This window comes from Serinus canaria, chromosome 1 (assembly GCF_022539315.1).
Source record: "Serinus canaria isolate serCan28SL12 chromosome 1, serCan2020, whole genome shotgun sequence".
Classification (NCBI taxonomy): Eukaryota; Metazoa; Chordata; class Aves; order Passeriformes; family Fringillidae; genus Serinus; species Serinus canaria.
In genome coordinates this window covers 51,234,629-51,518,598 of record NC_066313.1, presented here as the reverse complement: position 1 = coordinate 51,518,598, position 283,970 = coordinate 51,234,629, and the positions used below count along the sequence as shown (strand labels likewise).

At 41.8% G+C, this 283,970-nt stretch overlaps 11 protein-coding genes and 2 long non-coding RNA genes across 35 annotated transcripts; 7 read left to right on the top strand and 6 right to left on the bottom strand.

Moving 5' to 3' along the window:
• Positions 1–19,854: 19,854 nt before the first annotated feature.
• ATP7B (ATPase copper transporting beta) lies at positions 19,855–61,493 on the bottom strand. Of its 3 annotated transcripts, none has more exons than XM_030234726.2 (21): positions 61,373–61,493; positions 42,974–44,201; positions 41,185–41,421; positions 39,935–40,098; positions 38,859–39,020; positions 37,342–37,418; positions 36,806–36,980; positions 36,029–36,262; positions 35,753–35,844; positions 35,508–35,635; positions 34,285–34,439; positions 33,964–34,098; positions 32,887–33,081; positions 31,207–31,389; positions 29,463–29,661; positions 28,146–28,292; positions 26,921–27,063; positions 24,862–25,065; positions 24,634–24,751; positions 23,779–23,881; positions 19,855–21,867 (listed from the first exon to the last, which is right to left on the bottom strand). In XM_030234726.2, the coding sequence occupies exons 1-21, from the start codon at positions 61,421–61,423 to the stop codon at positions 21,603–21,605; spliced, it is 4,395 nt and encodes a 1,464-aa protein (XP_030090586.2). In that variant the 5' UTR covers positions 61,424–61,493; the 3' UTR covers positions 19,855–21,602. The 3 variants fall into 3 exon arrangements, with proteins under 3 accessions (XP_030090586.2, XP_009101167.3, XP_018764170.3); XM_009102919.4 differs by lacking the exon at positions 61,373–61,493 and adding an exon at positions 50,910–51,445; XM_018908625.3 differs by lacking the exon at positions 61,373–61,493 and adding an exon at positions 50,465–50,577.
• A 4,128-nt stretch (positions 61,494–65,621) lies between these two features.
• On the top strand, positions 65,622–70,696 carry ALG11 (ALG11 alpha-1,2-mannosyltransferase). 2 transcript variants are annotated; one of them, XM_030235077.2, is made up of 4 exons: positions 65,622–65,758; positions 66,700–66,930; positions 67,592–68,523; positions 70,298–70,696. In XM_030235077.2, exons 1-4 carry the CDS (start codon positions 65,721–65,723, stop codon positions 70,567–70,569), a joined length of 1,473 nt encoding a protein of 490 aa, XP_030090937.1. In that variant the 5' UTR covers positions 65,622–65,720; the 3' UTR covers positions 70,570–70,696. The 2 variants fall into 2 exon arrangements, with proteins under 2 accessions (XP_030090937.1, XP_030090938.1); XM_030235078.2 differs by having other exon boundaries at positions 65,658–65,758; positions 66,739–66,930.
• A 516-nt stretch (positions 70,697–71,212) lies between these two features.
• Positions 71,213–96,892, bottom strand: LOC103827384 (serine/threonine-protein kinase Nek5). The gene is made up of 23 exons (XM_018908620.3): positions 96,846–96,892; positions 95,605–95,745; positions 93,767–93,863; positions 92,341–92,438; positions 90,343–90,426; positions 90,165–90,235; positions 88,583–88,669; positions 87,420–87,474; positions 85,185–85,385; positions 85,017–85,098; positions 83,401–83,537; positions 79,916–80,109; positions 78,546–78,612; positions 78,085–78,204; positions 77,719–77,802; positions 77,516–77,620; positions 76,557–76,637; positions 75,670–75,738; positions 74,779–74,902; positions 74,460–74,585; positions 73,368–73,505; positions 72,626–72,740; positions 71,213–72,242 (listed from the first exon to the last, which is right to left on the bottom strand). Exons 2-23 carry the CDS (start codon positions 95,719–95,721, stop codon positions 72,056–72,058), a joined length of 2,439 nt encoding a protein of 812 aa, XP_018764165.2. The 5' UTR covers positions 95,722–95,745; positions 96,846–96,892; the 3' UTR covers positions 71,213–72,055.
• A 1,368-nt stretch (positions 96,893–98,260) lies between these two features.
• Positions 98,261–111,309, bottom strand: LOC103812568 (serine/threonine-protein kinase Nek3). Of its 3 annotated transcripts, XM_009085639.4 has the most exons (16): positions 111,146–111,246; positions 109,720–109,936; positions 108,767–108,860; positions 108,429–108,526; positions 107,297–107,380; positions 106,631–106,698; positions 106,426–106,512; positions 105,358–105,412; positions 103,604–103,804; positions 103,192–103,261; positions 102,548–102,594; positions 101,549–101,648; positions 100,992–101,114; positions 99,841–99,975; positions 99,063–99,189; positions 98,262–98,479 (listed from the first exon to the last, which is right to left on the bottom strand). In XM_009085639.4, exons 2-16 carry the CDS (start codon positions 109,834–109,836, stop codon positions 98,413–98,415), a joined length of 1,473 nt encoding a protein of 490 aa, XP_009083887.2. In that variant the 5' UTR covers positions 109,837–109,936; positions 111,146–111,246; the 3' UTR covers positions 98,262–98,412. The 3 variants fall into 3 exon arrangements, with proteins under 3 accessions (XP_050833638.1, XP_009083887.2, XP_018764168.2); XM_050977681.1 differs by lacking the exon at positions 100,992–101,114 and having other exon boundaries at positions 98,261–98,479; positions 111,146–111,309; XM_018908623.3 differs by lacking the exon at positions 103,604–103,804.
• Positions 111,310–111,984: 675 nt separating this feature from the next.
• CKAP2 (cytoskeleton associated protein 2) lies at positions 111,985–122,500 on the bottom strand. Of its 4 annotated transcripts, none has more exons than XM_009102916.4 (9): positions 122,377–122,500; positions 120,710–120,797; positions 119,839–119,917; positions 117,332–118,152; positions 116,155–116,320; positions 115,467–115,634; positions 114,840–114,912; positions 113,735–114,122; positions 111,985–112,863 (listed from the first exon to the last, which is right to left on the bottom strand). In XM_009102916.4, exons 1-9 carry the CDS (start codon positions 122,435–122,437, stop codon positions 112,626–112,628), a joined length of 2,082 nt encoding a protein of 693 aa, XP_009101164.4. In that variant the 5' UTR covers positions 122,438–122,500; the 3' UTR covers positions 111,985–112,625. The 4 variants fall into 4 exon arrangements, with proteins under 4 accessions (XP_009101164.4, XP_018764162.3, XP_018764163.3 ...); XM_018908617.3 differs by having other exon boundaries at positions 119,839–119,914; positions 122,377–122,455; XM_050977533.1 differs by lacking the exon at positions 111,985–112,863 and adding an exon at positions 112,922–113,236 and having other exon boundaries at positions 122,377–122,452.
• An 87-nt stretch (positions 122,501–122,587) lies between these two features.
• VPS36 (vacuolar protein sorting 36 homolog) lies at positions 122,588–142,624 on the top strand. Its single transcript, XM_009102914.4, has 14 exons — positions 122,588–122,753; positions 124,530–124,598; positions 128,071–128,141; positions 129,196–129,310; positions 130,715–130,804; positions 132,104–132,190; positions 134,998–135,030; positions 135,150–135,227; positions 135,634–135,768; positions 136,673–136,738; positions 137,289–137,353; positions 137,802–137,886; positions 140,317–140,393; positions 140,477–142,624. The coding sequence occupies exons 1-14, from the start codon at positions 122,658–122,660 to the stop codon at positions 140,568–140,570; spliced, it is 1,161 nt and encodes a 386-aa protein (XP_009101162.1). The 5' UTR covers positions 122,588–122,657; the 3' UTR covers positions 140,571–142,624.
• An 8,335-nt stretch (positions 142,625–150,959) lies between these two features.
• THSD1 (thrombospondin type 1 domain containing 1) lies at positions 150,960–181,841 on the top strand. Of its 6 annotated transcripts, XM_030234315.2 has the most exons (6): positions 150,962–151,077; positions 155,692–155,825; positions 157,205–157,343; positions 163,042–164,055; positions 171,861–172,019; positions 176,367–181,841. In XM_030234315.2, the coding sequence occupies exons 3-6, from the start codon at positions 157,286–157,288 to the stop codon at positions 177,740–177,742; spliced, it is 2,607 nt and encodes an 868-aa protein (XP_030090175.2). In that variant the 5' UTR covers positions 150,962–151,077; positions 155,692–155,825; positions 157,205–157,285; the 3' UTR covers positions 177,743–181,841. The 6 variants fall into 6 exon arrangements, with proteins under 6 accessions (XP_030090178.2, XP_030090174.2, XP_030090180.2 ...); XM_030234318.2 differs by lacking the exon at positions 155,692–155,825 and having other exon boundaries at positions 150,960–151,077; positions 163,090–164,055; XM_030234314.2 differs by lacking the exon at positions 155,692–155,825 and having other exon boundaries at positions 150,960–151,077.
• Positions 181,584–191,009, bottom strand: LOC103812566 (fibrinogen-like protein 1). 3 transcript variants are annotated; one of them, XM_018908615.3, is made up of 9 exons: positions 190,776–191,009; positions 190,414–190,541; positions 189,057–189,141; positions 188,128–188,338; positions 186,906–187,065; positions 185,646–185,743; positions 185,478–185,566; positions 183,864–184,054; positions 181,584–182,915 (listed from the first exon to the last, which is right to left on the bottom strand). In XM_018908615.3, the coding sequence occupies exons 3-9, from the start codon at positions 189,129–189,131 to the stop codon at positions 182,726–182,728; spliced, it is 1,014 nt and encodes a 337-aa protein (XP_018764160.2). In that variant the 5' UTR covers positions 189,132–189,141; positions 190,414–190,541; positions 190,776–191,009; the 3' UTR covers positions 181,584–182,725. The 3 variants fall into 3 exon arrangements, with proteins under 3 accessions (XP_018764160.2, XP_009083885.2, XP_050828222.1); XM_009085637.4 differs by having other exon boundaries at positions 190,414–190,471; XM_050972265.1 differs by lacking the exon at positions 190,776–191,009 and adding an exon at positions 190,546–190,768 and having other exon boundaries at positions 190,414–190,471.
• An 8,622-nt stretch (positions 191,010–199,631) lies between these two features.
• LOC103812565 (phosphatidylinositol 3,4,5-trisphosphate 3-phosphatase TPTE2-like) lies at positions 199,632–219,454 on the top strand. 6 transcript variants are annotated; one of them, XM_050974465.1, is made up of 19 exons: positions 199,632–199,771; positions 200,222–200,265; positions 202,359–202,436; positions 204,585–204,632; positions 205,338–205,496; positions 205,908–206,027; positions 208,743–208,842; positions 209,676–209,739; positions 210,277–210,341; positions 210,909–210,969; positions 211,221–211,302; positions 211,385–211,473; positions 214,015–214,076; positions 215,020–215,100; positions 216,075–216,180; positions 216,820–216,917; positions 217,294–217,389; positions 217,856–217,926; positions 219,197–219,454. In XM_050974465.1, exons 2-19 carry the CDS (start codon positions 200,252–200,254, stop codon positions 219,297–219,299), a joined length of 1,497 nt encoding a protein of 498 aa, XP_050830422.1. In that variant the 5' UTR covers positions 199,632–199,771; positions 200,222–200,251; the 3' UTR covers positions 219,300–219,454. The 6 variants fall into 6 exon arrangements, with proteins under 6 accessions (XP_050830422.1, XP_009083884.1, XP_050830428.1 ...); XM_009085636.4 differs by having other exon boundaries at positions 200,222–200,301; XM_050974452.1 differs by lacking the exon at positions 199,632–199,771 and adding an exon at positions 199,780–199,977.
• Positions 211,480–213,952, top strand: LOC127059617 (uncharacterized). The gene is made up of 2 exons (XR_007777613.1): positions 211,480–212,543; positions 212,689–213,952. It is a non-coding gene; the product is annotated as an uncharacterized LOC127059617 (long non-coding RNA).
• Positions 219,455–223,308: 3,854 nt separating the features above from the next.
• Positions 223,309–234,193, bottom strand: SLC25A15 (solute carrier family 25 member 15). 2 transcript variants are annotated; one of them, XM_030234394.2, is made up of 8 exons: positions 234,085–234,193; positions 233,394–233,497; positions 231,564–231,691; positions 228,413–228,671; positions 225,982–226,119; positions 225,518–225,687; positions 224,380–224,538; positions 223,309–223,508 (listed from the first exon to the last, which is right to left on the bottom strand). In XM_030234394.2, the coding sequence occupies exons 3-8, from the start codon at positions 231,616–231,618 to the stop codon at positions 223,384–223,386; spliced, it is 906 nt and encodes a 301-aa protein (XP_030090254.1). In that variant the 5' UTR covers positions 231,619–231,691; positions 233,394–233,497; positions 234,085–234,193; the 3' UTR covers positions 223,309–223,383. The 2 variants fall into 2 exon arrangements, with proteins under 2 accessions (XP_030090254.1, XP_030090256.1); XM_030234396.2 differs by lacking the exon at positions 234,085–234,193 and adding an exon at positions 233,925–234,053.
• A 227-nt stretch (positions 234,194–234,420) lies between these two features.
• LOC127059609 (uncharacterized) lies at positions 234,421–237,546 on the top strand. Its single transcript, XR_007777600.1, has 3 exons — positions 234,421–234,757; positions 235,425–235,533; positions 235,744–237,546. It is a non-coding gene; the product is annotated as an uncharacterized LOC127059609 (long non-coding RNA).
• A 317-nt stretch (positions 237,547–237,863) lies between these two features.
• MRPS31 (mitochondrial ribosomal protein S31) lies at positions 237,864–257,717 on the top strand. Of its 2 annotated transcripts, none has more exons than XM_030234434.2 (7): positions 237,864–237,995; positions 240,175–240,462; positions 241,153–241,302; positions 245,723–245,863; positions 248,089–248,162; positions 252,334–252,477; positions 257,392–257,717. In XM_030234434.2, exons 1-7 carry the CDS (start codon positions 237,922–237,924, stop codon positions 257,601–257,603), a joined length of 1,083 nt encoding a protein of 360 aa, XP_030090294.2. In that variant the 5' UTR covers positions 237,864–237,921; the 3' UTR covers positions 257,604–257,717. The 2 variants fall into 2 exon arrangements, with proteins under 2 accessions (XP_030090294.2, XP_050826501.1); XM_050970544.1 differs by lacking the exon at positions 237,864–237,995 and adding an exon at positions 238,004–238,555.
• The last annotated feature ends 26,253 nt before the right edge of the window (positions 257,718–283,970 follow it).

The window sequence follows — 283,970 nt, the reverse complement described above, 5'->3', positions numbered from 1 at the left end:
GACACAATCTGAGAATGTGTCTGGCATTTAGTGAGTGTGCTGTTTGTGTCATCCAGACAGTTTTCCTAAGTAGGGGAGCTAGTGAGGGTAATGAAACCACAGATGGGTTTTATTGTTTCAGAAGCAACCAGCATGAATATGGAGCAAAGTCCTCGTTTTGGCTCATAGCCTGCCAGGAGCCCAGCGACTCCTTCCAGCTCCACCCAGCATCACTGGACTTCAAACCAATGGTTCCAAACTTTGTGAAATTCTGTCACTCTAGGTGAGCAATGGATCACTGTCACCAGTGAGTATCAGAGACCCAGCTGCCATTAGGACTGCACCTCTTTAAGTGTTGTGTGTCTCTGTTCTAGGGTTTTCAAAATGCTATGTTTCCCAGCAGCGTGACACAATTCTTTGGGACTTTATTTCTTTTGATGGTAAAAGATGGTAACAGAGAGGGATAATAAGAATCTTAACAAGTAAAGACATATCTTTTTTTTCAATTCATTTTACATCTGTTCACATAAGGCCTCTCTCTAGTCAGAGAACAAATCTAAACTAACATCAGACTTGTTAGCCATTAGTTCTGCACTCTTAGATTTGTCTGCAGAAAATCATTTCGCTAGCAACCAAAAGAGTGTTTGCAGACTTGTGGAACAAAATGATAACATTTAGTCATTTTCTGTGAGATAATGACATTTTAATTGAAAAATGTACTCTGATATAATTACCCTACATCTTTATAAGCCTGCCTCAGGAGCACAGTAAAAGAACAAATGGCAATATTTTTACTGTACTGTGTAAAAAAAGGCTCTTGAAGTTGTTTTTGTATCATTTTTGTATCATGTTTTGTATAATTTCTTGCATGCTCAGGTGATGGAAGCCTCATAAAAGCAAAATGATTTCCTGATTTTCTCTGATCCAAAGGAAATTTTAACCACATGAATTAGATGCAGACTCCAAGGTGGGACTCACTCATACACCTGGGTGCCCTGTGCCCAGTATGTGTCGGGATATCTCCCTCAGCTTCCACCTGCAGGTCCCAAAGGACAAGGGTCTCCTAGGTGTTGTCTTCTAAGAGACCATATGCAGAGGGGTTCAGTGTTAAAAATGTCACTGGATGCTCCTGTTTATACACCTGGATTGCTTCCTCCATGGCAGAGTGAAATGTGTTTTCCTAAGAAATTTTCCAGCTCAACCCTATAAGGGCAGGCAGGGAAGAAGAAATGATTCCTGGTTTCTCCCTACCCTGGGTTGCTGCTCCTCTGCCATCCTTTCAGGAACAAGTTTTTTTGCAAAGAAACCAGGCTGAAATTGCTGCACAGAGCAGTTTTTTATTTATAATGCAGCCTACTCCCTCTGTGGAGCTGGAGGCCACTGTGCAAAAAGTCATAATAAATCTAATGAAACAGGATAAATAATTAAGCCCCTTGAACCCTAGCTGTAGAATTATGAGGTAGAATAGTGAACAGAAAATTAGATTTTTTTTTTTTTTTTGGTCTTTTTGTTGTTCACATTTCATGTGATTTTGGAAGCTATAAATATTTTGGGGGAGTCTGTGAAGGGCAGGAGACTGCCAAGGGTCAGAGGAACAAAAGTAACTCCAGCACCAGAGGGAAAAGGGCAGAGATGTCTGTTCCTCAGATGAGATCCTGCTGATCTGGGCTGCAGGGAGCAGTGCAGGGCAAAAGGCTGGTCCACCCCTATCCAAACCAATAGTCCCTGGAATCGTGGTGGGAAATGACTTGGAGAAATGCCAGGAAAAGAATTTCTGGAAAGATCAGCTCCTGTGGGAGAAAGACAGGGCCCTTCTGGATGAGGACAGCATTCTATGGGAAGAAAATGAAACTGAACAGATAAAACAGCTCTCCTGGAGAAGATAAGGAGGCCCTCCAGGAATATGAAGTAGCCTTGAGGATTATAAAATGTCCATCTTCCTGGAGGCCTTTGGTCCTGAGAGAGAATATCTCCACAGGGAAAAAGGATGAATTTTTCATCTAGGCTTAGAAACATGTGGAAAGCCATGCATACTGAAGTGGATACTTTATTTAAGTAGTGATGAATTTCAGTCAGTTCTCTAAAATAGCATCTGTCATCCTTGGTATAAATCAGAGGAGGGATTTTAGTGTGATTGTCTTTAAAGGCATTGCACCCAGATTTTCAGGACATTATTCATTCTTTTGAGGTTCTGCAGCCTAAGGAATGGGGTAGACCGCTGGTTTCCTGGTCTGTCCACAGGACATTTGTACATGGGTAAAACACGAGAAGCTGGGAACTTCATGGCTGAGGTCATCTGGAACTCAGAACAGTTCACCCGACTCAGTGCAGTACATATCAACTAAATAAGACACTGATAAACGCTAGCAGTCAGATCCCAATATTTAAAGGTCGCAGTTAACACTTGAGTCATAATGAGGTAACTTGTGCTGTCTGTTGTAAATGATCAAATCGGCAGCCAAATTTATAAAAAAATTTTATAAATTTATTAGCTCGACAACCAAATAAATAGAACATTGTAAAGTCGCCACAGCCAAGACAGCATCCACCCCAGTCTGTGACGCTGAGTGAACTTGGGTGGAACCGAGGCAGTGTCAGCGTCTCCCCAGAGTGTCACCCCAACTGCTCCAGGTACAGCTTATATACAGTTTATTCTGCCTGGAGCAGAAATGACCCAAATTTCTGTAAGTTCCTACATATGTATAACGGGAACTATACAGATGCAGACCCGGACAAAAGTCAGTCCATGGGCTTGGATGGCTGTCTGGGCTCCTCAAAATTGTCTTCTTTTCAGTTGTAGCAAAGACATAGCAGTTCCTCGATGTAATCTCTCCCAGGTGTTGTTCGGTGAATGTTCTGGACATTCCTGGGAAATGGTTGCTGATCACCCAGGAAAGACTCATTCACTCGTTAATAGTCATAATTTTATCTGGGCGAGTCTGGGAAATCTTTTGAATAGAGAGGAAAGCCCTGCTTCTGGCCATGGGTGTCATGGTTGGATCTTTATAATTTTTATACAGTTTACAAAGCATGAATTATCTATATCATATACTACAAAAAGTATCATGTTTTGTATATTTGTATGTGTTAGAGCAGGAGAGGGTTCTCATAGGCACTGGTATTATTATTCATCTGCTGAGCTCATATTGCCAGTGCAGGTACAGGAGTCTCTGACAGAAAATCCTCAACAACTATAACACAATATGTGGTCAATATTTAACGATAGCTCATAGAATCATAGAACAGTTTGGGCTGGAAGGAACCTGTAAAGTTCACCTAGTTCAAGCCCTCTGCAATGAGCCGATCCCTGCCCAACCTGACCCTGAATATTTCCAGAGTTGTGGCAGCTACCACCCCTCTGGACAAGCTGTTCCACTGCCCTACCAATGTGGTTTTATGGGATGTGAGTACAGAACCAGAGCCTTCTGCCAAGCTTTGGCACCGCAACTGCAGCTTTTATTTCTTCTTGAGAACCCAAACTCAGATGTTTGATGTTTTCAAAGGTTGAGCTGTACAGGTTGTTCTAGAGACAAATCTCTTTTTGACCGTCTGGACATCCAGAAGGAACACGGGGAACAAAAGCCACAGTGGAAAGTACCAAGTATTGAGTTTTTTCTCTGGAATGGTAGCATTAGTTGCCATTCTCCTTCTGTACAGGATTTCAGCACTGAATAGACTCAAGGACACAATGTGTGAAGTCTTTACAATTGCTGTTAAAGAATCTGACACTTCTGTGACTGTCAGGCATTCTCAGGCCGTCACTCAAGCTGCCACTCATGTTCAGTCCTTTGTGATCTACTAAAGGATAAGGCTGCCTGTCCTGTTTTATTTTGCTTAAGTTAAATTATGCTCTATGTCTTTCCTGTCAAATCCATGAATATTCATTGTTCAATGAATAACCAGTCCATAAAAAAAGCCAGCCAATTCTGCTAGGGTAGGAATGTTTTGCAACCTTGGTTATTATTATTCAATTATTGCCATGTAAGGCAGAGATGAAAATGACCTGTTAGGCCATTCAGTGCAACTTCCTACAAATTCAGGGTTCTTACGTGTTAGAGCTTTATTATCAGGTGCTCTAGAGAAAAAGAGCCTTTCAGAAAATAACAGTATTCAAAAAGCGCTTGTCACTTAATAAATTTTAATGTCAAAAAGCCAAGAATTTATCTCAGTTATTCAAATGCACATGTCAAATTAACATCCATCTAAGCTAAAATTAGGTGTGCTCTCTCTGGCAAAGAGCTTGAAGCACATGAAATGCTCTTAGGAGAGCTGCTAGTCACTTCTGTCAGGGCAGAGCAGAGCGATGCTTCTCTGGCGCTGTCGGTGACAATACAACTGGTGTGAAGCTTAAGGCATTACACAGTGCACCACAGAGGAGCCTGAGGTTCAGCCAGAGAAAAGCAAAAACCTATATGGTTTTGGACTGCTGGTAGCTTCCCCCTAAAGATTGCATCCACCTGGTGGCTTCAGAGTGGCCTTGGCTTGGGTGGCATTGCTGGAGAGAGTCCACATGCAAAAGGCTTTCCAGGGCTAGGTGCTTGAAGTGGGAAGTTAGAGGGCAACTGCTCTCTGTCCAGCAGCTCTGGATTGAGGATGAATTTCAGTCATGAAGGAGATCTCTGCTAGCTCTCTGGAGTGGTAAAGTAATGAGAAGAACAAATAAAATAACTCCCATATTAAAAAAAAAAAAAAAGAAAGAAAGAAAGAAAGAAAGAAAAAAGCACAGTTGTATTTATCACCTCTGCAACATGCACAGGGCAGCTGTCAAGGTGTGGCATTCAGAGTGAAAAAATACACATACACCTCTCTTGGAAGAGCAAATCTGCTCATCTGTCACAGGTTGGCTGGAGGGACCAGAAAAAAATGGTGGATGTCTGAAGAACTGAAGATGACTGAAGGAAGAACTCACCTGGAGTGGAAGGATCTAAAGAAGTTGCCAAGGCCACCTGTGCCTCAAAAGCAGCTGTACCTGTAGTGCTGTGTGTGAACACTTCTCTAGGCTGTTTTTCTTAGTTAATTCCCAGCACTGGTGTTTCACAACCATCACTTTACCTCTAGGATTTTATTTACATTAATGTAAAGTAGTTTTTTCTTTCAAAGGTTCTGCTCAAGCAATTCACAGCAGGATAATTTCTGCTCCAGGCCACAACAAAAGTGGAAATTCTGGACTGCAGCTTTGTTACTCTAAAACCACAGAACAACCCAAAGCCCAAAGTATTTTACAGAGGGATGACAACTTCCACAGAAAGTAATAAAGAGATTGAGTCAGTAGTGACAAATCAGCTTAAATATTTGAATAGAAGAAAGAAATAGCTCCTGAGCTCACCTGCACAATTTTGAAATGCAGCAGTGTCATCAGAAAGCATTCCTGACACAGCTGTGGAGCTAACTTTGTGGGAGAGACAGAACATGCAAAATGGCAAGAAGTCATTTAAGACAACTGACACGTCTAGGTGTGTCACAAACCGGAATGGTAAGAGTGACAGAAGAAAATTAAATTTATTCAGTATCTGTATGTGTATATTTAGCTGTAATTATCGACTCTATGTGTCAGTCATTGCATAGGAGGAATGTCAAAAACCTGTAAGGCAGTCCTGTGAATCATGGGAAATTGGGGGTATGGAGCCTATCCAGCCACATCCAGAAATTCTGCTGCTGTTCTTCCACTAAACCTGACTGAATTGTTAAAGAGAGTTTCCACGGAAATTAAAGGAAAAGATAGAATACTGTGACTGAAAATACCAGATAGGGAAAAATAAGCATAATCGAAAGCTTCAGAAATTACCATGTAATGTGGATTAAAGAAGAGAAGAATAATGAGGAAACTGTATTTTAAAAACAATTCTATAATGCTGCAAATCTCTCTATTTCTCCCTTTCTCTCTCTGTTTCCCCCTTCTTTTCTTCTTTTTAAAATACTTTATTTATTGATTGAACTAAGACCATGATCTGCAGAGAGAGAGAGAGGGGATTCCAGATTCTTGATGTCTGGGGATTTTTGGCAGGGTTTTTGTCCTGATCCAATGATTCACTCAATCTAAGCAGTCCCTCAGAGGATCCAAAATCCCATATAAATCCATATTCACAATTAAAACTGGGATTCTGCTATTGCTAGTTCACGGGTGGCATGAGAAGCAGGCCAGGGGAGCACTCGGAGGAAGTGGTGAATTTGAGCACAAGCACACCTCCCCTTGATGATGTGGGCTTTTGTCAAAAAAAAAAAAAAAAAAAAAAAAAAAAAGACCATACAGATTTGCACCCAGGATCTTAAAAAACCACCGTGGCAGCCTTGGGCAGAGATAAGCAGAGGTTGTATCTTGGTTCTTCAGGTTTGCAAGATATGATACAGAGCCACCAAGCAAGCAACCAGTTTCCCTGGGGTGCAAATTGTCTTCTTCTTCGAGTCTGCTGCGTGTGCATCACTCTGTGTGTGTTCACAGACACAAAGCAAGAGAGGAAAAGTGGCCAGGAACCAGTCAGTGTGTGCAGTGCAGGCAAAGCACTGTCACTTCCCTGCACTGCCCCTGCTCTATCAGAAGTGTTGTGATAATGACCAAGTGCAGGAGCCATGCAGCCACGGATTTACCAAATCTCACCTTTCAGGCTGTGGAAACAGGTAACCTCAGCATGTGACAACACTCCTTCCCTGCCATTGCCACCTGCAGCAGCATCCTGCACCTCCCCACCCTTCTCAGGAGCGGTGTGCTCACGACTGCTCACCCTCCACATCTCTGGCACGAGCTGCAGCACCGTGATTTTGCTATCCTGCAGTACAGCTTCCTGAGTGTTCTGGCGTGGGAGCTTTTCAAGAAGAATTACTGTTATTAGTCTTCATCTTCTTGTGAATGTATGCCACCTTTCCAGAGCTCTGCTAAGCTAGCCTGAGAACACCTAAATGGAAATTGGGTTGAAGAGCTGTTATTTGGCTGCCCTACCTGACAGTAAATTTTTAGTTCGTGTATGGATTTTCTTTCCCATTCCTCAAGATTTGTGGCTTGACTATTGTACCTCAGGAGGGAAAAGTGTGAAGCAAGGTAAAGTCTCTCTGGGAGCACAGTGAGTGCCTCTTTTGTGAACATGCTCTCTCTGCTGACTTAACAACAAGAAAACCAGCTCTCCCTGCATACCCCATTGCAATTCCAGCTGCAGCCCAAACACACCAAATCCACTGAAGAAAGAGCTGCACATCCTCCTGCTGCTTCATACCTGTCATATATGCACCACATGTGTGTTTGAAGTGACCTACACTGGCTTTACATCCTGCCAAGATACAAATATTTCCTTCTCTGTGGCACTCAGATTTGCATCTCTACAATTTACAGCAATGCTTAATTTGAAAAGCCAGCCAAGCAGCAGCCTGATAGAAAGGCTGTAGTACTGGAAGAAATGATCTGTGACCTGAGCTTTTGCACTGCTCACTCAGGAGCAGCACTTCCCTGAGGGCAGATGCAACTGAGGGCTGCTAGAGGTGGAACTGATTAGCAGGGCAGATATCACTTGAAGCATCCAGCATCCACCTTTTCCAAGGATGGGGAGAGGAAATTTATGTGAACTGATCTTCCTTCTAATGAAGGCATAAACAACAAAGCCTGCAAGGATCCCCCCAAAGGGAACCATCAGCCCTGCTCCAGCCTGCTGGAAAGCAGCAGCAGCAGTTCAGCAGGGGTGCTTTCTGCTTACATGGTACTTACACAGCACACTTACATGGAATCATAGGTTGGAAGAGACCTCTAAGATCACTGAGCCCGACCATTAACCTAAAACTGCCACTTTCACCACTAAGCCCTGTCCCCAGGCATTGCATTCTGATATGGCACACAGTACTTTCTGTTCTGAGGTTTCACAGGGTGCCCCACATCCCCTGCAGAGCTGTGCAAAGGACTCTGGTGCCATTTTAAGGATCAGAACACAAAGAGGGGCTGAGAGGTTAAGGCTGAAAAATGATTTTGTGGCAGATCTCCACTCCATCCATGGTACCAGCCTGCCAACAGCTCTTTGAACACTCACAGACAGTCGCTTTCAAAAAGTGGGGTAACAACTGGAGATTGCAATCCACACCGCTGTCTCTTATGGCTCCTGGCATACACATCTCTGGGAGAGGTAAAAATGTGATGCTTTTTACTTGCTGCAGATATTTTTCAATTGTGAGCTTATGTTAAATCCCAGGTGAGTATGTTCCATCTCCTTAGGCTCGTGTTTGCACCATTATTTATGGTACATCCTTCTTTTCCATTCAAACAGCCCACTCACTACCACCGATTCTAAGTAAAACTTTTCAACAAGACTGAGTCTGTTTTTCAACACCTGAAGTTTTCTTTTGCCAGTCCAAGGGTGACAGCTGACTCCAGCACTCTCCGGAGTCATGGTCCATGGCTTTCCTGGAGAGTCCTCTAGACAGCCCAGCTTTCCAGAACTTTCTTGATCCTGAAGCAGTAAAGACACTTGCTACCTGCACCTCCAGCTGTGGAGAGGACCTTGGAGTTCCTGTAAATCTTTGGCTGGGGGTGTTTGAGTCTGGCAAGGAGCAGCTTGTGATGCTCTGTCTCAGGTCCCCACACTGAACTGGCCCTACAGAGCATGCAAGGAATTTACTCTCCTCCTTCTGGGATGTCCTTCATGTGATCTTAATTGTCATTTCAAGATCTCAGCCCTCACATTGAATTCTGTGTTGGAGCAGCCCAGCCCTGCTCCAGCCTCAAGCCTTTCCACTTGGGATTTCCTGGTTCATGGCAGCCTACCAGGAGGCAAGCAGCAGATTATGGTATAACCTACAGCTAGACACTTTTAGGCATAGAGAAAATACACCAAAATAAAGAAGGCAGAGGGGCTGGCTGGAAAGAGAGGACATGGCCAGGAAAACCCAAGTGGGTGACAGCTATGGCCAAGAGCAACCCTTCTCATTGTGTGCCAGTTTCCCACTGAAAAGCAAATAATGGTGACAAATACATGTAAAGTTTCATTGCTAAAATGATTTGTATTTTGGGTACAGATGCTGGACTCCTCAGTTTAATGCTGGCATGTGAAATTATCAGTTTGCAGCCTCAAGCACAGAGACAATAACTGCTGCTGCACACATTGTCAGTGCTCTGTATTTTTAGACCCTTGTAGGCGTTTGTAGTCATTTCAAAGTGCCTTGATGATTTTTTTCACACACTTTCCAGCAGGAATGAAGATGGTTTCCTGAGCTACCTGGAGATAATGACCAGCGTGGAAAATAAAGGGCAAGTGACTGTTTTTATTTCATGTCCAGAGCAACTCTGAGGCTGCACAGACATTTCCTTTTGCTTTCCCTGTTAAAGACTTTGTGATGGTAGCTAGAAATATTTTTCATGACTGCCCATTTACCATGCCCCCTAGCAGGGACATGCTGCTCAGGGCTGCAGGATGATTTCACTCACAGGTTCTTAGGATGGGGCTGGTTTTCTCCCTTGGGCTCCCTGGAGGCACACTGTCCTTAGGACAATGACAATTGCACCCAGTTGCCTTAATTTCATTATCAAAGAAAACCTGTGAAAATTAGATTTTAGTGGGTTCACAGTTCCTGTGAGATCAGTGCTGAGTTGTTCAAGAAATGTCATTTTTCCACAAGAGTCTGGAAGGGCTGAGCTGAGCCCTGCAGGGAGCTGGGGCCAAGGAGCCACAGGAGAGAGCTGGAGGGCAGCACTTGGCTCCTTTCAATTCACCCATTGCAAGGATGCAAAGTGGGGCCAGGAAGTGAGGGAAAGCCCCAGCCAGGGCAAAGGGAGAGTTACAGGTGGGCAGAGCAGGAATGGTCAATCCAAGCAGCAAGGGAACAGAAAATGTGGGACAAGTCCTTTACAGCTCAGCCTGAAAAAGAGGTGAGTGGAGACACAAATGAAAAAGGTCTGTAAAGTCCTGAGGGACACAGATGAAGCTTCTAGTCTCCACTACTACAAAGTTCAGGAGGTATCAAAAGAAGCTAGCTGCATTCTCAAGAACAGTATTCCCTGTTTTAAGTGGTCAGCATTCCCTAATTTCCAGAAGTTTAGTTTTAAATGCTGGCCCTTTCTAAGTCTTCCGAGGTCTGGAGTGCATGGCCCTAAACATAATGTTTAAATGTTTAAACCAGAGGCAACCTGAATTCCTCTTTAACCAAGGTTTCTGCAGGGTTTTATGCTGAGTGCCAGTTATCCAGCCATTTCCAAGGGACTAGAAATTTTTAGTACCTGCAGATCTACCAAAGAGGTCCTGCCTGATTTTTAGGTCACATTTCTGTGAAAATCCTCCCATGCCAAAGCATGATTTCTGCAAGGGACATCAACACCACAACCAACTCCAAGGTACAACCACAAAAACAAAAACCAGGGCCAAGCAGGTGATGAAGGGAGCAGCCTCATGCTCTGTTGTGCACTGCTGTGTGCCTGCTCCAAAGGGACAGGACCCGGAGCACACCACCTCTCTGACCTTTCCACACCAGTCCCAGGGCTGGCATGAAGCACAGCTGCACAAAGACAGCCAACACAAGAAATGCAAGGAACTCCTGGCAGCAGCCTGCTGGTGGCTGCCCCAGGGCCTTGCTGGGCAGCCTGGGTATGCAGCAGCCCCAGTTTCTCACCGCTGCACTGCTAGACAAGCTTGCATTGGAGTCTTGCAGGAGCTTAGGCTTTATTACTGCCTCAGCAAAAGCATTCCCACTCTCAGCAATGCCAAACCAAATTTATGGGTTCACATGGAAGAAACAGACACTGACACCAGTAAATTCTCATCATGTGGTTTATTATATGTTCTAAATACACTATTTGACGCCAGGATTTCTTGTGTTAGATGCCATCAGTAATTCTGTCCTCCTGGTTTATCAATTAGTGAAAATGTACCCAGCCAGTTTAACTCACTGAGCAACTCTGTTGTGCTGTAATTGTGGCCTCTAAATGTCCAGCACTGCAACTGCAATCAGTGGTAGAGATCATCCATGGTATGGCTGTCCTCTCATTCTCCAGAAACAGCCAGAAGAAAACAGCAGTGAGAGACAAAATAACCCTCTCGTTGCTTTTAGACATCAGCTACTGCTTACAAGGAGCTGGAGAAAGGGATCTCTCTAATTAAGCTGCAATCAGCATTGTATTTTATTACATTATTATTATTATTATTATTATTATTATTATTATTATTATTATTATTATTATTATTATTATTATTATTATTATTATTATTATGTGAGTTTGACAAAATATGAATACAGCTAAGCTCCAGGATCACCAAGATTTCAGGAAGCAGCGTCTCTGCTAGAAGAGAGTCCTCTGAGTGTGCTGGAAAGACCCAAGACCCCCAAGTCTGTGTCACTGGAATGACTCTGTCAAGGGTTTACCTGGGTGATGGGGCCGAGTGCATCACAGCAAATTTGCTGATGACAAACAGGCAGAGGTGGGTGCCATGCCAGAGGGTTGTGCTGGCATCCAGGGAGAACACAAGGCTGGGAAATGTGCTGGAAGGTAGGCCATAAAGTTCAACAAGAAGTGCAAAGTCCCACAACTGGAGAAGAGCAATCCCCAATACTTGCTGAGGGCTATCCATCTGGGAAGCCAAGTTGATCATAACCCTGAAATGTGCATTTAAGGCAAAGAAAGTGAATGGTGTCCTGGGCTGCATTAGGAGAAGTTTGCCAACAAATTGAGGGAAAGGGAGAGGAGAGGAGAGGAGAGGAGAGGAGAGGAGAGGAGAGGAGAGGAAGGTCGTGAGGAGAGGAGAGCTCGGAGACAGCCTGAGTGATGCGAGCCGAGGAGGAGAGGAGAGGAGAGGAGAGGACGAGGAGAGGAGAGGAGATGGAGAGCGAGGATGAGGAGAGGAGAGGAGAGGAGACGGGCTAGAGGAAGCTCGGAGGAGAGGATGACGGAGAGGATGAGGAGACGGAGTGGACGAGGGAGAGGAGAGGAGAGGAGAGGAGAGGAGAGGAGAGGAGAGGAGAGGAGACGGAGAGGAGATGGAGTAGGCAGAGGACTGAGGAGAGGAGAGGAGAGGAGAGGAGAGGAGAGGAGAGGAGAGGAGAGGAGAGGAGACGGAGAGGAGAGGAGAGGAGAGGAGAGGAGAGGAGAGGAGAGGAGAGGAGTGGAGAGGAGAGGAGGAGGAGAGGAGAGGAGGAGAGAGGAGAGGAGAGGAGAGAGATCTCATCAATGTGTACAAATACCTGAAGGAAGGGTGCAAAGAGGACACAGCCAGACTCTTTCCAGTGGTGCTCAGTGTGAGGACCAGAGGTGATGAGCACAAACTGAAACACAGAAATTTCCCCCTGAAGATCAGGAAGCTGCCACTGTGGGGCTCACCAAGCACTGACATAGTTTGCCAGTTTTCAAAAGCTGTCTGGAAATGGTCCTGGGCAATTGGGTCTAGGTGGCCCTGCTTGAGCACAGGAGGCTGGCCCAGATGACATCCAGAGGTTCCTCTCAACCTCAACAGTTCTGTGGCTCTGTGAACATAACTGGTGCCACCACTGTGTGCTCTTAGCACTTTGCTCTTTCACATCAAAACTTTCTTCACAATGAAGTGCCATGGAGAAAAGGGGACCCCTTTCCAAGTCTTGGCTTCTGGAGGCAGGGACGAGCAGTGCATTCCCGTACGGTGACAGGAAATGCGTATTCCCAACACGGTGCCACCTGATCCTTGCCACTGGACCAGGGATGGTGGGAGCAGCATGTCTGACGTGGGCAGAAAGACAGGATGGCTAAAATGCATTCTCCAGCTTTCTGAGGCCATGGGAAATTCTGATTCCTGGCTCCTCCTGTAGTCAAACCAGTCTTTCTGAGTGGGAAAGCCATCTCCCAGCTCCCTGGTAATTGCTTTTGTGGTGAATACAGTTGGGGCTGAATAACACTAAAAAAGATATCTTTTCTGCAACTAGTTATTTTCAAGAGCAACTAGGATTCAGCCAAATGCTAATGAAGCCAGAGAGAAATGGGAGCTGGGTCATTCCTGAAGCAATGAAAAAGCTTTACCAGCAGTTTAAGAGCACTATCATCTTATTCACAAAACCAGGTCCTCCCCTTTTCAGTCACTTCTCACACTTGAATTTTCCATTCATTCTGCAAACAGTATCACTTAAATCCTGCACTAGTATTTTAATACTAAGATTAAAGGCTTCCATACAGTGGGAAAGTCCAAACCAGAACTTGAAAATAATAATGAAGTGAATGAAAAATGGGGTTTTTGAAAAACATCTGAAATAACTTGTTTAGTGTGGAAAATAGGATGGGAAGAAAAGCAAAATGGAAAGAAACCTGTGCAAGAGGGACTGCCTAATATGTTTTAAGCCCAGGTAGAAAAAGAGATGTAAGGACACAGGGGCAGGCAGGGCTGTAAGTTGTGCTGTCATTACTGGTCACAGGATAAATAAATGACAGGGTCTAATGGGTTTGACACTACAACCACCTGCAAGAGCAGCAATAAACTAAGGCTGGGAGAACTGCTTGATCATAGGGAGCTACTGGGGAACAGATGGCAGGGTGAGGGGTAGACAGAAGTTTTGGAGTCTAGTGGCTTGCTCTGTGCCTCAGCATCTGTCTGAACAACTCACCAGATCAAAGAAAATTTTAAAAAGCCGTTTCTGTATCTGGTGGTTTTGGTTTTTATGTATTAAATGGGTTTTTTTGCTGAATCCAGTGCATGCATTGCAAAAACACTGTGGCTGTTCACGGGATGTGTGTGTGTACAACAAAGGGAATTAAAGAGGGAGAGTGTTAATGCTGGTGTAGGTGCTGTGATCCTCATCACACCCACTGCCACTCCTGACTGTGTAATTTGATTGATGAAGAAGCAAGCAGAAGGGGAGCAGGCAGAGGAAGTGCTGTCATCAGTGCAGATGGGTGAATGTGATGCACAAGTACACTCACCTTGGCAGAGCCCTAAATCTGCTCCTTTCATTACTCTTCAGGTCTCTTGTTTCAGTGGTTTCCAACAGGTTTCTTTTCTGACTCACTCAAACAAGATGCTGAAAATGACAGAAGAGCTGATGAGAATGGGGATGGTGAAGAAGATGTTGGGAAAGCAGTCATACATGTCTGAATCAGAGACCAATAACCGGTCTGCTGGCAAGTTATGGTTTTGTTCCCTTGTTATTATGAAGACAGAAGTTAGTTTTTTGATATCCAATTTTTATTTTATTGCTGGCTTTTGCATTTTTTTTACAAACAAGCTAGGCAATCAGGGGAACAAAGGAAGACAGTGATGAAGAGAGAGCTGAAATGCAAAACACCCTTGTTTTGCTGGGGTCAGACCCCACTCAGGTCACTTCACCTGTGCCTTAGCTCAGCTTTGTGTGAGATGCAATTAAAGCTTTCCTTGTGGAAGTGGTTTGATATTTTATTGCTGTAAAGCAACTTCATCTTAGGGCTTATTTAGGGCTTAAAGCTAATAACTGCACAGGGAGTTATTTAAAAACTCTACAACAATGACAGGGTTAACAGACCAGTGGTGTGTTTTCCACAGAATTCAACACTTTTCAAAGGAGGAAAATAGTGAGGCTGATTTGGGCTCAGCCTTGTTTTCTCCCCATCCCCTGCCCTCTCTGGCCTAAGATCCTGGAACCAAACTTTCCAAGGAAAGTTGCTTTTCTTGTTACTTTAAAAATAATCTTGAGAGCTACCTATTTTTCTGATTATATTTGTCCAGTCTGCTTGTTGTTTAAGCAAGAGGACCTTTTCCTACAGCTTAGTGTGTTCAGAAGGGAGAACTTTCTGCCAAATCCCATTTCCTCCCTTCTACTTCAGCTTGTAAAGTTGTTGGTGTAACCATTAATAACTGGTCAATGGTTTCCTTGGGGAAAGGAGTCCTGATCTCTTTCAATGCAGAGGTGCTGTGGGAAACCTACCTTGGACTTGCAGGTTTTGGGGTGCTCCTGTCCCCATCTGTAGACTGTGGTGAGTGCTGGTCAGACCTTGGCATCCCTCTGAATGACTCAGGCTTTCCACTTTCTGAGATCCTCCACAAAGTCCCCTGGTGGCCTGAAAATCCAGGTGCCCCCTCCCTCTAAAAGCAACCTTTATGTGCTAGTTTCTCTCAACCCTGCATTTGGGTCACCACAGCCCCTTGAAGTGTTACAGGCTGGGGGAAGAGTGTCTGAAAAGATGCCCAGCAGAAAAGGATCTGGAGATGCACTTCAACAGCAGCTGAGCCAGAGTGCCCAGGTGGCCAAGAAGGCCAGTGACATCCTGGCCTGTGCCAGCAAGAGTGTGTCCAGCAGGACCAGGGCAGGGATTGTGCCCCTGAACTCAGCACTGGTGAAGTCACACCTCAAATCCTGTGTCCAGTTCCATGCCCCTCACTACAAGAAGGACATTGAGGTGCTGGAGCATGTCCAAAGAAGAGTTTACACCTCACCTTGCACACACTGACTTTCTCAGCCCACCTTTCCCACCAGTAGGTACCTGCACCAGCAGAGGCAAGTGAGTACAGGTATCTTTCACCCAAACCACCCTTCCAGCAGCTTCTTATGAGCTGCAGCTTTAAATTTTCCCTTTGTAATGTGGTCTTGGCCAGAGTAGTGCTGGCCAGATCCTCTTTACAGCCCAAATTTGCCTCCCCCATGAACATGAGGACAGCAGCACGCTACCCAAATAGCTTTGGGCAGCCTTGCCTACCTCTTGTTCATCCCTAAGATGAGGATACACTTCAAAAGCTCCGTGGTCTGTCAAGAGAATGATCAAACAAAAGCTTCTCAGTAAGTTAGTTGTGGCACAAATATATTGGCAGATGTATGAGGCTTTTAAATCCTCCTGCTGTAGCGAGAGGATAAAATTCTCAACACAACTGGCAACTCTGCAGCAAGATTCTGACATAATTACTGTAATTATGTTGTCTCTGCACTCTCTTATAAATCAGTGACAGTATGTATTTAATGAGCCCTGTCCCGTTCAGCAGGTTGCTCCCAGCCGCTCAGATTTGCAACTGCAATGCAGAGGCATCTTAAAATAAAATTAACCCTTGGAAGGGTGGCCCCTTTCTGCGAGGATGCTGGAGAGTCTCTCAGAGACTGGCACTGCACACTGGCACTGTTCCATGGCTGGAACACACAGGCAGGCTTCAGAGCAAGGGCTGCTTTGCCTTGGTGAGTAAAATGCTGCCAGTGCTGCCGGAGTGAGCTGGGTGTGGTGGATGTGAGCGCTGTCAGAGTGAAACCTGCTGCATCCTGCTCCTGGCTTACACGTGGCTCAGCCCACAGAGGTTGATGTTGCAGGAAAGCCAAGGGTTGCTGTGACTTCCCCTAAGGTCTACTTAGAGCAGAACCCCACCAACCAAGCAGTCTAGCACCCTCAGCTCCCTGGGGAGTTTAAACTTGCACCACAAGGTGCAGGTTTGTCCTGAGGATGCAGACACCTTGCTTTGGCTTCCTGCAGCATGGCTTTTCTCCTTGAATCTCAGCTTTTCAAAGGAAAAATAAAGCAATTTCAGCAGACACATCTCAGGCTTTACTTAAGCATCAAATGAGACAAAGTACCAATTCAGTGTTCAAGGCAAACACACACGAGCCTAAAATCTCCTCCCGGGCTATATAATATTGTCAGACCAAAATTTTGGACATGAATTAAACTATCCCTTAACATTTTCCCCCTTGCTGGTAACCGCATCTCCAGATGCTTTGCAGATTAAGAGGTTTCTGTGGCTTGGACTGGACCTGCAGTGACATCTCCTGGTCCCCCTCGAGGTGAGGTGCTGGCTGCTGAGTGGCCCAGCCCCGCGACCCAAACCTCCCCCGGAGCACAGAACTGCTCAGCGCTGACCAGCACAGACCTCCCTGGGGACACATCTCCACCTGGGGGGAAAACAACACACACCTCCTCCTGCCACATCCCTTCACCTTCCCCAGCAGCACCAGGGGAGCCCTCAGAAATCATCATTTTAAGCACAAAGGTAAATCAGTCATGAACATCAGATCATTGCACGGAGAGCCTGTGGGCGGGCTGTACTTGCCTGCAAAGCCTTGGTGCTTTTAACTCGAGACAAGGAGAGGAGTTAATCTGTCTCCTCCTGTGCTTATGTCTGTCTGGGACTTACATGTGAGCAGGATGTTTTGCGCTTCACCACTTCTTTTGTTGTGACTCTCAAACAATTTCCCACTAAAAACCAACAGGCTTGCTGTTGGCATCTTAGTAGAGGGAATTTAATCCGACATTTCAGTGTTATCTGATTTCACATCCCTGCACACCATTGTATAGTTTCACCACCTACTCATTCTTTTTCTTCACACACAAGTGCATTTACAGAAAATATAATCGCTGAACGAATTATTCAGAGAAAGGTTGTAATCAGCTTGGATAGAAATCAGACAGCTTATTTGCTTGGAAAAAAGGGGAAAGGAGAAGGAAATGAAATGGAATAATTTCTTTCCTGTGAACTTAGGGCACCAAAAAAATTGTAATGCAAACCATAGCAAGAGAAGAAAAACAGTTGAAAAACTTAACAGGCAACAGTATTCCTGAGCTATTGCACTAAAAATAACATGGAAGTCAAAGATCCAATTCATTTGATGTCTTCTGTGTTCATTAAAAAAGAATTAAAAGTTACAACAAAAGACTCACAAATTTTTTCCACAGCAAAAGAACTGGATGTCCCCTGTACATCATCAGATATATCAACACTTACTATCAGATAGGCAGCAACTGAGTTGTGCTGGGAGAACATGCACAATGCAGACACCTAAGATCAAAATTGGGATTTGAAAAGTTGTTCCATACTGTATTATCCATCAAAATACTCAGTCCTAGGAAAGAGGACAAGTGTGGCACACTGCTGAGCACCTTGGGCACTGAGCTTAGGGAGCCCACGAGTCCATCCTCTCAGGAAGCTTCCTCCAGCTCTTTTGCTGTAGGGCCAGCCCAGGCAGCAGTCCCAGGCCAGCACCTCACTCTGCTGGGGGCTGCAGGCAGCTGGGCCTGGTGGGGACAAACACAGTTCATAATTACATTGCATGCAGACATGCAAACACTGATCTCCACCTCATACACCCCCCAGTGAGACTGGATGTGCATCAGGAGCTCAAGTTTGATATGAGCACATCATCACAAGTGTTAGGACTACCTACCTATATTTATTTTTCCTGACTATGTATAACTATTCCAACTTTCTCATAGACATTTTTGTCTTGGGGGTGTTGGTTGACAAGAACTTTAACATGACCCAGCAATGTGTGCTTGCAGCCCAGAAAGCCAACCATATCCTGGGCTGCATCCAAAGCAGCGTGGCCAGCAGGGCAGAAGGGAATTCTGCTACTCTGCTCCACTCTGGGATCCCACCTGGAGTGATGCATCCAGCCCTGAGGCCCCAACATAAGGAGGACATGGACCTGCTAGAAAAATTACAGAGGCTACAAGTCCATAAAGCTGATCAGAGGGCTGGAGAACCTCTGCCATGAAGGCAGGCTGAGAGAGTTGGGACTGTTCAGCCTGGAGACAAGAAGGCTCCAAGGAGACCTTAGAGCACCTTCCAGGACCTAAAGGAGGTTATGAGAGAGCTGGAGAGGGACTTTTGACAAGGGCATGTAGTGATTAGACAAGGGGGAATGCCTTCAAACTGACAGAGGGTAGGTTTACACTAAATATTAGGAAAAATTCTTTACTGTGAGGGTGGTGAGGCACTGGCACAGGTTGCCCAGAGAAGCTGAGGGTGCTCCATCACTGGCAGTGCTCAAAGACAGGTTGGATGGAGCTCTGAGTAACCTACCCTAGTGGAAGGTGTCCCTGCCTATGGCAGGAGAGTTGGACTAGATTAATTCTAAGGACCATTTCAAGCCAAACCATTCTAGGATTCCATGATTTATGCAAGTTTCACAGCCATTTAAAGCCTAAGGCATTATGAAAATATAATGAACAAAACTTTTCCAGTTCAAGTACGAAATAAGTCAGGTTCTTCTTGAGAGCAGGCACTTCTTGAGAGCAGGATAGTGTGGTCAGTCCTCTCCTCCAATATTTTTTTGGTTCATATTACTTTCACAGAAATAAGAGAAAGCCCATCTGGGGAGAAGGTCAGGAGCTGGTATAGGGCAGCTGCCTGCCCCACGGGAGGATTCACCTCTGACTGACACATTATCACCAAATATGTGCCTGATTGCCATGTGCATCTGAAGAGCCCCCATCTGAAACCTCTTCCGGTGCTCCACAATCTTTTGTGTTACACAGTTCCTCCCTAGTGACTAATCTAAATATTCTTTGGTTAAATAAGCCTATTATTTGCTTGTTCTATTCACCATGAACATAAAAGACACTGAAAAGATGAAAGGAATAAATTGTTCTCTTTCTATCTTGAGACTTGTATTTCCTTATGGTATTCTGCAAGCAAAATTACTCAAACTCCATCAATCTGCTTCTATTTCTCATTGTCATATACTTACATTCTCACGTTTTCTAGATTTCTGTTAAATCTCATTGCTCTTCTCTGAACTGGTTTTTCCTAACAAGTATGACATATAAAACTAGACCTGCTATTTCAGCTGATGCCTCTCCAGAGCAGAACAGAATGAGATGTTTTGTCATATGGGTGATACAATCTTCATACCTCTCTATGTTTCTCTTCATTTTGCAGGATTACTGTGTTGGTAGAATGGGTCACAAAATGAATGCCAACTACCTGACCTTTTTCAGCTATGTTGACCCTTAATTCCTCTCTGTTCGGTTTACAAAGTTTCCTGGTTCTGCCCAATTCCCCAAGATGATTTTGAATCCTATTTCCACCCTTTAACATGTTTGCAACTCACCTGTCTCAACATGAAACAACAGTCTCTTTTTCCCTCCTGTAGATCCTGCCTGAAACAGTTACAAAACCTTGTGCATATGTACCCGGCAATCCAACAATCTCTGTTTATGCTCTTTATATTCTGAAACCCTCAATAAAAATAAAAAAAGAAAGAAAAAGACACACAGTCATTTGTTTTTGTTTTTGTTTTTGTTTTTTAAAAACAAAGCATATTTTTATTGCAAGGACTGGTAAGAAAATACAGAATAGTAAAACTTCAGACCCTCTTTCCCACAGGGACATGCACCTATGGCATGTTTGAAAAGTGTTTGTGCTGTGAAAGTAATCTCTATTTATATAGAGTTTTAAACCTGATTTGTAATTATATTTAAGACAGTGCTGAGAAAATGGGAAGACCCATCCAATGCTTTAAGAACAATTCTTTTCCTCTCTGGCTTGTTTTTCATTTTTACATTAGGAGAAGCAGGATTTGAACCCTTGTTAGAAACAGCTCTATATTTCAGTCAATGAAAAGAAGTAGTTAGTTCATGTTGTTTAGCAAAGTATTTCCCTTTCTTTCAGTTTCTAAATTCAACTATAAAACTGCCTACATCAGAGTCCGAAGCTGGACAACACAGCGCTCTGGAACTGCATCCAGTGCACCAAAGCTGTTGATTCCTACTGTCTTGACTCTAAAAAGTCAGGGGTGAATCTGATATCCACAGGGATGAAGTTACTCCAAGCTTTGGTAAAGATGTTAAAGCAAAAAAACAGTTGTCCAGTACTTTGATTTCTCATTGAAGTAAAGAGGGGAACTAAAACCAATGCAAAAAATAAATACAAATTTAAGTTACAAATTTTCTTAGTTCAGGTCCTGTCATTTATTCATATGATGGCAAATACAAGCCCACTTGAAGGCCATTTTTCCACCTTTGTAATTTAAACTTTTAGCTGCATTTTAAGCAACCAGCAAGCTGGGGCTAAGTTATGCAACAATCTCTCTCTGTTCAGCTACACTGGAGTCACACCAGTGCTAGTTCTGCTCAGTCATGACAAGGTAAATACCACCTTTGCTCACACTGGCTTAAATTCTTCACTCTGTCAGAGGAAAGAGACAGAAAACTGCCCAACTCTAAGGAACTCCCTGGGATCCAGCAAGGTATCTTGGATAACTGCCTTTATGGATTTCAATTGGAATGGAAAGGTTCCTGGTGACTCAAAGGACTTTGTCCCAAACAGGAATATCTGTAAACATAATGATAACTCATAGATCTCTTGTGCAAGAAAAAGGGGAAAGGGGTTCATATGGAACAAAAGAGAAAAATCAAAGAGAGCAGTAAAAATGTGCATCAAAAGGATGCAATACCTCAAAGCAAGTGAAAATCTTTGTAAAAGACCTTCCAGAGAGTTGAAGCAGGTGAAAAAACAAAGCGTTTTTGGTTCCAGGAGATGCCATGAATCCTAAATACAAAGTGTTCTCACAGTGACACGACACAACACAATTCAAATTCTGACCACAGAGTTCCTTATGCCATTGCTAATTTAATTTAGACACAAATTAATATTTGGCAGCTCTGAAAATACTCTTGCTTCATGTGGTCTAAAAGTAATAAAGTTTGAAAGAGTGAAAAGTATGAAATTTGGTTCCTAGCAAAGAGTCACAGAGAAACTCTTTTAGACTCTGCAAATTACAATTTTACATTATTTCACTAAATGCTGTGTGCAAACAAGCCAGCTCATTATAGTGGCACAGATTATTTCCATAACTAGAAATAACTGGTGACCTGAAAAAAATCCACAATCCATACAACCCAACACTGAGCTGAGTTGCAATTGTCTTATGAGCTGAAGGAATACTTCTCTTAAACACTGAAGCTGTTGATGAAATGAGTCAGTCCCTCTCTTGGCTGGGGAGGAGGAACATTTCCCCCTCTACCAAGAGTCAGAGCTTCAGATGTACTGCTCCTCATCCGCTCCGTTCATGAGCAATGACCACTTGCTCCCTTCCTCCTGGATGAAACCATTGCGTCTCGGCAGCCGGTCTGAAGCCAAGGAGGAGAGGGACACTTGGCTTGTCTGGTCCCAAGGAGATGGTTTGGAAGAGTCCCTCCTCCTATCATCCATTCCAATGTGAACACTGATTTGAGAAGGAGTGAGTGGCTTCATGCGGCCTTGAGCTTGTGCTTCGTAGCTTTCTGTGTCTGGCTTCTTGTAACTAAGAAGAGAAAGAGAAAAGATATTAGCAACAAGAGGTCAAAGTGTAGAAGCATCTGGCACTGGAACAAATCAGAAACTTCTGATAACCTAAACGTATTGAAAGTGTTTATATAGAAAAAATAACTTTATAGATTAATTATAAATGTTTAAATTAAATTTCCTATCTAATAGCTCCCAAACAATTAATTTAAAATGTGTGGTGCCAAGACTGCAAGGGTCTCAAAAATCAGTTACAGAATACTAATTTTTATTACTACTTGAATTTTGAGCATGCCAATTCTCTCAATCCAAGACAAGCATAAAAGGTCAAGGGGGGATGATGGAGAAATGCAGAATACTCCTCAAGATGTTTCTGGTCTGAGTTTTCAGTCATTCAAGACCACATACCACTGATTGAGCACTCTTCTGTTGCATTTAGGGATATGGTTTAGTGGTGGACTTGGTGGTGCCAGGTTGAACATTGGACTTAATGATCTTAAAGGTCTTTTCCAACCTAGATGATTCTATGATTCCATGCACTTCAGCCATGAAAGTGTTAAATAGCTAAGAGTACTCATCACACGGCTTTAAAACATTTAAATAATAAAACAGAGGGGCTCTCAAAGTGGGGTTCTTTAATAAAAATTATGAGTTTGCTGAATTATTAGAAGGTTCATAGAAGACAATTGCAGGTAAATGGATTCAATGACACAAAAACCACTTTCTGATTCAATGCATACCAAGTCAAACCCCAGAATAGCAAGTATGTGTGGTCTTCTTCACATATATATGCACCATAGTGTTCTTTGGAACCTGAAGTTCTATTCACCTCATCTGAAGCTTCAAGAAAGATTGTTGTCCTAAAATGTATACTGTAATACAGTAGTCTGTAATACATAAGTCTGAAGCCAAATATTTTTTAGGGGGTTCTCAATATCTACCTAGAATGGTGTGTGACACTTAATGCAATCGGCACAAGGTCAAGAGAAATGGAGAATTAAGGAATCCAGTTATAGAAATTTCTCATCCTTTGGATAACTATACACTGAAAACTTTTAGGATGAAAATCCTGTAGTGATAGGGGTGACTCTGCAAACAGCCATGTATATATGTCATTTGTATTTATATTGTGGTCTCATTGAGCATTTTCAGGATTAGAAACATGATGTAGTAACAGATTTTCCATATTTGGAAAATTAGTTTATACTATACTGCACTGTACTATACTAGAATGTACAGAAGACCCCAGCTACAGTAAAAATATGTGAGGGTTTGGACCAATTTCACACACCATAAAAAGTCTTATTCTTAAAAGGTGTTTGCTTTCTATGCTGTTAAAAAGAGGTCCACTGTAACTGCCAAAAAGGGTATCCAAAAAAATGTAGCATTAAAATTAATAGAAGTTGAAAAATCTTGTTGCAGATCAGAAACTGGTTTACTTTCAAAAGAATAAAGAGAGATGCCTTATTGGCAGCAAGGTGCAAAAGAATAAATGCACTGCTTCCCTGTTTCTCTCTGGCTAACTTAAATAGACAAAAATAAAACCCAACAGGTACAAACATTTTTTTTTCAAAAAATCTATTGTTACATTATGGAGAATTATCTTTCAAACTAGTTCAGTTGATATTCACAGCAAAACCTCCTAACCATTACTTTACTTGGTATTGAACTAGATCTCCACCATTTGGGCCCAGGTGACATCCAGTCACACTTTTAGCTGCTAGTTAAAGCATCCTGCATATTGTCTTAGCCCAGGTAAGTTCATAATAGTGACACCTGTCTCTTTTGGAGCTAAGGATCAGACAGAGCAATCCCAAGCTAATGGACTTTCAGGTACTTTTAGATGTAGAAAGCCCAAAGGGGTGTCTCACTTGAGTCCCAGCCTCAGTACTGCCACAGCTCCCCAGCTGAGAAACACAAGACAACTTGCCATTTCAGCTGCAGTGAAGACAGCAGGACAGACACAGAAGAAGCTGCCATTGCAGCTGACCCCATCCAAGGCTGAAGCACGAGGCCAAGAGGCATGAACACACCTAGCAAAAAAACATATGGACATGAGCCAGAGCTGCTCATCCCAGCACAGGCATTTCCACCCCTGCATAGCACAGAAGGGATCAGCAGTTCTGCAGCACAACCTGCTGAGACCTCCAGAAACACAACTAGATCAATATATGTATTTACTCACTCATTTCTGAACACGTCCCTTCCATTGCCAGGCATGACCTTTGCACCCATACAGGTACAAGGCTGCAGCCACAGGGCAAGACTATTTGTCCCTTCCACATATTCTGCACATATGAAACACAGCAAAGGCAGCGGAAAGGCATGGCAGTAGTAAAGGAAAAGGAGGGAGAAGTTACTCATAAACAAAACAAGAAATACCTGAAGTAAGTTTTAAGTAGGAATTTAAAGCATGAGAAAATATCTGACAGAGGCATAAAGAATACAAGCAGTAGGAGAGAAAATGTGTGATTCAGGGCAAATAAAAGAGGGAGCACCCAAAAGTATGATGGCACATCTGATTAGAGCTGGGTTTGAATATACAGGAACTAATCCCCAAGTACTGTTAATGAAGTAAGAGCAGAGTTTTAATTCAGTCTTGAAGTATTTATTCCTAAGAGGCAAGCAAAAAAAAAAAATGTCTTGATTTCGCCCTCCTCCTACCAAGTTTTAAATAATCTAGGAACCTGTTTTTTGTTCCTTGAGCAGGTAATCAATCCTATAAGAGGTACCACAGAGATCAACTGTGCTGTCTTTGACAAGCTGAGCTCTTGCAGTCACATACCTGCTGCTATGGGTATTCCAAGCAGGTTATAAATTAAGGCAAGAATCAGATTTATTCGTATTCTTCGAACTGTTCTCTTGGATAAGTGAATACTGGCAACTACATCCAGCAAATCATTCTGCAAAACAGAAGAGCACTGAGAGTTTTCCACATGCAGTCTTCAGAAAACTAAACCAAAATGAGGAGTGTGAGTGATAAAAGAGGACAGGCCAAAACTGTAGTGCTCACTCGGATAAGAACAACATCTGCAGCTTCAATGGCAACATCAGTGCCTGTTCCAATTGCAATTCCAACATCGGCCTTGGCTAGCGCAGGGGAATCGTTGACTCCATCACCAACCATTGCAACCTTCTTCTTTTCATTTTGGAGCTCCTGGACCTTTGCAACCTTGTGAGAAGGAAGAACCTCCGCAAAGACTTTTTTGATCCCAACCTACGCACAAAGAAAGACACCCCATGTTGGTGATGTGCTTCCTGCTGGAAGGAAGAGCTGTTTGCTCTTCTAGGTGAAGGGCAAACAGGAATATCAACCGAACTGATTCTGGTGAAGTCAACACTTGCAAGCTACACAGAAAACTGAAGAGCAACACACTTTTGGCATAAGAACAGGATTGATAACAGCACCCTCCTGCAGAGCTGCTGGCAAACCATACTCTGCCCTTCACATCATGCCCTGCATTGCTTCTGGAGCTCCACTGTCCCAGCAATAAAGATTTGTCTTTGAAATACCTTCAGGAATGCTGACTCCACCACTTCCCTTGGTCCTGCTGACCACTCTATTGCTGATACAGGCCAGGGTGCCATTGGCCTTCTTGCCCTCCTGGGCACAGCTGGCTCACGTTCAGCTGCTGCCAAGCAGCACCCCCAGGTCCTTTTCTGCTGAGCAGCTTTTCAGCCACTCTGCCCCAAGCCTGCAGTACTGCAGGGGCTGTTGTGACTCAGGTGCAGGACTTGATACTTCACCCTTTTGAGCCTCACACAACTGGCCTCAGCCCATCAATCTAGGCTGTGCAGATCCCTCTGCAGAGCCTTCAAGCAGATAATGCAACACACAAACCATGTATGATCAAGCAGTTATAGCAGGGGAAACACACAGACAACAAGTATGTGCAGGGAGAATATAAAAATAAAGCAGATGGCTGGCTAAATGCATCTACCATCCACATGATAACTTATGTGGAGTTGCCAGCAATGGTTCTAGTGTTGTAGTTGTAAAACAGATTACTGTATTAGATAGTGCTGGGATAATGCCCTTTGTTGGGCTGCCTCACCAGGCAGAAGCAGCTTTTTACCACAGAAGATAGGAGCTCTCCTTTAACCTTTTAAAAACCAACATTTTATAACATTTTTAAAACTGCTTACAATTTCTTTCAATTGGAAAGTACATTCCAAAATTTCAAAGAAAATGTAGGTTGACACAAACTAAGCTTGTTTAAAAAGTTCATCTGTGTTCCTGGAACCATAAATTCAAGCTTATTTCTGAAAGACTTTTTTCCCTTGACAAAGAAAATTGGGTGGGAAGGCACTTTATCATAACTGCACACAAAAACAAAAGCGTGAAAGCCAATAGGAGGAGGATTAAAGCATCACATGGAGAAACCAAACAGACCTCCGAGCACAGAAGAGTGTGCATACCACAGTGCTGGCTGAGTATGCCAGCATGGCCACTGTGGTATGGCCATACTGAGGAAAGCAAAGTGGCACATGGTAAGATTAGAAGTAGACCAACACAAAGGAAAAGAGGGAAAGGAAGATCAAGAGGGTGGAAACATAGCAAGGTAGAGAGATAATCTGACTTTTCATTTATAGTTTGCCATGGGGAAAAATATAAACCCAACCTCCTTTAGACTGCTATGCTTCTTAGCAATAATTCATATTGTTATGTTACCCTTTAGGGTAACAACAAATCCACACTGTGGATTGCCTAACTGTAACCAGGACTGGGTCTTCAAGGAACTTTCCTTCATCACTAAGCAAACAGGTCTGCCTTTCAGTGCAGGGAAACAGGAGGCTTCCGCTCAGCAACCAATTACTGCAAGAAACTCCACCACTTTGGAAAAGTATCGACTGCATGTCTACAGTGGATCTTAACACAGCCACTGGCCTCTACTATGCCATAGGACTTGACCTGATTTTCAGTCCAGTTCAAGAAAAATTTGTCTTTATTTAATATATCCAGGGAAACTGCTGTTTCAGGGGAACTGAAGCTCCTGCTTCAAATTCACCAGGGCAAACAGGAGTTCTGGAACCTCATCATGTAGCTTTTTGAACCACAGAGAAGCAGATACCTGAGTAGCAATGGCTTTTGCTGTTTTCCTGTTGTCCCCTGTTATGAGCACCACGTCTATCCCCATGCTCTGCAGTGTGTGCACAGCAAGGGCTGCCTCCTGCTTGACAGTGTCTGCTATGGCGATCATTCCACACAGCACACCTGCACCAATGGAAACACCCTCCGTCAGAGAGAGCTGTGGGAGGCAAAGAGGCACCAAGAGAACACAGCTCCCCCTCCATCCCACTGGGGCAGCTTGTGAAATAACACATTCTGAGCAATGTTGACACTCGTGTCTGCAGCTTTCTCACTTATGGTCTCTTCTTATCATTTGCCTGTTTCAGATATTTAGGGATCAGGAAGACGAGAGGAGAGTAGCTTTTAAACAAGCCTGACTTCTATGTTTTATGGTATGGACAAATATGATAGTGGGTCAGAGAAAGTGTTGGTATTTGTGCCCAGGTCAGATGTTAAAGCCACTCCTTCAAGAGGAAGCATACAGAGTCTGGTTTTATGTCCCCTAGTCTTTCAGGGTTGGATCTCTACTAGAATTAATTACTTTAATTGAGAAGTCTTGCATCTGCTTTCCAGTACATTGGCTCAAAGGTGCATCCATACTTCCTTCACAAGCAAATGCCTTTCAAAATTGCTCTCTAGGGGCACCAAGGATATTTGTTCAGTAAATGAATCATTGGCCTCATTTCAAGATCACAGGCACGCTGGCAATCTGTCACCATTGTACATTTCTCATATCAAGGTCTTGTCTGGGATCTCTTTCTGCGTGGTAAAGAACAGAACGCCTGTACTGACAAAACTCTTTTAGTCTAAGCTATTATACTTGACTGATCTTATGAATCATCATGTTTATTCATGCATGTTTATTTATGCATGTTCTGAAACTAGTGATGTGATAGGTTGGTCCATGATCCTTAACTGACGTAAATTAAGGATTGGACATGGCACCATATTGTCACTGCTTGTTTGAACAATGATTCTAGACAACAGGAGGTTCAGAAATTAATTCTGAAATTAAAACCTACTCAACAAAACCTTATAAACAGTGTTATGTGGTAAAAGATTCTTTTAAGAACACCTTGATAATTCACAGTTCACAAGCAGTTTGCACTAAAAGATTAGTAGTTTCTTGACACTAAGCCAGTGATCAACTGCTTCAGATTGTTTTCATCTGTTCTGCAGTAGGATTGACTCATATTTGTTAAGTCACTCCAAGGAGGAGCGGTTACCATCTATAGCCACCAGTATGGCAGTCTGTCCTTTCATTTCATGGTTTGTCATTGCATCGTTGACATCATTTGCAATATTCAAGCCATTGCGTCGCATCCACTCACGATTTCCGATCAACACCGAGTATTTCTGAGAAGCTGATGGACCTTTGTGCACAGACAAAAAGAAAAATGAGCATCTCAAAAGCAGTGTACACAAGCAGAGATGTTTGAGGAAGATAGTTAGTCAGAGGCACTGCCTGAAGACAGCTTGATAAAAGTTTTCTCTTTCAAGATCCAGTCTGTGCCTCTTCACACACAAAACTGCGTCATGGACTTAATGGCAGCATTTTCTCGTGTTTGCATTTGTCAGCTGGCATTGTTTCTCTGAATTAGCACAGTACACACATTTAGCTAATGCCATCCTGCTTTGTCCTCACAACTAACGCCTTTCAAATATAAAAGCTATTTCTGACAAGAAAAAAGTAGTGGAGTTCTAACAAACAATGCAACTCATTATGAATCCAATCCAACTTCACAAGAACCATATAAGCAGGTGAGAAAATATTACATTAACACCATTCACAAATGGCACAGTTCTGATGATTGAAGTCCTCATTCTATTTAATTCTTCTAATAGCTTTCTCAAAAAGGTCAAGAGCGCCACAGCCTTCTGAAGAGAATTGATGAGCTCCTTAAGGAAGGCTTTAAATACCTTTTCTTTCTCTCCTACACTACAAAATAGCAAAGTGGCATCCAGAGAGTCTGAAACAAACCTGAATTTTATTGGCCTAATCAAAACTATCAGGCACTAAAATAAGTTTTCTGATATAGCACATTTTGTTTTGCATCTGCTAAATAGGTTTGAGTCTGTTTTTTTTTTTTCTTAAGTGCCTTGAGAGGTATATGAACAGGAAACAAAAGGTCCAAGTTAATATGGAACTAAAGCATAGGATGTAAAAGTTGCAGTAATATGTTAAAAGTAACTGCTTTAAATGGGAAGATAATGCAAACTTTGCTGCCTGCTGGACCATTCTTCTGTCCAAAAGGAATATTGCTGGGTATGCTTTATTGTCCAGGTATTGTATGGAATTTTCAAGTACCCATCACTGTACCTAATTCCCAATTAAGCTTCTGAATTGCATAGAGAGATCAAGAGTTGTGGAGAGAGCTTCAATTTTCGTTGAAACACATTTTTGTCCCTCCTGTTCTTTGCCTTCTTCTGCCCCATATCCACCTTTCTCTGGTACATAGCCTGGTAGGTGGATGGTGCTGTTGGTTCGTTCTCCCTCACACTGCGGCTGGCACAGGGGCAGCACAGAGCAGATAATCACTTACCTTGTGATTCCAAGAGCGTGATAACTCCAGTATCTCCCAGAGGAGCACTGCTGTCCCCCCTCCTGTTAGCATCCAGCTTATTGGGACCTTCCTCAGCTGTGCCAAGGATGACCTCAACTCCTCCGACCTTGCAGCTGATACCACAGCCTGGGACTGCCTGGAAGTCGGTGCAGTATCCCAGGCTCTCAGTGCCAAGCTCCTGAAGAGGAGAGCACATCATCAATCTGTGCTGCCCACGTGGGGTACAAATATTAGATAACTCTTTCCAAAAAGAGGCCTTATTCCTCCCCTTGGCAATGACTGACCAACTGAAAACTAGGCTGGAATATCAGTAGCACAGAACTAAAAATAAGGATGCTGTGGCTGTGCTGCGGCTTAGACTTCTAAAAATGGGGCAGCCATACAGATCACAGCCAGGTCTCAGCCCTAGCAACAGCAAACCATAAGGAACAGCTTTTTCTGCTAGTTCAAGGATGAAAAAACTAGATTGGTAGTTCATGACTTCAGCCAAGACTAGGAACAAAAAGAAATATTTCAACATTAAGCCACTCAGCTTACAAATGGTGCAACTCGTAATTAACCTCACAGACAACTGCCTGTGGTGGATCAGAGCTTTTTGTAGATATGTAAGAGTACAGTGAAAAACTGTATCTAATTCCTGGAGGGATCTGTCTGGATGTTAGGGAAACTGGGTTTTTCTGTTGAGCTAGGGAGAGAAGCCAGTGAGTACCTTCAAGATGAGATAAAGGGATTATAGGGACCCTACAAGTTACAAAAAAATTGAGAAAACATTAATTTGTAAACAAGTTATTCTGGGTTGTCTCTGAAAGTTGGAACTATATGTACCTCTCAGTGATCTTAAAATACAGGGATGACCAGGCAGGAGGCAAGAACATCAGCCAACACTATAGCATTACAATTCAAATAAGCCTTGACCCAGTAATAACTTCTGCATGGGATGACTACAGAACTGTCATGGTACTAAAACAAATTTTAAATTAAAAATGTAAAATACAAGGAAGGCAATTGGTTTGTTGCTTATATTCTCTTTTTCCTTCTAAATGTATGGTTTTACTTCAAAATTTTATCACTGAAAGATCTAGCAAATTTCATATATTTTTAAAACTATTTTTCCCTAAATCAATTAATGATTTTTCTTAGCAGACATTAATTGTTTATTTACATAGCTACCTGTTTTCACTGTGACTTGTGTTTTACTTCTCCCTGAAGCTTGAGGAACACGTGACATATATAAATGACCTCTACGGATATGTAAAATTTGCAAAGACTTGAGTAATTGATCAATTCATTTGTGAAACTCACAAATATTCCAGTTCAATATTCAAGCTTTAAAGTCTTTTGCCTAATATATTCAGATGAGCAAGTGATTAATAGAAGTGACTATAGTCAGATAATATGAAATGTCATCACACACATTTGCTTCATGATGTTATTTTAAGTATAAGTATTCCTCCTGCATATATTCCTTATTTTCTCATCAGTTCAAGATAAATTTAGCAAGATCTTCCTTCAGAACTTCACATTGTTACCAGAAAAGCACAGCTTAGATAAATACACTGTCTGGTAATGTCCAGAGCAAGATGTACAACCATGCACTCTCCCATATTTCCAGTCTCTTACTGTTCAGGCAGGCCCTTTCCTCTGGAACCTGATCATTTTATACAACATTGCTGCATTTTCACTGATGCCTTCAGGCCCTGGATGAAATAGGAAGGCTAAGTACCTCTTTGCAATATTTAGTGACAGCCATTCCTAAAGGATGCTCGCTGCTGGCTTCTGCTGTACCAACAACAGCCAGTACCTTCTTCAGGGGGAGCACAGCTGTGTCTCCCATCAAAAGCACCCTCGTGACTTTAGGAACTCCATAGGTGATGGTCCCAGTTTTATCAAACATCACCGTCTTGATCTGCAAGAAAGAAACACAGTTACTGCCTAAGCCCTGCAAGTGCAGGGATGCTGGTATGTTTATGGCACATAAATACAGTCAAGACTTTAATAAACAGTTGACTATATCCAAACAAAGACAGAATAAATCTACAGAAGCAGAGATTCCTCTAGGTACCTTGAATTATCTGTACAGCAGGTCTCCTTATGCTTTCTGATTAATTCCTCATAAAGCTACAAGATCATCCTGTGCCCATGTCAGGATCCCAGACAACAGTGTTATTGTAGGATTGAGATACACACACAAAGAACAGAACATGCATTCACATGCAGGAGCCATGTAAGGGCACCTTAATCACTTTTACCACAAGGTATGTGATGCAAAGAGGGTTTTTTTGAATGCAGTTCTAAACCATCAACAATAACACTGAGGAAAGAGGACTCAGGAAGTGATATGGTCATAGAGAAGATGTAAAGGGTGAAAGAAGTTCAAGAAACAATAACCTAAGCAAAATTGATGCCATGCTATTCACCAAATTCAGCCATCACATGCCAGCCAGGCCAATGGGTCTTGAGGAATCAGAAACGAACCAAAAAACACAGCCCCACATATACTGGAACTCAAAGATAAAGTAAATTCTAATCCTGAAAATAAACACGGCAGAGAGAAACACAAACCCCACAAGCTTAGCAAAGTAGGCACTTATTCCATATCCAGCTATTTCAACATACCAACCTTGCAGAATCACACAGGTCACCTAATTTTCAAAGCCCTGACCATAGCCTTGCTTGGATCCAAAAGGTAAAAACTTCCAGCATTAATTAGCAGTCTTTTTTATATTTTCCCAGAGTCTTGGGAAAACTTATGATCAAGTAGTAACAAGAATTATCAGTCTGATTAACTTGCTGTTACCATCCTCCTCCCTTAAAATGTTCTGCATATGTCTAATACAGCCTATCACAGCATGGTTTTGATTCATTTTCTTATCAGCAGCTGTGGACACGTCAAACCTCTTTCTCCTTCAACCTCTTCCTCCTCTTTCCATAATTTTTGTGTCTTTGAAGGTTTTTTCTGCCTCCCTTCTGTCTTTCTTGTCTATACACTAAAACAACTTCAAATATGTTTTTTTCCTTGAATTTTACACTTTAAACAACTGATCATGAACAATATGCATTTCACAACAGGTCTCAGAGGAAAGAAAAAAAAAATCAGTGGATTATTGGCTCTTTTGCAGAAGAGGATTAGCATGAAGAGAATTGCCATGAAGAGGATTAGCAACCTTACAGTCATGAGATTGTAAGGTATGTTGGCTCTCAACACTTTGCTGTGACTGCTTTGAAGAAGGTTCAGTTTCTCTTCTTATTGAGTGGCAATCAATTAAATGGGAAAAAAAAAAAAAAAAAAAAAAAAAGAACAACTTTCCACTGTCTTTCTTTGGACATGCAGGATTTCCCTGGGAATTATATTTCATATAGCAATATCTAGGAATGCTATAAAAGTACAGAATGAACTATTAACCTGATGTGCCATTTCCAGGGGTTTTCCACCTTTGATGAGAATTCCATTCTGCGCAGCCACTCCTGTGCCCACCATTACAGCTGTGGGGGTAGCCAGGCCTAAAGAGCAAGGGCATGCAATGCTCAGCACAGTGATTGAGGTTTGAAATGCAAACCTTAATATTATTTCAGCCTTTGAAATGTTTTTGCTCTGATTCTGCAGGAAGAGGTAAGAGAAGGGGGAAAAAAATTAAGAAAGATATGCAATGTAAGATTGCTGACAGCAGATAACATAGGTGTACAATCAATCACGGTCCTTTCAGAAAACACATTTATCCAGAACACTTCAGTACAGGAAATCAATCTATTATTGTTACTGTAATGCTAAAGAGAGGTCAATCTTAAGAATTGTTTATGGCAGTATTTTCTGGATTTCTTGCTGCTCAAGCATACAAATGTTTGTTCCTGCTCTGAGTCTCCAAGATGTCAACATAACTTGTGGGAATTTCCTTTTGAAGCTTAGCAAAGGAGAACGCTATTTCCAGATACACAGATCTCCCCCAGTTGCTGAGCATAGCAAATACAAATCCTAAAGATAACAGAAGCTCAGCTTCTTTCTCAAGCCAAAACCACTATCTGCCATCAGAAAAGGAATGCCTACAAAAATTTCAGACATAACAGGAATGGCTCAGCTCCTTGCAATGCAGCTATAGATCATGTTTAGTCCAGAAATGCTGTCAATAATTTCCATTTGTAAGAACCCCGTGCAGAACTAAGGGGTAAATGCAAAAATATATTTATACCTGCAGAGAGATTTTAAACAGCATAATTATCTGCTCTGTGTAGAAAATACCATGATTTACAGAAGTATTTACAGAATATTCTGGGTTGGAAGGGACTTGCAAGGATCATCAAGTCCAACTCTTAAAGTAAAAGGTCCATACAAAGACTGAACCCACAACTTTGGTGTTATTATTATTAACCAACTGAGCTCCTCTCAGGGTGATTATAACATCAAACCCTACATAGAAAAAGCATGTTAATTACATTGGAAGATATCCCAACACAAAAATCCAGTTATAATAATAAAACTACTTACAGGAAAATATTTTTTAATAATATCAAAGTTTACAAAACCAATTGTGATCCATGCTATCAATGTCACAGTTGAAATTATGATGATAAATGGAACAAAGTATCCACTAAATTTATCTGCCAGTTGCTGGATGGGTGCCTACAAAAAATAAACCCAGTTATTTGCATGTTTGTGGTCAAAACACATAAATATTCAGAGTTCATGAAAATACACAATAGTTCTGGAAAAACATGGTTTGCTGAAGTGCATAAGTATCAAAACATAGAATCTTTTTATTATTCAATCAAAATCTGTGAACAAGGTTTTATTCTCCATTATTTTTACCTTCGACATTTGAGCTTCTTCCACCAATTTCACAATCTGTGCCAGAGTGGTATCACTACCAACATGGGTTGCATTAACAAGTAGTGACCCATATGCATTTATAGAACCAGCAATCACTGTGCTCCCAGGCTTTTTAATGACTGGCATAGGTTCCCCTGGAAAGAAAAGGTAAGAATAAATGAGCTGATACCCCTAACAGCATAATCTCTTAGCACACAGCTCATTCTATGTTAGCAAAATTGGTAGGCTAAGCAATAATGACCAGAAATCACATACTGGGTATCTCTGTCTGGTGAAGACATGGATAGGTAGTGCTATATTTTTATAAACCTTTTCATAGGATTAGTTTCAAAGGAAATGCTGTTTCCTTGATCATAACTTTTTAGTAAACCATCCCTCAAAAAGGAAAGGAACAAATTGGTTGGAAAAGGTATTTCTGGAATTTCTCCATTAACACCTTGCATAGCAATGGAAGTTTGAGAAATCTGTTTTTATCTCCATGACCCTGAGTTTTCAAAGACCAGAAGGTTTTTATGTGGAAAAGCTCCTGTTCTCCTGCTACCTCTGCATGAATACCAGCTCTAGAATATATTTATTTTCTCTATTTTTAGTGGTAGTGATAACAACTACTGATTCCCTGAAGCTAAAGGTGTCCCTGTTCCCAACAAGAACAGGTAATCCAATGCCAATGCAAAATTTTATATCTTTTACTTTATTTATAAGAATTGTACAATGCATTGAGTCCTTACTATATTTACAAAATAAAATGAAAATTTCAGAAGATGTAAAAAAGTCCGGTGACCCTTAATAAACATGAAATTTTGAGGCTTTCTTTTTCCCTCCTTGCTCATTGAGAGAGCCCTGTCACACAAACTCCAGCATCTCATCAATATTTCCACATCATCCTTTAGAACTTTTTTCTGAGAAGGTGCCATCTCTACAAATACATTCCAGGGGAAACTCCAGCCAGATCACTGGAATAATGACAATACTGTTATGACTCTACCTATCCTATCAGTAGGTTAGTAAGTGGCCAGACTGAGAGAAAACCTTCTGTTTTTTAGGGTGTGCACAGATGCAGGATTTGAATTCAAGCTTACAAAGCCACAGCATCCATTAAGGTGGGCAGCTATTCAGACAGCAGTGTTTGGGTTGGGTCTGCCCTCTTTTCTTAAAGAATGAGTTCCAGATTTCACTTCTTTGTGTAAGATAAGGGAAGTTACCAGTAATGAGAGACTCATCTGCCATAGAACTGCCATCAATGACCTTTCCATCCACTGGGAACTTTCCACCAGGAACAACTTTTATAATATCACCCCTCTGAACCAGTTCAACAGGTACTTGCTCCTCCCTGTAAAAGACACAAGCAGAACAGGCAGGTTACTTGTGCTATCAGCTTTCAGGTTAACTGGATCAAGCCTAGTCTGACCCAGGCAGGCTGAAGGGATTTTGATTCATAAATACACACCTGACAATAGAGTGGCCAGGTCCAAGAGTCACCACAGTGGCTTCTGTGGCTTGAAGAGACATGAGCTTAGCAAGAGCTTCTGAGGTCTTACCCTAAAAACAGAGATTAATGCTTAAGATACATGGAGATATATAAATCCTGATATGTACTTAATGCAATGAACTCTAAAACCTTTCATATTACAGATTACACCAGAAACAGCTGACTCAAAATCCCTCTGAATAGTTTATCTTACTCCTATCCTAAATAGTCGACACTTGTGTGAAGATGAGTTACCTTGGCTATGTGCTCCAGCCATCTGCCGAGTGCAATGAACACAAACAACATGGGAGGAGTGTCGAAGAAAGTGACAGGGCTTTTCTCTGCCTTTTCAAGGATTGCTACGAGCAGGATCACGCAGGAATACACATAAGCAATCGTTGTGGCCAGTACGATGAGCACATCCATATTGGCCATCTTGTGCCTCAGGGACTTGTAGGCTTGCACGTAAAAATACCATCCACCAAGGAACTGTTGGTGTGAGCAGGGACAGACTCACATTGAGATCAGCAACCACACAGTACAGAATACTGCCCAGAGCGGAATTAAAACCATGCAGGACATAAGGGAAGGCATCGCTGACCCCAGCAAATTTTATACAATATCAGGTCTTTTAGGAGACTGACTCCATTGACATCCTCTCATTCACGCTTCCTAGTTCTCAAAACCAGCAAATATCATCCTTTTCCTCAGCAATGCAAAGTAAACAAGGCATAGAAAATGGCAGGATTTACCTACAGTTACCCAATTAGTTTACAGATGATCAGGTATCTCTTTATTTTAATATTATCTGCTCCACTTGGAAACTATCTGATGCAACTTTGACAGGAGGAAGAGCTATGAATTGAATAAATACTAAAAAGATAAAAAAGTGCTACTTTGTTCTGCTTAGATGGTACAGACAAGAGGGCAGGCCTAATCCACTCAATCTTTCCATTTCTGTCTTTATCACATCAGATCACATAAACAGGAGATGAATAGAAAGCAAACCCCTGGGAAGCAGTATGGACATACCTGAACAAAAGTGCACAGGATAAAAAAGAGAAGATTCAAAATAGATAATCCAGGAATGAGGTTCTGTTCCAGCACCTTAGACCCATGGTCTTCACCATTTGGTATTTGCATATAAATCATTATGACTACAACAGGGATACCAAACACTAGGCTATACAAAAAAGATTTCCTCCACCTGAAAAAGAAAAACTGTAAATCCATGGGTTTTTTACACCCCACTCAGGCCCAGCTGTGCTGGTAGTGCAGGGCTGGGGTTATTAGCATTGTACTAACACACAGCTTTGGGATATTTGCAAAGATCCAGTATTTTGGAACAACTTCAGTGTCTGCAACATGTTTAACTGGTATAGACTTCTGGCAGTTAAAAATTAAAACTAATGAAAGCAACAAAAGTACTTGAACCAAATGGTGAATGATAAAACTAAATATGCTTCACACAAGAATAATCAAATTAACTGGGAAGAGTGCTGGGGGGAGTAGAATTACAAGATATGATCTAGACATGTTCTTTAGTGAGAGAGAAAAGAAATACTTACTGCTGTATTTCCTTTTTATGACTCAGGTTATGTGCATTTGGAGCTCTTTTAGTCACAGAAGCATGAAAGCCAATTTCCTTTTCATTGAAATGGAAGGAAAGATAAGTTGGTTCTGATGAAGCTACCCATATTACTTACAACATATTTAAATTATACTACTTTTAGAAGAAATGTCAGAAAAGGACACTGTTCCATGTTTAATACATTCCAACCCTTTATTTACTTTTAGATTATGCCAAAATGAGAGGATATTTCAGTCAGTAGTCAAAATCTGGACTGCAAAGGACTTCTGATACCTATACATGAACAGAGTGTATAGATGCAGTAAGTGTCCAAGTTCTTAGGCATGGGGAGCTTCCACTGAGAGGTAGAATCCTATTGCACTCCTCCTAAAGAAAAATATATGCCCTTTAACCCCTCTGGAATAATCAGGAGGTATGGGACATACCACAAAGAAAGTTAAAATGCACAAGCCACTGGGAGCTTGACAACCTTGTGAGCAAGTTCCTAACGCTACAGTTTAAAAATACACCTGAAGTTGAAAATCAAAGTGTCTAAAGTTAGTTTAAACCTGTAGGACAACAAACTGCAGGGCAAAGCAGCCCAGAAACAAAAACAAGCAAAACTCCAGCTTTGAGTCACTTGGGTGAGTTACTGCAGTAGAACCATGCCTCCTGCCCAAACACCCTAAAAACCCAAAGCACACTTGCAAGAACAATACACTTGAACTTCCTACCTGCATCATTAAATGCTTCTGTGGCAAAGTATGTTTTAGAGAACTACTCTGCCAGCCTGAACAGTCTACTAGTTAACATGTTAATAACTGCAGCTGCATCATTTCTGTGGTCTAGCAGCTCTTTTCTGAGTAAATACTCTAGAGCATGGAAGGCAAACATTCCCTGGTGTCCTCCTGACTGCTCACTGCACGCACCTCACACAGTATGATCTCCTCCCTTTTGGTGGGACAAAAAAGAAAAAGGTTTTGTCCACATCTGGGCCATCATAACAGTACATTTTATGATCTGTGTGATTCTGGTAACCCAGGATTTTTTCACTTAATATCAGGCTGAATCACAAGCTGTATCCATTCAAAAAGATGTAGGGATAGATGCAAGTGTGTACAGAGATATGTAATGCTTGTGGCATGAGCTGTGGCAAAACTTCTTTTACAGCCTTTGTCACTGTCAAGAGAAAGTACTTTTTTCTGAATTAGCAACACTTTACTGAAATGACTGTGATTCTACACATAGAATTCCAAGAAATGAATATATGATACTTTTGCCAGGTAAAGATAAAAAAAAGGTTCATTTTGTAGTTTTTAGTGAGTGTTTTTCGAGTAACATCTGGGGAGCCTATGCATTCCTGTGGAGTACAGCAGCCTCACCACAAGAGCATAAAAACATGGCAATAACTATGGCACCTATAGAATCAGTGATACCTCTTAAATATCAGCTGCTTGATTTCCTTCTAAGTTTCACCATGTAATTGTCCATACATAAACAATTTCCAAAGCCTACCTTGATTACTTTTATAATATCTCGAGGTCCAATAATTTCAGGATCAAACTGGATGTGAGCTTTGCTAGTTGCAAGTGCAACTGAGGCAGAGAATATGCCATTTGTTCTCATGAGTTTGGATTCAATATTGTGAACACAAGAAGCACAAGTCATCCCTGTAACCTAAAGAAAAAACAATTTTGGGTAGTTAGCAATCCCCCACATTCACCCAGTATTTGTGGGTGTACTTGAGACAAGGCCTCAGCATAAAGTTTTTATAGAGCTGTCTCAAATGATACAAAGCTGAGAACATAACTATCCACTTTTATTATAAAATTGTGCAGGCAGCAGATGTAGTCACAGCCACCCATTTGCATGGTAGCACTCAGACATGCTATTAACTGTAAAAGTATAACTAATATGGTTCTATTAGTTATACTTTTTAGTATAACTAATACTAATAATTTTTAGTATACTAGTTAGTTATGTGTAACTTCTGCATGTGAAGTTACACATGCAGAATTTGCCAGAGCCAAATTCTGCATGTGTAACTTCACCTCTCTTGAATTTTCCTGTGGCTTCAATAAGGCATGTTACCACTTTGTGATCTATTAACACAGCAGCAGACTGATGTTCTCTGTCTTGCAGTAAATATTTGTCAGAGAATAAAAATTAGTATTTGAGGAATCCATCCTTCAATAAGAAATTTACTAACTTCATTGATTTTACCCAAAGCTCCTAGACTTCTGTGCAAAGCCCTTAACATTAGCAATATGTATTTGTTGACAAACTCTCAGTTACTCAGAGTCTGTACTAAAGTGCCCTAATGAAAAATTTCTGTTTCATTTCTGCTTGCTAAGAAAAGTCTAATCTGTACATAGAACTGCCACTTTTTATTTCAGTGCTTTTGGATAGGTCCTTCTAAGACAAGTTGCTTTTGTCTTTTCAGCAATTATTTGAAAAAATAGTGTCTCTAGCCAGAACTGAGCTGCTGAAGCCAAGCTGCTTTGCTCAAGCAAAGCTATTTGCAAGAAAATCAGTCTTCCAGACCCAGCTTTTCCAAAACAAACATGTAATTTCAAATACACATGACTTACAAGAAGCTCCACTTGCCCTTCTGTTGCTGCATTATTTTCCATGATGGTAGCTTCAAAACCCAAATTCTGGATCAGCTGTGCTATTTCAAGAGGCTGTATGAGTTCTGGCTTGTATTTTATCTCTGCTTTACCTGCCATCAGTGCTACCAACACTGAAACAATTCCTGCAGTGGCAATAACAAAAATATTAGATAATGTAGCTCCTTTGAGGGAAAGAAAAATAAAATATTACAAGTGACTGTAACAACTTAGAGGTATTTACAAGCTTAATGATTTCTCTCTGCCTCCTTCTAGTGTTTTTCTATAGTCACAACAGCAAAGTTTTTACAGAGACCCAGCCACACTGAGTCTCCCTTTAGCAATGAGAGGAATTGCAAGATTTACACAGGGAAGGAGGTGAGTTTTGCTGTGATCTAATGAGACAAAAAGGATGTTTGGAAGCAATCTTTACATCCACTGCAGTAAGATCTGCCCTAGACTATTGTAGTTTGGAACGAGCCCCACAGCACAATGCTACACCTTTTTATTTTACTGTTCTCCACCCCTCCTTATTTTTTAATAAATAAAAAGCCCACAGAAATCTACATTAAAATTGAAAATCAAAACATAAAGATCACAAGACAGAAAAAAATTGTTTTGAAGAGCTAATGCTTTTTTTGATTTCTAAATCAAGGCAGTGAGACCACCACTGGGAGTCTGGGAAGAGAGTAATCGATAAGCAAAACCTCCCAAAGTCATGCTGACACAAATGAAATCAGACTTTGCTAAGGCTCATCTGTTAATCTTCTACATGGCCAGAGGAAAGGCAGCCCCAGACTGCAGACTTCTAGACCAGTCAACACCACTGTGCCTTAAGCTTACCCTGGCAGTGGAGCCATACATTTGTTTGCACCTGCTTGTGCAAATATGCCCGAGCATGCCCGAGCTCTCAATGGCCCTGGAGGAGATGGATTGCTTTGTAAACCAACAAGGCCCTGAAAACTAAATGACAACCATTTCTTTGTTCTTGTCTTCAGAGTTATTTGATTTTTTTATCACTTTACAACCTGTTACAAGTATGTTCATCATGTTTGCCCACCAGTGCAATAGGATAGTTAAACAGTGACATAGTTACATTAGCACTGAGAGCATTAAGTCTATTTAACTTCCAGATGTTGTATGACAGCCTCTTCTATTAATTTCATAGAACATCTTTTCCATTCCATCATCCCTTATAAGTAGACTCATTATATGAATCTTAAATTTATTACCATCTTCTTTCTGCAAATTTCTTTCAATGGTAGACACACATGATGCACAGGTCATGCCTGTGATCTGTAAAACACACTTCTCTTCTGTGGCTCCACTGAGCTGGTTTGACCCATCAGGGTGAGGATTGTCTGGAAGAGCATCTGAGGCACTGTCTTGGTGAGGAGGCTCTGGAGCTTGAGGCTGCACAGCAGCTTTGCTGGCATCAGGCTGGCACCTGTGTTCTCCAGGGGCGGTGTCTTGAATAAATGCACAATACACTCAGCTATTCACCTTGTGACTGGATGATGCAAAAGTACAAACAAGTCACATTTATCAACCACACAAACACTCACAGTTGTTTAGAAGGTGACACAATAACCTTAGTCTCTATATGGAGATAATATAGGTTGTTATTATGCTTATAAAAATGCATATTCACCAGTGCCACTTGCATGACCATCTAACTCTACAGAACTAGCTTTCCACCTTCAGATGGCAAATTATTCCCTCCAATTTCAATGCCTAGAGCTGTCAGCTACCTCCACCTGATAAAGACATATTGGTATCTAGAAGGTCCTAATCCAGCACAGAGAATGTAGTCCAGTCATACCCATTCTGTCATTGTTGCCATCTATGCAGGACTCATATCACTTCATCTCAAACAAGGAAAACAACAAGTTTCTCAACAGGTTTCTCTGTATGGCACAGTAATTAAACTGCAAGTACTGCAAAATGAGCATTGGAAGCACCCCAGAGGCCTGAACACAAACAGGCCCCTTGCAAACATTTTTATTCTCTGCCAGATATTGAACAGACACACAACAGCTCCAGCTGTGTTCACAAACTAGCTCCCTTGGGCAGAGGTTTGGGTAAAGGAGCAGGGATTGCCTCCAAAGATGTTAAACACATGGGGGGTCCCTCTTTTTCCAGATGGAGTGGAAGCTCTCCTACCAACAAATTATAAGCCAAACAAATTATAATTAAACACCACAGACAGGGCCCTCCTCATTTGTAGTAGTACCACAGATTCAGAGAGACTAGACCCATGAGAGAAGTGAATAGGATGTGGTTTTGTGATCAAACTTCTTAATTTCAGGTAAACTGCATCAGTATTTCAAAGCAAATATGTTTAGTTGAAGCAGGTGAAAATTGCCACATTCAAAATTTGTGAAAGAGGAGTTTGTGCATCAAAACAACTTTTTAAACATTGAGCACATGTACAAAATGCATACACTGATGCAACTGTGCAAAAGCACAGACATGCAAAAGCAGCTGTTCCCCAAAAAGAGTACCTGCATTTTGCCACTTACCTTGCTTAAAGCAAGGTTTAGTGAAGTAAGGAAGGCAAAAATACTGAAGAAATAAAGGTCAAAGGCTAAAGACATTAAAAATAGGTTTTAGCAAGGTAAAAAGTGGTTTTAAATGAAAGATACTTCACGAAGTTTGTAAGTTTTTTCTGGAACATAAATGTAAACATTTGGTTTGATAGATCTACTTACAGCAGCTTGTAGACATAGCAGGAAACCTACTTCAGGGGATAAGGGGATGAGCCTTTCAAGGGAAAGGCTTTGTACCTCAGGCCTTTTGGCTTCCTAATGTAACTCAGCTCTGCAGTTACTAAGGGCTCAAACACAGTGCCTTACAGCTGAAACCTCTCTCCCTTGCTAAGTGAGGTCAGATCAGGCCAGGCATTCAGAAGAGACAATGTCAATGTGATGCTTTAAGAGTTTCTCTCCACAAAGGAACCTCAGTGCAGACCTTGCATGACCCACTTTGGCACACTACCCACAGAAGAAAAAACACTGTTACCTGTCAGCACAGAGGCATCAAATCCCATGTCTTCTATGGCAGCTCTTAACTCTTCTCCACTAGTGACAGCTGGATCATAGTGAATGGTCCCAGTACTGCCAGCTAGAGAAACTGCTACGTGCTGCACTCCCTGCCTCTGTGATACGGCCCCTTCTATGGACTGTACACAAGAATTGCAGGTCATGCCATCAATCTTAATAACAGCCACAAGTGTCATGCCTTGTGGTGGCTGTCTGACGACATTCCATGTGAAAGCACCTGAGGGAGATGCTGCTTTATTTTCTTCTGAACCACTAAGGAGGCTTACTTTAAAGTTTCCAGGTGGAAGGGATTCAATAGCATGCTGTAAAGCTGACAGGGTGATTAAATCTGGGCTGTACTGTACCACAGCACATTTATGCTCCAAAGACACTTTAATACTTTTTATGCCAGGAAGATCTGATATATTTCCTTCAATGTTTCTGACACAGGACTTGCAATGCATGCCCTCTATCTGTACGGTCACTGTTGCTGTGCTACCCATCTCGGGGGCCAGCGGATCCAGCCCATCACTCTTGAGGCTTGCAGGTGTCTCCCTGGGGTTTGCCTTCTGCAAGCGCTGGAGATCAAGGGTACCCAGCTTCAAAGGGGCTGATTTACTTTTAATGGTGCAGTCATACCCCAGGTCACTGATGTGTCTCTTGAGGTCATCAGGCTGAATGATGTAAGGACGGTAAACAATAATTGCTTCCTGGTTATCAAGTGACACCTTGATTTTTGCTACACCATGCAGTTTCCTAATCTTTCCTTCAATGTTGGTGACACAGGACTGGCATGTCATGCCTTCTACCCGAAGCTTAGCTACTGCTTCTTTCAAGCTTGGCAAATTCACAGTTGCTGTCGTCACCTTCTCTTCTGCTATGTTGGCATCAAAGCCCATGTCCAGAATTTCCTGGCAAATCTGTTCAGGGCTTATTTCTGACTGCTGATACTTGATAACAGCATTGTTCTGTTCAAGGGAGACTTTAATTCTCAAAATGCCATTCACCTTGGAAATTCGGCCTTCTATTGACTGTACACATGATTGGCAAGTCATGCCCACAATGTTGACTACCACAGTATGCTCTTGGGAAGGTGGAGAGGGCATGGTTTCAGAGCTTGCCTCATAGCCCATGTTGTCAAAAGCAAAATTATGTTTCATTGTAGGCTTCAGCTCACAACCAGGAGGAGAATCAACGTTGGACAAAGCCTAAGGAGAAAGTGGAAAAGTAAAAATAAATGCATGCATCCTCAGCCCTGTAAAAGCACCAACAGTCTTCATATGCTCTCAAGCACATATTAGAAGTGCTCTCAAGTTAGTCTATATGGCCAAAACCCTTTCGAACATTGTTTTACACTTTGAATGTATTACCAGTGATTTATGCCCATGATGATGAATCAGGCTTCTGACAGTCTCTTGAGCAGCAATTTAGAAAATATTGACTAGGGATATAAAAGCAGAATTGGCTCAATATTCCTACCCCAACCAAGTAATTTTGAACTTGAGTTCTCTGCAGCCACAGGACACTTCCATCACACAGCCTGAGCTGCTCTTCAGAGCACAGTTACTGGCACAGTGGGTCACAGTAGAGAGCGTGCCTTTCCAAAAAGGTCATAAACTGGCCCAGTTTGGCCAACCTGCTACTTCCCAGGAGGAGTTCAAACCAAAACAAAGAAAACCAAAAAGCCCAAGAAAACAGAATCATGACTTTTCCAGAAGCCTGAAACAAGTTGGCGCAGGGAGGATCAGCTGCATGATATTTGAAGAGCTATTTACACACACACAAAGTCCTGGGCTCTCTGTATTTAATATATAATCCTTTGAACCTAAAATCTGTATCTAACAAAGACTTTGAAAGACACAGAACTGTAAGCAGATATTTTCACTATGGTTTAATTTTACTTACCTACTTAGGTGAGGCACCTAAGACTATAAATTGCTACAGTAACTCACTGATTTAATCCAACATTGATTTTCAGGATGGCCAGTACTGAAATAGTTCACTTCTGGCTGGCCTATCTCTCAGTCAGACCACAGCCTCTGCAATACTGGAACTCTACAGCTGAATGCACTCAATTCAACTGAATTTTTTTTTTTTTTTTTAAGTGCCGATGCTTCTTACAGAACAAGTACTGAAAGCTCCAGTTGCTGGAGCCATGTGATGAGAAAGATTGAAAAGGGCAGGGACAAGTCCCAGATTGTCAGATTTCATGGAAAGAACCTGAAAATTCATGTCCATGATTTAAGGCAACTTTAAATACCAGAGATCCAGATGAAAGCTACTAGGACAAATCAATTCTCTTGCCTGCAAAGCCTTGGACTCCCTGACATTCAATAAAACACCTGATGCTGGGCATTACTGCAGGAAGAGCCTGGAGAAGGGCCCACTGGATCACCCCCAGTATAGCAGATCCTGTTCCTATGACCCGCAAGAAAACTTCTTTCTCAATAACACAGCATGGATGAGAAGCATTCAGGCTGCTTAGTAACACTAGACTGCATTCAGTTCATTTGATGCAGTATTCAAAATTCATTAACTTGATTTTGTTTCACGCTTAGACAGCTTGGGAATAATGAGATCTGGGGCCACAAAACCAGCAAAAACTTAAGACAAAAAACTTGCTTTCAGACTTTTCAATACTTTATTTGTTAGAACAGGAGGAGGAATGAGCAAATTCAACTCTTCAAGATTATGGTGCAGCCCCTCAACTATCCTGACAGTAAACTCTCTCTCCTGCTCCCCCTCTTCTGCCTGGCCTCATGGCTGCACTCCAGGGATGCTGGGGAAGAAGAGTCAGAGGAATATTTTAGTCCCAGCATCCCCTTTTGCCTCCTCCTCCTCCCAACGGCCTGGCAGCATCCAGGACACTGCTCTCCTTGCACTTCCCCTCCCATAAGTTTGTGAAATCCCCAGCATATATGGAAATGTGCCACAAGCACCTCCTTTCAAAACAAAGCATTAACAGTTAATCAGATTTTCCTGCAAGGTGGTGCCCTGTTTAAGCACCACACAAAGACAACCAGGACACTCCCATTCCTGTGTCCTCCTATTGTTGTGACTTCCCACAATTTGAAATAATAACCTGGCCTTGTGTATGGGAAAAAACCCCTTCTGAAAACAGTCTCCCAGCCACCACATTTCAAATGTGGCCTAAATTCAAACTAACATTGATTGTAAATTCTGCCTGAAGAAGCGTTAGGTGAATATTGTCTGTCACCCTCTTCCCTGTCCCCAGTTCCCCAAGGACACTGCTCACAGTGGCCTGCTCTTATCAAAAACACCCCGTGCAATCTGTGTGGCAGTCACAGAAGCTCACCCTGTGCATGTACTTTGGCTTGCAGGACAAAGGTGTTTTGCCTTCTGCATCCTATGGTGAAACAGAGCACAAATGGAGGAGACGAGCATCCTCCACTCTCTGCTTTACTGCCTGTCTGGCCACTACTTGCAGATGAAACTCAGGAACCATCACAGGCCTTATGTAAAAAGATTAGAGGGTACTTCTCGTTATCCAGTCTTTTGAAAAACATAAAAGCAAGAACTGATTTCACTATTTCAATGCATTGTAAGCCACAGAAACTTCAAAACTTGGACACTGCTTTTTGCTTTGCATAAACAACTATCCCAACATTTAGAAGAATTGGCAAAAATATTTTGTTTGCTACTTGTTGAAACCGTATGCTAATGCTCTGTAGGAGAAAAAAACCTTGCACACAAATTTTTAAATGACAAGAAAAAATAGAGAGGGGATGTGGATATAAGAAAACTAAAAATCTTCTTTCTCTTAAAAAAAACCCATACAAATGCCAAAACATTGAAGAATCTAACACCAAAACCAAGAAATGTGCACAGGTACAAACAAAGTATTTACAAAGCCTTTAGTATTATTTATAACAGATTTAAAAAAAAAAAAAAAAAACCAAAACAGAAACAGAATAGGCAGCAATACAGAATACACAGAAATGTGTGTATTTGCAAGAAGGGTATTTCTACACCAGACAAGAGGAAAACAGCAGATTCATGTAAGGACACAAAGATGAGACATACAGAAATGTGTCCATAGTTTTCCTCAGGCACTGCTGGGTCTCAGAAATGGATTTCCTCATACTGGCTGACACCCACACATAAAAGGCTATATGGTAATTCAGAGACACTACCTGCAAGAGGATCAGAGAAGCAATCACCACCAAAAATGCCCAGAAAGGTGCTTGGGAGTCTCAGGCATTGCCCCTTCTTTTTTCTGCCCAGAGAGAAATATGAACAAAATAATGGAAATGCATCTGCTCTACATCCAGAAGGGAATGTGTGAAAGAACTGGCCATAGTTCTCTTTTGTCTCCACACCAAAGGAGAATGGCTCACTTTTAAGGGCAGATATACACCAAGTCTCTTTGCTCTACCAGCCTCATGCATATTTTTACAGTATCTATGTGAAGAATATGCAAATAATTACACACGAAATGATGCCAATTCTCTCCCTCCTTTGTTCTGCATGTAAAAGTTGGAACGGAAAGCACACAGCAGAGCGAGTCTTTACCCTGAAAGCTAAGAAACTGGACACAAAGTTGTCAAAATCATATGAACAATACAAAAGAATTGAAGAAATCTGAGAAATCATTGACAAAGAATCAGTAGTAGATGGAGACAGCTTTAAAGAAAGCACAAGTACTGGCTGGAAAATACTTGCATCTACAGGAGAAGCTCTGGACCAGACCCAAGATGAGTTGCAAATGTGCAGGAGCGTGGCGCCTGAAGCCCAAGTCCCAGAATGAGGATTTCAAAGCAAGAAACAAGGCATGAAGAGCAACCCTTGATGTCCCAGACAGGAGCTGTAGCACTCATGCCTGTCCTGGGGCAAAGCGGGGCTTGGGAACAGCTGGAAGAGGCAGAGGCTCATGCTCCCCTTTCAGACTGCCTCCAGCCAGCAGGAAGAAGATCATCCAATGGGAACCCTGGGGCTGGACTAACTTTTTGTGAAAGCATGAAGGTGGAGCAGGGCAGGGAGATGCTGCTGGATTGGAAGCACCAAGTTTCGAGCCCTGTTTTGGCACAGAGCTCCAGGCATCATAGCATCCAGAGTTCATGGCAGGTTCATTTGGGAAAGGTAGTCCTAGCCCATGGGCTGTATCGTGGGCCAAACCCACCCCACTGAGGGCTGCCTTAGAGGCCCACATCATGCCCACCATGGTGCCCCAAAACAGGCCCCTTATTTTGGATATTCCCATTCAAATATGCAAAGGCTGAGAGTTCAAGCCGTGAAGGGATATATAATAAATCTGAGAAAAACAACTGAACTCAGAAAAAAACCCCAAAGACATGGAAACCATGGCACTGGGTGAGACCCCTACACGTGCACACATGGCAACCCATGTCTTGAGAATGGATGCAGCACCATGGCTGTGAACACAACAATGTTTGTGCCCTCCTTGGCTTCACTGCCCAGCCACCACCCACCCCTAGCTGAGTCCCCATGCCCTCCATTGATGTGTTTCATGGTCACCTCATGGGGTGGCTTGTCACCAGGAAAGCCATCCCTCTCTCTACTCATTTCCCCTTCCCAAGAGGTGCAGCCACCTCCAAAATGCCAGTATAACACTCCTGGCTTCTGCAGCACAAGGCTAGGTTGTGACAGGCACACTCCACAGCTCCTTGAGCATCATCCACACCAAGATCCAGCACAGTACTGCTCCTCTCTGCTCATCCAGCAAGGCTCTCCCCCCCTTCTCTGGCACTGCTCTCCTGCCCTCCTTTGCCTGGCCTGCAGGAATGGCAATTTTCACATCCTAAAACTCAAGCACCAGGCTCCTCAAAGTGATGCCAGGCAATCAGTGCCTGGCCCACTCAGCACCTCCTCCTCTGCCTCTCCCTGCCTGCTCATCCACAAATGCTGGAGGTCACTGCACCTCACATCCACTATGTCCTGAAGTTTTGGTCTGCTCTTTTCCCTGTACCTCTGTGGGCTGAAATCAGTTATTGCCCTCTTACCTTTGAGCACACAACTGCTGAAGAATTATCTTATCTGTGTTTTACCTTCTCTACTTCCTTCTTTCACAACTGCCTGATTCATGGCTTTGGATTCAGGCGGCAGCAGCACACAACTGAAAAGCCACACACTAATAATTAAACGCTTCAGAAGTTTCCCAGTTTATTATAGGCAGACAGTGAACAACAAAATGAGGGCAGAGAAGCCACAAAAACATCAAAGGTCACGAGTCTTCAATTTTTTGCCAGTAACAGCAACACTCTGGCACACAGAGTAGCCAGAAATTCAATCCTCATCCTCCTTAGCATTTTTCAGTGCATCTCGTTAGAACATATTGTTTAAATGTATTAGATCATAACCATTGTTCTTTCTCCCCTCGTCTCCCAAACGAAGATTAACAAATGTCAGTAGCTACTATATTCAGTAACTACTTACAACACAATTTGTTATTTTTCAAACAGTTCCTGAGTCTTAAATGAGGGAAAAAACACCTTCTAAACCTGAATATCAAGATTCAATGAGATTATTACTACAAAGCAGCCTTTATGAGGCTTTTGTTTCCAAAATACTAAGTTGATTTACTAGTGCTTCTGCCAAGGGACTGCTATTTCCCACCTGGGATCAGACTTCCCTAACAGTACAGATGATAGGGAAAGATTTAGGCAGCTGAAGCCAGTCTTAGTGAAATTACACCTACACTGTAGTCAACAAACCTCGGAGACCTTAACAGGCACTTTTAAATTAAAGGGAGCTGTGTAAACCAAGTTTGGTTTATGGGAAAGGGGAAAAGCTTGCTGTAAACAAAATGTTTCTAATTTAGAATTAAAACAAGACAAACTTCTTTGTGAGGTTCTTCATAGCACCAGTACAAGCAGCATATATATCCCAGTGAACTGAATACAGAGAAGAGATCTTTTGATAGAACAAAGTCATTCATGTCATGACTGTTTTCTAGCAAACATTTATAATATAAGAAGTAACTCAAGGCAGAAAAAGCCTTCAGGTCTATTTGGTCTCTTCTGGCTGTTATTTCATTCCAGTCTGCCGCTATTTGAACCATTTTAAGCATACCCAGTTTCAAAAAACATGAACACACAGAATCACAGAACATTCTGAGTTGGAAAGGACCCACAAGTATCACCAAGTCCAATTTTTCAGCAAATGGTTCATGCAGGAATCAAACCTACCACCCTGGTATCATTAGTACCATGCTTCAACCAACTGAGCTTTGTTCTGACAATTTTCCTAAAATGTTCACAATATTCACCAACCCAAACTACATTGCTCCAGTGTACATATATTTTAAACAGCAAAACTCTTTTAAAAAAATAAACCTCATCATGTTTCTTTCAGCATTGATCTCTTCACCACAGCAGTTAATATCCAAAAATACCACAGTTATATACAACACTGAATTTTAAAAAAGTTGTACAGATGTACTCATCAAGAGCTTCACTAGCACCCACTTACTAGATATAAATAAACTACTTACCTACAATAAAGACTTTTTAATGTTTCTGCAATTTATCTTACTCCAAACTAGTAGGAGCTTCGTCAAACTACTGGAGCAATTGGAGTTCAAAAGGAGAAATACTACTATGTTTCCTTCCTAAGAATCACCACTCTGTATTATTAGAGGTGGAGCTGAAACCATGCTCATTAGCTTCTACAGCATAAGTCATCATTAACAACTTGTTTCAAAGATTATTTTCAGAGGATCCCCAGAAGACGTTCCATATGTACTGCTTGGTATGGGGGACTGGCATCCATGCTGGGGATCAAGACAATTTAGATAAAGATTTAACCTCCTTTAATATACAACCCATGCAACAACATGCTTTGTTTTATATTCACCAGTTCAGGAACACCATTTCCCTCCCTGCATTCACACACACACACACACACACACACACACACACACACTCACACACACTGACCTGCCTTTCATCTGTATTGACTTCTGTCATTCCCATGGAGTAACTCTGCAAAAGTTTCTCTTCTTTCTGCAAGTTACTTCTTGCTTTTACCGGAGATGCCGTCTTGGACTTTTCACCAATAATCAGTAGTTCAGGCACATCACGAGCTGCCTGCTGCTTACGAATAGACACCAAGGATATGTTTCTGTCATTTAAAGTAGCTAAGTAGGACAGTTCCCTTTTCATTTTATTGTCCAGTTTTCTCTCCATTATTTTTCTGGACTTTAAATATTGCAATGCCAAGAAAAAGTTTCACAAGAGCAGTTATTTGTTGTCCTCCAAGCAACACTTCTTTCAGCTACATTTACAACAGCTTGAAGAGTTCTGCCCATCTAATCCATGTGCTTATTAGGCATTCATCAGGAAATCCCAGATGCAACCTGTGATCCTTATGTAGGCTCTTTGCTGCACTCAGCTACCTGCTCTCCCTGCCAGTTTAAATGTTTCCCACCAATTGGCATCCCTCGTGCTTTCCAGACTGCGTCCGGCACTGCTGATCTCTGCACACGGCGTTGCAGCAGGCTCAGCCAAGGCTGCCTTTCACAAGCTGCTCAAACATGACCTGTGTGCAGCAGCCAGCGTGTAACCAGCCCACACAGACAGGCTCCTTGTGGCCATGTGCACAATCATAGCTCCTGCACAGGGAAAACCCTGTTCCAGTTCCTCCTCCCATGAAATTATTGGGGGTTTCCTGGATAAAATGAAGTCCCTTCTAACACTGAAAACATGCCCACAATTACCTAATTAGATAAGGCTCTTAGATCAAAGGTCCTTCATTAATTCAGGGCACAAGAACATTCATTCTTTGTACCAAGAGGGAAAACAAAAGAGTGAGTACAATATTTACACTTTCTAAAATGTGCCTCCCTACCATCAGCAAGCTTTACTAAAAGCCAATGAACCAAACAAAATTAAATGAGCAATTAATGCCAGAAAGGGAAGAAATAAAATATATTCTCCTTAAATTCTCTGGGCAACAGCAGGAACATCTAATTTGGACAGCCAGGCACACAAGAGTTACCACCACTAGAAGTGCCTTGAGCCAAGCCTGATATATTTCTCGGGGATTGCCCAGAGCAAATTCACAGCACAATGCTAATGCAGTAACGGGGAATCTCCTGTTCCCACGTCCACAGTAGTGCACTCCACTTCTGAAGGCACTGCTGAACAGGGCCATGCATTTAGGTATTTATAAGATTTATAAAATATAAAAGATAGTATTATTTATTTATTAGCAATTTCCACCCTGCCTGCCTGTGCAGTGACATCACTGCATATGCAAGCCTTAAAATAATTATTTTAAATTTAATCAGAATCTCTTGGACTTGCTGGAAAAAGTAACAAATTCACTCCTATGCATAGGTTAGCACACAGGGTCAAAACCTTAGCATGTCTCTGTCGTGTCATGAAAACCTGAGGGATAAATGACAGACATTCCACCTGACAAAAAAATTAGTATAATATTTATAATTTCTATAATGTGCCACTTTACCATCAGCTAGCTTTACCAAAAAACAATGACAGGATAAATTCAGATTCTTCTTACTTCCAAAGGCAGATGTACCTCCCTCACAGCCCTGTCACACAGAGACTGGTCCAGAAAGCCACCCTGCAGGACATTACCATACTTACTTGTCTCCCTGTTATACTTCCCCACAACTATGCATTCCCAGTTCTTGGGAAAAGAAGGTCTTCTGCCAGGGAAGTGAAACTTCAAATACTGCTGCAGCACTATTCTGCATCATTGTCTTAATATAAAAAAATCTGTGATAGTATAAAACTTTTTTAAAGGACTATTTTGAAAACATTTTGAGAAATGCCCCTTCTAAAGAGAATTATTACAAAGTGTCTGTGTTTGTTCTGCATTTATCAAACCAATTACAGCCATATTTCAGTTCAAACACTTTACTGAAAAAGAAAACTGTGCTAAAGGTGGAATAATTTTAGGAATTACTGATTTTTAGTGGTTTTCAAATAAGCAATTGAAAATTATACAATTTGACTTATGTGAAAAATTTCACTAAATGTGTTTAAATACCAAAGCTAAGTCTATATACTAAATACATATATAAAGTTAAAAACTAATATTCAACCTTCAAAAACAAACCAGGCCTCCCCTTCAAAATCAAAGACATTCAGAAATTCAGCTCTGTGTTCTAATTCCAAATAATGGCAATTTCAAATTCTTGATTTTCTAAGGGAACAGGAATTCCAGTTTCTGACTATCAATAAAGCATATATTTGATCCACTCATCTCTGACAGTATCTTTGCTATTAAAAATATCCCAAACCCTACTGAGCATGTTCCTGCAGGTAACTAATATTCAAAAATTGCTGTGATGAAAAAGAATGTAAAAACAACTTAGGGTTTTTTCCCCTTCATTTCAGGTTCACCAACAAAGCTCAGCTTAAACTGTCAGAATTACAAGATGCTGAATAAATACCTTCTCTCCAATTTCCCTCAATCACCATTTCCCCCATCCCACAACTTCTGAGAAACCCTAAATAATCTGTTTGTTTGTTTCCAATAGCATGGAGAGAAATTCTTGCTTAGTGCCCCACAGACCTTTGCTTTCAGCAGAGCCCTGAATACTGATTTGGAGATAGAGAACACATGAGATTGTGCTTTAAGCACATTCAGTTTACAAGATATTTATCCACATTAAAAAGAAGGATTTGGCTGAGGAAAAAAAAAAAAAAGCTTGCTATAGTTCTTCAGACAAAAGGGACATAAGATAAATTTTAACCACTTTAAGTACCTAATTTAGCTGTGGGCTGGAGCAGAGCAGGGGCAAAAGAAACCTGTGCAGCTGACAGAGACTTGAGCAGCTCTTGGAGAAGAGGCACCAGTCACAAAGCAGAAACCACAGAGAATCTTTTAACACTAAGTCATTCCTATTTACATTAATACACAGCACTGAAAGCTCAGAGGTTCTGCCCCAGCTCAATCACTGCACAACTCTCTTATGGTTCAGGAGACACTTTAGAAAGGGGTCCAATATTGGCATCTTAAGGCTGGCAATGTCTGCCAGGGAAGTGAGGCAGATGCTTGGAATTAACCTCTGTGATTGGCTGCTGCTGCTGCACTCCAACAGACTGCTACTGCTTTCCAAATTATTTTCTCCATTCTATCTCAATTTCTTGCCCCTTTAGAGTCTAAGCTAATTGTGTCAGCTGCAGAGTGAGGGTGAGCATTTTACTTTAGGATGAAATAGGAAAGGCAATACTGCCTTCTCATCTGACAGCAGTACTGCTCTGATTTAAGGCTGGACTTGGCAGAGCTTGGGATTTTCCCCAGGAGGAATCATTCTGGCTTGGTAGTATGAAATTCAGATGGCAAATAGAAAACATGCCTGCTGCCTTCGCAGCTTTCTGCTAGTGTTTGCCAATGGTGTTTGCATTTTCAAGTCAGAAAACACAGGACATTCCAAGAAAATAAATCCCTTTGATTTAAAGGCTCAAAGCTGATCAAACATGGGTTTTCCCTTTTATTTTACCTGCATTATCAGACTACATGATAAACATACAAGAACAATGTGTTCTTGTATAAATTTTGTGTCCCAGGTGCATTCATCCTTGGCTTTATAGGATACCCTGGCCTGCATCTAATCCCTCTGCTTCTGCAATCCAAGTAAGCATCTTAAATAGTCTTAACAATGCCTTGAAAGATGAGATGCTTGGGTTGAAGGAAAAAATGGGGACTGGGAGGTTAGGGGGTCATATTTCTTTAATCTGTGGGGGAAAAAGAATGAAAAACAAAGTTCAGTGAGAAGGAGCACATGCGTTGGCTATAGTTCACCAGGCACAAAGTGCTGCACACCTTAGGGGCAGAAACACTGCAGGAGCCTGATGTACCACTCTAAGAGAGGCATGAAACAAAGGGTTGGAGCAGCACAGAGGTGTTGTGGCCATGCCCTTTTTAAGACAGTGCAGCTAACAGGAACTAAGCCAATGAATGACCCAAATGGTGAGCAAAAGCTGACCTTTGCTTCACTAACTCAAAATACATATTACTTTTCATGCCTCTGCACATGCTAACGGATTAAAACCTGCTTTAAACATGCAATGACATCAACTTTAATTTTTCCCTTTTTCCCTCCCTCAAGGAAATAATATAGATACAGCTTAAGTGGGGCAGGAGGCTAAAGGAGACTCCACCTTTGGGAATGCCTAAGAAGTAGGATTCAAACACTCAGCTATACTGAGTCCTTCTTTGGAAAACTTATAAAGCAATCTTGTATTTGTGACCATACTTTAGCCCTATAGAGCCATCTGGCAATTTATTGTCTTTGTCACCAGCTGTATTATTCATATTTTGTGTATTCACACATGCTTGTCAGATGGTGTATTTATCAACAGCAATCCAGTAACAATCTGCATTTCTGTTGCTCAAGAAATGACACTATCTTGTACTTGGCCATGAGAGTTATTGAATGCCACCAGACTTCAGATCTGGCTGCAAAAGCTCAATGGGCACAACCAGACTTACAGTGAATTGCACTGTTCATACATCTGTAACCACAATGCTTCTCACTGAGCACACCTGGACTTGCAGAGCCACACTGGCTCTGCATTTCTGATGCTTAGAGCTGAATTGCCTATCATTCAGCTGTCCCAAGTCCCTGTGATACCTGAGATCCAGCTGGACTAAAAGGGGGTTATTTTGTGCCAAATCTCCTTCCTCCTAACGCAACAGGAAAGTTAGCCTTACTCTTAAGGCAACAATCCATCAGACAGACAAGAGCTCAGTTATGTGCATTTCATGTCACTGCAAAGAGGGATGTATTGGTATTAATACATCACCCTAGAAATCCAGTCTGCCTTTGAGTGTTAATCATTTTCCTGCACTCCTCTTCAGACATCATTTTAAACCACCAAAATACAATCATGCAATCATCACAAAATTCAATCATACAATCATCACCAAAGTACAATGAAGCATACAAACAATGATATGAGGCTAAACCACAAGTCATTTCATATTTGACAGTATTTTGGTTATTCCTAATTTGTCTTCAGGATGCTAAAATGTTTGAATTCCTCCCCCCTTTCCCACTCTTAGCAGAGTTAGCTTGCATTTGGTTTTAACATATACAATTCAACTGCAGGAAATTGAGCATTTAGTTAAAAAAGAAAAAAAAAAGGAGAAGGGGAAAGTAAAGTAAAAACTCATAGTAATATCAAAAACAACAGTGCTGGCAACTCACAGGTATCAACAAATTGCTTAAACATTGCTTCAAAGTGAACCTGGGAAACACCCAGCCCTTGTGTGAAACAACTATTTCTCCTCTGTCAGGGCCCTCTTTCTATGAAAAGGGAAGTAGTTAGTAAAGGTATCCACTTTCTCTTCAAGCAAATCCCTGTGCTTGCTCCACAATCATTTTTCAGTCGTACTAAGCAACTCAAGCCTCCCATTTCCTCCATGAATCAGTCACACCTGAAAGTTCAGTGGAAGCTCGGTCATATTCATGGTACAAACTATGTCCTTTATTCTCCTAACTGACATACTTCTTACTGAACACAAAAAAGGGCCATACCTCATTTTTATTGAATAAGCAACAAAACTGTCTCTTTACCTACATTTGCACCTCGTTTTGAGACACAAAATCAGAAAGAACTCTTTGGCCACAGTCATGAGACAACTGACAGCAACCAGATACACAAGTGTTAGTATAGCATAAATGGGACAGATATTTCTTTTAACAGATGAAGAAGCATGATCATTATTTCTCACTTTATAAGGAAAAAAATGAAACTATAGAAATCTGAAATACAAGGAAATAAATTCCTACCTGCTATGAGTAAAATTGCTTAAGAGTTGATGACCTAATTTCAAATCAAATCTGCTCAGACTTTGGCTTCAGTTTTTCAGGAAGCAGACTCAATCTTCTCCAAATATTTAAAAAGGGTTTGTTTGCTCGAAACCAGCAAAACTCAACAAAGTCCCTTGTTTGTAACAGGGCCCCAAAACACGTACTGATCTTTTTCATTGCACAGCCTTTCGCAGGATCGCAAATTGTGTGGACTTGGTACTTTGTCTGCTTTTAGAAGTGTTGGTTTCATTATGATAATTTCTGTTATCTGTTTATACTGCAGAAATTTGTTTTCAAGACCTGGAAACCATAAGGCTGATCTTATTATCACACAAAAAGACACACCTTTTGGGTCAAGGTTTAAGTGCAAAGAACAATTGCAATGTGCATGAATTAATTGGAGTCAAGATTTTACTACTGCTTATGTACCAAGCAGTTTAAGAAGGCTGGCAGAACTTGTCAGGCAGTGCCACAACAAACCCAGGATTTTTACTTCTGTGTTTCCAACTTAGTTTTTTGATCTTGTCCATGATTTGCTCTTGCTCAAAGTTGGTTTTGTCTCATGAAGTTTGTGCAAAAGCCTTTAAATTTCCATGCAGAGAAAAGGGACCTGCATTTTACCCATTCTAACTGCAATATTTAAAATACAACTTGAGAATGAATAATGTTACAAAAGTAACTATTTTAAAAGGCTAATTTGAGAAAAGAGAAAGAGCTATTACTTGTAAAATAATATTTGCTGTCCACATGTAGAAATAATAAATAATTAGTGAAACTTCAGCATAAAATTTGTAAATTTCTCAGTATTTTATGTAGCATTTAAAAAAGATCTCCTACACTTACTTTGATTCTATAAAGTGATGTCTCTGAATTGTGATTTAAGTAAATAAGAGGATTGATTTTTTTAATTATTATTTTTTTCCCAAAGTAAACATCCATTCACCCTGTAGCAGGCAAACTAATACAATGCAGCACCTGAGACTATGTAAACAGCATAAAGCACATCGTATTTGTAAACTATACCATAAAAGAAAAGAAACAAACAAAAAAAAAAACCCAAAACCAAATTAAACACAAACCCAGAAACTGGTAACTCTGATTTAAGCTTGTATTTCAGGTTCTATGGCCAGTCAATTGCTCAGCCTCTGAATTAAAGAAAAAAAAAGACAAAACAGTATCTTGTGTTTGCATTACAGATGCCACATCTAAAATACAAACATACTGTCTTTGTTAGGGCAGGCTAGATATGTAAAGGCAAGACCAAATTCAGTTTCTCTTAACAATATTTCTGTTTACCTCAGACAGGCAGGAACCACCTACATACAGAGAGAGGAGTTTCCAGAAACTCCCAAATCCCTAAGTAAGCTTGAAAGCTGCCCTCCTCACCACAGCACCTGGGCTACTTCAACACAGTGCTGTGAGCAAAGTCCTGTCTGCCTTCTCGGTGGTCCAGGCAAAATTCTGTCTGGGAAGAAGGGTTTCCACTTTTTGTTTGGTTATTTTACTTCCTTTTTCCCTGCTTTCTCTGTGGACTAGCTGCAATTATCGGGTGGAAAAAGGCAAGACGGTGTTAGAGCCCTCTCAGTGTTCTCACTCTTGCAGAGAGCACAATCTCTCAGGTGACGCTGTGTCACAGGGCTCAGGTACAGCCCCGCCAGGCTGGCATGAGAGCCCTTCTCACCTGCCTTCTGCCTCCTGCCCTTTTGGACTGTGCCACGTGCTGCCAAGACAAGGTGACTGTCCTTCCATGAGCTGCTCACCCAGCTCTGAGCTCGGCACCACCACACCCATGGTGGGACTGAAGGGACACGAGGGGCAGCAGCCGGGGACTCCCCAAATACAGTGCTGCCCTTTTGTGCATTTTTCTTCCCAATTTAGAGAGGGAAGAAGATGTGCCAGCTCTCTGGCTGACCTGCTCTGCCACAGCAGGCAAGAAGAAAGGAGGGGAACCTCTGCTGAGAACATGGAGAAGAGGCTCTTCTATTTCCATTTGTCAGAGTTCAAAATTGTAACATATGTGAGCTGCTTTTTAGCTAACTTACATTTCTACAAAAGTCTTGTCAATTACTTGCTATCCAGGGCTAAGAACTATACAAGTCTTGTCAATTACTATACTGTCCAGGTCTAATTTCTCCCATAAACTTACAGTTAACTCTCAGCAAGAGACAGTTTCTATCCGTGGAAAAAAACATTCTTCAAATAACCATGAACGTTAAGTATAACTTGTCTGGATAGAGACATACTGATTCACTGCAGAGCCTTACAGAAACTAAGAAGAGAAATAAAAAATAAAAATTGAAATGAAAATTTGCTGTCATTGTTTTTATTCTTTTGTGTTTGTTTGGTTTTTTCTGCTGGAACACCTGATAATTCCCTATTGAATACTGTCACTGGCAGCCTACATTAATTCAGTAAGAATTCAGGTACAAATGTCAAAACTAAAGCCACAGTCAGGGATGAAAGTATCAACACAGGAAACTGCTGCTAATTTTATGCAATCTCTTCCATACAAACAGTTGCTGTGAAGAACATCTAAGGCAAATGGCAATACAGAGTAAACCTCTTTCTGTTTACAAGTAAAAAAATACTGTAATATAAATAAATAACTAATAAATAAATAATAAATAAAATAAATAAAATATTTCTTCTGAAATATTTAACACCAGGATTGAAATACAGTTAAAATTCTGGTTTCAAATGCAGACATGTCTCGGGCTGTTTCCTGGGACATACACACTGGCTCATCACGACTCAAACTCCCTGTAAAAACAGCATTCATTTATTGCATGAGGACACAGGGGAAAGCGGAGACATCTGACTCCTAAAGAAAGAGTTCCTGGGAGCCTGAGGCTGTGAGAAAAGGAAAACACAAAAAAGCTTTCTAACTCTGAAACTGAGTTTTTTCAGCTCTCAGCAATACTCTCATTTCCAGAGGTCACGTCAGTCTGTTCTCTAGGCAAAGAATGTTTCTTCCAAGGACGCATTTAGCCAAAACCAATGCATTCCACAGCTCAGCATAAAAGAGGGTACCAACCGTGGGAGTTGCTGAGCAACCGTCTGAGATTTATTAACGCAATTCCTGGAAAGCATAGATGTTAGCCATCGAAATTCAGGTTTGATTCATTTACCATTCCCTCCTGGTACCTCTGCTTATTGAAAGAAAAGGTAGTACAGCAGGGAACTGCTTTTAAGCAGCCCTGGTTTGCCCCCTGAAAGAGAATCTTTGATTGAATCTACTTTATGGGAAAAATCACCAACCTTTCAAGCCTTCTTCCTCCTTGGAATAGAAATAAGTCAGAGGAGGTGATAAGACACAGTATCCACAACTCTCATGCCTGGACTAGCCAAACAGTCTCCTCCAACTCCCTTCTGTCCTGCTCTGCAGGCAGTTTCTGGCCCCTTTCTCCTTCCTAATCAGTGCCAAGGAGCCAGACACGAGCACAGAATGCAAATCCTGCTTCATTCTGGCTCCATGTGAAACAACTTGGATTTTCATTTGAATAGCACTCTTCCTTGCTTCCTGAAACAGGCAGAGAGGCACACACAAACACATGTGGCAAAATGCACTTTGAACAAGCCAGTGGAGTGAACAGGTTATGTGAACCTTTCAAAGTCTGAAAAGGGAAGCACCTCACTCGGTGAAAAAATTCCCAGTAAAGTTTTACAGCTCCCTGAGGACTTTCATAGTTGATCTGAGCAGGTGTTAAGGTATGACAGTGAAAGAGGTGGTCTTTCATGATCCCTTTCATGTTGAAATTAGGCACAGATGGCCACAGATATATTACTATCTATCTGCAGAAAGGAGAATGAAAAGCAATAATGGCTTCAGTCTGCCATCACAGACCCTCAAAAATGGTTCCTAGCTCCTGAGGAATCAAAAGCTTCCACCTGAAAAAGCTGCAACTTAAGATGAGTCCAAATGCTCTTTTGCAAGCTCAGTGATGTTATCATTAGGGGTACATCATTTGCCATCTCATCTCTGCCAGTGCTCCAAGTTGCTTGAAAACATTTCCTTCAGCCACCCTAAAAATGGCAGGTATTTAAAATTTATGGGAGTTTAAACACTGTCACAATCTACAGGAACTGATTTGTTTTCCTTCATGGTCCTTACCCAACAGGGACAATTTCTGTGCAAATAATCTTCTGTTAATCAAAATATATGGGTTCAACCTGTATAAACTGCCTGGTGATGCAAATAAATGTTTTTTATGGGCTCTCCTGCAAATTTGTAGATCCAAGCTGCTTAATTCTTCATTGCTTCTGCCAAAAAAAAACAGAGCAGCTTTTTGCTCACAGAGACATGGCATGAACACCTATGCCCTAGAACATATACCTCTGAATTAAGAATGATAGCGAAAAAGAAATTACTAAAATTGCTTATATTTCATGACTTCAATATTACAAAATATCAGTAAAAACAACCCCATAGTGTTTTTCCCTAGGTATATCAATGCCACAATTTCTTACCAATGCTTGGGTTTTGCTTCACAAATAATTAGCACAGAACTGGTGCAACTTTATTTCTGCTCCTGTTACTATACAATGAAGAGTAAATGCACTGTAATGTTCAACAGCCTACCACAAGACACATAGGAAAGTGAAAAAACTTACTCTGTATATGAATGATCTGATATTCCACCTACTAAAAGCAGTCCCAGGCATTTTCACAGCTCAGACAGCAGCCTTGAACAAGAGACTTGGTGCTACACAGTGAATATTTCTGAAAGTAACTAACTATACAAGAAAGCATAATAGACCACATGACTGTCATATGAATATCCTTGCACAATATTAATCCAGTTTCTTTCTATTATTACTTGCCAGTGTTTTTTGGTTTTTTTACTAAGTCACTCATACATGGACTACTCAGCAAGAATGAGAGCTACAAAAAATATACTTTAAAACTGTCTCAAATGCATTGCAGGCATGGAGAGAACACACAGTGAGTGGATTCTGCCACCCATTCTAAATACTCTTCACTTTAAAAGGCCCATTTTCATGGCCTTTCTTTAGAGTAAGGAGCTTAATAAGGAAAGCAATTAAAACAGGACCAAAAAAGCTTACATAGGCAACAAAAGATTTAAAACTTGGTACATCTCTGGGAGGGTGAAAACAAAACTGACTTCATAACAAGGCTAGTTTACTTTTGCTGGCATGTCAGCCCTGTGCAGTTTCTACAGACAAGGTTTTGAATAGCATTCTCACTGTTGGAGTGGGAGCACCATGGAGAGCCCGTCACTGTTCCTGCTAAAGTTCTTGTCAGTACCCTAAATGCATGCATGAAATATCCTCTGCTACATATGAATGAAGGTGGGGAAGTCGTGAAGTGTCGATGACTCAATTAATTAGCCAGTGTTGGATGTTCACACATTAAAGGTAAGCTTTGCAGTCTGCTAGTCTGTCAGCACACAGGTTTTATACTGCTCACATCAGCAGTAAAACTCTGTGAATAATGAAAAGGTAACAGAAGAACTTTGAAAGTATTAATACATCTGGTTTTAATTACCACTAGAGGGACTAAGAAAAAAAAAAAGAAACAACTAAGATGATTAAGAGCGTGGGACAATTTTTCTCTGAGGAAAGGCTGAGGGAACTGGGATTGTTCAAGCCTTGCCAAAGCTTGACAAGGCCTTCACTGTGTGAAGGGAGGGTGAAAAGAGGAGCTAGGCTCTTTTCACTGAGGTCCAGTGACAGGACCAGAGGCGATGGGCACAAACTGAAACATGGAAAACCCCCTCTGAACATCAGGAAACATTTCTTCGTTGTGAGGGTGACCAAGTACTGGCACAGGTTACACAGGGAGGCTGTGCAGTGTTCTTCCTTGGAGGTATTCAAAATTCATCTGGACTCAGTCCTAGACAATCTGTTCTAGGTATTCACTTCAGGCAGGGGGGCTGGAGAAGATGGCCTCCAGAGGCCACAGAATCACAGAAAGGTTTGGGTTGGAAGGACATTAAAGATCATTTAGCTCCAATTAAGGATCATTTAGACCCCTCTACTGTGGTCAAGGATGCTACCCAATAGATCAGGTTGGTCAGGGCCCTATCCAACCAGGCCTTGAACACTTCCAGGGATGGGAAACCCAGAACTTCTCTGGGTAGCCTGTTGCACCCTCATAGTAAAGAATTTCTTCCTAACATGTAATCTGAATCTCTCCTCTTTTAATGTAAAATTGTTTTCCCTTGTCCTATTTACATCTGTCCATGTAAAAAGTCAACCTCCCTCTTTTTTTTATAAGCTCTCTTTAAGTGCTGGAAGGCTGCAATGAGGTCTCACTGGGGTCTTCTCTTCTTCAGCCCGAACAGCCCCAATATTCTTAGCATGTTTTCATAGTGGAGATGTTCCAGACCTTTGACCATTTTCATGGCCCTCCACTGGACTTGCTCCAACAGGTCCTGGTCTGGGTTGAAGACCCCAGAGCTGGATGCAGCACTCCAGGTGGGGTCTCACCAGAGCGGAGCAGAGCAGCAGAATTCCCTCCCTTGCTCTGCTGGCCACAGTGTTTTTGATGCTGCCCAGGATGCTCCTGGCCTTCTGCACTGCAATTGCACATTGCCAGCTCCTCTCCAGCTTTTTGTCCATGAGAACCCCTAAGTCTTTCTCTGCAGGGCTTCTCTCAATGAGTTCTTCTACTCTGTACTCATGTCTGGGATTACCCCAATGCAGGTGCAGCACCTAGACTTGAGCCTTTGACCACAACTCTTAGGCTGCATCCATCCCACCAATTCCTCCCCACTTCAGACATTCTGTGATTCCATTAATCATAAATTATTAGAGGTGAGAAAACTATTTGACATTCCCACCATCATGCAGAATTCTTCTTAAACGAGCAAGTGAAACTCAAAACCCAGGTATGTAGGTATCTCCCTCATTAATTAGTCTTCTTGCTTCCAGGAACTCTTGACCATTATCACTTAAGTCTCATCTTAATTAAGACTGTAATCTTAATTAAGCAGGCTGTGACCTACTGTCCTTCAGCTTCTTGAAGACTTGGTGTAAGATTCATACCTTCCAAGAGAGTGACCATGGACTCCTTTCCAAGGAGTGGGGAGAAGCATAGATTTCATCACCTAAAATAGTCTGGATTTCAAGAATAACTTGCCTCTTCCTCTGAACTCTGACAATAATCTTCAAATGTTGAAGAAAGAAAGGTGTTTTGAGTTCAGAGATGTAAATCTAACAGAGCTTTATTCTGTAAACATTCCACCTGCTTTTAAGGCAACTGCTCTGTCAGAGAAGAGGAAAAAGATTAAGGGAGAGAAACCAATACCTGTTGCATCCTCTTTATGAGAACTGCTGGTTCAGAAATGAAATGTTAGGCCATGCTTGCTGGACATCCCACAGACCTCTTCCAAATTACCTGCTTAGAGACATCCTGGTAAAACCTACAGTCAGTGGTACTTAGGACAGTCAAAATATTTAAATAAAAACATCAGTAAAACAGCCAATAAATTTCTGAGTGTCCACATTTCCAGTTTCACACCCCAGGCTGAGTCCTCCTAAATGGAAAACTCAATCCAGGCAGGTCAGAAACAGACAATCATCATTTAAGCTGGACTTTTCTCACTCCCATTAGAGCACAGCCTCTGTCTCTCTGCCTCTGGTTACAGCAGTGGCCACATAAATTAATGATTCATCATCTTCAAACCTGCACTCTTCTCATGCAGAAGACACAGGATGACTTTCACAAACATCCCTAACATCTTCGAGACCTCAAAACACACAGGTGACTAGAACATGAATTAGATCATGCTGACCTCAAAGAGGCTGAAGGATCACAGGTTCTGGAAAGGACTTGTTTAAAGAAATAAAGTTTCAAATTCCCTCAAATTTTGGACAGCCTCAACTCTGCAAGAGACTGAAGAATGAATTATCTGGATCAAACTTCCCACATAAAGCATTTTATTGTTTTAAAATGGAGAATGTGGTGGGCTGAAAAGAAGCATGTAGCAAAGGAGATCAGAAATGTTTCAGATTGCTCTGTCAAAGTCTCTCCTGATCTAGAGAGTCTGGTAGTTTCACCCAACGCTTCCCAGGACCCCGGAGATCAGCGTGAGCTCCTTATGTTGTTCCAAGAATGACATTTTAGGAACATGAAGTCTTGATGTGAACTGACACATCATTAGCAGTGTTTTGAAAAAACAGCACCATTCAGTCTTACTGCTACACTGACCCTCTGATCTGTACATATACTCCCAAATGAAGACAAAATAGGCCAAAAAAGCATGTAAGGCAGAGATAAGCTCAGTGGTAACTGTCCCCATGATCGCGTTCATGGTGATCCTTTTGGAGACGGTGCCAGGCGCAGCCTGTGTTGGACACCCTGCCCTCGGCCTCACATTAACCTGCACACGGGCGCTGGCAGCTCCATCTCCATAATGAGGGATTCACTGACAAGCAGGAGGTTAAGACAGGGCTGAGAGCCTGGACATCGGGCTCTCCTGGCCAACGAGAAGGGCCAGCATTTATGCAGGCAAAACCTGGGGGAGTGTGGGACACAGAAGGAACCTCATGTCCTCGGGAGACCTCCGCCTCCTCACAGCGCCCTCCCTTCCACCCTGCCCAAGGAACCCGAGGACGGCACTTGAGGAGGACGCAATGCAATCCAAGGAGCAGAACGCGTTATGGCTGACTGAACTGTGCCGGGAATGTGCTGCTGCCCGCTCTCTTCCGGCACCTCTGGGAAAAGCGCCTCAAGCAGCACCACACGACCCCTCCCAACAACCCACGGCACTCCACGCCTTCCACGGGCTGCGGGTTCTGTGTTTGCTGGGTGGGGCCAGGGCGAGGAGGAGGCGGAGAAGGAGGTGAAGGAGGCCAAGGTAGCAGGAGAAGGCAGCGGCGACGCCGCTCCCGCCCCTCCGGGACGCTGCCAGCCGGGAGCCGCTGCCCGGCTGGTCCCGCCCCGCCGGCCGGGAACCTCCCTTTCCGCCGGGAAGGCGACGCAGCGCTGCCCAAGATGGTGGCGGGAGGGCTGTGCCTGTGTGGACTCCTCAGGTACCGGGGTGCGGGGGCGGCGCGTCCTGGCGGCGGGCAGGGCGGGCGGGAGGCGGCCCCGGCCCGGCCCGGCCGCGCTCCTCCGGCCCCCGGGGCGGGCCCTGCCCGGCTCCGCGCTGTGCCGCGGGCTCGGATGGGTTAATGTGCTTTTCCGCCGCTCCCGGCCCGAAATGAAAGTGCTTCCTTATGTGCCAGTCGTGACGCGTGGGTCACTCCTTCGGTAAACGGGAGCGGCTGAGTACAGGCTGTTTGTCGCAAGGCTTAGCGGCACAGCGGGAGGAAGCAGGCGCTGTCCCTGCGAGTCTCCAGGGCCAGGAAACCTCCCGCTACAGGGTTAGCGGAGCTGCCAGGGAGGCGGTGCAGAGCGAAGGGAGCACCCCTGACCGTGACTGAGAGAGCAGAGCGAACAGCTCTCTGCACAGAGAGACTGCACAGGGCTGCTCGGGACCGCTGGCATCGCTGTTCCTGCCTCCGGGCAGGGGGAAGTGCAGGTTGGAATGGGAGATGCCTGGCCCCAGTAACCCGGCACCAAAGCAGTTCACAGTAGAGCGAGCCAAACAGGAGATTGGGTGGGAAAAAACTCTTTAAAAAAAAGTCCATTTGGAAGTCGCTCTGCTGGTTGTGTATTGCCAGGTTGCTAAGGGCATGCAACTTTTACAAAGTGCACGTGGAGATAGATAACACGTGTAGGGCATGAATAAACAGTAATAAATGATTACAAGGTAACAACAGTGGGAAAAGTGATCTTCGGATAAACAAAGCAGAGTAGTGATTTAATTTCTGTAATTGTCAGTCATGCACAGTGATGATTTCTGAGATTAAAAGAACTCAAGAAGTTGTCAAACTCCCTGTAGCTCTACTTTCAAGTCCTTCTCTCTCAATGCCATACACGGTAATTCCTTAAAGCAATTATGTATTTTAAAATTTCTGGCTTGTTTCAGATTGCTGTGCTCATTGTTACTCCCTGCATTATTTCTAAGTGGAATTTTGTGCATCTGCTTGGTGGTACTGCTGTGGGGAGTACGGCTCTGGATACAAAGGAAGAAACAGTTGAGCTCAGCGGGAAGAGATGGGAAGCGGCCACTGCTGGTGGCCTTTTTTCACCCGTATTGCAATGCAGGAGGTGGAGGGGAGAGAGTCTTGTGGTGTGCCATAAGAACGCTCCAGAAAAAGTAAGCATATGTGTTTATCAAACACCATATTTCATTCTCAGCTTCTGTTGCTATTCTTCATGCATATGTTGGCATTTTACATATTTAAGTAGGTGTCATTAATCTACTGGTCTTACATTTTATTTTACATCTAAGTTTTATGTGCTTACATTTTACTTCATTCCTTTAGATTTTGGTACTCCTGATGTGGCACCTTTCACTTTTTTCCTTTCTCTCCTTCCTCCTCAGTTTTCCACTACTGGTATGGAACTTTCATCTTTATACTTGTCTCTTGGTGCAGGAGGCAATACAAATTAATACCTAAAGTGGATTTAACATGGGCACATACATTGATCTGCCATCATTTGCATTTTGCTCATGCTGGACACTAGACAGGTATCTCCTAATGTAGAGCAAGGAGTTCTGAAGTCCGTAGAATAATACTGAGCTCCTTTTATGTTTTACTCAAAATATTCCCCAAGTTCTCAGCCCTATGTTTTTCTGCAGATCAGAAGAAACCTGTGGGAGTATAAGGAAAAGTATTATTTAGTTAAAATAATTTCTGGGCCAGACATTTGTTCTCACATTCTTCTTGAGTACTTTTAAGTGGATTGTATTTTAGTTTCTTGCTGAAAAATATGAAGAGAGGAATATATGGAATTATTTTTCTTTATTCTTACAGGTACAGAAATGTAACGTGTGTTGTTTACACTGGTGATAGAGATGCCACTGGAGAAGAAATAGTAGAAGGTGCTTTCAGAAGATTCAATATTAAGTTAATCCATCCTGTGAAGTTTGTATTTCTAGAAAAACGCTTCCTTGTAGAAGCTTCTCTTTATCCTCACTTCACTTTGCTGGGACAAAGTTTAGGATCAGTGTTCCTTGGCTGGGAAGCTCTTCTAAAGTGTGCTCCTGATATTTATATTGACTCAATGGGTTATGCCTTCACAATTCCCCTCTTCAAATACCTGGGAGGTTGTCGTGTCGGATGCTACGTCCATTATCCCACTATCAGCACGGATATGCTCTCTGTGGTGAGGAACCAGGATACCAGGTTTAACAATGCTGCCTTCATTACAAGCAGCCCTCTCTTCAGCAAATTTAAACTTGCCTACTACTACTTCTTTGCTTTCATGTATGGGTTGGTTGGTTCCTGCAGTGATGTGGTCATGGTGAATTCTTCTTGGACACTGAATCACATCCTTTCCCTCTGGAGAGTTGGGGCTTGCACTAGTGTCGTGTATCCACCATGCGATGTTCAGGCTTTCCTGGATATTCCTCTGGAAGTGGAAAAGAGCACCAGTGAATATTCCATTGTTTCTGTCAGCCAGTTCAGGCCTGAAAAAGATCATCCTCTGCAAATCAGAGCCTTTGCTAAATTGCTGAAAGAGAAGAGAGTGGGGCAGCAGCCATCACTGAAGCTGATCTTAATCGGCGGCTGTCGAAACCAGCAAGACGAAGAGCGTGTAAATAACCTGAAACGTCTGTGTGAAGAGCTGGGAGTTAGTGATGATGTGGTGTTCAGAATTAACATTCCCTTTGAGGAGCTGAAGAGACACCTGGCCGAGGCCACCATCGGCCTGCACACCATGTGGAATGAGCACTTTGGAATAGGTCAGTACATTTCCTGAGCCTTCAGCTGCTTGTCCCTAGGTGTCTAAGCACAGAGGTCTGCATGTCAAGCAGGTGTCCAGCTCCTGTTCCCGTTGGAGGCAGTGTAGCTGCCATAAAGCCTACAGGACCAGTGCAGATGTGGTGCAGATGATGCACCACTAGGTGCTACTGTAGTGCAAGCTGAAGTGCTGTAGTCATAGGCTGTTAATTCTGTGCATCCTCTGGTCACCTGAGCACAGAGCTAGTCCCGTGTGTGCTGCCCAGGATGTCCTGCTGACCTCCAGCTGTCTCACTGCAAGGTCATGGGTCACCCTGTTGTCCTTGGGTTAGGTTTGCCAACCTTCCAGAGCTTCAAGAGGCTGCAGGTTCTTCTCTTCCAGCACCTTAAATTGTGCCCTGGTGGCTCCACTGACTGCAAGGGGAGCTTAGAGACAGTTCATGTGTAGACATCCATGTTAGAGATTTTGGTTGTGTTTCATCTGCCTCAAATGCCACTTGAAATGTCCAGGGTATGTCACGGGGCTCCAGCTGCTGTTTCAGGGGTCTGAGTCTCCCACAGATCCTGCTGGGACAAATAAGCCCTCTGTAGATGCCACCAGGTACCTTTGGTCATCTCATTGCATTAGGCATCTCTGCTGAGGCAAATGTATGAAGCCCTTAAAGTGGCTGTAGGATGGAGCAGAATGTCAGAGAGGAGCTGGGACCCAGAATTAAGGTACGGGGCTCTGTTTATTTGGATTAGATTAGTCCTGACTTTGAAGGGAGTGCCATTTTGCCCATCTGTTATAAATCTACAGCAGTCAGAAAAGTTAGTAGCCAAGCAGATGGATTACATACTCTGCTATAATGTGCATAAATTGCATTTAGTGTCTTCAGACTTCAGTAGAAAACAGGTTAAGTATCAGGAGTAGTGGTTTATGGTCTGTAGGAGCTTGATATAAAAAAAATTGACACTGAAGTGTCTCTCAGAAGCAATGGCAAAATATTGCAAATTATGTCTTCTCTTTTTTTTTTTCCTCCTACAAAACAGTTAAGTCAATTTTTTTTTTGAAGTGATATAATCACACTATGATTTTGAATTTGAGCAGGATTTAAACTTCATCTAACAGGCTTTTTATGTGTAAGAAAAACACATTCCAAAACTTCGGAGCACTATTTACAGTAGGCAATATTTGAGCTGAGGGAATTGATAACAATCAAATCAGAACTGAGAAGAATCAGCATTTCTGACGTCTGTTCTGGAACCATGGAGGAGAATTGAAGTTGCTGTGTACATTATACTTTGTTCCTATCCCACAGCTTTTGGCTGAGGAAAGCTTACTGATTCCCATTTCATTTAAATTTCTTCCATCAAAAATACAGATAACAATCTTTACTAGTGTCTTGCTGAGTTGTCAGAAGCTATTAAGATTTGTTCATCTGCAAAATACTGAACTTTGGAATATTTTCTGATTGGAATGGGCATAGTCAACTTTTTTCTCAGTATCTTTCCAAACATTTAAAATCAGGTATGTTACAAGACCCACAAATTAACCAGTTATATCTGATACCTAATTTCAATTTTATGTGCTTAAGAGAAAGTGTCATTACAGTCCTTAGAACTGAAAAATTTAAATTTGTGTTTCTTATGGGACCGTTTTCGCTGTATTTTTTCCAGCTGATTTGGAATGGCAGTCTGTAGTGAATTTTACTGTTGGTTTAACTTTCCAGTGTTTTCCAGAAGGTCAAAGCACATGATGTGCAGACTCATCAGCATTTTTTGTCTCTCTTACAGGAGTAGTTGAATGTATGGCAGCTGGTACAGTTATCCTGGCTCACAATTCTGGTGGCCCCAAATTGGACATCGTGGTACGCCATGAAGGACGTGTTACAGGCTTCCTGGCAGAAGATGAGGAGAGTTATGCTGAGACAATGGCTTACATCTTTTCTTTGTCTCCTGAGAAAAGGCTGGAGATCAGAGAAAGCGCTCGTCGCTCTGTGCACAGGTTTTCTGACCAGCATTTTGAAGACACATTCCTGTTATCTGTGGAGCCGTTATTTAAATAAGTGTATAGAAGTAAAAATGAACATGAGTAAAATTAACTTTTTATATTTGACTGTGTGGCACATGTAAATATATCTAAGCTATGATCCCTTGGTTCCAATCAATAAAGGTTGTTTTTCTTTCTGTCAAGCTGTCTGTTTTATGTACAAGAGACTTTTTGTTTCCTGGGAAAGAAATGCTTCTGTGTTAACTACATGAGATTTTGGACTTAAAAACCATCTGGATTCACAAACCATGCTAGTGCTTCGGTAACAGAACTACATCAAGAAGTTCTTTTATTTATCAGGAACCTCTTTTATTTATTGAATATTTTCAGTCTTTACCTGTTTCATGACTGTCTTTTGAAGTAAACATATTTGTTTTATAGCCTTTGTACCTAGAATTTATTTTTTTTCCCAGAATCTACAGTATGCCTGTATTTGGCACTGGTGAGGCTGGACCTCAAATACAGTGATGTTTTGGGCCCCTCTGTTCAGGAAGGGTGTTGAGATGCTGGATTGTGTCCAGAGAAGGGCAGTAGAGCTGGTGAAGGGTCTGGAGCACAAGTCCTGTGAGGAGCATCTGAGAAAGCTGGGGGTGTTCAGCCTGGAGAAAAGGAGGCTCAGGTGGGACATTGTCACTTTCTACACCTGCCTGAAAGGGGGGTGGAACGAGGTGGGGGTCAGTCTCTTCTCCCACATAACAAGTGAAAGGAGAAAATGGCCGCAAGTTGCACCAGGGGAGGTTTATATTGGCTATTAGTAAAAATTTTGACACAGAAAAGGTTGTCAAGCATTAGAACAGACTGCCCTGTGACGGGGTGGACTCACTATCCCTGGAGGTATTTAAAAGATATGGCACATAGGGACATGGTTTAGTGGTGGTCTTGGCAGTGTTAACAGTTGGTCTCTAAGATAATTTCCAAAATAAATGATTCTTTGAAAAAAAACTGCTAAAATCAAACTACAGACTGTACTTTTCCCTTTATTTATAAAGATTCACTTGGATTGTATGAAATTTTTAATGTGTAAAAATAGGGCTGGAAGAACCAACATACCTACATTTTTTATTAGGAACTGGGGAATGCACAATTCTCATGGCACTAATAAACCCTTTTACTGCTACTATATAAAACTCCTGAGCAGCTTCTGCTACTACATAGGGTCAGTACTGTGTAATGAAACTGTAGATTACAAAGCTATACTGGCAGTACACTTTGATTATGAAAAGCTGGAAGAGATTCTTAAAACAAGGAGTTGATTTATCTAGGGCAATAAAATACACAAACTAGGAGACTCTCTTACATGATACAAAAATGGTTAAACAGAGTACACATTCAGAAATTTGCTCAAGTAAAGACTTGTCAGGTTTGTCCAGTTAAGAATAATAGATGAAACAGCATTTCAGTCTGGATGAGGATTTTTCAATGTTCAGACATCTGAAAAGTACCCTGATTTGTTTTTCCTTTAAAAAATGAGAGCCTTCTTTTTCATGTGCATCAACACCAAATTACCCATGATTATTTTCTAAATCATCATCAGATTTTGCAAGTGTGTGAGGTAAACTCATCTTCTCTTCATCTGTTTGACCTTTATTTATTGAAAAGATGTGAGACTCTTCTGCTGGAGAAGTTGACAATTTTTCCAGAGATTCCTCCAGTTCGTGTCTGAGTTCATCTTCAGAATCTTCAAAATTTCTGCACAGTAAAACAAGAGAATTATATTAATTAAATAAATATAATTTCATAGCAAACCTTTCTCCATTCAAGGACTCCCAGGGCTTTTTTAAACCCTTTATATATAATATACAAGTAACACACCTAATGTGAACTTCTGTCTCTATCAGATTGTTTACCTGTATTTAAAAGGCAAGAGAAAAGAGCTGCAAGGCCATGTTAATATTTCTGCTGTAATTTTTAATGATCTCATTGGCTGTGACTAAATTCCAGAATTAAAAGTTAAATAAGCAGACTCTCTAAGTTTACTTATGATTTTTTTAAGAACACAGTAAAATTTTAGGCTATGCAACCTAAAAAACTATCCAGTTGTGTGGATTTTTCTCTTGATGTGCTTGACTTACGTGTCTTCACCATCTGATCTTGGCTCAAGTCTACCTTCATCAACATCAACAGCAGAGTATGTTTCTGAATCATCTTCCTTGTTTTCTGCTGGAGGCAACAATGTTAATCTCTCTTCTGTAAAGAAAGAGAAACTTTCCTTCAGCTGTGTAGTAGAAAACTATAAAAGAATGTGTAAAGGAATAGCAAATAAATAAATGCTTGAAGTGTTTTGTTGTTGTTCAAATTACAACAATGTAAATGTCTCACTTCTGTTGATGCAAAGTAAATGTAAATTTTTAAACCTTAGGAAAGTGGGCTGTAGTGTAGGTGAGTTTGAATTGATTGCAGTGTCAGCTGTCTCAGCATGGATCCTGTTGTAAAGTCACCACTGTCATTTAAGTCACCATGTATGTATTTGAATAAATTCTTTTTACAGGGTTCTTCAGCCTCAGCAGTTGCAAGGGCTAGCTTCAGGTTTGCTGGCAGTAGTAACTTTCCTTTGTCTGCCCAAGCAAAGGTAAGAATTATATATGAAGGTAATAGCCAGTGAGAAGTGCTTGCCCCTTTCCCTGATTTTGAAAAGAGCAGTGCTCTGGAAGAGGCCTCTCAGTGCTTCAGGGACAGAGCAGAGGTTCTGTCCCTGCTTTTCTAGGTTGCCAACTGCTTCAAAATGTTGTTTCTCATCACAGACCTTCTGCCAGGGGTAGAAGAAATATTACATTAAAGAAAAACATGCAGAATTTACAGGAAAAAACATCCTACCTTTGTCTTCCTCAAAACAGATAAAAGAATCATCAGACAGCTCTGCTTTTGCTAAGATGCTCAGGAGTGTCTCTGGTGGTGTCTGTTTCCACTGCTTCCTGTTTTCTGGGATGTCTTCAGGCAGAATAACATGGTGAGCTGAAGAACAGCAAGGTTCTCAGGTCACAAAAGCATTACAGCTCTGTCTTGTCAGATTCAGACTTTCTAGTCTCAACACTGATTTCTTCCTTTTGTGTAATTCTGAAATCTATTTTTTTTTCCCTTTATGGAATACTCCTGATTTTTTTATAAGTACTTGATCTGATGGATAGGGGAAAATGGTCTGGATTATTCATCACTAAAAATGTTTAACACTGATTTTAATGCTTAAGTAACTTCTTATTAAACCTGGAAGAGGCAGTCCTAGCTCTGAAACTTGTTGGATTCTTGGTTTGAAAGAGCTTAAAAGAAGTTCTGTTTCTTTTGTGCCCAGTGGTCTTTCAATTAAAGCAGAATGAGCAAAAGGTGGTGTATGAATAACATTCTGCTTTGTCTTTACTATCCATGTGTGCTCTTCAGGTTATTTTTTGTCTATCTCGATGTGCAGAGCGTGCTGCAATGCTGGAAGAGCTCCTTTTTGCAGAAACCAGTCACTGGAGATACTTGTCTGCCTGGCAATGTACACAGTGCTACTGTAAGAAGCCCAGGGACTTTTCTCAAGTGGCATATCCCCACAGCCACAGCGGGGTGAGGTGGCACTTGTGACAGAGGTGGCATCACCACCATGTGCAGGGGAAAACAACTCCACCACGCTCCAGGATGGCACTGGCACTCACTGCCCTGTTCCTGTGTGTTGTCAGCTCGAGGCCTGAGAAAGTGGTGATGATTCATTGAATAGATTGAGCATTAATTGATTAATTGAATAGATTGGCACTTTGAGCAGGCTACAGAGTGACTGATAAAACACAGTGCTCTTGATACGTATGAGCAACACAACATGATGGCAGCGTGAGAGGAGGAATGCAATTAAAATCCTGCTAGATCATCTCAACAATCAGGTATGGATGAATTCAGTCTGAATTTTAGGCTCACTGAAAGCCAAAACTTTCTCACCAAGTTCATTTCCAGCCATGGTAGGACATGCAGATGTGACATCAGCACCAGCTAAAAAATTCAGTAGAGTCTGAGGGGCTCCAGGTTGCCAATGTTTTCTGGGTTTTTTCATATCATGTACAGACTCTAAGGGGAAGAAAAAGAAGAGGCAAGGTTCTGTGAATTTTTTGTAAAGTAGACATCCATGTGATTATAATATTATGTGATATAAAGAAAGAGCTCATGAGATAAACTTGCTATAGCCTGAGTTACTGAATTTACCTAACTCCTATGTAATTTTCAGGATTAATACTCAGCATTGCATTTCCCCAATAAATACCTTCTGGGTAGTCAGAGAGTTTTTCCAAAGCTCTGTCTGCATCATTTTCATAAACTTCCACCAATTTCTCTTTAAGATTCTCACCATCCACAAAAGTTAAAGTCTCATTGAGTTTATCTAACACCTGAAAAAACAATAAGTTACACTGGAAACAGTAAACAAATACAGTACAATAGCTAATCCCTTCCCATTTTACTGTGCTGCCAACCTCATGTATGCACAGGAAAATTGTGTAACAAAAAGCAAAGCAGCAGGACTCAGAAGCCATACTGATTTGTGCACTGGAGGGCTGCATGGGGCTCCACAGAGATGTGAAACCACAGAATGACAAAATAGTGCCTTATAAATTAAAAATACATATACTAGAAATAAATTTTTTGTTGCTGTTAGAATTTTTTTTAATTCTCATATACTAATAAAAATCTTAATAACTAGCTTTTACATGCTGATAAGCCACAAATATAATTTTAATAAATGAAAACATAATATTGTCTGTAGTTGTTCTTGGTTTGTGATACAATACAATACTGCTTCATTTCTGAAAAGCAACAGAAATGTACTAAAACAATCTACAAATTAAATTTAGCATTTGCAGAATGACTCAGTTTTGAGATAAGTTCTTCCTCTCAAGCCCATTCTAGAAAATTTAAATATCTGCACTCCTTCATATTTTACCACGTGAAAGGCTGCCCCAACTATCACCCAATTTTCTTCTAAGCAATTATTCTCTTGTAGAAGGGCAGACATATGCAACATGACAACAAATCCTCAATAGGAAGCTTCATTACAACAAAGGAAGAGGATGATGGTAATGGAAACAAATCTTACATTATAGAGCTGTCATGGTTCCAGATTTCTAATGTAAATGCTTTAAATATAACTAAAACACACCTCTGCTTCTTGAATGCTGTCTTCCTCAGGAAAACATACATCTAAATTAATTTCAAATTTTACTCCTCCCTAAAGAAAATTCACACGTTATTAATTTGTTCTAATAAATAGAAGCATTTAATTAAAAGTACACAGATTACATGGAACTACAAATTTGAAAATTATTCTTCTGTTGAAAATAACTTCTATTTTACAACATTTTTCTTCTGCTTAAGAAGGTCAAAGTTGAACACATTGGACAAAAATAGACTTCCTTAAATATAATCCTTTTCCTTTAGTGATATTTTAAAATTACTGCATCCACTTTTGATTTTAAGGGCCTTTGATAAACATTTAATTCAAATCATTGCAATACACAGAGTTGGTTCTTATAGCTGGTTGTCAACCAGAACTAAAATGGAATACTGTACTGAAATCCAATATTTATTAACAGACTTTAAGTCCACTTCACAGTGATCTTATGGTGAGAAACATTCCTGGTATCTTAAATGCATTTCTAATTCAATTCCCATCTCCTTCTATGATTTAAAAAGCAGTATAGGGAATCACATTTTATAACAAAATATTTTAAAATTAGCATTCTGATTTGACTTTACTTAGACTTTGAATAAACATGAGTTCCCATGCACTACTAATGCAGTTTGATACAAGGAGGAGGAGGTAGAGATTGGTTACTAGGTGGGAATATCTAAGGGGAATATCCCTCAAATGGTCAGAAAAGCTCATTTATTTTCTTCTGATATAAACTTTTAACAAACAGAAAACCAGCACTCTTGATTGACTCTCATAAAACTTCATTTCCAGACCTACCATAGTAATAGAATCATTTGAAATGTACAGATATAATAAGAAAATTTTAAAAAATATACAACAGTAAAGGTGGATACTTTTGTGTTATGTCTCTTTTCTAAAATTATTTGGTCTTGTCTATCCTGGAGTCTGCATTGTTTAAAGTTTTCTTCCATATCCTGGAAGGAGAGAAAAAAAAACCAGTTTGAATTACACTTTTTGTAACTGAATATATGTATACCACATAAAGAAAGAGACTTCTTTAAGTAGCAAATATAGTCATAAATTTCCTTTACAAAGATCTTTAAGAATATTCCATTCTTCATTGCCAATTCTGGCTTATCTGGCAAAAAGAAAAACAGAAAGTCTTGCATAAATTGCAAGCCTCTGATTTTTCAAAAACCCATGTTAGAAAGATACAGTACTTTGCCAAGATATAAATAATACAGATTTTTATTTTTTATGATCACATGCAAGATGACTCAGACTCATTTCATTGCGGAAAACTTTAGAAGGGATTAAAATCAAGATTTTAGTGGAAACCTATGCCTGTAAAAAGTACAGTCCTGTTTTGCAACATCTTGTTTTCTGGCAACACCTAAAAATATTTAATCACTCCTTTTCATTTTATAATGAATGCATCAGAGAAAAGCAAAGTAAATAATAGCATACAGCTTCCTCTGTGATCTGCAATCGGTGCATGCCTTCAGCCTCAGGAGAAAACACAGCAATTTTAGATTTTACTTTTATTCAGTTTCTCCAAAAGATGGAGAGCCCATGAAATATAGTGACATAGGGCAGACCCAAAATCTAATGTTTCTTTATCATTATCATGCATTTCCCCATTAAATCACTGGGAACCCAAATTCTCTCCTAATTTGGCTGCCTATAACCCACTCAATTTCATCCAGTGGTGTGAATTAATTTTATTAAAACTCAGATCCAGGATCACTGAGGAGGATACTACTGATATTGGCAGATTTGTCCCAGAGACTGAATCAAAGACAGTGCGGGACCCACTCAGAAAGATCTATTTAGATGGAGATGGTACTGATACCTGAAGTGACTCTTCCCCTGTTCCAGATATATCTTTGTTTTCAGACTGCTGCTCAGCTTTCCCTTGCCTCACAAGATAGGTTTTATCTTGTATTTTCTGGTTCTCCTAAGGAATGTTTATTAAAATCGTTCATTTCAATTCCTAATAAAGTATTCCAACATAAAAAAGTAAATATGAGTACCCATATGTCTGAGCTTTGTTACCTGCAGTACTCCTGCTCTAACTCTGAATTCTTTTATATCACTGTGGTATTCTTCCCGAATTTTCTGCAATTGTTTCAAATACTCCTATTAAAAAACAGTAGGGTAGAATATCTTTATAATAAACCAAAGATAGGAAGATTAAATGCATTTATATATGTTCACATAAGATAGAAGTATCTGTTTTCTCTGTCACCCAAAAGCAACACTACAGAAATATATTGTTTCTCTATTAAAAGATGGGAAAAGAATGGAAAAGAATGGATGATTGAAAAGAGAATCTGATGAAAAAGAATTCTTATGCCAGGAACACTACTGTCAAGAGTATAAGAAGAGAGTTTTAGGCAATTAAGGAAGAGATGCATTTACCTGTTCTTTCATTTCATTCTTTCTAGACATGTTTTGCTGATGGTTTTTGAGATGCTCTTCCTTTGTTTTCTGCTGTTGTATTTGGTCATGATACGGGTCAGCAGAGGATGGTCGCAGTCCCTGTGGATGAACAAAGGAATCCCAGAGCAAATGAGTTTTCATTTAGAATCCCCTCCTTCAGTGCTCACTCAATTCACTCTCCTTGTTCCACTGAAGAATGCAGGAAAGGCAAGTGTACATTTTTGGAGGAAAAAGTCAAAGTAGAATTTTACATTGTTACAGTTTTGTATGAGGAAATGAAACCTCAGGATGAACACTGCAGAGCAGATCAGGGAATTTGCTAGAGCAAACCCTTCTACCTGACAGTGTTACAGTTTGCTGTTCAAAAAACATCCATTCATCTTTGGATTTTCATTCTCCTTCTTTCACAGATTTTATTCTGGGGTTCAGCATTTACCTACCATCTGTTTTTCCACTTTAATCTTGTACTGCTGGGCCTCAAACCGCCTTTGAAGAAATTCTGCAGTCCTGAAAGAAAGTGATGTACAAACACTTTGTTTTATTTCACAAACTCTGATACCTTTTCACAAATAATTCTCTACACGTTCTACCACATATGACAAACAGAACTTTCTTTGTACTACATGAATATATAAATATGGATAAAATATGTATATATATGGCACAACAGTAAAATAAGGAAACATTCTTTCCAGGCATTCCCTTTCCTATTACTTCAGTTACTTAAGCTTTTTGAAGAGTGCAGCAAAGCCCTTTCACCTTTTATTTGATAAATGGTATTGAAAGCATTAATTAAAAAAAAATTTATTTCCCTGGTCCTCAAAATGAGTTAAAATTGTCAGAATGGAGGCTGTATATTCAGCAACCCTTTTCTGTCTGTCTTTCTCCTCTGTGCCTAATTCCTGTGTCTCCTCTGTGTCAAACTTTGTGTTATTTCTAAACTTTTCCTTTGCTTTTTGGTATAAAATAACCATCAGTCACTTGTAAGCTCCCTGCTTTCCATTTATTTAATTTCCTGCCTCAGGAATCCACTTGTGCCACAGGGAGCCAAACTGAATTGACTCTGTCCTTAAATAAAGCACCAGAAATTCAGGTCAGGAAAGATGTTCTAAATCTGAAGATTCATAACTGAAACATTCTAAACACTGTTATTGTTGAATGAAAATTAATGATTCTGTCAACTTTAAAGGAAATCTTTGGAAGTATTCAAAATTTCTTTCTCAACACTTTCAATGTTCATCCACATCTAAAATGGCCAGTCACAGAATGGACAGGAAATCTCCTAAGGTTGTACCTCTGCTTAGTAACAGAAAAGCTTTGAAGTAAACAAACTGCAAGAGAAAGGATTTTTATATTTAAAACAGAAATATAAGCATTGCATGGGAAAAAAAAAAACCCAAACACTTTCATGGCCTGCTCTCACTCAGTTCCCTTCAGTGCAGAGCTGCTTCTGATCTTTGTATTATTCTCATCCTGGTGTGAACAACAGGCAGTGTTTATCCTTGGTATAATCAGAGACTCTACAGAAAGCCTATGTTTTACTTTTTACCCAGCAAAAGACTGTGCTGAGACTTGGGAGACATTCTAACAATGAAATGTCAAACACTAGGCCAATTCAGATGGAATTTCTAGACAAACAGGAACAGGAATTGTGTTGTTGTGTAACAAATTTATGTAAAAAAAAAAGAAAAATTATCAAAGATGAAGCAAAGGAGGCACTCCACTAAATCAGCTATGTCAACGTTACTTACTCAGGAAGGCTGATAGCTCAAAATACACCAGACAGACATAAATAGAGTGATGTGTTTACCAGTCAGGTAGTGAAGGTGGAGGTGCAACTTTTAGTTCACAGTAATCTTCAACTCTTTGGCTGATATGAGAAAGGTCATCGCGTGCGTTAGCTTTCCTTTGCAAGTTGTCAAGCTTCTCATAGTAATGACCACAATGACCATGTGCTCTAATGCTTCCTGGCTTTTCTGCCATATTAAATCTGGAGGTCTGTGGCTGAAAATATAGTAAAGGATGTTATTTTACCTGCACTTCTTTGTATCAGCACAAGTTTGAATTCACCTCCTGTACTTCTCCCCAGTCTGAGTTGCATGGTAATATGACTGTCTATGGTATAATTAGTGTAAGTTTTCCAAATCCGTTAAAATATAACCCAGAAACTTCCAAACTTCTCAGGGCTTCTGATCTCACCACTGCCTTTTCCTTTTCCCCTGTTCCATCAGCTCCTGTCATTAAGCAGCAGCTCACATTGTTGTGAGTGAGTCAGCACAGGGCTTTGTACTCTGTAGTGTCCTGGCCCTAGAGTCACTTCATTGTTCTGGAGCCTAAAGCACTGAATTCTTTCCAGGAGAGCCTCATTTTGACATGTGATAGCAAGGGAAGCCTAGGATGTAGCTTTGGACAGTACAGGCATTGATGGCTGCTTTCAGGGGAGCACTGTGCTGCTTCATTTCACAACTCTTTGATTACATGCATGTGGGAGTTGGGCTTTCATTTCTCAAAGCCCTTACTGTGATGAAACATCCCTGTATTCCTCCTTTGAGACAAGACTGTCATTTCCATTTCTCATAAGAACAATGGAGAGTAGATGATCACCTTATATCATGCCACTGCATGATATAACTGTGGTCAGACATCCACAAACTTTTCCATTGTGGGAGACTATACAGTACCTGAGAAAAATGCTAAGTTTTGCTTACTTTCTTACATAAATGCAAATGCATCCAAGTATCACTTTTGCAGTTAATATATTAACTATTCCTCCCCATTTTCCTTCATAGATACTCTGAAAATAGACTCTTGTACCTGTGGTGCAGACCAGATTACAGTCAAATATAAATTCATTTCTGTGTAAGAAGAAAGTTTCCAACAGTCAGCAAAGTTCCCAAGGAAGAAGTAACACCAAGAGGTGTTTTCCTCATTCCTCAGTGAAGTAGGTTTTACAGCATGGTTTCCAGAAGTATGGCAATCCCAAGCAGTAGGGAGAACAAATTAGGCTATCCAAATAAATGCCAGGGGACTGAGAACTGTGACTAGTGAAGCAGGCATGCTTGACAACTCACTAACATTCTACAATTAAATGACTGGCTTGACAGACAAGGGGAGAGCAAGGAGACATTTCCTATCAGGCAACTGCCTTCATGGAGGGTTTTGACACTCTCTGCAATAAAATCCTCATAGGGAAGTTGATGAATTGAGGGTGGGATGAGTAGGCAGTGAAATTGCTTGAAAAGTGGCCCGGTGATCACAGGGTGAAGCACAGCTGAAGGCCAGAAACTAGAGTTCAACATCTTCCCTAATGATTTAGATCACAAGGGAGAGGGGGGCAGAGTGCACCCTCAGCAGGTTTGCTGATATCCCAAACTGGGAGGAGTGGCTGATACACCAGAGGGTCCTGCTGCCAGCCAAAAGGATCACAAAAGGGCTGGAGAAACAGGATGACAGAAACTTCATGGAGTTCAGCAATAGAAGTGCAAAGTCCTACCCTCTGCACCAGTATATGCTGGGAGCCATCCAGCTGGGAAGCAGCTTGGCAAAGAAGAAGAAGGGGGGGCCTGGTGGAAAACAAGTTGACCATTAGCCAACAATGTGCCCTTGCTGAAAAGGTGAATGACACCCTGGCCTGCATTACTAGTAAAAATATTCCCAGCAGGTCAAGGGAGGTGATCTTTTTGCACTACTCAGCACTTGTGAGGTCACACGTGAAGTGCTCTGTCTAATTCTGAGCTCTCCAGAGCAAAAGAGACAGTTACAAGCTTGAAAAAGTCCAATGAAAGGCCTGGAGCAATATTCCTGTGAGGAAAGGCTTAAAGAGCTCGGACTATTTAGTCTGAAGGTGGGATCTTATCAATGGTTGTAGCTACTTGAGGAGAGGATCCAAAGAGAATGGAGCCAGACTTTCCTCTGGCACCTACTGACCAGAGGCAATGGGGACAAATTGATACACAGAAGGCTCCCTCTGAACATCACAAAACATATTTTTCACTGTGGGGGAGGGTGACTCAGGGTGAGGCACAGGTTGCCCAAATAGGATCTAGAGTCTCCATCTTTGGAGATATTCAACAGCCAACTGGACACAGCCCTGGACAACTGGATTTAGAGGACCCTGCCTGAGCAGGGGTGAGGACAAGGTGATGACCAGAAGTCCTTTTCAACCTCAACCATTCTGTGATTCTGTGAATCCTGAAGCAACATCTTCAAAGCATGGCACTATGCAAGTGTCCCTGAAACCCTGCACACTGTTTATTTGGATGTTGAAAGAATGTGGAAACATTCTGGGAATGTGTTCCCAGTGCAGGTCAAAACACCGTGGACAAAATTCTGCCTTTGATTATAACAGTGCACAGTGAAAGGAAACCACCTTTCCAACTTAATCCATCCCTGGATTTGCATTGGCACAAATGTAACTGAAGAAAACGAAGTCCTATGTTCCACATAGGACCAGTATTAGTCATAGTCAGTGTTAGTGATTGCATGATGGATGCAGTTCTGGGAATTCCACGTTCCCTATCAGCAGTAAAGCTCATGTAACTGCAGTGTGCAGATCTGGGGGCTCCCAGATCCCAAACGTGCTGTGCTTATGGTCACCAGCATTCAAGGTACTACTGCATGCTCTTAAAGATAAACATCAGTGTGTGCAGTGATGCTAAGAAAGAGGCTGGGCATGGCATACAGCTGATACCCTGCCTGAGGAAAGGAGGGGGTGGAAAACAGCTAGAAACAAAGTAGTTGTGAAAAACTGGGCTTGCATTTGGGAGAAGGCTGTCAGTAACAAGAATCTGAGGCAATGGCAGTGAGTGCTGGTGATTTTGCCCATGAATGAGCCATCAAAAGGGGTAAAGTAACAGGATCAGTGCATTTGCTTCTACAGCAAAAAATGCAAACATGGAGCTTATTTGCCTTTGTGCAAACATAAATGCAAAGCATGCCCAATCCTTTTGTTACAAAGGACCATACCACAGCAGCCTAGATTCAGTATTTCCCATTTAGGCTTTCAAAATGTCTCTTCTGAGGATTCAGGCACATTTAACTGTCTCTACTGTCTTAGCATAGGCAATAAGATAAATACTTATTTTATATATATGTTTATATATATATTTATATATAGCTAAACACATGCTATGTCTTCAGCCTTTTAAAGTAACTTTTTCAAGTGCAGGCATTTGCTTTCTGAAGATTATATATTGTGGGTGTGTGTGTATGTAATAATGCATAATTCTGAAGATGATTTTGTGTGTGTGTCTGTGTATAAATATATATATACATGAGAATATGGATACACAGTACCTGAATAATAGGCTGCAGTACTCTTGAAGGACGCTTCCATTCATTTCTTTGAAATAATTCTTGTTTCTTGAAAGGCATCACTATTCCAGATTCCAGAGAAACTGGGTTCTGGACTCTTGTTTTCTGAAGTTTATATGCTTTTTAACAATAAGAGATTAAAAAATTGCATTCTGGGCTCTCTTTGTGATTAATGATCATGTGGTTGCAAACCATAGTAGGATGCTCACACCTAACATTGACAGGTTGGGTTAGTAAACATTCCTTACATCCTTTCACCATCATCACCATACCTCACACCATATCACACATAGTTTTGCACAGCACACTGAATAAGAGGGAGACCTTTATAAACTGGAGTGTTGATTTCATGCTAGTTCGAAAACCACAAAACAGGTCTAATTCACAGGCTCTGGGTACCTCTGCTTAGGCATTCCCTTTCTAAACCCAGCCCTCCATACTCCACAAATCACTAGGCAATGTTATAGTACTTGAGAAATTTAAAAAGAAAGGCTGAAAAGTGAAAAATCTACCTTATTCGTTTCCCATATAGGAGAATACAAGCACAGACCATTCCAATTTGGTCAGTCAGTATTTTGCAAATATCTTAGATGCAGTAATAAAAAACAGGGTCCTTTCTTGGGTTAAGTAGTTTTTAAGTGGTTTTTAAATCTTTCATGACTATTGACTGTCAAGAGTATCATGTTTGGGAGATAAAATGTATTAAAACTATGACTGAATGATCAGAGGTTTTTTTGTAAATGGCTAAGTTATTTAGTTGTTCAGGCTTCTGTCCAAATTGCATTGGTTGTGCAGGCAGATAAACCTCATTGAAAGTGATTTTCACAATAACATGGGCTCCTACACTACTGATGAGTATTTTTTGGGTGGGGGGGGATTGGGGGAAGGAGAGGAGCCCAAAGTGTTGTTAAGTAACTACATAGGCTATTTTCACAGAACGGTTTTAACTGTTTGAAATTTGAGGGCTCATTGTGATATAATGAAGAATACAGAATTAGAACGAAGTTACATTGCCAGAAGCACGCCTGATATTCAACAGTTCATAGATTTATAATTAGTCTCATTCATGTTTTCTTAGAAACTGCATACATAATCTGGTCTATCAATGGGCACTAAATCAAAATAGAGTTCACTGTCTCACAATTTAATAAAATTTGTAGGACTTTGTAAAGTACTTTCTTATTGTTTTGTAAAATAATATGGAAGATGTTTTGCAAGATTTATGCTTTTTCCACACAGTAAGGATGTTTTCCACGTGATGGACATAAACTAGACCAAAGCCTCTCACTTTTGGCAATTCTGTTTTTGAAAGAACTAGGATTAATGTTTCAGCACTTTCCTATGGCAGCTCTTCTAGATGACTGTAGCTGATGAGCTAGTGTTCTAGCTGTCTTTCCCTGCACAGGACAGCAGCGCTTTGCCTGGGTGAATGGTTCTGTTGTTGCAGTTCTCTCCTCTATTTACTTTTAGGTTTGAGTGAAACCCTTCCTCCAAATGTGCAGTAAAGACTGCTGGAGAAAGTTACAGCCAAGAGTTGTATCATAACTAACAAATGTTACTGTAGAACTAATGATACATATTATTATTATTATCATTACCTTGTATCTGCTTGGCTCTAGAGTGAGATGCTGAAGGCCTTTTTCTATGTACCACAGTGTGACTGAGTTCCTCCCGTGCTACCTATCAGAAAAAACAATATCTGAGAGAACTGTTTATGCTACTTCCATACTTATTTTCTCTCAGCAGGCAGCAGCACAGTCACTCACCTCAGGGGGCAGATACCTGAGAACAAGCTTCTGCAAGAAGGGCTTCCTTAGAATAGAATTGATGGATGGTCGATCTCTTGGAGATATTTTAAACATCTGGGAAATCAATATCCTCAGGTCGTAGGAATAGTTAGGAGACACTGGTTGAAAACGTCCTCTGCAAATCTTCAGCACCAGTTCATGCAAACTATTGCCTTGAAACTTAATTAGGGAAAACAATGAAAAGAGGACAGTAAGTGTTGCTGGTTCAGAATGATGGACTAGACACCCCAACCTGAAAAGAGGTGTTTGTTGACACAGTCATAAAATGGTTTGGGTTGGAAGGAACCCCAAAGATAATCTCATTCCAACCTCCCTGTCAAAGGCAGGGACACCTTCCACTAGACTGGGTTTGCTCAGAGCCCCAGCCAACCTGGCCTTGGGTAAGGGATGGGGCATCCACAGCTTCTTTGGGCAACCTGTGCCAGTGCCTCACCACCCTCACAGCAAAGAATTTCTTCCTAAAGAAATTCTTCTAAGTTCTTCCTAAAGAATTTCTTCTACATTTACCATTTTTCAGTTTAAAGCCATTCTCCCTTATCCTATCATTACATACCCTTGTCAAAAGTCCTTCTTCATCTCTTTCAGGCCCCCTTTAGGCACAGGAAAACTCTCTAAGTCTCCCTGGAGCCTCGTCTTCTCCAGGCTGAACAACCCCAGCTCTCTCAGCCTGTCTTTGGTCAGCCTCTGACCATTTTTGTGGCCCTTCTCTGGGCTCATTCCAGTAATTCCATGTCCTTCCTTTGCTAGGGGCTGCAGAGCTGGATGCAGCACTCCAGGTGGGGTCTCACAGAGCAGAGTAGGGGAGAGAAGCCCTGTGCTGTGGAATCCCTCCACAAATCCGTCCTTGCTAGCCACAGTTTGCTGTAGAAAATTAATATAACCACTCTCTCATTGTTTTCTGGTTATGTTCTCCTGGTTTCAGCTGCACAACAAAAAGATCTAATGATTTCTCTACCTGGAAGAGTTTTATTCACCTCTGCTGTCAGACAATAGCACAGAAGCCCATCTTTCCAGAATGAAACAGGATGTGTTTTGCCAAAAGCTGTTCAACAGAGATCTACATACATATTGTCTTCACAGGGTTCACCTTCAAAACCTCACTTCACCCAACAGCCTCTGCATCCTGTACTCCCTCCAGAATGAAGATACAATCCTGATCTTTTAACAAGTGATGCCAGTCAGATAATTCAGTCCTCTCAGTTCACTAGATCTCTTAAGAAGTGAGCATCAATATAGTTTTTCAGGTCTTAGGCAAAAGAACACCAAGTTCTTTCTAAAATCACCCTTTCATTTATGTGGCTATTTTGAAGGTGGTAGAATTGAATTTACCTTAGCTTCACTTGCATTTCTTGTCTACATGTGCATTGAGTCATTGCCCTCACACTAAAACAGTGGGCAGCAATACAGAATAAACACCTAATATTCATACAAAGTAATATTTCATGTTTTACCACTTTGTGAAATCAGCAGTTTTCCTCAGCAGTATCCCCTTTGCTCCTAGCTCAGCACAATTGCTCTATTAGTGCTGCTCTACCTTCTCCCACATCCCAGCTCAGCAAAAGTCAACATCTGCTGGTCCCAGGAATCTGATCCTTTTCCTGTTGTCAAGATTAGTTTCTGCTGTGTTCCCTTCTCCATGTAATAGTCACAGGTTGATGCTCAGACCAGGCTGAGGACAGCACAATCTCCTGAAGATGCTATCATCTCGGTTATTTTCTGACATAAATGTGCTTTCAAACAAAATATATTTCCTCTAGGAAAATTCTTCTGGGACTCAAACCACTTTCTAGGGAAATGTGGGGTTTAGGTTCTTTAGTAAGTGTAGATTGGTATTTTCAAACAGAAATTAGTAAAATTATATACCTAAGCCTAACTTTGAAGCCTGTCTTTAATTCTTTCCATTGTTCATCTGCCTTGAAAAAACTCAGTTATTTTTAAAGAACAAATAGATGTTCAAAGTATGTACACACATGCATATATGTAAGTTATAGGACCACTGCATAATATTTTTTATTACACACAAAACAGATACATTATGAATAGTTAAATACTAGCAGTCATTCTTTAATATCAATAAACAAGATGAAAATAACTCTTGTAGCTGACTGTGAATACTATTACTACTACAGGTTTTGCAAGGTGACCACTACATTTTCTAATAATATGATAATGAGCTGATTGTACAGTACTTACAGGATGCTTCAGTGCACACAGCTCATAAAGCACACAGCCAAGAGACCAAATATCTCTGTGAATAAGAAGTAATTAAAGTTTCAACGAAGAGTCTATAATATTTTCATCCATGTAATCAGTACTTCTTCTCATCTCCCAAACTTATTACCATTATTCTGTCACAGACTGGTGCAAATTTCATTTTTTCTTAAGATGCCCTAAAAAGAACAACTAGAAATTTATTTTTAGTTGTGGCACCAATGTTTCTATGGTATCTAATTAATTTTTTTTAATTATGATTGGAAAAGGCACATGATACAGGAAGTCTGCTTAATATTTCTAGCAGGATGAAGGACAAAGATGATTTGATAGCTGGGGAGCTATCAAGTGTACAGGAGTAAACTTGTCTGAATAGCACCTGAGAGCAGAGATGCTACCCTGAGCTCCTGAACATTTGGTGTTGATCATATTCCCCACAAGGAGAAGGGGGTCTAGGCCCACTCACCTCCTGACTTTGCACTGCTTCTCATCTGGTATTTCGTGGTAAGACTCAGACCTATTTCTCTTTCCTGCAACTGGCTACTGCAAATTTCCAAAGCAGCCAAACCATCAGCTTTCATTTTAGTGTATTTTTATAAATAATAAATGAGTGTATCAAAAATTTATGAACTTGGAATTGTAAAGATGCATTGGTTATTACATCTTGGAAATGAGATAAATTTGGTATTTGATGAAGAAGCAGACTAAGCAATGGGAAAAAATACTGGTGTGCAGTTCCCACCACTACTAACAAGAAGTATTAAAAGAGCATTTAAAGTATAAGTAATTTTATAAAGCCAAAACATATAATTATATTAATCCTGCAGATTAATCACAGCAAAGTCATGACTGCTATATTTGGGACACTGTAAGTCAAAATACTACTGACATTGTTGTATAGTATAAGGTAGTTGTTGTGTACAACAATGCACCTAATCATTGTACACAATAATACAAAACTTCACAAGGGGTGATGATGAGAAATTCCCATGCTCTGCACAAATACTCATTTAAACCATAATACTAAAATATTTTTAAAATATTATTAAAAGTATTTATATTTATATTATTCTTTAAAATATTCTAAAAAGTTCTTTCATGCCTGCACATCCTCACACATGTAGGAAGGAAGGACAGAGACTTACGTTTTGTTGTTGTATGGTCGATTTTCACATATCTCAGGTGAAAGGTAATAGGGGGTCCCTACACAGGTATGGGCAAACTCTGCAGTACTAATGAAACACAAGGAACAGAAAGGCTTACACACTGAAGAAGTTGCCAAACAACTGAACTATGAGACTGAACAGAGACTTCTCTGCCACAGGTTAAAATAGGGTACGTTACTTCAGCCCTACAAATAGTTGAATAATGGAACACCCCATGAAAAACTACAGCACTTCCCAGTTCTGTGTGAAATGAGCCACTATTTTAATAGAGGAGAGTTCAACAGAAAGCACAGCAATTCCCTGTCCCTATCTTGGCCCATGAGCCTTTCATTGTGTTTTCTCTCTTCCGTGTAGCTGAGGAGGGGAGTGGCAGAGCTTTTGTGGACACCTGGAATCCAGACAATGTCAACTCACCAGAGAAACTTAATTCACTGGATACAGGAGGAAAAGTACTGTCAAGCTCCAATTATAGTGCTGTATAAGCCTATTACATATTTTTTAAAATGTTTATCTTGGACACTCAAATTCTGAGGTTTACTTCCTATCTGCTGGGTACTGGGTACCAGTGAATTCAGTTTACACTGTCTGGATTCCAGGTGTCCACAAAAGCTCTGTCACTCCCCTCCTCAGCTATACAGAAGAGAGAAAATACAATGAAAGGTCCGTGGGCCAAGACAGGGAGAGGGAATTGCTGTGCTTTCTGTTGAAGTGCAAACACTCTCCACTATTAAAATATTGGCTCACTTTACACAGAACTGGGAAGTGCTGTAGAGTTTCATAGGGTGTTCCATTATTCAGCTATTTGGAGAGCAGAAGTAACATCCCCCATTTTAACCTGTGGCAGAGAAGTCTCTGTTCAGTCTCATAGTTCAGTTGTTTGTTCTGCTGTGTAGAAGCAATCTTTACAGCAGTTATGACCAGAACACTTCCAAAGGAAGGCACTTTGAGCATCACTAGTTTACATGAGAGCTCAGTTCTGTCAAAGACAATCAAAAAGCACAAAAAGAGATCAAATCTCAGCATTTTCCTGTTGTTATCATGCCCCCCGGCATGTTTTGGCCACACCTGGCCACTAGACAGGATAGACCAACCTTGTCCCCAAAGTCATTAAAGATTAGGCCTCCCTTTTTGGGAGAACAATACACAGATGAAAGGCCAGCCATGCTATGTTCTCAGACCCAGGTGGTCATTCTGAGTATTTTTAAAAAATTAACATAGGCTCTTTCTTGGAGGATGCACAACACATGTCCAAACTCTCTTCATTTATTCTCTCTTTAGTTTTAAGTGCTCTTCACTTTTGTTTTTATGAGGTAAAAGAAGCTATTACCAGCTATTAACAGCTGCATGAGCAGCAACTGTGTCTCCAGAAACAGATCTGTGGTTCCATGCAGGATGGCATGTTTTAGGATAACAGGAGAAAATGTAGTATCACACCCTTTGTAACCCAGACCCCTTCAGCAAGTACAACCCACAAACAATTTGCATGCCCAGGCTGCATTCTGGACATTCACAAACATTCCTGTTTGGTGCAGGTCACAGACTGATTAAAAACCATGCTTACCTGTTCAGCTGTCTCGCAATTCCAAAGTCCCCAAGCTTTGCTACCTGTCCATTATTGCTAAGAAAAACGTTCTGCAAATAAACCCAAAAAGAGTATGTGATAATGAAAGATGGCAGGCCTTCTCAAGCATATGTTTCACAGGACAAAATAAGCCCCTCTCTTGTAGCAGTTTTACTACCTGTGCTTTTACATCTCTGTGCAAAATCTTCTTGTCATGAATATGCTTCAAGCCCAAGGAGATCTGCACAAACCAACTGAGAATCTGCAATGAAAGTTACAGAGATAGACACCTATGAAATTTGTGTGACTCTAATGGGGCATCTTACTGAAATATATAAAATAAAGACAACAACAAAATCTAAAATATATAGAACATACACAATATGAAACAGTAAAAAAGGTAGTTTTAAACTTAACGCCGTAGACTTTTCCTTTCCATTTAGTGCTGTCACTAAACTAAATGGAAATAGATACCTACCTTACTTCCCTTATCCCCACCAAGGTTTCCCTGACTGTGCCAGGACATGAACAAGGACTGAAGAATCATGCCAAAGGAAAGTAAGAATAATAGACCTTCTTTAAGAAGTGAGGGAGTGCAAATAACTAAGACAGAATTGGGAAGCGGCTTCTTAATCCTCAGTGATGGAAGTCACACCACCCAGCTGTAGTATTTGGAGTCCTACTGAATGTGATCCAGGAACCAAAGAAAAAGAAAAAAAGAGATGAAGGACTGAAATGTGATTAAAGAAGTGAGCTATGAAGAAACTTGTATAATAAGTAAGCACATGTGTTTATCCTTTATCCTTGGCCCAGTACAGCTTTTAAACATATATTTAATTTCCAATATACACATCTTCTTAAATAAGGGCCTTTGGACTAAATGCAGAAACAAAACTACAGCCTACTGATATAATTCTCTATTTAGGAAAACTCATGCACATGAAAGATTTTGATTCAAGAAATAACCTTCTATTTAGCAATGCATGATATTAATTAGATAATTTCCTGATTAGGGCTGATGCCACAAATGAGGCTTTCTCAGAAGTACATTTGGAAATATAAAGATATTTTAACACCATTATGTTAAATTGGGAAAATTTGCTTTCATTTCTTTGATCAGCAGATGTATCTTTGGTTTCTATAATTCATTCTTCTGTCTGTATATCTTTTGCCTTGTATTGGATATGTATTATTCCATAACATTGTCAAGGGATTTTGTGTTGGTTCTCTCCTTTGTGCTTTCATGATCTGTGGGTTTCTCCTCTCTTTATTTTTTTCGTGTTCTCTCTGTCTCTAGTATGACTCCCAATAGGACCTTAAAATTCATTATTATTGAACCAGTAATTCACTTTCAACTGACTTCTCCATAAAGGAGTTCCTCTTTTACGACTAAAGCAAAAAGAAAAGTCACAGTACTTTTTTTTATGCCTTAGAGTATATTTCCACCAGCAGGCTGACTACAATCTACTTGATTTCTAAGCAAAATTTTATTGTTCCTGAAAAAGTAGATTTTATTTATGACTAAATAACCCCAGAGTTCAGTCCACTAATTCCTGCATAAAGAAAATTTCCTTCAGAAAGCTAAGAAACAGTAAAAAAAATAAGGGAATAAATAACAAATAGTGGGAAAGTCTACTTCTGTGAATTGCAATATTTATCATACTCACCCATTTACAAAATAAAATACACATGAACATGGCCCAAAAGCAGTCAGATATCTGGGCTTGTTTCTCTGTGCTGGTTTTACAGTTTAAACGACATCAGAGAAGTTTTGACCAAAATGAAATGAATGAGAGATTTACCACAGACTTCAGTATAAAGGAGGATATGCTGCAATGCAAATAGCACCAAGAAATTAAGAATTTGTATATAATACATCCCCCCCATAACTGGGAAGCACTATTTAAAAGAAGGTCTTCGTGGTTTCATGGGTATATTACTAATGTAAAGAAAAAGTACATCTACGATGCAAGGAGCAATAGAAGGAAGGAGGCACTTAAAAAGTCATCTTCATGCTGCTAATGAATTAATTTCAGATCTTAAAGAGTGCTAAAAAACCTGCCTATACTCCAACTAAAATTACCATAGTTTTCTTTAAAAGTTCAGTTATAACTGAGTAATTCAAACCACATCTTTCACATAATATGTTATTCCCTCTAAATAAAATGTCTTTTACCTGGTCCTCGTCAAACAGCACTCCATGCTGCATATCTATCCTCTTCATTAAATCTCCACCATCACAGTATTCCATCACAATATATAGCTTGTTCTCTTCTGAAAAGAAAAGCAAAATTTTGCCTTTATTCCTATTATTCATTAACACAGCAACAAAGTATTTTTATTTTTATGGTCCTTCTTTCAAAAGGTAGCAGCTACCCTCTTCCTACTCCTCCATTTTAAAGACTGAGAAACCAGTGAAACCTGATGCAAAAATAAGATTTGGACATATTTTTAAATGGGGACTTAGCAAAATATTATATACATGAGGAAATCCACAAGAGACCCCATTGACAGATGTGCTTACAGGAAACTTAGCAGAATGTTCAAAGTTCAGGGGTTTTTCTCAATAACTAAAGATGCAGTAAGGCTTAGAGAAAACGTTAAAAGCAGACACTATTCCAAAAAGCAAAAATAAAGAGCAGGGCCTGCTTAATAGAAAAATTCAATCTAAGAAGACTATCTGATTTACATGTCCCCTAAAACCTTCACAGTCCTGGTCACAGAAAACAATTTGAACAGAGGCTGCAACTACAGCTTTTATGACATAAGGCACTGCTTATGGCAGATGTCAGAGGAAAAATAAATACAGGGAATTAGCTTTCATGGGGAATAGAATTCCTTCTATTGCTTTCAGTCCTGAAGAATTCTTTATCCTTGAGTGATAATTCAAAATACATCTGAAGAAAAAAGGCTAGCACAGCATTATGAGATTGATATTGGATCACTGGAAAGACAGTGCTGTATCAAGGTATGAAATGCCAGTACTGTTTTTTTCATTCCAGATGCTGAAAGACAATTTCAGATGGACTAACAGATTGCATTTCTATTTAATGGCATCTTTTTGTGCTTGCCTGTTTTGTTTGTGTGTATGTATATGCATATATAAGTATGTGGACATGTGTGCATGCTAATTTGATGTACATATCGTAATCATATAATGTCATATGTATTTGATGTGGATAAACAAAATATGAGGAACTCAAGGTTAGACCAGATGAAATGATCATTCTATTTCTTGCCTATTTCATCAGCCTTTTGTCCTATTTGATCAGCCTATTCCTTGCTGTAATCAAAAGTTCTCTTCTATTGAAACTCCTAGAAAATTCCTATTAAACTCTGGACTCCCACAAAAAATCAAGACTAAAGTTCAACTTGTACAGTACAGACAGCTCAGGATCTAGGATTCATGCCAAGTACCCACTCACACAGGTGAAAACCACAAGTAATGCCTGAATTTGATGCCTCATGTCCATTCTAGGAGTTGAGACCTTTTCCCATGATTAAGTAAGGAATTAGGGCTAAGGGTGGTCAACCTCAACAATGTAGGTTTTCTGCCTTCTACTCCTTCCACCAGAATGAAAACAGAAATGTTAAAGGTAAACCTTGCACAGAAGCATAGAAGGTTACAATATTTGCATGTTTCATCTTGGCCAGCAGAATGACTTCTTTCTCAGAGGCTTCTTTTTCTTTCACAGGCATCTACAAAGAATTAAGAAACTAAATGCTAGCAATTATATATTTAACACTTTTCAAAAATAGTTGCATCATTACCGCACTATTTCACACTAATACAAAAATACAGCATACCAGGACAATGTAGAAATATTATAAAATACGATGCATATAGAACATTAAAAAAAAATTTGCAGTATATGTTTGAAAGTGTATTGGAACATTACCAAAGTCAAACCCAATTTTGACATTTTACAAACAGGCAAATGTCAACCTTTAAAGTTAAGTTAAAGAATTTAAACCCTAAAGTTAAAGAATTCCCATAAGAATTTGAAGAGTTTGGATGTAGATGACTCTGTAATGCTAACAGCCGTGATGTCAAAAGATCAAAGTAAAAAGAAGAAAAATCCTTCATTTTACTGGTGTTACTTGTTCTTGTAACTTTTCAGGCAAACTCTTTGCCCTGTTATATTAATGGAAAACTCCTATTTATTTTATTATGATGACACTTCCATCAATACTACTTAAAATTTAATTTCTCTGAGTATTTATCCTTCAAAATGTCCTCTTGTGCTGTATTGTAAAGTTTCTTACCCTCATTCTTACGAAATATTTTTGAAATGTAATCTTTAAAGATTCAAACTTCAGTAACTGAATAAAACATTCTACCATCTTAAAAAAAAAAAAATCTCTTGACTTCAAAGTAGCAATTTTCTGTCTCCAGCTTCTGATTTTTGAACAAGTGGGATTCACAGTACCATTTCATTAGCAGCCATTCTTCTAGTTGTACATCAAAATCTAAGATTAGAAATGCAGGGGGTTTATTGGTCACGAGCAGAGAGAGAAACTATTCATCTTTTCATTTAGCTGTCATTACTCGTGTATCAGCTTTTCCGGGCTTGAATCTGGAAGACATACAGCTCTTTCGAGAACTCATTCTTCTACTGTAATTCTCTAATATATTAGAAATTCTCTGGGGTGGCCCAGAATAGCAAGAAACCTGTCAAAAACATGTAGGCACTCATTGAAATTGACTGTTAAAACTCCTGTATTGAAATCACAGAGCTTTTAAGTGCCTTTATGGAACCAGATCCAGGCATGGCATTCCCCCAACAACCAAGCAAGTGGCCCTAAGCTGCCTCTGCACTCAGTGGGAAGGAAGGCAGAAATTTCATGGCCCAACTGAGCTTGTTTTAAATCAGAAATTGAAACCACATGTGACCAACAGCTTCCTAAAAAGACTTAATTCTGTTGCTCTCCTTGAAAGGGTATCTGGCTAAGCAGCTCAATTGCTGACTGCCACAGAATGGAAACTTAAAATCAGACGAGATGAATCAAACTGCCATAAACATAAATGGGAACTGGAAAGACTCCATTGTGAAGTACTCCTGTCTGAAAATATGGATGTGGGAAACAAGGAAATTAAAAAGCTTAGAGAAATGTACCACAGAATTGTGATTTATTACTTTAGTGGCAATATTTTCATTGTAGTTGAATCAACTACTACAGAATTTGAATCAGGGAGTGCCAAACATTGTAGGCAGAAAGAAGCTTTAAAAGAACAAAAATGCAGTAAAAAGTAAAGTATTTCATAGTATTACATCTATGCTTTTAAAATAATAAATTAGAAAGAACACAGTCTTTGGAAAGCTTAGCTCTACATAATTGAAATGGAACTACAAAGGAGATAAAAAATAACCTATGTTCATACCCAGCTAAATGCAAGTAGCAAAATCTGGTAAATATAATTCAGGTTTTGTTGTTTTACCTTAGTTAAATTGATCTCTTTGATAACACACGGCTCATCATCCATTTTTCCTTTGGCCAAGAATATTTTGCCAAAAGATCCTTCTCCAATTTGTTTAATGAGTTCATATTTATCCATGACGTATTTTTCTTAGAGCAGTGGCTAAAATAAAAATTCCCCAAATTAGTACTGCATAAAGTACTTTAACATGTGAGTTGGTGCTACTGAAATAGGCACTACCTTTTAAGACTGTCATTTTTTATTACTTTTTGTAACATAACTGCTGTTGATTCTTCCTAAAAATACCATGTCCTGGAAGTATGCAAATTATTGCAGATCTTGACTTTTAATAAGCAGCAAGTTTATGAGTGTCTCATAAAGAAAAGTATAGTGCACCCTAAAGTTAATGCATGGGAAGGAAGTACAGAGTACTGCGTAGGATTGTGATATGATTTTGTTAAATGTGACATTATTTTGTGAATGGAACAATACTGTGGAATTCATCTTTTAATGGAAAAAAAAAAATCTATTCCATACTGATTTAGTTCATACTAGTGTGATCTAAAGTTGTCTGTTCGATCACACTAGTACAGTGTGATGACACCAGTATAGTTAGATCTCTCAGGATGAGAAGCTGCAGGAGACCACGGCCAAGTGAAGTTGGGGATCAGCGGTAATGCAGAAACCTCTGTGAGGAACACTGAAGTCACTGGTTGCTTTCAGTGGTCCCACAGGCAAAGCTGCACACCTAAATATGAGCAAACACTACAAAACTGTTCTTATCAGTTGTCCTGAGCCTTAGCAAAGGAGATTTAATCCGATACCAGACGCTCCCCGCCAGGTAAGCTCTGCAACAGGCTCCATCGCTGGCAGGGCAGAGGGGTGCGCTCCGCCCGGGCTCAGCCCCGCATGCACAGGCGACAGCCCGGCCTCCCGCCGCCCCGGAGGGCAGCGCCCGGGCACAGGGGCTCCGGGGAGGGCAGCAGCGCCTGCCCCGAGTGCCGCGGGGACGGAGCGCTGCCCGGACCGTAGCGGACACAGCGCGGTGGCGCGGAAGGGCCGCCCGCAGGGATGCAGCGCTCCGGCCGCCTTGCGTCCCCATGGCGACGGGACGCGCCGGCGGGCAGCCCTCGCCAGGGCCTGCCTGCCCTGAGGACCTGCTCGGCCCGGCCTGGCCCGCCCCGGCTCGGCTCGGTCGGTTCGGTTCGGTTCAGCCAGCCCCAGCCCCGGTAGCGGCGGGGGGCGGCGGGGGAACACGGTACCTGCGTGCGCTCAGCCGCCTCCGGAGCCCGCCCGGCCGCGGGGAGGAGCCGGTCCCGCTCCGCGCCCCGCCGGAGGAGTGGCGTTTGCGGCGCCCTTCGGGAGCGGCGGGAGCCTAATTTCCCTGCCACAAACTGCCCCTCCCTCCCACGGACACGGACTTGGGGGTTTGCACGGTCAGCGGGGTGGCCCGAAAGGAAATCTCGACCGCCTCAAGGTCTTGAATGCTGGGTGGAAACTCACGTACCAGACTATGTGCAATAGGGGAGGTGAGGTATGAACTGGCTCTACACCAGAACAAATTTCCCAAAGCTTTCGTTGTGTATTATTCCTAATATTATTTATTACAGGGACATAGTCCGGGACCACTTCCCCAGGAGAACTCTGCCAAGAGCATTTGTGCTCTCCCTTGCCACATTTTTCTTGTAAAGTGTCTATTTATTACCCAGTAACCAGAACAGAGCTCAAACTTGACATTGCCCATAGCACTCTCTGCAGCAAGAGCATCTCCTATCAAAGTCGGAAAATTTGTCCTTATTCATGAATACATTTGCTTCCTTTCACAAATGCAATGGCATATAAAAAACTCCTTTCATTGAATCAAGGCAAAATTTCAGACTCAAAGAATTTTCAGGGGACTAACAGTGGCACGAACTAAAGCCTCAACTCTTTATCATAGCTAAATGTTTCCCATAATATGCCCTTCAAAGATGATTTATACATACTTATGTATTGGGTTTGTGTGGCAGGGTTTTGGTAGCAGAGAGGAGCTACAGGGGTGGCATCTGCCAGAAGCTTCTCATGTTTGACAGAGCCAACGCCAGCCAGCTCCAAGACAGACTCACCCAACTGTGTCCCCATCCATGCCCCACCCTCTCCCCTTCCCTGATCTGTTATCCCAGAGACCACCATGGCTGATGGGCTCAGCCTTGACCAGTGAAGTGAAACTGAGTCCAAGAAAAAGGGAAAGTAGGAGAAAAGTGTTCTAAGGTTTGGGCTTATGTTTCATTACTCTGCTCTGATTTGGTTGGTAATAAATCAATTTCCTCAAGTCAAGTCCATTTTGCCTGTGGCGGTAACTGGTGAGCCATCTCTCCCTGTGCTTATCTTGACCCATGAGCCTTTCATTAAATTTTCTCTCCCCTGTTCAGTTGAGGAGTGGAGTGACAGAGAGGCTTTGGTGGCACCTGATACTCACCCAGCATCAGCTCCCCACCACAATGCTGCATTTCATTATGCACTCAGGAAAAACACCTTTACACCTTCTCAGAGTGCTACACCATCTCCTTGAAATATGACAAGAGGACAATTTGAACAATGCTATAATTTGACTGAACATTTCTGCAAAGCTATTACCAAGTCCAAACATATTTCATACATGGACTTATTTAGTTAACTGCAAGTGTTCTTTCTAAAAAAGTTTATTGTGCATTTTCCAGCCTCTGTTTTGTGATTAGAAAACTTGTCCAATCAGATTTTTTTGATTGAAATTATTTAATGAATAACCAGTTATTAACAACTTGGATAGCAGCACTCCTAACTTCACTCACTGCAGGTAAATTCAGGTTTTCAGTCACTCTGTTTCAATACCATTTGCAGCTCTGACACCCAGTCTGGGTCATCTTCCTCAAAGTCCCTAAAAACAGATTTCGAAAAAATGTTATTTTGAAAAGCAAAATACAACTTTATAAATATTTAATTGCTTTTTTCCCCAAAAGAAATTACCTTTTAATTAGGATAAATTATGTTAAAATTTAGCACAAGAGACTTACTTCCTGCCCCATTGTGATTAAAGAACCAAAATGGTTCTTTTATCATTCTCTATGGAATTTACACAAGTAAGTTTCATCAAAAGCAAAGACAAATTAATACATTAAGAGACTGCAAATGTGTTGATAATTGACAGCCTGCAGCTGAACTGCAGCAATACAGGCTTAGGTAGTCATCTCTAGGTGCCACAAAAACAAACAGTGACACAAACTGAGATTCTGAGAATCTGAGAACCACCCCCAAAACATACACACATCCAAAAATCACAGCATTTTTGTTCATACATTGCAAGATATCAAATGCAACTAAATTTCAATTTCATTATGTAAGAGAGGGATGAATTTAGATGCTGAGAAAAATACTATTTTATTTCAGGGGAATGTTGTTATGGAAAAATCTCTTTGAGGAGCCAAAGAAAACATAAATGCAAGGACATCACTTGGACTTACGTGTCATCTTCATCAGATCTAGGTTCAAATCTCTCAGAATCTATGACAACGTCTTCATGTTCACCATCTATTTCATCAGATGCCTTGCTTTCATCAGAAAGTGGACCCCTTAATATGCTTTCAGAAGCTTTGAAAATATAAAAATTGAAATGTTATAAAAATATTTTAATTTTTAAAGTACAACCATTAAGAATATAAATACAAAATAGTTCAATTTATCCCCAGTTTGTAGCAGATTCCAGGACAAGTTGTTACCTATTTTAGGTGGGAGGACAAACTAGTAAGGCAACTGAAGTGCAGAACAAGCATTTGTGACTGTGGCTGTGCAGATCTGTAGACTGCAGCTGCCTTCAGCTGTGCCATCTGACCATCCTGCCCTCAAACCAGGGCATCACTGCCTCAGTGAGGGGGATTTACATGAGGGGGTACAGTGCATTTCCTGCATCTCCCTAACACACACGCCACACAGCTCAGCAGGAGGGAGCACAGAGCAGGCGTCTGTGCTTTGTCACGACCTCATTCAGCTGTTGAGCTGCAAGTGAAAGTCCATCATGAAGAGCTGTAGTGGAGATGTACAATCACTCATGAATTCCAAACTTGGCTTTTTTAAGTCCACTTTTCATTTGGTAAACCCTAAAAACTAGCCTGCTGTGTGATATGAACCCAAGTGAACGATCTGTATATATAGGAGCTATGTATGGGGAAAAGAGAAAAAAAGAAGTCATCTTTATTAATAAACCTGTTTGCAAAAATACTTGCACAGAAAATAGGGATTTACCTGGTGTATAAATTGTGTATGTTTTAAATGCTAAGCTGACATCTGCATTGCTGAGCATGTCCATCAGGGTCTGAGGGGGTTCCTTGTTCCACTGCTTCCGTGGCCTATTTTCACTGTAGTTTATAACACCACCACCTGGGTATAAAATAATTCATAAATCCTATTTACAGAAAATTGCATTAGCAGTGTGGATTATATTCAAAGTCACATTCAAGAGAGAAATGAGAAACAGGAAGAAACAGGAAGAAAAGAGTCTAGATAATTCCATCTGTCACACCACTGTCCTCTCAACAAACTGAGGAAACAGTGGAACCTCCTTGTAGCCAGGGAGCCCACAAGAACTGGCTGAGGGGTGTGAGGAGGCAGTGTCTCAGAACACTTATGTGGTGGCTCTGCAAGCCTCAAAATGAAGCTTGAGGCTGTTTCTGTGCCTTTTAATAGCAGAGCACTTAAATACATGCATTCCTCTGTCCACTCTGCTTGCCCTGTGCGTAACTATCATATAACATTCCTACCACAGCCTGGGAATTTTCTGACTACTCATATTTTGATTATTTATTTCCACAGCATTTATTCACATTTACCTAGAACACATATCCAGAATCACATTAAATAATCATGACAATTGAGGGACATTTTAAAATTGAAACCTTTCTCAGAAGAAACATCATGGTAAGTGTTTTAATCAAAAGAAAGAAAAATCTCTGCCTCACATCTGAGGTACATCACAGATAGTTCTTGTCACTGGCCTTAACCTGTATGTTAAATCACAACAAAAGTAGAGGTATAGATGTTTTATGCTCCCAATAGTATGCTGTACTTGAAAGACAGATGGTTGCATTCTGCACCGAATTAATTCCTCACTGCTACCTCCACAAATGGTGTATTAAAAGGATAATTTTTTAGAGATTATTATAATTTTAGGGTTGCTATTGTTATCTGTCAGTTTCATCACTCTTTGCAATCTTCCTGTCACACGAAAACACAAAGAATTTTCTTCAGCACAGTGAACTTTTTGAGTGCTCATTAATGAAGTATTTTTAAATTATTTTAATGTAATTTTAAATATGTCATGTAAAGTTTTGGCTTTAAAAATCTGTAAAGAATCACTGACATTACTTGAATTAAAAGCACATTTAATTAAATCTTACTTTCAGTCTCTTCAGGTGTAAAACTGGAAGAAAGCAAGGATGCCTTTTCCAGGACATCCAGCACAGTATTGGATATCCTCTTCTCCCATTGCCTCCTGTGGGCGTGTGACAGATCAGTACCTCCTGGGGAGGACAGCAGAAGCTGATATTGTAATGGTAACAAAAAAAAACCCCATGATAACCAGCATCTAACTTGATTCCATGTCCAAACTGCTCTGTCCAGGCAAAGTAGGACTAAGAAGCACTTAACTAGCAGTGATGTATGATTAGGTGGTTGCAAATCTCAACTATAAAGTGTTCCCCATACATTTGCTCTATTTCAAATGTTTTCAAACAGTCATTTTTTATTACTTTGACAAGAGAATTTTTTTTTTTTTTTAATCTCAGATGAGCAGTCTGAATCAATGTACTTGCAGAAGTTACAGATGGTGGCATGACTTTCTTGTCTTGAGTTACCTGAGACTAGTCTGAGCCACTTATTTAAATGGCTGTATCACTGACATGTAAATACCAGTATACAGAAGGAAGTTCATCAGCCCTAAAACTGTAAAACTTACCTTCTTGATAAGATTTCCTTTGTTCCCTTGTGCCTTCACTCAAACCCTCAGCATTTTTCATTTCTAAGGGGCTATGCTTGCTACTTTCATCTTTCCTTCGCTTTAAAAGAGTAAAGTCTGTATTAATTATTATCCTTGTTGTCAAGAAAGAGAGAGCAGTCATATTAATTATTATTTAATTATTTCAGTTTTGCTATAAAATACCTAGCCTAAAGATTGGAAGATTTGAAAACTAAACCACTAACATTTTGAAGCCAACTGCAATTGCACCCTACCTATTATTGCACTGTATTTCACACTGTGTGCCATGACAGACAACTTCAGTTTCTGAAGCTAAGCACACATTGTTATTTGATGTAGTATAATTTCTCTTTCGGGTTTTTTCACATTTAAGAATACAAGCAATACAAATTATTTACATTCCCAGGGAAAACAAGATGCACCCAAATATTAAATTTCTAAGCTTGACAAGTCTATGAAGAGAAAATAAAATAAGCCCCAGGGCAACATGCTTTTTAAAAATATACTGATTATGGCTGTGTCAGGCTATGGTAATGTACCCAGAGGCGGCATCTTGGCCACCTGTGACTTAATTCTCCTCTCCTGAAATCTCATATGGGCCCTAAAACCTGGTGAGAACTATGTCTAGACTAGACTGTTTCCACAGCAGCCAGTTCTAAATGTGTCCCAAAAGCAAAAAACACAGATAATCTTTTGCAGTATCAAAAAAAAAATAAAATTAGAAAGACAAGAAAAGATTTTTTTTGGTTGGGTTTTGTTTTGACAGGGTTATAAAAAAATCCACTTTGGAACTAAACTTAACATGGGAATAATCAATAAGTTAGCGTGGTGGGAGACACACAGGAAAACTGCAATTTGAACACTAATAGGCTGATTTAGGGTTTAGCAAAGGAATAATTTTCATTATAAACTTTTCTATAATACAGAATATTCCAAATTACTAAAATACAAATGTTATATTTATAGTTGAATACTTACTCTATTTTCTGTCTTATTGTTTGAGGTTCTACTAGCCATGACACCACCTGACAGATTAACAAACAGATCCAAGAGTTAACAACTTTAGCAAACATTTGTAGTAAGGTGGTATTCCAGAGGTAGGACAGCAATGCCACTGAACCAAGCAATCACCATTATGTGACAGCTTCTTCACACTTCTGACAGCACATCTCACTCTCAACAGTCCTGCTACTATTCTGTTCCAAATGGGCACTGATTGTGGTGTAGCTAAATTTATGCAGAAGAAAAAAGTCCAACATGCTCGCTCTAAAAATTAAATCATGAACATAACATGCTTCACCATATTCTGGGAAAGAAGGAACTGTTGTATTTAAAAAAAATGCCACTGTTAAAAGCTTTGCTGATTCTAAAACTGAAAGGTTTATTTCTAGCACAAGTCTTAGGACTTACAATACATATATTGCAGCTTTGCACTCCACTTAGTTTGGAATATAATTTACATCCTTCGAGTATTTTCCATATACGTTCAATAATATTAAATTTTGAAATAATTAAAAGTAGATTTAGACATATAATGCTAATGTTTCATAGATGTATTTAAGGTTTTATATTTTCTACTCATTTTGTCATTCCTTATATCAACAAAAATGTTACTGACTTACCCTTTTGTCTGGCTGTATTGCCTTCAGGTTTCTTGGTTTCCTTTAATATCTGCTCAAACTCATTTGCAATCTGAAATGTGTATGAAGAGATGCAAGTACTGTATCGTTTTAAACTTCTTCAAATTATTGCATATACTATTTGCTAAAAACAGACTCACTATACAAGTGCACTGTTCCAACTAACAATATCTAATTTTATCAGCATCAGGTCAACAGCCAGCTTTAATTTTCAAAAGAGACACTTTTAAAAACTCAGGTTTTCTGATAAGTCTACAACTGTATGTATTTTAGAGTAGGATCTACACAACACTAAATTTTGTAGTTTCCCACTAACAAACTAGAAATAAAAAGGATTTAGTAGCTAAAATAGAGATAGTATTGCTGAAATCTAGAGACAAAGAATACACCATACCTCAGAAGGCAAACAATTTTTCACAAGTTTGGTTAGGCAGCCTCTTGCAAGAATAGTACTGGCTGATGGACGATTCTGGGGATTTCTCTTAAACATCTGTTTTATTAAGTAATGAAGCTCATAGGAATAGTGAGATGGAAGTGGATCATAGGACCCTTTGCATATCTTAAGGATGAGATGTTTCCAGCTGTTGGCTTGAAACTGCATTTTAAATAAACTAATATTAGAACACAGAGTTTAAGCATAAGGTAAAGAGTAGCTGACATAATTTAAGATAACTTCTACAACTGGAAAGCAGATAGGAATTACTCCTATAAATTTATGATTGTTTGCATTTTATTTGAATAGAAATCAAATTCATCAATTCATATACTTGAGATCAGAATCAAACTGCAAGAGTGAAACAGTAAACTTCAAAAGTAGCCTGTAAAAGCACAAACATCCTCTTGCAAATCTAATGTCTGAGAACTTCCAGCTCCCATGCAGGAAGCTTCCTTGGATTAGACCCCACTGGCTTGGCTGCAGGGTGCCAAGCACCCATGGAGTCTCATCTTTTGCATGACCTCTGATAGATTATGCAAGAACACACATGACCGTCACATCAAACCAGACACGTGGTATTCACACACACACACATAACTTTTCAACACTGCTAATAAGGGAAGAATACTCCCCTCCTTGGAACCCCAGCTCCGAGCTTTGCCTCTATAGCCCTGACACTGCCAAAGACTTGCCACAGATCTACTTAGGCTAGCACATTCTTATGCTCAGGCTCCCTTGTCACTAAGTCACATGAGTGTAAGCTTCCACACTCTTGCACAGGTAGCACTTGCAGCTGTGGAGAACCTTTTGCTGATGCACAGGGTGTGAACAATGCTCTCAGGCATATGTGTCATTCTTGGGCCTGTCCTCTGCAGTGTCAGGTGCTGGGACTTTCATGATCCTTGTGGGTCCTTTCCAGCTCAGATTATTCTGTGGTTCTCTGATTTCAAGATACAGTATTGGCTCAGTGAAAGGAAACTGCTGCTTATAAAAAACTAAGACAAAATGGCCCTCAATTAGGATCTCCTTTTCCTGCAAAACAAACATATCCTGATAAGGGTTCTTATTTTACCGATAAGTCTGCATAGAGAAGCCAGAGGATGCTAACACATAAAAAACACAGCAACAACACTGCAAAAGACAGTGTCCCAGAAATAACAGAAAGACTGAATCACTCATCAAGGTTCCCACTGTTCCAAGAGGAGAATGGTGCCTAGACAGTGATTTGTTTGATCTGAAGAATAAGCAAAGGTGTATCACTGACGCAAGTGATGCAAAATGCTTATTGCTTACTACATTTTGCTGTACTTGCACACAATATATTTTTATTAGCAAAGATTTTGAGTGTCTTTGTCACTATGTCCTGGGATTATCTTGATCCTGTAAAATGCAATGCTCTTGCAACTGCAGGTATCTGGAACCAGCCTGGCAGCTGCTTGATCCAATATGCCCACTCATATTGAGGAAAATTAACCAAATAAAAAACCCAATTGTTTTCTAACAAATTTGAAAATAGAGTCTTCTATAGAAGGGTCCTAAGAACTGCTGAAACAGAGGCATATATAGTGGAGGAGGCATAGGAAGGGTGGAGCAATACTTCCCTCTTTTGGAAGCAGCAGCAAGCACTTCAGTCAATTCTGTGGTACAGCTAACTGCTAATTAAGTTTCAAGGAATTCCAAAACTTTTCTCATGGCAATAAAGCTGTACTTACCGGGTGTTTCAGAGTGCACAGCTCATACAGAATACACCCCAGAGACCATATATCACTGTAGATATAGAGAGAGATGAAAAATTTTGAGCCACAAATTACAATTTAGTATCTTGCTTAAAAGCATGAGATTTAATCTGTGTACATAAGTGAGTTGAACAAGCTAAAAATAAATGTAAGTAACCATAAAAGCCAGTATGTGTTTAACCTCTCCTGTGGAAATGTTCTTCCTTATTTTATCATACCCTGATGTAAAAGAAGATGACTGTCATGCAGTGGTAGTTGGTGTTTTATTCCTAGGATGTCTTTCAAGTAATTTGCTCCAACAATATTTATCCTTCTGCACTTGAAAGCCTTTGTATTATATGGCCTTTAACATCAAATGGCAGCCACATAATCCTGAGAGCCGGAATTCTGGCCCTGCCAAAAAGAATTCTCCTACTGAGAAAAAACCCCATCATTTCCACCAAAAAGTGAGTACTGCCATTTGCACAAGAAGCAACTGAAGCCCTTCTTGCAAGAAGAGAAGTAAACAACTTGAACTGTAGAAGGTTTCTTACCTCCCCTGGAAAATCAATCACAGTTCTTACATAAGGACCAGAATAACTGGGCTCTGTAAATCTAAGTAATCCATTCTGTGCCATTATCCTTATATTATCAAGACTGGCATGAAGAGGTTAAAAATCATCCATCAGCCATCATCCAAACAAACATCCCCCAAAAAATAAGACCAGGAAAAATATGCCAACACATACTTATGTTTGTGGACATATACACACTTAAAACATACACACAAGTATGTATGTATTCACTTTCTCAAACAAACAGAGGTCTGCACACTGTTTTTCAGACTTCTAGGACTAAAGATACTGTGCTCTCAGCTACCTAAGAAGAGAGGAATTTATGCACTATAATCTTAAAAAAATTGTAATTACCTCTTTGTAAATTTTCTTCGGCTCAGTATCTTCTCTGAAACAAATATGGATAAGACACATAGCCAGATTGAGATAGCAATAAAAAAACTCCATCCATCAGTAAGGCATTATTTGTGACCACTGAAAACACCAGTACCTTTTGTTGTTGTATGGCAGACTTTCCCATATTTCTGGAGGTACATAGTAAGGAGTTCCCACATAGGTGCAAGCATATGACATTGGACTATGAAACGACAAAGAGGAAATTCCAGGTGAGAAATAATGATTTATGAACTCTGCACTGTTTATCAATGGGAAAATAAAGCTTGACACCACTGAGATCAGCTGGGATGTCCACATACTGTGCAAGAAGGCGTGCAGATCCAAAATCTCCCAACTTGACTTTTCCACTTTGAGTGAGGAAGACATTCTGCATTTCAAGAGCAAAGATTAACATACTTAAATATTCTTCTATGAATCATCTCTGTAGTCTGGATATACAGAAAATACAGCAATACCCACTTCTGATATTTTGTCTTTGTATTTCTTTTTAATTGCTTCTCCTAATACTTCTACCAAAACAGAAAGGTTTTGTGGGCCTAAAGCCTCAGCATCAGTAGCAGAGGAAAAGTCAGAACTTAGAACTGCCTTAATCTCTATGCTATACTCAAACCAAAGGTCCACTTTCTTCTGAATTTCCCTCTGATAGGGAAAAGTGAAAAAGAAAAATAGTGACGCAAGATATTTGCAAACTGCATAATCTATACGTTTTTTCATAGTTCTGTAGTTCTTTTTAAGTTATATTCAGTGTCACAAGCAATTAGTGCTATCAGCAGTGTGGATATGAAGGATACCTCTTCACCCACAGTATTACATCACCCCATGCACTCAAGAACTTCATTTACATGATATTCTTAGGCCTTAATAAAAATCACAGAACTTAGCACTCACGATAAATTACAAAAGAGAGGGTTTGACTCTTGCATGCAGGAGAGTTTATTAATGGCAACAAAACTTGCTCTGTTCACCTTGGATTTTATATCCCTGTGCAGCACACGTTTATCATGGATGTGTTTCACAGCCAGGCACATCTGCACAAACCAGTGAAGGATCTGAAAAAGAGCAGCTAAGAGTTATAACAGCTCAATGCTCCATATAATGAATATTTTACTAATAGATTAAATAAATTAGGAAAGCAAAAGCATATGCAGAACATTTGGGCATTAAAAGTAACTCCAGCATAACAGCCTCCAACCAGCAGGAAAGACTGAGTTCTTTAAAATAGATTATATTTTAACATGGCAGAAGGAATGTTTATTATCTGTGTCCAAAAAGCTCTAATAATACATAGCAATAATGAAGCTGGGAATAACTACCTGGAGCTTTAGCTCATGGTCATTTTATAAACAACTTTAAAAAAGTTACACCGTAAATTGGCAAATAGATAAAAAAACCCAACCACCAAATAACAAACAAAACCAAAACTCACATGGAAATAATGTACTGTTTCTAAAAGGAAATGTGTTCCTTTCTAAGTACAAAAGAAAACTCTTAAAGGTTGTAGAAAATCTAAATATTCAATTAGTTGAGGTTGCTGGTCCTTTCATTTTAATGAAGGTGATGCCCCTAACTGTAACAGGAAGTAGCTTCTATTCACTACAATGTCCCTTTGAACCTTCTCCTAAGTAATTTTATAGCTTCTCTGGCTTCTCTGGTAAAAGGAGTTAGCACATACTGAATGGTTTAAACTAAATGCTTTAATTGCTACATAAAAAGTAGGCATTTATTCTACAGCTTATCTTTATTTATCTTACCAGAGTGGTTTGTTCACTTTCCGTTGGCAGTACTCTTACTGTGCTTTAAATTCTGCCTGAATTGTTGGGTAAAATTCCTACTTAATTGCATACAAACCTTACTGGTTTTCACACTATGTGAACAATTTTCAGATAGGAGTAGCAATTTCTTTTTTTATTCATTTCAGTCCAATTCTTGTCCTGATCTGCTGGAAACTATAAAAGAAGTAATTCTCCCATTCTACCTGTAATTGACTTTGTTTCATCAAGATGTTTCCATATCTGTAATTTGGTTTATGCAGCATGCTTCAGTTTACACGGAAAAGGATTCCCAGCTCCCTTAGTTCAAAACAATGTCTTTTCTTACCGTGTCTTCAGGGAACAAATTTCCTCCTTGGTGTTTAATCTTTTGCATTAGATCTCCATCATCACAATATTCCATCACTATATACAGATGTCCATCAGCTAAATTTTTGGTAATTTAAGAATAATTAGTATTTTCATTAGCAGGATATGTATTGATTTTTTACTAGATACTTTTTAATACTTTTTACTGGAAAGCTCCAATGACATGCTATGTGTTATGTTTAAATAAACATGTATTTTGTTTATAATACATACTATAAAAAAAAAATAAGGTAATCTCAATCCCTGAGGAGTATGCAACTTCAAACAAATGAAGGAATTTAAATTTTTCATACTTACCTTCAAATGATTCTTTAAAGGCAACAATATTTGGATGTTTCATTTTAGCCAAAAGAACAGCTTCCTTCCTAGAATTCTCTACACCAGATGAAGACTGAAAATATAAACACACTTACTATAAACACACTTACTATACTTATAGTATAGTAAGTATACACACTTATAAACACACTTACTTTTAAATTTCACACTAACAAATTTTCACATACACACATAAAGTGCCGCACTTTCAAAATAAAACTATTTTCAATGAATGTTCTTCAGTTATTTAAAGTAATTTAGAAACTTTAAAAGCCCCATCTTTTTAATCTATGGTTTATTACTAGCTGAAGACTTCTTTGAGGTTTTTTTGGTATGTGGTATTTTGTTGGTTTTTTTTAAATTTGAGAGAATCTTTTCCTATTTCGATTAATGACTTTTTCTATTTTAAAAGTGCAGAACTATGTAACAAAGCAGGACACACTGACTTTGAAACAGCTGACAGCCTGCATGAACTCAATAAAGGCCAAATGCCAAGGTCTTGATGAGCTTTGGCCTCAGAAAGCCACTGCCTCCCATTTTGTGACTTTTAGCTTAGCTGAGTGCAGAGAATGTAACCCAAATAGCTGATTACCAGCAGTAATACAACACTAATTTCCTCATTAGACATTGAAGATGAAATTTGCATTTTAGTGAAATCAATGGCAATCAAGCCAAGGGCATCAGTGGGAACAGGGATTTCATTCTAAGCACCTTCATACCTGCTACACTTCCCAAAATCCCAATATCTAACCATGTACTTCACTTAGTACCAACAACATCAGCTCAAGATGTAGTTATACATAACCATACCACACACCTGTCTAATACACAAAACTCTCAGAAAAACTGTTCAGTGTTTTAAAAATACACCCAGAATTAGGATTTTTTAATTATTTAAGTGGTGGGTGAGGTGATGTTTGTGTCACACTTACCATTGGAAGCCTTATTTCCTTCATTACATACTTCTGGTCACTGATTGTATGATGAACTAGGAGAGCTCTGCCAAAGGATCCCTCTCCTAGTACTTTCAACACGTTGTATCCTTCCATTCTTTATAAATCCAGTTGCCACACTTTTCTTCATTCACAGGATTATCTTCTAAACTTTGTCAGTACCTTTACATTTTTAAAAATTTTCTCTTAATATAACCTGCATGAAAAAAGACCCAAACAAAATAACAAGAAGGGGTGATAAATGTGGGTACCTAATTGTCGAGCATTACCATGACACAACTTTCCTGCACTGCTACCTTGATTTTACTGAAGATGAGGCCTTCAGAAAGTAAAACTTGAAACATTATAGTACTATTTCTGCATTTTTTAATTTAAAATGCTCAATCTCTTTGAAAATGTCAGCATCTTTGCATCTTCTTTTTGTTACCTGCACTCATGCAGGTGGTTTCGTAACACTAAAGAAAACTCACAGTCATATTAGAAACAAGCTTAAAGCTTTCAGTGACAATTCTCACCTAAAACAGCAAAATCAAGATCAAACTGGTAAAAGTTACTGTGCAAAGACTTCAAGAACTGGCAGATATAGAATAAAATATTTTAGTTGCAAGGAACCTACAATGGTCATCTAGTGCAACTGCTTGACCATTCCAGGGGTGACCGAAAGTTGAATTAGTGTGACAGTGGCATCATGACAATGTTTCTTGAACACTAAACAGGTTTAGGGCATTGACCACCTCTCTAAGAATTCTGTTCCAATGTTCAACAACCCTATCAGTAAATAGACTTTTCCTTACGTCTTGTGTAAAACTTTCCTCGTGCACTTTTGAAATGTTCCCAGTTGTCCTGTCGCTATGTTTAGACTATATCAGGGGATCAAAGAATCAATGAGGTTGGAAAAGACCTCTGAGATCATGAAGTCCAGCCCATGACCCAACACCAGGTCAACCAGACCATGGCACTGAGTGCCACATCCAGTGAAACCCCTCCAGGGACGGTGACTCTACCACATACCCGAGCAGTCCATGCCCATGTGTAATCACTTCTTCTTCTGTGAAGAGAATCTTCCTGATATCCAACCTGCAAGCCCCAGGGCACAGCGTGAGGCTGTGTCCTCGCCTCCAACACCGAGCTTAATGCCAGCCTTCCTGAGAGCTCCCTCAGCTGCTGAAACTCGCACATGATCCCCTTTCCGGCTAAAAACACATCTCCTGCAGGATGTCTCATACAGCAGAGGGTTGTTGTCCTTTGTTCAAAACCTCGGTGCTTTTAAGTCATCCTCTGAGCACTGCGTGCACAGACGGTGCTCTAAGGGGTTGATGAGCTTTTCGCTTCCTCCGGCTCTTTTACGCTGAAGAGGAGCAGCCCAAGCCCGCCCCAAGCCCCTCTAGGCCCGCTGGAGACTCACCTCAGCCGGGCCGGGCCGAGACCCGCGGGAAGGCCCGGGCACTCCGCCGCCGTCCGCCCCGGGCTGCCCGCGCCCGCCTGCGCCGGAGGTCGGGGAAGGAGAGGGCGGCGCCGGCTCCGAGGCCGAGGAAGGAGAAGGGCAGCGCTGGCTCCGAGGTCGGGGAAGTAGACGGTGGCCCAGGCTCCGAGGCCGGGCGGCAGCGGTGGCCCCGCCCGCCCCGCGGCGGGAGGGGCGCGACCCTCATGGGTCTCGTGGGGCTGCTGCTCCGCTGCAAGCCCAGACACGGAAACATGGGAAATAGGGCAGTGTTCTGCTTTGGCAGCTCACTCTCAAGAACAGACTAAATAGCTTTAACCTTTAAATAAAGAACAAATGTTGTATTGCACTAAATAGCCATTTGTTTTTTTTTTTTTAACTGGGGTCTGTGTTATTGCACAGAATAGTATGTTTGTATCCTCAAGGGATTCCTCTCTTGTAGCACACCGCCTTTCCCTCCCGCAAAGGCCGCGGTGGTGATGATTTGTCCCAGGTTTACTCCTCCTCACCCCCTCCTCACTGGTTGCCCATGGGCTGTGGTCCCCTTCCTCCACTCCCCATTCCCCAGCATTTAAAAGCCTCCCACCATAAATCTGGGCTCTTTTTTTCCACCTAGGGGGGCATCTGGATGATCTGGTGTTTAATATCAAGGAAATAAATTTAGGACTTTACCCCACGTGGAAAAGACCACTTCTTGTCTTTTACCTTCTGTCCCATGTAAGATTATGCGGGCTGGGGTCCATAGCTAGCCAGATTGGACCCAAACAGCTCACCAGGCATGAATTGTTACAAACACACACAACTAAAGTGATGAGTTTAATAAGTATAGCATAGTACAGACTAATACAAAGCAACATAAAAATTGTCACATGGAAGTAGTGTATCAGACCTCATCTCGGATTACTTGATAATAGACAAATCTCAGTAACTGAAGAGATTAAACTCTGTTTTATTGAAGCAGCCCTAAAACTAGATACAACAGGTTAAATTCAGCACACACCGTATTAGCTGGCTAAAGTTTTCAAAGCTAAATCTTGTCAGATTAGACATTGCATTACTGGAACACCTACATTACTTTGTTTTCTGAAGCTAAAAGATTGCATGTTTCTAAGGAATTAATAGGAATTGCAACAAGTAAACAGTAGGCATTAGCAATATACTACGAGCTACTAACATGAAGCATTATACTTAGTCCTTAACTGAAAATTTAATGAAACATAGTCAATGTAAAGACAACAGTGGTTAATCTAGTACTTAACCCAGGACAGATTTGTTAAAATTTTGAAAAGGCAGAAAATTTAAAAGTTTATTTAGTGACAAAGGCAGTCCAAAAAAATTTTTAGACAGCTCCTTTCCTAAAGCTGCATAAAACAAGTACCCTTCAACTCTCCCTAAAAAAGTATCAAATCTTTAAACCCCCCCCCCCATAGCAATAGCACTACTTTTACTCTTCTATTTCAGCACTTGTTTCTTGGAGGGCATTGCTCTGTTTGTGAATAAACACAGTGGCTTTTGATTCCAAGTCTTCCAGCTGCTCAAGTGAAGAGACACATGGATCTTGATCTTTAACAGCATCAGGCAGCTTGCACATCTTCTCCCGAATGCGCTGAGAATATCGCAAAGGAGTTACAATTTTCAGATCTTTAGCACTGTAGTCATTTGCCTCAGGATGCATCTTCACACTTAGGAAAAGAACACAACAAACCAAAACCATAAACATAGTCATGCCATCATACAAGTTACCTCTGCAGCAACCAGCAGAATCAGCAAGTCATGTTTCCTGTTCAACTCCTTCCCATTCCCATAGCCAAAGGAAACAGGTCCCTTTCCATTCATTCAGTTAAAACCAGATATACAACTCTTTTCTTAGGCAAAATATTTTAACCCAGAAAACCTCCTGAAAAGAGTCCCCAAAGAAAGATTCTTTCCCATTCCATCAGGGGAAACTGTTCTTCCTGCTGCAAGGGACTCCTACTGGACAGCTGCCAGGACTCCAACTCCATCAGATGTTAAAGCTGAGCACAACTTCCTTAAGTCTACCATCTCAGAAAAAAACTTATGGCAAAAAAAAAAAAAAAAGCATTAGTTGGTTTGTATTGAGGTTACTACCCAGGTTTTGGCCCCAAGATACAATTAAAATAATCTTTACAGGCCAATTACATCTTGTTCAATAATTCTGTGCTATGACATACAACCTTATCTACATTTGAAAAGGGGAGGAATGGAGAAATCTTTCTTTTTTCCTAGCTCAGCATAGAACTGCTACTGCCATGTTGGCAGTGGAAGGGAATCCTAAATCTGGAATTTACATCTCTGTCACAAAAATCTGGTTACTCTGTAGTGAATCATTCAAAAACCAAAACAGTTTGGGTAAATAGAGAAGCTTACTTGAAAATAGTTCCTTCTGAAGGAAGAGGAAGCAATCCTAAAAAATGTGGTTCTTGAGAGCTTTTAACTAAGAATTCATAAATGTAGTGCCTCCCTGTTTTAACAGGACACAAACAGTTACTGCAGACACTACAGACTTTCCATGGTTACCTGAAGTAATCTTACCTTTCCAAATACGGTGTGGTAGGAGGGTTGCATCTCCTTGAATAAGATGTGTCATTCTCTTTCTCAGGAGAATTAATTGCTTGGGCTGTATTTTTTATCCCATCCTCCTTCTGTTCTCTTTCGCATTTTCCTTTCTTTTTTGCCCGTTCTTTAGCCTTGTGCTTTTTATTCTTTTTTGGCAAGATCTCTCTTGGTTTTAAGTCTAAATCAACTTCTTCTCTTTTGATAACTTCACTGCTTGTCTCTGCCTTCTTATTATCACTCTCTTCTTTTTGGTCATCATCTGGGCAGAGATCTTGGAAGGTTTCCTGAACTGGTTCTACTGATGAATTTGGTTCCTTGCTGACTTCCACTACCTCACTTAAATGAGCGTCAGTCACGGTTTCCCCTAAAAATGCAACATTGAAGAAAGTACACCTGCAATTAGTTACAACTAAAGAGAATGTTTTTAGAGAGAACTTTTATTCTCAAGTAGAACTCTAAGATTTCAGGTAAGTGTGCACTGGAGTCTGAGCCACAACAATTTCAGTTGCTGATAATTTTAGCCACCTTTACAAATCTGCAACCTGAAAGCTCAGGCTAAGTCCACATCCTGAGAAATCATTCTATTCCTTTTCAAATGCAGCAGATCTCAACAAGTATTTCAGCCAGTTTCTGAGTTCAGATACTTTTCAGGTTATGTTATATTGAAAGGAAATATTTATGGCTACTTTACTTCCAAAATTAGAACATTTACAATCTTTGACATGATGCCATAACACAACCAGGCTTCTGGTAATGAAGGAGTTTGAGTCTGAGGCACTGATTTTTAGCTCTCAAGAGTACTTTTATTTACTCTTTGATTATCAGGCTGAAATCGCTGTATGACACAGCTTTTATAAATTTTAATTAACAAGTCTGAATACAAGAGCATCTCCAATCATTTTAACATGCCCACTTTTGAAAAGGATTTGTTTAGCCAAGATTGCTTTTAAAGACAATTGAGTATAAAATGATCATGGAAAATTGTCCATGAATTAAAATTTAATATCAGTACAAATAGTTTAAACACCTTTTGTTGGCTATCAAATCAGACATATAACTAGAACAGAGTACTCAGACTTACCATTGTCAGAGTTTAAAAGACCTTCAGTATTTTTGATTGTATCTACTAGTGTGTGTCGGAGTTCCTCTCTGGGCTGAAAAAAAAGTTGCACTGTTTTAGAAAAACAATTCCAAAATGAATTATCATCTCAGCTTATTTGATTGGTATAATAGTTACAGAGAAAGTGAAGCAGGCTACATGATTTTCATATTACAAATCTGTTCTTTAATGCTATTCAGTGTTAAGTCAGAACACAAGTGAATCCTGTATTGTCAGTATTTGGTGTGCTAAAGATGTATTTGATGCCCTAAAATCTCGCTGATATTAAAGAACAAAAGTTAAGTCCATCAGTAGGTGTAAAATTGAGTTCTATTTTGGGTTTCTAGTGGTACTAAGGATTTTGGATCACCATTCTTCTTCAAATTAGTACCTACAAATCCATTTTGGATTACGTTTTCTTCTTCAAATTAGTACATACAGTGGCTACAGAGCAAACCAAAACCATTATTTTTATGGCCAGTTAGGTCATGTGGCTTTCCTCCTACTATAAAGGTATTTAATAAAATCAGAGGCAGTTGTATTTTACAGGCCATACTTTCATGTCTTTCTTTTAATTGTTAATATCAAATTTTAAGAAAAGCTGCTTACCATTGCTCCTGCCAAAATGGCCTTCTCATAGACAGCAATAAGCTTTCCAAGATGGCCCATCTGTTCAAGACGCATACAGCAGATCCAATATTTTGCAAGTTTTTTAACCCCAGGAATGCTCTGTACCAGATCTTCCAACATGGCACGTGCTTCATCACTGTGATGTCCCTAAAGTCAACACAAAAGTAGTGATTTCAATGCATTTGTCACATTGAGGTGCTGTAGTTTCGCTGCTTTTGAACGAGAAAGCAAACGGTTTTTCCTTTGGCAGAATTGTTATTCACCTATTCTTCAAAATTAGAATTATTTATACAGTATTGTAAGTAGAAGGGGTAATAAGATGTACAGGCATCTTCAGAACTACTTGAAACAGACTTTTTCAGAAGTACAGACAAGTTTCTGCAAATGCAAACTTGTTTTAGGTTAATTCCTTCTATCCACCCTCATTACATTATAGTTCAATTACTATTATTACCATTATTGCCTATACTTATTTAGTAGCTCAGTGAGTTAGTAAAGGTTAATTTTGTCAGCTGTTGGCAAAAGCCATGATATTGCTTAACCTGGGGAACAATTAGTCTCCTAATTGTTGTATTGTATCTGACTCAAGTGGGTCTAACATGCCCAGAGCATTTTAACGTTGCCAGGGCCTATATGATCAGAACTCATTAGGCAGGGGTCCAAGTACCTGTTCTGTTAAATGCAAGCATTCACTCAGGGTCCTGTTGACCTTTTCTGTATCAGCAGCAGAGAATTCTTGTTCTTCACTTTTAGACTGGGGTCCCAGAAGTGCATGTATAGGAGGTCGTCTCATCACTTTTCCTCTAGATGCCCTCCATTCAGCCAGGCGAGCTCTGCATTTAGGAATATTATTAGCTGAAGTGACAGATGTTTTATTGGGTTTTTTACATTGATTGACACTAATTAGGGTAAGTCATGCCAAGATATATTTCCAGGTAGTCTGAATCTTTTTTTAATCCCAAGAGGAATAAAGCTGCCTTTTAGATCTGCATGGAAATTTCAAAACTACGTGTATTATTGTATGCTTTAGGTATCTACCAGGTTAAAGCACTTTAATCTCTTCCTTTCTAGCTGCAACAAGAGACTTAGGTTACAGACCCTTGTTTTCAAAAGAAGGTAAAAAAATGCTTCTAAATTATGTGTTACCCTCCCCATCCCACTTCAAACCAGAACACTAGAAACTAATATCATAAGACAAAGTGTGGAGAACAGCCCAAAACAACCCTATCACACAATTTATAGAATCTGAAACTGATGTGAAATGTAATTGAGTTTTAATGTTTCATTTCAACCCCACCCCCTAGACCATCAATTTTTAGTATATGTGACTTACTACAAGGACCTCTATATGAGGAATATTAAATAACTTTTAGACTGTGAATCATATTCCCACCCATTGTCTATGCTGCACTCACCAAACTGAAAAATGTCATTGACAAGTTCTCTCCTTGAGTCTGTAAAGATGCTTCTGCCTGTAGAATTTTGAATGACTGCCTCAGTCTTTTTTTTAATATTTAATCTGTGACATGCATGTGAAATTAATTTACAGGATTATCTGTCATCCTTCAGGCTGTCACAACACTTAGGACTTAAAAAACAGCTCCAGCAACATCTATTTTTTTAACTGTGCAGGAAAAGTCGTAAGGCTGGAGAGGTCCTGCAATCGCATCCTGATTTCTCAGTTTAAGCCTCAAATTTTAGTCTGCTGTCCTTGAGCATCAAGTTCAAATACTTATTTTTCTCTTTTTCATAGTCTATACAGCAACAAATAGATCAAGCTAGATATTCTTGGGAAAAAGGCCTGAATAACTTGCAAGAGTAAGCTACAACAGTAATTTAGTTACCTTCTCTCTTCTACTGACTCTTTTGGCAGAATAGATTTTCTCTTTTCATCCATTTTAGAATTGTATCCTGATTTTGTACCAGGAGCAACAAAAGTTGATCTTGCTAGAGCTTCTGGTTGTGCATCCTCATGACAATCTGCACATTTCTTCACACCCCGCACTTTGCGATCAGGATTGCTAGACGGGGCCTTCAGTGGCTGTGGTCGCCTTCCACCAACCACTTTTGGGACTGTTACTTTCTTTGGTGCCACAGCAAATGTCAGCTGTTTCTTCAGACCAGACTGTGAGTTAGTAGCGGCTTTGTCAGATGGTTTGCCCTGATATGGCAGGACATCATTTGATTTTACAGACTTAGTGTTGTTTGCAACTTTGGCGGTCTTCAGAACGGTATTACAGCTTTTTGTGGACAAAGAATTTGCTACTTGTTTGGTGGCAGAAGGAAAAGGCTTCTTGTCTGGCAAAGAACTCTTTTCCCCCTCATCTTTCGCTGCTTTCCAGAAAGAATTTATCTTGGATTGGATAACTTTGCCACGATATCTGCCAAGAGCTGGTTTATTTGGTACGCTGATACTTGCATTTTGTTTTTCTGCTGTCAAATGCCTCTCTCTAATTCTTTTGATTTCCAAGATGGCCTTGCTAAGTGATACATGCTGAGATTTTATATCAATGACTTTATTCTGTGGAGCTTGATTTTCAAGATTGCAGTTTGTCCCTGCTATGTAACTTGCCAGTGGAACTGTAGAGGAGTTTAAAGTAACATTTGTTTCCGAGTTCACACTTGATTGGTCCCATGACACTTTATCAGCATTCTCTTTATTTTCCTGAAATCAAAAGCAAATTCATGGAAATGTTAGATGTATGTTCATGCTGCACTTTACTTCTTTCCAAAGAGGCTTCCAATGATTCACAGGACTAAAGTGCTTAACCATAAATGCCAGTTTAAAGGTGCTTACAGAAGTAATATATAAATGTTAATTAGACTATTTGTAAACTATTACTGCAGAATTCACATCAAAAATCAAATAAAAATTGCTTAAATTCTGCCTTGGAAGTAAGAAATAAAACTCTTAAAGCAACTGCTGGCTTTAAACTGCCCAAATTATCTCCTTAGAAGAGTTCTAAAGCAGAAACTTGCTTTAGACTGCATACCTCATCACTTAATGGCAGCACCATTCCTCCACTTAGTGTGAATAGTCTACTAACAGAAGGTAGCTAGTAAAGTAGTAATTAGGACACTAGGAGACGTCAACGGAAGAGAACTTCTCTTACTATTGAGATGTAGGATGCTGCAACTTGAGAATGGTTACATCAGTTTTACATGGCTTTACTGAAACTATCAGCTGTATGTTCTCAGCACAACCCCTTAGGAAAAGTGGAATCTAGTCTTTTCCTCCAAAAAAGTTGCTCTACAGCAACTAATTCAGCATTGTTCAAGCAGCAGCTTTTGAAAGAGTGAAATATCCAAAGGCAAGAAAAAAAATGTGAATAACACATGGAAGTCTGCAGGAGCAGACTTTAAGGAAGATGTTCTTGACCTGAAAGAAAACTCATTTCCTAGTCTGCCATTGAGGCTTAGTAGTTAGATTTGACAAAGCCAGCATAACTAGAGTTTGAGTGTGAGGACTGTTATTTCAGAAAAATATGTAGCCTAACTCAACTTTAAATGATACAAGACATTTATACAGAAAAATATATGTACCTTCAGGAAATTTCTAAAAAAACACTTGCTCTCACTCCCACAATTTTTCTCCTCAACGTTCAGTTTTGAAGTTTTAAGCTTTTTTGCTCTTCTCCTCAAATAACTCCCTATCTCAAATCTTCTGAAACCCAAACTCTGAACTGTCTAACATGAACACAGCTCTTATGTCTATTTTTTCCTCACCTTTCCCTGAGAACAGGTCTGGAGAAGAATCTCTATTTTGCTATTTCAAAGCAGCACAACCATTTGGATCTTAATTCCAGGAAAGTGACATGAAATGATACAGGGAACACATCCCCTTAAACTCTGATTAGGTATTGGGAGCTACTTCTGATTACCTTAATTTTGCCAGCACACCACTGAAAAAACATACACATTCAACAGTTCATTTTGCTAATGGTTTGGTTTTCTTTCAAGTAACAATAAACTTCTTTACTGTGACAGAAGACCTTACTCAGATTTTAAATAACTTCCCCAAAGACTCAAAAAATACCAAAAACTCCTCTGAGAGACTTGAGAAACATTGTTAAAATCTAAGCATTATTTAAGCAATAATGGTATCCTCTTTAATTCTCTCTCCTGTTGGGCACAAACTGAATATCAATATCATCCATTTCCTACTGTAATATGGCAGCTTTCCAAAAAGCATATAATAAGCAGTGACTAAATAAAGTTCTAACAAACCACACCTCTGCACCTGCAAACTTCTCATGCTCTGGAAGTCATACAACATAGATTTAAGTAAGTGGAATGCTGTAGCCATAGAAACAGAGTGCCATCAGTATTTAAATATCAGACAAAAACTTACCATTTCTGGCTTGGGAGATGTTGAGAGCTGTAACTTGTCTTGCAGTTTACTGATAGTTGCTCTCCTAGTTCTGCTACTGCTTAAAAAAAAAAAAGAAAGAAAAAGAAAAAAAAACTTCTTAAATCATGCAACAAAGGGATGTATTTTTAGAGGATGTTCATATGTTTCTGTTGGTAGTCTGCAGAATGTACTCATACTGAAGCATTTCTGTTTAGCTTGCACTATTCCTCCAGCAAAAACAAATGGTTAAGCAACCACTGATCAGAACCCAGGCTGTAAAACATCCTTACAGCATCAAGAGCTGTCTAACAGATTGGAATTTACTGCAAGTGTAATTTCCCATGTTTAAGAATGAGTACCAATTTGTCTGGTCTGATGCATCTGCTACAGAAGGTCAAGTTTCTAAATGCTGCATTTAAGAGGAAAGGGGGAGTAGCACAAGCAGCTGAAGTTCAGCTACTGCAACGATGAGAGTCCAGGCCATCTGAGACAAGTCTGAACAAGGACACGTAGTTCCTACCACACTAACAGGTTCCAAAACCTTCAGTCAGACACCAGAGCTGGCATCAGACTACCCAGAAAGTTACGAAACCACCAAGAGCAGTATTGTCTCCTAGCAACTATGAAAATATATTGACATCTCAGAAGAAAAATGTCTCAGTTTAAAGTTACAAATCCAAATTCTTCCTCGGGTGCTTTGTGATGTGTTATATAAGAGACGTGGCACTACTGCATGCGACTGAAAATGAACGTTCTAGTTCGCAAGGGGTACCTTTGCATCAGAGGACCTACAGAAGCCAGCTGAGATGAAAATGAAGGAACATTAGTGATTGTGAACATAAGAGAATATAAGCCATAGCAGAAACACTACCTGATCGATGTCTGGTTTTCTTGAATGGGCACACCAGAAAAAGTCTTCTTTCTTGATAGATACTCCTCGACTTTCTGTCGTCTTTGATCTAGCAGATTTTAAGACAGACTTGTTACATTTTCAGCTAAAATATTAAGCTAAACTTTCTTAGTCAAGAAGTAAATACAGTTAGAAAAGCATCAAGACATTCCAAAATATAGACACTATGGATTGAGAAAGCCTCAGTTTTCACATCTCAATGGCTTACACATTCTCACATTTCTTGAGAAATGCAGTATTCAAGGGAGGGTTGAATGGAACTTCACAGCTGCACAAAATTGGCTGGTTTGCTGTATTAAGCTGTAAGAAACACACTTTTGTAACATGAAGTCAGGCTTGCTATCTTCTGTATGCCTGTCCAGTATTTCACATGGTTAGTTCAGCAAGCACGTTTTTTATTTGTGGCAGTAGCAAGGATAGCATACGTGAAAAGCACCATGCACGTGAACCCAACTGACCATCTGTAAAATCATTTGCTTCTCTTCCACTGTCACTTGGACATCTGTACAAATGTTATACTACTGGCAGTGTTAATACCAGCATGAAATTACCCTGAAAAGGCCCTAAGAACAGCTGTCACTGTCTCTCCAGGGATGGCGACTCCACCATCTCCAGGGACAGTTCATTCCCATGCCTAATCACCCCTTCTATCAAAAAATTCCTCATAATGTCCAACCTAAACCTCCCCTGGCACAGCCTGAGGCAGTCCTCTTGTCCTGTGTCACCGGGGAGAAGAGGCCGGTCCCCAGCTGGCCCCACCCTCCTTTCAGGCAGTTGGAGAGAGGGATAATGTATCCCCCGAGCCTCCTTTTCTCCAAGCTAAACAACCCCAGCTCCCTCAGCCGCTCCTCACAACGCTGGTGCTCCAGACCCTTCGCCAGCTCCCTGCCCTTCTCTGGACAAAGCGACAGAAGGCAGTGTCCATTCCCTGCTTCTGAAGGAGCTAGCACAGCTCGTACAGCAGCGGTGCCCCTGCCAGGAGCCGCTGCACGGCAGCGAGCTCGGCGTGCATCCCAGAGCTCCCCGGCACCTTCTATTTCGAAAACGGCTCCCGCCGCCCCTCGCACGAACAGCAAAGCCCCACCAAGGCGACTCCCCTGCTTCAGCTTGCAGAATCCGAACCGGTCAGAAAGTAAATCAGGACAAGAGCGCCGGGGCTAGGTCAGCGCCGCACTTGCTACTTTCAAGAGGATAAGCTTAACGCCAGGGCGTCCCGTTTGTCATAAGGGAAGGCTTCCAGCCCAGGACCTTACCTGGAGGTCCTATCTCCAGCCCCCTGGAGCAGGGGATAGGATAGGACGGGATGGGGTGGGGTCCGCACCGGCCCCAGCCCTGTCAAAGGAGAGTGAAGTCTCGTAGGCCCACTCGCAAGCTCTAGGACCACAACAGCGAGCGCTGCCACCAAGACCTGCCCGGTCTCCGACCTCGCCTGGAGCGCCTGCCCTGCCCTCCCTCCCACAGTCCGGAGAGACCGACCGGCTCCTCTCTCGCACCGGCTCTCCTGCACCCGCCGCAGCCACGAGCGAGCCTGCAACGGCGGCCGGCAACGCCCAGCCCCGCGCGGGCAAGCGAGCGAGCGCCCCGCGGTGCCCGGGTGTCCCTGTCCCCGCCAGGTGTCCCGGCCTTACCGCGGAATGCAGGCTCGGACCTGCGGCTGGCCGGGAGCTGCGGAGCCGCGCGTACCGCCATTGCCGCCGCGCAATGAGCGTTTGAATCGCCCGGCGCCGCCCCGATTGGCCCGGCCGCGGGGCTTGAACTGGCCAATGGCGGGCGGCGCTGCCCGCCCGCCGCTCCCCGGGGGAGAACATGGCGGGCGCTCCCCGGGCCGCCGCTAGAGGGCGCGGGTCAGCCGCACACGGTCCCTGCACGCCCAGCGGCCGCGGCCCGGTGCGGGAGGGGAAGGGCGGCCATGGACAGGTTCTCGTGGACCACCGGGCTGCTGGAGCTGGGAGAGACGCTGGTGATCCAACAGCGCGGCGTGCGCCTCAGCGACGGGGAGGAGAAGGTGACGGGAGCTGGAGCCGCTCCGCGCGGGGCCTGGCGGCGCGGCCGGGGCGGGGAGGAGGGTAAAGGACGCGGGAATGGGCCCCAGACAAGGGGGGTGGTAGGGCTGTGGGTGCGGGCCGTATTGGGCCAGCGACGCGACACAAAGAGCGTGAAGGGCTTGGGCTGCAGGCGGAGCATCGATCGGGGTTGTGGGAGGACGTTCTGCGCCAGGGTCTGGCAGGGCTTGTCTCTGTGGGGCGATTAGGGCGGAGCTGCAGACTTCGAGGGGCTGTGCTGGTCGACAGCGGCTGAACGTGAGCCAGCAGTATGCTTTGGTAGCCAAGAAGGCCAATGACATCCTGGCCTGTATCAGCAGTAATGTGGTAAGCAGGACCAGGGCAAGGATTGCCCCCTTGTAGTCAGCGCCGGTGAGGCCGCGCCCCGAATCCTGTGTTCAGTTCCGGGCCCCTTAGCTGCGGACAGACATCGAGGTGCTGGAGCGGATCCGGAGGAGGAGCTGGGGAAGGGTCTGGAGCACAAGTCGTAGGAAGAGCAGCTGAAGGGGCTGGGATTGTTTAGCCTGGAGAAGAGCAGGCTCTGGGGGGACTTTACTACTGTCTGCAGCTGCCTGAAAGAAGGGTGGAGCCAGCTCAGGGTCGGTCTTTTCTTCCAGGCAACAAGTGACAGAAAAAGAGGAAGTAGCCCTAAGCTGTGCTAGGGAAGGTTTAGGTTGGCCATTGCGAATTATTTCTTGACAGAAGGGATTATTAGACATTGGAATGGACTGCCCTGGGAGGTGATGGAGTCACCGTCTGTGGAGCTCCTTAAGGAAAGAACATGGTACTGGACATGGCACTTAAGGCCATGGTCTGGTTGACATGGGGATTTTGGGTCATAGGTTGGACCCGATGAACTCCGAGGGCTTTTCCAACTTAATTGATTCTGTAATTCTGTGAGAAAGTGCGTGTGACATGGGGCGAGGGTGGGGACCCCCACAGGGTTTGTGTAGGCAGTGTCACTCTGCTCGAGCTGTCACTCCTGTGCGGAGCTGAGCTTTGGTGTGGTACCTGGCATGAGGCACAATTCACACTTGAGCCATCCTGGGTGCTGACATACCCTCTCCTCTTTTCTGAGCCGTGCTGCTTATTGCTTCACTTCACTGCAGGATTGAATCTTGGTCTCTCCATTTCTCTACACCGTGGTAATTGCATGCCCTCACAAAAAGCTGTGAACACGTGCCTCCAAATTTACAAGTAGTGGAATCTAATCTGCTAATGCAGATTTTCCAGGTACTGTTTGCTGTCTGATAAGTAAGGAGCTTTTCAACAGCAGCACAGATAGAAGCGATACTCCTGTGTGATAGGTTGGAAGATTTCAGACTGTGTGCAGCATATTTTTTTTATTAGGTTGCTTTGCTTTTTTGCATAACTTCTACCTTCTTTGTCAGCATATAGTGAATGTTCCAAAGCCAATAGCCCTGTTTAAAATACATTTAAGAACTTTAGTATATCTTGCAGAGTATATGGAGGGAGGATCCCTCAGGATTTCCGGGGGGAAAGTTTATACACTTGGAAAAGGAAGTTTGTGTTAATCCATCTAATCATTTTATACTATTTTTCTCCATTGTTTCCTAAATTTCATATATTTTGTTTTCTGGAAAAAGGGAGTGTTCTCAAAATACTGGCTTGTTAAATCTGATTGCTCTGTTGTGGTGAGGTGTCATGTTTCCAAGACCAGTATTTATGTAACTTACTGGTTCAAAGTGTTGTTGATCTGTTTTATTTTTCCTGTCCAGGTGAAATTCGATAGTGGAGTTTTACTGCTAAGCACACACAGACTGATCTGGAGGGATCAGAAGAATCATGTAAGTCCCACCATTGTCTCCTGTATGTCATTCAGTTGTAAATTTCATAGTAAACAACAAGTAGCATGCAATGAAAAGCCTGCACACGGAGAGGGGATTATTCCTGCCTTTGTGTGTGTTTTGTTTTACAAGTATAGTCCACTTTTTGGCTCTCAGCAGAAAGAAGATTATGTAGAGTTCTTTCACCCGGTCCTGCTTTAATAAAATAATCATGCAGAGATGAGAAGGGATAGGAATGTATCCTATAAATTTTTGTTTTCTACTGCACAGAAATAAAGGAGAAAAGAGACTGGTGTCATGCACTAAAAAACATTGATTTTGAAACTGAAGTTGAGTGTGTCAGGCAAATCATAATATGAAGTTCTCTCCCATGCTCCTTGTCTAGGAAAACCTTTTCTTTCTTGTTTGTTTCAAGTCCAAGTTCAAGCCCCACCATATATTGTGCTCCCACCATATAGTCCCGGACCATGATTTGATAATAGGATGTGTTTGGTGGTGCTTTTCTTTTGCACACATCTTGCCCTCCCAGCTGCCTGTTCCTGCCATGAACAGTCCCTTCAAACAGCCAGAACATTTATTGTACTGCTGTGGACAGCTGGTCACAGGTTAAATGGCACTGCCAGAACTACAGTGTGGTAACTGCATTAAAGCTGCTGAATGCTTTGTGTCATCAACCACAGCCTGGGAATGCAGGCTGGAAGTGGGAGAAAGAGACCACAAACACATAAAGCTCTAAGCATAGACTGTGGCAATGGGCACCACTCCACAGATGCAATTGGAGAAGTCTTCCTCAGACCATGTTGGATTATGCTTGTTTTGGACACAATAATTGATAATTTTAACCCTGGAAGTCAAAGTTCAGGCAGAGCACGTTCAGATGACAACTTTTCAAAAGCAAATTGTATTCCACTGGGCTTTTGTGCAAGGGTGGCTGAAGCACCTCTTACATTCAAAGGCTGATCCCTACCAAATATCACATCCTTGCTTCAAAGCAGGGAGCTACTAAGAGCACTCGGAAGGCAATGTCACCAAGGATATTCTTTATTTGGCAGAGCAGTATGATTTTTTTCTTTAGGGATTGTTTGTAAGAACTGTAGACCTATTTTTAATACACATTTTTTCAAATTGTTTAAAGAGCTGTTATCCATGGTGGGGTTGCTGTTACACAAGTTAGAGCTTGATTGTCCAGACCATGAGCTGCTCTGTATAAATTAACATGGGGCTTTTTTGCACAGCCATCACATTATAACATGAGATAACATGCTGAACTCTGTGTTAATCACTTTACATTTCTTCATCAGCATCACTTATTGAGAGCTGAGCATGTACGACAACAGCCACTGTTGTGTCTCATCTTCTCACTTGGACTTTTTGCATGCTTGCAGTAACATTGGGCATTATGGCTTCATCAAGTCTTAGAACTGAAATCCATGCTCTCCTTTCCTACAAAAAGATTACATTTGTCTCTTTTCCCTGATTTCTCCATTTGCTCCTAGGCCATGTGTTTTCTTGTACTCTTCCAAGGTCATTAAATTTGTTAAATCAGCAGAGGAGAACCTTGGAGAAGAAGAAAAATAATTTTATTTTAACTAATTTAACTCAGCAAAGATTCTGGAAAGCTCAGGCTTGATTAACAGAAGGGTCAGAAATGTGGCCCAGAGATGGGCAAAAATTACCCAGTTTTGATTGGGAGATGTAATTAACTTTGTTAATGGGGTAAATAAAGCTGATTAATTTTCAGGCTGTCAGGGCTGAAACATGGGGAGCGTGTTGCCCTTTTGTTGTCTTGGTAAGCTGTTGTCTAAGCTCAACTGTGGTTTAACATCAGACTTGGAAACCTTAGCTAGCTCGCCTAGAAAAAAATTTTAGAGAGAGTCCCTTTCTTATTGTGTCAGCAGTGTATAATACTTAATGTCATTACGTTAACATATCTTACAGGAATAGACAGCTGGGTCCTATAGCTGCTGTTTTTCATGCCATCTGCAGTTAAACAGCGTTTAAGAAAACAAAACAAGGAATTCTGTAAAGTTCGTTACATAGCTAGATTTGTACAAATTTTTAAATTATAAAATCATGCATAATGTGATGAGCAGAAGGCATTGGAAAACAAAATTCAGATAAACACACAGTGTATTTAACACATTTTTGGTTTTGTGTCCCTTCCTGTAGCATCTCACATCAGGAATGGGTGATTTGAAGTCCTTGTATTTAAAATTTGTTCATAGTTTTCTATCTTGGAACTAAATGAATCAGTCACTTTGACAGTGCACATACTATGTATAGTTGAACTCTTCTTGTCATTTTCAAACCCTTTTTTTAACAGAAGTATCATCTTGCCTATCTTTTAAAGTGTCCAGAACTTTGTGGCTGTTTTACAAACAGTAACAGTAACAGAAACTAGAGTAATAGAAGAGCCTAGATAGCTTGCATTAAGAGTTTTTAGAAAAGGAAGTACAACCCAGGTTTTTGCCCAATAAGAGATTTACTTATTAGTTGGAGTTCCTGCATGTATACTTCCCTCCTCTCAAATTTAATGAATATTTAATTACTCCATACAAAGGAACAGTTTTGGTAGTAGGGATTGAGAGGGCCCTGTAACAATGTCTATTGTAAGCTGGTGCTAGAAGTGGCAGGTGGAAGAGAGAAGTTCAGAGAGGGAATGCAACCTGTGTTTCCGGCATTCTGTGTGACTGTGTCAATCACCAAGGTGTTGTGTGGGAGATGATGTTCCTCAGAGGATGTTCACCAAAACAAGACCAGACACCTTATTAGATGTTTTGAATCATTCCCATAGCAACTTCTGTCTCAAATGCAAGTGGAAAGAGTTTAGCCTGGGATAGGTTAGTTTCCAACAGATGGATACAGTCTTGTTTCTTGCTCTTTGTTTGGTTAAATCACAGTCCAATAAATGTGTGGTGAGATGCACCAACTGCTGGATTAAGCACTCCTTCACTGTAGGATGGAAAAATTCCTATTGCATTCAGATAATAGTGTAGATTTTATATATTCAGCATTTAAAAAGAATGGTGGGTTTGGATATTTTTTTAGCTCCCAAAGTAACATCAGTGCAAAAATGTCAAGAACGCATGAATATTGTACACCTGCAGAGATGAGGTGCAGTAGTGTGCAAATTTTAGTCTTTAAATTTTGACCTGAGATCTAAAGATTTGATAAATTTCATAGTCCCTTCTATCAATCTAGCTTGAGGTTTTTAAAGTTGACACATTAATATTTAAGTTTGTTGAGGTTTTTTAATTAACTAGAACTCAGTTTATTTTTTTTTCTTTTTCTACATATATTTCAATGTAATACATTGTTTCTGTTGCTACCATCATATATCACATAGAGTGCTTCAGGCAGCACCTGTAAATATCCATACTGTTTGTGAAATGGAGAAAGAGAACACTTGGGTTTAGAGAGTGAATAGAAAGGATATGGTTTAATTCACCTGTGTTTGTGGTGTTTGTTGCAGGAGTGCTGCATTGCTGTACCTCTGTCTCAGATTGTATTTATTGAAGAGCAAGCAGCTGGGATAGGAAAGAGGTATGGCCATCCTCATTGTCTTTTTCAGATGGATCCTTTCACATGCATGTTATGTGAGGTACCCAATATTATAGATTAATCCATGATAGGTTCTGTTTTCAGTCTTAAATTTCCATTCTGACAGTCACGAGGACCACTGAGGTCAAATGTGTAAGAGAGTCATGACTGATGTGATTTAACTAACTGTCTTGTAATCACTACTGATGATTTTAGAGGTCCTTTCTGACATAAATGATTCTATGATTTTAAGTTTCTAAAGAGAGAAAAAATTTTGGCTGAAGAAATATATGTACAATTAACATCTGCTTGCAGCCTACAATCAGATTGGCAAGGTAATATGGTGAAGGTATTCAGAAGAAATCAGTTCATTCACTAATGCTGGAGAAGTAAGTAAAGACCAATGCAAAGATTATCAGTAAAATGACATGGGAATGGAGGACTTGCAGTCATGTTGTGATAGCAGTCTGTTAATTTTCCTAAAATCATGCTCTCCCAAGGTTTGTTTTGGTAGTAGGTGTCCTTTTAGACTGTTATTTTCATGCATGTTGGCTTTGAATGTTGGTTTTGGATAAGTTCACACACAGTGTCCACAAGTGACATATAGAAGTCAAATAGGTTACACATAATATTGACACCTTTTGTTTTCCTATGTCAGAGTTAGCTTTGACACAGGAAAACATATTTTGGCTTTTGAGCTGCAATAACTAATGCCAAATTAAATTACAACTTGGTAATCAGTTTTTATCATAACTAAGGTTTTTTTTTAAATTATTGCTCAAAGTTTTAACACTTGTCATGTTCATTTGTAAAGAATTGATGGTAGGTACATTTTAAATTTGTAAAATGCTTCTGCTTTAGAGGCTGTTGTAATCTTTATGCAAGATCTACTTCATCAAAATATTTTAAATGTTGATGCATAAATATAAAGAATTCTTTGATGATCTTTAGCTCTTATGTGAGATAGTTAATAAAGATTTTGATGAAATGGTTAACTTTGATGCAGAAATAGTTTATTTAAATATTGTAGAAATATCTTCTCTTTCCTTTTCCGTAGTGCCAAAATAGTAGTTCATCTTCATCCTGCTTCTTCAAACAAAGAGCCTGGTCCATTCCAAAGCAGCAAATATTCCTACGTCAAGCTTTCTTTCAAAGAACATGGGCAGATTGAGGTAAGTCTTGTACCATGGATGCCAAGCACAATCAGGTCTTTGGACATGCTTTTCTCCTCTTGCTGTGTTAGTGATAATTTCCAATGATCTTTCCATGTTTACTTTTGAGGTGGAGTTTTCAATATATCCTTTTGGGAAACAAACACTATGAGCCTCCCATGTTCTATATTTTCATTAAATACTGCAAATAGAGTTCCATAAATGTCAAGAGGCATTACTAGGCTAGTCCTTATTTTAGGGTGTTTATTATAATCTTATATTTCCTTTGTTAATCTACTAAATTGAATACAGGATTTTCCTAAATGACATCTCTGAAATCTGTTAAATGTTTAACAGAGTAAAAGATATTTCTTTGTACCTAACCCTCTATTAAACAGGCATCATACAACTTATTCCTAATTTTCTATCTAACTTTATTGCTGAACACCTTTTCTTGCCTCAGAACTTTTGTTATTTTTACACTGTATAATTTTTTTTAACCTGTACCAAATCTCAAAGGCTTTGAGCATTCTAAGAAAAATGTAATATATTCTTAAAAGAAAGCTCATCCTAAAAACCTAAGAAATTGCACTCTGTAAAGAAATTTCACAGTGGAAAATCCTCATTTGACAAGACTGAGAACTTTAACTTTGTGCTGTGGAAAAAGCTGTACCCGTTCACTGCAGAAAATAAGATTTGCAACTCAAATTAGTTAGAAATGTCTTAAAAATGCATGTGCTTGATCAGACTCACTTTCATTCCTTGTGAACAGTTTTCAGATTATGATGATTGTAGGTTTATGCGTAGTATAAATGTCTGTTTTTCGCAATCATAATCATATTTATTTAAATGTTGCGTCTGAAAATCAAACTTACTCTGCTTACTGATTGCCTAGCACATCAATTAAAGCCCAGCCTTTCTTTATGACTTCAGAATGCTTTTCTGTGAACCTGAACAATGAAAAGGGTGGAATAGATTTTCTTTCTGGATATTGGTCAGTGGGACACACTTAGTGTTTACTAATGCCACCTTCTGGTATTAGCAATAAACAAATTGGTGTAATTGATCTCTGTGGTTGTTTTTATATTGTTGAATTAGCAGATCAATAGCAATTGGATTGCTTAGCTTTCCTTCCTTTAAAAACATGCCTTTGAATGTACCTCAATATTTAACATGGTTTGGGACTTTTTGAATATCTGAAAAACTATTTTACAGTGGAAATACTTACTGACTGCATGGCTCCTCTTCTAATGTGAATGCTTTTGAAGACTGGACATTAAGAAGTTTTATATAATGAGTCGTGTAGGTGTTATCATGTTTTGTCTACATATGTTGTGAACTTTATTTCATCCCCAAGATGCTAAAAATACACAGAGGTACTCTGCAGTTCATGAAATGTCTGTTGTCACTGTTTAATGTTTGCAGTTCTACAGACGATTATCAGAAGAAATCACACAAAGGAGATGGGAGAGCATGCCCACTGGCCAGGCCATGCAAGTTAACAAGGATTCACAGGTATGTGCAGAGCTTCTGAGCAGGATCTGTGTGTGATCTCTTACTGCCACTTCTTGCCACCCCCATATAACACATTCAGCTTGTGACTCTAGCCAACATCATGGGCATGTGCAGGAATTCAGCTTTAGTTTGCCTGTTTTTTCACTGTCATAAATTAGTTTGTCCTTTGCAGTTTTCAGCTGATAGAACACAGTAGCCTCTCTTTCTTGAGCATGCTTAGATAATGAGCTCCTTTTTTTTGTTGTTTTAGTTAGACACGAGCACACATAATTGTGAAAATACAGTATTTATTTCCATGTACTTTTATTCAGCATGTGAGGTCCAATGAAGCTGGATTTTTTTTTGTCTTTATTGTGATTCCTGGTTTACTTTTTTGTGGCTGGAAGTCAAATATATAACATGTGACTTTTATATAACTCTTTGAAACTGATATATGTTTGATTTGAATGTGTATTCTAAATGGACAGTTGTTAGGGGAAATGTCATATGTTAGATAAGGTTTATCTGCCTTATCTACTGCTAAGTTATTAATGCTGATAAACATGTAGGTGTTGTTTCTATATATTAATGTGCTGAATATATGAATATATAGTATTGTATGAGTGAATAGGATGATTTAAAGATTGTTCAATATGAAATCATGTCCTTTGTGGTAAATGTAGTACCTATAGGGACAGCTGCATTTGGAGTAATTAATGAAGAATCTAATCAAAATGCCTTAACATGACTTAAGTCATAGCAACTCTTTAACACCAGTGCTAAGCTTTGCAGTCAGAGGGGAGTCCTGGCACTGCTGCCACTTAAGTACCAACCTTTCTAGAACACATTTGGCATCTGGTAAAAGTTTCACCATCACTCACATTCTAGTACCTCTGAGGAAGGTAAATTAGACTGTACATAGCATTGTGTTTCTATGTTTCTCTTTCTTCAGGCTGGATTTCTTGAAGTAATACACTCTGGCATTTTCACAGCTCTAGTATGGATGTTCACATGGACTTTAGAGGCTAGAATTGAGATGAGCTGGAATACTTAGTCTGGATATTAAGCCATAATGATAGCTTCAGATACACTATCAATATCATTACTTGTCTAGTACAGCAAATTCATACATGGTTCACATTTCTTATTTTTTGACAATGGTTTGAAAATTACTGTCAAAAAATGCACGAAATATTGTATGAATGATATCTGCTGTTTGGGGGAATATTTGTAGTCCTCTAATTTTCACAGTGAGGCAAATGAGAAGACTTAGCATTTCCTATTTTGACTCTTTCCTTGTTTCTTTTTTTTTTTTTTTAGGCAGGAAGAATAAGGGCTGTAGGAATTGTAGGTATTGAAAGGAAATTAGAAGAAAAAAGAAAAGAGACTGACAAAAACATTTCTGAGGTAGGTACTTTTGAAATTTCAAGGTCAACCACCTGCCTGAACTATTTACGTTCATTCACACTTTCTTTTAGGGACAGCTGAGACTATTTACTGTTTTTGTTGAGAAGTCTGAATTGATTAAGTGTGTACAGTGTACAGTCATTTATTTCGTTTAACTTGCTTACCAGTAAATGTAAAGGTACTTCATTTAAACAATTCCTTTCAAGAAGATTGTTCTTTGAAACTAAGTGTGTATTTATTAAACTAATTTTGGTTTCAATTAAAAATTTAATATATATTAAGCAGAACACTTGCTGATCCAAGTGTCTGCACATAACTGTGATGAAGCTAGATTTTCCTCTTATAGCCAGGTTTTTAGATGTTACATTTAGGCTTATAATTACAGTAAAATGATTTGCAGTCCAAGCATCGACAAGATATTGTAAGTACTTTGCAAAATACCTGGCCTAGATGGAGACCATTCTTTTCCACAGAACCAGCACAATAGTTGAATTTCAGATATCAATACTAATGGACAGCAGAGGCATTTAATTTCTTCATATATACCTGAGAGCAATACCTTCAAAACTAGTCTGATTCTGTCTTGGTAGTAGAGATTGATACAAAAGTGCTCATAAACTACATGCAGCAGATTTGTTCTTGTGGCAAAGTTTTATGGGATTCAGTGTTCCACAAGAAAAAGGCATTCCCTACTCAAATACTTAAGAAAATTTAAGTGCCTTTGCAGGCCACGTGCTGTTTCAGATACTGGGAGCGTTAAACTTGGTTTCTGTCTGTGAGGAATGTACTGAATGAAGTTTTGTGTGTAGTTCAGAAGGTATTGTGGTTACATGCGTGGGTGTATAGTTCAAAAGGCATTGTCTGCATATTTTTTCCTTTAGTAGCTTTGTCAGAGAGTAAAAGAAATCCATTTATACATGTTGTGTGAGCAGAGGAAAACCATGACTTGTAAAATCCTGCCTTCCTCCAGCTTTAAATGTTATAAATGACTTAATTTAAAAAATGGTGCCCTGGCTTCCAGGAAAAGGCTTCCTGCATCTGCTGTTCAGTGCTGATAAGAATCCAGTTCTTTAGCCTTTTGTTTATCTGAGGAAGTTCCTGTTAGGTGTGTGCACATTCCCCTTTGTTTCCAGGCCTGCCCTGGGTGAGTCAGGCAGAGGAGGAGTTAGACACAGCATACTGTTTATTTAGCTAAATCAGGGGTTCTTTTGATGAATGTTGTTTTCATGCAGGTATAGAGATTAGAAATAAGCTGGGAAAAGCCCTGTCAGAAAACTTATTGTTGATATCATATACAAGTAGAGTAGCAGGACTTTGATTTACACTAGAGATTGGGAAATCTATTGTAAATTATTCAGTTTGCAGATTAGGGAGTAAAAAGAAGTATTCCAAATAGAAGCTTTTGTTTTCTTAGTGATAAATTATTGTTATACTGCGACATATTTTCTTTTCTCCCTGTGGACCACCTAATTTTGGATATTTAATTCAGGTACCAAGTGTTAGGGGGCTAAACTTGTCCAGTCAGTGGAGAAACACTGGCACTATCAAGAGGTGAAAAGCAAACCCTGTATCCTTCTAGAGGCATCTCCTTTTGTTCTTTGCACGTTGAATCTCTGACCAATAAGCTTCTACATAAGGCACCTAAAAATATATGGGAACAATGGGGTCTTCCAGCAAAAACTGGAACTGCTAAAGTGTCTCTTACTAGTGGGGGATTAGTCAGAGTAAGGCAGAAATGACATAGAGGCAGTAGAAGCTGTAGGCAAGATGTCTCTCTGGTCATTTGGCAGTGTAACTGAACCTTCTTTACTTGTGGCTGGAGGGCTTCAGTGCTGCTGTCCAGCGAACTTTACATTAAAAGGTTCAGAAATTTTTCTCATACCAAAAGAAGGTTGTTTGAAAAGGTTGATCATCTGGACATGTTGTCACTTATTTGAGAGTAGTGAGGAGGCTGAATAAATGTGTCTTGATGAGGGTAGGAGAAAAGAGAGTTGCTTTTTAATATAGTTGCATTAGTGGAGTTGCTAGCTCTCTTTTTTTTTTTTTTAACATGATTTTTTTCTAATGCTGGTTTATCATTACTAAAAGTTTGGAATTTCAGTATATAGTCAGCTGTTTTTAAAGTATGATTTATTTAAGGCTAAAACCCCTTTTTGGGTTGTTGTAGAGTTGTTGTATTTGAGACCATAGCATTTTATTGGAGTATTTAAATGAAGAGATGTTGCCACACATTTCAGAGGTTGTATCCCTCAGATATCCTCTTTCTTGCTCATTTGAAATGAGTGTTTCTTACTAATTAAGTAACACTCAGTGATTAAATTAAAATTGTCTTGTCAGGAGCAGTACATCTGTAGCTTTACAGCTGTCTTGCAGCTGGCCAGAAACAACAGATCTCCTTGAGAGAGGGTTAATTGTTGGAATAAAACCTACCATCACCACCCAGAAACCTTCCCCCACCTTCCAGAGAACATAATAAACTTGGGCAGTTTAATCTTTTCTTGGACTCAGTATCTCATTGTCCCTTCCTATCACATGGACATCATAAATCGTACCAAAATTCTGTTCATGTACTGGAAAAGAATGTGGTTGGTTGATTCTCTTCTTCATTCTCTGTTATTTATTTTAATTATAAGACATGCTGTGAAACAGTTGTATCAACAAATAAGGTATGGTATCTCATACCATAAGATATAACGTACTCATCTAAAGGGGTAGCAGCTTGGGTAGGTGGACAAAGGCATCTCCCTGTGTCCATAAAACTGAATGCTGTAATTATACTGATCTGCGTTGTCTCCTTTTCATTTTAGGCTTTCGAGGACCTTAGCAAACTAATGGAGAAGGTATGGATGAATGACATGTGTCACTTGGCCAAGTAGACTTATGCTTGTTTTCTCAGTTTTAAGCACACTTTTTTTCTCTTGTTCTGGAAGTTGACTTATCTGTGTATGTTTCTTGTTAGGCTAAGGAAATGGTGGAATTATCCAAGTCAATAGCCAACAAGATTAAAGAAAAACAAGGTGACATCACTGAGGATGAGGTAAATTAATTTAGTTTTTAAATTCTACAAAAATGTTCCTATGAAAAGCAAAAAGCTATCTGTTTAATAATGTAGTGTTAATAAAAACCCTTGCTGGCTGGTTTTGTTGTTTAGTCCCTTATACTTGGTATAGAGTTTACTTGCTTAGTGTTAATTTTTCTTTAAAGTCTTTTTAAAAGCAATGATTTTATTGCTTTTATATACATTTTTCTATTTTTTTTACCTGTGTTGGTGAAAAATAAATGGTACAAAGTTTTGCTTTCTCTTTGCCTACTAATTAACTTTATTGGTAGTAAACTGAGGGATTTATTCACGAAAACATAGTAATAAATCAAAGATTTTTAAAAACCAGAATCACTCATTAGCTGCTGTACTTTTAAATTTATTTGTTTGTTTGCTTGTTCAGACCATTAGGTTCAAGTCCTACCTACTGAGTATGGGTATAGCTAATCCAGTTACGAGGGAAACGTATGGATCTGGTACACAGTACCACATGCAACTGGCAAAGCAACTGGCTGGAATCCTGCAGACACCCTTAGAGGTAAAGCACCACATCCTGCACCAGCATTTTCCATGTGTTGCTGAATTTTGATCTAAGAGTGTTTTGGCTGTAGTGGTCTGCCCCATTTTAAAGCAGATTTAGCAGCACAGCCTCCTATTCAATGTTAATGGAGGAATATATATTGCCTTTTTGAATAAAAAAGTTCAGTACAAATTTTTCTTAGGACTAATGGCATCAACTTTTGATTTGCAAAATGTTGATGAGATTTAGAAAATTATTCAAGTGGTCTTTCTTCTATTTGAACAGCCCTGTATTTATCCCTTACTGCAGAATATTTACTTTTTAAAGAAAGAGTGTAATGACACTGACTGAAAATAAAAGTAATGACTCTTTTTAAACTGCTTAAAACTTATATATTTTGCAAATATAGGACAGAATTATTAAGTAGATTACCAGCCTGTAGTAATGTCTCCTGTTTTAATTTATCTTAAGCTATTACAGATTACAGGTTGCTCATGAAAAAGTTAAATTCCATATTGCAACTTATAAGGCTATGTTCTTCCTAAGAAGCATACATACTACAGTATTTTTATGAAAGGAACGTGCTACCTACTGTGATCAGAACGGAAAACTGAGTTTTTCTGATAAGTAAAAATGGTTAATTGATTGATAGATTTAATATATTGAAATTCCTTGTTCCTGTGATTTATTCTCTGGTTTAAAATCAAAGTAATTCACAGTCCTTGGGTGTAGTGTCACTATTTTGCATTTTAAATGATTAGTGAAAGGTACAACTTACCTTTTTAGTTTTTTTCCCAGTAGAGAAAAAACTTTTTCCCATCATTTAGCCCCTCTGTTTTACCTGTTTAATCAGCCACCTGCACGTAGAGATTATGAGGTTCCTGGGCTGTTTCTCTCACCAGTCATGTGCTCATTAACACAGGAGCGAGGGGGGATCATGTCTCTGACGGAAGTGTACTGCCTGGTGAATCGTGCCCGAGGGCTAGAGGTGAGACACTGCTCTGGGTCAGAGTGTTACAACAGGACTTCAGTCATAAGGACATTAAAGGGTAAAAAGGTTCCATACCAATTGCTCATTCTACTTGTCTACAACACAATGTGATCAGCTCTTTATTGAAATTAGAGGGGTTTTATGTTTCTCCTTCTCATTTTTCCTTATAATACTTATGTGTCCTTTACAAGTAGTAATAACATATGCTGCTTTTTATGATACCATGTAAAAGGGAAAATCCATACTTACCTGGAAACAAAGGTCAGAGACTACTAAAGAATGGTAAATGTTCTGGGAAACTTTTTTTAACAAAATACAGCAATTCTTTCTATAAACAAGGCAAGGAAGATTACTATAGAATACATAATAAGGGAACAGAAAGGAGCATAGAAGCCAAGAAAATAGACTTCACAATAGAAAGGAAAAAGAATTAACAATAAGTGTAGCCTGGTGTATTTTGTAGCTTCAGCTACTAAAACTTTGTTTTATGTCATACTATACACCTGAAATGCAAACTGTGAATAAATATGTTTTACTATTTTAATAGTTGCTGTCACCAGAAGATTTAGTAAATGCCTGTAAAATGCTGGAATCACTGAAATTACCACTAAGGTAAGAGTTTTATGGATTTATTTATAAAGCATGGCCCTCACAGGTCAGACCATGATGATTTAATTTTTGCTTGAAGTAGAATTTTTTGTGGTTGTTGTGGCTATTTTAACTAAATCATTATTTGCTTAAAGGATGCTGCTGTGTGCACCAACATCCACTCAACATGAAAACATAAATTTTTAGCTAGGAAGATGTTATTTTTTTATTTGGAGTTTTTTCAGACTGGAAAAGGGTTTAACCAAGACCAGACATATGCCCTGCTTTTTTCTGTCTCTTCAGTTTTTGCATATGCTGTTAAGCTTAAGTTCATCTTAGAGAGCTTGCTTGGGTTTGGGGGGATTTTTTTCTTCTTTTGTAAAGTGGTTATAGCGGTGGATACATTAGAAATGTGACCATAAGTGATGTGCACAAGGTTTTTACTTACTTTGCCTCTCTTTTTTGATTTTAGGCTTCGGATATTTGATAGTGGTGTGATGGTGATTGAACTCCAGTCTCATAACGAAGAGGAAATGGTAGCTGCTGCTTTAGAGACAGTAAGTGTACTTCATTTCCTTCAGTGTTCTGACCATGCTAGGGAAATTTAAACACATTAGGTAAAAATCCTGAGGTATGGAATTTCCTCTTGAGGTTTCAAAATACAAAGCATTCCACTTCGTATCTTCTAAAAGAAATATTTAAATAGCACTTCTCAACTTCAAAGTTCTGTGCAGGCAATAATCTTAGTCATTACTTTCTCTTTAAGGAATAAATCACTTTTCTATCTCTTTTCAAACTTCATTAACCTTCAGCCTTCCTCCAAATCTTTTCCACTGTAGACTGAAATTCATGGCATTTATTGAGCACCTAATTTAACAGAAGTGGACTTCAGACACTGTACTGCTTGAAGGCAGTGGAAACAGCTTTTAAATGTTGATATAGGTAGTTGTTTGGTTTGGGTTTATTTCATAGAGCAGTACCTTGTATGTGTACAAAGTTTGCTGCTGTGAAGAGCACTCAGTGGGAGAGTAGTGTGTATAGAATTAAGCCAGCTTCATCAGGGAGAATAATAGTATGAATTGCTCAGTGTCATAAACCTTTGTGGTTGTGCTGCCTCTGGACACTTTACAGTCCCGTTATCCCATTATTTGTTACATTTTTCCATTTCTTTCTGAGTGGAATATAATTTTTTTATTTTCATACATTTGAGAAAAGGCTGATCCAGTGTGTCCTAAGTTAAACATCAAAGTCAAAGAGGGGGCAGTCAAGAAAAAATAGAGCTATCACAGACACCTCACTTGACACAAGGTAGACTGCTCAGTGTGTTTTGCATGATTGTCACCATAAAGCTTTTGCTCATCAGAAAGACTTTTAGATAAGAGAAATGTTTACAGTGATTTCCATTCTAAATCAACAACATTAAAATGCTTAAGTCTTTCAATATACGTTAATATTTTCAGTTTATTTTCTTAAATGTGTAGAAAAATACCAAAACCATTTTAGGGCTTTTTTTCTGATTATTTTTGGTTTCTAATGATTTTTTTTGTCTTCAGTAAGAGTGCTTATGTCTTTGAAAAGAAAGGAAAAACCCTTCTTGATAACAAAGGAAGTCAACTGCAAAAAGTAGCAGATGGTAGATTTATTACCAAGGTGCCTTTTTTCTGTTATTTTCATAATATGAAACTTTGGCTCCATAGAAGAATGGAAGAGAGAGGCTTCAACAGAGGAAGACTAGCTTGTATGGAAAAGGGAAGATGAGATCAGACTTGTGGCCAAAAGCACCCCTACTTCAATGTTACTGCACATTATGCATTAAGTTCTGAGAAGTGAAAGGAAGCCATAGGGTTTCAGGCAGGAGAGAGATGTGGTTTTGAATGGCTGGTGAAGACAGGAAATGACACGGACATCAAAGGAATCCCACATTACCCTTGATGAGCATAGTGGTTTGGGGAGGAAAGATAATCACCAGTTGTATAGCTGACGTCCATTACTCAGATTTGATCTCTTAGCCTCCAAAAATCTCATGTTGGGACTGATTTAATCTGAGTTTCTGTAAAAGGACTACTGCTGAGAATGATGCAAAATAGACCCCTCCCCATCCAGTTATGTAGGAAGCAGGAAATGGCAACTACATCCGGATTTACAACTTTGCTTGAATCTAAAGCAATGGAGAAATGGAAAGATAATTAATTTTTAGGGAATAAAACATGTTTATCTGGGAAATTCAAGGCAATAATTAATCTAGACTTCATATGTAGTATTTATATGGTATTTTGAACATCCACATGTCCAATGTTAGTGAGAAGGCTTAATTTTATTAAATAGCATGGTTGAGACAAAAGAGCCAAAGTTTTGAGTCCCAAGAGTGAACCTGTCTTTTGCATCAGCCGAATGTGATGGTGGCTTTTAGTTACTCCTCTAGTATGCCATAATGTCATGTGAAGTACTAAGGTTTGGAGATTTTCCTGTAGGCAGTGAGTGTATTTTAAATGCCATAAAACTCAAATTCTTTTCTTCCACCTTAGATGACAAATTTCTACATTGATGAGCTGCCCTGAACAGGTCTCTTATTTCCTCTAGGCTTCATTGTCTGCAGAATCACTAATACTTCTGCTGTGTAAATACAGATGGACACTGTATTCTGCTGTCTGAGCTATTCTAATTTTTCAGTGCATTTGATTCCAAGGCATCTTTTAAAATAAATTCCAAAGGAATGGGTACTGTATGATTTTTTAACAGATTTAACTATATTCTCTCTTGCTTTTTTATACTTAGCAATTTTCCCAGGACACAGAAGAGATTAATTAATTTTTAAGGGAAATATTCATAATTAGTTTTATTTTTAAAAAAGCAAACAAATTAATTCTCTTCTTAAGTGATTTGCTACCAATTTATCACTTCACAAGGCTAGACCTGATTCAGTAGCTGAAAGAACTTTGTTCTTCTAATGCCATGGTTTGTTTATTTGTGTATTTGTTTTTTGATAGGTATCTGAAAAGGGTTCTCTCACAGCTGATGAGTTTGCTAAGCTGGTGGGGATGTCTGTTCTCTTAGCCAAAGAAAGGTAGGTAATAATTGTTGTGTTTAATATTTTAGTTATCGTGTTGTCCTCGAGTAATACAGGACATCTTCTTTTGTTTTCTGTAGGCTGCTTCTTGCTGAAAAGATGGGCCATCTTTGCAGAGATGATTCAGTGGAAGGCTTGAGATTCTACCCAAATTTATTTCTGACACAAAGCTAATACCATTTGTGTACAATTTGTTATGTAATAATTGAACAAGAGAGCAGAATCCTTCCAAGAACTGACTTTAAAATTCTTATTTCGTTAGTCAACTGCAAGAGACATGAACATTGCAATGCGCTTTTACAGTTCTCAGGTATTTCAAGTGCTGAATCGTCTTACATGGAACTGAAAGGAAATAGAAATCACAAAGTCAGAAGCATGTCCATCGTCTCAAGACAACTCACTCATTTTCCAAGTTTTATTTGATGTGCTGTGTAGTTTCTCATTTCAAGAGAAGATTCCACACCAGTGAAAGTGGAAAGAATATCGCTGTAGAGTGCTGTGAGGGTCAGCACCCAGAAGCCAGGTTACTGCACACTCCAATTCCAGTTTGCTTATGTCTGAAGCAACAAAGCCGACAGATGTATCCACAGTGATAAGAAACAGGACTCTGGTGTGTATAAGGAGGTATAAGGAACAAACTAGTGTAGAATAACCCCTACTCCCAGAAGTGATAAACAGTTTTTTGAGGGAGGATCTTGGGGTTCTAGAATTTGAGACAGAAAGAACCTGCTGCAAGAGAGATTACTGTATGTCAGGCGAATCTAGAAATTACCGTGTTTATTTGGTTGTGTCTTACACTAATATCTCAGCTAGAAGCATTGTTAGCACAGACTTCCTCCCTTTTCTTTCCTTGCCATCTTCCTTCCTGTCCATTTATGTTGCACTTTGGGTGCCCCTTCTCTGTCCTTTCTGTAGCAGAGTGGAGCAGCCTCCTGTCACTTTACCAGATTCTGTGCTTTAATGTGCTTCTGTTTCATCTTGTACTTCTAACAAAAGATCATTTGTTTGTTTCATCAGCATATTACATGTTTTGGGGAAACAGTTCATTTGCTTACCTCTCATATGTGAAAATTAATATGCTTTCTATATTGAAGGGAGGAAGAAGACTATCACCCTGTGTTTAATAATCACAAGGTATCATTGTTTGGTATTCTTCACCCTGTGTTCACACTGAATGCAATATAATAGCCTCGGTTTTCATAACTCCAGTGGAGTTGCTACACTACTTGAACATCTGTCATGATAAAAGCAGTTAAGTGGATGTTTATGATCCACATTACCTGAATTTTTGGCATTTTGAAATGACTATTTTTAATAAATAAAGTTAATTTAAGGTATGGGCAAGGACATCATACAGGTTACTACACTGTGGTTGTGATGGCCAGATCAATATTACAAGGACAAAAAGACTTTTAATATGAGCCTGAAAATATTTTCAGAACTATTTCAGTGTTACCATAGCATGAGTTAAGACATGAGTTAAGAGCCTACCAATAGTTCAGTGCTGAGATTCCCACAGTGATCCTGCCTGTGGCTTGTAGGATGTTCTTTATATCCAGGGGATTGCATTCTCTTATTCTTGTCACAAGCAAACTTTCATGCAGTGCTTTCTTTAAGGCAGCTTTCCTCTGCTCCACGAGGGTGCTAAAACTTACCTCTTTGACATGGCTGAAGGACCCAGTTCCACACTACTATTTCAGTGTTAGTCACCTGGTGTCATCTCTTCAGGAGCCTTACAGCTTGCTGCTTTCCTTCATCCTCCCCACAACCCAAAGGAGAGATCCATGCCAAGTACACTGAGCACCACATATCTGAGGAGGGGCTGAAAAGTGAGAAATTTGGAAGCTGTTTTGTGACAACTGTCTCTTTTGCCCAATAAAAGCCTGGCATGGAAGGCCAGTGGTTTGTGGGCCTGAACCTCTCCCCACAAGGGGGCACGTCGTGTGCGGGAAGAACAAAACCTGTGAGGAAATGCCAAGTGTAAACTGCCAGCCTCTGTTCCTCCAACCCTGAGTGTTTCATTATCTCACTTAAGCAATAATAATACAGCCTATTTAGAATAATGGTACCTTCTCAAGCTTTTCTTTCCCAAGATTTTTTCCTTGACTTTTTTTTTCCTCCAGATAAAAAGGCTATAGGGTAAATTGTATTGCTGGTTTAGAATTTAAAGAGACACATGAGAAAATGGCTACTAGAAAGTAAGAAAAATTAAAACATTTTCTTAAATAGATTGTTCTGTTGATTTTTTTTTCCTTTTAAATGTTTTAAATGCTTTAAAATGCTTTACACATTAAAATCTTGTGGTTCCACGGGGCAGGTTTTTGAAGCACTTCATATTTTTACTGCCTCACTTTGTAACTAAGAGGGTACAATATAGTTTTGATTTAAAGGGCAGAATTAAATGTAATTAGAAGGCTTTGCTTGCGTTGCTGAGTAGCCTGTTACCCATCCCAGCCACAACAGTCAAACTGTAGGTGTCTACACAAGCCTTGCTTTCATGAGATCATATTAATTTTATAAAGAAGGTACATATATGAGCCTTTCCTGTTTTGATTATTCCTAGGATATTTGTATCATGATATATGACCATTTTGCCTGGGCTGCCTGGCAAAATGGTCATATATCATGATATAAATATCCTAGGATATTTCTTCCTGTTAGAAGAACCGAGTCTTTTATGCTTGGTTCTAACAGGACTTCCATGGTTGTCCAAAGAGCCTGACTGTGCTTCTAAAATTAGTGCAAATATTGTCCCTGAATTAATGAATGCAGTAGTGGGAGACAGTAGGAGCCTGTTGCCAGCAGTAGAGGTTCCTGCTTCCTGAAGCCTGGGAGGAACTCATTTGCAACTGGACAGGTCTTTGAAAATACATACTGAAAAGGCAGTTCAATATTATTTGTGTATTTGATAAGAAATCATTGTTTTCTCTAGGAGGAACTCCTTCACCAATGTATTTTCTGTTGTGTTCGATTGACAAATCTGACTTGCATACCTTCTCCTATTCTAGCAGTTCCCATTTCATCCTAACTCAGCCCTTAAGGCATTCCTGTGAAATGGAAGACCCTATAGTTCCAAGTCACCTGCTGGGAGGACTTCAACTAACATTTTGTTCTCCAAAGAATGAGCTACAAGTATTCATGCTGAGAGAATATTCTAGACACATCTCTTGGCAACATTTGTCTGTATTTTAAAGATCTATTTAAATACTTTTATTGGAGCAGAAGTCCAAGTATCTGTCCTCCCAGACACCTCCCAGGTAGTTGTTCTGTCCAGCAGGCTTGAGAATAATTTTTCTTTGTGGTTTAGAATTAAGATATTATTAAATTAAAAAAAAAAATCCAAGCTCCAAACCAAAAACACACATCAAAACAAAAATTCCAGGAGTGACAGAGACATCTTAAATTTCAGAAAACCCCACAGCCTACTAGTTAGCACATGCTTGTGGAGAGGCAGGCCTGGCAGAAACTGCACTACTTCATATCCCCGCTACAACCAAGGACCAGGCAGGATCTGGGGTGTCCTGCTTTCCCACTGGATTCTGAATGCTCTGACTTCAAGTTTTCTAGTGATGAAAGAGCACATTAAACCCTGCTCTGCCATGCTCACAGCAGAGATGGACAGCAAGTTCAAGGTAAAAGGGGCTGGTTCTGATGGAATAATCGATGTGAATCTAGTCTTGCTCTGACCACAAAGCTCAGACTAGACTTTTTGCATTGAAATACAATTCCAAGTATTTTACATACTTGTATTATCATCAGTATTGTCTCAGGAAGTTGTAAAGGTGGGAACTGATCTAAACTAAAGGCTGTTTCACTGTATGTTTCAAGCCAAAGGTTAAATCAGCGCTCCTGTGTCACTTGCCTCATACATGCAGAACACTCCCAGAAACAAAAAGACAGGAGTTGCTATTTTCTTTAAGAAAAAAAAATTAAATTGCAGGAGGATACATTTTGTGTGAAGCACTTTCTTTTCACAAAGAACAAAAAAAAAGCCAGCACAGTTTTATAGAATGCATTTGTGTCTGTTGCTGGTATGGTGGTTTTACTGTGGCTGTGTAGTGACTCACATCATGTAGGTAGAATTCTTTCTAAATGTTGCCTAAATAAAACAGTATTGGACATGGGATATGAGAAACATCTGCTGTTTCAGCCAGGCTCAGCAGTTGTGTGTGTGTGGCATAATTCCCCTGAGTTTCACTTAGCACTGAACAGAGAATTTGAGGTGTGTCCTTAAATTGCAAAGATCTGGTTTGATCCACCCCTTAGATGAGAATGGCAAAACTCCCACCGACTTCAGACTCAGGCTTTGTTGAGATTATCAAATGTTGACTAGTTAGCAGCCCTGGAAATTGGTGTATTGGGTATGGCTGAGCTCTGGCAGGGAGAAGGAAGAGCTTAAAACACATTCTGGAATGACAAAATGTTTTGGTCTTCTCAGTGGAAATACCAAACTAGGCACAACTGTTTGCAAAGTGACTGTTTCTGATCTTTCTGTATTCTTACTGTTTTATCCACAGTGTTTTAAGAAAGTCCAAGATTAGGATAATTCCTTTTTTTCCACCAGGACTGTATTTATAAATTACAAGGCCAGAAGAGACTAATGATAATCTCCCTTGACCTCTTGGGTAACAGAAACTATAGGACTTCCCTTATTTAGTTTGTGTTTGAGGTAGAACTCCTCTTTAGCAACAACAAGAGATTGCATGTTCTGGGAAATCCCCCTGCAGCCCTTGGCAGATTATTCCAGTGACTATTACCTGTTGGAAAAAATTGTTTTTCTATACACAATCAGAATGTGTTTGGCTTTGTATTCTAGCTGCTAGACCCAATATTCAAGAAATGCTTTATGAAGCATGAGATCCTGTCATGCCCAGTCTCCTGGAATATAACAGTTTCTTAAACATTGATCATTTGGGGTCTTTTTGCCCACCTGGTTGTTCTTTTTTTCTGCTCTTCCACAGTTACCTAATAGCCCCCATAAATTGTGAACACCAGCACTGGGCCAAGGAAAGCTACAGTAAAAGTGTTAATTGCAGAGGTAATTTGTTGCCCCAGTTTTTATAGCCCCAGCCATGCCCACAGAGGGCATTCCCACGCTGTCAAATACGTGGTTGAGCCTGTGCTCCTGCTCAGTTCACTCCCCAGGCACAGCTCAGACTTGTCAAAGTAGGGTGACACCGTTCTCTGCTCCAAACCTGTGGGCAGCAGCACGAATTCACGGATGTGACAGCGGGAGCTCAAGATTAGCTAACAACTCCGTCTGATCTCCAGAGCTTTGTGAAGTAATGACTCCCCAGGAGGGAGCTGCACATCCTAGAAAGTTCTACAGTCCTTGTTCCTAGATGTGTCATTTTATGGGAGCTATATTAAAACAGGTATTGTTGGCTAAAGCCCAGCTTGCTCAGAGATTGTTCAGCAATAGTGACTTGTCTTCAGAATTTACCATTCTCCCATTCTGTGTATTATCTGAAAAACTGAGCAGTGATGATGTTGCATCCTCTTTTAGGTCTCTGAAAAAATTTTAAATTGCTAAAGACTAATCTGTGTTTAAATCTTTAGGTTAATACGTCCTCCATGAAAACTACATATTAAAAGGACATTTTGAAATCAATTAGTCAACACCTAATCCTTTTAAAGCATAATGTGCTAATTCTACACAAGCATCCTTCATGGAAATATCAGGTCTTACCAATCCAAATATTCTATGGAAATGTTAAGTATTATTACATTATAGCATTACTTCCTTTACTTTTCAAACTCATACATTTATCTAAAATACATTTTCCACCAACTTCTGTCAAGTGGTATTGGCGATGCTACTCTCCCTTTTATTATCAGCTTTTCCATCCCTGTGTTGGCTGAAACCTCCAGAGCATCTCCAGACCAATTGATTGGGAAAATGATATTAAAAACTGTTGGACGAATGTTTATCCAGAGCTGCTGATTTTGAGTTCTTAACCTGGAGCTGCTCTTATTTTACATTCTCAGGCTTGCATTGCTACAGAAAGTATTTTATCACCAATCTGGAACATGGCTTTATCATCTGTTTTTCACCCCAAAACAGAACAGAAATATTTATTGAAATCAGTGTTTCTTTTGCACTTCACTTGATTAGTCAAATTTTTCACATAGCAGTAGAATGGCAACAATTCTTTAGTTTCAAATTTATATTAAAATTAGACAAATCTTTGTCACTCAGCATTGCTGACTGCAGATCTCCTCTTCTTTTACATTCTTTACCTGCTTTATGTTTCTGATTTTGCATTTCTGACAATTGTAGCACTTTTTTCCTACTTATTTTTATTAATTTACATGCCTTTGGTCATTAAATTGTTCATATTCTTGTCAGCTCTCCAACCAAGACTACAGTGCAACCTCTTTTATTTCTTTTCTTTTTTTTTTTTTTGAGAAATTTTCTTGAACATTGCAGAGATATAATTTCCAAAAGGACATGTTTCAGTTTCTCACTCTTTACAGCTTTCAGAATTTCCCCCCTAAACCCCCAAATATTTATATTACCGTTTTGGCCCTTACCTTGATTCTCTGTAACAGATGACTCTCTTGTATCCCAGCCAACACTGCTTTGGGGGTTTCACAATTAAATCTCCTTCACCAGTGTGGCTGAGGGCAAACAGATTTCTCTGGCTTGCCTGTTTATTATTAGTGCTCCCCTTAGGAAGCTTGAGGTCAATTTAATATCAGCAAGAGAAGGCTTTTAGCATATTTTGCACAGATAGAAATCACATACAATGGCACATCTCTTCCCCGCTACAAAGAGCAGAGAGGGAATTTAGTAGCCAGCCATTCTGCTTTCACACCTGGTGGTCTCTGGACAATATGTGCTGCTACACGATCTTGGTTTTATGCCAACATAAGAAAAAGACATTTTCTTCCAGCCCAACTGTGCTGGCAGTGGGGATAGAGCCAGAAACCAACACACCACCTTATGCCCACTAAAAACCACCAACACAGCCAATCTGGTGATTGTGCCCTTCATGTAAATACCCTTATCTGGTTTGGGTAAAATCAAGCAGACTGGTTTCAGCTCCTGGCTGCAGAAAAGGTGGCTGCTCTGGCCTGGCTAAGCAGAAGCAGCTGCCCACAGCCTCTAGCACCACCCATCACCACACATGCAAGTGATTTCTGCTCAGCTGCCAGCACTGGAGAACACATAATCCCATTTTTACAGGCCATAAAGCTTTTTCCTGTTAGACCTTCCTGCCGTGGCTGTCTTCAACATTTCAGCCACACGGGCTGCCTCAGCCCAGCAGCTACCTGGGATCTGTGTGCAGGTGGGATCCATCTGCACTCCCCGCTCGCTTATCACGCTGGCAGCTGGTGCTGGAGATCAGCAATTAAAGGTTACTCTCTCTTTGTATCCTTCAGTGTCCAACTTAATTTAGATCTCAACGTTTTGGTTGTGGGCTAAATGGGCACTCGTCTGCTCCCTTGTTCTCCTGTCCCTTCTGTTATTAGTTTCTTGCTCTCCTGGGAGAGCAACTTTAATGGCAAGGATTTTATCCACCGCCAGCCAGATGCCTCAGAGACCAGCTCTGTTAAGTATTTTAATGAAAAATATGTTCCTGATGAAATTTGGATGGCAGGTTAACAAAGACAGATCTTAATGCTCAGCATCACAGCAGGTGTATTATGTGCAAACATAATCCACTGTGCTTCAAAGGCTTTAATAAAGTAGCCTGTCTATTTATCCTGTGCTCATCTTCCTGTTATCTGGGGTCTTTACAATTTCCACCATACAATCATAGGGGTGACTTGTAATTTCTAATTGCCTTTTTTTGGACTCTGTCCCCTTTTGGAAGTGTTGACACAAAGGAGATATAGGTCTGAAAGAAGGCACGGAGGGGGACTGCAGTGACCTGAGCTGCTGTCTTTGCTTTGTTTCTGACTTTACAGTTTAAGCATAATGTCAGCAAATCTGTTTAGGAAAAAAAAAAAGGCAAAGCCTTTTTCATCAGCATAGGGAAACAAAAGATCAAAGATCATTCATAACTCATAAAATACTGCAAAGCCATTGGATCAAAGGCACTATAATAAATGCAAAATACTGTGATACAAGTAAAACATCTAGCCATGTGTTCCAGACTCTTTCCTGCTGCATGGATTTCTTTACTTTCTCCTCTGCATTACAACAGGGGAAAGAGATTTTTTTCCCTAAAAAAAAAATTCTACTTTTGAAGATTAAATCTTCAAAAGATTGTGCTCGACGTGGAAAAAAAGCCTGGCAATAGGTCCACCAGTGTAAGATTTTTCAGATGTTAAATACAGGCAGCAGATGAGACTGGAGTTTCAGTCTTGGACTTGAGCAGACATTTCAGAGAAGATGTTTCATCCACCTCACTCTTCTCTGAGCTTCTCCGTGATCTGGAACATACTCACAGTATTGTTTTCTTTATTACCATGTGTGATTTTTCCTGGTTCATTCAAACCAGGTCCAGTGCCTCAATGCATTCACTTGTGCCAGCTGGTACCTTCCACAATCAGTGGGAGAGATGCTCCTGGCAAGACTGCACACCTCTGCACTTGCCACCTCTACAGTGGCACTGCCTGAAGCCGAATGCTTGCTGCCAGAGTCACACAGACCAGGACCACGCATGGACACAGGAAGCTCCTCGGCATTCAAAGGAAGTTGCCCAGTCTCACCACAAGAAAGGTAACAAGTCATGTAAGCTTCAAGTGTCTGGAGAAAAAATGCAGCATCCTTCATTTATCAGACTGAATACACAGGTGACTGTATCCTCCAAAATGTCATACAAAATCTTACCTACAATAAAAGACAGGCAAATTAACCCCCCCCCCCCAGTTGTACATGCTTCTATTAAAAAAAGCAAGGAGGCTGTTTAGAATTTGGATTGCTCAAAATAAAATGTTTAAAAACAGCCCAGAAAATGTTTATGATACACAAATAGTTCCCTTTTTGCTGTCCAGAATACAGTCTGAGTTCCTCTGCAAGGGCTTGTCTTGCTCTCCCAAAGGCTTTGTCAGTACTCCAGATGGCAGTGTGGCTGTGAAGCATTAACCACCGCAGACCCCAGCTAGCATATGGAAAAGAGGTTTAGCAGCAGGTTGATCAGAGTCCAGCCACAGTGGTGGGCAATAACCCCAAGCAGCTGTTTGTTCTCAACACTCACTTCGTGCAGAGATATCCATGCTGTGTGGAAATTATATTTCCTCAGTCATATAGATGATACAAGTTAACTAGGAGGGACCTTTTAGTCTCTTTTTAATTCGGAACACCAAAAACTGACAATTCCTTTCTCTCTTTCTCCTTATGTCATGCCCACACTTACCATAAATGAATAAGGGAAAGCAGGAAAATTCATTACATGTAATACGGTCTGATGTAAATGCTCCATAAAATCCTTTCCTATCTTTGTGGGCATGTAGATATCCACCGGTCTGCATTTAAATCACAGACTTCATGCCATACAAATAAATTTAACAACAGTTTGAGATAAATTAGTCTGTTGTATAAAAATGGATAGAAAGGGCTTTTCTTAAAGCAGTCTCTGCACAAGGATAGATTCATCATGTAACAACAATCCCTGAACATTGTCCATGAACACTGGACATGACAAATACCCACATAAATGTGGCCCTCAGCTGCAGACGGGCGCTCTAAGGAGCTGGTGCTGCTCTTCGCTGTTTGATGCTCCGTCTCCACTGCTGCAAGCTGACTCGCCGACTCTGGAGAGCGGCCTCCTGCGTGCCCGCCGCTCTCCTCTTCAGTCATCAACCAGCCTGACTCCAACGTGCTGGTCCGTGCCTGGGCAGGTTGCCCTTACCAACGCCCAGCGGGAAGGGAGTGATTTTCACGGAGTGTGCTGAGTTGGAAAATCCACAATGGTCCACAAGGATCGAGTCCACCTCCTGGCCCTGCACAGGGGCATCGCCAAGAGTCACACCTTGTGCCGGACAGCACTGTCCGAGCGCTCCTGAGCTCTGTCAGGCCGGTGTTGTGACCACTTCCCGGGGGAGCTGTTCCAGTGCCCAACCACCCTCTGGACGAAGAACTTTTTCCTAACATCCTACCTAAACCTCCCCTGCCACAACCTCAGGCCATTCCCACGGGTCCTATCACTGATCACCACAGAGAAGAGATCAGTGTCTGCCCCTCTGCATCCCACCCTGCGAAAGCTGTAACTGCGATGAGCTCTCCCCTCAGTCTCCTCCAGCTGACTAGACCGAGTGACCTCAGCCGCTCCTCGTACGGCTGCCATACAAACCGCACACACCCCGAGGGGAGCTGCCGGGCTGCCCCAGCGCCCTCACTGGGGCCGGCCGCCGGCCCACCCCGGGGGCGCACACGGCTCGGGCGCGCCCCTTACGGGTCTCCTCTCCCTCGGGGCCGCCCCAGCCCAGCGGGCGGGCGGGAGGGAGTGTGAGGGCGGCGCGGCCGCGGCGGGGCAGGGCCGGGCCGGGCCGGGCCGGGCCGGGAGCGCCTCGCCGCCAGGGGCGCGGGCTGCCCTCGCTCGGCGCCCGCCGCCGCCGCCGCCCCGCGCCCGCTGACAGCCGCCCGCAGCCGCCATTTAACCCTCCTGCCGCCACTGCCGCCGGGCAGTCAGCGCCCGCCCGCCGCCCCGGCAGCTCCGGCGGCGTCTCCTTCACGGGAAGGACCGCGCTCTATCCCCGACCCGCCGGCCGCTCCGCCCGCGGCGTGGAGGTGAGCGCGGGGCGGCAGCCGAGCCCGGGGGTCGCGGGGCGCGGGCGGGTCGCTGGGTGCCGAGGCGTGGGGCGGTGCGGAGCCCGGGCCGCCCGGGGCTCGGAGCCGGCCGGGGGGTGGCTGTCGGCGCGGAGCCGGCGGACACGGGCGGGGAGAGCCGTCGGTCGGAGCGAGTGGTGCCGCGGGATCGCGCCGTGATCGCCGTGACGCGCGGTCCTGGAGGTGTTTTAAAACACCCGTGCGCCGGCAGGTTTGCCCCCGGCCCGGTATCCTCTGTGCTCGTCTCTGCCCCGGAGGCAGCGGCCGTCCCGCCCGGAGCCTCCAGCGCTCTCCGTGTGCCGGGAGCATCGGCACGGAGAGCGACTGCCCGGGTTCCTCGCCCAAGTCCGTAATAGGTAGGAATAATTTTAGTGGGTTTTAATATGTTTGGTGTTTTCTACTTTATATCAGTCGCTAGACCGGCCGAAACCGTGAGAGTACACGGCAAAACCAGGATAAAGCGTAGGAGAAAGCTTCGCAATTCTCTTTTTAATACTGATACTTCACGGTATTTTAGACATGTTTCTCTAACAAACTTCTGATTGTATCGACTATGCCATGTATGTTCTCCATACGAGGATGGATCTTCATTGTAAACTCCACCGAAAGGGGAATTCCATTATTCCATTAATAGTGGACAGTATATATATATATATATATATATATATATATATATATATAATATATATAATTTTTTTTTTAAGAAACTCTGAAGGGGAAAGAATGGATGACTGCATTCCTTCCCTTATGCCATGAGCTCTCATCTAATGCATTTAATTCTTTGCATTCCTTATTTATTATTGCTCGAACACCTTCCCAAATCTCCTTATGCTTAGTAAACTTATTTTCATTGTACATTTTCCAAAGTAAATATAATCCCTATACTTTGTCTATTGTAAGCCCTTCGGTTTCAAAGGACAGATGTTGCTGGCCAGCCTGCTCTTGAATTGCTGTGTTAATATCAAAAAGAGCTGAGAAATCTCAGGATTTTGTGAGATCTGACCTCAAATATTAATGAAAATGGGCTTTATCAGCTAATTTTTGGTTTTTTTCTTGCACAAGGAGTATCTGGTGCTGTCAGTTTCAGCCTAGTGAATTTAGATGCGTAATTTTAATAAAGTCATTATCTGATAACAATGTAAAATTGTCAGATGTGTAAATAAGAATGAAAGATGCCTTTGAGGATGTCAGCTCCAGCCCCCTGCTGTGGCAGACATCACATAGACACTTTCCTGGCTAAACTAAATATCTTCCAAGAAGTGGCATATTTTTGGCCCTGACCACTCTGGCTGGTCAGCAGTGATTGGATTTTGATAAAATGTGATGAATAGTTGAGGTGTTCTCTCTTCACTGTCAAAGTGAAGAGATTATATGGAAGGTTCTGAAATTCCCAGCAGGTGGTAACACTTCAATAGCTGCCTAATCCCATTGCAATAAGCATATGATGGTTGAAAATAATTAATCTCTTTTCCAACGTACAGATAAAATATGAAGAAATCCATTTGAGGAAATGTTGCAGATACACATTTCTTTTTGGTATTAGTGCTGCTTGGGAAATGTAGGGAGGATTTAGGGACTTCCAGGCTTTTTTGTCTGTAGCCTATTTTGCCATCAGCCTCTCATACATAGCCAGAACTGTGCAGATTTTGGGCTGCAAATACAACTGAAAAATGTTTAATAGTGAACAGCTATAAAGGATTTTTTTTTCTCCCTAATGCCGTTAAGTACCCAGACCATGGCTGATTGCTGGGTAATCAGAGTGCCTGGGGTAGGTGCTGCTACTTGGGGCAGGGGCAGGTTGGTTCCAAGAGGATCACTCCTCAGCCTGACATCATACCACCCCCACACACTCTCATTCCTTCCCCAAGCCCTTCTCCCACCTTGCTCTCATGTGTGTAAGTCAGGGGGGTTTCTCTGCCATGGCTGGCTCCACTTTCTCCTGCAGCTGTGGGGCTGGTGGGACAAGGAGAGAGCAGGGCTGTGCTCGGAGGAGAGATGAGCAAGAACAGCCCTATGGAGGATGGGAGCTAGGGCAGAGGAAGGCTCAGCTCCTGGTGGGGATTTGCAAAGAGGAAGGGGACTGAGGGTACTTGTACTGTGAGTAGGCAAAATATGGGATCCATCAGTGGCACTTCTCTGCATGACTGAGGCTCCAGAGCACAGAGGTTTTCAGTGCCATGGATTTGTGTTCTCATTAAACTCCATGCTTGGTCATGGAGTGTCTAATTCCTGATGGCCCTTTCTTAACTACAAGGCTTATTTGCCTCTCATCTCCCTAATGAAGGGGGAGTAGGCACTGAATGCTGTGCTGTTGCACTTGGTGAAGGTGGTTACTGCCAAATCAGCAGGTGACAGCTCTCAGAGGAGGTGGCTGGTCTGAAATGTCATGTCTGTGCTGCAGCCTTGGATACTGCTGCAAAAATACCAAGTTTATTTTAAGGGTTTTTTTTTGTAAAACCAAAATGATCTCAATGTATTTCATGGTTTTAGCGGTGTAGGGAACTAGAGACATTTTTTGAATAGATTAATACATTTGATTCTAATAGGCAATATTATAGACTATTCTGTTACTTATTTGCAAAAGATATTATAAGCGTAATTTAAAATTTCACGTCTGGCTCTTACCTGGTTAGTGACACTGTGTGCCTGCAAACCACACAACTGATGAGGATTTATTCTTGTAACCCCCATACCAGATAGCAAGATACAGTCTCCAGTGGAGAGTTGTGCCACAGGAAAAGTAAGATGTGACCAAGATAGCACAGGAAATCTGCTGCCGAGCAGGGACTCAAAGTTTTCCTGTGTCATTTGCGTTGCACACAAGCCTCTTGGTCTTTGCTTCCAAAGCGCTTTATGGCTTATGCCCTCCTCATCTGTCATTTCAAATTCCCTTTGGAGAGGAAGTCTTCCACTTCCAATCAGCCCATTACACTGTCTCTTGGAAGAAAAAAGCATCTTTTTATGTTGCTGTGCTTCTGCTGCATTTCGCACAATAGAGCCTCAGTTCATGCTTGTCCATGAGAGCAATAAATTAAAAAAGCCAATTATTTGAAGTCTGATAGCCTTCTCCGTTCCATCATTTTTCATCTCATTAAGTTAATGAACTTGAGGTAGAAGATCTGAATAGAGTAGAAACCATTTAAATGTACTGACTGCTTCAAAAAACAATTTGATAGGAGTGTGAAAAGTGGAAAAATATTTGAGCAGGGGGAAGATATATGGAGAAATTGGAAGGAGACCTAAAAATGTGAAGAAATCTATAAAGAAATTGGCCTAGAAAAGATAGGAGAGGGGAAAATTCTGAACTGAACTTAGTGATCAGTGTAAGGCCTGTCCAAAACTGAGATGAGGCAAAAGGAAGAAAAGTGAAGGAGGGAAGAAACAAACCTGTGGAGGAACAAACCTGTGCAAAAAGAGAGGAGTACGAGGGCACCACTACACCAGAAATGGGCCAGCATTGCATTTAGAAGTGCTGTTGGAATTCAGCTAGGAAAGGTGCAAAAGCTCAGGGAGGCTTTGTGGAGCACTTTAATTGGAGCTTTGTTCAAAGGTAGGGCTGTACTGCAGCTGCTAGCCTGAAGTAGCTCTATGTGTGTGAGGTGGGAGGGCTCCTGCTGCAATCCAGTTGCTGCAGAGGCGTGCAGAAGGTGAAGTAGCCCTGGGCTAGGCTTCCAGAGGTACCTGATCTCACTAAATGGAAGTTAGTTTTGGTACAGTTTCAAACACTCCAGTACTAGCCTGGGTGTTACCCGCACTGCGCACCACAATCTTTTCCCAAGCGAGCCCAGATAACGCAGAAGGAAGGGTGAGAGGGAAGGAGGTTTTGGTGTGACAGATGATTGGTGTTACCAAAACACCCAAGGGCTCTGGTGCTGGGCTCCATCTCCGGGCTTGGTTAAAAAGAATCTCTGTCCTGAAAAGTCTTTACTATAAATACAGAGTGTGAAAGATGGGGTGGAAAGGAGTGGAGCAGATTAATGCTGCAGTTTGCTGACATTATGTCTGGCAGTGGCAGGAATAGGAACAGAAGTCAGGTCTGGTCCCTGTGCCTCCCGCTGGCGCCCTGTCTCATGAGCCATGCTGCTTTTTCCTCGGTTGAGCTGATGTGCAAATTAAGATGTAAAGCAGCTACCTCAAGAGTGCTCTCCTACAGAGGCTTTTTTATTTTTTTCCTGAGCATTTATTCTCCTTTCCATAGCTTCATTTCCTCTTTGCGGTGTGTTGCTCATTAGACTGAGATTAGGATTATTTGAATTTCATCTGTCAATGTGTGACTTTCTGAAAGAAGTATTCGTAAAAGCCATTTGAAAAATCTGCAGCTAGGAAGGCTAGGAATGGAAAGGACCCCTTCAGGTCATCCAGCGCAATCATGGTAGTGGCTCACAAAGCACTACCACTTTATTTCAGGGCAGTTTACAGCAGTGCCTCATATCTTCGCGTTTTCTTTGAGCAGTTAACTCTACAGTCCAAGACATCTATCACAATTATTTTTTTTAAACAAAGCCTGCTTTTTCTGCTTTGAACTACTTTGATTCCTTGTTTCGATTCACTGATTAGCGATCCATAACGATACAGGCAAGGACTGATGTTCCTGCTGTGATGCTGCGCCTGCTGCCGGCAGCTGGAGGAGCTGGGGAGCGGCAGTCCCTGAAGGCAGGCTGGCTCCCCGCCGCCCTCCGTCAGCAGCCGCCCCTCTCCTGAGGCACAAGGTTTGTCTTCCTGTAATTTACAGCGTATCAAGTGAAATTGAGGGTGGTGGCGGTATCACTGTCCTTATCTAATGTTTTCTGGACTCCTGTCAAGTTCCTGGGCCAGATGATGATTATTCCTTTCAGATATGTGCAGCTATTATTATAATGGGCTTTTACTGAGCAAGGCTGTGCTGCTAGTCTCTTCTTAGAAATTATTCTCTCCAGCCACTTGGCACAGAGAGCAGTTCAAAAAGCTTTCAAGTAACACATCTGCTGCATCTTAGTTCAACAAGCAGAGCAGTGTAATTGCTGAAATATCTTATTTGTGATTTCTAAAGACATACATGATCTTTGCCATACTTGGTTCCTGTGTTTTACCATTATCCTCCACAGTTTTGCTCATTCCTAACTTCGGGCCTGCTCCAGGGCCAGATTTCTCTCATAAAATTGGGTTGTAAACTTAATGGATCAAGACCTTTCTTGCATGTTTGTGGGATGGTGAGCACAGTGACACTGACCTGCAGGTGCTCTGTGAAACGCAGGAGAGCAATTCTTACATTTTGAAATGGCCTCTGAGTAGAATTTCTCTTTTTAGAATCCCTCCTACTTACATTTCTGAAGGAAACTGTTTGGTTTTGCTGCTATCATTGTGCTTCCAACCTCTTTTATCTAATTGTTACAAGACTCATAAAGACTAGTTTAAACCACATGTACCTAAAACTGGGAAACTTGCCAAAAGAAGTCTATTTCTATTGGCTTAGCAAAGACAGTAGTGATTGTAAACTTAAAAAATTATGGAGGAAAAGGTGGAAGTTGGCACCTTCTCCACCTGATCAGTCAGAATGACATAGAAGGCAGTTGTGGATCTCTTATAAATCTAGTAAAATCACTAAGTGTATTACTAGACCTGAATAACAGAGGGAGTTTGATGACCAAAAAGTTGGTTCGATGACCAGTCAGTTTGCTGCTGAGCTGCTTTCATACTTGAAAGCAGCTGACAAATGATGTGAATTGTGCACCAGCAATAAATCTCAAATATTGGTATGTCCTGACCTCAGAGTTATATTTTGTATAAAATACTCATTATTTTGCTATTGTGAGCCTTGGTCATAATATAAGATATCCATAGCAGCAGTTCCTGCAGTGCAAAGATAAAATTGTTGTTATCTGTCTTTGTTGTTCTGGTTCAGGAGCTGCATTTCAGGATGGAAAATTGTTGTACAGTGAGTTGTAGCTGTCCTTATTCAGATACATTGATAAGTATTAGTAGTTGTTAGGTAAATGAGAGAAATGTTAATTAATAGTTAATTAATATTTTTTTACTTATAAATGATATGTCTTTCTTCTTGCATTTTTATGAAGCAAAGTTGACACAGCTGTAATTTTTTAACTTTCAGGTGTTCTTGGAAAACGTGCTGGCACTTTGGAGCTGAGAAAGGACATGAGGAGTAAAAGGACCCAGGATCTCACTGGTCAGAATGAAACATATGTTGAAAGATTTTTCAAATCTATTGTTAGTAGTGCTCTGTGACTATGGTGAGTATTAATTAGAGCTGTCAAGTGAAAACTGTGATGTGCATTCACGAGGTGGTTTTGAATGGTGGTGTTTCTAGGTGATCTGTGGAAATGAAATGCTATGGAAGCCACCACTGATAGGCACAGAATTTAATCTAGATCTTATACAATAGGTAAATGCAACTTGCATAAACTGTCCCTTTAGATAAGTGTCAGGATTCTTTCCTGATGTAAATTTGCTCAGGGAAATGAACAGAACAAATTAACAAATTTCCATGAGCATCAAGGGACTGGCTGTGCTAGAAGCAGTAACTAGAGCTCTGCTCTTTTGTAAGACTTATATTTCATAATATTTAATGCACATCATGGAAGATTGATGCATTGCTCACAGGGGTCCTAGGATGAAGGAAGAGACGAGAAAGTTGACTCCATGTTCAGAAGGCTTGGTTTATTATTTTATGATATATATTATGTTAAAAACTATACTAAAAGAATAGAAGAATTTCATCAGAAGGCTTAGCTAAAAATAGAATAGGATAAATAACAAAGGCTTGTCTCTGACTGAGACAGTCTGGACATGTGGACTGTGATTGGCTATTAATTAGAAACAACCAGATGAGACCAATCACAGATCCACCTGTTGCATTCCACAGCAGCAGAAAATAATTGTTTGCATTTTGTTCTTGAGGCCTCTCAGCAACTCAGGTGGAAAAAATCCTAAGGAAAGGATTTTTCATTGAACATGTCGATGACAGAAGATAGGCCTGGTTTAGGTATCCATAGTAGGATGGATGGAAATATGTGCAGAACTTCTTTTTTCTGTCCATTACTAGGAAAGGAACCTAGATGGTTGGATCATATGTAAGCATCTACAGTACAGCCAACCTCCTGTGGCTGAGTGAGCCCCCATCTGAGTCCTCCATCTGCCACCCAGAGAACTTTTGAGTACAACAGAGGTGTTCTTTACTTTGGTTGTATAAGAAGCCAAAGGATGAGGTTCACACTCATTCAATCTTAGTCACATAAAATTAGACAGGTAGTCAGAGACAGTCAGTCTTGTTTGATTAGTCCATGCATAAATCCATACATATTAAAAGCAGCTCTTACCCATATGCAGCTGAGATGTGTAGAATGAAAAAGCCTCCTTCTCATCTTCAGCTGCCAAGGAGGGAGGTTAGACAACCTAAGTTCAAGTCAGAAACCTGCAAGATGTCTACAAGCTGAGGGGCATCATATGTATGGTGTTTTATCCTTTCCAAGAATGTATTAAGTAGGAAGTAGGTTTGCAAATTACTTTCTTTTGCAGAGTGAATTAGAAATTCTGAACATGGGACTCTTAATTGCTAAGCAATTCAAATGTTTTAGAAAATTTCATTCCTAGTTTAAAAGCCAGCATTGTTTTGACAGCTGCAGTACATTGTCAAACCACGCTGAAGGATTAAGCTGTGCACTGCAGAAATAAGTACAGAGTGAAAACATGGGAAAAGAAGTGGTTAATTCCCACTTGTGGAAGGAGCTGTAGCAGGTAGTTCTTGCATCAAACAGCTGAAGTTGTCTTACAAAAGAGAGAAATGGACAAAAATATTTGCAGTGTGCTGTCCTTGTATAAGTGAGAAAAATGATTATAAGTAATGACTGGTAAGCTACTCATTCCTCTGTGCATCCTCCGTATCTGCTGCAGAACAAAGGATCCCTAAAAGATGTAGAAAACCTAGAATTGCTATCTTTTAGATGAACTTGGTTCTAGTAAAGACTCTTGTCTATGGCTTTTAGTACAATTTCTTCTTTTAATAAGACAGCTAACCAGCCCAGGTTGAAGCACTGCATTGAGTGTTTTATACAGTGAAAGTAAGTAATAAATTCACTGGAGCCAAGATGTGAGATGAATGATTACAATATCCACTGGTTCTTGGTGAGCCAGTCCTGTAGACATTCACAACTGGTTGACTCAGAGGTAAAAGCTATTATTCATGAACTTTATAGAGTGTGGCACAGCAAGTAATTATGAGGTGCAGTTAATGAGCTAAATCTCGGCTGTAAACTTTAGATGCATCAACTTTCACCTTATTTCCAGTTAAAGGGCAACCCATAATTCAGAAGATTGCTTTCAAACAGTTCTGCATATATGTATCTTTGAATATTACTGTGTACATCGATTTTAGCTAACTATTTCATTTATATAGTTCTCTGTTTCAGGCAAGATTATATTTAAGTGATCCAGTATGCTCTGGAAAATTACTAAGTGCTATAAAAAGCTCTAACATCCAACTAAACTGTATTCTCATTTCTTATCAGTTTTACTGATGTTTTTGTTCTACTTAGCTCTGTGTTACCGATGGCTGACAAACCAACAGTGCAACCCAAGCTGGCTTAAAAACACTTAAAAATAAATAACTATCTGAATAGTACCCTCAAGTAATTATTCTTGCTCTTCAGTGAAATCAAGGACTTTTCTTTTAATCTTTTAGAGTGTGAATTCCTACAAAGACTCCTCTGGCAGGTTGTTGGTACCACAGCCAGACTTCTTTCAATGGGAGATCATTGTAATGACAATGAAAGTGATACAAGTGCATTGAAAGATGCCCATGACTGGCTGTCCAAACGACTGGGACAAAGTTTTGGCATGTGGCAGAGTCATGGGCACGTAGTAGGCTGGAGGGCAGCTGAAGGAGCTTGCAGTGGAAGCTGTCTCCTGATTGGTGTCATTTGGAGCATTGTGAAAAACTGCTGTGTGGGCCGTCCAAAAGTACAAATTTCTTACTTACCAAACTGGAGGAAAGGATGCTGTGGGCTGGGGTGCACCAGCCAGAGCTCTGCGGCGCTGTAACAGCATCCTCCAGCAGTGCTCAATTTCTTCACTTCCTGAGTGATCTGCACTTAGGGTTGATGGACTGCTCCACAGCAGTCCCCTGCCCTCCTGTCCTTCCTCTCAACATACAGAGTGGTGTTACTCCTCGTCTCAGCCATTCCAAATAAAGAACAGTGCAAGGAGGTCAAGACAGTTGTAAAAGAGAGTAAGAACAATAAAGCAGTAGGTAGAAACATCAGTGCTCTTCATTTCTATTGCTTGAATGTTTTTGTTGTAAGTTTAAAGCTTAAAATTGAAATTTTTCATGCTGGGTTTTTGCCATGGTCTGATTTCCTTTTCCTTTAATGTTTCAGCTACATTGAATCTAGCTGATTCCCATGTAGAGAAATGCATCATTTTGCCCACTATCAAAGAAAAAAAATCTTGGCAACTCACAGCCATTTCACTGGGAAACTCTAACACAGCTGTGGGAACTTCATATTTGTTAGAGTTTTCACAGTGGCCTAGGACATGATTTCTTCTGTTATAAAGAACTAGATCTGGTCCAGATCTAAATCCTTGCAGATGACTTAGAGATGAGATTCTCTGAAGGATCAAGTGTGCCCCAACTCCCGCTGGCTCCTCTTGCCAGCTTCACACAAACACTGTGCGTGCTCCAGCCCAGGGCAAGAATTCACTGGGCTGAATTATTGTTCACAAGAGTTGATTGTCCTGTGCTCCCTTATGGAATGCTAGCACTGAGAAAGGAAGGTGGGAATGTGCTGGAGTTAATCGCAAGCCCAAGGAACAGCAGAAGATAAAAGAGCTATAATGTGAAGAGATGAGGGCAGGTGTTTGAAGAACTGTGGTAACAATAATAGAGTTAGGCTGGTACCCAAGAGATACTGAAAGTAGGTGGTGGTAGAAACAGCACTGTAAAATATGGGCGGGCACACATGACAGAGCCAAAACATGAAGAGCAAGGACAATGTCTTGCTGGGCAGTTCAAAGAGACACTTTTCACAGGTGTTTAGGCTCTGTCTCTTGCCCTCTGGGTGTCCAAGTTGAGATCAGGTTTGCTGTGGTGCCATGTGCTCATCACAACTGCGATGAATGGAATCCTGCTTTGGGTATCTGGAGGACCATTGTACTTAAAATCAGGTCCTGGTTTTCACAAGGCACTACAATTAGTTGATACTTGACAGTACATTTTTACCTTCGTGTCTGTGCCTTGGTTCCTTACACACTAAACAAGAATAGTGACCTCCTCTCATTTTTCAGGTTTTTTTAGAAGGATAATGTCCTTAATATTTCTAATGCACTAATACACTGCAATAAGAGCACAATGGAAGAGTCCATGGGGGAAATGAATTATTCTGTGTTATCAGGATGGATTTTGGACGGTGTGCAGTCAATAATACATAGGACCACCAACAGTAGACTGAGAACAAAAGAACCCTCTGATAATGAGCCCTGTCCATCTGCCAAATGAAGCAGTGTCTTGTGGAAATGCAAATGAAAGGCTGGAGTTATAGTACATACATGTAAAAGTATATATATGATTTATATGTGTAAGGCTGTGTGTGCCACCTTTACGCAGACTTCATGTATGTATGTATGTGGTTGGAGCTGGTTATTTAAAGGACATGTTATAGCTGGTGGCGAGTAATAGGCTCTTTTTTTCCTAGTGCACACTGCACCCCGCCCAGATGTAAATGTCTATACCCAGTCAGATGAATTTCTTCCTGAAAATCTTTCCTGCTGAGAAGAAAGTGAATCCAAGGTGACTAACTCAAATTGAAGCTTAGAGTAGTAGGCGTCTAATATTATGTGAGATGAGTCCTGCTACTCCTGACTGCTAAGTGCTTGCCTTGGCAGTTGCAGTGTTTTTCCAGCAAAGCTTTCTTTGAGGTAATCTTAAGACATGTGTAACAGATTTAACAAGTCAAAGTATTGTTAGTTGATACTACTTATGAAAGGATTGCTTTAACTGAAGTTTTACATTTCCATGGCACCTTCCATCTAAGACTCAGAAGCCTTTCCCCAGACAATTAATTTAATAAAGATGTCTCACAGCACATTCTGTACCTGGAATAGATGTATGCAGTTCACATTTTTCAGATAACCTTTCTGTGTCTGAAATTCTTAAGGTTCAAGCAACACAGAGAAGGTAGCTGAGTGAGGAACGGAAATGTGATCTTCCAATTTATTGCTTTAGATATCATCACTAGTTACAGCATGTCTCAGGATAATTTGGCAACTTGCACAAACATGGTCATGCAAGAAGTGAATTTGAAACGACTGCACCATTTATAATGAAATGATGTCATTTAGACATGTTGCACCACATCTGAGACAAGAAAAGTGCTGCAGTCACCATCACTGTTATTTTCAGCTCTTTCACTCAAGTGTCTGCGATGCAAATGAGCAAAATGAAAGATTCATAAGACAGAGCAAGAGAAAAGGCTTCAAAAAGCATCATGCAGACTTCCTATTCTATTTAACTTGGGGGACATTTTTAATCTGTCTGTATAAGAAACCACTGTCCTTTTTTTGCTAAATTATGGCAGAAGCTGAAAAACAGCTGGCCTCTGTGGAGTTTAAAAATCTGTAAGTGAAAGAAGTTGAAAAGTTTGAGAATTTATTCTGATAAATTAAGGTTTCTGTTCATCTTTTGGGTGGTTTTTGGTTTGCTTTAAAATACTGGTTTTTACCTTTCTGAATGTGTTACTGCAGTGGATTTTGAGCTGCTCCAAATCACATCCCTGCATAGAACAGAGCTGTTGAGCTCTAACTGCTATTGCTAGGACCTTTTCTTTTTTTGTGATCTGGTTCACCTGAAAAAGACTGAGAACCACTTTTAATATCCATTATAAATATCCATTATTTTAATATCCATCAATTTTTAAAAATATTTGTTTTCTTCCATAGGAACAGTTACTTGTGTGTTTCTTAATACTGTTGTGGAACTTCTTTCAGTTCTTGGCGAAGTGGAGTATCTCCTGTTGGAGCACCCGGATCATGTAGCTTTCAGCAACGACACAGTGTCTGTGGAATATCAGTACTACAGTGGTGGTAATGTGACAGCAGAGCATGTGTCCATCCTTTTATTGGATGCCAACACCAGTGAGATAATTGCAAGAAAACAGCTTCCCGCAAATCAGTCCCAGGGGACGGTGGTGTTTGAGTGCTTTCATTTCAAGAGTGCTGGTGATTTCTTGTTTAGAATGGTCTCTCCCAGTGACAACAGCAGTGCTGCCCAGTGGAGCGGAAGCAGCCTGTCCACCCTCCATGTGGAATGGCCTGTATTTCACATTGATTTGAACAGGAGTTCAGAGGTGCTTGGGAGCTCCCTTCAGGTTGGACTTTTTACAAATGAGCAGTTATGTGCCATGAACAAGACTGTGATTTCACTGGATGTGATATTCACCAGCGCCCTTTATGAATTCAGAAGAGTATGCTCTGATGAGACTCTGGGCATTAGAACTAGCAAAGGAATCCCCCTGTCTAGGTCCCAGTGGCTAGAGTTTGATTGCCCACCTGTCAGTCAAGAAATATACGTCACTGTGTTACTGAAATCATTAGAAACACATTCCATCATTGCCTCCATAGGACCTGTAGATCTCTTCCACAAATTTGGATACAGACTGGTTGTGGCAGCAGAAGACACATGTAAAACTTTGGTTCAGGTTTTTGTGATCTCTCCACCTTGCACTTCTATCAGTGGAAAAATTGTTGTTTATAAAGAGGCTCTCAAGCATCCGAGTCAAAGAACAACTTGGCTGTATGAAAACATTCTTCATCCAGGAGACAACAGGACAGAATTTAACTGCACTTTGTTTGATGTGGGGAAGAACAAATACTGCTTTGACCTCCTCAACTTCTCAAACCGAAGCTATTTTCCAGCAAGAGTTAAGGAATGTATTCTGATCCAAAGGAATATGGGTTTGTACTGAATTTTTTTTTCTATTTTAGCCAAAATCAGCAGTCTTCCCAGCCAACTTGGGTAATGATTTTGGGTCTCCTGCACCAGACAAAACAGTTGTAATGTCATACTCAGGTGGGAGCAAGATAGACTGTTATGTAGAGGACACAAGGACATTTGATAACAAGTGCCACTGTGGTAGCTTAAGGCTGTACTAAGTTAATGCTAGGTACCAGCTAAAACCCCATAGGGCATTCTGAATGATGTACCTATCTTGTTGGGCTGCAAATGAAACTTGTCCCTCTCAGTGAGGTAAGAAGCTACTGCAGTAGATCTGGCCCACTGGAGACTCTGAAGGTAGGATTAGTCTTATCTGCATATAAGTGTGTGAAAGCCAGGGGCCCAACATTAAGTAGTTGTGTAGCATATTAGTTGAGAGGCATCTTGCAAGGGTGATTCATGGGTGTTAAACATACAGGGGCTGAATCCTCACATGGGTGTCTTTTTCTCTACCCGTTGGGTGTAGAAGTTTAGAGCTCTTCCTGTCAGATGCACAAACTCTGGTGAGATGAGTCAGGATTTGGCTACAGTGAGGGGCGCAGCTGTGTCACTTGGACAGCTGGCAAGTTTTCTAAAGCAGTGTTTCTAGAGATGTGTCTGCTGCTTAGAACTGACCAGAGTGCATTTTCTGACCCATGAGGCCTTCTGGCAGATCATGGGCCATGTTCATATAGCCGAACCTTTCCTTATAGGAGAGATTAGAATAGTACAGTCTGCCAACTGGGACCAGTTGGTGGTCCATATAATCCTTTGGACCGTGATCAGGCATGGTCAAGCCAAAATCATGTATATGTTTTACAGCCATAGCGTTAGAGGTGGCAGTTCATGGTTTCACAGTCTACAAACACAGTTGCATGGCAGAGGAAGCAGATGAGCCAAATACTCTTCTCATCACTCATTTGTGGAAGGCAGCCACAGAGAGGGATGGGCCGTATGTGCACGAGGGAATTGGGATTGGGTTGGGTTTGGTTGTGTGGAAGGTGAATGTTCTCCTTTGAAGCAGCTTGTGTCTACAGGTAATGAAGTAGTCTTTTCCAACTGCATCCTTCAAAGACCTTGGCATGAAAGGTTTAATATGTGCATCATTTTCCTCACCTCTCCACCTTGGTTGCCCTGAGAAGAAAGTGTAGGATCTCTAGCTTAAAAATGGCTGTTGAACTTCATGGACAGGTATCTGAGAGGGATCATGAGAAGACCAGGAGTGTAGGACATGCTCCAGAGCACACAGTCTCAGACACAGCCTACATTAATGACGATCCTAGCATCATGTGGTCTTATTTTGTGACATTTCACAAATTCTAAAACTGTTAGATATTTAATTAACTCTCTGTACTAAAAATGACCTCTATTTTCAACACATGCCAAACCCAGTGCATAGTTCTCTTCATCTTAACTTCCCATCTGCATTCTCTGTTGGCACTCCCTTTCTTCCTCTGGCATAAGAAAGTCTATCTAATAATGAAAGCATATTATTTTCTTAATGGAGGTAATTCACAAGGAAAAAGGAAGACAGAATTCTAGTTTTTCATCTGTACCTGGGTGGTATGTTACACTGATATGATCTAGATAATTATCCTGACAGATAAATCACTAACATATGGTATAGATATGATACTGTGCCCAATATTTAACTGTTTTAGTTGATGAGATCTCCGTTAAGCAATGGTTCCCTGCAGTCTGCTCTGTTTCCCTGGGTTCCTCAGCAGCCCCATCCTTACAACCACATTGGAAAGAATCAGGCTATGCCTCTTGAAGAGCAGAGTTAGGTCAATAGCTGCCAAGTGAAGAGTATCTCATCTACAAAGCCGATGAAAGCAATGCCACACCATGTAGTTGTAAATAAAATGTCAACCTGAAATTAATTAGGCTGCAGCACATCTGACTTTGTGCCTGTATCTGTGAGACTTCAAAGCCTGCAGGCAGCGTTTGAAAGGAGCAGGGTGTTCTGGGAGGGGCACATCAGCCTGAAGCCATGACAGAGCAAACCCGCACTGCCTGTGATGGCCATCAGCCTGCTAGCTCCTTTGGGAGGGGCTCCCCTGAGCCCACTCACTGGGCACTGTGAGGTGCCCTGCTTACAGCAGACCCCTGACAGCTGTTTGTGTAAAACGCGCAGCTGCTGCAGAACAGGTGCCTCTCCTCAAGTCTCCTAATTTCTGCTTTGGACTTCTTGAAGTTTAAGGCTGGGAGAGGTGATAAATCTCTAGTCCGGGCTCTTGTACAATGTGGGCCATCATTTTTCATTCAGTTACCCTGGTGTTGAGCTCCACAGCTAGTCTTTGCATCTGACTGCCACTTATCCTCCAGAGAGTTATCCAGTCTTCTGCTGAAGACACCCCGAAACAGACTTACCTGGTAATTTCTCTCAATGCTATGCTCTGATTTATTTATTCTTTTGAAAAGGGAAACTTTATGTGTTTCATAACTAAAGTTAATCTAGCTTCATCCTCTGGTGACTGAATTTTACTCTGCTGCTTTGTGATAGCTGTTTCCCATCTACTGTCTTTGCCTCACAAAGACATTTGCACATCCAGGTCATCTCACTTCTACCAGATTTTTTCAGTGTTCTTTTTAACAAACTGAAAAGATTAAGTCTTTAATTGGAAGGCATTTTCTTCAGGATTTGATTAATCTACTGGTTCTGTTTCGCTCCCTTTCTGTTATTTTAAGCACTCATGTTTATTTGACAGCCAGGGTACCGGCTTTCTGTGCTGTGTTCAGACATCCTTCTCACTGATGCTCCTTGATCAGTAGCACTCTCCCTACCCTTACCTCTGCTTTCATTCCACTGATTGCATTACACAATTTTCCATGAAAAGCTTTACTTTTGCCCTGTAAACTCCTCTTGAGCTGTTTCAGTATGGAGTCTGCCATCATGCAGGTGCAATTTTCATTCCTTCTTCCTACACTTCCTTTTCACTTTGCTGATTTAGGATCTATTTTCCTTTAATTATCCTAACTTAGCAAGTACCCTGTGTTGCTCCATACAACTTCACTGTCTGCTTGTGTCATTACAGGAGGGACATATTTTCTCAGTAATGGTTTATATTTATTTTCATGTCAACTAGGGAAGCACTGAGCCTTATACTGATCCCTTTGGAATCTCTCCAAATGCATTCTCACTCAGTGATGGTTTTCTGTTGACAGTTGCATATCCAATCTGTCACTCAGCCAATTCTTACTTCATTTAGCATATGCTCTATTGTTATGAAGCAGAGATGTTGTTTTGTAAATGATCAAAGTTCCTAAATCATGAAAATGAGCTTCATCCAAACCACAGATGATGAGATAAAATATGATTTTGCCACTTCTCTTTTCCATAAATCAGACATGAGTTATATTCTTGGTGCTTTGTCAGACCTGCTCTTTACTCCTCATTCAGGCCAAGTTTAGTACAACCTTTTGGAATCTGTCTTGTGCTTGGAGTAGGAAGGAGAAAGCTCCCAGTGGGCCAGGTCAGCAGCTCTTCGAGTCCAGGTGATCAGCTTCAGAATAAGTGTCACAAAAAACTTATGCAATCCAAAACTGTGAATATATCTATTAATTGTGAGACAGCACTTGTGCAGTTTTCTGTAGACCCTAACTGGAGAATCTGTGAAAGTCAGTGAAAAAATTAACAGTGAGATATGAGTCAATTCATCTTGATGGGCTCTACACTCTTTCACAGAGGAACATGCAGCTCATTTTTTCCCCATTGTTTGACTGGATTATTGGGATTTCTGAGGTAGGAAACTCTGTTAGATCATCTTATCCAGCAGCAGATGCATTGCAGGCTCATTCATTTCCATGCTTAATCCTGTGCTTTGCTCAGCTGGGATTTAAGTGTCCCCAGCAGTGAGACTTCTGCTCTCCTTAGAAGATTGTTCCATGTTCTAGTCTGTATCCTGCTTGAAACATTCAGGACAAGACTGATAATATTAGTCAGTAATGCCTAAGCATAGAAAAAGGTGTTTTTTCATACTTCTGGTGTTAATTTTCTTTTCCTGCTCCTAGTTACACTCTGGAGACTAATTTCAACTTTGGTGTTACTTACACTGAAGTCTCTTGCAGTTGCCTACAGCACAAATGAATTTTGTTCATCTGACTTTTGCTTTTGGGATGATGGCAGGGCATAAGTAATGCAGCTGTTGCTTGAAAAGGGAAAGAGGAATGTGGGGGAAGACCTTCTAAAGAGAAAAGTGGTCAGTAAGGGAGGAGAGGAGCAAATGGAGCATCAAGAGGTCAGGCAGGGATGTACAATTTCTGTCAAATTTTTCCTTCCTGAATAAAACTATGTGAGTCAGATCTGCTCTTTGGTAGGAAATTCTGAGAACCAGTTACCTCTGTTGCCTGAATCTGTACCTGGGCTGGGTGTTCATTTAGAAACAGGCATATGCAGGGGATTTGGGTGTGCTAGAGTTGGTTTGTACCCCATCCACTTTTTCTGTGTCAGTAAATACTTCATCTCCACACATTAGGAATAAATCAAGTTTTACAGACTCAGCTTCTGGAAAAAAAAATTATTTTTAGGCTGTGCCTCCCCATTTCTTAACAATGCCTGTTTGTGGGGAAAAGACTCTAATTTTCCCAGAGTCTTGGATTTCTTTCTTTAAAGGGATCCTTTTCCTTTTGTTGTCCAAGTTAGTTACCTGTTGGAACAGCAATGCCACCATTTCAGTGCACCCAAGCTTCATTTCCATGGAAGGGTGAGAGGCTGTTTTCAGGACCTAAAAACTGATCTCAGCTTCCGAAAATATCCTGCAATCCCCTAGGCTAGCACAGATGCTTACATGAACCTGTCAGTAATTAGTGATTTTGTCCCACACCTCTGGCCTGGTTGAGGTGTTTAAGACTGGCCATGTGTGTCAGGCTGGAAGGACGACGCTGAGTGTCCCTTGCTGACTGTGCTGATGGACGGCGCTGCATGCGCAAAGTCTTGTGAACGTGGAAATCTGAGGGGAGAAATTTATGCAGAGCAATAATTAACACAGTTAATTGCATTTATCTTTCATGTTGGCAGATCTGCCAACTGTCAGCTATTTCAAAATAACTCATCAGTTAGATGTCTTCACATTGATAATTGATTCCTCAGTTGTGTGTGAAGAAACCTCATGCTTATTAGAGCTAGTTTGCAGTGCATACCTTCTGGTTTTTCCCCTGGCATTTTCAATCTGTTTGTCTTAAATGGAGGTTAATAATTTCATTTCCTTGGGGGAGAATAAACTGTGCTTCATTTTCTTTTACATTCTGGTAATTGCAGGGGATTGCAGAGCAAGATGCAGGAGTTTAAATCTCCCATCTTTCATGGGAGCTGGAACATTTCTTGCTCTCCTGCTGTTTGAGGCACATTTCTAAGCCCCAAAGCTATGGATGCCAAGTGTTTTTGCTAAGGAACTCTATACCTGTAGCCAAAGTCCAAGTCAGTGAAAAGTGTCCTGGAGCAATGGGCATGGCAGGTTTGACGTCAGTGTTGGAAAATTACTCATCCTAAATGTTCTTGTATGTTGAAACCCACAGGCATCAATGTGGAGACTGTTGAGCACCTTCCACTATCACCAGTGTTAGCACTGGAGGCAACCAGAACCTTTCTGAGCTTGGCTCCGCATCTGACTTTAATTAACAGAAGTTTAGATGAGCAGGAAATGTGGAGAGAGGGAAACAAGTTAGCTCACGCACTGGAAATTATGACAGGAACTCACCAAGCTGCTCACACAGAGTCTGTAGGTCTACAAGGAGGTAGGTCCTTCAACTAGCCTCTCTGCCAGTGGTGAGGGACCCTGCTGGAGTCCTTCATGATCCTGATATGAAGAAAACTGTTGGGAGATCCTATGATATATATGAAACTATGAAGTCTTTTTGAGAAGGTATCAGTGAGCCCTTTACTGACTATTGATGGTGAACATTTTTTTTCCTGCCCTCAGTAATAGCTTGGCTCGCTAACAGATGTGGTTTTGCAAACTGTCCATGTCTGTCCCTTTTTGGGACTCCTTGTCCCAACAAACTTCCTCAGTTACCTGCTCGTGGGCATCCTCTGATTCTCTTTTCCCTTGACACCATACACTTGCTCCATTTTGTACTTCGCTGGGAGCTGACAGGGCTGCAAAATGAAGGAGGAGTCTGAAAGCTCAGCCTGCCTTTGGGTTCATCACCAGAGACAGATGGATGAAAGCGGAGAGGGGCACGAAGAGCACAAAGTGAAATACAGCCTGGGATCTTGGATGTTGCACTATTGTGGTGAAGTTGGTGACAAACAGCTGGGGTGGCCACTTGATATTGTGTGGGCATAGAACCACAGCAGCACCAGGGTGTCTTGCCATGCCCATCTCTCCTCTGCATAAGGCCAGGCAGGTGTACTGGGGCATGCAGGCACACAAATGTGTGTGAGTGTGTGCCCACACACACTCTGCAGCCATGGCTGGCAGCACAAGTGTAAGCTCAAACTCTGGGGCCTCATCCAGCAGTGCGGGTGAGGAGCTGCCCTCCTGGTGCTCCACTGCTCCTCTTAGGCTGCTCACATTAGTGCTGACATGGTCACAAAACTGTGTAGGACAGGGCCTAAAGCAGTTACAATTTAATGTTTATTGAAACACAGCTGTATTTATTCTTGTTAGAGACATTTAAAAATAATAACACACTAGGAACAATACAGCAACCAAATAAAACATGAAATTACAAAGCCGTATTCAGTCATGCAACATTCTCTAGTGCTTGGGCATCATAACTTGGTTAAGGGCTCAGGGCATGCTAGCAGCAGTAATAAAATTAAAATCACAGCTTGTGTTGGCAGTAGCTTCACCATAAATTATCTAAAAGAGCAGAGTTTAACCTGATCTACTTAAAAAAAAAAAAGTTATTTAGCTGTTTCTCTATTTTATCTGTGGGCAGTGAAATGAAGTTAAGAAGTCTATTGTTCTTCTTTCTGTCAAAGTCAACTGACCCATAGGAGCATCCCCAGGGGTTTTATCTTTTAACTTTAGCTTTTATCTTTACCTGAACTCATGCATTAGTTTGGAATTTAAAGTTGTGGCCCTGCCTCAGTGTCACTGCTGTCACACTGGGACGGGAGTGGTCCCATCTTTACCTCTCTGGGTTCTCACTGCTGTAAAGTTCAAATGTGGAGATCACTGGATGAGGATCTTGTCTAAGAGAAAGAGGGATTTTATTACACATTAAAACATTATAATGTAGTGTTAGAACCTGAGTCTGCCTCCAGTTAAAATAAATAAATGAACATGCAAAATTTCATCCATGAGTTAATTGCCTAATCATAAGCAATAAAACAATAGAGACCTGTAGGTTGTCAGATGAATGATTCAATAACACGGTTGTGTGCTGGAAAGAAAATAAAGAGTAAACCAATGTTGCCATTTCATTAGGCCTTTTAGGCTTATCGTCCTGTCACAGTCTTATAAATCAGCAGTAACTTCAGTCAATCAAATTATTCTGCTGCAAATTCACAGTTTGTCAGGCAGGAATTGGATGAATATATAAATTACCAGCCCACTTCAAAGATCTGTGGATTCATTTCCTTTTGCTGTTGTTCCAGGCAGAACCTGCCTGCCAGTTGACTGACCACTGTGTTGCAGGCTGACACTGGGGCGAAAAAAGGAAAACAACAAGTGGAAGCTTTGGCTCATCCCTGGATGCCACTTGCTTTTTTGGTCTTGCTGTTTGCATTGTGTGTTTTTTTTATTGCTGTTTTCCTCAAAAAGAAGGCATTTGGCTGTGTCTTCAAAGGTAAGGAGGCAGACACGTTCCTCGTTACTGTGAGCTTGTGTATTTGTAGAAACGTGGAGCTGGTGGCAGCCCTGGAGCCCGTGCAGTGTCACCTGTGGGGACGGAATCCGGGAGCGCTTCCGAGAGTGCCTCACCTCCTCGCCGGCAAAACCAGGCTGCGCTGGATCACCGAGGGAGACTTCCCTGTGCTCGCTGGAGGAGTGTGTGTGTATGTAGCTGTGCTCTCCTCTTCCCTTGGTTGTGTGACCGCCCTGGTGAAAGCAAAGTGTAAAATGGAAACATCCCGTCTCTCTTTCAGTCATGCTGATTTGGGGGGCTGTCACATTCCTGTAGTTGATGGAGTAGGGCAGGAGCCTCTGTGCATTTGATTGTGGGACACTGGAGATAGGGCTCCAAAGCATATTTCTGAATGCTGTGGGTGCAATGGAAGCAGTTTAAAATCTCCAGGATGATCAGAGAGTGGAGAAGTCCTGAAAGAGAGATCTTGGGGCTATCAGAACATGTTCAGTAGTGAAAGCCAAAGACTCCAGTGAAAATCTATTAGAAAGCTAAAGTCAGTTAAAAAAGGTTGGTAGTTCCAGCTGGGACCTGTGGTGTGAGGTTGCTATCTTGTGAGTTTTTTGAGGTGGTAGTGCCAGGTCTCCCTCTGCTCCAGCCTGCCATTGCTGCTGGCCTGTGCCAGGGCAGGCTGGCTGTTACTGATAAGGTAAGGCTTTATAAAGCTTTTATAAACACTTCCCTGTCGGTAACAAGTGGCCACTGCTGGTGGGTGGCAAGTGGGTGCAGATACAAGAGACCTGAGCCTTCTGTAAGGTGGATTACAGCAGCCACTTGGACTCCAGTGAGGCTGTGCCAGCACCATAGTTGGGTGCTGACAGCCACCTTTGAGGGGCATGAGAAGTGCCCTCTTTCAACAGGGTATTGGTGCTCAGTCTTTGCAAAACTTTTGCTTCTTGCAAACTCCCTGCTTAAAAGGAGTGTGCTGATGCCAAGAGAACAGAAAGCTGATCTACAAGATCCAATGCCTTTGTGTCCCACAGGTGCCACGGGGGTGGGGATGGGGAAGGAAAGATACCTGGGAGCTGTGCAGGCTCCTAGGATCTCAGACTATAATTTAACAGATATTTTAAGCTATTACAAAGACCAGCAAGCCTTACTCCTTGCTTTGGCTGCTTGCAGGCACTTCTTTCTGCTTGCAAAAGTGCAGTGTGTGGAACTGGAATAGAAGCAGATAAAAAATGGACAGTTTGGGGATGTGAGGAGTTGTTAAACCCATGGCCACTGCGGTGTTTTTGCCACTGAAAAGGAAAGGACAGCAGGGGGAGAGAATGTGCAGCTGGAGCAGGAAAAGGGGAGGACTGTGTTTTTAGTGGAAATGTTGGCTTCAACCAGGTTCATGTGTCCAAGGTTGAAGGCCTTAGAAGTATACAGGCAGGACTGAAATGTATTGTGGAACACTGCAGGAGATGGGTTGTATTTAACAAAAGTGTGGGTGAATGGAAAATACTAAAAATTATATTCCATCAAACCAGGTATTCCATGTTGTCAGTGTCATGAAGCACTGGGAATGTTTTAACAGGTCTCATGTTTTTAATGACTTGAACATGCTGGCCATGTGGGTTTGCTTATTTAGTAAAGCTCTGAGTGAAAGCAGAGAGGAACAATTTAGATGCTTTGGGTCCCCAGTTTAAACCAGCCCTGCTCTAGTTGTCTTCTCTATGCCAGACTCTCTGAGGCTGCTGTGGGCAGCAATGCCACCACCAAAACACAGTGGGTTGTTAGTTTATTTCCAAAGCTGCTGTTGAGCTGTGCTGTCCCGTGCCTTCTGTCTATCTTTTGGAAGGGTATGTCTGTAAGTATATAATTTGGTTTGGCTCCTTACCAACCAGTTTCACTCCCCACCTCTGGAGCTCAGAGCTCAGAGACCAGTCCTGGTGCGGGGAGCTCGCTGGAGGGGGTTCCCTGCATGCAGAACGTGTGTTGGAAACGTGATTTTTGTGTGGACCTTGCTTTGCCTGCCTGGAGGTGACAGGCCTCTGGTGCTTCTCAGAGGGGTCACTCCTCCCGTGCAGGTGTGCAGCTGTAAAAGGTGTATGATGGTTTCCAACCATCCTGTGCATACACTGTGCACACAGCTGTGGCAGTCTGGTTGGACTCAGCAGGTCTGGACAACCCCCAGATTCCAGTGAGGTCTCTAGGTTCATAAGAAGGTTAATACATAGAGAGCAGGGAGCAAAAGGAGGTCTGCGTCTGCACCCATTGCCGTGGGATCATCTGGAGGAAATACCTCGCTTCTGTCTTGCACGTGCTTTCTAATCCGCCTGCTCCCATGTGGGGCAGCTTCCTTTACAGAATCACATCCATGATTTCATCCCATTGAATCTCAGCTTGCTCAAGAAGGGGTTTGACACTCTGACTTTACAGTATTCATCCGCTGCTTGATCTCAAGCTGGGAGTGTCACCCTCACCCTTCCCACTCTGGCTGGCTGCAGCTTTCAGAAGCAGACAGGTTCTGTTTCCAGCATAACTCTACAGACATTAGTCCAGCAGATGGAGCAAATGGCTGAATGAGCAAGGCCTGCACATGGTGCAGGGGCCAATGAGGTGCAGGGAGAAGTGAGCCATAGGGACCCAGTCCTTTCTGGAACCTCTCAGTTCCTTGCTGTTAGCTGTGCATCCCAAACAATGCAGCACAGCATGCATTACAAATAGAGAATGGAGTATTTGGAAAATAGCCATAAGCAAACACGACTGAGAGAAGGATGAGAAATGAATGAATTGCTCTGCTGCAGTGGTGCTGAATAGAGCAAATGCTGGCCCTGCCTGCTTCCCTGAGGTCAGCTTGTTCACTCCCCTCTCAGGCATCCAGAGCAGCAGTGCTCTGGGCTCTGGCACAGGGGCATCGGACTGAATGCAAATTTTAGAGATCCTCCTATAAGGTTCAGCCGACAGTGGTCTTGTTCTTTAAGTTGGTTTCAAGCTCTCAGAGTAACACAAAGATCAAAGTTAATACAATGGCAGGATTTTTTAGAGGACTTGGGATTGTTGGGTAGTCCTGAAATAAGGAAGTGGATCTCCTTCTCGGCCCAGCACCCTGCACTTTTTCTGTTCTGTAGCAGCCTGAGACCTTCTGGCTTGTGTTCATCACTGCATTTGTGCACCCTGCCCACCTAACAGCTGCACTACCAGCTTGCTGTTGAGCGTGTGTTCTTCTGAATTATGGGAAGTACATGGTGTCCAGTTCTTATTATTTTGCAGTCACATTTCCTATTCCAGGACAGTCGCTGTAGTGCAGGCAGGAGCACCTGCCAAGTCTTACAGCTGGCTATCAGTCTCATGGAAGGCTTTGGGTTCTGGATAAAACTGGATACTAGGGCAGGGTTGTTCGGTGATTTCATTTGAGCTCACACCTTCTTGGCCAGCTCTTGTCGACTGCAACTAACCAGCCTTGTCCTCCAGCAAAATCTTTATGGCTTTAGAGAGCTCATGTCTGACCAGAACAGAAGAATTTGGGCAATGCTAACAGATACTAAAATTAGCTGCTGGACCAATTAATCCACTTTTGACCATGCTGTACTCTGTTCGGGATTGCCTGTGAAATGCTTGAGACCTTATTCAAAAAAAGAATTACCAATTTGTCATTGGTTCAGTCATCCGTAATGTGGTGGAATTGGCAAGTGAGAGGTTTAAACAGGGCTGTGGACAGCTCTGAGATTGTCAGAAATTACAGAATCATAGAATATGTCAAATTGGAAATGACCCATGAGGATCGTAGAGTCCAACTCCCTGCTCCCCCAGGACTACTAAAGCTAAACCATACGACTGAGAGCATTGTCTGGCCAATTCTGGCCATGATAACTTCCCTAGGACACCCCTCTTGGTGGCTAATTACTGTCTCAGTGAAGAAAGGCTAGCAGAGTACCAGTCCACAACAGAAGAATGGTAGTAGAATGGTGGAGAAAGAGCAATGGCACTTTCAGTTGAAAGCTTGCTGTGGCATGGGAAGGTTTAGTCCTCTTGGACTGTGGCACCAGGCAGTGGTAGAAGCATCCTCAGAGCACTGCTTTGAAAAGTTGCATTGACTCTCCTGGTGCTGCCTCTCTCTTCAAATTCATTTCAATTCTCACACCCACTTAGGCTCTCCTAAAAATAATTTTAAAGTGATACCTGAAGTACTAGTCTGGGTTGAATTATTTTTACCCCCTTTATATCACTTTTCAACAGGGAGCCTAAATGTACTTCATAAAGAAAGGCAAACAGAGTTCCTCCATTTTCCAGGTATTCAGTAATACCTTATGGAAACAGCAGAACAGGAAAAAATAATGATTACATTTAAAAGGTCTGTGGGAGTCTTGGTTTAAAGTAAGTAGTAGATGTTCATGCCAGTTTGAAGTCTTTAAGTAGTAAGTCATCTCCAATGAGCAAGTTTTAATGGCAGACAACTTCCTGTACTGTATTAATGGCTTCTTTTCCTTGGTAGTGAAGTATCTATCTTCAAATACCAAAATGCTGCTGCCAGTGCAACTCTGACAGATGTGTGTGCTCTTTCTTACAGCTGTCCAGCCTCCCACCCCACCTTCTGTTCAGCCAGGAGAGGACCAGAAAGCAAATAATATAGTTACCATCACAGGTATTTCACTGTGCTTGTTCATCATCTTTGCCACTGTTCTTATCACCCTCTGGAGGAAGCTCTGCAGAGCTCAGAAGTGCAGCACCGCTGTCCGACGAAACTCCGTCCATTCCCCCGGCTTCCGGAAAAACTCGGATGAGGAGAACATTTGCCAAGGCAACAAGCAACGGGACAGCTTTGCTGAAGGAGGGGATGCTCCTGTTAACATTCCCCTAACCTACAGGCGAAGTCTCCAATTTGCCCAAGAAGATGATGCCTCTGGAAGTGAAAACTTCCAGCCAAATGCCCAAAAAATAATCCCTCCAATATTCAGCTACCGGCTGGCACAGCAGCAGCTGAAAGAGATGAAGAAGAAAGGCCTGACAGAGACCACTAAGGTGTACCATGTCTCTCAGAATCCTCTCACAGACACGGTTCTTGGTGCCACCACCATGCTTCCCCTGAGCGGGGAAAACCAAGAGGAGGCAGTGGCAAACAAATTTCGGATCAAATCTCCATTTCTGGACCAGCCAGCCAGTCATTCCAAGTTCCTGGGAGAAGGCTCTCACCCTAGGCTGGATTTTCCATTCTCACAGGCCAATCCTGCAACGAGCCCTACCCAAACCTTGGTAAGAAGAGGTCATTTCAAGCACCAGGATAACAGAGTGGACTTGCCTGAGAGGAGCTGTCACAGGAACTCGCAGTTCAGAAGAACAGCCAGTTTCCATGAAACTAAAAAGGCCAGGCCTTTCAGAGAGAGAAGCATGTCCACTCTCACACCCCGACAGACTCCCCTCTACAACTCCAGGACCAGGACGTGGGACCAGGGTCTGGAGGACAGGACACGGCCAAAATCAAGAAATGCTAATCCAGCTTGTGAAAAGCTGGATCAGCCCCACGGCACTGTGCTGGGATGTGAAACACAGGGCCATGGCGCAAAGCCCCACCACAGGGCAGGTCCCCCGGTGAGGAAGCTGGACCTGATCACGGATCGCCAGCCTGCTGGTCAGGAGAAGGCAGCTGAGAAGCCTGAGCCCAGCCGAAGTAAGAGGGGCCCTTCACCTAACCCCAAAGGTGTGTGGCGGAAAGAAACCGGCCCAAATGGCAAAGAGGGTTCCCAGAGAGGCCTAAGTGTCAGCCCTGCCCAGTATCGAAGGGACAAGTGCCAGAGCTTCCCCCTGGACCCTGAGTTTGCCTTTTATGACAACTCTACTTTTGGCTTAACAGAGGTGGAGCAGCAGATGATTGACCTCCCTGGGTATTTTGGCTCAAATGAAGAAGATGAAACGAGTACCCTGAGCATTGAGAAGCTGGTGATCTGAGTGACTCATTGCAGCCCTGTAGGAGTGGCGTGCGTGGGAGAGGATCTGCAGGATCGGTTGGCTTCTGCTGAAAGAAAGAGCAGGAGTCGCGTTACCTCCACACACAGCGGCAGGGAGTAATGCCCCAGGTCTGGCTTGTGGGAACATATTCCTTTCTAATTACTGAAAATGCTTTCATATAATTATTTTTTGTATGTATGTGTGTACAAGACACACAAAGTACCCTGGGAGAGAACATGTTAGATAAGGTGTGGCGCAGGAATAGCCAATAGATTTTATTGTGTAAAGCTGTCATGTTTTGTGCATCATACACTATGAGTGCTGCTGACATTTCCCACCTTGTCCACTGTGTACTGAAGCATCCACTGTCCAGCACCCTCAACCATCTGCCCTGATTAGTGAATCATTTCCCATCTAGAAAGCACAAAGCTCAATCTGTGGGCAGTTTTCATCATTTTTCTGATAGTCATCAGTGAACTGCGTTGATTTGTAGGTGTTGCTCAAACAACTCATATGGTGGGGGGTGTTTTAGCTGGTTGCATGGAAGTGCAAACAATTGATGCTGAATACTTGAGTGAATTTTAAATTGAGGAGACATTTTCATCATTCAAGACTTTGATAATTTCTTACTGTCAATATTTATATCAAGAAAACAATGTACAAATACTTGCAGGAAATCAGTACGAAAGGCATGCTAGAGTGAGGGCAAAGAAAACAGATGATCAAATTTTAGTCCTCACAGAAATGTTACCACAGCATGTTACCTGTAAAAAGCAGTGAGAGAACTGTTGAATTATGCATCCTTTCCATAGTCATCCTTTCCTTTATTAAAATTTTTAAATGTAAGTACAGTGACAGTAACACTACTACAGCAAGCTCGAAATAAATTATGAACAAAACCAGCAAACAACAAGATTATTTGATTAATACCTGTTCTGGGAACAAAAAATTAAAATGGCTTGACAATATCTTGTGATTCACTGAGAATCTTATAGCATCATTTACGTTGGAAAGACCTGTAAAATAATTAAGTCCAACCATTAAAATAACACCACTGTGTTCACCACTAAACCAAACCCCTTAACTGCCACATCCACACACCTTTTGAACACTTCCAAGGACAGTGATTCCACTGCTTTCCTGGGATGCCTGTTCCAATGCCTGACCACTCTTTCAGTGAATAAACTCCCTCATATCAAATCTAAATCTCCCTTGGCACATCTTGAGGCCATTTCCTCTGATCCTGTCACTTTTTACCAGGGAGAAGGGGCCAACCAACCCCCACCTTGCTCACCTTGCTACAACCTCCTTTCAGGGAATTGTAGAGAGCAGTAACAGTGAACTACAAAAGCCATGATGGGCTTTTTTGTTGTGTTTTAAAACCAGACATCACAAATTTGCCATTAGATTCTGCTAAAAGTATTCGGAGTTGGGTTGGAACTCCAGTTAACAGCAGAAGCAGAGCTCAGGCCTTTGTGAATGACTAAGTCTTTTCTTGCCATTTGTTAGGATAATCATCTCTCTGGGAACTTAGCAGAGACCAGGGGAATGCTAGTGGGCAGAACCAAGAAAAGAGGAGACGCTGCCCGTGGAGGTTGGTGTAGGAGAAGAAAGGTTTAGGCAGTGGAGTATTAGACTGAAATGAACTCTCCCCTAAGGAGCCTGACCCTACATGCCCTTTAACCTGCCTTGTGGGTGTGAAAGCAAAATTAGCATGTGCTCCATTGCCATGAAGTAGGCTGCAATGTTTCTCAAAACTGGTTTCTTGAGCAGAGAGAGAGATTTCCTAATCCCACACTTCTTCCTCCCCAGCCCTGCTCCCCCACAAACCAACAGCAATTTTAAAGGAAGAGCAGCATTGCTGTGTGTAAGCTGCCAGTTTCTGATGGCACCCTGCTGCCATCAGTGTCCAAAGCTGGCACAGGTAGCTTGACAGGCACACGGTGTTACCTGCTGTGACAACACAGGAGGAGCAAGCCACCAGAGTGGCCACCAGAGTAAAATCTGGCTGTTTGAATGGCCTTTCTGATGGGTAATGCTTTGCAGCTGCTGCTGGAGTGAGGGATCCGACTCACTGGGTGATGTGAACTCCCTCTTTCCTGGGAGCCATGCCAAGATGCTGATGTTCAGCCCTTGGCCCAGCGTGGTGTTGGTACCAACGATGCATTCCCATGAACTGTCAGCTTGAAAAGCTGTTTAAAGCATTTAAAAACATGTTCATGCTTGAAGAGTTATCCAAAGGCAATCAAATGTAATGAGTCCTTAAATTGACTTGAATGAGCTGGAAATCAGACCTCTGAAACAATTGCTGCTCAGGTTACTTACCCTGCCTGTACTAAGGTAAGGTCTGTGGTGTGCAGTACTTTCTCTCTGAAGCAGCAATCCACCATTATTGGAGCTGCAGGGCTGCAGTATCTGTTTAAGCTTTGTGGAGCCTCTCAGCGTGGGAGAGAGACCCTGGAGAAATGGGACATCAGATGTGCAGTGCAGCAACATTCAGCAAGCATTCCTCTAAGCATCAGCAGGAGGGATTAGAGCTTGGTGGTAGCCCTCAGATCCACTAAGTACTCCGCTAGTGGCATTCTACCCTGTTTATTAAGATTAAAGGTGCTTCTGAAATGCTTCCTGGGGTTTGCTGTGGGATTTGCAGGCTCCTGCACAAAGCCCTGTGACCCTTGCGTCTCAGAGGGGGTTTTCTTTGCCACAGGAGGGCAGAGAAGGGGCAACATTGCTCTAAATCAGATGCTGCTTTCTGCAAAGTTGTCCCAGTGTTGGGCTGTCTTATGCATTAGATGTACTTGGTACATTTTGCATCAAAGGCAGCAGGGCAAACCCCTTCCCTCCCAGCTCGTCGTGCCTTGGCCTCCCTTTCCCTGTCAGAGACAGGAGAATCACCCTGACTCCGATGTTTTTCTGAAGGCAGTCCAGCTCTAATGCCTTCTCCTCCATACTGATGCACAGGGAAACAGGCTCCAGATTTCTCATTGCTCACTCAATGGGGAGCTGGACTTGGTGCTGGTTGTCTGATTAAGCCCTGCTGACTTCATCTCCAGCTTGATAATCCATTATCAGATGGGTTACCAGATGCTTAATGAACTGCCAGACCACAAATGCTGTCCCCTAACTGCTGTATTTTCCACAATCTTTGCCCTACTTCCTTAGCCCTCTACTGAAGGATGGGATTGAGCATCAACTGCCAGAAGACATGAACTTATTTCACTCACATTTCTCTGTGTCTTCAACAAAAATTATCCTTTCTGCCCTCAGTGCTCCTCAGAGGCCACACAGTTATAAGGTGTGCAGAGTCATTCCTTGTGTCCCAACATGCAGTTACAATCTTGCACTGAGATTTTACCATATCAAAATACAGAAGCAGTGATCAGAAGGGAAAGAGTAAGTGCTGCCTTTTTGCAGCCCTTCTTTCACAAGGGCAATCTCATTTCAGACATTTTGGTGAAAATTTCACTCCACATGAGCATGCTTGAGAAGAGGGCAGGGGGGCAGTCTAGCCAAGGGCACAGGGTCTAGGAGCACAGCTCCCTGGAGTGCTGCCCATTACGCTGGGATGTTCATGCTTGCAGTCTCTGGGATATCTAGGAAGCAGAGGAACCAAATCAAGTTTTAAACTGAACCTTCACCTTGTGCCTCTGCATTGTCTCCAGGACAGCTTGAGTCATGAAAATTCAGCTTACCTTGCAGACCCTTTCAACTACCCAGGACAACAGGTGAAAAAGCACCAGAGCCAACACTGAAAGAATACATTTCTCATATTATGAGCTTTCCAGGATTTTGATCCAGATTTCTGTTCACATTCCTATTGTAGAAAACCAGATAAAAAGTATTAAGTCCTACTCAGATGGTTTTATTTCACTCTTTGTTGATATGTATACAAATTACAGTATATATGGATATAAAAGTAATTAAATGGAAAAGAAATACCAGTTTAAAAATTATTATAAATCAGAAAAAAAGGAAGCAGGTTTATTCTGCAGCATGGCAGTTAAATTATTTGCATCAAGCTGGTTCTGCTGTTCATTTTTAACTGTTGTTATTAACAGCTGTAGAAAATAAATCTTCAGTATCCCATTTCTTTCAGTCATTTGTGTTGCTCTTTCATTTCACCCCAGTGAGACAGTGAAAGCAGTGTGCCTTGTGGTTCAACCACTTTCTGATTCCTCTTCACTAATGCAAAGTCATCTGGTAAATTACAGGAGAATGTACAGGAGAATCATGACTGCATTTTAGGAACCCCTAGGAATATCTGTGTTCACCTTAATTTTAGTAAAATCTGCATAATTTTAATCTGAGGTTTAAAACTTTGTCTGCTTTAATGTCTTGTGTTATACTCTAGCAGTGGATCTGCAACTGGAAGCTTTTGGAATGGAACTCACACTGTCCATATTGTGGGTGTTTACTTTGAAGCAGCTTTAGTCTGGATGCAGATTAGCAGTTGGAGCATGCCCATCCACAGGTTTGCTTTCACACACTCCAGGAGCACTCTGCAACTGAAGTGTGGCAATTAGAACCATAGGGAAAGTTGCTTAAAAACATTTTCCTGATGCAGAGCAAAGCACTAACAAAGGCACACAAGTTGAAGTCCAATTCCCCATGCCCTTGTTCTTTCTATCCTGATGTTCTCATAACTGAAACACTGATGGTTAAGATGAGAAAAGTATAGATTGATTAAAGGACATGCTTGATCCTTCTAAGTCCAGAGAACTTTCAATAAACATTCTCCAACAAAATCTTGAAAACTGCTGAAGAAGAAATCTCTGGTTATTCCATGACTGTGATCTATATGCTTTTTATTAAATTGTTGTCTGGCTGTGTTCAAACAACTCGTGCTGTTAGCTTCAGGTAGCAGAAGCAGGTGCAACTCCAGCTATCAAGTGCAGGTTTGGTGATTGGCAGCAGCAGAGCACTGACTATGAACTTAGACCACTCTTTTCAGCCTGTGCTTTTCTCTTTCCAAAGCAGCAGGCTTCAGCTGGCTTGACTGTTCTCACCATCTCCACTCTCTCTGTCGATAAAGAATGGAGCCCTGATTTTCATGGCTGAATATTTCAGTGAGTACCACATCCCGTGCCATGTAGACCAAACCAAGCCGTCATCATGGGGTCCGCTGTACTTCCCTCTTTTGTAGTATCGCCCATTGAGGTTTACTGCATGGCACCTTGGAACAATGTAGGAAAGACAAGAAGGGAATTCAGTTTAGCATGAGAAGATTCTGCATCATTGCAGTGAAGTACCGTTTTCACACAACAGAATATCTAGATATACCAGGGTGGGATGGACTAAATGGTTAATGCTTTTCATGGAACACAGGAATATGTGGGTCATCCTAAAGCAGACACCTACACTGGTCAGATAATTCTGCCTGTTGACTCCTTCAGGTGTATTAATTATGGACATTAGAACTGCATGGCCTGAACAAAGGGGTGTAATGCCATCTGGTACGCTCTAGCTCAGGTGTAGGCAGCTCCATATTGACACCTAAAAATACAGATGTCTTTTCATCAAGGTAAATCCTGCTATTGATGTATATTTTTTTAGCTCCACCGATTTCAATTGGTATGTGATAAGAATCTGGCCTAAGAGGCTCATCCTGTACTAAAGCAGAGAAAATCTGAGAGTGTTACATCCCAGATTCCAGGGCTGTTAAACATGAGTCCTTATCCATGGATATGTGGCATATGCCCAAACAGCAAATATACTCTCGTAACTGTTATGGGGTAGCCCTGCCCTTGGATGCTCCACTCTAGCGAAATGTCCTTTCTACCCACTTCACCTTACCATGGCTACAGTTGTTTTCTTCACTGGAGTATAACACAAAGCACTTTCAGGAATTTTAACTGAGCTCTTTTCCTTCCAGGTCATTGTCCCCTGTGCATTTGTTCTGACCCATTTTCTTAATGGGTGAATTCAACTTACCTGCTTTGCTATAATAAAAGTAGTAAATTGTTTTCCTTTGAGGATCTGTAGGTCTGAACATCTTAGGTTTGGCTGTGCCGGGTGGCAAGTGCACACAGCAGCCTCCAGCTGCTGTAAGGCAGGCAAGTCCTCTCAGCTGTGCAGCCACCCACAACCTACACATCCAGGAGGAATCAGCTGTTTTCCATACCTGTTAAACCACCAGCCACCCTTATTCTCTGATGCACAGTTGCCTGCCAGGAACTGATCGTGATCCTTATCAAATGTGGTGAACTGCATCCCTCTGTGAGAAGCTGACCACTGATCTTCAAAATTGCTCCCACCAGACAGACCGTCGCCAGCATTACCAGAATAGGTGCCAAACCATAACCTGTAATTTTCCTGCAAGAATATGTGAAACATCTATTTGATATCCATTCTTTCTGCCTTTCCTCACAGTTTTGAGGCTAAATTAGCTCTGAACATTTCATCCACTGACAAAGGCATGATTGTTGAAGTCAAGGGTGACTTTTGTCTCCATGCTTTAATGATCCTAGTGTAGATCAGTGCAGGATTTAAACTTCCAGAAGGGATTGGTAATTACTGCTGCTGCTGCTACAAAAGGCTCCAGCTTTACTGTCATTCAACAACCATTTAATACAGTTTACAGCAAGATGGAAAGCTCTTTCTAGCTGATCAAGAACAACTTAGCAGAAAACTGCCAAGTGTCAAGTAATTGCCTTCATAAACATATCAGTCCTTCAGCTGGAATAAATGCTTAGGCATTTAGCTCTTCCAAGGACTAGAAGCCATCTGATTTCTATGATCTGGTCCTGGTAGGAGTAGTTAGAATAATAGTTCCATTGTGCACAGCTAACTGGTCAAAGAGATATTTGATATTAAGTGGATGGTCACATTTGTGTTGTGGGCTTTCTCCTGTCATCATTGGCCTCATTTCTTTATGAAAAATGGCAGTAAGGTATTGAAATGTAGCTGTTCAAACTTTTCATAAGAAACCTCTAACTGCAAACTGAGCGTAATGTGCACATTTCTGGAGCGGTGATGGAGTTGGAACTAAGACTGGCCCATGCAGTATCCTTGGTTATTTGGGCTAGTTACATGTGGTGTTCAGGAAGGCAAAGAAAGGTATTTAGTCTTCAAAGAGCAGCACCTGTATGGAGCTGGACACTGCCTACAGCAAGAAAGCACAGCATGAAAATACAGGATGTGTCTGTCTTCGGGCTTTTTGTGTCTGTAGCAGTAGGTATAGTGCTACAGGTACCTCTCTCCAAGATAGGAACTTACAACTGCTCTTTCAAAGCTTTGATTAGAATTCCCTGTTTTATTTTAAAATAAAGTTGAGAGGATTTGCTCTGGCACTTGCCTTTTATGTGACAGTCTGAAACAATCTCTTAGGAAGCAGGAGAACAGGGTTCCATTTAGTTGCAGAGGCTCAAACACTAAGGGTCTTCTCACTCACAGAAGACTTTAAATCATGAGGCCAGAGGCAAATACATGTGGGAATCTCTGTGCCCTGTGGCAGGGAACTGCCCTCTGTTCAGCAGCACAGTTAGCAAGAGGGCACAAATGTGTGATCCTGTCACCCACTGACCTGGGCACTCAGTTGTAAGGAAAATGTCCCAGGTTTATGTCCCTGATCCCAGGGCTGTTTGTCAGTCAGACAAACTAGGAAGCCCAGGAAACCAGAGCAGGTGAGTTTTGCAGAGCTGTAGATACAACCCTGATACTGGTGTGATGCTGCATATGCAGCTGCCCCACCCTCACAGACCAAAGCAAGCATATCACTGCTCTCTCCATTTCTTACCTGCTCATTTGCAAGCTGGAAATTTTCATAGATTGCATAACGTCTTTCCCCATGCCAGTCCATCAGGTCAATCTTTAATGAGTTCTCTCCTAAACATAAAGTTGTGTCATGTTAGATGAATACCTAAGGCAAACTAGAAAGAAATATATGGAGAAAAAATACTTGGACCTCTAGCAAGCAGGTCATGGATGTGGTCGTTGCCCAGCCAGTATTCATCATTCTTGCCCTGGAATTTCCCAAATCCCAGTTTGTAATCATCCCATTTCCTGCAGAGAAAAATTTATAGATATAAATTTCATCCTGAGAAGGGATTAGACAGTTTGTGACACTTGAGTATGGTAACAAGTAAAACTTCACCTGTATCTAGATACTGTTTTCTAAAAGTGTCTGACTCATCTAGGAGTAAGTACAACTCACAGTTTACGTTTCTCCATGCTAAACCTGTGCACAGACAAATATGGGAATCAAACCTTCAAACTGCCTGACGCAGCGCTTGCAGACTGATGTTTCCAGTTAAATGGAAATGGAAAGCAGCAGCTGTCACATTGGTCTTCAGCAAAACACCTGATATTGTTCTTCAGCAAGTCATAATTCACCTGCTCTAAGTATTACCTTTGATATTCCAATATACTTCAGTGTGTGTCATCATTTCGAGTTTTAGTAACCCCATGTTTATTCCTTCTCTCATGTTGTTATTATGGATATTCATTCTGCCTGACCTTCATACTAGTCAATGCTCCTCTTCAGGATGTTTTTATTTCACCAGAACTACCATGGCTAGATAGCTATCACCTGAACTACCATGGCTAGATAGCTATCACTTTCTAGCTTAGAGTCACTTGAGGTAGCTTTGCAATGCACTGCATAGACTTTAGAAAGCATTAGATATGCCCTGAAAGTGTGTGTGCTGTGATAATGAATTAACCTTCATGGGGACATTTCTTCTGAACTGTGCTACCAGAGCATCTCTCCTCCTGAAAATTTCAGTATGAAAGTCACTTCTCTGGGATTTTGCATAGGAAAAGGACAATCTGGTTTGGCATTTTAAAACATTATCTGAATACGATAATAAATGTTACAACATGCTGAACATAATTCCACATATCAGAGCAGATCTGTTCAACAGGTCTCAGTCTGTGCACTGGTAGCAGACACCTGCCAATTTGGAGCCTTTGACAGTCTTCAATAATGATAAAACACGCATTTAAATGCAGAGAACCCATGGAAAAGAAGTTACAAATCCATTTTGAAAATGGCCCCCCGCTGCCAACAGGTACCACCAGATTGTCCTGGTCCTAAATTATCATCACTAACATATAGTCTTGCACATCCTGCTTCTCAAGGGTGGGGGTTTGCCTGGCAGCAGGACAGGGGTAGAAGCTGATGGCCTGACTGGAAGCCCCGTTGCTGCAAGAACAATGCACCCACCTGTTGAAATTCTCCTTGCCATTACTGCGCCGCTGAATGACGGTCCAGCCGCCGCCATCAGACATGTCACAGAAGGCCAGGAAAGGCTCTCGGTCTGCTCTGGGCCTGATGCGGTAGTAGCCACTCGTGGTGCTCTTCCGGCCATACACCGCAGAGCAATCTGGGCAGAACGGTATCCCTTTGTTAAATGGGCTGGGGCAAAGCCAAGGGCTGTGTGCCACCAAGAGAAGATGTCACTGAGAGGCTCTGTGGGACAAGGACACTTGGCCAGCCTGTGCATAGCTCTGCAAGCCCTCTAAGGGAATGTTGCATCAGTGTATTAGCTACAGCAGTTTGCAAACTGCCAGCCTAACAAAGAGCTTTAAGGCTTGAGAGCCTTTACAGCCATGCCCTCTGAGAGAATAGTGCCCAAATCCTTGGTGAGATGCAGGACAGCTGCAGTTTAGCCTGCGGCTATATCATGAAAGCCTGGGACTTAAACTTTATCGGTCAGCAAGATCATTTCAAGCTAATTTCCATGTGGAAGGTAAGGTACCCTCAGATGTACTTCTGATAAGATCAGGGAACAATATTTCTAAAAAAATAGGCTGAGCTCCTGTGTCCACCTCTACCAGGGCTGTATCAGGAGAGAACCTTTCAATGTAATCCCTAAAGACTAAAATCTTGGCCACAGGAAACAATGTTATTTATGACCCTGATCTCAAAGTAACACCAAGGGACAAAGTATGCATATGCCTGTTCCCATGCCACAGAACTAATGGTGGAGCTGAGGAACAGGGAGGCTTGGCTCATCTGAACAGGTCTCAGTGTTGGAAGCTGAGCCAGACACTCTGAGCTCCCCTAAGCCACTCAGGGAATATGGGCTCTTCAAGAGCAGGGGCCATCTCTTCCTAAAGTAGATGCCTAAAGCAAATCTGATGGAAAAAATGAGAAGTGATTGCTCCTCTCTGCAGGTAAGAAGCCCAGCTGAAGATGTCCATTTTGTACCTGGATGATAGCTGCCTACAGCTGGGGTAAGTGACTCTAGCCCCAAGGGATATCTTTAGGTGTCAGGGCAACCAGTCAGCTCTTCTCCTTCCCATGTATCTGTATTTTAAAACACAATCTGTATTTTAAAACATGATCCACTTAAAAATTTTTAAACTTTTAGCAGACATAAAATATGACACATGGGACACTGCAGGGAGAAAGAAACATTGTGGCACACTACTGCAAACTGTACCTTGGTCATACACTATCAAATTTCCACTGGTTGTGGGTAAAAGCATCTCATGCTGCACACTCCTGTTGCCTGAGAACAGTTGGCTTTTCGTTCTGTGGTAAGTGTTCTCCAGTATGTCCTTCAGCTGCAATTCATATAAGTAAAGCAAGTCTTGAAGGTGTTTTAACCTTTGTCTCAATTTATTGTTGTCTAGGAGGCAGATATCTTTGTCCTATGGAGAAAATAAATCAAAATCCCCACAATTCAGTCAGTGGTAAGGAGAGACACAGAGAAAGGAGTATCTGTCTCCTCTTCACCCTAGCATGTCACACTGCCTATGTGGATCAACATGATTTCATGGTGATCTCTTCCTAAGATGTCCAAATCTTGCACAGCATGAGCTGTTGAATTGAATCCAGTGGAAAAAGGGTTTGTGCAACAACTTTGGCATTGATCAGGGCATGCCAGAATATGACCAGTTGCACAAAAAATTTACTTCGGACGAAAATAATTTGTCTTGACCCCACTTGATGAGCTCAAGGGGAAGGTTTGCAAACTATGAAAGTGCTCAGGTTGATAAGAGAGGGAAAACTTGGCTCTTGCACTGCAGATGGGCGAAACCAGCAAGGTTCCAGAGTTAGCTTTCTGTAAAACTGAAAAAGAGCTGATATTTTGGCTATAAAAATACATTTTTAAAAAAGAATTTTTGTTGTTGTTTTTGTTGTTTGAATTTTTAGTAATGTCAATTCAGTCTCCCAGACAGCTGTACAGCCCTTAATGCTATGAAAATCCTGTAGTATCAGGACAACATTCCTTTAGCTGCCGGCAGATGCCCTTTTGCTCTGCTCCTGCAGCTCTCCATCCCTCCTGTGGGGGGGGGATCCATCTCTGCATGACTGGAAATGGTGAACCATTGAGAGAGTGTACAGAAACAGCTAAAAGATACATACCGAAAACCTGGGTGCAGGTGAGCCAAAGCTGACCAGGAGAAGGAGCAGCAGCAACCAGTGCATCATCACACTCATTTCTTATCACCTGAAAAGAGGCATTGACAGGCTGTAATGGAAGCTTTTTTACTTTCTCTCACAACTTAATTCCCTCTCACACTTATGTTTAATTCCCCAGGAGCCGCTGCAGGATTTATAAAGGAGGTTGCTTGAAACTACAGGCAAGACAAAATCAGGGTAAGATGCATATTAAGGAGAAGCTAAAGCACCAGTGCAGTATGCTGACAGGGATAAAGGCTCAGGTCTACTCCTGATTCCCCACAGAAATAAATACTCTGTGTGACTTTCCAGAAACCTCTGTATTTCCTCCCAGGTATCCACACAGGAAGTTGCTCAGCAATCATGTCTCCTTGGAGACTTTTCATCAAAATCCCACAGAGTTTATTCAGTTCAAACTTCTCAAAGTGGAATTAAGAGGAATTTGCCTCCTGGTTAAGTGACTGTAGACATTGCTCTCCTCATCCTTGGAGTGCTCTTGGAGGCCAAGTCACACATGTGACAAACTGGACATGAGATAGTTTTTCCTTGGATTTCAGGGGAAAAGATGTCTACTGCCAATCTGCTTCAACACGCAGATGTGGTTTTGATTGGAGAGTCTTAGCTAGAAAATATGCTAAGTGACTGCCACTGGGAACATGCAGCTGAATGTGAGTGAACAGAACAAATTGTTCTCAGCGTGCTTGCATCGTGCTTTAAAAAAAAAAAAACAACAAAATCAGAAAGAAAAAAAAATCTGAAAACTAGGCTAAACCCAACTGCCCTGCTTCACATCTGGAAGTGCTGCAGAAACTTGGCTCTTCAGCTCTGTGCTCTGAGTGATGTGCTTTGTTTCAGCTATGGCTCTATCGGCATCCCGGCAGCAGTTGATGCTAGAGCTGCTTCCAAACCACCAAAGCTGCTGCAACAGAGGAGCCCTCTGCCAAGATGGACATGCAGGGCTCAAAGCAAGCTGAGGGAAGAAGATCTCCACAGAAGTTGCCCATAAAAGATAACATGCAGGTAGATGCCCCACTCTGTGGCAATTTTTCAGCTCATAGAAAAAAAGAGTTCAACATTGCAGCAGGGGAACCCTGCGAGCCCAGAAGCACTGGTGCTGTTCACACCACCCCACAGTGGTGCCAGTGGCTGCAGCACTGGTGCTGAGGTCAGATTTAGATCCACGCAGTGCCCGGGGGTGATGGCAAAAAGCTACCTGGAAAGGTGGGATGAGTGACAGCTCCTGGAAACCAGACAGTGCAGAGCAGAGAGAAAGAAAGCAACTCCATCTACACCTTTACCAAGACACATGAAATGCACGTACCTGTGAGTTGCCTTTCTTCAGACCTCCTCCCAGAAAGATTATCTCCCTTAAAAGTCAACTGCAAAAGAAAGTGATCAAAAACCTGGCGGCATTTCAAGGGGTTAATGAGATTTTCCTCTCCAGATGACCTACATCAAGGGCACAGAGGAAGAATGTTTCACAGCACTCAGTTCACAGCAGTTTCACAGAAAAGGCACTTGCAATTCCTGTGTGAAAGAGTTACCCAAACGCCAAGATTTCTGTTGTTACCCAGTACTCATCTTGCTGTTTCCCAGAGAGAGTAAACAACAGGAGGCTTCTATCAACAGTGCTCTCTAAAGGAGAGAAGAGAGGGGCTCTGCTGCTGGTGTACTATTACCTACCTTGACTAGGAAGCTCAACCAAGACTGACTTCTTTGAGTGTTTATGTGAATCACTCAGACTAATGCTCCCTGTGGGAGTTTCGGCTCATGTTTTAATCCAGCCAGGATCATTTCAATAAGTCCTGCAAGGTGGAAATAACACAGCTTTTCCATTCAGCATTCCTTTTGCTGTTTAATCTGTTTTATAGGAGCACAGCCGTAATGCCAAAGAAGCTGCAAATCTGAAGCCAGAAGCAAATGTGGGAGTATTAAGCAAGACTTGCTGTTAGACTGAAATCTCAGGAGGGTTGTGTAACTCTCCTGTGAGCTGGATGATTAGATTTGCTAGTTAACACAAACAAGGAAATTTGTGGAAAAGAGAAAAAAACCACAAAACCAAACAGATGGGTGCCTCCCTTTGTATTATGGCCAAGGAATTACAGATTATTTTAAAGGAAACAGAAGGTATGTTCCATTTTACAGAGCCTTCTTCAGAGCAGAGACCATGGGCACAAAAGGCTGGGCACATAAACCCATGGTAAATGTCTATGCTGCTCTTCAGGAAAGCAGGACTATCCAGCTACTACCAGCTACAGGAGTGCTGTTTATTCCTTTAAAACTGCATTCCTCTTCTCCCACAAGAACCTTGATTCATTCCACTGCCAAAGGATTATGTAAGCAGTGCTTTTCTTCTCACTTGTTTTCTAGCCCCAGTTTAAGACTGGTTTTGACAGCTATGAAATTGAGTGAAATGTTTCCTCTTCTCCCTAGTGGGTACTTGGCCCTTTTTTCTGCCCCTTTGGCCAGGAACTGCAGCTGGCAGCAGGATGTGCAGGTACCATGCCCTGGAGCACAAGGAGGCTGTACATCATCCCCTGGGGCTTTCACCAGCAGCAGCAACTCTTTCTCAGCTGGACCCATCCAGACAGCGCTCAACATGCTATGCAACTATTTATGCTCTTGTCAAAAATGTGGTCAAAAATCTCATTGGCCTGTGAGCATCTCCTGATCCCAGGTGGGATCAGAGACAGGGCCAAGGCTGTGGTGTCAGTGTTGGAGTCGTGGTGGAGGTAGCACAGTCAGTGCTTGCAGCTGTGTGTAGGGCCATATGATTAGGGAGCATCAGGCCTCATAGCATTAAGTTCTGCTGGTCCCAGGGCAGAAGGGAGCAGTGAACCTTGCCATTGAAACTTACATATGTGTTCTGTCATTGCAGCTTTGCAGGAACAGGACTCAGTCTCCAACCCTTATTCAGTGGCTGCCAAAACATCTCAGAGCCAAGACATCTGGAGCACTCTCACACTGCCTCTAGGCCTCCACCAATGTTCGCCTCAGCAACATCTGCATGTGAAAATCCCACTCAGCTGGAACATGGTCCTTGCATACTTGTTTCTTATTAACTTATTTTCCCAGGCTAGAGAAAGCTTTAGGAATATCTGAAGAACAAGAGAGGGGTTGCCATGAGGTTGAGTTCACATGAGGGGGGTCTAGCAGGAGAGTGTCTTCAGGTACTGTTCCACCAGCTTGGATAATAATCAAGTCATCATAAAGGATGTGGACACTGTGTGATCACCAGTGTTTCCTCACAGATGTTGAAATCCCTAGGCAATGTGACAATAAATGCTGGGTTGCTTTTTTTTCCTGGAATACATGCTTCACAAATATTCTGGAATGCAAATTCCTGTTTAGTTTCTTGGAAGGAGATCAGATTCCCTTTTCTTAAGATTCTCAGTGATCTTGTCAGCAAAAAATAACAGTCTCATTACCTAAAAACTTTCCTGCCTTGCTGTCCTCCACCTTCCTTCCATCAAAAGTTTGTAGGTGCTGAAAAAACTATTATTCACACATTAAATGCAATACCAGCACACGCAAACTGGTGGATAAATGTGACTGAAGAGAATGGCTCTGGGGTAGCTCTTGATATTCCTACAGTTATGGGGGAAAAAATGGCTTGGAATGAACACAGGAACAGGACACCTGATGGTTATTAACATCTTCAGAGCCTAAAGGGACATCACTGCAGCTGGAAGACAGTAGTGGCATCTCAAATCTTTCCCAAGACCTGTTTCTCGTTGGTTGCATGTTCTTAAAGGGGAAAGGCAAGAAATGAGGCAGATTGCTCCAGGCTCCAAAGGAGGTAGAGAGACCTAAGGGTTTCACAGCAACAGTCTGACTGCCTACCTGTGCTCTAGGAAAATAAAGAGTAGTCTGGACCCAGCTCAAAGACAAACAGATTACTTGCAATGAATCCAGGTGCACTATGCATTTGCATTATTTTTATACTTTCCTATCACATGCTACCTTCCATGAACACCCTGCTCACTGGGAGACACTGCAGACCAGTGTGGAGGTACCTACCAGGGACCTGCAGGACCTTGATGTTTGAGCTAGTGTACATCTCTGCAGGAATCTGAGCTGCCAGGTTTTTTAAAACAAAGTTAATATATGAGATCTGAAACAAATATTTATTGTTTTTTAATCTAACAATAAAGGGTTTCATCAAAAGTAAGATGAAATTAAAAGACCAGGATGACATCAGCCACCATAGTTTCAACCTGTGAAATAACCGAAACCATCATTTGCGCATGAAAAGTCTGTGGTTGGTAAGGCAGGGGTAACCACAGAAATCTGTGTACAAAGCAGCAGCAATGGTGGCAGACCATGAAACATGCTAGATCTTAATACTTTGATAACGTTCAAAGAGCAAATACATAATTCAGTTTAACTCATGAGTCTGCATGCAGCCTATGAGTATCTAATGGGTTGACACAACAAATGTAATTATTCTGTAAGTTCCTGAGGGCAAGCACAGGTCCCAGCAATCCCATGTCAGGAATAGCTGTACCAAAGGGAATTAATCACAAGACTAGAGGGGGTATGTGGATTCCATGATCTTCTACCTACTTCAGGTCAGAGAACTTCCCTGACCTACTTCACTCCCATTTGAACTGGAATGTCCCTTTGAGAAAAATACATTTTGCTGTAAAATATTTAGTGCAGAAGAACCAGCCACAAACCTTAGCACGTTCTCCCACTTTTTAATTACTCATATTGTGCTTTTTTTTTTTTTTTTTTTTTTTTTTTGCCCTGTGTCTGAATCTTCCAAGTCTCATCCTGCAGCCTTTTAATTTCATGGTGCCTTACTTTGAGAAGGGGAAGAACCCTCTGCTGCCAAAAGCCTTTTTCCCTCCGAAAGACTAGGTCCAATCACAGAAGCTGTGTGCTTGCTCCAGGCTGGGAATCCAAACCCCCATTATCTGCTTTGGCTGAGGGTGTGTGTGCAGGAAACCCAGCAGGGTCATGGAGTGAGGGGCTGCTTGGAGCTTTTCCTAGGCAGGGCTGAGGAACATGGCACAAGCACATCACGCTTGTGAGAAGGGCACTTGGCTGGCATGGTGAGGAAAAGCAGGAACAAGTTCTGCTCCTGGAGAGATTTCATTCAGGGCAGTTTAATGTAGAACAAGTAGACAGAGGTGAGAAGAGCTGTGGGTGGTGTATGACAGGGTGTGGTGGAGGTGGTCTCACCGGGCATATTGAGAGGGCTCCAGGAACTGCAATACTCTGCCTAGATTTGGGAGCCTGATCTGCCTAGGCAGGGACAAACAGCAGAGATATGTGGTCAGGACAGGAGCAGAACTGCAGGTTCTGGAGGGATCTCTGCAGCACAACAGAGAAGTGCCACATCAATTTAACTGCCTCAAAGGTTAGGCAATTGCTGAACAAATACCTTTGTAGTCATAAATGTTGATGGTGTGAGTCTGCTTACACCTCTTCTGGGGCACCTTGTCCTTTTTCCAGATACAGCCCTGTCTGACTGTGATTAAGTCACTCACATTAAGAGCCGTACAAAGAGCTCAGGCAATATTTCCAAAATCTTTCCTGTTTGTGGATTCAAGGATCTCACTCCTTTTGTCACAGAGCTACATGCCACAATCATCTGTCACTGGCTAATCCCTGCTGCTGTTGCTCCAGGACTTTTCAGTGTTACCTGACTTCCTCTGTCACTGATGCTCCAAGTGTGACCTGCATGGTGTTGCCCAGTGCAGTCAGGATGACTGTGATTCACAACACCTGAGAAGTTAGTCCTGAAATGCCTGCCAGCTTTTTGACATGTGCACACACAGGCTACCTGCAGGCGGCAGGTGCCTTGCTGGGAGTTAGAGAGACTGTAAGCAGACCTACAATGTTTTTGACACATGTTGCATGGTCCTTCAGGTACCAAGGGTACCAAACATCATCCTGAGGTCTTGTGTTCTGAGATTGATGGTGGATGTAAGTCACACTTTACTTAGTGCCAGGCAGTCATTCTATCTGACCTCAGTTACAACCTCTGTGTCAGCTGCAAACTTCATCACTCAAGATCTTATCCAGGCCATGGTTTAAAACAAAACAACACAACATTAAACAATGCAAGACAACACCCAATCCCTGCAGAATCTCTCAGGAAAAGAATTGCTTAAGTATGGTTTATCTTTTAGTTATTTTAAGACTAGTGTGCTGTGCTTACATCAATGTGAAATGGGTTGATTGAACCTTTTTAATCAAAGCCATTTTCTAGCCAGTCAATTGCTTACAGAAGCAAAAAAATACTTTTATTTTAGCAGTAAAACTTGCAATCTTGTTTTTGAAATATATTTGACACAATTATTTTCCCTAATTTCATGTTGATTTACAATTATTATTAATATTATTATTGCTCCTACTATTAAGACTCTTTAATGTTTTATTAGTCTAAACCCTCTGTCTAATCTGCTCTCACTTCTCAGGGAAAAGAGCCAAGATGAAAAGCTATCACCATCAGGTCATCTGGTCTACCTGCTTTTAATATTGGCAGAGAATTCATTTTTTACCCACTTATCTTCATATTTCTGCTATCTCAAGACTTAATAAAAATGTAATATTTTTCTTGTCTGTCTTAACAGAATCAGATACAGAAGAGCAATACTTACCAATTTAAAAATCTGTCAAGTTAAGAGATTCTGTTTACCACCTTCTCTGTTATTTTTGGAATGCAAAGTATGTCATCACCCCTCTGAGAAATGTGTACTTAATCCTGCTCTTTAGCCAGTATGTAACTGGATTATTTACTAAATATTTAAATCTTTTTTCATTTTTGACAATTCAGCTATTTTACACTGATGAAAAATTGTCAGAGGATCAGAACTGTATTCTCAAGGGTTATTAAATACCAGTATCATCACATAACCAGCAAAATATAATGAAAAATATTTACAAGTCTTGAATGTAAAAAACATAAGACTTTCAATGCTTCCTTTTTATTTTGGCTTTACGAATCTTGGATCTTGTTCATATGCTTTTCTTTACCAGCTAAAACATAGAAATTTAATTTTATTGGTAAAAAAGTGGTGGTTTTATTTTAGTCATCAGAGTCCAGAAGTAAGGGTCTTAAGAAAATAGACCAACCACCAGGAAACTCATGAAGCTCAGTATCACTGGCAATGCAGCATCTATCCATATGGTGAAAAGTAGGAAGAGCTGTTCTTCCTTTTAAAGTGCACCTTTAGCTTTCTGGCCCTGGAATTCAGCCCAGGTGCCAAACTGGAAGCCTTCTACCTCCAGCTCCTCCTTTGGTTTTTACAGGTTGTCTGGTGAGAAGTCCACTTCAATACCTAAACTGCCTTCACACCTTGTTGCTTCCAGAGCCCAAGAGAGGGGAAACTGGACTTTTGCATTTCTACACTGTTCTCTGATGTGGGCCTGTCCTCTGCCACTTCCACCACGAAGGTGCTGCACAGGTGTAAACTCCTGCTGAGAGTAACTCACAGGATCCCCACCCAGTCCACGGGATCAAGCCTGTACTAAGGAACCTGCACTGCAAGTGCATGAGAGAAACATGGTCACCAGCTGTGGTATAACCAGAGATATTTATTTAAAGTGTACATAGCTTCTATAATATTTTCACCACTGAGTTAGAATAGTATGAGCTTGGATAGCCAAAACTATAATTATTAACAAGCTTGCTAACCAATAATATTCATGATCAATTCCCTAATAGCAACATCAGACTTTTCTCTCAAGGAAAAACGCTTATATAACAGTTCTTTCTACAAACTACCGCGCTCCTGCTACTCGTTACATTTTAAAAAACTTTGTTACATCTTTCCTGCCTTGACTGAATAGTCTTCTCTAACTAAATGCTCTTTGTTCTCTCAATTACAAGTTCCCTTTTATTTCCCTACACTGCACATGTAAATTGTTTTTGTAATTAAGAAAAAATTAATTGAATGTTTCTTCTCATCATCAAACTTAGTTTCCACCCTTGTTTAGCTGCTTCTCAAATGCATAACTATCTGAATATATCAAACATACTTTGCACCATCCTCATAAAGTTTAACGAAGACAAGTAGTCAGAGTCTGCACAGGGGAGGGCTCCTGGTCGATGGCAAGCTGAATCTGAGTCAGCAGTGCCCGGGCAGCCAGGAGGGCCAGCACTGTCCGGGGTGCATCAGGCACAGCACTGCCAGCTGGGCAAGGGAGGGGATTGTCCTGCTCTGCTCTGAGCTGGGGCTGCCTCACCTCGAGTGCTGGGGGCAGGTCTGAGTGACACAAAATAAACAAGACATTAAGCTGTTAGAGAGTGTCCAAAGAAAGGCAATGAGGATGGTGAAGGTCCTTGAGGGGAAGCTGCATGAGGAGTGGCTGAGGTTCAGCCTGGAGGAGACTGAGGGGAGACCACAATGCTGTCTACAGCTTCCTCATGAGGGGAAGGGGAGATGCAGGCACTGGTTTTTCTCTGGGATACCCAGTGACTGGATCTGAGGGAATGATCTGAAGGTGTCTGAGAAGCTCTAAGCTGGATATCAGAAAATGGTTTTTGACCCAGAGGGTGACTGGGCACTGGACAGGCTCCCCAGGATAGTGGTCACAGCACTAAGCCTGACAGAGCTCAAGAAATGCGTGGACAACACTCAGGATTCTTGAAGTGTCAGGAGTGGGACAGCAGTTGGACTTTGATGATCCTTGTGGATCCTTCCAACTCCAGATATTCTATGATTGTATGTTTCTGTTACTTGCTACCACTGTCTGTACTAGATATTTATGTATTTATACATATCCTTATTTGAAGGGGAAAATTTCTCTTTAGTCCAGTGCTCAGAATTGTTCCATATTCTTAGCATTCACCTTAAGGATTACATTTCTTTTGGGCAGGGAGCATTCGGACAGGGTCCTGCCATCAGTTACCGCATCTCCCCGGGCAAGCCCCAGCAGCCCAGGGAGCAGCGCTAAAAGCTCGCTTTGGGCTCCCTCTGGTGTCGATCGCCCTGCAGAAATACTCCCCAGCGCAACCCTGGCCTCAGCAGCTACAGCAGCGCTGCTGCACCGTGGGATGCCCAGGGACTGCTCCTCACTTGCTTGTTGGTAACGAGGTAGGCGTGAGGCCTCTGCAGAGCACAGGGTAACACATCACATTCTGGAGGCTCCGATTCTGCGAAAACCCAAGTGCTCGATGCCGTGGGAAAATCCAAGTGGTCATTGCGATGCTCTGCCCTGGATGATGGCAAGAGCTGCCCCAGGCTGTGGGGGACTGGCTGGCCTGCAGCCCCTGCCCGACCTGCACTGGCTCTGCCTCGAGTGCAGCCTCTCAAAGCTGTCATGCCATGGGAAAGGCACTAAGAGGCATCAAACCACAGCAGCAGAAAAGTTTACAAAAACTGTGAGGCTGGGGCTCGGAAGCAGATGGTGGGGCTGGCTGGGGTCTGGTGGGCTGGGAGCAGTGTGACCCCACAGAGAGCTACAGAATCAATTGGAAAAGACTTGGAAAGTCTTGGAAAAGACTTCAGCAATCATTGAGCCCAACCTATGTCTGAACACCCCCATGTCAATTAGACAATGGCACCAAGGTGCCCTGTCCAGCCTTTCCTTGAACACCTCCAGGGATGGAATCCACCAACTCCCTGGGCAGTCTGTTCCAATGTCTAATTTCTCCTTCTGTGAAGAGTTTCTTCCTAATGTCCAACCTACACCTCCCAGCTTCAGACTATATCTTCTTGTCCTGTCCCTATTTATTTGGGAGAAGATGCTGATCCCCACCGGCTCCACCCTCATTTCAAGCAGTCGTAGAGATTGATGTTCTCCCCTGAGCTCCTCCTCATCAGGCTAAATAAGCCCAGGTACACCTTATAGGATTTGTGCTCCAGACCCATCACCACCTCCAGACACACTCCAGCACCTCAACATCCTTCCTGAGTTTAGAATTCTGCATCCCAGAATTGGACGCTTTACCGGAGGTGTGGCCTCGCTAGTGCTGAACTCACTGTCCTGGTGCTGCTGGCCACACTACTGCTGGTACAGGCCAAGATGCTGGTACAGTGCTGTACTGCTGGCACAGGCCTTCTTGGCCACCCGGGCCACAGCCTTCTGGGTCACGTTCAGCCGCTATCATCCAGCACTCCCTGGTCCTTTTCTGCCCGGCAGCTTTCCAGCCCCTCTGCCCCCATCCTGCAGCGCTGCCTGGGGTGGTTGTGACCCAAGTGCAGGTCCTGGAATTTGGCCTTGTTGCACCTCATGCTGCTGGATCTCAGCCCATCGTTCCAGCCTGCCCAGACCCTTTTGCAGGACCTTCCTCCCCTGCAGCAGATGGGCACCCCGACCCAACCCGGCATGGCCAGCGAACGCCCCTTCGGGGGGATGGGGAGCCCCGCTGCCCACCCGCGGCCTGTGCGGGCTGTGCGGTGCGGGGGCGGCGCGGGCCGCCGGGGCCGTTATCATGGCAGCGGGCGGGTCTGCCCGGCCCAGCCCGGACCGGGCCGGGTCGGCCCAGGTGCAGCCGGGCAGCACCACGGAGCCCCCTACCCGCAGCCCGGGGGCGGTGAGGCGTATTCGAACTCCGCGCCTCAGCTCGGTGAGTGAGGCGGGCTGCCGGCGCGGAGGCGGGAGGGAGGGCCGGCCGGGATACAGCCCTCAGGAAGTTTAACCCAACTTTCCGCTGAGTCCGCGGGGCACCGGGGGACGGTGTCCAGGCTCGACTTTGAGCCCGGCGGCCGCGCCGAGCTGAGGTAGGGGGAGGGCTCCTGGGGGTTTGCGCTGGCGGGATGCAGCGGGAGCAAGTGTGGGCCTCCCGTCCGGGAAGCTGGGGTGTGCCGGGAGGCAGCGCCCACCGGCTCCCTGCGGTTCGGTCCGCGCCCGCAGCTCCCCCGGAGGTGCCAGCTGGGGCTCCTCTGTGTTTCAGAGCTTGAAGCAGGGCGAAATGCTTCATCGTGAGGTAAAGATGCTGTTATCGCTGTGGTGTGTTTGGTGTAGTCAAAACCCCTTCATCAGAGTGCTGAGTGCCTTGACTCTCATTAGTGTTACAGCTGAAAGATTGAGCTTTGTCAACCATAGGGGGAAATAGTTGAAAATGAAGCAGAAGCCTGGCTGCTGCGACTGTGAGTGTGAGGCTACTATAGGATGCTGCTGTTCACTGTTTCTTGTACTGTCTCACTTGAACTCGGTGTGCTTCTCTTCAGGTCAGCAGAACATCAACAACAACAGGCAATATGACAGCTGTGAGGTATGAACAAGGGACTCAGCCAAGAGAATCATGTGGGTGAGTGAAATGAACTGTGCCAGTGAGGGGGTTTGGGACTGAATATGTGGTGTGTGGTCCCCTCTTTAGGTTCTTAGTGCTTAAAATATAACAAAGGGAATAATGATGGAGTGTCTGAAGTTTATATAGTATAGTTTTGTTATCTCCCGTCTGCCACCAGTGCTGTTGTCTGAGAGGAGCGGTATCTTTACAAGAAATACACTGATTCACTTCTTGTAAGTAGTTAGTAAGTGATTAATGAGTATAAGGTCTCCATCCCTGAGAGAATAAGTCCATGGCATTAAAGTGTGTTCTCTTTTAGCATCCAGACTGTCAAGAGACTTACAAGAGTGTCAAGGTCTCTCGTAGAGCAAGGCTCTTTCTGTGCTTGCTTTAAAAGCCTCAAGTCTGAGGTTGCCTTTAGCTGTGAGCAGTCAGAAAAGCTTATGCTCTGTATGGAGTGTGTGTGTGAAGGAAACAATTTCTTCTAATATGTCCTCCTTTTATTCTCTTCCACCCCCATAGTCAAAGCCTAATTGTAATAGCTTATGGCTGAACACTTGTTCTGTCTTGGGCAACAAGTAGATGTAGAATGATCAGCAAAACAAACTCCCTCTGAGGAAAGCATTATCTAGAACTGAATTTTTGTGTGGGAGCACTATGGAAACAGTGTACTTGGGCTTCTGTTTTATCTTTGTATTAAGGATTGTCTTCCTAACTGAAAACACTTTTGTTTTTCATTCTTTTTGTGGCATATTTTAATCCCAGTAGATTATAAGGAGGTAGCATTTGGTGCACTTCATGTGTCTGCAAGTATAAGCAGGTGACTTGCAGCAAAATTGCTGCAGCAGTAGCAGGCTTTAATAAGTGAAGCATTACTGCTGTTCAGTAAGTGTAAACACCCAAGTGAATATTCTGTAGGAACAGCTGGGAAGCAAACCTGAATTCCTATCCATCGCTAAAGCCTTGCTTCAGCTCTAGGAACAAAATGAGGCAGGTTTCACTGGAAACACTGGAGCTAGGAAATGAGGCTTAAATGCTAAAATTGCTGCATCAGAATAATTCTTCTACTGAGCCTGATACTGAAGCATCAGTACTGGTTCCTGAAACTAGGAGCTAGGAATGATGCTAAGAGAAGCATCGTTAAACTTCTCGCTTAAAAGGTGGTTAGCCTGGACTGCAGAAGCAGTGCTGGTGCATGGGTCTCTTGTGGAGGATGAAGAATGTTTGAATCCTCAAAATTATTTCACTAATGTTTCAAACATGCTAGGCTGCTTCAGAACAGAATGGAAACATCAATATTGAATATGTGTGTGTAGCTGTTCCTGCCCACGAAGCTGTGAAACCAGAGGCAGGGCCTCAGCAAACACTGTGGCTGTGCTAATATGCATCACAGTATTTCTGTGGAGAAGACTGAAATAAAGACTCCTGGATTTTGATGCTACACTTTTTCTCTGAAATTGTCATGTGGCCTTCAAAAAAACAAAAACTTGATCTGAAGAGACCCTTTTAAGGAAGTAATGGCAAGCAGCCACTACCCCAAAAAACTGCTGTTCTAGCACTAGCTCAGCTGCTGCTCTGGTGTTCCAGTTTCCGGTCTGGTATCCTGCTCTGCACAAAAACATCTCTATGGTATGGCTTTTCCTGGTGAAAGCATTAATTCTCTGTACAAGAAGGTCACTGTAACGGCATTAATGTCACTTGGACTCTCTGAAGCCATTTTGCATATGCATATTTCTGGCACTTCTAGAGCATGGACTGTTGAGTCTTTAGCAGACTCATGGATACCCTGCTTAAAAGCCCTTTATCCTACTGCTGAACTCATCTGTCTCTCTTGGAGGGGAAACGGGGAAAACTTTTGAGAAAGGGGCTGCTAATAGGAAATAGATCAGCACTAACCAAGGGGTTCAGCTGTGCCACCACGGGGGAAGTCTTTCTTCCCCTGATGCTAGGCCTGTGCTCTGGCTCAGGCTGCTGTTCCCTTGACAATTAATTCCTTTTTTTTGGAACCACAAAACATAGCAATATACAGAGTTGACACCTCTATCAGTGTGTGACTTGTATTATTTCTTTGCCAGCTCTGCAACAGCTGAAGAGGCCACAGTAAAGATTGATAACGGTTGTGATGAGAGTAATGGACCAGACAGCTGTTCCAAGTAAGCTAATGATAGACTCAATTTATTTGCTTACCCCCAGAAATGGAATCTGTTGAGCTAAAATAAGAAGGCAGGTGGCTTGTTGAAGAGTTAAGCCCAGGAAAATGCTTAATATTGACATTTCTTCTAGTACATAGTGAAGACAAATAAGTTGTGGAAGCCTTTTTATCTCTCTAGAGATAAAAGTCCAACCCAAGAACACAAGTCCATCATATTATGGAGAATAGGTAGTACAAGCCTCATTGATTAAATTTTCCCAAAGGAATGAGTTTGTGGGAGCACAGAAGAACAAGTGCTGGTGAGAGAATGAGGTGAATGAGTACCTGGGCATATAAGGAATAAGCATTGTGGCACACATCAAGACTAAGTTGTCTGAACTTGCAAGTAGTTACCTCTGTTCTTGAAGCAGTTATTTCCTGACAGTTACTCATGTTACTCTTACAGCAAACTTAGTTGAGTTAGTGGCGAGTCCTGCAGCTCAAGAACACTAAACCTGAGCCTGTTATTTCAGTTATTCTGTGCGACAACATGTTTTTCTAGATTTCAGAATTTACAAGTGTATTTCACAAAAGCTCTTAGCTAATTATGTAATCAAATGTTCCTTGTTTCCTTCAATTGATTTAAGATGTTGGCAGGCCAAATTGGAATGGTGTGTGTATATATTTTGGTCTGTAGTATACCTAGTTAGAGGTACTTGTCCATAGACTGTGGAAGTTGAAGTCGTGGTGTCCCCACTACAATTGTAGGTTTGACTGGACAGACATAGACCAGCAAACCATTAGTGTCACTATTGCAATTTTTCCTTAGATATTTGGCATTCATAAATACCAGGAAAACCTTTTGTATGTTAACCTGCCTTCAGGACATGTTATTGCATACTTCACTTCTGTAGGAATAGTGAGTGCTACAATCCACATATATACTTCCAGTTTAAGAATGCAAATGTTTGCTGGTTAGACCTTGTACCTTAGTTTACAGAAAGAAGCTAATAATGAAAAATGTGAGTTAATTCAGTAACCCCAGCGAGATGCCATCTCAGCACTTCAAAGGTACCTAGCCTTGTCTTAAACTGGGTTATTGAAGTGTACCAAGTGAAATGCAATGCTTAAGTTGTCCTAGAAGAAACAGGTATTTTGGACAGGATCACTGGGGTGAAATGTGCATTACTGAGCTGACAAAAACTTCTTGTAACAGTGCAAAATAAATCTATCAGGACTTTTTGTCAGTATGTTAGGACTAATGGTAAGTCCTGCTGTTAGTGACATGCTTGAACAAAGGTGTTTTCTTCAGTCTAAGAAAAGACATACAGTATGCTTACAGTAGTTAAGTAATCTTGGGATTGCTTAACAGACTGGCAGTCTGTTTTTCACTGTCAGCACTTGAGTTTTGCAGGTTCTACACCAAGAACTTCTACCTTAGCTCTTGGTGTAATCTAAAGAGGCTTTGAGCCAGAGAGAGTTACATAAAAACTTTGTTCTAAACCAAAGGGCTTAAAGCATACCAAAGAGGCAACAAAATCTACTGTAATTGGAAACAAGAGCTGTGACCTTGCCAGGACTGAAGATAATTCTCACAACTGGAAGAAGTTGGCTTCAGAAATGCTTTTTCTTAAAAGATTATTTGGATTTTTAATCTGAAAGCCGAACTGATGTTTCTTTTTTAAAGTAGACGTGGGATTTCTATTCCTCTATTCCAAAGGAATGGGAGCTGTTAACAAGTGCAGCTCTCTTCAGGCCTGGGAAAAAAAGTGGTCTGATAGAATAAGCTAAAATATGGAATGAAATATATTAAGAGATGTTTGTCTTCCAATCTTCCTCTTGACCAATATAAACCCACTTCTTATAGCTAACTAAGCCAGAGTTCTTGTGTCACTGGAATTGTGTTATGGATAAGTACATACTGCTGTATTTCTAGGGTCTGGAAGCTGATGAATACTTTTTCTAACAGGTGATCAAAGCACTGTTTTCAAGTACTTTCTTAACCTGTATACTTCATGAATGCAACTGAGTAATCTCATTTTAGAGAAGCCGCTACTATGCAGAATACTAAAACTAAAGGAATGTGAACAAAAGAATATAACAGTGCCCTCGTGGCTGATATCTGTAGCAAAATGTCACTTGTCTTGATGTCGGTTCTCTTCTCTTGCAGTGCAACTAGAAGAAAAATTGCCCCGTTTGTGATGTCATTTGGATTCAGGTAAAAGCTTGAGCTTGTAATGATGGGGGAAAGGTAAAAATAGTCCTCATTTCTGCTGTAAGAATTTAAGAACTCCATAGACATCAGTAACTCCACCTTGCTTTTCTGAAGTACTGAATCCTTTGTCACCCCCAGGAATGGTAACTTGAGAAAAGTACTAGAATTGAAAAATAAGACTTTAACAGATATGACTACATTCTCCAAGAAGAGCCGAAAGTCAGAACTGTAAATGTCATTGTCTTGGATAAAACCTCTTTAAACTTGTTCAAACTTGCTGGCAGTGTTTGAACAAACAGTTGGTCAGTTGTGTGTAGTTTAGGTACTGGGACAAGGCAAGCCATTAAAGACAGTTATTTAAGGACTGCATTAAGTCATGAGGGAGGGAAGCTGAGTAAGGTGAAAGCAGAAATTATACTTGCACGTCTTAAATCATTCAGGTTTGCACTGCTTCTAGGTAGTCGTGAAATCATAAACTAATAACTACAGCTATGTCTGAGATAAATATATGGTTCCACATAGATGATGGTCTTTGTGCATATCATTTAAAAATGAAATTGGAAACCTTCATCTTCTAATTAAGCAGGCTTCAATCTATGTAAGAGATCACACTCTTGCTGGAACAGCTTAGAAATCAGGATTTGTGCTGTTTAGTTGGTAAGTGTTCATTCCTACCTCTCTAACTTCCTTGTATTTTTCTCTTTGCAGAGTATTTGGAGTTGTACTTATCATTGTGGACATTATAGTTGTGATTCTGGATCTGGCTATCAGTGAGAGGAAGAAGAGTACAGAGATTCCTGAACGTGTTTCCCTGGCAATAGCACTCTTCTTTCTCATCGATGTTCTCCTGAGGGTGTTTGTTGAAGGGTAAGACTTAGGCAAAAATTAAGTCCGTATGGCAAGTCCTCAAGCTAGGAAGGAAGCAGAACTTCAAGCTTGAGCTATGAACAGGGTGTCCTGTTGGCTAATTGTCCAGTCATAGATAATAGCCACGTCTTTTCTTGGCTCTGCATATGTGGTTACCCTTCTATAGAATAGCCTTTAAGTATTTTCAGTATAAGTGAGCACTTGTGAACTACACAGCTTTGCCATAACTTGTGTGTAAATCAGGGCTAAGATTGCTTTCTTAGTGAGACTTCAGTGCTTAGTGTTAAGAAAAACTGCAGGAGAGCTTGCTCGAGCAGTAGCTCTGCATAGATTGTTCTCTTCTTGAAGATATATTTCTATATATCTTTGCTACCTATAATGGTGTATATCTAAAACTCTCCTTGGTTTCAGCTTCAGGAACTATTTCCAGTCCAAACTGAATATTTTGGATGCATGTATAGTGGTGGGCACTCTGTTAATTAATTTGACGTACTGCTTCTTAGATGTTGATGCAGCAAAGGAGATACCAAGGTAAGAGTGGTGTGGCAGCTGGTAAGTGTGAGCTCTTTTTTGATAATCTTCTAAGAATTTTCTTGGGCACCTCTAAGCCAGATTTGTGCATATGAGATCACAAATAGGACTGTGATAGTGTGTCATGGTACAGACCAATGAAGGATAGACATGCAGCTTTGATCTGTGGTTATGTTGTAGCCTGTCCCTGCCTCAAAGGCAGAGGGGATCTGAACTTACTAGTTGAGGTAACTAGAAGGGGGGCCATCAAATGCTCTGACTCAAGCACTTTTTGGGGGAAGGTTTACAGTAGCTCTAATAGAGAGGAGGGTCTGAAGAAGGCAGAAAGAAGAGTTGCATTATTGTAGCAAGTGGAAGGGACAACAAAGGGAGGATCTGTGTCTAAAGGATCTTGCAATAGAAAGAGTTGCCAAACTGTCTTGTTTTCTTTGCTTTGCTGTCCCAAAAGCCTCATGGTAATATAATGCTGGGTTTTTCAGCCATGCTCTGGGGAGAGGAGACATGCAGTTTATGTGCATAAGCTGCTTCAAGTCCTATTTCTTTCTGATTTCTGTATCTTGATCAGATGATAACCTGTGAGATGAATCCATTCCTGATGGAGACAGAGCTACAACTTTAGGATGAGTTTATCTGCACTAGGTTTGACTTAGAGAAACTTTCTTGCATTAGGGAAAAGTTGAGCTCCTAAAAAAAAAAAAAAATGTCACCCCCTGCCCCAAATTCAGATGACCAAGAGGGGAACATTTCTTCTGGAACATAATTCCAGAAGAAGACAAAAGTTTAGTTATTGAAGAATTTGGAGTTGGACAAATATCTGTAAATAATAGTTTTCTCTTGAAGTGCTTGCTAAACCTGGATATTAGGAAGAGTAAAACTGTCAAAGGAGTGGTTTTTGCAGCCTAGTTTGCTCCTAGGTTGTCTTAAACAGTCATTGGAGTTTTTAATTATTACTTCCCATGTCCATGGCCACATTTTTCTAAAACAGCTTTCATCTTACAGCAGCACCCAGATAAAGGAGGGTAAAAGAGCAGTGTGACAGGGTAATCTGCATTCTTATCTCTATTAGGCTATGCTAGTAGTAGGGCTGATCCTACACTGGCAGTAGATCTGTGTGTGCAATTTCTTTGTTTTCTGACTTGCTGAAGTTGATAGGAATCTAGAATAGGTTTTTGGTTCACATAAAGAGAACTTCACACTGTTGCTCTCAGAACACTCAGCTGGGGCCTACCATCTTACCCATTCAATTTTGGATGCCCTCTGTAAGGCTTGCCTTGTTAAAGGCTCCAAAATGGTGTTCTGACCAAAATATTGCTACCTGACAGTAGATCATACCTCAGATTTGACCAAATCCCAAATCTTGAGATGGTGGTCATCCCTCTTAAGACAGCAGTAGTGTCCACAAAATCCAGTTAATTCCCAGTAGCCTTACTGGGGTTTATCGCTTTTCTTTCCTGAGTCCTTCATCAAGAGGCAAACAGTAAGCTTAAAGAATCTGATACATCTCAGAAGAATTAGAATTTGAGCAGCTTTTTTGTGGATAAGAGCCTATATACAAGTGAAGTTTCAGTGACAGGCCATAATGTGCCCTGATGGAGGAATATGGCTTCTCTTTCTAATCTGGTCTAGCTGGGTGTTTGTAGGGGTGAGTTAACTGTTTCCTTGAAGTCTGACCTATAAAAGGACTTTGAGGAATGAGAGCTGGGTATCAGTCTGGGAGCTAATGCTTAACAGGCTGACTTCTTTAAGGGCTTTTATCTTGAATAGTTGCTTCTCAGAGTTGTGGGGAGAGGGGTTATGGAGTTTTCACCCCAGTTTTTGTTAATCTCATTTGCTGCTAGCTCCAAGGAAATTCTGTTTTGAAAACAGGAGGGTGATACTGAATTTGGAAGATGCTCAGGGAAAAGCTGAAACTTTTCTCCAGATATCCAGGACAACCTTACCTTGCTGACTTTAAGCTCCATATCAGTGGGGGGCAGACTGAGCAAAACTGGGGTTTTGTCTCCCGTACTGTTGGTATTCACCAGCATTTTTACACAAATGTATCAAAACCTAGAATGTGTGTGTGCTGCTTAAAATGTATGCTCACTTACCTCCTTAAGCAGTGAATTGAATATTAGTTTGCCCATGTCCCTAGAAGTGTGGGAAAGGAGCTGCTCCTGTTCAGTTGTTTTGATAGAACCACTCACTTAAGCTTCTTTCCTTCTTCAAAGTTCAACAATAGTTCAAAGTTCCTCAAACCAAACCAAGTGTTCAGGTTGCTGAATGATTAAACACAAGATATATACTGATTTGTTCTCAGGTTTCTTAATCGAGTCATGATGTACTTAGCCTGTCTAGATTCTTTTTAGTTATTTTTCAGGTGGCTGCATACACTTAAATGTAGAGTTGAGAATAAGCTTCAAGGAACAAAAATTTGGTGATAATAACATGGGTAATATTAATGGAATTTGTTGCTTTCTGGCCAGAGGTGCCTGTGGAAGTCTGAGCAAGTGGGGGATTTCCTGGTTCTGCTAGTTGTTGAGAACATGTACTTGCAAAAAACCCTTAACAATAAACCCATTATATTGTATTCATTCCAAAATCAGCCTGAGATATCCTAGTTCAACATATGAAACAAAGTTTTAAACATTCCCTGAAACAGCTTTTAAACAGCTTTAATCTTTGCCTGTAAGTTTATTTGTGTCCATTTTCTTCCATGGTGAATCTGTCCTCTAGAATGGTTATTTTCCTCCGAATTCTGAGAATTGTCATCTTGATAAGAATATTTCGTCTGGCTTCGCAAAAGCAGCAACTTGAAAAGGTGACCAGGAGAATGGTAAGTTGGCCTTGTAACATATCTAGACTACTTTGTAGTAGTTTCCAGCTCTTTCTTCAGGCAGCATTCGTGGTAAGTAGCAAGACTGACCATGGCCTATTAGTCTGTTATTGCTAACAGACCAATAGGCCATTATTGCTAGCTATTGCTGCCCAAGCAGCACATCTGTTTGAAGTCCCTGACAGGGCTCTGGAGCTTTGCCCCCAGCCTCAGTAAAGCCTTGTCATTCTTGGCTTTGTTCAAGTAAGCAGCAACTTGACCTGGAAGGCTGGCATGTCAAAGTGATTGCAGAACCCCTTGTGTCTCAACTGACAGTTTCTAGCTTGTGTGGCACATAGACCCTTTTCTCTCACCTGGGGGAAGGTAGGAGTTTTAATGTGTCTGATGTTTTATTTTGGGTACAGACAAAGCATTCTAGCCTATCCACTGTCAATGCCTCTTATTTTCATCAGGGGCATTGAAGTTGTGCTTTAAGCTTCGGGTATGTCCTATCGTTTAGGAAGACGCAATCCTTAACTTTTTTTCTTTTTCCCCTTAGTCTTCAAACAGTCAAATAACAATGAAAGATTCATGACAGTATTCATAGAATCTGCAGTGTTCTTTTTACTAGAATAAATTTTGGTATTGAAGGGTAAAAATTCTATACAGAGCTTCTACCTAGAAGTTAATACAAGGAATTTGCTCTTGGATAATGCTGTAATGAAGTGAGGCTCTGCTACTCAAGCTTAACTGGAGAGTCTACGTGGTTGAATTTTCCTAGTAACAGGCAACAATTGGTGATCATTAGCATTTTTGTGGAAGATTAACTTTCTCTGGTTTTTTTTTTTGGTCAGGTCTCTGAAAACAAAAGACGATATGTGAAAGATGGCTTTGATCTGGATCTCACTTATATTACTGGTTTGTGGAAACAAATGTCACTTTGCAGCATGTTATGTCCTGTGAAGATTTGTTTTACAGTTAATAAGAGCTTGTCATGAATTACAGACAATGTTTTAGACTCATGAAATTTAAGTATGAAGTCAAACCAGGCCTACTCCTTTTCTGTGGGATTTTGAATTATGGATTCCTGACTGACACTATTCTCCAGAATTAGCCTTCTGGGATAGTTATACATGCTGTATGTAATGATAGAAATTTATCCTGGTTCCCTAGGCCTAGGGAACCAGTGTTGGGAAACTATTTACTTACAGTATTTTTGCTTCTGATTCTTTGGAGATTGGCACTTGATGGTGGCTGATGCTTTGAGAAGCATTATTTGTCTTGCTCTAGCTATGCTAAATGTAGAGGAAATCCTACCAGAAATGGGTAGACTGTTCTTATAATTAGGGTAAGAATAAGATATTCTAGGATGAAATAAGGATGTTTCTCAGTCATGTAGTTCTTATGTGCAGGGGGGCTTCCTGCTGTTACTTGTGATTGCTGTCTTCTCAACAGATCGAATTATTGCAATGTCATTTCCATCTTCTGGGAAGCAGTCTTTCTACAGGAATCCCATAAAGGTAAAAATCTTACCTACCAAATTCACTGTTTCTGAAATCAGTTTCTTTTATAGGTTCCCACTAATTTACATGTGGCCTAGATTATGTCAGTCCTAGTTTTGCTGCCTTTGCTGGTTGGAATGACTGATTGATGATCTGCACTGTGCTGCACTGCTTATGTTGTAGTGTCTCAGCTAAACCTAGTGGTTTTCTCTCACTGGGGACACACCAGTGCTTTGATGCTCCTGTTCTTTGGGAATGTTTTGAAGAATCAGGGTGGTTCTGTCCCAGGCTAGTAATGGTGATAAGATCTATTCACCTAAATAAAGTTGCTTTAAAGGTCTGTATACATAATGTCCTTTTCAGAGCTCTGCTTGCTGATATTGTAGAAACATATATAGGCCCAGGAAGATAGCTGCAGAAGTACTTTTACTCCAGATGAGAACCTGAGCTGTCAGGTTGTAAAGGCCTGCTTTCCAAGTGCTGTTGATGAATGCAGTTGTTGATCCCACCTGGGGGGTGGGGGGTTAAGGTGGCAGTGGAAATAACAAGTAGAGCACTAACTACTCTAAACTCATTATTGCTTAGGAAGTTGCAAGATTTTTGGACACCAAACATCCAGGCCACTATAAAGTCTATAATCTCTGCAGTAAGTATGTTTAGCTGCTGACTATATTTGAGATAAAATTTAATGTTTAAGTGAAAAGTATGAAACCAGAAGCTAAGCATGCATGGCTTTAGCCAAGTTACCTCTGTTTTCTTTTCATTTTAATCTGTCTATTAACACTGCTGTATTTTAGACACTAGTACATGCTCAGACCAACCCTTGTGTGTTACAAACCACTTTCTTTGTTACAATCCTTCTTCCTTCCTGGCATAACTTCAGATCTTTCCCTATAGGTGAACAAGGCTATGACCCCAAGTACTTTCACTACAGAGTGGAAAGGATCTTCATTGATGACCACAATGTCCCAGCGCTACAGTGAGTCTTGTCAAGAAATACATACTTTATAATAGTTCTATGTAGGCATTTGCCTTGATCCACTAACATTCCTCTTAATTAGGGACATGCTGAAATTCACTGCCAGTGTCCGTGAATGGATGAGTCAAGATGAGAAGAATGTCATAGCAATTCACTGTAAAGGGGGCAAAGGTAGGATTTCTCATGTGCAATCTGTGTATGCTACAAATCAGGCTTCTTTGTTTTTGTAGCTTCTTTGATTAAAGTTTGGCCTTAAACCATACTATGAGACGGGTTTATGATGTAATTTGACAAATTCTGCAGACAATGTGATGACTAGCACGACTACAGTACTCAGTTTAGTATTAAACAACCCCATTTTTAGGTAGTCTAAACTGGTTCTTAGTCTAAGCTGTTATTATGTCTCCTAAAATGTTCTTCAATAAATTTTGGTGTTCTGGCAGATAGGACAGCAGTCCCTCAGGAGAGACTGGGGGATAGGGAGACTACTGAAATTGCTACTAATTAAAGTGTTAGGCTGCTGCTTTGGTTTCTGGTAGCCAGTCACCCATGTTCAATGTTGTGCACTGCAACATGGCTCAAACTATCCATTGTTTAGGTTGGAAAAAGACCTTTAAGATCAAGTCCAACTGTTAATCCAGTACTACCAGATCTACCACTAAACTGTGTCTCTCAGTGCTACATTTACACATCTCTAGGAATATCTCAGGGAGTGGTGATTCGGCTACTTTTCAGGGCACCCTGTTTGACCTGAGCTTGAAGACCCTGTTGGAGAAGAAATTTTTCTTAATATCCAATCTAAATCTTCTCTGGGACAACCTGAGGCCATTTCCTCTACCCCTATCATTTGTTACTTGATGGAAGAGACCAACCCCACTTCACTATGATCTTTACAGTGAAAAGGCCTCCTCTGAGCCTCCTTTTCTCTATGCTAAACACTCATAGCTCTCTCAGCTGCTCCTTGAAGTCTTGTACTCCAGACCCTTTCCCAGCTCTGTTGCCCTTCTCTGGACACACTCTAGCATCTCAATGTCTTTCTTGCTGTGAGGGGCCCAAAACTTAATGCAGGATTCAAGGTGCAGCCTCTCCACTGACAGGGATGGAGGGACAATCACTGCCTTGGTCCTGCTGGCCAGAGTATTGTTGATACAAGCCAGGATGCCATTGGCCTTCCTGACCACCTGGGCACACTCTGATTCATGTTAAGCTTCTGTCAACCAGCACCCTCAAGTCTTTTTCTGGTGAGCTGCTTTCCAGCCAATATTCCTTGAGCCTGTTGCACTCTGTGGGGTTGTGACCCAAGTGCAGGTCCCAGCCCTTCACTTTATTGAACCTCATACAGTTGGCCTTGGTCCGTTGATCCAGCCTGTCCTTGCCCTCCAGCAGATCAACATTCCCACTCAACTTGGTGCCTTCTTCAGACTGACTGAAGATGCACTCAGTTCCCTTGTGCAGATTGTTGGTAAAGACATTAAACAGCACTGGCCTCCATCCTGTGCCCTGGGATCACCACTAGTGACCAGCTGCCAACTGGATGTAACTCCATTCTGGAGGTAATGATTCTCTGGGCCTGGCCTCCAGACAGGTTTTTACCCAGTGAGGAGTGCACCTGTCCAAGCCATGAGCAGTCAGTTTCTCCAGGAGAATGCTGTGAGAAGTGGTGTCAAAGCTTTACTAAAGCCCAGGTAGACAACATGCACAGCCTTTCCCTCATCCATTAAGTGGGTCACCATCTCATAGAAGGATTTCATGTTGATCAAACTGGTCCTGCTCTTCATAAATCTATGTTGGCTGGGCCTGATCCCTGGTTGTGCTGTATTTGTTGTGTGATACCACTCAAGATTATCTGCTCCATAACTTTACCCCTCTAGAATGTTCCAGGTACTGCTGGATCTTAAATCAAGATACACATGATATTAGGTGATAGAGTACAGTGAAGTTTTATGGAAATAAGCATAGTGAAAGCTATCAAAAATTTGAGCTAACCTGCAGGTGCTGCCTGAACCAACAGTGGTGTGGGAGCTGTTGAAATGCATAAATATCTGCAAGTAAGCCAAATTTCCTTGCAAGTATCTTCCACACTATTAGCCACCTGCTGTTACTACTGCAAATACTTGGCTTAAAGTAGGTGGTTACTTAACATTAAATAGTTGCCCCCAGGTGGAGCTCTGTCTTAAAAGGTTTTGCAAAACTGAATGTTGAAACTACCTGCAGGTCAAAACCAGCTTGAAGAACAAGTGTAGGGAGGGTGACTTGACCTCTGAGATTTTTGAATTAAGAACTATATAGACATCTTCATGCTAGCAGACCTGATGGCTTCTTAGCAGGGAAAACAGTTGGGGCAGAGAAACAAGTCTTGACACTTACAGCATTACACTTAAACTATAAACACTTACACGTTTCAGTTTATAGCCTCATTTAGTAGAGTGCTTGACTCTGTTTCCTGCTGGAGTATGCAGATACTGACCAGCTGCCTAAGTGTCTCTAGTAATGAAAATGTGGGGACAAGGACCAAGTTGATACCACAGACTACCACAGACAATACTACATACTGTGGTATCTTGTCTTTAACTCATTCTTCTCAGAAATACTTTACTTGTTTGTCACTTATAAGTCTTGAAATAGATAACAGAAGATGACTTCACCTTCACCTTCAAAAATAATCCAAAGTACCTTTGAACTGCTCTAATTTAACTTGTATGTCTAATACAGGCAGGACTGGAACAATGGTCTGTACTTGGCTCATAGACAGTGACCAGTTTGAGAGTGCAAAGGTAAAAATTGCTGGTTTTTTTATTTTTATTTTTAATTTGTTTAGTATTCAAAATGTCCTGTTAGGATTTACTGAATTGGTGAAATACACTAATACTCTGCAAAAATTCTATACTAGAAAAAGGATTCTCTGAAAAGTCTGGTTTTAAAAAAGTTCATGAAAGTCTCACTACAGTGTAAATTCTGATAGAGACTCTTTGTGTTCTGAAAGAAGTGAAAAAATAGCATTTAACAGGTTACCAACTTGAAGGGTTCTTTTTGGAGGAATAATGTGTCTAGGGTCTTGAGCAACAACTTCAGCTGTAGGTGACTTCTGAGCAAACTCTCCTAACGATAGTATCACTGGTTTTAAGTAGTTTTAAACAAATTTTTTCCCAGTCTCCCTCCAAGTAGTGTGAGGCATCAAGAATTGTCTTGTCTTGACAGCCAGCATTACAAAAGGAAGCTCTTCTAGGAAAAGGGAGAAAGATCAAGTCCCAGCCAGGACAGGTGCTGATGCTGCTTTAGTATCCCAGGTCTGATATATCAGCTGGAGGCTGGGGATGCAGAAGGCCCAGGACACTCAAGGTAGTCTGGGCAGACTGTATATGCATTTAATCACTTGTTTTTCTCTGAGTTTGCTTTGTCAAGATATGAGCTAGTGTTCAGCTTGGTCTGCCACAGACCACTTGAGAAATATAAATGGTTCTAAAGCTGTCACTTGAAAGTTATATTGCTCTCCTTCACTCTTTTCATGAATGATTTATGTGTCTGACCTCCTAATTAGTACTTTCTTCTTGTAGTTAAAAGTCTCCTTTAGAAGGTACCAAAATAATGATTGCATGTTTCCACTTGCATTCCTTTACTGGACTTGAGTAGTGTAGTTCTAGTTTACTGTCTGCTTCTTAAGAAGGAGCATGGTGGTGGAATGGATAGCTTAACCCTTGAAATTATCCTTCTGTGTAGGAAAGTTTGGACTACTTTGGGGAGAGAAGAACTGATAGAAGCACAAGTACCAAGTTTCAAGGAGTTGAAACACCCTCACAGGTAAACTGATGCAGGTTCAGAGCAGTAGTGAAACCAATACTAACCTTGTGAGTGCTTATGCTGCCCTACCTCCCCTGCCTTGTTTCAGAGATGTAGGTTCCTATTACTTGCTTAACTCCTGAACTTTCTGTACTCTTTCATGTGAGAGTTGGAATATAAACAGCTGACAGGGTTTGCCCTGCATCTTTCCACTTCCTCTTATACCTTTCTCTGATCTCAAGTGTAGTATCTAGGATAACAACATAATTGTGGAGATTGGGAAAGCTTTCTGTCCAACCCCACTGTTCAAACAGGGTGACCTGGACAGATGTGTCTGGTCAGGTCCAGAATATCTGCACAGATGCAGATTCCACAGCATGTCTGGGTACCCCCACAAGAATGTGACTCTGTAAGGCAATTGGACTGTTAACAAGGATGCACAGAAGCCTGCAGCTGAGCCTGGGATGGGGCCGTGGTGCTGATTTGGCTTGGCTGGAGAAATGCATCTTCTGAAGACTGCATTCATTGGGAAATATTACACAAGTTTTTGCCTCAGACCGCAGTTTTGCGCATCTTGATTTACTTTTCTGTGTGCTGCAAAGCTGGGAAGTGAATCTTGGGATGGGTACTTAAAATTGTTGGTATGAAATAGAAGTATAGCTGTCCTTCAATAAAATGAAAATTTCTAGTATGTTTAAAAATTTGGCCTCTTAAGGCTACAATATAAAATATCCTCACTTCTTGCTGAGCTAAGAAGTACAGAATTCCTCTTAAAACATGAAATTTAAATGATGTTTAAAAATGTAGATGTTGAATTTGTCTAGAAGATTGTTTCTGCAGGGAAAGGGAAGGAGAGTAATTGTCTTTCTTCTTAGTTTTGGACTTTGAAGAGCTAAAAACTTGGAGTAAAAGATCTATTTAAATCCTACTTCTGCGTAGAATTAATCTTTGGTGGGTACAGAAACTGCATAATGTGTCTGGTTTTTGCATTACAGAGTAGGTATGTTGGGTATTATGAGATCCTGAAAAACAAGTATAACTTGGAACTCCCACCAGAGAGACAACTCAAAATAAAAAACCTCAAAATCCACACTATACATGGTAAGAACTCTTGTATTTGGGCATTCCTCTATCTGGTAATGGTTTCCTATTACAGGCAGCTGATAACTGTCTCTCTTGCTAAGCCCATGATTGGAATGTAGACTTACTGGGATTTGAGAATTTAAATGACACAGAACACAATGAAGAGTATTTTGTAGTCAGTTGCTCTGTGTTATGTTACTTTCTAGATGTCTGACCAAATGATGGCTCACATACAACCTGCCCTTTTTTGGAAGGGGAATCACTTTTTAAGTGAGACTAACTGTCGGTGTGGAACTGGATCCACTAATGTTTCTGAGCTTTAGATACATGCCTGTTACAGTACATGTGTGCTGATAATCTTGATCAAAGGCTGGAAGTTCATCACTCCTTGTTCCAGGGGAGTTCAAACTGCTATTATTGTTCAGTAAATGGAACTAGATTTTGCGTTAGCCTGTTCCCCTAGTGGGGGAACTTCAAAATGCAATTTTCAGCTATTGAATCCTTTAGCTTACCTTTAGCATTTGAGTTCTCTAGAGTCTTGAGTAAGGCATTCTGGAAAGAAAGCAGTTTTGAATGGGATTACACTTGGTTTTCATGACTACTTATGTTTCCAGCTAACATCTCTGCCTCTGGTATAATGAAACACTTTGTTCCTAGGAGTTGGGAAAGGCAATGGAACTGATATGAAGGTGCAGATAATAACAAGGAAGAGAATTGTACTACAATGTGTATGTGGCAATCAAAAAAACTGCAGGGTGAGTACTATGAGGACGCACAAGTTGAGTCACAGAAGCTAAAAGCTGCTTTATAGGTTAAAAGTGTTGTAGTTTTGTCCACTATTCAATTTCTACCTAGTCTAACTAAATGGGTGGTGTAAATTCCAAGAAGAAGAAAAAGCTAAACCTTGCCAAATCTTAGGAAATGTAATGGTGAGATAGTGAAAGATTTCCCTGGGAGACATTTAAAAGCAAATACTTCACTCTGTGCTGAGCAGCTTAAACTGTTGTCTGTTATTCTAGCACTGCTGTTGTATTTGTGTACCATGAATGAGTTGTTAGATCTTGTCATGAATTGGTCCTTTGTCTTGCTGCAGAAACTTTCATAAAACAAATTCTTTATTCTGTTATCCAGCTTTTCTTTGATTCTGAAAGTGACACTGTAGTCATTGGCTTGGAAGACTGCCCTGTTCTAAGTGGTGATGTGAAAGTCAGATTTGAATGCAATTCTGTAAGTACACCAGTGTGAAGACCTTCACTTGGGTATGGGGAGAGGCTGCAGTGCTAAACGGCGGTGGGTCCTGTCTGGCTGGGCAGCATGGAGCAGAATCTGTTCCTTCCCAGTGACTCCTGCTGTGTGTCACTGTGCAGTGAAGGATGCAGCAAGTGGTGTAATATCAGCCTAGGCAAGCAGGGGAAGCACCTGGCTGTTCAAACAGCAGTACAACCCAGGCATTTTAGTTGGGTACCTGCTACTCCTAACCATGGGAGTCTCACCTCATTGTATTGAATAACTTGGTACTTGAAATAATTGCAGAGAAAAAAGTGATCTGTGTATGATTTGGGGCTCTTCAAGTCTACTGATTCTGGCACTATAGCTTTTTAAACCAAATTAGTGAAGAAAAGTGGGTACCTTTGCTCTACAAACAAAAGTTCTGTTGTGTAACACAGTCCTTAAGCAAGGTGTTTGTGTTTAGGCTCTTCCAAAAGGCTATGATGGCTGCCCATTCTTTTTCTGGTTCAACACTTCCTTTATTGAAAATAACAGGTAAGGATATTAGTGAATGCCTTCAGATCCTAACTTCTGGTGTCTGGATAGAGCTGAAAGATCATAGACATAGTACTGAAAGCTGAGATAGGGCAGGCCTGATCAGCCAGCTAACTTTCATGTGGTTACTGGTCTTTGATCCTCAGCTGTAACTTGTGAGCTGGCAGTTTCTTGTGCTGTGACAAATATTTTAAACATATGGGAGCTTTTTATCTTAACTTAAACCACTGGATTATTTCCTTGGTGCTCTCTAACCATTGTTAATGAATTTTAATTAAAAAATGTATTGCTAACTATTCAAATCTGCCATCCTCTATAGTATGGCTGCCTGAGAAGCAGGAACTAGTAGCTTAGCAGGCAGACACTAAGACCACAGTTAGGGGTACTGATGCTTGGGATCACAAAGAAAGGCCATCTTATGGCTTCTCATGCTCTTGATAAAGTTAGAAATCACTGTGATTTTGCTTGCAGAGACTGGAACTCCTGGAAAAGCTCCAGCTGGTGAAAGCTGGGGCTTCTCTGCCTTTCTTTGGGAGTGATGTAGAAATGCAGAGACAAGAGAGCCTTATCTTTGGTCTGCCTTGCTTGACAGATTTAGGTAGAGGAACAGTAAACTTGGCATAGGAGATATAATTACTGTGTTCTCCATGACTGGAATACAAAGAAGACAGTTTTTACTTAACTGATCCTGTTTGAGCCTGAGGAGAGATAGCCATGAGTCTCTTTGTAACAGTAAACTCAATATCCTCAGCCAGCAATGCACCTTGCAGTCTCAGTGCAGACCAATTAAACAAGCCAGTGCCAGGAAAAATGTGTGCCAGCTCGTTGCCCTGCAACGTTGCCATCTTGAGTGTTTTGCTGAAGAGCTTTGTTTCCTCCAGAACTATGGAGGATGCCCCACTAGGCTATCTTTTGAGTACTTTCAAATCATTGCCTTTAGGAAGTTTGGTTATTAAATTCCTGGCACTTGCATCATATCAGGAGGCCTTGAGCTGAATGCACTAATAATTTCTCTGTCTTGCTCTGTGGGGCTCTGGGAGGATGGTGGGGAGCCAATCCACAAACCCATCAGGTTGCCTTTGTTTCCGAGATGACTTAAGATGCAAAACACTGTGCAGGCATGGTTGATGCCTGTTTAAATTCAAGGGGCAATTAAATCTGTCTGGGGCTAGATTTAATATTCTAGGGCTGAATTAGAAGATTTTTCAGCTGGCTGAAAGGAAAAGCATGTCTTAGGCTGTAAGATATGCTACTGAATTTTGTCTTTCAGACTCTACCTTCCCAGGAATGAGCTGGATAACCCTCACAAGTCTAAAACATGGAAAATCTATAGTGAGACATTTGCTGTGGAGGTGAACTTTATTGATGCATAAGGGAAATCTGAAAGAAGGAAAACATGTAAAATTCATCTCTTTCCTTGAGAATGTCTCGCTGTTTCAGTATAGTGAAGCAGTGTCACGTGGATGTATCTACACAGAAACACACTAAGTACAACTTCTCAAATAAAACTACATGAAGTTTTGTTGCATGGGGCCAAAATACTCTGAAGAGTTACTTCATGTCGGTTGACTGTCACATCATGGGCTGTTGGATTCCTGGAGGTTAGATATCTCTGCATACAGCTAATTCTTGTTAGAGTAATCAAAAACAATTACTTGTCTTTAAGCATGAGCATTACTGTGGTGGTGGATGAAGACCAGCAGTCTGCATGAGACTGTAAAAACCTGACATGATTCCCTCAGCATTGGGGTTTTCCACAAATCAGTAGAATATGGGAATTTTTAGGGAGAAGTATTAATCTCCCTCTGTTGGATTGTTGCTTCTTGAGCAGAAGCTTTGGTATTGAACTGCTCTTCATCAGTAATCAGTGATGTAGTGCTTTGAGCAACACCTGGCCTAGGAGCTGCCTGTGGAGGTTGGAGACTGCACAGCTGCTTTTCTACTGCTGTACCTCCCCACAAAGGGCTGCAATGGCCACTTGCCCTAAGGCTTAAGACTTGCTCTCATCAGCTCCTGAGCATTCCAGCTGCCTAGGATCAGTTAGTGTGGCTGCCTTAATACCTGCATTGAGGAGTTTGATCTGTGCACCTGCTCATTTGAGCAAATAGTGCAAATGCTCACTGGCTCCTCTTGAGTTGTACTAATACCTGTAATGCACAAATTTCCAGGATGCTTATTCTACTTCCAACTATTCTCAGCAGTGCAGCTCTTGCATGGAGACTGTACCTTCATTTGTGTGAAATGAGTTGTGGTATTAGCTTCTTGGTTCTGCTGTTTCATTAGTCTTTTTGTTCCTGGGAACCAAAAAGTGGAAGGGAAATGACATAGCTTTCCAGTTAATGAAATAAGCAGAGAGGTCATGTATACCTCGCTGTGCTTACTTGAAGGTAGTTATGTACTATGAAGTATATCATGTGTGAGCTCAACTTCTGCTATTGCTATGTATTTACATCAGTGTCCACGTGAATGTGGTTAGGGGCTAAAAAAGGAAGCCCTTTCATTGCAGTTCCAAGTGGCTGATGCCCAAGTTCATTTTGGCATAGCTGAGGCAATTGGATATCTGTCCACTGTCCTAGGATGCCCTTTCATATAGTTGGCAAGGCACCTAAGGTGACCCATCTTCCTGTTTAGGGAGTAAGCCAGTTTGCTCAGATAGCAGCAGCAGAGGCTGTAGCAGCAAGTCAGATTTTCCTAGCTAAAGCACATGCAGTTAAGTAAAAACTAAGGTAAAAGCAGGAATCAGGAACAAAATAGCTGTACAAGGGTTATACTATGTTTCTCTTCAGAGATTCAGGCACCACTGCTCAGAAGAGGGTAACAATAGGCCCTGCCTCCCTGCTGCGCTGACCTTCACAGGGTAGTGGATATTTGTCCCTTATATTTGTGGAATTTAGGTGACCTGTACTGGACTCCCGGCATTCTTCTGACAGAAAACCTTACAGCCTGTATCATGCTAATCTAGCAACTTGAAATTTGAGGTGAACAGTAATACTAAAACTGGCTTTGGTACTAACAAAGCAACAGGCCAAGTGCTGAACTATGGATTTCATTTTCCATAGATGTAAAATCAGCAGTTTTTTCACAGCAGTTTTTTCACCTGACTCTAGCTGCCCCCTTTCCCTCAGTTTTAAGGGCTTTATATGTTCATTGATTGTATAAAGTCTTTTTCTTTCATTTCAGAAAGGTGGTGATGCTGAGTTCAAACTTTTTGTTTCTCAGCTAGATGAGCTTGTTAAATGGCATAAACAATCATCAGGTACTCAGTTAACCAAATGAAACTTTATTTCTGTGAATTCTTATACCAACATCATGAAGTTCTTAGCTGAACAACAGATACACCTGTACAGCTTAAGCAGCTCTGAATGGAAAAATGACTGCTTACATCAACTTCAGAAGGTAAACTCTCAAAAATGCCACCAGCTTCTTGCTGTAGGTTGTTTTAAATACCCTGCTTCTCTTGAAGCTTCAATTTTTGTATTAAAAACTGAAACCATGAGCTTTAGAAAATGAAAGCAAAGACAAATCTAAGAAATAGATTGAAGTACTGTACAGAGGTGGAGTCTGTCCTCACTTTTCATGACTATTAGAAACATGTACAAATATACTATTTATCTTAGCTAGACAACTTTGAAAAGAAGCGGAAGTCTAACAACTCTAAAAGCCTCATCCTCCTACCTGAATCATTTAAACATTTGGTATAAATTCCTTTTAAAGTACTGGCAGTTTAGAGTAGTGCTGCCCCTTTTGTACCAGTCAGTCAAGCTGTATTGGTGCAATAGACACTGAAGATTCTCCAGCCGTGCCCTGCTTTAACTGCCTTTTCTCATGGTATATGAAAGGGAGATGAATTGTTTTTTCTGCACTTGGAGGCTGGAGGAGCAAGAAGATTTTGTGGAACTGGAGCAACCACCTTCCATCAAAGAGGCTGCAACAATGCAAGGAATGAGGCAGTTTAAGTGCACCCTGGCTCCACTGCAAGAGGCAGCAGGTATTGAGGGGATTTCATCTATGCCTAAAGCTTGTTCCTATTTCTGGGATCTGAAAGGGAAGCTGTAACATGCAAAACTAGGTAGTTCTAGCTCTGTCTCTGACAAATGTGGTTCCTGCGACAAGCTGCTAATCTCCACGTAGCTGTGATGATGTCAGTGCTCTGTCTGTGCTCCCCGCTGCCCCGACACTGGTGGGCTGCAGTTAGAGCATCCAGGCAGCATCTCTGTGCAACTCAGGAGAAGTTTGTGCTGTTCTAAGACCTGCTTGACTAATTCCAGGATAAGGCAGTAGCTGCTTTTTACAAAGCAGAACATGCTTATAGAAAGAACGTTCTACTTGAAGAACAAAAGGGGTATCTGGAAAGGTGTCACTGCAGCATTTTGGGTAGTACTGACTAACTGCATGTTTAATCAAATAACATGACCAAGGAGGCCATGCCCTCCAGGCCTGAAGGTGATACGAGCTATCCAGTCACTGCAGCTTTTTCCACTCAGCTGAAGAGGCACAGCAAGTGGCAAGACTCCAGCCCTAGTAAAACAGCTATGTCAGAGACCATGGTATCAGTTAACAACTCACTTCTGGCTTTCTGTTCCTCTTCAGCTTCCTGTCCTTCCAGCATGTGGCCTTATTCATGCCAAGGTGATCCTGCACAAAGTTAAAATTCTGTGCTCAGAGGCAGCAGCTATTTTCAGCAGTGTCCCTTATGTTAAGTGGTGCTTAGCATACTCCAGCACTTCTTGAAAGGATTTAGGAAACAATGCAATGCAGCATAGCCTCCTTATTGTTGTTACTGTGCTTCTTTTATCAAAAATGTAGGCATATCTTGGGCTCTAAGTCTCATATAACGTAAGGGGTGAATGTTTCCTACTTATATAAACCCGTTTACTAGGAAAGAGTATGTAAGTCAGACCCTCTTCCATGACCTTAGCAAGTCAGAGCAACAGGGAGCCACAGCAGGACAGGGGTGTAGCTGGAGAAGGAAAGGTCTCACTAGCTGAGGGATATGTCCAAGTCATCTATATTCAGCAAGATTAGACAAGAACCAATGTTATTTTGAGTCAGACATCAGCAACAACTGCAAAAGGTCACAACTGCAGCACAATTTTAAAACCAGTGCTTTGCTGTAGACAACTCACAACCTACTCTTGCATGTTACATTAAACCCCACAGGTCAATGTAAATATTTTTAGCACCAGTACAGGTCAGGAAAGACATTTATGACATGCAGTGTACCTAGTGCAGAATCTGTAAGAGGGAGATAGTTTTGCTTGAGCAATTCAAGCCACATATACACACCTCCATAAAATCCCCTGATTTTAAAAGATTCCAAATCTTAAACTGGAGTTGAGTTCCTAAAATTAGGTCACAGATTTGGTTCTGCTCAGACCATCATGTGATCTATGTGTTTTTCATCATTTATTGAAATGAGCCTTGAACAATCTCTTGTTCTTTGTTTGCAAGACGGTATCAGTAAGAATCAATCTCTTTCATCAGAAGTTTCCGGCTGTACTCGTAGGCAAGGAACAGTGCTCCATTGGCCACGAATGCACGGATCATAGTTGGTGTTAGTCCAGAGTACAAGGCAAGCACACCTAGAAATGAAACCAGAGCCAGTTAGCCATTTATTGAAGTGGCTGTCTGCATCAACCCCTCTACTTTTATCTGTGAAGGATACTGAAGCAATGCTTCGACTTAGAGGAGCGTGAACACAGAGAGCTGAACTCACTGGTGTAGCTACTGATTGTAGTCCTACTGGATATTGAGATGGGAGTATCTAGAGTTTAGCCATGTAAGGGCTTATGCTAGATGCTTATTTCAGGTATGACAAGGTCTTGGCCAGCTGAGATAACGTGACAGTGGCTGTACCACAGCTGGCAAGGGGGCGCAAGACTATATTAGAGCTGTGCCCCAAGTCAGACTCCAGTTCTGATGAGGATCCTACTTAGCAATGGGGCCAGGATTCATGTCTGCTGCCATGTATATTCTCTCAGGTATATTCATCCTCTTCCAAAGTGCCTGACAGGCCTTTTCCAGAGAGGAGATGCTGAGGTAGATGCCTCAAGTTGCCAGGCTGTTTGATAAATCAATCCTCAACCATATATTAACTTCTAGAGGTGAAGAAAACTTCTGCATGGAACTTACCTAGTTCCTTTTGTTTTCATGTATAGGTTTGGTCACAAGTAATAGAGCGCATTTCTTTATCTGCTTTTAATGCATAGTAAGCTTTTGTTAGGTTTAAGTGTGTCATTTCCTAAACCAAGAAGGAGGGAAGATGAAGTAGGTCTCAGTTTCTGGATTCCAAGCTTTCCACACTACATGAGGTAGATATTCATATACTAGAAACAGTTATTGTCTGTCTCTAACACATCACTGGACTAGGTTTCTTAAGTGATTTTGGGTATTGGAGGGTATAGATTTCAGTCTGCAGCCCTAGAGATTCAGTTGATCTGCTTGTATACTCACCTTCGGTTCTCACAACAGTTACAAATGTTCCCATAAAGCCTGCCTGTTTTCCAGCCATTGAAAGAACCTGAATTCTAGATTTGACACAGTCCACAGGATACACAGCAATCCACAGACAGCTGCCTCCGAAACCTCCACTTAGTAACAAAGGAATGGGACCTGAAAGTATGAAATATACTTTTATACGCCACAATATTCACCAACACAAACATAACATTATTTCATCTACAGGATTCAAAGGGAACAGAGGAAGCTGCTTATGACAAAAGAGCAGTTGCTGTTCTCTCATTAACCGTTTTTCAAGCCACTGGTAAATTGCAAGTCAACTAGAAACTCAAAGATTATAAAGAGTGCCTCTTAGATTATTGGCAGTGTTTAAAAAACTCTAACTCAGAATTCAATTTTGATTGTATTAACTAAATTCACTTTTTTAACACTTTTTCACTTTCCAAGGTTAATTGTGAAATGGTTTAGAGTAATATCATATATTACTAATCATATATAGAGAATTTGGTAGAATTATTTTGTAATGAGTCATTTCTTACATGATGCACTCTGATTTTATATTTCTGATCAGATTTTTGTAAATGTTTTGTTACATGTCCAAAATGCATGCAGCTGAAATCCTGACTCCAAGCAAGACTGGTTCAGTCTTTTAAAAGGAGACAGGCAATCTTTATTCTGGCATCACCATGTTTTTCTCATTTCTAATTTTCAATCTCAGTGTTCTCTTACTATCATTGTAACTACATCTAATGGTCAGCATGCAGTTCAGCATATACTTGAACACACTGTTCAAGAGAATGCAGTTAAATACTTCAAAATCACTCTGAATGGCAGCTGAAATGAAATAGTTTAGAGTTGTGTTACACTGTGGGGTCAGATATTTCAGTAGTTTTGTAGTGTTAGCTCACTGTGTTAATTCTCTGTTTATGATACATCCTGCTTCACTGGAAAATGGTCACTTCAATAATTTATTACTGTGTTTACACAAGATGCAGCCCTCCATATTTAGTATGCCTCACTTCCTTCATTTTGCATATATTTTACAACATTAGTATATCTTCAGGGAAGAAATGCCCCCCTTTATGTCCCCCATGACAGCATACTAAAACCCACCTGTAAAATGGCACCATACCTAATTCATCTTTTGATCTCCCAGAGGCAAAGAATGTCCGGCTCAGTTCATACCCTCCAAAGAAGAAAAAATAGCCTGGGACTTCCCGCAGCAAAGTGCTTGACAGGCCACGATAAAATCCAAGGGGACCATCCTTTTGGATAACACCCTTCACTACTGACCAAACTGTACTGAGAGAGGTTGACCCAGTTAGTGATACTTACTAGCCAGATAATGAGAAGTTACAGACCAATAGGCAACTACAGCAACAATTAATGGTGAGACCTATTGTGCAAGCAATTGATTTCATACAAGACTTAGAGCAAGATCCTTCACTGGCATCCAGCTTTACTATCACCCAGAAGGTCAGCAGGCTGTGACCCTCCCAGCCACAACTTTTCTCTGGTTAGCAGTGTCAATACAAGATTTGAAGGAATAATACACAAGAAAGGGTTTCAGGGATATTGAGCTGGGTGTATACTTACTTGTGTCCCTGGATTATCTTTCCTGACAACTGCATTTCATGCATGGCCTGTAGCCGGCACTTCACCAGCTCTGTGGGACAGAGGACAAGGGTGGCAAAGGCAGAGGCAAAGGAGCCTGCAGCAGCATTCTGTAGATCACTGCAAGAAAGAAACTGTAAGAGGTATTTGGGCACTGACCTTCAGTGCAGTGGAGCCACTGCACCAGCAATCAGCTTCCTCCACCTGTACCCTAAATACCATCAAGAAAAACTGGCAGTCTTGGGGGAAAGATTCTTAAGGGCAAAGGGCAGTTACTTGAACTAGAGGGAGCAAAAACCTAGCTCATCCCATATTCTTATACAACTGAAAGACACCTTTTTGGCACCAAAGAGATTTGTTGCAACCTCTAACCTTTTTGCTATACTTCAGTAATTGCAGAAAGTAAAAGCCAGGAAGAGAAGATTTGATAGCATCTATGAAGATTTCCATAGACTTGTTTTACTGAGAAACTTTTGGTTACTTATTACTTCCTCAAAGAGAATAGGAGCAATAATCACCTCATATAGATAAATGTCAGTATTTTCAAATTCACCTTAACAGTATTAATAAAGGCTTTCAGTGGAAGATGCTAGAAAACTGAAAGCAGGCACAATGGATCACTGTAATCTTTGTATGGATGTGCTGCTATGAATGTAACCATGTGAATCAGAGACAGCACAAACATAAACCACACCACCAAACAAGACAGCACTGTCATCTGCAGTGACTCAGTGTTCCAAAACTGGGGCTTATTTTGTGGTGATTTTACACATACCACAGATTCCAGGTTGCTAAACTGCCAGGACTCAAAAGGCTGGTACTCAAGGGCAACACTGATTTATGATGAATTTTAAACAGGTTCCTACAGACACTGGTGTTTTGGACAGGAGCTGCATAATAGCATAGAAGTGGAGCTTCTCTTTCAGAACCTGGGGATTCAGCACAGCTGAGACTGATCTCACTGCAGCACAGAAATTCTTTCCATCCAAAGGAGATGCTTGTCTTGTGCCCAGCAGTTTGATACATCTATAGTATCAGGGATTAAAGCTACAACTTTTCACCTTGAAGCATCACAAAACTCAAATTGCAACATGAAGCAAAGCTCATGACATTCAGATAAGGCAGTAATGAAAACTTTCAAAGTGGAAGATATCAGTAACTGCCTGCAGAACAGCAACTGGAATTTAGCACTTCTCTTTCCAATTTGTTCTCTCACTTCAGACTTTATGATGAAATCTGTTGGTTGAACTAAGCATATGTTAAAAGATAAACAGAATTTAGCATTTCTCTCTTCATTTCTTTTCTTTGTGACTTTTGCATCAGTGATATGTATTCCTTTAACTGAAAAATATTTTATAGTTTGTCCTTTCCTGAAGGTGTAACAGTACAGTAGTAATGAGTGGGGATGTCCTGCAGAGACCACATGTTCTCATCAGGGCCCTGCTGAAGACCATGTCAATACAATTGTCTCTTACATGTGCCTCATAAGGTGCCCCCACAATGATCCAGATGAAGAGAATAAGGAAACAACACCAAGGGACAACCTTTCAAGTAAACTTAAATTCTTTAATGTTTTGTCCTAGAACAGCTCTGCAGTCACACTATTTGACCTTGAATCAACAAGGCATTAAAGAGCCATCTTGGATCTGAAAAGCACCATTACCTGACCAAGGAAATAACTGTCAGATGCCAAAGGTGCTTGCTCTTGCTCCATAACTCACATTCCCATTCTGTATTCAACTCCAGACAGTAGTACACCAATATACTATTTCAAAGTTTCCTGCACCACCTTCCCTACATCCAGCATGACCATGGTGCCTCAGTCACATGAAATGACCCTAGGACATCTGCACATCTGTGGTCTACCTCCCAGCATGATCACAAAAGACACTGAAGAAGTGAAACATATTGCTGGTAGGCCTACCTCCTACGTTTTAATGGGCAGAAAAAGGTAAGGGGTTTGTAGCATGAGCAAGCTTTTGAACCTTAAATAAATACATTTTTAAAAGCAAGACAATAGTAGAAAAGTGCCCTTCTCCCTTAGTATGCCTCCTTGTAAGAAAAGACACTACCTCCCTGCAAAATCAGAACAACCTAGATATTAAAGCAATACAAACCTTCAGGTGTTGAAATGCTCCATCCTATTGGTAAAAATGTTCCAGGTCTTGAATACTCCAGTTAAGCTGTGATCATCTAAACCAGCCAGCTGCAGTAACTAGTTAGTAGATGGCTCTGTTTTATTAGACACTATATTGTCACACTAAGGCCTATATTCCAAAATTTACTACCCTGTACACTGTCAGAGGAGACCCTGGGACCTCACTTGCACCTAACAGTACAGTATTGGCAAATAGCAATTGCATTAAATTTTATATACTTATTTTAAAATACAAACCAGATATTCATTACTAACCTGAGCTTTGTTTTCCTGTCTACTCCAACAATTCTTCTCACAATTTGTTGGCAAAATCCATAGCACATGAACAGAACGGAGTTCTCTGCAATGTTGGCTAAAAGTGCTGGTGAGGTTCCCTTGTAGAAGCCTCGAAATCCCACTTGCTTATAGGTTTTGACAAAACAGTCAACAAGTCCTTTGTACATGTTGGGGAACGTCTGCATCTTCACCTTGGCAGTGTCAAAGGGCTGGCCAGTCACCACACAGGCTGTCCCACCTAGGCAAGCAGTGGAAGTTAACAGTGGCTGAAAGTTATCACAACTGCAACACCTATGCTGGAGCACCAGTATTAGGAAAATCACACAGAAAGCAAAGATTAATTAACTCCCTGTAGGAAAAAGACAAGTGTGCTGATTTTAGCACAATGGCGTCAATTGTCACTGGTGAATTTAGTTACCTTAAGAAAAAAAATCAGGCAAGGGAGCAGTAACATCATGATTTTCATTAAATATTTTTTTTTATCTCATGAAAAGCAAGCATCTAAATGAATCAGCTCACTTTTAGAAACTTGTACTGAATTAGAGGTATTGTTCTGCAATCAAGTCACTTGTGTCAATGAGTTAAATAACATTTTCCTTTGTCCATTAATGCAGTGGTTCAGAAGGCATCTCTGATTTTACATTCCAATAACAAAAAAAAAAAAAACCTCAACCCTGAAAGATTAGCAATCAAGGGATTCCTCCAGGACAAGAGGAACACTGCTGAGAGTGCTAAACTGATCCTACATAATAAATTGATAACCAAAGACTCAAACCCTTTACTTCAAAACTCCAAGTGGCTCTTAAACACATTTCTTTTCAGAGACTGGAAGTGTCAAGTGTAAGCTGAAAAAGGGCAAAAGGGCAAAGTTTCTCAACATGTTATCTTTTCCAAACTGAACTGCAAGGTCAATACCCTGAAAACTTGTGTGATATTTCCATCAGTGTCATCAATAACCATTTTGCTCACAGCACAGTGTTCTTCCGCAAGATCTAACTCAATTCTGTAGTCTGCAGGAAGAGCTGATGTTACACTTTTTCAGTAAGAAACAGTGTCCAGTGACAGCAATCTGTTAGAAGCAGATACTTGACAGGAAACACGTGATAGGTGTACCTTATATAGGGTTCATGGTTTTGTTTTGTAGCAAGAGAGAACTTTACTAAAACAGAAGCTGATCTTTAACCAAAGCACAATTGACATGCACATACCTTAAATTATCTGTAAAAAGCAACTGAAATGGAAACAAATTTGTGCATCCAATTAAGATTAGTTATTTTTCTTTTAAGTGGGGAGAAGAGTAAGTATTTGTTTAACTAGTGTTATTAGCAGTCTATTTTACTCTTTGCAAACACATTTGTATAAGATTGTTCTTGCTTCTCTGCAAAGAGGTACTCCAGGCCTTTGAGAGAAACTCAGGATCTAGCTGCCATAAAACCTCCTTCCCAACCAGAAGAGCTTCAGAGCAAATCATGCAAGGAAGCATGAAAAGTTTTCTGCTCTGGAAGGATAACCAAGGAGAAAAGTAGCTGGCTCAGACCAGTAACACCCATGTAAGCTTCAAATGAAAAACAGAGCTGGGAAGGTTTAGCCAGTGTTATTTGCAGGGAAGTCAGGTAGATATTAATCTACAGGACAAATGCTAGGTTCCTGTAATAAAATAATGGCTGTTGGAAGATGTCTAGGGAAACCAGGAAAGTTCTTGGAAATGTAAAGCTGAAAAATTGGGAGTTGACAGAATGGCTGTTCCAAAAAGGCTGTTAATGGAGTTGGCTCAAAAAGCCTAGTAAATTGCAACAATGAACTTTGTAAGCCTCAAGATAAAGACCAAGAGTCCTAGTTATTATCTGAAATATTAAGGAAAAATAATTCTTCCAGCCAGCAGTAAACAGTCACAAAAAACCCAACCCAACCACAAATTTAAAGCAAACCAGAAACCCAAAAAGTCAAATCTGTTTGAACATTCAGACAAGCGTGGTTCTAATAATACGACAGTGGTGGGGAAAAGAGTCCTACTGAATCAAAGAAGGTATTAGAGGTTGCTTAGATCCTAGGCAAAGGACTGTGACCACAGACAGCCAAATGACTTATTTATTCTTGTCCAGAATTTGCTTGCCTCAATATGTCATTACTTATCAGGTAGTCAAGGCTGTCTCTGGAGAGGAAGGTAAAACCAGGTTATGCATTTTCTGGAGGAATGAGCTGTTTGCTTACTTAATTACATTTTCTAAAGAGTGCAGAGATTGCCACACTGGACTTGTGCTGTTACCCCTTCTTTCTCATTGCACTGTTAACCTCCACTCTGACAAATGACTGCAAATAACTTCCATTGAAAGCACTTAGCACCATTAATACTGCCATATTCACAGCATTAACATTGCCATGAAAGAACTGGCTGTAATATTTATTGTATGGGAAAGAAAAAAAAGATCACTTACATCATCTAAACTAGTTACAAAATTAAATTAGATAAATCTTCCACCTTTTCCATATAACCACTGTTAGGTTAGAAGTGTCAAAAAGACCCCTTTTCCCTGGCTGAGTTCAAAACTGCATCCCTGAGGCACAGACATTACCAACACGGCAATATCAGTGAGAAAGAGCAGCCATTTCCACACAACTGGTCCAGCAAAATTTTACAGCACAGAGTAGACTGAAGTGGAAGTCAGTTATGCAAATTCATCATCAGTTCTACTACTGAGCTTCACAGGTTTTAGAGATTCACACCAGGATGCTGTCTGAGCCAGAAACCCTTCAGGTAACCTCTTGTCCCTTTCAGGGACAGTTCCTGTGATAAAAGCAGCACCTCAATCAACCACACGCTCACACACTGACTGCCTTGCAAAACTCTACTGATACTCTGACTGATTCATAAACTCATGTAGCAGAACTTAAACCTCCTTATAGAAAATGATTACTCTAAGAAAGGTGTTATGTCTTCTTCACTGTGTGGCAGGGGTTTCACCAGGGAAGAGCAATAGTGATACAGTTACAACACTGGCTGAGGTCATTGATTCTCCTTATACCCTTAAAATACAGAGGGTGAGGCTTTTTATAGCAACTGGAAATTGCTTTTATATTTGTCAAAGACATTAAAACTGTCTCTCAGAAGTTTTGCGCAATGAAGCATTACCTGCAGCACCTGCTGTGAGGTCAATAGCAGCCTGAACAGCAGAGTTGATCCTCATGCTTCACACTTGTTTATCAATTATTTCAGAGCAAAGTCTCCCGTTTCCTGTCAGGTATGGCGATACTTGTTTCCTGAGGGAAGAGAAAGATAAAACATACACAATTTTCAATAACTTGACAGGCAAGAGCATTACAGGAACGCCCTCAGATCCACTCTTCCACTTAGAGACAGAAAATGATTATGCTCAGGAATGAAACTTAGCATACTTGTATTTTGACTGATTTTGCTGCATTGGGCAGATCTCCTGGAGTAGCACTTAGCTAGCACTTAGCTTAGCTTCAGCTTTCCAGCTTATCTCCCTGAGTCTCTCAAATGAAAGCAAAAGAGTACATCCAGGGAGCAGTGCTGAAGGTTACTTTTGTATTGATTATAGAGGCATAGTCTTTCCTCGGGTGTCTAAAGCTGGAATATTTCATGCTTGTCTCAGCTTCTCACCTATAAAGCAAAACAGAATCTGCTCTCCTCATGGTGAAGAACAGCTAAGAAAATTCTACTCATGATGATACACTGGGTGGCTTTGAGAAGAGGAGTAGAAAGGGAATGAACATGAACATCTTAAATTGTGTCTGGCTGTCATGTTCCTAGTGCAAGTCCCCCCACACCAGAATATTATAAATAAGAATTACACCCTGTCTCTCAGGAAGGCAGGTAGAAAAACAGAAATAAAAAAAAAATGTGACACTTTGAAATAAAACATTCAAATGAATTCAGTTCTCAAGTTTGCATCAAGACACTTTCACTGGGCAAGCAGTTAAAACAAGCTTATTTATTTGGGGTAAAATAACTCAGCCAAAGAGCTCCCACTGTTTCAGAACCGTGCTGCTGTCTGGCAGTACTGTCAAAAAGCTGCATGAGTCTTAAAACCCACGCAAATACACATGTGAATTAGTGCCTCACTGGCTTTTAAGCCTGTCTTCAAACACAGTACATCAGTAAACAGAACAATTTTCACTCCTCTACCTACTGTAATGCTTCTTTTGAAGCCTGTACCTCCCAAAATGTATTTTGGCATAATTTGAATGGGAAACATATTTCCCAGCAGGCTACCTTGAAAGAATCATAGAAAGACACATTGTATACACCACATCCTTCGTACAGGAAACACAGACACTTGGATACAACCAAGGCTTTAAAAAAGCCTGTCTAAACAGATTTATTATTCTTGAACATTAGAAAAATTCATCAGCAGGCCAAATAGTGTCAGTGCCTTTACCCATCCAATCTGTTACACAAATCTAATCGAGTTTAAAACAAAATAAAACATTGCTCTTGCAATAAATGGCACTAGCACAAGTAATTTCACAATTGTGGCTTCAGATTTGAACTGTTTTGTTACTGACAGCATGGCACACCATGTGTTACTTCAGCATGGAGGCTCCAAGGCCAAATTATGCTTGGTTATCCTATATATTTCATTAGTGTTCACACTGCACTCTGAGTTTTGCTCCTCATTTAGGGGAGAAAAAAGCAAATCATTGAGACAGACTTTGAATGAAAGGAATTACTAGAGAGCAACAATTGCCTGCGTTCGGTAAAATGTACACTGCTTTCATCATGCTGAGTGCTTATCGATTCGTGCCAGTCCTCAAAGGGAGCATATGCCAGATCACCCACAGAAAACTTGGCAGCAGAAGGAAAAAAGTATATGCCTATAAAAATATGGACCTTTTAAGAGACACGGAAGTTTAGCTGTCTGATCCATATCAGCCCAGTGCCACTTTCATAAGATTTAAGCCTTAGTCAAAACTAAATTAGTATTATATCAGTACATACCTTTTCTTCCTGTTTGTAATAATACTACTATATTAAAACTTTAATGCAGGTAAAACGAAGCAGCAACTGCTCTGTGACTTCCAAAGCAAATCCAAACCTCAAACCTGGAAATACAGAAGCATTAGTTAGTCTAACAGGTCCTGCAGAGTACTCTGCAAGCAGATGTTATTTCAGTCCCAGATGTTTCTCTCGGCCCATGCAGTCTCCAAAGACTGACAAGGCAGCGTTCTTCCTTGCAATAGCCCGCGTGGGCAGGCCGTAGCTCCGCTCCCCAAGGTCAGAGCAGGCCGGCATCCGGTGGCAGCAGCTGCAGGGCAGCAGCGGGGCTCACCGCGGCTGACACACGTGGTGGCGGCGGGAGCGCACACAGCGCCAGCTCCAGCCCTCCTTAGGGAGGAAGGCTGAGCACTCCCGCTCCGCCAACACCCGCCCGTTTGGAGCAGGAAGCCCCGGCCTGCGTTCGGCGGAGGCCCGCGCTGGCGGAGCCCGCCTGCCCACCCCCGGCCCGGCGCCTCTCCCGGGCGGCCGCACTCGCAGCCGTGGCTTCCCGGGGGCCGCGCATCGCCGCGCCCGCCGCGCATCCCGGCCTGTGCGCGGGGCCGAGCCGCGGGAGCCCGCCAGACCGGCCGCCACCATCCTCGCCCCGCCGGAGAGGGCGAGCCCGCTGCTCTCGCCCGCAGCCCCCGCTCACCGGAGCCGCCGCCCGCCCGAGCGGCCCCGCCGCCTGTGCCCCGAAATAGGCGGCGATGGAGGCGGTGCGGCCCCGCCGCGGCCCCAGGGAAGGCGAGGGCCGGGCAGGCGGCGGGGGGGCGCCGGGGCTGGGCTCTGTTTAAGCTGGGACTGGGCTGTGTTTCAGCTTACTGAGCAGGATGCAACCGAATTTATGAATTAAAACCACTTTTTTTTTTTTAATTTCTTGGTTTTTTTTTTTTTTTTTTAAGATGTATGTTTGTTTATTTTTTCTTCTAGTTGGGTGAATTTGTTGTGGTTTTTTTTTTGGGGGGGGGGGGTTTGTTTTTTTTTTTGTTTTTGTTTTAAAGGATTTGTTCAGGAATTGTGTATCCTGAAACAGCAACAGTTTGTGCATATAAGGAACTGCCGTGAGTCCCAAGACATTCTCCTGAGCTGTCACTTTCATGATCCTGGCTATTCGGGACTTTGAGGTGGCATACAATGACCTAAGCCACTATGGCAAGGGCTAATACTGCTTTTCTCAGCTGAAACTATGTGACGCTTTCTTTTTTTTTTTTTCCTTTTGATTTTTTACCCCCTTTTGATTTGCAGTTACCTGAAGTGCTTGCAATAAGGCTTATCAGAACAATGTCTGGGTGAAAGCAGTAGGACACTGTACAGTGTGTGGCAAGGTAAATGAACAGCAGCCATAATGTGTACCAGTAATCAATCATATTCGAGATGCTCTGCCAGACCAGGCAGTGTTTCTGGGAAGCACTATAATCCCTGTTGAGCTGCACATGTGTTTGCGTGGGTTGAGACAAGGGGACCTACATATTTTGTCTTAGATCCATGGTGTTTCCCACCAAATAAAACTGATGGCTCCTATTTTCACAGTTCAAACCAAGGAAAAAAACAGCATAAACAAAATTATAAACTGAAATGTATCTTTTCCCCCATCACTTTAAATTTATTGCAGGATTCAGATTTAATTTTTTTATATGTTTATGTAACATATTGGTTGGAAGGGAGTTTAAAGACCATCTTGTTCTGAACCCCCCACCCTGGGCAGGGACACCTTTCACTAGACTGAGTGGCTCAGATTCACCCATCCTACCCTTGAACACTTCCAGGCATGGGGCATCCACAGCTTCTCAGGGCAACTTGCTTCAGTGCCTCACCACCCTCACAGAGGCAAATTTCTTTCTAACAACTAATCTAAACCTACTCTCACTTTGAAGCCACTCTCCAACTCTCTTGTTGGCTCCCTTCAGGTACTGGAAGGCTGCAATTTGGTCACTCTGCAGCCTTCTCTTTTCTAGGCTGAACAATACAAATTCTCTCCTCCTTTCCTTGTAGGGGAGATGCTCCAGCCTTTTAATCAACTTGGTGTTCCTCCTCTGGACTTGCCCCAACAGGTCAATGTCCTTCCTGTGCTCATGACCCAGAGCTGGATGCCGTACTCCAGGTGTGGCCACTGTTAAAAAAGAACAGCATAGGTTCTAAACGGTTTTAGAAATCGAATTGTAATTTCTCAAGTTAAAAAAAAAAATGCTGAGTGTGTTGTAATTAGTGATTTTTTTTAGTTAATTGTGCATCCCAAATAATCCACAGTACTAAGAGATTACTGTTTCATTGTAAAGAATTTTGACCTGTATGCTGACTTCTTGTTTAGCAGGACTGCAGCACTGTTGGAAGATCCAGCTGGTGAAAGCCATCTAAGCCCCTGATGCAGTGAAACTTGTGATTAGGATGCCATTAAAGCATGTCCTGCCTGCCATGACGGTTTGCCAGCCGAAACATCAGGCCTTGAGCATCTCAAGGTGCCCCTTCATAGCCACGTTCCTCGGGCACGTCCCCAGGCCTGATCTGCTCTTATCTGTAGAAAATGTGGAGACGGCGACAGCGCTTGAAATGTTTCCTGGGAGCTGTTAGAGCCCTGGAATGTGGCACTTCCACGAGCAGATCGCCACCACGTGGCTTTTTCTGCTGCCTGCACCCGCGGCTGCTCAGCCAAACCCTGCTCTTTGTCCATGCACCGTGCTGCTGTGGAGCACTTTTCTGTTTTAAGGAAGAATTTATGTAGGAATTGCATACCCTGAAGTAACAACACTTGGTGTGTGTAGGGAGACCTTGGAAGAGCTGCCATGACTCCCAAGAGAGTCTCCTAAGATGAGGTATCAATTTGTTTGGAGTTTAACCTCAAGCTTCCCCTCAAAGCATTTAGGCAGGGCAGAAATGGGAGATATATGCTGAGACCTTAACTCGCAAGAGCTTTGCAGGAATGTGGAAGCGCTTTCTGGCACTCGAGGGGTCTGGCTTGGGTATGTGTGATCGGCTTTGGCACATGATGTGTGACAGAGTGGCACAACTCCTCTTCAACAGAGTATTTTGGCATGGAGGGATGGGTAACCTCTGGGAAGCGGACAGGGGGATGCCACGGAAACTTGTCTGATGTGGGAGACCAAAGGGTTCCCTTGCAGGCTGTGTTTCTGTCCATTCTGTAGTCTAAAGCTATCTCATGGGCTCTACATCATCTCCAGCTAACCACAGGCAAACCATTTGCCCCCTGTAAGCCAGCTGGCATTTCCTAATTCATATGGAAATCCTCATTGTCCAGGAGCATGAACAGCAGTTCTTGGCATGTATTGTCCCCTAATAGCAGCCAGAGCTGCAGGAACCTGAGAACTCCCCCAGAACCTTGCAGTGGATGCCGTTCACACTTGGGAAAGGTGGGTCAGGCAGTACAGCTCCACATGGAGGAAAAGTGAGATGGCTTCTCTACATCAGGCCTTCTACAGGTGACAGTGGTGTGTGTACTGATGTACTACAGTCAGCTGCAAGGGATGGGACAGTGCTTGTATTGCCAGGTGTGAAAAATGCGTATTTTATGACTGGTTCTTCACAAATATTAAAATGAATATTATATGTGTTACGTTAGAAAGTTATGCTGTATTAATTTTTTTAGTAGTGTGTTAAATATAGTTTTAGGTTATAACATAATGTTAAAATAGAAATTATGCTATGTAAGATACTTTTTTTAAAGAGAGGACTCGCACTGAAATAGCAGCTGCAGGACACCTAAATCTTTCAGAGAAAAAGAATTTATTGCTCTCTTATCAGAAGAAACGAACATCTGCCCACCTCGCTCAGCCCTGAAGATGCCTCAGGATGAAGAGGAAGAAGTTGACACTGACCAGACAGAATGCTTTGTTTGAATGGAATTTATGCATCAAGTATGAGATATATGAACAGGCTATTACTTTTAATGGTTAATCCTCTGTTAACGTGTGTCCTTTTTGGGGCTTATTTTGCCCAGAAAGAGGTACCCGGACCATCTGTAACTCTTAGTTCTTATTGTCTCATATTGTCCTAATCCAAACTGTCCAAATTTTTTACTACTATAATTATATTTCTATTTTTATAACCATTTTATTACTATTAAACTTTTAAAATTTTAAAAACAAGTGATTGGCGCTTTCACACAGGGTATACGAACTGAAGGCCTGGGGACATTCTTGGAGCATGTTTCAGAAAGATGTGAGCCTTAACCTAATGTCTCTGTGCACAGAGGAGCCCAGAGCTGGGCACAGCACTCCAGATGTGGCCTCAGGAAGGCTGAGCAGAGCAGGATCACTTCCACCGACCTGCTGGCAGTGCTCTCCTACGACCCGAACTCCAGGCGGCGAGCGGCCGAGCTGTGAGGGAGAGCCCGGCCGGGAGGGCTGCGCCGGCAGCGGCTGCGGGGCGGGGCCGGCAGGAACGGAACGCTGCTGCGCGGAACGCCCGTGCGCGGCGTGTGTTGCCGGCCGGCGGGCCGGGAGCGCGGGCCGCAGGCGGCGGTGGCGGTGCGGCGATGTGGGGCCTGGCGGCAAGGCTGCTCGGGGCGGCGGCGCGGCCGCTCGGCACGGCCCACGGCAGGGCCCGCAGGTACCGGCCTCCCCTGCACCCTCACCTGGCGGACGGGGCCGGCGCCGGCCAGGCACTGCCGTCAGGCCGGGCCGTGCCCCAGGGCGCGGCCTTCAGAGGCATGGGGCTCGGCTGTCCGGCCGGGGCTGGGTGGCGGTGACACCGTGGGCAGAAGGCAGCAGGAGGCGGGTGGAGGGGAGTGGCGTGGGCCGTGTTTCTCGTGGTGCTGTCCTTGCCGTCCTTCTCATCTTGGAGCGGTGTGAATGATCCGCATGTGTGACCTGACCGTAATTTTGCACCCGGTATCAGCAAGGCGGCGCTGCCTGTTGGGCATTGTTGTTTCTGCACAAAGTACGGGCTAAGAGCTGTGTTTGGGAGTTCTTCGTTTTTACTAAAATGCTTTAAGTTGCTTTTAATGAAAGCTCAGTTGTGCGTTCATTTATTTTTTTATTTCAAAACTCCTCGATATTTTTGAACGAGCACCGGTGCTGTGATGGCCTCGTGTACAAAGAAGCTCAGGTTCTTTGGTAGCTGTGTTTGCTTTCCGAGGCCAAGCTCCCCAGCAGAAGGCAAACTGAATGGTAGGTGAAATACAGGGATGCAAACTGCAGTGTGCTGCTGGCTTTAAGTGCCTGAGGCTTTCAGACTTGCTGGGCTTTGCTGCTGCTGTAGGCTAAGATAAGTCTGGGAAAGTCAGAGCTGTTCAGCCTGGAGAAGAGAAGGTTGCATGGAGACCTCGTAGCAACCTTCCAGTGTCTGAAGGAGGCCTACAGGGAAGCTGGAGAGAGACTTTTCTTCAGGAATATGAGTACAAATTACATCAGGAGTAATGGGTACAAATGGAAAGAGGGGAAATTTGGTATTACAAAGAAATGCTTGTGCGTGAGGCTTGTGGGGTGCTGGAACAGGTTGCCCAGGGAGGTTGTGGATGCCTCAACCCTGGCAGTGTTCAAGGCCTTGAGTCAGCCAGTCTAGTGGGAGGTGACCTTGCCTATGGCAGGGAAAGTTAGGGCTAGGTGATCTTTAAGGTCTCTTTCAACCTTTAACATTCTGATTCTGTGATTTCTGAGTGGTTACATAGTTTTAAGGAGCATGCAGCCTGAATTAAGAAAAATGTAGTTTGTGAAGGACCTGTGGGGAACAGTGCAGTGTAAAACAGCAGGGCTTCTGCTATCTTCTCAGTAATAAGGTTCTGAAGCTTTCCTTAAATTTTCCTGTTGCTTCTCAACATTGAAATTTAGGTTTTAATACTGAATATTTATTAAGTGCAAAATTACCTAAATGTCATGCAGTGACTGCTGAAACTGGCAGTTTCCTTTTATAGCCAGAGAGATGTGTGTGAGGAGGAGAGGTGTGCCACAATTCCTTCAGATTTGTGGAAGTGTTTTAAGATCTATCGAAGTTTTTTATTTTGAATCAGAATAAATATTAATTTTTTTATTTCTGTAACTAGAGTGATTTTTAAACAAAGCAAGTAGGTGTAAATGTAAAGGTTTAAACACTGCATTTTATAGAATGTTATACAGAGCAGGTCTTTGAATTTTATGATAGTTTTTCTAGAGAATGCAGTTGTGTCTGTTCTGCAGAATTTCCTGAGCAGCTCCTTGCTGTCCCTGGCTTCTCATCCTCAGCTGCACTGTGTCAGTTTCAGCTTCTTTGCAGTGATGTGCTAAACTAAGCAGAGGAGCTATAACCCAAATAACTTTCATGTTTGTTTCTGGGTTAACTTGCAGCAGAATCCATGTTGCAGAGTAGGTGAATGTGATCTGTAGTAGTGCCACAAGTGTGAAAACATGTGAAGTTGTGTGTGTGTGTGTACAGTCTTTTTTCAGGGCATGATCTCTTTATTGACTCATATTAAGAGTTTAGGTGAGTTTTCCATAGTACCAATGAATTTAAATATCAGGTACCAGTAAATTCAAACTCTGTATTATTTCCTCCACAAATAAATGGTGTGTAAAGTTGTTTACTTCGTGGTTTTGATGAGGAAATCAGAAGTAATCAAGAGTTTATGAAATGGTACCCCAGCCCTACTCAAAAGTCAAAAGGTACATGTTTGACATGTACTGAACATACTCAGGTTGCACTCAGCTGGGCCTAGACAGTTGTAACTGTTGTTTTGGGGTTTTTGGTAGATGTACAAAATTCAGCCTTGGACCCTATTTTTAACTTCTGCTTCCTAACTTTGTGTGTCATCTAGCAAACAGGAACTCTTCAGCACAAGCAGTGTGCTTTCTAAAGACAAAGATAAATCTGCTACTACCAAAGACAGTACACCTGAAGGGGCAGCAAAGAGGCAGGCAGATGGAGCAGACACACCAAAGCAGCAGCTGTTAGACATTATTGGTAATATGAAAGTGGAAGTGAGCTACAGGAAGAAACTCCAACAATTAAAAACCAGTGAGAACAAGAAGCAAGCTGTGAACAAGCTGGAAGGCCTGGACAGTGAAGGTTCTGTGCCTCAGGGAATTACAGGAGACACCCAACGGTAAAGTATAGCAAACTTTTCTTAGACTATTTTATCCTTATTTCAGCTTTCTTTTTTCATTATTTAGGACAAAATAAACCATTTCCAACAGTGGGAAAGAATCTTGTAAGGGGGTGTGGTGCAGAGTTGTAGACTGGAGTAAATCACAGGGGAGAATCTGAGCAAAAGGTGCTGTATGCTGTCAACCTTATGCTGCCTTTTTCTACGGTGATATTGTGGAAGGTGGCACTAGCACCTGCCTGTGGAAAGTTATTTTATTGGGAGAAAGGAAATACTGTTCAGATGAAATACAACAAAACTGAGAAAAAAGAAAAAAAAATTTAAGAATGGCATAATGATTGTTGAGTCTTTGGAGCCGCTCCTGTCCACAGTATGATCCATCATATTTATCATCACACAGGTCTGGCTGCCAGTGGTCTCCTGGTTGTGTGTCTGAGGGGCTATGCAGTGGCACAGGGCTGCCATTTCACCAGGCTGGGGAAGAAGAGCTTGTCAGAGTCCTTCAGCATTTGATAATTAGGGCAATATAGGGCAAACCTGCCTGTCCCACTGGCCACGCCCATTTGGGAAAATACCTGACTAGCTTTTGAGTTATTAAGATATAAAATAGCAGTACAGAAATGACAATTTAAATATATTCAAGGCTTTTGTTTTGTTTTGTTTCTGTATCTGTTGTGTCTCTGTTTACAGTTTAAATCCAGAACTGGTGAAGGCTGCTTCTGCAGTTGCATCTTCCCTTCCACGCAACAAGAAACAGACAGAATCAGAACTCCTTGCACAACTAAGAAGACATGAAGAAACCACAGATAAACAGAAGAAGGGGGGACCTATTAACCTACGGTCTGTGTATTGATTGTTTTTCTCAATTACGTCAGAAATTCCTATTTTGCAATGTCATCCTGAAGGTGACTGCCTTCTGTGTTGGGAAGGTACCCCTAAAAGATACCTTTGGACAGTGTATCCTTAGGATTAAAGAACATTGGTAACATTATTGATCTGTTATACAAAACTCTCTAAATTTTGCCATCATCCTTCTAAAGTGGTTTTGCAGAAACAGAATTGCTGTCATGCCCAGGATCATTGCTTTCTTGGATAGGCTGGCAAAATAACAGCTTTTTTTGTGAGTTTGTGTTGTTTTTTTTTTTTTTTTTTTGCCACAAGCTTTCAGAATTCTCACACAATGGATGGATTTGTAGATGTTTCAGACATTCTGTCTGGACTGGTGAATTTTCATGACTGCTCTGCAGAACTGAACTAGAGAAGCTCTGTTTATAGCCCCACCCTTCCTTTCAAAACTTTCCAGTCAACGCATGAAACTCATCTCTTGGCTGAAGTCTGTTTCCAGTGTGGCTTTCAAACAGATGAGAAACATTTGTTTGGAAACTCAGACAGTTGTGCATACAGCTCTTTTGGAGATGGTTAAAGGCAATTTTTTTTTCTATTTTTTTTTTCAGCTAGTATTCAAATACCTACTGAGAAAATAAGGCATTAAATCCAGGTGAAATGCTGAACAACAGAAAATTGGATCTTTACCAAAATATGAGTGTGAAACCTTTCTGTATGTCTGTTTGCAGTGTGAACTGCAAGCTGCATATCTAAGTTTTATTCTGTGAAAATTAATTTGCCTCAACCGAGGATCTAAGCTTGACCCATCTATTGTCATCTGTAGGTTACACGTTCTGCATTCTGCTTGTATCAGTGAAGGATCTGCTGGAATGATTGTCAGTGTTCTGCAAAAAGAGCTAATGGTGTCTGTGGCTGATGTCTGCCTGAGTGGAAATTAAGGAAGAAAGAGACAGATGCTTGCAAATTTTTTGAGTTAGATGATACAGACTGGGGTGTACAATGCTCAGTGAATGACTTTCTAAAGCAAAATATCTGTTCTTCAGATATATAAGGACTGTTTGTATAAAGGATATGTTCATTAAACTGCTACTTACCAGGGAGTTTGTTCACTCTGTGTCACAGAGTTCTTTAGAAGGGCAGAGTACACAAATGTCTTTAACAGTGGCATGGGCGGTGGGTGACCAACCTAAATGTAATTCAAACCTTCTTGAGTACCCAAGATGCTGGAGGAGCACAGAAATACTGAGTGAGCTAACACATGCAGTGCCCAGCCTGGAATGTGCCGGTCTCCCTTTCTTAGGGTGCAAATGCTCTTGTCTAGGTGTGGTTTCTCTGCCTGCTGGCATCACAGATTCTCTTTCTCTCATCACCTATGGCGGTTTTCCTGGAGCACTGACCCAGCTCTGGCTGCAGTAGAAGAAAGACAGGGACTAAGGAAGTCGTAGTCAAAGCAAAAATGTTTTTTTTTCTCTTGAAAGAGAGTTTAAATTCTTCAGAAATTTAAAAGCTGCAGCTATATAGTGCCTCTCAATTTTTGATTGGTGGGTTAAAATGCGATGTTACAATATTTTATGACATGCTTGTGGATGAAGCACTATCATTAGAAAAATGCATTTTCCTCAACCAGAACCAGCCTTTTTGGAATGTCATGGCTGGCTTGCTGTGCTCTGAGTTGGCAATATCTATTCCCTGAGGCAGCTTTGTGACCTAGCTTGTTTCTCCCAGCAAATACACTCCTCCTGCTGCCGCCATTTGCTGAAAAGTTTTTGTTTTCTTACTTAAGAGTTAGAGTCAGAAACTCTTTAACAGTGGGTTAGTTTTCAAGAAAGACCTGCAATTTGTGCTGATTTTCATGACAAAAAACTTGGTTATAGTGATCTTTTAGAGTTAGTATGGGCCTCTTAGTTCTTTGAGATAAATACAGTACTCTCAGGTTTCTGACTAGTGTTTAAAAATGTTGATTTTACAAAGCCCAGTAGCTTCAGACTTGATTTGGTGAGATTTATGCTCCATGATACCTCAACCTACACAATGTGTGAAGATGCTTTTAAAATATTAGAAAGCATTCACTTTTTTTCATGCATGATTATTTTGTGTTGAGTTTTGTTTGACAGTAAGAGAATACATGCAATTTAACTTTCCCTTTTTTTCTGTAAAGGTTTTGCATTTAATATACTTACATATTTTAAAAGCCAATATATATTCCTCAGTTATTTACAATATTTAAAGCAAGATACTTTCACAAGCAGTAGAGCTTCATAGTGCTGAGCTGAAAAAAACTGAATACTGCTGTTCTGATTTATAATATGAAATTTGTTGTATGTTTTCCAGATCTTTTGTACAAATTTTTTTTTACCAGGATTGTCTCAGAACCTCCAGAGGTCACTGTTGTATGCAGTCATCTCACTGCTTTGTAGAAAGCATGGGGACTGGGCATTCACTAGGAGGGGAAAATATTAATAATAGAGGAATTTATTTTCCTCAGTGTGAGCTGAAGTTTCACTCAATGGAAATCACAACAGCACGGCACCAAATAAAACCTGCAGCCCTACAATTTCAGCTCCTGTTTTGGATGAGCAAGATAAGTAATTCAGAGCTTTGGCTAGAATATATCCAAAGCTCCTTGGGTCTCCATTTTAAGTATTATAATTATTGGCTGATAATCAGGAAAGAGAGAGAGAGTCTGTGGTTGTTACAAAAGTCCTACCACTTCCCTTCTCTAGAAGGCAGGTGTATGTAGGAACTTCAGTTTTTAATGTGTTGGAACGAGGGAATATATAATACCTAACCACTAGGGTACACTGGGGTTGGAGTGAAACTTTTTTAACCAATATTTTTTGTTTCAAAAGGCATTAAAAAGATCTTTGTAGTTCTACTTTTGTTAGTACAGTGCAGTTTTCATGACGGAGTGATGAATGTTGCTGCTGGAAATGTCATATGCTGATGGTGGGGTGACATTAGGATTGCCTAGCAAGGAACATGATACCATTGACTTGGTGTTCTGATAGCTCAATAGTGTAGTCTTTCCACATCTACAGGGCAAAACTGCAAGTAATTCAGGAAAGAGAGCAGCTCTGAGCAATCCTGACTTCCCTGAAGCACGGGAAAACACCAGCCTTTTAGGTCACAGTTGAGTCAAGCTGTTGGGCTGGGCTGTGTGTGGCTGACCTTAGGAATTATGTCCCTTTGACCCTTACAAGTGTGTCAAGCCTCTGGCCCAACACCAGCTCACTAATGCCAGTAGCCACTTCACAGAGTAACTTCTAATGTGAGATATGCAACTAATCTGAGATTGCTTTTTATTTAAAATGAAATTATTTCAAACTTGTTTTCAGATGCCTTTATTTCAGAGTAGGTACTGGAAGAGCTATGCTATCCTTCTGCCATTTGAAACCACATCTAAGACTGAAGAAAAATCGTGCTGTGTTTCTGTGGCAATTAGCTTTTACAATTTTCCAGAAGTATTTCTTTCTTGTCAGTAAAATCTCTTTTGACTTAAGCTGCCAAGAGCATAGTTTGAATTTCATTTGGATTTTCATAAAATGGGTAATGCAGTATTTTTGACTTGGCCTATTTTTATTTTTTGAGACCATATTTATGTCTTGAAACTTAAGTGCTACAATTTGGGATGACTGTGTGTGACTGGAAGTGGTTGGGTGGAGAGGAGGCTGTGAGGAAGGTTACCAGCTCAGCCTTTCCCAGCCAGTGGAGTTGCTGGTGAAGGGAGCTCACAGGCAGGGGCAGAAAGGGGCTGTGATTTGCCCTTTGTGATCAGAACTAGCTGCGTATGGTGCTGGAGAAGATCGGAGCATTTGCTCTTCACATATGATTTTCACTCCAGAATGACGAAGGAAGATGTGGTCTGTTAATGCTGTAATATGATTATGCAATCCAACAGATTGCAGTGGATCAGGAAAGGTGACCTACTTATTAGGGTGGCATGATTGGCCCATGTCAGCTGATGTGTGAAGGCAAGCTTCCTTTTGGTCTGCAGCAGCACAGCTCTGTCCCTGGGCAGTATTGGTTTCTGTCCAAAAAAGTGGTGATTTTTATCTGCCTATTTAAACCTATTTTTTGTATCCAGAGAAATTCCCCATTTGCTTAAGCAAAACATGCCTAGTACTCTGTGTGAATATTAGTATGATTTTTTTTTAGTTTAAAACTAAATTATTTAGAGGAAAGCATTCACTGTAGATTTAATAGGCTAAAGTAGCACTTTTATACATAGAATGTAATAAATGGTTTAAAACACAGCCTTGAATGTCTGATGGATTAAAGATGGGTGTATTTTGTGAGGAATGTAAAATGGAAACTTATGAAACCAGTTGAGAATAGAGTTTCTGGTTAATACATATGACAAACTTCCTTGCTTTGTCCATCTGTTGAGTTTTACATTTCACGTTTTTCATTTCAGCAACGTTATTTCAGAAATGACATTTAAAAGGCAATCCCCAGAGCAGTGGGGTGCGAGGCTATCCGGTCGAATTTCCTTGCAGTTGGATGAGGACGGTCAGAGAACAAGGCCTGAAAGGTCATCAGCTATGGACTCCAGAAGGTATTTTTGTGGTGTTCACCTCCAATACAAGGAGCATGCAGTTACTAATGGATAATACTTTAAATTTACTTGTACATATTAATGTTGCAATAATTCAGAGTTTAAAGTACTTTAATTTTTTCAAGAAAGGTACTGTTAACATTTAAATAAATTGTGAGAACAAGATAGTAATGCCAACCAACTAATCAAATAATGTGTGTTTTCTTAATATTACATTTTATAATTAAACATACTTGGTGCTGAAATGTAATTGTTCTTGTTTTAACTAGTTTAAATTATTTTCACCTATGCATAATACAATATTATGTCACTTTCTTAACTTCTTGGGAAATGGAGGTTTTGCAAGCTTGCTTTCCTCCTCTACAAAACTTGATCATGTTCTATGTTTAGAAAAGTTTCATCCGTTCTGTTGGGATTTTAAAGATATATTAAAGTTGGTCTATTTATTTATTTAATTATTACCACTTCATTCTGTAGTTGATTTCTTTGTTATCTGTGATGTTATAATTGTCTGTGAAATTAACTTTTTAATTTACATGTGATTTCAGGTTATTTCTTAAGTTTATTTTGCTGCTGTATTATGTGGCCACTCTCATGAATTAAGGAGTGCTCTTATATTTTTGGCTTACTCCTGTAAGCTGTGCTTTTTTTGTCTGTAGTCTTTGGATTTTCCCATGGCAGCTCATCATTACATTCCTTCTCCATGTATTCTTTCCATAGCAGTTTTTTAGTAAGATTAACTTCTCTTGTATTTAATTTACTTTGTAAATTAATCTATGGTTTTGGGGGTTAGGGCCCGAAAATTGAGGGAATAATTTGTGTTTAGATAGACCATGTTGACGACAGAATTTGGGTAACAAAGAAAAAGAAAAGCGTGAATTCATGGATGAGTAGATGTACAGTATTCTCTGTGTGGTGGAACTGTGCTTGGTGCATAACTTCAGAAACAGCACCTTAAAATAGTTTTTAAAATCCCTGTAGGGAGTAAACTGTCTCTAGTTTCAGGCCTTAGTTCCCTCTTGCATACCTGAATATCTAATGTATTTGCTTATCAACTGATAGTAGGAAAAGAATGGGTTAGGAAGAATATCTAAATTTAAGTTAAGTTAGTACATTGCCATGAAATGAGTGATGTTGCTTTATAGTAATTTAAGCTTGTAATTTTAAAATAAACTTTCTTCCAACACATGCAATGTATCTTTGGCCAATGTCATTGGGAGTTACACACAGCTTGGAAAATATAATCCTGAATCAACATTCTTTCAAGGCTCTGTAACTAGATTGTTGTGTGCTGAAATAGCTCCAGGGTAGTTTCATCACTAAAAAGTAATATGACAAGAGCAGGTTTGCAGAAGTAGTTGAGGCCATTAGGACTCTCCAGTAAATCCAGAAGGGTAGAATTTTAAGGTCAGAGAGGATAAATCTTGCCAGGGTAACAGTGGATATGTCATAACAAAGTGAAAGAACTGTTAGAATTTGAGTGGAAACCTGGAAGATAATACAAAAACATGGTTGATACTAAATATGTTGGGGTTTTTTTGTTTTCATCTATAAGAATTTGATTACTTGTTGAGCTCTTGTAATTTTGGGTTTTCTTTTTTTTTTTAATATAAGCTTATGGTAACGATAAATGTGATTGAAAATAGATGGTCAGAGTGGAATATTTGTATATTCGGAAGAGTGAGCGCCAGGGTGATGCTATTGAAAACATATTTTATGGATATACTCTGACTGTTTGCCCTATGGCAGAGAAGGTGGCTGTATGATCTTCCAAAAGGGCTATTTATGTCATAAAGCAGGAATTATTTGATTTAGCTGTTGCCTTTTCTGTTCCTGAATTGTGCAATATTTTTTTTACAGGGAAAAAACCCAAGTCTTCAGATAGTCGCAGCTTTGTAAAATCACTTAAGTACTGTGGTTTGATGCTGTTTACCTTTTCACAGATTCCTAAATATTCCAGTTAAAATTGACTGAAAATATAGTGCTTGATTTATGCTCCTTCTTTCACATGGAAATGTTTTGAGAAGCTCTGTTTAAGACAAAAAGGCCATAAACACTCTCTGATTAAAAGCCTGAAGATTTAGTGAGAATCACTATCTTTTTTTTTTTTTTTCTCCAGAGATCTGTTAGTTCATGAAAATATTTTGTGCTTTTTAATTTGTTATCTGGCAATGTTGTAAGGTGTTGTGAAATACTAAATATCGGTTTTCTTTTTTTGTTTATAGAACTCTCAAAGTAGGAAAGAGGCTTAATATATTCACTAAGGCTTCTACAGAACCAGAGCATGCACTGAAAACAGGTTAGTGGAAATTCAGTAATGAAAAACGCAGTGAGTCTAAGTTCTGCATTTTTAGAATATCAAGAGATTTGTTTTTATGAGGAGACATGACCTGCTCACTTTCTGCTTTCAGCCTGATAAAAGAAATTACTACTTTGATGTAGCTCAGATTTTTACCAAGTGAAACTTCCATGCAGTGTAATGAAATGTTTTCTGTGCTGATCAGGGCACTCCGTTAGTGAACATGAAAGGTATAACTGGCTTTTTGTCACAAAGGTCAGTCTTAATTCTGTGTAGGTAAAGCCAGCCTGGAGGATGGGTATGTTGGCTCCAGCTTATTTGGTCAAGTTACAAAAGAAATGTGAGGCTGTGATCCCAAGGAAACAAGCATGCCCTGTAGGTGACTAAGTATAAGCAGGGTAGTAGCTACCCAAGACTACACACTGGATTGCTGTGTGGCCTTCTTTGTTTAGTGTTCCAGATGGAGCTGGAAAGATCCCATTGGCAGCTGACAAATGACACCTTGCTTCACCTATTGTAAAGTTCTTCATATGTGTTTAGAATCATAGAAAGTTTGGGTTGGAAGGGATCTTCAGAGGTTATCTGGTTCCAACCCCCCTGCAATGAGCAGGTCCTTCTTCCACTAGATCAGGTTGCTCAGAGCCCCACCCAACCTGACTTTGAATGTTTCCAGAGATGGGGCATCTACCAGCCTTCTGGACAAACTGTTCCACCACCCTCACTTGAAGAAATTTATTCTTTTTGTCTAGTCTGAATCTGCCCTATTCTGGTTTAAAACCATTACTCCTTGTCTTGTTGCAGTGGGCCCTACAAAAAATTTTGTCTTCATCTTTCTTACAAGCTCCCCTTAAGTAATGAAAAGATTGAATAAAGTCAGCTCAGAGCCTTCTGTTCTCTATGAGGAACAACCCCAGCTCTCTCAGCCTTTCCTCTTAGGAGTGCTGTTCCATCCCTCTAATCATCTTCATGGCCTTCCTCTGGACCTGCTCCAAGAGGTCCATCTCCCTCCTGAGATGAGGACCCTGGAGCAGCATTCCGGGGGGGGGGTCTCATGAGAGGGGAAGAATCTCTTCTCTCAACCTGTTGGCCACACTTTGTTTTATGATTCTAGTTGGCTTTCTGGGTCGTGAATGTACATTGCTGGCTCATGTCCAGTTTTTTATCCACCTTGCACCTGGCCTTGTTGAACCTCATGAGGTTTCCATGAGGTCACTTCCTTGAGTTTGCCCTTGAGGTCCCTCCGGATGGCATCCTGTCCTTCACGTGTGTCAACTGCACCACTCATCTTGGTGTCACCTGCAGATGTGCTGAGGGTGCACTCAACCCCACTGTCTGTGGTGTTGATGAAGACACTGAACAATACTGGTCTCGGTGTGGATTCCTGAGCAACACTGCTTAGTCACTGATCTCCATCCAGGCATTGAGCTTTTGACCATTGAATGCATGGTCTGGATAGAGCCCTGGAATGGTCCATGAACCGTGGACCATCTGGATGTGACCACCCAACCAATTCCTTATCCACTAAATATACATGCCAAAACTCATGTGAGATAAAAGATAACCAAAACTGAATTCAAAACAGGTATGACACACCTTCATATTCACTGCATGGTACAGCTGTGGGAACAGTCTTAATGCTGCCTAACAGGGATAGCTTCCACTCATGAAGACTTGGCTTTACTACAGGCTGGGTTTGGGCAATAGTGTGTGAATATGGGCAAGTCGTGTAAAGAACTTTGTCTCTCACTTTTATTTGTGAACAGTGAGACTGCATTGTTAGTACTGATCTTTAAAATGCTGTTTTTCCTCAGCTATTCTGAGGCCTTTTTAAAAAACAGACTTTATTCCAGTGTAGTGACTTAGACCTTTATGTAAAGTTAGAAGCAGCAGAAGAAATAGTACTCCTGTCTAAAATATTACAAAATGATGAGTATTTGTTTCTGTTTCAAGAGTAGAACAGTAAGTTTTTGCCAGGTTCTAGCTGAGTAGTTTTTTATCTCTTTTTTTTTACACTTGAAACTATGGGGGGATATTAATTTGATTACTTAATTTTTTTAGTAAAATGTCAGATAGTGCCATTTGCATGTTTTCAAGCAGCTGTGAACTTTCTGAATACAGCCACCTCTATAAAAGTTGTTCATTAGAATGGGATTCAGTTCACTCTAAGATTGCCAATACCTCTAAAATTGGTCCATTTTACATGTAAAAACCACAATGAATGATGTAGTGTTTGTTTTTAGCTGTCTTAACCAAAGTGGTGTTGAAAAAAATGGATTTTGAGTTGAATCAAATTTACTCAGGTAAAAGGGTGAGAATATAAGATTTTTTTGCACGAACAGAATGCAGACACTATGAGGTGGTTCATAGTAGTCACCCCAAGTAAAAGCTGAGATGCACTTTTTTTTTAAACATAAAATTGGAATGTGTACAAGTTGTTTCAGAGAGCAAGTGGACTTCATTGTATTTGTAATTAGATGTTAATTAGTAAGCTTCTTTCAGCTTTTTGTTTGGTGTTTCCTTGTTTGATTCCAGGTAGCCTTGAGGAACTCTACAGTATATTCTAGACCAGGAAGCTGATTACTTGGCTTACTGACTAAGCCTAATGACAAACAATTTTTGGGCATTAATCTTGGGAAATACTGATGTGATACTTGATACCTTGATTCATTTGTTTTCACTGTCTTGGTTCATATTACAGAAGATAATGGGTTAAATTTATTATACATAACGGAAAAGGAAGTTTTATTTTAAGTTTTGAGTATTGACTTTGAAAACTTGAATGTTAACCGGAAAGGAAATTGTCATCCTGAAAATAGTCTTCATAACTGTTAATGTAAAATGCCAATATTATTTAATGTTTCATGAGGTGAAATTATAATCTTTATCACCTCTAATGCAAGCTTGAAAAATGAGGTTCTGCTTTTCTCTACTAGAGGATTTATTAGTTTCTTTATGATGTGGACAACAATTTCATTCTGGTATGGTTTCTCATGTTGTCTTGTAGCTGTATTTTATTCCTGCCTCCAGCCCTCAAATCAAAGTACTCAGCCTGGTAATATAGTGCTGGAAATTTCCCTCGTAAGGAATAATTTGAATAATTATGTTCTGATTTAGCACAAAAAAAAACCCCTCTGAAAACACTTTTTTGTATATAAAAATACTGTTTGCCCTTTCATTGTGTTTTCTCTTAAGGTGGGGGGGTGGGGGGGGGTGTTTAATTCAGTTGAGTTGTTAGCCATTGAGCCAAAGATGAAATTACATCTTGGCCTCAAGTACTTGCTCAGGAGTAGTAAAATGATAGGTTATTGGCTATGATCCACTCCAAGTGGACTGCAATATTCGAATTCACATGAAGATCTGTGTTCCAAGGATCTTAGGATGAATTGATAACAGAGGGAGGCAGGAAAACAAAGGGGAATGCAGCTAAGGCCAGCTCACTCAACAGCAGCCCGGGGCACTCCCAGAGGTCCCTCCCTGTCCTGTGGTAACAGCTTGTTCCCTTCAGTTCAGCGAAGCGGTTCAGTCTGGGCTCGTGACCAGCTCTCCTGGGTGGAGGGACAGGAACTCCTTAAGAAGAGTAACTGCTGCAATATGAGTGCACTTTGATTTAAAAAAAAAAAAGGCATCAGAAAAGATATATCCCTAAAGGAACTGTTTAGCTTTGTGAAAAGAATAAGAAATGGTTTCTCAGCTTGAGAGCCAAAAACTGGCACACTTAGGAGCATTGGGGAAGGAATTGCCATCCCTTGGAGATCTGAGTTGTTTTTCTGGAGGAGAATGTAGTTGTGAAGAGCCTGAAAACTCCTGTAGAAGTAAGGGTCCTTTAGCACAGTGCACCAGTCAAGTTCAGAATTTGCCGTGTCCACATTTTTTGAAAGACAGAACCAAAGAACGATTGTGGAAAAATTAAATTATTGCTTTATGTGAAAGACATAAAAATAAATATTCCCCTAGGTGTTCAGAATAGATTTTCATCAGACATTTGAGAACTTAATGAACTTTCATGTCAACAGAGAATTCTCATTTGAGAAAGGTGATGCTGGTATCTAAGGTAGAAAAATTTGCACGGCTGAAGTTATTAGTCTCTGTAAAGATTGATGTTAAAGGACTTTGTCTTAGCTTGTCAGAAGTCTTTGGTTGCTGACAAATCTTAACAAAATTTATTTTTTAGTATCTTCACCAACAATTTGGGATCTGGAGTTTGCAAAGGAGGTTGCAGCAGTAACTGCACAGCCTCCCCGAAATGGTTTTGAGGAGATGATCCAGTGGACAAAAGAAGGAATACTGTGGGAGTTCCCAATTGACAATGAAGCTGGTATGTGCACTGTGAGCTTTTATTATCTGTCTCAGTTTATCTTTTCTGAAAATTAGAGCATGTTTGACCTTTGACTGTTTTAACATAATGTTTCAGCTGTGAGTCATGCTTTTGATAGTAAACAAACATAACTCTCTGACTGTCCCAGATCAGAGATGCTTCAGATGAACTCATTCTGGCACTCTTCAGGTGAAGTCTTGCGGGTGGTTTGGCTGATCTGAGGACTGGCTGCTGCCAAAAGGGGACGACTCCTTCCCTCCCCCGCTCCTTCACCCCCGATGTGTTTAAAACCAAAAGGCTGTTCAAGTCTCTTACATAATACCTTTTACTCTGCATCTTCTCTAAATTAAGCTCCTAGCAGAACTTGGGGAATCTTAAAACTGCTGTGCGTGTTTTATAATACTGATTGTGTTCTTTGGTGTGGCTCTTGGACCAAGTGTCTCGCCAGATCCCAACCAGCTATCTGCCAGTTCTATATCTGGGCAGGCCCAGTGTTAAACAGTTGTTTGCTCCCTTTGTTCTGTCTGTTTCATAAGAATAAACAGTCACAATATTCACTCACCCTGAGCATCTATGTTAATTAGGCATCTTTGTGCACAGTATTTTCTTTTATTACCATAAAAAAAGAAAAAGCTCCGTGTGAAGTTATGCCAGCAGAGAGAGTGAATGTTAAGGAAGTGAAGAACAACTACACAAAGTGTGCAGTATAGGAAAGGGGACTTCGTAACTTCAGGGGGAGCTTGGCTGTGGGGTTTGGGGTTTTTTAAAAGACTTTAAAGACATCAAACAAAACTGCTTTGTAATGATTCAGTCCCTGAGAGCAAAACAGGTTAGTATCTGAAGCTGGGAGTCTTTGAAAATCTGTCCTATACTGAGTTGCAAATTGAATAATGTGCTTCATTGTTTCTTAATGTTTATTCCCATCCTATTTGGCAGTTTCTTCACAGAATTTAATCACTGCTCCCAGGATTGATCTGTTCCATCATGTTCCATCATGTAGAAATCCAAGTATACTCTAGTCATGTTTTTGCAAGCTTAAAACCACTGTGGCCAATGGTTTTTGTGTTGTTGTAATGTGGCTGGAACCCTGCTGTCTGGGGCCCTGAGCTGACAAAGTGTCTTTGGCGGGCAGTGGTTTCCCTGTTGCAGCCGTGCCGCTGGAACCGCGCTGTCTGGGATGGGGTGGCCAGTGGACAAAGAGTCTTTACATATAGTTAAAACAAGAATCTTGATTGATTTGTCCACAAAGACTAGTCATGTGGAAAATTCCAGTGGAGCATTCCAAAACCTGTCACCTCTCAGGTTGAAATACCAAGTCAGTAAAATCCATCCTATCAGACTGCCAGCCGCGGGCTGTTAATTCCCTCAGGTGTGTCAAAGCACAGTTAAAAGCTCAAGAACCTTGCTCTGAGTATATCAACATGTTGTAATTTCAGTTTCTCTGCAAAAGAAAAATGCCCCTTTCTGCTATTAATTTTGTAGTTTTGTAACAGCTATTTCCCTCAATAGTAGGAGATTACTTCAGCTTGTTCTGTATCCAGAAATGTGTGATTATTCTTCTATGCCAAAAACATGTGGCTTTAAAAATATAAGTGCAATTAAATTATCTGTTGAGGAAGCACGTATACTCAAATTTCAGCATTATGAAAGCTTTTAAAGTTTTAAACCAAATATAAAAATGAAAGACATCCTCTTATAACTCTTTTCCTTGGCTCCAGAGCATCTCTGGTGTTCTCATTAGAGTGCTTCACCAAGGCGCTGTGCTGTGCTGTGTGGCACCATGGCAAGGTCAAGGTTTTTAAAATGATTTTGGTGTGAACATCTGAAGATGTGGCTAGACATACTGGCTTGCTACAGTGGCCAGCAGCAGTCTTCCCCCCACACCTTACTGCCCTGTTGTTTTCTTTAACCTGCATGCCCTTGCCCTTGTCCAATGCAGTTGAAGTCACTGTTAGGCAGAAAATTACCTTTTTTTCCCCCTCTCCATCTCTCCAGCATCTGATTAATTTCTACCAGTTTATCAAACCATTAGTATAGCTTCTCACCACTCCTTCTTTCTGCTTGTCTCTCCTGCTTCTAAGTAGCTTTAATGCTGCTCCATGATTGCCATGGCAAAAAGTTGGGAAAGACAATTATTTGTGCCTCATATATTATTTCTGTGCATTTATGCCATAATGACTCAAAAAGCTAAAAAGGAATGAGCAGATTATAGGTGTGAATTTGCCTTAGCACCTCCTTATGAGGAGCAAATGCTTTTGGTGGGCCAGAGATTGTTACTGCACAAGTGATATAGGAAGGTCTCAGAAAATTAATTCCTCAGTTGCCTCTGATGGCTTCTACAAGCAAAAGTTCACCAAGTCCTATTTGAGTTGCTGGTTAGCTGAGCTGCTGTTCCCAGCAGAGAAATATTGGATCATCTTGCCAAGGGAGTTGGCAGAGTTACACAACCATTGCGTCACAACCATTGGGTTTCTTTACTATCTCTGTTCTAGGGACCTACTGAAGAGCATGATTGATGTCATTCTAAAAATCCTAAAAGGATAGAATACTTTGTGTTGAAAGGGACCTTTAAAGATGATTTAGTCCAAGCCCTCTGCCATGGACAGGGACATTTTTTCACTATATCTGAACACTCAGTCATCTTTATAGCATGTCAGCAATGCTCGCTATAAGGGACGAACATCTGTGTTTGGATTGACATCTTTAAGACAAGGTTGGTCATGTCTTGGAAGGATTAGTGTTTTAGCTAGAGGAATTCCCCAGACTTGCTGTTCTGTAGCATGTAGGGCGTTGGAAATAGGATATTGAGAGTAGGTGTCTTCTTGTTTTGATGTTGAAAAAGAAAATTCTCTAATTTAGACTTCTGCCATGCATATTGTTTCGGGTTATGTTTCTGAGGACAATGCCAGAGAGGCTGAGGGAGGGGCTTCCAGCAGGAGTCAGGGCTTGCTAGAAGAGAGAGAAGTCATTATCTCATCTAATCTGTTCCCACCAGAGGCTTCAGCCTCTGGTGCTTTGGACAGTTGTGGTCTCCTTTCTGTGATGCACACTTTACTTTTTTGAGGACTGAAATACGTGGTCTAACTGAAATATTTGGACTTAACACTTCATCCCCAAACTATGTACAGTCTTTGTCAAACAGGAAAGCATAACACATAATGTTATATTTACTTATGACCTGCATATTTGTGAGATTCTAAATTGCTTATTTTGGGTTGAAGATGAAAATAGGTTAAATTATTTATTAGACCAAATCTTTCCTGATACCCTGTATCTGTCCCCAGAAGAAGAGCATCCAGAAGGCCAAATTTTACTGTCAGCATTATTCAGATTCTTTCAGTAGTGAGTTAGTTTGGTTTAGTTCTCTTGGACTTTTGAGACCAGTGAAAGTAAGGAAGTCTGGAAAGGTTGTTAGTTTGAAAAAGCAACCGGTTACGTCCAGGTACAGTAAGATTCTATCTCCCCTTGGTGGGGGAAGGCCAGCATGGGTGAATAGTGGAAGGATCATCACTGCTTCTGTCCGTGGACATAGTTTTCCAATCACAGTAGAAATACACTTTCTGAAACTGACATTACCTGGTTTTTGGTTTTTTAACTTTACACATAAAGGAACAAGGAGAGATCTTCTGAAGAAGGACACATGCTTTCTTCTTTCAAGAACCATGGAGATAAATGTGGTGTGCAACTATGGTATTGATACACTCACATATTTCTAGGAAAAATATGGGTATTTCTCAGTTCCTTCAGCTATTGCAATACCTTAAGTTTAAAGCAGGAAAAAAGTAATGCAAACTTAACAAATGCAAATGACCTTAGAGTGACTTCTCCATCGCAGAGATACACATAATTTCTTCTGAAACTGTAGAAGCTCTACCAAAGAAGGAAGCCTAGAACTTATGTGGCTTAATTACCTCAATTTTAATACTCCTGATGTAATTTTATCAAATAATTTAGAAAAACAGGTACACCAGACTCGTGTGTGGTATAGGCTTCTCATTTTTGTCATCTTGAAGTAGTGCAATATTTTTCTCTAATAACAGATTTTTATTTAAGGGTGCAAGCCAATTGATATCAAATAAAAAAATGTCATGTATATCTAACTGATGAAAAACCTTTCATTACAAATCCCAGATAGCCTTTTGGTTTTTTCCCCTTAAAATTAGGAACAGCAAAAGCAGCCTTTTTTCTGTATGTAGGAATTTGTGTTCTGAGTCTCTACCATCACAGTATGAACAACAGCAAAAAAATCCACAGGATGAAGAACAAAAGTTTACCCTATCTCCAATAATCCATTGTGCCATGTCCTGTGGAGGCTTTTGAATTCATCATCTTTGGTGATGGCTATGACTTAAAAGTAGCTGGTGAGATACACAACACTTTTACATCATCGTACTCTCACACATTCAGAAAATGTCAGAAAACAAATTTCTGTGCCTGTTTGATAGCCATAGGATGTTAAAAGCATGACTTGCATTGGATGTGTATTTTTTAGCTGTTCAGTATTTGATACTTTATGAGGTGCCTTATTTGTTCAAGACTAGTTTGTATTATTTAATCCTCTGCAGAATTTAGGCCATCAGTGTTCTCTTTAAAAATTTATGAAGAAAGTGCCTGCAATGTAAAGAGTGGTATCAATGATGAATCAAAATTTTCAAGTATTGAACAAACCGGATTTTAGTAAGAAGATTGATTTATGGTTATAATTATTCCTCCTACTTCCACCCCAGCATCAGGCTTTCATCAAGATTTCAAGCCAGAAATTTGATTTAAATATTACATATTCTTAGAAATGTGAGCAGAACCATTAATTTTACTAATTTAAGATTATTTTCAAATCATATTATTTTTACTTTGTTAAACTTGCTATTATATTATGATAACAACTTTGTCTTTTTTGCTTTGTCTTTCTGTTAGGGATGGAGGATGATGCTGAATTTCATGAACATATCTTTTTGGAGAAACACCTCGAAGGCTTTCCCAAGGAAGGACCTATCCGCCACTTCATGGAACTAGTCATCTGTGGGCTTTCAAAAAACCCATACCTCAGTGTTAGGCAGAAGGTTGAACATATTGAGTGGTTTCAGAAGTATTTTGAGGAAAAGAAGGAACTTCTTCAAGAGATTTGAGATTTGGGAAAGTGCTTACCCTTGAAATGAAGAATCATTATGTGTCAGTGCATAGTAATCATGTGGCCTGAAAGTTGTGTTTTAAGCAATAAACTCAGAGGTCATCTTTTGTTACGTCCGTGTCTCTGTGTGTGTGTGGATACTTTTGACAGCAAAAGAAGGAGCTGAAAAGTATGGCTTTTGTAGAATGTGCATTTAAAATTTAGTTTATTGGAACTGTTGTCTTCTAAATTTGAAACTAGTCTTTCAGTGATAAAAAATCCTAAGTCTAATTTCACTTCCTCCACCCTTCACAGTTGCAGTGTATCTTCACAGGTTGGATCATCTTTCCCATTTTGGAAAACTTGAAATGCTTTCATTTTGCTAATTTATGAGCTACACTGGTGTTTGAATGGTGTTAATCCTTTCACTAACGATATTTATCGGTTCATTTTGAAGTTTTTGGTAATGACAAAGTGATTTGAATGGTATGCTTTTTGGTTCATGTGCTCAGTGAAAGGCTGTTGTATTCCTGAAATGTGTGCACAGCATAATGGTGAGTTACAGAAGATAACAAGTGAGTGATGTTCCTTAGGGTTTGCTGTTGGGACTGGTGCCACCAACAATGGCTTTAAACTGTAAGAGGGGTGATTGGCATTAGATGTTAGGGAGAAATTCTTTGCTTTGAGAGTGGTGAGGCACTGGCACAGGTTTCCCAGAGAAGCTGTGGATGTCCTATCCCTGATAGTGTTCAAGGCCTAGATAGGATGGGGTTTGAAGCAGCCTGGTTTGGTGAAAGATGTCCCTGCCCATGGAAGAGGGGTTGGAACTAGGTAATTTCTAAGGTCCCTCCAACCCAAACCATTCTATGATTCTAAAATTATTCTGCCATCCATACATCCATTCTGAGGCTTTTGACTAACTTCCCATGAGTATTGTTTAAAAAAGAGTCTGAATGTCAACTAATCCATAAAGTGCTGTTTCACTTTATGAAACAAGAACAGCAGTTTTTTGATGATTTGGCTTGGAGTTGAGACCTTATCTTCTGCATCTGCAGGACTAGAAAGAGGACTTGGCATTCCTGACAAGGAGAGTTCTTGCCTACAGGTTACATGATGCCACTGCTATTTTCTGTCTAGTCCTGTGATGCTGCTGAAGCAGCTTCATATTTTCTAGATAATTCTTTATTCCAATTAAATGTGAATGGATTGAACTATTGCAAAGTATTTTACTTCAGTTATCTTTTGCCAAATTTTCATCCAGAACTACTCACTCATAATTCAGGATTCTGAGTAATCGTCTTGCTGCTTAAATTTACTGAGCATTTCCAGCCCTGCATAAATACCCTCCTGTCTGTTTCTCACATTTCCTTGTAACTCTAACAGGAAGGAGGATTAATACAGAATTTGGTATAGATTGAAGGTAGAACATCAGCTTTGTATGCAAATTGATTTTTAAAATGAGAGTTACATGAAAGAGAATGAAAAATGAAGAGTTGGCCTTTTTCTATGAGTTGGAATATTGTTGCTGTGTTCTGCTCATCTACAGGACGTGAGTTTGCCCTTCTCTTTGCAAAGGGAAAGGCTCAGACTGTGGAAAGGAAAAGCAACTTTTTGACTTCCTGTAAGAACAGCAAGATTCAAGTTTTGCAGAAATTTTTAGAGGCTTTCTGGCTTTGGAATGGAGAGAGTGAGAATTATATCAAAATATCTCCATTTGGTGCTATGATACTATAATAGTTTTAATTTTTGGTTCAATGCCCAGATATGTTTTGCTTAAAAAATACTGTTCCCAAATTTCTACCAAACTGTAGCACACAGCCTGCGTCCCGCTGTTTTCAAGCCTTTTCTAAAACAAGGTACAGTGACTTTGAAGTCAGCAGAGGATTTTAGAAATATCTCCTCTTTTGTATTTGCCTGTTTCTTTGATATGAAAGACAGGATGCTCACAAGCTCAGCTCTTGCTGGAAGAGGTTCAGGAGTGCATGAAAGTACTGAATTTCACTGCACTGGAACGAGGTGAATGTTATTGTTTAAACAGATTCATTAGGAGGTCAATACTTGGGTAAGCTCTTAACAAGAGCTTTTGATGCTTAGGGTCTTTAGAAAGCTGTAGTAATTCCTACTTAGGTGCTTAAATATAGATTTGAATGTTAATACTAGGCAACAGGATTTGAATAATCAGACCTAGCTGCCCATGGAAGGCTTCTGGGACTGCTCAAGGCAAATTATGAGAGCCCAAGTGGCAGGACTTTTATGTGTAGGGATTTTTGGGGTGTACACTGCTTGGTAATAGGCTTTGCTGCCTTTTCAAGCATTGCTTACAGATTAGTCACTTTCAAGCATGAAAATTCCCCATTTCTTTGGAATCCCAAAGGATAAAAGCTGTCTGCTGTTCAGAGTGAAGCCAGTGTTGCAGCTAGTGATTCCCACTCTGGAGTCATTTGGGCTTTTCTTGGGATGATTGGTTTTCCCCCTCTTGTAACTGGTTAGGTGGTAACTTAATGTACTCAACATTAGCATCTGTGCCAGGTGAAATAGCATTTTTTACATTCTGCACTCTTCCATTTCCATCTTTATGCATGAAGCTGAGGTCCTCTAATATGCTACTAATGCCTTGCCTCCTTGGAAAGGAAAGTTGTCTGGCTTTGGTGGGGGGCTGGGGTTGATGTTGCCCTAAGAAGAGCAAGAGGATGGAGCAGACTGGCCCAGAGCCGTAATTGTGGGGAATGTTGTCCATATGCAGTTTTGGAGTTCTTCCTCTTTTTGGCAGTTCTTCCTCTGAGGTGACTTAATGGGTGCATAGCAGGAGGAATTTTTGTTGAGTGGAGATGGCTGCATTACTGGGAAGTTGCAGGCAAAGGCTTGAGAGGTTCATTGCTGGAGACAGAGGTGGCTGTTGTCAGCACTGTGAATGACAGTCTTGGCTTCCCCAGCCTGCATGCTGCACTGTGAGAAGTCTTTTTCCTCACTTTCTGTTATGTCCATGTAGTCTCCATTTTCCACCTGTCTGGTGCTACCCCAGCAGTTCCAGAGGGTCTCTGGCCATCTTGGAGGAGATGGAGCATTTGCTCCTAGATGGTAGTAAGAAAGAGCTGGAGGAATAGTTGTGTGGTTGGATTGTGAGATTATCTGTGCTGGGATTCCAGCTCTTGGTGTTAACTCCACTAAGGAATTTCACTGCAGCATTACTGAGGCCTGTGCCTAACAGGAGCCTTGTATTCCTTGAACACTTACCCAAGCACTGGAAGAAAGTAGGCAGTGGCTTAATTAAACCCTTTGGACTTGGCAAGAGGGGCTAAAATGAATGGGGTGAATATGGAGGAAAACCTTGCACAGGTTCCCAAACTGCAGGCAGTTTTTTCTTTACCCATGCATGTATTTTTAGATGAAGAGGAGCATCAAAGGAGTCCTTGAGTGCTACTTAGGTCCATTTTTTTTCAGTACTTACAGAGATAATAAAATTTCAGCATGAAAATAAGTCTTCATCAGAAGCTTGTGCTTTGAGAATCCTGAAGCAGCAGTTATGTAAGAATGGTCACAGCATTGCTTTCAGTGGGGATTTAAGAGTAAATAGTCTTGGTTTAGTTGGGCTTGTGAGGATCACTTAAAATTATGTAGTGGACTGAGAACAACGACTTCTGAGGCTGCAGGATCTGGTTTTCACTGAAGGCACAGCTGCAGCTGCTTTGGAAAGTCCAGCTGCCTCTGTGCTAGTGTCCAGCAGGACCTGGTGAGGGTGTAAATCCCACCCTGCCCGGTGGCTGTGGCATTTTGGTCTCAGGATCTCCACAAGATGTCAGTGTAGATTTATTGGATTAGATATAAAAATCCTTGTGCTGTTCCCTCTAATAGATTAAAGCAAAAACTGTTCTAAAGCTGCACAATAGGTTTGATTGTGCTCTGGAACGAGTTGCCTGTGGAAGATTGAAGCGGCCAGTGCTGGCGTTGAGGGAGGAGGGTGAGTGTCACCCTGAAACGGGAGCTGGGCTCTTGGCTGAAACTGGGGACGCTTTGCTAACAGCAGAGTGCCCTTATTCCCTCGGGGACAAGCTGCAGATGCACTCGTGCAATAAAGTGCAATGTATTGTACTCAAAGAAGAGCTGCAAGCCTGAAGAAAAACTAAAAGGGCCGTCCAGGGTGTCAGGAAGGATGTGAGGATGGTTGGATCGAGTCACGGACTGGAGAAGTGTAACTGCTGCCTGGGTGGTATCCAAAGCTTACTTAGTTTCTTTCCATATGAAAAGCAGACTTGCAATGTCCAACGAGCTGTGATACTGCAAAGAGACTGGGACACAGAATCCAGTCGAAGGGAGTTCCGCTTAACCTTCCACCTCTTCTGCACAGCAGTCCCAGGCATAGCATAGGAGTGTTTGAGAGCCAGCCAGTTCTCCTCTCTTCTCCCTTGCAGTGCCTGATATTTCATTGCAATGAAATATCAGCCAAATGCAATGCAGCCCCCCCGCCTCTCCTTGCAGCGGGGGCTGCGGTCCCCGCCCCACAGCGCGGGGCTGGCGTGGGTGGCCCCGCTGTGCCCGGAGGGCTCGGGAGCCGCCGGGCGATGGATGATTCATTGCGGTCCCGGGCGCTGCACCCCGTCACCCGCCAGGGAGGGACCGAAAGGTGACGGTGTTTGTCAGCGGCGGCAGAAATAGCCACGTTTCAGATTTCATTGGGGAAGTGGGGAGGCAGGGAGGGAGACCACTGCGGCGCTCAGCCCCGGTCCCAGAGTGCCTCTAACCAGGCGGTGGCAAAGCAGTGCTTCATCTTCGTGCGGGCAAGCATTGGCCCACCTAAATTTGAGGGGATGCCAGCCACTCCTAGCATTGACATTGTGCAGATCAGGTAGGGGTGGGGATGCAAACTCCCTCTTGCCTTGGTGTGTCCTCTCAGCTCACCCTGGGGATGGCTGAGATGACTTTCTGGGTTCAGGGGACTTCAGAGGAGACTCTCATGATTTCTTGCCTTCTATGCTGCAGCACCTGTGGGGCTCCACTTGACCCTCGGCCTCACTGCAGAATTATTCTTATTTTGTTGATAGCTAAGGAATTTTGCCTGTTCCAGGACTGGACTGTCTGCTGCTTGTTCCTGGCAGGCATGGGCTCTTGGGCTTCCCAGGATGCTCTGCAAAGCTGGGCAGTTTTCAAAGATGGGATAAGCTTATCTTTTGAAATAATTTTTAAAACAGAATGGATCCTGTTGCTTAGAATCACAGCAACCACACTGGATAAGAACGGAACAGAACAGCCATTGAGATTTAAGGGCAAAGCTGTGGTCTTCCTCAGGCTGGTGATTACCTTCTGAAATCAATGAGATTGCTCAAGCAAGTTGCCATTTTAAACCTGACAAGGCTTTACTCTGAACTCACCCTAAGCCTATCTGGTGAGGAGATATTTTCGTAGTGCCTTCCAGTGGGAAGAATGGAACTGGAGACACACACCAACAGCTGCCCCTAAAAACCTCCCAGACTCTTAGACCAGGGCTTAGTCTATTATATACATATTACATATGGTAGCAGCAGGTGCAAAATTATTTTATAAAGCTGGTTTTAAAACCCCACAAGTTAAAAGAAGAAAAGTGAGAAAATAAAAGGAAAGGTAGAAAATAAAATATAAGGAATTTTTCAAATTTAGCCTAACTTTAAGTAGAAAATGAACATTTCTCCAATGCTGCTATCAGTGTGATCTGCTCAAAAGGCCCTCTTATCATAGAGCTTAATGCCCTTGAAACATCGTTCTAATGAAATTACTTGAAGTGACTTTTTTCCCCCTTTCTCTCCTGAAAGCAAATCAATATTGATTTTTTTTGAGAAAGGTTGTTTTAGGACAAGTCACAAGATATCCAGGCCTGAATGTGGCAGTGCTCTAACAGATTGGCAGCGATACTGAGCAGCGATATCCAGACATGGATTGTGCCGGTGTCATGGGGGTGTAAATCCGAGTTTCCGATTGCTTCAAAACCAGGAGCAGCTGCCAGGCACAGGAAAGGTCGCCTGCCTGAATCCAGGGCTGCAGCTGAACTGTTCCTCTGTCACTGCAAGCTGTGGCACTCAGGAGTGGCAGAGAGGGATGGAGGCTGCCTAAGGCCACTCAAGGCACCCCCAGGGCTGATGGGTCCTGCTGGGATACAGCGGGGAAAAGAGGGACTTCCCGGTGCTCTGCAGTTGCCAGCTGTCTGCTTCCCTCTCTTCCAGACCTGGAACATCTCCTGCTCCCTGCTAAGTGCCTTCTGCAGGTGCTTTAAAAGCTGCCCTTAAGTTTCCCAGCTTCTATTCTCCCCCTCCACAGAGAAAGGACCATCATCTCATGGGTGTTTGCAAATGTGAAAAATGAAGCTAAGGCTGCTTCCCCTGCCTAATAATTTTTTTAAATTTGGTGAAACAAGCTTGGCTGTTCCTCTAGGTTCCTGCTGTGCCTCTTCTGCTTGCCCAGAGCACAGTGCTGCTGGATATCCCTCCCTGATGGAAGCCACGGCGGCCTGACCCTGCTTGCTGGCTGCCATGGGAGCTTTGCTGTTAATGTTACTGATTCCAGCCCCAACTCCCATAGAAGACCAGGCCACTACCCTTGTTTGGAGACTCAGGCTGGGGGTCCCCCACAGGCAGATCCCTACTGGAGGAGACTGTGGCTGTGCATCTGCCAAGAAGAGATGTTGGAGGGGCTATGCCTTCTCCCAGGCTGCTCTGAGTCCGTGGGTACGTGTGTACCGTGAAATCTGTGGCTTTGGTGTGAGCCCAACCGACACCCCAGGCAGTTTTTCTGCAACGTGGTGATAATAGGACTGACCAAAACTGTAGCTCAAACACCCAAGAGGGACGTTTTTCCTCTGTGAACCAAGGGGCTGGGAATGGCTGGCTTTCCAAAGGCTTGGCCTGGGCTGTGTTGCACGGTGGATCATTTTCTTCACAGAAAAGTGATGGATAAGAGGGGAGGGAGCAAGCCCTGTGCTTTTGTGGGGGCTCATTTCAGTCTGGCATCAGATAGCCAGGGAGGTGGGCTTGGTTGTCTGATGCTCAACCCACAGCCCCCTCCTCCCTGAGCCATGGCGTGGCTAAGAGAAGTCCCACAGGCTCAGGGCTAAAGTTCCTGCAGCTCCTTGTGCCCCAAATGTCCCAAAATTTTAAAAGAAACTTGGATTTTTGTCTTGGAAGTGGTATTATTTGGAGTTTGAATGAGGCCATGCAAGGCTCATTCCCAATTCTCCATGGACATTAGCAATAACTCGTTCTTTGTGTCTTTTTCTGCAGCACATCCTCCAAATGGGTGTTTAATCAGAATCCAAGGTAGGGAGCAGACAAGTTTCACCTCCTTAATCACCATCACTGAAGTATTTCCACCATACTGCAGTGCAAGGGGGGATTCTTTATCCCTCCTGGAGCCATCACCAAATCTCCTTCAGTTGCCAAAGCACTGTGTTGGTAACAGGAGCAGACTTGGGCATGGCCGAGGAGGCCAAAGCTGGAGCTATTGCCTGGTCAAGAGGCTAAGGGGCACATCCCTGATCTTCTCCAGGATCCCCAGTGCCTTGAGACCCAGCAGCATCATCTCTGGCCATCATCCAGAGCTGAGGGGTGAATGATGCAGTTTTCCCTCTCACCCAGCCCTGGGAAAAGCACTGAGACCTGTAAGTCACATCTTCTCCCTCCTCTCACCAGGTGGAAATGGGGAAGGAAAAACCTTTAACCCTCCTCTCCTGGACACAATGGGAAAGAGAAGCTGTCCTCACTTTCCACTGCCTCGCAGCAGAAAGGAGGAGGAGAAAAGTGAATGTGGGAAGGGAGAAAGGAGAGGCTTGGGGCATGGGGATTCCCCTCAGTGACCCCTCTGGAGTCTGCTGAAAGCTGAAATGGGCAGGCGGGGGGGGCACTCTGCAGCGTGGCACCCCCTCCTGCAGGGACAGCTCTTCCTGACTCATACACCAACAACATACACCTGACCCAGTATACCATACTGGGCAAACTGGGAAGGCGACCCAGAGAAAAATCTCTCCCACCTGTGGTTGTGTCGGGGTGTTGCTGGGTGTTATTTATAACATTTAATTATTATTTTTTTTTTACTTGTCCCAGTTCTTCCCAGGTGGAGAAGGTCGCTCCAGCCATTGCTCGGGAAAGAAGAGGGTGTTCAACTGGTAAAAAAGAGCTAAATTCTTGTGGGTTTATTTTTTGTTTGTTTTTTCATGGTTTTTGCCATTCTCACTTTTGTGAGCACTCCTACATACCTCACACAAACGAGAGTTGAGCTTGGCATTGAAAAAAACAAAGGGTGGAGCAGCACAGAAAAATGGAGGTGAGCCTGTGTTAATGCTTGGCAAATAAAAACCCAAACATTAAACCAATTTCTTGGCAAAAAGCACCAGGAGCTTGTGCCAGGGTGGTGGGCAAGGGAGAACCTGGCAGAGGGAACACAGCCCCTGCCTGTTGTTGTGTGATGCCTGGTGTGGGAAGAGAGCCTTTTGGAGAAGGGAAATCAGCCCTTCCTCACAGATGGGATGAGTCTGGGCACCAAAGAGGACAGGCTGGTCCTGGAGAGGGTCACTTGTGGCAGCAGCTCCGGGGTTATGGCCATGACTTTTGCCTCTGCAGTGTGTGGGAGTGGTCAGGGGCACTGAAAGAGCCCTACACCTCTGTCTTGTCTGTGGCCTGAGGTTGTCACCATCGTGTACCCAAGCTGGGAGGAGTGGTTACTGCTGTGAAAGGATGCAGAATCAGGCATAAAATGGGAAGAAATTACAATCCTGTGGCAAGTTTCCCCTACTTCTTCTGCTCTCTCTATGGTTAAAAAGAAGAAGTTGAGGGGCTTGGGGCCTTCCACAAGTGCTCACCTCAGGCTGTGCGCTCACAACCTGCCCTGTTTAGAGTGTAATCTCCTTACTTTGCTGTGGTCTGCTATAACTGTGATGTGGGATGAACACACTCCTCTGCCCTGGCAGCATGACCCTGCCCAGGAGTAAATGGCTGTGGTGGCTGTCAAGTAAATGCAATAAAAAAATTACATGTAGCTGTTAACGCACCTCTCCTCTCTTTGACTCTTATAATTAGGCCAGACAGAGCAGCTACTAATTTGAGTAGTTTCTGTGGCTCTCCTCAGACAGCCTTTTTAGCAGCAGTCCCTGATTTTTAATTGGGCTATGGAAAGGCATTACCCTTTTGTGAACCATTTGCTAGACCTGCTCACCTCCACAGACAGTGACACATGATTTTAGTGCACAGAAGCCAAAACCAACAAACCAACAACCAACCCCTGGTCTCTGATAGTCCAGGTGACGTAGGTGATTAATTGCTGAGGCACTTACAGGAAGACACTCGCCTGCTGGGTTTTGGTCGTGACAAACGAGCTGTGACTGTCAGGGTGCATGCTCTGCCCTCTCACAGGAGTGGAGATAAAGCTTTGAATCTAGGACATCCAGGGCTAGGTCAGTTCAAAGGTCCTGACAAGGGTTTGTCTCTGGGATGAGTGTGTGTCCCCTCCCATCAAAATGGTCCAACACAGAGGTAGCTGTGTTGCACCAAGATGCTTGCAGGGGAGTAAGGCTGTCTGTGCCATCCCATGCCACCCTAGAGCTCCTGAATCTCCCAGGTGAACAAGACCTGTGATTCATGCATCACGAAATCAAAGGGAGGCAACATAACTATCTAATCTGATATATGTGCAGTGCAAGCTGGGTGGCTTATTAATTTCAACTAGAGAAATTTTTTTTTCCTTTTTCTTTCTTTTGGAAAAAAAACAACTGAACAAGCCAAAAATTTGTGACTTAATGGTTTCCAGTGATGGAGAGTCCACAGCATGACTAAGTAAATTGTTGCAGGGCTTAATTGTGCTGATGAAGCCAATGTAGTTACTGCAAACTGAAGTTATGCTGGTGTGACTGAATAAAAAATTTGGCCTAGTTACCCAAAAGAAGCAGCACTTTACAGTCTCTGTATGTCTTTAAGTAAAGTTATTCTCCATCAGAAGACGTGGAGATGCAAGACTTTTCTTCCAAAGCATACTACAGCAGTCAATCGGTCTCCAGCATACTGCTGGAATAATAATGCCAAATCCAAGTTGCACCCATGTTTAAGACAGTTAATTGGACTTATTTCATACATCAGTCTGTCTGTTGTCGTTAGGGCTACATTGCTGCTGGCTGTGATAACATTTTTATCTGTTAACTTCCAAGCTGCTACGAGTAACACCAGCTACTCACGAAATGAGTCAGCTAACTTTCCTTTTAACTGTTTCTTCTGCTCCCTGAAGGTGTTATGAATGTTGTGGTATGACAAGCTGGTCAGCACTCATTCCTTTAAAGCTTATGTATAAATTTTATTGTCACAGTAGGCTTTCTAAAAAATGGAATCAGTCTTCAGCAGCTGGGCAAGATATATTTGCCAGTTCAGTGCAAAGACCTGAGTGAAAACAATTGTTTTGATTTATTTAAAAAGCATCTTATGATGGAAATTGGTGTTACGCTATCCAGGCTTTTACTCCCACAGGAACAATTCTTAGAGGCTATCTGAATTATCCAGAAAGTTGCAAGGCAGATTTATACTTAAACTGGATTATAAGGAAATGCACTGCAAAGCACCACAACAAATCATTGCTAATCTCAATCAATGGGAGTGATTAAAGCTCTGGAATCTCTCCCGACGTTGCGCTGATGGATGTGAAATTGCACGCGAGTGGCACTGCGGTTCCCAGTGCCAGCCCAACGCTGTGCCTCTCATCCCCCCTCTCACCCAGCATACTGCAAGGTTTTCCCTTGAACCAGTGTCCTGACAAATGGCTTTTCCATCCTGGATGATATTTTCACAGGGGGGCTGAAGACCTTTATCCCAGAACACGTTAGATTGTTACACCCTCCAAAGATTTTAGCCCCTACAGATTAGTCACACCCTTACTCAGGTAAAATACAGACTAGTTAAATTTTCACAAGAAAAAAATGTCTGTGGTCTTCTTCTTCACTTCCTGTGCTTAACTGCTGGGGCTATGGTTGCTACACACGTCACAAAGCTACTCTTTCCCACCCCAAATGTGAACAAGGAGTTTCAGCTTAATGTTTTTTTACATACATTGCAGAAATATTTTGAAGTTTAAGAAGTCTCTTGGACTGTGTGTGTTCAGTGTTTCAATAACCTCCTCTGAAAATACAAAGGATAATTCTTTTTTCTAATCCACAATATTTTACTTATTCCTCAACTCAATGTTTTCTTCATGCTGATTTTAAGGGCCATAACTCCGTACCACTCAAATGCATCATTTCCAGAGGTCATCTGCTCTCTTTGTTGGGAAAAAACCAATTGGGAAAAAAACAATTACACCCCCGAGGATGTTTCCTGGCTACAGGAAGGAGATGGCTCTCCTGGACCTGCAGAGGGGGGTGACAAGATGCGCTGTGCCAGAAGCCCACTGTCACCATCACTGTCTGGGAGCAGAGGGTGATGGATGTCCCCGAGCATGCTGCTGAAAAATGATGCTGATAGCATTTGAGGAAGGCCCCTAAAATGCAATCCTTAATCTGTCTCCTCAGTAGCCCAGAAAGGCTGGTGTAGTTGGTGGGATATAAGAGAAATTGAGCACTTCAAAGCCAGAACAGGATGTCTTCCATGCCCACTGCACTGGTGTGACCTTGGCCTGTGCAAGAGAAGACTTTTATAATGTCCCTGTGTTTTACCCTCATCAGGACCCACCAAAAGAGAGAAAATGAAGTCCCAGATGACCCATCCCCCAGCTGCCATGCCTCCTGGGAGACGGATGGGAATGTCTCCCACCTGCTCTGGGTGGGAGGCAGAAGATGTGCCCACGGACACCGGCACCTGGGAGAGCAGTGCTGTAATTGCTGAGAGGTGAATACCTGTTTGTCGTGTTCTGGAATCCTCCCCCACCTACACCCACTTTGTGCCTCTTTCCTGTTTGGAGGGGAGATTATCCCAGCCCGTGAACACCCTGGCAGCACGACAGCTTTGTGCAGCTCTCCCCGCGCGGCAGAGGTGATGGTGAGGATGATGCCCATTGTAAGGAAAGATGTGCACCACAGGAGCTGCCCCCCAGAAGATGATTTTTGGAGTCATCATCTTCTCCAGCTCCTGTGCTGCAATAAACAGCATCCACCCTGTGTGTGCAGCACCGAGAACACCACCAGCTTGGGTGGGGTTTGCAGCCACTGAAAGAGACCCTGAAGAGGTGCCAACAGCTGCTTTAGGATGTTCCTGTATCCCAGCACAGGCTAGGGGAGGTGACCCAGATCCAGTGCACCCTATCTCCCCAAAGGGTGTTGCTGCAAAGCAAAGCAGCACTTCTTGATGCAATTGCTCCTTCGTGACAGGAATTAGGGAGGTGTGCTTTAATGAAGAGTGGCTTTAGCTTCATCCTGAGTCCCTGTGTGGGAGGATTGCTCTGCTGTGGGCCAGCGCTCTGGGTGGGTTCACCCTGCTCCTGCACACTGCCAGTGGCTCCAGGCATTACAAGCCAGCCCTCTGGCTCTGGCCAAAAGTCACCTGAAATCACTCCTTGCTGGTGGTGCTGGTGAGGGAGGCAATGACAACCTGGAGTGATCATTGTGCCTTCTGCAGAACAATAGCTAAGCAAACATTTGAGAAGGAAGGAAGCAGAGAGGGGAGAAAAGAACCCCTGTACTTCTGTCCTATTTTTTGTGGTGATATCTCATGGTATCAGGATACTTGGGCTCACAGGCCAACATGGGCTGCAGCTGATTCAAGCCAGAAGATTTTAATGAGACAAAAGGGTCAGCTGGCCATGGAGGCTGTTCGTCTTCCTCATATTTTAAGTCCTTGGGATATCTCCCTAGTAGGTCTGCTTGGATTTAATACTCTCTGAAAGCACTCAGGACTGCCTTCACAAGCACTTAATGTGCTTAATGTTTCTGGAGCCTACAGTCCATTCCTACAAATGTGTACAGGGTTCTGCATGTTCCAGAGTTACAGCTCATGGGGGATAACAGATCCTCCTCTGTTTAATTTTTCATAGTTTTTGTAAGTATCCCCCCATTTTTACCCTCAGCTGGCACTTATTAAGTTGCAGAGGATACTCATCCCTGGTTTTCATCCCAGGTTACCTGGATGGCTGCCTGAGAGCCTTCAGGCTTGTTCTTACCTTCACAAGCTTTGTCCCAGCATATCCCTTCCCTGGGAGCAACCTAGCATGTGACCCTAGCACTGCTCCTCTGCTCCCGTGACCATTTCCACAGTTTGCATGTCCAAGGCTGTGTTCAGTAGCTCACTGCTGGAATGATCCTGTAACTCTCAGCTGAGCACAAGATGCTGTGTTCAGCAAATGCAGGTCTGTTCTTCAAGTCCTTTCATGCTGCCTCTCAGTCAAGAGGCTTCCCAGGCATTGCTTTCCAAGTAAGTGTCTCACTTCTAATGGTGGAAAGTCCCATTCCTAATCAAGGTGATGTTTGTGGCACTGGACATAGCTGTCTCCCAAAAAGTCTCTCCTGCTCCTGCGTAATATTTCTCTTTCTTGCTGTACAGGTTGTTCATGCTCTGCTTCTCAGTAAGTACTAGAAGCCCTGGTCTGAAGACTCTTGTGAAAAGGTTTTCTCTCTTCTAAGTGGAACAGATCTTTGGAGAGTCAGAAACTGATAGTGTGTGTGTCTTTCCATGCCTTTGACAGACTTCCATGCTGTTTTCTGTAAGGTCATCCTTGGTGCCTCTTGCTGGTGTCTCCCTGGACTCTCAGTATCCCATTTCTGCACACATTGCCTTAAATTAGTTCTTCCTACCTTCACGAAAAGACAAAAAAGCCTCTCACATTCCCAAGGTTCTTAAACACCCTGGAATCCCTGGGTCCTGCCACAGGGCTCCTTCTCTGCCCCTTGCCATGCTTCACCATTGCTCTTCACCATGCCTCCACTTCTGATGTGAAATCAGCATTCTCTGCTGGTAGGTAAGGTGAGCCCTGCAGAGGAGTGGCTGATGAAAACAAGTCTTTGTTAAAATAAAAGGTTAGCAGGCAAAGGGAGCAGTCTGAGAGGGGGAAACCTACCCCTTGTAGGGCCAGTACCAGCTGACTCCATCTGCAGCTCTTCCAAACAAGAATATTCTGGTGCTCTAAAGGCCATTGGTAATTCCCACTTCAATGTCATTGTCAGTCTTCTCTCCCTTTTCCAGCCCATTTTCAGGTCAACATACTCATTTTTTGAAGTTGCAATTAGGACTTCAACACTGGCATGGCATTTTAAAGTAAATTCAATAGCAGAGGTTGAACAACACTAACAGATTGCCAATTTATGTAGCTTTTACCTAAGTGAAACACAAAGATGGCTTTAAATCATAGAATCATAGAATGGTTTGCATTGGAAGAGACATTAAATATCCTGTAAACTCACACTAAATGTAAATTTGTGTGTTTGATAGTAGTGTGTAATAATATTAACAATGGTATTATTTAAAATACTATTTTTAGTCTTTTATTGTAGGTCAAGGGAGGTGATTCTGCCCCTCTTCTTTACTCTCAGGAGACCCTACCTGGAGTGCTGCATCCAACTCTGGAGTTCTCAGCACAAGTAGGATGTACTGTTGGATCTGTTGGAGTGAGTCCAGAGGAGGGCCATGAATGTGATTAGAGCAGGAGCACCTCTCCTAAGCAGACAGGTTGAGAGTGGGGGCTGCTCAGCCTGGAGAAGAGAAGCCTTCAGGGAGAATCTAGAACACCTTCCAGTACCTGAAGGGGGCTACAGGAGAGCTGGAAAAGGGACACTGAACAAGGGCATGAAGTGGTAGGAGAAGAGGTAATGGCTTTAAAATGAAAGGGGGTAGATTTGGATTGGATATTAGGAAGAAATTTTTTACTATGAAGGTGGTGAGGCACTGAAACAGGTTGTCCAGAGAAGCTGTGAGTACCTCACCCCTGGAACTGTTCAAGACTGGCTTGGATGGGGTTTAGAGCAACGTGGTCTAGTGGAAGGTGTCCTTGCCCACAGCAGGGGGTTGGAACTAGATGACATCTAATGTCCTGACCTATCCATACCATTCCATGAGTCTGTGAAGACAAAACAGAGGGACTACTCAGCTCTCATGTCTCCCAGGCCAGGCTTTGGATAAGTGAATTTTCTCTGCCTGTTTTTCTTCCTCAGCTACAAATGGAGTTAAAGGTGATTGGCAAGGACTAAAACTGTAAGTTTTCCATGCTTGAGTCATGGCAGGTGAGCCTTACCCACCGCTAAATAAAGCCACACACAGCTCCTAAAATGCCCATCTCCCCAGAAGCCTTGGACAGCAGAAAAAGAACTTGAAAGCTGCTCTTCCACCTTATGACTGGGAAGATTGCAGGTACTTTCCCCTTTGCCTGGAGATATTGTTAGAAGGCAGCAGAGGCCCATTTTAATGCCATAAAAAGTTAATTAACTCCATCTTCCCTCCAACTTAGCTGAGCAAAGGTTTTGTGTAAGCCACATGCACTATACTGAGAAACAGGGCTTTTCTCCCACGTTCTTGCTGTGCCCGCAGTGATACGGCTAGCAAAAGCTGTTGTCTTCTCAAAAGGAAAATCTTACATCTGAATTGTTTCCAATGGCCTGGGCTGCTCTTTTGGTTTCTAGCTAAACACACTGCATTAGGAGAAATTCCTGTCACGAATTGCCTGCTTCCCCCACCAGGCCCTTGTGAATCATCCACGAGGGAACAACACGGCTCCGCTGCCGTGCTGAGCGTGGCAGCTGCCAGGCTGCTCTCCTCGTCTGCTGCGAGGCGATGCCCACCGTTGTGAGCATTCAACAGCTCTCTAACGTGGGTCCCTAATATGAAATCATATTCAAAATTTTTGACCTGTTTTTCACCCCATTTGATTCCAACGAGATATGCCACCATGGTGTTGCAGAAGAGGTTTCCAGAAACTTTCTCACAGCAGGGCTGCCTATGACAAGAAGTGTAAAAAAGTCTCTGCAAATCAGGGAACTTATTCTGCGGTGCAATCTGTGTAGGAAAAAGTTCACTCGCCACTTTTTGCTTGGCTCTGCCAGTGCAGATTCAACATCTCGCAGCTTCGATTCCCGTGAAGCACTCTCAAAATATTTGTCACAGTCTGCTTTTGCTTGAAACCTACGGAGCACAGCAAGCTGTGCAGCACAGCGTGCCAGCACGCCTGTGAAAAATCCCTTCTGGATGCCTGTCACTGCTCTGCTTAGCACTTTGCACTCTGTCTCTAGCCATTTTCTTGACCTTGTGTTTACCTCCGTGGCGCTTACCCACTTCCTCGCTCAGCTGCAGATCTCCTTGGCTGGCTCAGGCGCTGCTGCACACGCAGCAATCTGTCAGCTGGGCCGTAACCCCGCTGAGGAAGAGATGCGCTGATTTCATCTGACACTGGCACACGAGTTGGATTAAAATATCAAAGGAAGGATCTAGTGGTGTAGGTGTTTTTGTAGACCCGTTTGCATGACTTCACAGACGTTGCTCAAATAGATGTTTTTCTCTGACCACTGTAAGAAAACCTTGGTGCTGGAGGAGGAGCACTACCCATGGTGTAACAGTGGTGTGTGGGATGAGGAGTTGGGTAAGCGATGTGCCGGTGATCCCCAGCTCCTGTTTTGCAAACCACCCATCTGGCCACTGAGCTACTCTGGCTGCTGATTTCACACCCCCAGCAACCACTGAGTCTCCTTTCTCACCTGCAGCTGGATCAAGCTGAGGACAAAGAGGGGATGAAAATGATCTGGGTGACTCTCTCTGCAGAGGCTTTCTTCTGGGCTATGTTGGGCCACAGAAGAATTTTCACTTGTTTCTCTTGTCCCTGGAGAAACAAGAATTTAAATGAAAGGTTATAATGCAAATCTGTAATGCTGCAAAACTGCAGGAGAACAAAGACACATTCCTGAAGACCTGTCAGAAAAGCAAATAAAACTAAGAGCTGTTCTGGTGAGTCAGAAATATCTGGTCATCACTGTCTTCAAACTATGACCCTTGATAACCAGTCAGCTGCAGAGAAATTCAGTGTACTCAGTTGTGAGTTTTACAATCTCTCCACTCAGCTGCTACATTTTCATACATGATGACATTGTTTTGGGCTTCTTTGAAATTGTCCTCTCTCTTTCTTGTCTTATCCTTTTCTTGTCCTTGCCACCCTTCACAGAGACTTCTACAAGATGACAGAAAACCACCTTCTTCATTCTATCTCCAGCTCTTCAAGCTGCCAGCTCACTGGTTGAAATTGATGCCCTGGAGGGTTCTGGATGATGTACCATCACAGAAGAGGTGTAAGCCACCGTTATTGTCCATCGGTCAGTCTCCAGGATGAAAAACCTGCAGACTGTTGGTGACAATCCAAATCATCTCCCAGCCTTGGGCTTCTGCCTCTGCAGCTTCCTTCTCCACAGCTCTGGGGCTCTGGAGAGGGTAAGTCTTTTCCTTTCCTCTGTGCTTTTCAGCAGGCTGAGGCTTGGAGTCCAGCTGGTTTGGGGAACTGAGTTTGAATGGGTTGCACACTGCTGGGTGGGATTTGGGGTGTTTCTCTGGAGGGGGTTGGACATCTGCTTCGTGCTCTGGGTGCTCCTCTGCTAACAGGGGTTTGGGGAGGAAGGGTCTAGACACAGTCAGACTGGTGCCTGAGTTTGCACTCCTGATTTAGTTCCAATGTCAAAAAAAACCCACTTGTTAGATTCACATGATGGAGCAGCAAAGAAAGTGTCTATTTATGGAGGCTGAGGAAAATCCACAGAGATGTGGGCTGCAGTTATTTGTCTGAATGGCGCCTCTGACATCACGAGTGGCTGGAAAGTCTCGCTCAGGAACAAGGGAGAAGGCAGTTCTGCCTGGCTCTGTTAAAGCCTAAACACCTTCAGCATCTAGAAATGCATTTCTTGTTTTTCATGATAGAAGTCTGATTTTGCAGGAAATATGATGTGTGGAGAGGACAATGCTTTTTGAGGCTTGTGAGAAAAGTGTCCTTCTCGCTTGTTTGCGAAGTGACTGCGTCACAGACGTTTTACAGAGAGTAAGATGAGGAGTGCAAGAAGAAAAAATGGAAAAGGTTTCACTTAAAAAAATTGTAGGAATCTATCAGCTGAAAGGAAAACACATCTGACAGGTCTGGGAAGTGAAAAAGGAGTCCTGCTTTTCTGCACTCAATTTCCTGTAATGTAAAAATTCATTGTACAACAGAACTATGAAAGGCTCAAGTTTTCAACAAACCCATATATGTTAAGGAATTCTTAAAAATTCAGTTTCATCTCCTGTCTATTTTTATTTTGACACTTGAGTTCTTCTTCAAGTGTGTATTCCACATTCAGTGGCCATCTCTGCCAGGTCCTGGGTGGATGGATTGCAAAAATTGTTGAGGGTGCCTTGGCATTTATTCAGGTGGGTCAAGGAGGGAGCAGCTGGCTGCATGATACAACACTTCATCAAGAGCTGTCAGTCCCTGAGACCCCCTGGTTGATGAGCTGTGTCCTGTGCCCAGGATGGAGCCTCTCTGGGCAAGGACTCCTTTGCCAACTCCAGATCTTGCCTCTTCTTGCAGCACTGTCTGACTTTGCAGGAACACCACAGGGAATTGTAGCCTGGGGGTGCTTACTCCAGACTTGTGAGTGCTGCAGGGCAATGGCAGCCATGCCTCAGGATTAAAAGGACAGGAAATGCTGTCTGGCTCTTGCATGGCAGAAAGAGAGGCAGGGCCAGCTTCCAAGCACACACTCGACCATGTGAACTTCACTGCAGTGTAGATTTTGGAAAAGCAAAATTACTCCTGACTGCACCAAGGGCTGAAGCTCTGGTTCCATTTGCCCACTAAATCACAATGCACACTGTGGTGGGGACATGAACATGGCCTGGGTGAGCCCTCTGTGGTACATCCATGCAGACCTGCCCTGGACACCTGGGGAGGTTGCCTGCTGTCCCTTGGAGCTCTGGAATGACAGCCCTTCAGTGTCTTTTAAGTATTTTTGTGGGTTTTTTCTTTTGCAAAAGTTTCAATTTGTGGTGCTCTGACACACATCCTCTTCATACAATGGACATTTCTCTCCTTGTTCCATGCTCATTTTCCTCCTTTCCATTTTTTTTCCTTTTCTTTTTTGATAGTTTTTCCCTCATTGTGACTTTTTTTTTGGGATTTTCTTATCTTCCCCCACCCTTTCCTTCTTCCCTTTTTTCTGCCTCAATGAAGAGAACCCTACCCCAGCAAAGTCAGACTAGAGAGTCCGTCCAGTTTCTGTCTTAGACTCATTTTTTGTTTGCTTGTGCATTTTTGGAGGGTGTTTTTTTGTTTTGGGTTTTTTTTTTTTTTAAGGTTTTGGATGGATCTTTTGTTGCAAGATGTTTCATCAGCCAGCAAGGTTCACAGCCACGATGGGAGTGAAGAGTGAAAGTGGGTGGCTCTCAGGGAGCCACTGCAGAGTTCTGTGCAGCTGGAGCAGCATTTCTGTAATGTGTGGGTGGATGGATCTGAATAGCCCCACCATTTTCTCCTTTGCACCCCATGCCTTTCTCTGTCTCAATCCCCCTCCCAAATCTCACTGGAGATCCCTGTCTGCTTTAGGGATAAAAAGAGAAGCCACCAAACTGCTGCCCAGCATGTGCCTTCCCATTATTGATCTTGTGGCAGGAACTCCTCTGGTCGTGGCTGAGGTTCACTCTTGGGGGCCTGGCAGATGTACCTGTAAAATTGAAACTGCTGCTCGCTGCTCTTATCTGCTTGCAGGCCGGTGCAGTGCGTGCTGTGCCTCTGCCTCTAGGCACAGCCTGCTGCTGCTGGGACCATGCTGGTTTCGGTTTCATCAGTGTCTTCTTCTCCCTCACAGGCCAGGCACAAGCAAGGGTTGTGTGTGCAGCAGCAGGTCTCAGAGCACTCAGTTAACCATCTCAGTTAACTCAGTTAACCAGGGCTGCCATGGGTAGACATTTTTTATACCTGTTTTATGGAGAGGTGGAAGAGTGAAGCTGCCTGGGTTGCCAACCATGGGCTGTGGGCATTTACCCTATGGACAGGATTTGCTCACCACAGACCTCACCCCCTGAGTGTTCTGCCCAAGATTTGCCTTCTGTGGTGTGCTAATCAGCAGCAGTGTAGGAACATATGCACACGTGTCACAATACTGTCTTCCTATTATTGTCTAGGCAAGTTTGCATCTATATAAATCTAGCATAAAATGCATATAATGTTATCATGCATATGTATTTGTGTAGCATATACATAATCACCTCTTTGTATGCAAATACAGTTTTATCCAAAAGCAAATACACTTTTCGAGCCTGAATTCAACAATGGAAAAAATATTTGCTTTTAAAAGTAAGCCTTTATTATGCCTTCATGCTGATTCTGCCTGAGAATTATTTTTCTTCTTGATAACAGGTAGCTATCAGTTTTCCAGGGAAACAAAAGAAAAGAATATGAAATAGTTGTCAAGCTTTGCATTGTACCATGCCATGAATTTTCCTTCCTACTGGCTGAAAAGAAACCACTGAATTATATCGTAACTGTCAAGCGTCCTGGTTTTAGTTTGTTGCTCAAACACAATAAAATTATTTAATATACAAAAGCTATCATGCGGAGCCAGTCGGTCTTTCCTTCAGCAATATATAGAGGAAAACAAGGAATGAGAAACACACCTGAAAATGGTGAAACATTGACAGTAGAACGTTGGGGAATATTGTAATAGATCATATTTACGACAAAACAGAAACTCAACACCCTGGAAAACACACAGAGCACTTGAACTGTGTTTACTTCCAGGCACATTGGCCTTTGCATAGGGGTGGGCCGGGTGATTCAGCTGAATCTGAAACCTGATAAACTCTTGCCTTCTGTTTTTACATCACAGCCAGTGATTGCACATGACACATTGGGAACAGACACCGCTATGCAGGCACTACCTTTGGTATTTTTTCTATCGATCCTGGTAAGGATCATTCCTTGGTCACGCTGCACTCCAGTCTTTCACTTATGGGTCTGCGTGTGTGGGTGCCAGAGGATATATGTTTAAATGGGAGGTCTTGTGCCTGGATTGGGAGTTGAGAGAAGAGCTTGTGTGAAATATTTTCTTCTGTTTAGCTTCTGTTTACAAACTGTGACAGCAGACTCTGGTTCCCAGTAACTTATGCCTCATTTGAGCTCATTCAGTGAATATGCTTTTGTCCAAATATTAAGAATTATGCCTAGAAGGAATTTGAGCTGCATTAATTGCACCAACCAGTAAAGTTGTCTTATTATTTCTTTTCTTTGATTGGAAAAACATGCAAGTACTTCTTGCATAAGCGCTGGCATGAGAGAATTTAAAATTAAATTCTGATTCCTTATGAAGTTGCCACTTGGAAATGGTTCCATGAAACCTTGCCCTCAAATCTTTATTGTTTACATTTTTGCAGATATTGAGAACAAATGAGGTACGAAAAACAACAAAGGAAACTGTTCAAAAACACACAGTAAATATTTATTGCAGCACTTCTTTTAAGCCAGGGTGGTCCGACGTCAGCAGCCTTTAGATTTTGGTAGCCCAACACCCAGCATCCATCTCCTAGACTGGGAAGTCCAACCCCACCTTTGTCCCACTTAACAAGTCCTTTTTACCCTTCCTCCTGGCAGCAGTGCCTGGCAAGCCCTCTGGCCACTCTCTGCCACCAAAGCTGCTACAGAGAAATTGGGGGAGGAGGAAGGAGTTGTCTGTGTCTTGCGGCTGTCTGGTTTGAAGAGCCATGTCAGTTGCTGTTGGTGAAGAAGAGGAAGAGGAGGAGGAGAAGGAGGGTGAGGAGAAGAAGGAGCAGGAGGATGCAGCCATGGCTGTGTGAACCAGCCCAGCTCCCTGCAGCAGTCTGTAGGGAGATGAAGGGCGAGGCATTGGCTGTTTGGGCAGCTCTGCCATCACCAACCACAGCTCCCCATCTCCTCTGAAAAGAAGGGGTGGGCTGCCTGAAGGCTTTCTGGAGGCTGGAGTTGCACCACATTGTGTGAAGATCTGTCAGTTCTCAACTCTGAAATATGTCCAGTGAGGTAGGCAAGCAGTGCCATCAGAACGTGGCCCCAGTTCCAGCCAAATGGCGGTAAATCCAGAAGAGCCTTGCTGCCTCTATGGGAGCATTCAGGATTTTTCCCCATGTGTAGGAGATGGACCTAAACCAAGATAACTTCAAACCCCTCACCAGCAAGAACACAGACACCTCTGTGGTGATGTGAATTTTTTTATTTTAAGGACCAAAGATGGCCCCTGCCTATGCATCACCTGCCTGGTCCTCTGCACATCATGTGAATTCACAGTGGGCAGATTTCCCCCCTGCAAAGCAGGACAAGCCATTCTGACTTCGTTTTGCTGTCTCTCTGCAGCACCTTGTTAGCCTGCAAGCCTTTGTGTGCATAGCCTTTTTCTCAGAGTTGGTGCAATGGCAAAGGCATCAAAGACTGTGTATTTTCCATGCACTATTAAGTGGGAAGAGTGGGATTTGCTGGCCTAAAGTCAGCTGTCTGAATGTGTGAACCACCTGGAGTAAGAGCCTGGCACCTCAATGTCCGATCAGCTCCAGCATCCGGGGTGGTGAATCACCCATGGGAAGAGCATATTTCTGTCCATTGACCATGGACTGAACCTAAACGTGACACCCACCTCTCCCTGGGCCAGTCAGACCCTGACCTGCCTGTGGGTGCTGCTGTCTGAGGCGGGAGGCAAAGGGCAGGTGTAAAGGGAGTGGGCTCACCAAGCTGTGGTGAGGGATCAGCAGATCTTTAAATTCCATCTGTGGTTTGTGCGGTCGGTGGGGAAAGATGCGCAGCCCCAGGAAGTAACTCACAGCAGTAAAGCTCCTGCCCTCAAATGCCGTGCGAGAGGCATTTGCCTTTCTCCAGTGGCTCTGGAAGGATGGGTTGGGAGAGCACCAGAGCCTTTGAACTCCCTTGGCAGGGCAGTGTGAATGCCTTGTTCAGGCAGGATGTGTCCAAACCCTTCTGTGTGGGGCAGCCCTGGCTGCCCTGGGCTGGGAGGGGAGGTGGCTGAGGTGCTGTGCCAGCCTTCCGGTAACTCAGGCTGCTCAGAAACATGCACTGCAAATCATGTCCCTTCTGAGGCTCAGGGGAGGAAACTGGGGGTGCTGAACTTCCTCATTCTTCCTCAGAAATTAGGATTTCTCCCAGTTCTGATGATTCCAGACACAACTGGGTATTTCATTGTTGCTTTTTATGCTGTAGAAACATTTGTACTCTCTCACTATGCACATACGTGTAGAAAAAAAGGAGCTGTACGTAGAGTACGAGTGCTTTCAACTTCATGTAATCTCCTGCTGAATTTGATCAAAACCTCAGAACGTGAATTATACAGACAGTAGTAAAAAGACAGCACAGATCCTTTATTTTGGCTGCTTCAAACCCAGAATATGAATAGAAGGCTCTGCTTTATTTCAGTGATGATAAAAGGCAATCTTCAGGTCTTAAATTTGAAAAAAAATACATGCTGATGCTAAGGCTGATAGGAGATATTGTATTGTAGAGGAGTAGAAAATGGGAGCAGGAGTAGGAGTAGAGAAATGAAAAGGTGGAGTGTAGGAGGAGGGTGGGAGTAGAAAATGAATTGTGGTGCATCCATCAGCATTTCAGCATTGTGGGAGATGAGATAAACCTAATGCTGTCATTTGTAGATGCAGTAAAATTTCTTGTACTGAGCCATGACTGTGCTGAGCTGTTTGAGGAGCAGGAAGCTCCCCTCAACAGCTGAATGGGTGGGTTTGTTCACATGACATTGCCTAAGGGTGGTCAGCAGTGTTGGACTGCCGTAGGAGAGCAGTGCAGACAGGGTTAGACACTTTCATTGTGCATGGCATGTGCTTCTATGACTCTAAAATCTGTTGATTCAATCCCCAAATTCTTGATGGATAGAAGAAATTCTAAAAAGTGGCAGATCACATGTGTGTAGACGGGGGCCCTACAGAAGAACTCACTCACCTGGGTGGTTCTGCCAGGATTACTCATCCCAGGAAAGTGCACAGCATTGCCTCATTGGCTTTCATCCTTCCTTCAACCCTCAGCAGACCTGGTCCCAGCTGTTGGCATGCAATAGCCAAAATCTCTGCAGCTCAGCTCTGCCTGTTGTGTTGTGAGTCACGGGGCCCCACTTGCTGAGCAAATGTAGAATTTGGAAAGTTCTGGTATTATCTTCTCCACCTGCATGTCCCTCAAATCTCATTGCAAACTACTGTCTGCACTCTCTGCATTCACTGCTACTTTTGAGCTGCAAGAACATCAGTGACATGGGGCACAAAGGTGGCAGAGCCCTGCTGAGAAAATGAGGGGATCGACAGGAATGTCATATAGGGCCAAGAAAGGGGAATACTACCTCTATCCTGCAAAATGACCCGGGCTGAACTACAAATGCACCAAGGCTTCCTAAAATCCCCCAACAGTAGCTTTCTTACCCAGTTTTCACAGTTGGCATCTGACAAAGGGAAGCTTTTTTTTTTTTCAACATCTGCATATACCAATAGAGTTCAGGGAATAGCATCCCTACTTTGGACAAAACAGAAGAGCAAGGACTGCAAGATTTCAAAAAACTCCTTAGAAGAAAGCCTGGGTAATAAATCCACTTCCTTTAGCAGGATGGGTGCCAATCTGGCTCTTAGAACCCCTTTTTATTTTTTTCAGACACCAAGGAAAGAAAAAGAAAATGTTTCTGTGTTCTCAAGCACTTCTTTTGTTTTGGCTCCCATTTAAACACATCCATTCGCTGCGCGTCCCTGGCTGCTTCTCACCATTATATAACCTCTGCTTCTCCAAGGCAGGGTGCTCTCCCTTATTGCAGGGCAACTACTGCAGCCGAGTTGTGTAACACTGCCACATAAAGCTGTTCCAAGCTGAAACGTGGCATGCAAGTTATTAGGTTGAACTGGGACTACTTTGCTTTCTTTTATTTTCTTTTTTTCTTTTCTTAAACTGGAAAAAAAAAGTCTGAAAAAAGGTGTTTTCTAAAATCCGTGGGCTAAACAATATAAATTCATGGGCTGAATCCTTTAAAGGATTGACAAAACATAGAAATGACTTAAAGGCAAAGCAACTCCAAAATCTGATGAGCAGCCAACCTATAATAAGGTATAATCACCTTTGGCCTTTAGTAAAATAAACATGACAAAACCAGTGCTTTAAAATGTGATCAGTTACTATGCACTTACGAATATTTTGCACAAACTGTATAGTTAGGTGTCACCCCGTGTCTTAAAAAGCGTTTTCATAATAGACAGTGTGAGGATCTAGACGTATGAGCTGACACTAAATTACATACCATGGCCTAAATCCAGCCTTGTATTCTCTCCCCTTCATTATTGTTACTCTTTTTCAGAAAATATTTTTATAGGAACAATGAACTGCATTTAAATAACGTTAACACTTTCTGCCTTGATGCAGAGAGGAGGGAAGGGTAACAGGTTTTTTGGCTCAGCTTTGACAGTTACCCAGCTCTGGTGGTTCATTGACATGCAACGTCAAATGCCATGGCTGGTTGTGAATTTTGTGACTTATGAAGCCATGTCTGAAGTATATTTTTTAAAAGCACTCCTCCTACTGAAAACAAACCAGATTTTCTAAAATGTAGGGTTTGCCAGTTTGAACAAGGTCTTGAGTTGTGTCTCATCCTTGGGATTATTTCCCTAGTTTAGGCAAATGCCTTCTTTTTAAGTTTAAACAGAATAACACTTCTGTGTTAAGTTGAATATGTATATACATATATATATATATATATATGTATGTATGTATATATGTATGTATGTATGTATGTATGAACGTACGTACATATGTATGTTGATGGACAGGGGAGGCAGAGTCGATGTGTCCTGTGACTGTTGCCTCATTGAAAGGGAAGAATACAAACCTCAATGAATTGAGCAGCCCTGGGGTTTGTCGGGAAAAATATAAAGTATGTTCAATAGTTGACTTAGGATGAAATTATCCCGTGCTCCGTGCCTGCTCACGGAACAAAACACCAGCTCACGGTATGAAAACATGCTCAGCCGAAGGGGAGATTTATCACTTCGGGAGGTGCAGACACTTTTTGGCGAGGAGCCGGCCAGGGAAGGAGGGAGGGCGGGGGGGAGCGAGGCAGGGCAGCTGTCGCACCCCCGGTCCGGCATGCGGGGCTGCCAGGGCCCCCGCGGGGCGGGCAGCCGGGCGGCAGCAGCGCCCGCACGGAGCCAGCGCTGCCGGGATGCCGGTGGGAGCGGGGAGACGCCCCCCCGCTCCCGCAGCCTCCCCGCTGCAGCCGAGGGATGCTCTCAGGTCTCCGCTCACCCCCGGCGGCGACACGCACCGGGCCCGTCGATGCGGGAGGCAGGACTCCGCCGGCAGCGACTGATGTTTCTACCTCAGTCCGCCGGCAGCGACTGAGGTAGAAACACTCGCGGGGGAATTTTCCGTGACCACCCCCTCGCGGCTCACCGTGCGAGCACTTACTGCCTTCGGGCAGCCCCGGCCGCGGGGGGCACCGCCGCTCGCCCGC

Bases quoted from the DNA above. Each gene is read 5' to 3' on its own strand.
- LOC103827384 (XM_018908620.3), bottom strand. From the start codon at position 95,721: ATGGATAAATATGAACTCATTAAACAAATTGGAGAAGGATCTTTTGGC. The intron at 80,110-83,400 runs GTACTGTGTATC...CTATATTTTCAG, and splicing joins TACTGCAGCCTATTATTCAG to CCACAGACCTCCAGATTTAA. The intron at 72,243-72,625 runs GTAAGTCAAGCA...TTTACTGTGCAG, and splicing joins AGATCAGATGGTGAAGACAC to AAATTTTGAAGATTCTGAAG.
- ALG11 (XM_030235077.2), top strand. From the start codon at position 65,721: ATGGTGGCGGGAGGGCTGTGCCTGTGTGGACTCCTCAG. The intron at 66,931-67,591 runs GTAAGCATATGT...TTATTCTTACAG, and splicing joins ATAAGAACGCTCCAGAAAAA to GTACAGAAATGTAACGTGTG. The intron at 68,524-70,297 runs GTCAGTACATTT...TCTCTCTTACAG, and splicing joins GAATGAGCACTTTGGAATAG to GAGTAGTTGAATGTATGGCA.
- CKAP2 (XM_009102916.4), bottom strand. From the start codon at position 122,437: ATGGCGGTACGCGCGGCTCCGCAGCTCCCGGCCAGCCGCAGGTCCGAG. The intron at 118,153-119,838 runs GTAAGTTTTTGT...TTTTGATTTCAG, and splicing joins CATCTCCCAAGCCAGAAATG to GAAAATAAAGAGAATGCTGA. The intron at 115,635-116,154 runs GTACTTGGACCC...TGTTGACTTTAG, and splicing joins GCTTGCATTTAACAGAACAG to GGACATCACAGTGATGAAGC.
- SLC25A15 (XM_030234394.2), bottom strand. From the start codon at position 231,618: ATGAGGATCAACTCTGCTGTTCAGGCTGCTATTGACCTCACAGCAGGT. The intron at 226,120-228,412 runs GTTAGTAATGAA...TCTTTCTTGCAG, and splicing joins GACAGGAAAACAAAGCTCAG to TGATCTACAGAATGCTGCTG. The intron at 223,509-224,379 runs GTGAGTATACAA...TTTCATTTCTAG, and splicing joins AACTGTTGTGAGAACCGAAG to GTGTGCTTGCCTTGTACTCT.
- LOC103812568 (XM_009085639.4), bottom strand. From the start codon at position 109,836: ATGGAAGGATACAACGTGTTGAAAGTACTAGGAGAGGGATCCTTTGGC. The intron at 103,262-103,603 runs GTATGGTGTATT...TACACATTTCAG, and splicing joins AAAATTGTTTGCCTTCTGAG to ATTGCAAATGAGTTTGAGCA. The intron at 98,480-99,062 runs GTAAGTCCAAGT...ATCTGTTTTTAG, and splicing joins AGATCTGATGAAGATGACAC to GGACTTTGAGGAAGATGACC.
- MRPS31 (XM_030234434.2), top strand. From the start codon at position 237,922: ATGTGGGGCCTGGCGGCAAGGCTGCTCGGGGCGGCGGCGCGGCCGCTC. The intron at 237,996-240,174 runs GTACCGGCCTCC...TGTGTCATCTAG, and splicing joins GCCCACGGCAGGGCCCGCAG to CAAACAGGAACTCTTCAGCA. The intron at 240,463-241,152 runs GTAAAGTATAGC...CTCTGTTTACAG, and splicing joins ATTACAGGAGACACCCAACG to TTTAAATCCAGAACTGGTGA.
- LOC103812566 (XM_018908615.3), bottom strand. From the start codon at position 189,131: ATGAGTGTGATGATGCACTGGTTGCTGCTGCTCCTTCTCCTGGTCAGC. The intron at 185,744-186,905 runs GTGGGTGCATTG...TTTTCTCTGCAG, and splicing joins GGCAAGGAGAATTTCAACAG to GAAATGGGATGATTACAAAC. The intron at 185,567-185,645 runs GTCCAAGTATTT...CTTTATGTTTAG, and splicing joins CCATGACCTGCTTGCTAGAG to GAGAGAACTCATTAAAGATT.
- ATP7B (XM_009102919.4), bottom strand. From the start codon at position 51,158: ATGGAGAGAAAACTGGACAATAAAATGAAAAGGGAACTGTCCTACTTA. The intron at 36,263-36,805 runs GTATGTCCATAC...TCACACCAACAG, and splicing joins TCCTGTGCACTTTTGTTCAG to TTCCTTGGTGGATGGTATTT. The intron at 27,064-28,145 runs GTAACCGCTCCT...CCATTGGTGCAG, and splicing joins CATACTGGTGGCTATAGATG to GTGTGCTGTGTGGAATGATC.
- THSD1 (XM_030234314.2), top strand. From the start codon at position 157,286: ATGAAACATATGTTGAAAGATTTTTCAAATCTATTGTTAGTAGTGCTC. The intron at 157,344-163,041 runs GTGAGTATTAAT...TTTCTTCCATAG, and splicing joins AGTAGTGCTCTGTGACTATG to GAACAGTTACTTGTGTGTTT. The intron at 172,020-176,366 runs GTATGTAGCTGT...TCTTTCTTACAG, and splicing joins CTCGCTGGAGGAGTGTGTGT to CTGTCCAGCCTCCCACCCCA.
- LOC103812565 (XM_018908604.3), top strand. The intron at 215,101-216,074 runs GTAAACTGATGC...TTTGCATTACAG, and splicing joins GAGTTGAAACACCCTCACAG to AGTAGGTATGTTGGGTATTA. The intron at 217,390-217,855 runs GTAAGTACACCA...GTTTGTGTTTAG, and splicing joins TCAGATTTGAATGCAATTCT to GCTCTTCCAAAAGGCTATGA.
- VPS36 (XM_009102914.4), top strand. From the start codon at position 122,658: ATGGACAGGTTCTCGTGGACCACCGGGCTGCTGGAGCTGGGAGAGACG. The intron at 122,754-124,529 runs GTGACGGGAGCT...TTTCCTGTCCAG, and splicing joins TCAGCGACGGGGAGGAGAAG to GTGAAATTCGATAGTGGAGT. The intron at 132,191-134,997 runs GTAGGTACTTTT...TTTTCATTTTAG, and splicing joins CTGACAAAAACATTTCTGAG to GCTTTCGAGGACCTTAGCAA.